Here is a 265,407-nt window from a genome sequence, read left to right as displayed (position 1 = left end):
ACGTGGGACAGGGACGAGGGACAGCCAGGGGTGGACACACAGCAGCACTGCCCAGCCCGAGGGATTAGGGAAGAACAGAGAGGTCAGGGACAGAGGGATGGCCTTGGGAAAATGGTGATGGAGCAGGGACAGAGCTTTGGGAAGGCAGGGATGGATCAGGGATGGGTTTGGGAAGGCAGGGATGGGTCAGGGACAGAGCTTTGGGAAGGCAGGGATGGATCAGGCACAGAGCTTTGGGAAGGCAGGGATGGAGCAGGGACAGAGGGCAGGGATGGATCAGGGACAGAGGGCAGTGATGGATCCGGGACAGAGCTTTGGGAAGGCAGTGATGGATCAGGGACAGAGGGCAGGGATGGATCAGGGATGGGTTTGGGAAGGCAGGGATGGATCAGGGATGGGTTTGGGAAGGCAGGGATGGATCAGGGACAGAGGGATGGGATGGATCCGGGACAGAGGGGTGGGAAGGCGCTGCTGGATCAGGGACAGGGACGCTGTCTGGACCAGGGGACACAACAGGGGTGCCAGTGTGAGCACCCAGAGGTGACTGAGCGTGCCGTGCTCTGAGGGCTGGGGATGGAGGGTGAGGTCCAGGCTGTCCAGAGATGTGTTTTGTGATCCCTGCGTGGATCTGGGGTCAGCAGAGGGACGAACGTGGAAATCCAAGGCTTTGGGAGGCTGCAGGGTTGTCACTTGAGCTGTCGGTCTCACTTCTCCCTCGCGGTGTCCTCAGGGCTGGGCGCTGCCCTGAGCACCCTGAATGTTCTGCCTTTAACTCCACAACCAACTCCTGAGCCAGGCTCTGCCCCGAGCTGGTGCTTTAAAGGTTTCTTTTCCTCTTGAGCTTGGTTTAAGCATCCCCTGCCCCCTGGAGGAGCCTCGCTGTGAGCCTTCCCCTGTGCCACGAGGGCAGGGGGAGGAATCTCCAGTGGATGTTTCCCTGCTGGATGTGGAGAGCCTGGCCCCAGCCTGGCCTGCCTGCTCAGAGCAGCAAGAGCTAATTAAGAGCTCTGGGTTCATTAGAGCGCCGCCTTGGCTGCCTCAGGTGTCAGATAGGAAGCTGGGTGGAGCCTCTGGTTTGGGAATGGGCTATTCCTTGGGAACACGCAGCCAGCCCTGCCTGGCACGGCTCCCTGTGCCCTTACCCGGGCAGGAACAGGAGGGGACACAGAGGGACCCAGCTGGGTCACTGCTTTACCCGGTGCCTGTGCATGTGCCACTCGCTCTCCTGCTTGGCTGCTGGCCCTGGGCTGGGGGCTGTGGGGCCAGCAGGGCTCTCCTGGATGGTTTGGATGGCGCATGTTGGGAGCTGGGGGCAAACACGGCAATGCTGCACGAGGCGACGGCGCAGCGAGCTTGGCACTGCCCTGGGGAGCGGAGCGGCCCCAAAATGCTCGGGGTCGCCTGAAATGTGGGGATTTGGCTGCAGGCTGGTCCTGCCCTCCCGTGGCTCAAGGTGTGTGGGTGATACACGGCATGGAAATAGGTGCATACACACATTTATTGGTTTATACCCTGTGTCTGGGTCCGGGTGTTTGTCAGTAAAGGAGGGAGGGGCATCTTGGCTTCTGGGCTGTTGAAGACGTGGCTCTGATGCCCAGGAGCCTCTGCAAAGAGGGAATTCTCAGCGTTTCAGGCTGGGCTTTGGGCATTGTACCCCAGTGGTGGCGGCTGTGTGGATGGGCAGGATGTGGCAGCTCATGGCCGTGTCCCTGGGCTGCACTTGTGGCTCCTCTGTGCTTTTTGGGAGGATCGCCCTGGCCTTGGGGAGCTTGTGCTTGAGGCAGGATGGAGTGGAGGTGACAGATCAAAGTCTGCTGTGGAGGAGATTGCTCGGTTTGTGGTGTTTCTGCCCCAGTCCTTTGCAGTGTGGGGTTTTGGGGGGCTTGGCTTCGCTGCAGCACCTCTTCTGCTTGGCTTGGTGCCTCTGAGAACCTGCCCAGCTCCGGGAGGGCTGCTGGGGGATGCTCTGGCTCCGTGTCAGAGCAGCAGCTGGGCTGAGCTGATCTTCTGTGCCTGCAAGTCCACACTTATCCCCTCCCCTGGAGATCAGGGCTGCTGGAGGGGCCTTGAGGCCAGGATTTGGAGATGAAAACACCCCCGTGAAGCCGTGGCATCGCTGCCCGCAGCCGTTTCCCTTCGCTGCAGGGGCAGGGCAGCCCTTCCACCCCATCCTGCCATGGCCTGGGAGCAGCTCGAGCCAATTCCCGGGATGGCAGCGCAGGACAGGCAGGGGTCAGTGCAGGAGAGGAGCAGCGTGGGTTCCAGTGCATGGGAGCTGGGAAGGCTGGCATGGAGGGAGCTGTGGACGTGTGCATGGGCATGTTCCCCTCCCGGCACGCGGAGCCGCCCTGGGTGCTCAAAAAGCTCCTTCTGTGTCCCCCAGTTCCAGTGTCCTCAGAGCACTCGGACGGGGCTGACAGAGAGGATGTGCGTGTGCAGCTGAAGAGGCACCAGACCCCCAGCCCGACCCAGTGCGCCAAAGCCTCCAAACGAGCCAAAATCAAGGTGACCATTGTCTCCCACGGAGATGCTGCGGCCGTGGGCACCGGAGCAGCCCTCAGCACCCAGGCAGAAAGTGAGTTGGGACTGCTCAGCTGCTGTCACCCAGCCCCGAGGGCGCTGCTGTGGGGCGGGGAGGGAGCTGCGGTTCTTTGTCGCTGCGGTTCTTGGTTACCCCTCCCTCGGTTCTTGGTTACCCCTCCCTCGTTTCTGGAGGATTTAGCTGCAGGGAAAAGGTGGCAGCTGCGGCTGTGAGTGCCCGGGCGGGTCTTGGCGGGAGCCTGTTTTCCACGGCGCTTGGAATTCCACGCTCCTGCGCAACACTCGGCCGCGGCCTGGAGCTGGGAGGTGGATCCTGCACCTCCCTCTGGTCCCACACCTCCCTGGAGGCCCCGAGCTGCTGCTGGGAGCAGGATGCTGGTCCTGCCGGACCCCTTGCTCCGTGTTCCGCTCCTCCCGCTGCTGCTTTGAGGGATCGCAGCGAAGTTCCACCCTCTGGAAGAGTTTTGTGCGCTCAAAACCCCCGATGCAGCGGAGCTGCCGGCTCTGCTGATCCCCCCCCCGGGGCCTGGAGTGTGGCACAGCACACTTTGGATGCACATCCAAACAAATCCCGGCTCCCATCGCGCCTCTGCATCCCGGAGAAGCCGCCGTGTCCAAGAAGAGCTGACGTGCTCCGTCTGCTTCCCCTGAGCCTCTGCAAGAGAGGCCAGAAGCCCTCACGGCTGTGCCCCGTGTCCCTGGGGATGTTGCCTTGTCTGGAGCAGTCCTTCCTCGTGCCACAGCTCCACAAAGCAGTCCCTGGTCGTGGAATCAAAGGTCAGCGGCTCCGTTCCGCTGGGAAATCCGAGGTTTTCAAAGCTCTGCTCCTTTCCAAGCACCTCTCTGCCAGCTGAACAGCTCTGAGCTGTGAAAAGACACAAATCCACATCCCTTTGGAAGGTTTCACCTGATCTTCTGGCAGCTTTGAAAACCTCTGGGTTTCCGGAATCTTTTTTTTTTTTTTTTTTTTTTAATTTTTTTTTTATTTTTAATTTTTCCAAACTTCTTTTCACAGAAAGGAAATGAATGGCAGAAGTAAACATGAACCCAAACAAGAATTCCCTCTTTGCCGGGTGTGAGCAGGAGGAATGCACAAGAGAGGAATGCAGTTGTATCCCCAAATGCTGCAATAAACAAATTCCGTGACTCGTCGCATCCCTGTGTATTTTGTAAAGTGTCTTGAATTAAAGAATCCTTACAAAATCACCCAGATCCCCGAAATCCATCGAGGCAGGCATGGAACAGGAGGGGGATTAGTTGGAGACAACCTTTTAGGAGAGAGGTTTGCCTTTGGTGGCGAGGGCCTGACGTTCCCCAAGGGTTTTGGAAGGCGCTGCCTTCGCTCTTGGCTGCCCTCATTCCACGAGTGTTTTATAACTGGATTTTGATCTCCCGGTGTCCAGCGCGGTGCCTCGGGCTGGGATTCCTGGAGAAGATGCTCTGGGAGCTGGATGAGCCCCTGGCCGTGCCTGTGGGTACTCGGAGAAAGGGAGATCCCCGAGGAATCCCAGAGGATTTGTGGGGGACAGGAACTGAGGATTCTCCTTCTTGTTTTGCAGTTGTCTCCGGGAAGCCGCTGCCCGTCGGCCAGTCCGCGTCCAGCGCCAAGGAGCTCTCGGGGCTGCTCTCCTCCCCCAAGTGAGTGGGGATTTGGGAATCTTTTGGGGGTTATTTGCCAGGCAAAGGCTGCCACGGGGAGATCCCTGCACGTGGAGCTTTGTTTTGCTTCCCACTGGAGTTTTCTGGTGTGAGGGAGACTCTGGGGCTCCTGGAAACTCTGTGCCAGCTGGGAATCGAGCCTGGGGGTGGCAGGAGTGGAAGGATTGGGGCTGTGGGTCACGTCTAGTGTGCTTTCCCAAACTCAGGTTTGCTTCTCTCTGTCTTTGTGGGGATTTTGGCAGAAATTCCGTGTTCAATGCTTCCCTTCATTCCGTTCCCTCTGCCAGTCCAACGTTTTTATTGCAAAGACGGGGGGAAAAAAGCCTCAAAGCAGCTCGTGAAGGGCATGAGCTGCCCACAGGGATTTCTGCTGGGGAATGAATCCCATGTTGAGACCTTTTTTATTTCCTAATTTAATCCCAGCTTTGGGGAGCTGGGCTCTGGCTGATCCCATTCCCAGAGCAGCTGTGGCTGTCCCTGGATCCCTGGAAGTGTTGGACAAGGCTTGGAGCAGCCTGGGACAGTGGGAGGTGTCCCTGCCCATGGTGGATGGGCTTTAAGGCCCCTTCCAACCCAAACCACTCCAGGATCTGGGAGAGGAGAGGATGAAGAGCTGTTTTTAGGTAGAAAGCGGGTTTTAAACAGGGCAAGTTAGACAGGGAGCGCAGTGGCCCTGCAGGGTCGGTGCCTCTGGTGCAGGGTGACCCCCAGGAGATGCACACAACTCTTCCAGTTTGGAAATCCATGGCTTTTCCCTGAAGTAATTCTCATCTTGGCTGCTGCCCCTGCACACAGGGAAACTTCTCTTGGAATTGATGATCTTTAAAGCTTTTCCCAACCTTCCCACTCCTGTGATTCCCCTGCTTCGGGTTCTGTAGCTCAGCTCCCTCCTTCCCGAGCCCGGGTTGGTCTGGGCAGTGCCAGCTGGCTGCCAAAGCTGTCCCTGCCTGCCCTGGGCAGTTTCACCCCTCACTGGGGCCTCTCCCTTCCCTCTTAGGCTGAGCTCAGCAGCAGCAGAGGCCTCGCTGAGCCCCGCTCCGGCCGGGATCCCCAGCAGCTCGGCCCCCAGCGCCTTCCACGCCCTGCAGAGCCGGCTGGTGGCCAGCAGCACCCACGGCCTGCAGGCCCAGCCCGCCCCTGCCCTCCCAGGTACCCGCCCTGCCCTCGGGAGGGGAGGAGAAGGTCAGCCAGGCTCACGGGGTTGGGGGGAGGCTCTCGAGGTGGGGTTTGTGGCTTGGGGTGCAGCAGGTGGCGTGGGAACGGTGCCATTTGTGTGCAACGAGGCCTCCTCTGTCTCACAGGTCACCCCTCTGTAGCTGCAGCAGGGAAATGTCCCCGTGCCAGGGGGGTTTTGGGTGGATTTTGGGAAAGGTTCTTCCCCCAGAGGGTGCTGGGCACTGCCCAGGGAAAGGGCACGGCCTCGAGGCTGCTCCAGGAGCATTTGGACAACCAGGGATGCCCAGGGTGGGATTTTGGGGTGTCTGTGCAGGGCCAGGGGTTGGATCAGTGATCCCAGTGGGTCCCTTCCCACTTGGGACATTCCATGATCCCATAAAACATGCTGTGGGAGGATCCCCAGTGACCTCGGGGTGCTGCTCATTGCAGAGCAGCTTCACAGCCCTGCCACAGCCCCACAGGTTGGTGCTGGTGAATCCTCCCAGCCTGACTTTCCTCTTCTCTGGGTGTTTCAGGAGCAGCCTCTGCCAGCAGCCTGCTCCAGGGGCTGAGCTTCAGCCTGCAGGACATCGGCACCAAGTCCTCGAGCCTCCCTGCCAGCGTGGCTGCTGCCGCCTCACCTGTGCAGGTGAGCAGCCTTCGGACATCCCACAGGGGAGCTGGCTGGGTGGGAGGGGACGTTTTGGGAGCCTGGATAGGCCCCCTGGACCAGAAGAGAGGAGGGGTGGGCACTCAGCGTGCTCTGAAGTGAGCTGAGGCCTGGAAGGGGCTCTGGGAGAAGCTGTTCCTGTGCAGCCACCCACGAACGGCTGAGTTCGAGAACAGATGAGAGGGATCAGCGATCATCCCCTGGGAAATCCTGGGAAAACCCCACCTGGCACCTCTCAGGCAGCGCTCCCTGTCCCTCCAGTGACCTCAGGGAGGTCATTTTGTCCCAGTCAGAGTTTCAGGCTCAAATGAGATGTGCAGGCCGGGAGGGACAAATCCACTCAGGGACTCAGCCCTGCCCATGTGGGCCAGGGAGAAGCGTGGAACTCCACAAGGCCTCTGGCTGGAGAGGGAGAGCGGCCATCCCGGCCTGTCCTGTCCTCCCAGGAGCTCAGGGCTTGTGTCTGTTCTTGCAGAGCTCGGCCGTGAAGGCGCCCACGGCCCTGCAGAGCCTGGGTGCCATCACCACGGACACCGGCGCCATCGTCCGCACCATCCCCGTGGCCACCTCCCTGTCCCTGGGGGCCTCGGCCAGCGGCAAGCCCACGGCCATCCACCAGCTGCTGACCAACGGGGGGCTGGCCAAGCTGGCCAGCAGCCTCCCGGGGCTGGCCCAGATCTCCAACCAGGCTGCAGGTGAGCGGGAGGGAGGGCAGGGAGGTGCTGCCGGTGCCTGCAACGTTCCCAACGCTTCTCCTGCTCTCTGGGCTGGTGGTTCCCGAGCAGCCCCCTCTGAGGGTGTTCTGGTTTGGCCAAATTTAGAAATATATCCTCTGAGAGAAGGCACAAGCAACCCTCCCCCACCAGGTTCGGGAAAAAATAAATTTTCCTCGAGGGAAAGTGAAGGAGATAAAGCTATTTATTTAACGAACACACGGGAAAGGAAAATAATGCTAAATAATAAAATCTTTCGCTGTGGAGGAAAAACCTGAGAAAATGTTAAAGTCCTCCCTTTGTTCTCCTCGGAGCTGGGGCTTGGGCCAGGGCCAGGCCTTCTGTGCCCGGTGGAAAGTCCTCCCGATGTGCTCTGATATTGAAGCAATCAAGCAGTCCAGTAGAAAAGGGGAAAAATCCGAAATTCCAGGGAAGGAAAAATTCAACTCTCAGTCTCTCTCCGGAGAACAAAGCAGCTGAATCACTGGCCAAAAAATCTGTTCTGGGCTCAGCAAGCCAGGTGCTTCCTCCCTCCCCTGCCACAGCAGGGAAACAAATTGCTCTCTGTGTGTGACCTTGAACAAGCTGCAAACTGCTTTGCAAAAGTTTTGCTCCGTTTTTTTCCTTCCCCCTCTCAGGCTCAGTTTAGAGGCACAGAAAGGCGCAAGAATTAATTTCTGGGCATAGGGCAGCGATATGGGATCCACATCATAAAATCACCCCAAGACAGAGGGGAAGCTGCAGCCCGGTTTGGAGGTGGCCTGCACCATCCCCTGTGTCTCAGGGACATTTTTCCGTGGGCTCTGCAGGCCTGAAGGCCCCGACGACCATCACGGTGACGCTGCGGGGCCAGCCCGGCCGCGTGGGCACCCTGAGCCAGGCGGCGCTGGGGACGGCGCAGCCCCAGCCGGAGGAGCAGACACAGGGCCCGCAGGTAATGGGGACACCTTTGCCATGGGAATGTGGCCGTGGCTGCTCGCCTGAGCTGCTCCTGGCCCTCACAGGTGTGTGGCTGTGCTGGGGAGGTGTCCCTGTCCCACCTCGGGGGTGTGAAGGGGGGGTGACAAAACCCGGGGTGTTTGTTGTTGTTGTGTCACTTTAGGTTTGAGTGGCTTTGATGTTGTGGAATGGTTTGGGTTGGAAGGGCCTTAAATCCCCATCCAGTGCCATGGGCAGGGACACCTTCCACTGTCCCAGGGTGCTCCAAGCCCCAGTGTCCGGCCTGGACACTTCCAGGGTTGGGGCAGCCACAGCTCCTCTGGGAACTGCATCCCAGCCTCTCCTCACCCTCACAGGGAAGAATTCCTTCCCAACATCCCATCTAAACCTTCCCACACTGGTGCTGCGCCGAGGGAATCTCCAGCTAGGCTTGGAGAACTGACATCCACGTGGGAATTGTCGCTGCAGCTCCAGGTTTTCCTGGCAGGAACGGATCGTGGTGGGAGGAGGGAAGCTGTTGGAGTCTCTCTGCTCCCTCAGGAGGGTGGCTTGGCCATGCTGCCTGGAGCTGTTCCTCTGGGAAATGCTGCTCCTGCCTCTCCGTGCCCTGCTGTGAGGCCAGGCCCTGCGGATGTTGGGAATTCTGCCCTCTTTTCCCTCAGAGCTGCCCGGTTCCTGCGCTGTTTCCTTGTGCAGCTCCCCAGTCCTGCTCTCTCACTCACCCCGTGCTGTGGAACCACAGCTCCAGGGCTGTGTCTGCTGGACACAGATTCCTGGGGGAGGTGGATCACTGACAGGAGGAAAAGCTCAGTCTTTGGGCTCCCAGCACATTCCAGGTGCTGTCCCAAGGATCCTGGCTGCCTTCCTGCTCCCAGGAATCTTGGTGTGGCTGCCAGGTCGGAGAGGGGATTTTTGTTGTGGGCACAGTGTGGGTTTGGGCACTGCAGCATGGACCTCTCGTCCCCAAATCCTGGGGCAAAAGGGGTAAAATTACTGCAGGATCAGCTCCAGTTCCCAGCAGGGATCAGCTCCGGTTCCCAGCAGGGATCAGCTCAGCATTCCCCTGGGATCGGCTCCAGTTCCCCCTTGGGATCAGCTCCAGTTCCCACTGGGGCATCAGCTCCAGTTTCCAGCAGGGATCACTTCACCCTTGGGATTAGTTCCAGTTCAGTTCCCCCTTTGGGATCAGCTCCAGTTCATTTCCCAGCAGGAATCAGCTCCAGCTCCAGTTCCCACTGGGGGACCAGCTCCAGTTCCCACTGGTGACCAGTTCCAGTTCCCAGCAGGGATTTAGGGCTGGCACTGAGGTGCTGGGATCACTCCAGCTCGGCAGGGTTGCTTTGTTGTGGCTTTTTCCCCTCTCCCGCGGGATGTTCCCACTTCTGCTCCCACTCAGCAGGCCCTGGGCAGGGTGAGCTCTGGTGGACAGGCAGAGCCATCTTCCCTTTGCATCCTCACGGGATCCCAGAATGATTTACCTTGGGAGAGACCTCAGATGTGTCTCATTCCGAGGGCAGGGAGGCTCTGTAGCTTTGCTGGGCTGGCTCGAGCTGTGGAGGTGCTGGAATATATTTAGGGATGCATTATCCTGCTGCTGGAGAAGCCTCTGGATGGGAGTTGGGTGAGGACTGACAGCAGCAGCCATAAATCCTTGATGTGACCCGTGCTGCCTCGGATGCAGAATCCTGGCTAAATCTCAGGATTTGGGAGCATCCACATCCTTCTTCCCTCGACTTTCTTCCAGTCACTGAGCTCAGAGCTCAGTGCAGAGCTGGGAACTCTGAGCTGGTCCCCCTCAGGTCCCACCTGGGGCCAGTCACTTGGTGAAATTCCGTGTCGGAGGCAGCTTCGGTGCTCTTCAGCCACCCCTCAGAGCTGCTGTGCTTCCCTCGCTGTCCCTGGCACCTGTGAGACCCTCGGAGCCCCCAGCAGGAGGGAGGGAGCTTGGCACGGACGGGCTCCAGGGCGGAAGGGGTTCGGGAGCGGGTTCATTGCTGCGGGCGGTTTGGAGCTGGATGCGGGATCCCGACTCTCCGTGCGGGGCTGAGCTTTGCGTGGCCGAGGCGGGGCTTTGGTTGTGCTTCAGAAGCACAAACTGGAAGCTGCACCCCCAGGAAACCACGGGGGCAGCTGCGAGGCTTTGTCCCTGCTCGTAGCCCTGACAGCAGCGGGGCTATGGAACCGGAACCGGCCGGGCTTCCTGGAGCGTGGAACGGCCCAAACAGCCCCGGGGCTTCGGCCCCGCTCTGCTCGGCAGCGGCCGGAGGTGAAATTCCCGTCGGAATTCCAGCCTCGGCAGCAAATTCCCGTCGGAATTCCAGCCTCGGTGTGCTCGGGAGCAAATTCCCGTCGGAATTCCAGCCCTGCTGTGCTCAGCGGTGGCTGGAGATGAAATTCCCTTCGTAATTCCAGTCTCGGTGTGCTCGGGAGCAAATTCCCTTCGGAATCCCAGCCCCTGCTATGCTCAGCAGCAAATTCCCTTCGGAATTCCCGCCCCGGTGTGCTCAGGAGCAAATTCCCTTTGGAATTCCAGCCCTGCTGTGCTCGGCAGCAAATTCCCGTTGGAATTCCAGCCTCGGTGTGCTCAGCAGCAAATCCCCGTTGGAATTCCAGCCCTGCTGTGTTCAGCAGCAAATTCCCTTCGGAATTCCAGCCCTGGTGTGCTCAGCAGGAAATTCCCTTTGGAATTCCAGCCTCGGTGTGCTCGGGAGCAAATTCCCTTCGGAATTCCAGCCCCTGCTGTGCTTGGCAGCAAATTCCTTTTGGAATTCCAGCCCCTACTGTGCTCAGCAGCAAATTCCCTTTGGAATTCCAGCCCCTGCTGTGCTTGGCAGCAAATTCCCTTTGGAATTCCAGCCTTGCTGTGCTTGGTGCCTGCCGGGGATGAAATTCCCTTCAGAATTCCAGCCTCGGTGTGCTCGGCAGCAAATTCCCTTTGGAATTCCAGCTCCTGCTGTGCTCAGCAGCAAATTCCCTTTGGAATTCCAGCCCTGCTGTGCTCAGCAGCGGCCAGAGATGAATTCCCTTCGGAATTCCAGCCCCACCGTGCCTGCTCAGGAAGCTGGGATTTAAATCTGGGGCTGTGCCCGGAGCAGCTGAGCTGCGCTTTGGGGTGGGCACCTCCCGTTCCTCCCCGGGCAGCCCACGGGAGGTGGGAGCCCCAGGGGTCTCCGGTCGGTGCCGGTGGGAGCAGGGGGAGGCGGATCCAGAGCCGGTGCAGCTGGGAAGCGAGAGCACGGAGTAAACCTGGCTTTGTCCTCTCCAGAAACTGCTCCGGACGGGGTTGGACGCTGTGGGGGTGGCCCCTGCAGGGTGGGCACGGCCAGGGATCGGTGCTGGCTCACAGCTCTGTGCCCTGGGGAGGTTCGCAGTGCCAGGCCTGGAGCTGGCCGTGAGTTTGGGGCGAGGGTGGCACGAGAAGAGCTCGGAGTCCAGCCCTTGGGAGCAGGAACCTCCTTCCCTTCTTGCAGTCTCGCTCCCACGGGCAGGAATTTTGGTTACAGCCTGGTTTAGGGCAGTTCCTGAGCTCTGCAGGGCCCGTCCTTACTGGAAAAGGTCACACAATCCTGGAATGGGCTGGGTTGGAAGGGACCTCGAAGCCCATCCCATCCCACCACAGGCAGGGACACCTTCCCCTGTCCTAGGGTGCTCCAAGCCCCGTCCAGCCTGGCCTCGGGCACTGCCAGGGAGCCCCCAGAGCTGCCCTGAGGGGGCCACAGGGCTGGGGCAGGCGGCCTGGCTGGGCAGGAGCCACGGAGGGGCTTGTGGGGTGGGGGAGAAGCTTGGACTCTGGAGGAGGAGAGGAACTTGTGGGGGATCTGAGCGGGGAAACGCTTCCCTGGGGGCTCTGGGGGCGCGGGGAGGGGAGCGGTGCCCGTCTGGGCATTGCGCTTTCCCTGCCAGGGCCGTGCCAGCACCGGGGTTGGTGTCGGGGTCTCGCTCTGGCCAGTGAACCAGGCCTGGTCCTTGTGCTCAGGGTGAAAGTTCTGCAGCCCAGGGTGGGCACCACGTCCCCAGGCCGCTGACCCTCTGTCCCCTTCTCCGCAGTGACCACCACCAGCCCCATGGAGAGCCCGTGGCGTGGGAGGCCGGGCTGGCTGCGGGCTGGGTGCGGCTCCCTCAGCCCCCTCTCCCCTGGAGCCCTCCCCGGGCCAGCCTGGCACACCCCGAGGTGGCTCCTGCCCCGCAAGGCACCTCCAGGACACTCATCCCGACCCCGGGGAGGGCCCACGGAGCCCTGGGACACTGCGGGGACACGCTGGGGCTGGCCAGGAGCGGCCACGCTGTCCTGGGGGGCTGTAGGGGCCCCCAGGAACTGTGGGGGTGGGACAGGAGCAGCCCCGTGGGCTCAGGGGCTGGGAAAGGGGGGGGGGGGGGGGGGGGGGGGGGTGTTTTTCTGGATTTGTTGTTGTTTAATAAAAACTTCCTTTTTTTTTTTTTTTTAAATTTTGTTGTGCTTTTGGCCCGAGTTTGTGGCTGTGGCCACTCCAAAGGCAGTGCCGGGGGTGGCTTTTGCTGAGGGTGGATTTTGTGAGCTGTGAAGGGATGGAAGGGAGAGAGCAGGGAAGGATCCAGGGAAGGATCCAGGGCAGCTCCCTGAAAGAACCAGAGAATCCTGGAGTCTCCTGAGTGGGAAGGGACCCACAGGCATCATCCAGTCCGAAATCCAAACGCTCCTGGAGCAGTCTCGGGGCTGTACCCATTCCCTGGGCACCCTCTGGGGGAAGAACCTTTCCCAAAATCCAGCCTGACCCTCCCTGGCCCAGCTCCAGCCGTTCCCTGGCTCTGTCCCTGTCCCAGGGAGCAGGGATCGGAGCTGCCCCTCAGGAGGAAGCTGCAGACCCCAGTGAGTCCCCCTCAGTTTCTTCTCCCTGCGGATTCCCTCCTCGGGATAGAACACTCAGCTGGTTCCTCGTCCTTTCCGGGACTGTACGCACCCCATGACGCCAAGGAGCAGTTCTGAGGCTGCTGAGCTTCGCCAGCACCCCCAGCCCTGCTGAGCCTTTGCCTTTTCCCGGCAGTTCCATGCTAAAAACAGCTGAGATTTCGCTTTGCTGGCGCTCAGGGCTCAGCCCAGCACAATCCCCTGCGGGGAGGGCTCTGCCTGCGGGCTGACCTCGAAGCCACGGGTTTCCTGGTGGGATTCCACCGACCACGGACCCTTCTCTGGGAGCTGCAGGTGCAAACAGCCGGGATGAGCTCAGGATCTGCTCCAGCATCCCCACGGATGTCCCACCGGGATGTGGCCTCTCCCAGCGAGGCTCTGCTGTGCTTTTGAGCACCTCGACTCTCTTTTTCCAGGCCTGAACTTGGAGTTTGGCTGCTGCAGGCAGGCTGGCACGGCTGGCATCGCTGGTGGCCTCGCTCCCGAGGTGTGGTGGAAGCTCCTGCAGGGACAACTCGAGCTCCTCGCTCTCAGAGGGCTCCGTGGGGTCTCAGAGAAGCTCTTGGGGTGCAGCTGATCCCATGGAGGATCCAGGAGGGATTTGAGTCTCCCACCATCCCGGAGTGCTCAGCGCTGCCTGGGGCCCGTATCCGGCAGTTTCTGTCCCCAAACTTGGCCTTTCCATGGATCCACGCTGATTCACGGCTCCTTCTCCCCCCGAAGCCGTCACGATCCTGGGGACAAGGATGTGCCACCGTCCCAGTGCCCTTCCCGCTGTCCCTGCGGATGGGGAGGAGGAAAGCGAGTCCTGCAGCTCCCACAGAGCCTTACGAGCATCTGCAACAGCTCAAGTGGAGCTCCTGGAGGCAAAAAGCACCTGGAATCAAAAGCACCTGGAGGCAAAAAGCACCTGGAGCTGTTGCTGGGCTGGTTCCCACCTGGACACGGCTGCGATTGCCCCAAAACTGACGTGGAAAAGCTCCTCCTTCCCCACGGGACGAGTTCTCAGCCCTGGTGCTCCGTGTTTAGCGAGAGGACCCCCCAAACCCTGCCCTGATCCCAGAAATCAAGGACACCCCAAACGCTGCCAGGTCGGGACCAGCCAGGCAGGTTTATTCCCCTTTCCAGGCTCCTGGAAACCTATGGAGCCCCAGCTGGAGGCGACACAACCCCCAAATTCGGGTGGGGGGGTGGCCCAGGGAGTCCCTGAGAACCCCAGCCACGGCGGGATGGGAACAACCATCCCCCAGCTGCGCCTCGGCACGAACAGAAACCTCCAGCACTGCGTTTGCTCCCTTTTTTTTTTTTTTTTTTATCGACGTGTGTGTGGATATATAGAAAATACCGAGAACTCCGGCAACGGAGCCCCCGCCGGAACAACAGCGCCGGGTACGAACAGCTCTGAGCTCAGCAGTAAAAACCACCCAGTCCGGATTGTCCCCTCCCAGCCGCGTCCCGCCGGCCGCTCCCTCCTCCGCAGGGACCCGCGGAGGGTGGCAGCGCTAGGGCTTGGCGTGGTGCGGGAAGGCCGGGACGTGCGGGGAGCTGTACGAGCGCTGGCCGTGCCACGGAGCCGCCGGGTACAGCCGCGAACTCCCGTAGGACGCCGCGAAGCGCCCGGCGCCCGTGGCCAGCGGCCGGCACAGCTCCGAGGGCTGCGTGGAGGCCACCACCAAAGGGCTGGGGAAAGCCGGGATCACGAAGGGGTTAACGGAGAGCGCCGGGGCCACGGGCACGCCCTGGGTTTTGAGGTGCTCCAGGGGGTTCCCGAAGCTGCCCGGGAAGTGCAGCGCGGCTCCCTTGAAAGCGTCCGGCGGCAGCGGCGCGGCGAAGCCGGCAGTGGCCACCACGGCCTTGGGTTTGGCCAGCCCTTGGTGGCCCCCCGGCGAGCGGGGCCCCCTGTCCCTGCCCTCCTTGGCCAAGGGGGACACAGCGCGGGACTTGGCGATGGGGCCGAAGGGCTCTTCCTCCTCCTCCTCCTCATCCTCCTCCTCTTCCTCATCCTCCTCCTCCTCGTCGCGGCCGTGCCTGGCCCGGGGCGCGGCGGGGCCGAAGGCGGCCCCGGGGGGCACCCAGCAGGCCTGGACAGCGGCTCCCCGGCCGTCCCACGGCGGCCCCGCTTTGCTCCGCAGCTCTTGGGGCTGCTCGGGCTCCTCGGGCCGCGCCGGGAAGGCGGAAGGCGGCTCCAAAAAATCCTTCAGGTTAGAGAAGTACCCCCAGAGCGGGGGGCAGCCGGGCTGCAGCCCCTCGCTGCGGTAGGCGTGGAAGTAGCCGGTGAAGACGGCGGGCGCCGGAGCCCCGTCCTCGGCCCGCGGGCAGCCCTGGCTGTCTCTGCCTCCCGGGGAAGCGCTGGGGGCCGGGCCCGCCTCGCTCCCGACGCTCGGAGCTCTGTCCGGAGCTCCCGCCGGCTCCGGGCTCCTCTGCTCAGCGAGGCGAGGGCCGGTGACCGGCCGGGGCGGCTCGGGGCCGGTGTCGCTCGGTGCCCGCCGGCCCTCGGGGCAGTGGCGTTTGTGGCAGTGCAAGGACTCGGCCTTGCTCACCTGCGCCAGCAGCTTCTTCTTGGCCAGCGGGGACATGATGGGATGGTTCCCTTTAGAGTAGAAGCTGGAGAAAAGGCGCTTGTAGGTTTCGCTGTGCGTCCGGCAGGGGCTGGGACAGCCCCCCGAGGGGCTGGGGGCCGGGATGGCCGCGATGGCCGGGCTGGAGCAGCCGTCGGTGGCCCGGCCCCGCTCCGGCGCGTCCCGCGCGTCCTCCGCGCCGGCGGCCGCCTCCGGCTTCCCCTTGTCCGGAGCCACCTGCAAGCAGAGGGGTCGGGGTGTGGGTGCCGCATCCCGGGGTGGGCTCCTGGCTCCCCGCCCACCTCTGGCTGCCCTCACACCCCCGGCTCTCTGTTCCCGGCCGGCTCCGTCCCTCCCCGCTCTTTCCAGCGAGGGCCGGACGCGGCCCGGCCGGGGGGCTCCGCGGCTGCTCCCAACCCCTCCGGAGGGGCCGCGCACCTGCTCGCGCCCCTTCTCCTTCCTGGCCCTCTTGCTCCGGTCGTCCTTGGAGACCTTGTACTGCTTGCGGGGTTTGCTGGGGGGCAGCGGCTTGTCCTCCTCTCCCTTGAGGTGCCGCACGTAGGGAAGGACGAGCCTGCGGAGCGAGCGGGGAGCGCGGTGAGCGCCGCACCGCGAGGGGAAACTGAGGCACGCAGCGGGACGGACCCCCCCGCCCCGGCCCCGTGCCCACCTCTCGTAGTGGCGCCGGGTGCAGGTGGCCGCGCTGGTGCTGCCGGGGCTGCCCCCGAGCTCGTCGTAGACGTTCTTCCAGAGCCGGCGCCCCGTCACCTGCAGCGGGAGGGAGGGGTGAGCCCCGGCACCCCGGGGACATCCCGGGGACACCCTGATGTCCAGCCCTGATGTCCACGGGACTTCCCGATGCCCAGGGGGGGACACCCAGGAAACATCCTGGCACCCAAGGGACACCCTGGAACTCCGGGGGACATCCCAGGGACACTCTGGCACCCAAGGGACACCTCGGCACCCAGGGGACTGGGTCCTAATGTCCAGCCATGATGTCCACGGGACTTCCCGATGCCCAGGGGGGACACCCAGGAAAATCCTGGCATCCCAAGGACACCCTGGCACCCAAGGGACACCTCGGTCCTTGATGTCCAGCCATGATGTCCAGGGGACTTCCCGATGTCCAAGGAACGCCCTGGCACCCACGGACGCCACTCACCAGCTCGTAGGCTCCCAGCTTTTCCACGGCTTTGTAGATCTTCCAGAGGTTAACTGGGAATAAAGGGGACACGCTGAGGGTCAGGAGGACACGGGACCTCTGCGCGGCCACCACCCGCTGGCCCTTGTCGCCGGGGCCGGGCGATGGGGAGGGGGGGACATACTCTGCTTGAAGCCGAGGTGCGGGATCCTCTCGATGGGCGTGTGCCGGTCCTTCATGAACTTGTAGAGGCTGACGAGGAAAGCTTCCTCCTCCTCCTTCTCCTTCTCGTCCTCCTTGTCCTCAGCTTCTCCCGCCGCCTTGTCCCTCTCGGCGCCATCCTCGGCCCCCGGCGCGTCCTGCGGGACACGGGGCTGAGCTTTTGGGGAAGCCGAGGCGGAGCAGCGGCCCCTCCACCCCCTCCCCTCGCAGCCCGGAGGCGTTCGAGGCGCTCCGGGCTCGTTCCCCGGCAGCCCGGGCCGCTGGCCAAGTTGGTCAAAGCGCTGGATCCGGGCGAGAACACGAGGAACGGCTTCCAGGAAAACAGACGGGCAGAAATTCAGCCCCCCCCGCGCCGCCGCCGCCGCCTTTCTCAGCTAAAAATGTTCCTCGTTTGTTTGTTCTACATTTTCCGGAGTTATAAAACTTGTTGCTATTTTTGGGCAAAGAAGCTGCTCGGCTCCCAAGTCCGTCCTTTTATTTTTTATTTTATTTTTTTTTTAGTCTTTCGGGCTTTTTTTTTTTTTTTTGGTGATTCTTCTTTCTATTCATTCCGCGGCTTGTGACAGACGCCGGATTTTAACGGCTGAAAGAGTTCAAAGCTTTCTTTTCTTTTCTCTTTTGGGTGAAATAAAAAGCTGCTGGAGGGAGGGAAAAGCTCCAGCGCCACAAAAACCAAACCCCGTTTCCTCACGAGCATAAAAAATTCATCATAAAAAAATCCTTCTATTTCTACGGGACCCCCCCAAAATGCCATTTTGGGTCCATTCCCCACCTCACCCCCCACCCAACGCTGGGAATTTCACATTTCTCTGCCTCATCCTCCCTTTCGCCGGCGGCAGAAGCGCTGCTTGCCCTCCTCCCTCCCCCGAATTTTGGGGCGTTCAGCACCCCCCACCCCCCAAAAAATTCCGGGGTGCACTCACGGCGGGTTTGGTGGTGCGGGCGGGTTCTTGGGGCTCTGCTTGCGGCGCTTGGTTGTTCTCCATGGGGGGAGAGTCGCTGGCTTTGAGTTTAGGAAGGGTCCTGAAAGGGAAAAAAAAAGGGGCGAGGGTGAGATCCCAAATTGTTGCTGCTCTCCTAAAATTAAGGGTAAATCGGGATGATTCGGGCCACGGCGCTGCCCGTCAGGCACCGAAATCGGCTGAGGCCTGAAGCTGCTCCATCCGCGCCTCCCCGCTTCCCCCCGACATTTCGGGCTCGGTGTCCCTCAAATCTCCTCCCCCCCCCCCACTTTTTTTGAGGAAAAACCGCGGGAAAACGGCGAAAACCGGCGATGCGAACCTGGGGAAAGTTCGGCGCGGGCTGAGGGGGTCCCCGGCTCCTTCCCAGCCCCCCCCGGTCCCACCCGAGCCCCTCCGGTGCTCCCCGGTCCCGCCCCGGCCGCGCCCGCGCCACGTGACCGCGGGGCGCGCCCTCGGGGCGGGGCCGACACGCCTCCTCGCTGCCCATTGGCTGGCGCGAACACGCCCCCTTCGCCTATTGGACAGCCGCGCTGTCTGTCTCCTCCCCCGCGCGGGGCGCGCTGGGAGTTGTAGTCCTGAAGGTGCGGCGTGCGCGCGGCTGCAGGTGAGCGCACCTGAGCACAGGTGAGCGCAGGGGGGGTGTCCCTGTGCCCGTCCCCAAGTGCGGCGGGCACACGCGTGGGTGCGTGCGCGCGCAGGGCCAGGTGCCACGCGCGCACAGGTGTGCGGCGGGCGCAGGTGTCACACGCACACGCAGAGGTGTTTATCAGCTCCGGGTGACACGCACACAGGTGTGCGGCGGGCGCAGGTGTCGCGCACAGCCCCCCACAGGTGCGTGCAGCAGGTGAGGCGTCACACCTGTGCGTGCGGGTCCAGGTGCCCCCCGCGCGCAGGCGTTTATCAGCTCCGGGCGCCGCACGCGCGGGCAGCGGGCGCAGGTGCCGCACACCTGAGTGTGCGGGTCACCGGTGTCACCCCCGTGTCCCGCCCCCCGCGGTGACTCCGCCGGCCCCGGTTCGGTTCCCGGCACCGCTGACGCGATTTCCTCCCTTTCTGGCAGCGCTCCCCGGGCGCAGGAAACCGCCGGCGTTGGGGGGGGGGCGCGGGGCTTTTGGGGCGAAACCCGGCCGATTTGGGGCTGAACAACCCCCGCCGGTGGCAACAACCCCCGTTCCCCCGGAGCGCGGCCGGTGCCGGGGATTCGGGGGGCTGGGGACGGCACCCGGGCTCTAATTACACATTTAATGAGATAATAACAATAATTACAATAACAATAATTACCGGCCCTTCGGCGGCGGCGCTTTCCCGGCGCGGGCTCAAACTCGTCCCAAATCCCGTCCCGCTCCTCAAGCCCGCGGACCCCGCAGCGTGCTCGGGGCTCCTTCTCGCTGCCCAAATCACCCCGCTCAGCCAAATTCCGCCCGTTTAGGCCCAAATTCCCGGGGCTGGAGCGTCACGGCCCGGAATAGCGCGGGAGCGCTGCCAAGCCATGACGGCGGCTGAGTAATGGGCTGAAGTCATCCCTTCCCCATCCCGCGCCGCTGGCACAGGGAAAATCACCCCTGACATCACCACGAGGGGCTCGAAAGGGGCTGGGGGCCGCCGGGGGCGGCCGCAGCCGAGGGTCCCCCCGCGGGGTCGGGGCGCGCCCCGGTTCTCGGTGGGTTCGGGATTTGCGCTTTCCCGGCCGGTCCCCGCTCGGGACGGGGCGGGCGCGGGGGACGCGCGGCTCGGGGCGGGCGGCGGGACCCCCCCGGCCCCGCGGGACCCCCGGTACTCACCGGCGGAGGCTCGGGCCGGGCTCCGGGGCGGCCGGAGCAGCGCGCGGGTGTCGCGGAGCGGGAGCGCGACCGGGATGAGTCACCCCCGCTCGGGGAAGTGGCGTGTGCGAGGCTGAGCGGGGCTTGCCGAGCCATTGACTCTTTCCTTACCGGAACGGACGCGCTTTTGGGGGTTCTCCCCCCTCCCCCGAATGACTGGGCCGGACTTTCCAGGCCCCAAGCCCCCCCCCTCCCCGGGCGGGCGGCGCGGCCGGAGCCACTCCGAGGTTGGGGACAGCGCAGGAGGCTCTGGGGTCGTGGTCCTGCTCCCCTTCGTGGGGTCCCCGGCCGCTTCCAGGGATGCTGCCCCTTGTCCCTGGACCGGGAATCCCAGTCCTACGGCGCCGGGGCCTCTCACACGCTGAGGACGGGAGGGGCTCAACCCCAAAGCAGCCCCCCGAGAATCCTCCTCCCCCCGTTCCGACTGGTGAAAGAGTCCCGAAAAATGAGAAAAAAAAAAAAAAAAAAATACCCCGGTGACTCATTTTGGGCCAAAAAGCCGAGAAAGCAGAAGCGGGGGGAAGTCGTGTGGGGTATTCGGCTCCTGTCCCCCCCCCACCCCGGGGTAGGAAGGGGGTGAAGGAGCCGCGGGTGACACTGAACCCCCCCCCCCCCCCCCCTTTCCAGGAAGGCTCCCGCCCTCTCGGCGATAAAACCGGGATTTAACGAGAACGGGGAAAACAAACAGCAAAAAGCCCCGCTCGGAGCGGGTTTTTATTCCCGACTCCCGTTTTCGTTCGGGTTGGGATGTCCGGGGCTGCGGGATGCGGGGGCCCTGCCTCAGTTTCCCCTTGCAGCCGGTCCAGCCTTCCGGGACGCTCCATCGGCTCTGGGATGGACGGGAATTCAGGAAGAAATGGGATTTTAGGAATAGATCAGGTTTCAGGGTCCCGGGGGCAGCTGAGCACCCCTGGGTGGGACTCAGCCCCCGCTGGACTCCGCTCCAACGGGAACTCCAGGGAAAGCTCCTCCTCCAGGGGGGTGTTTAGGGTTTAATCCTGGAGGAAAAGGGGAATTGTTGGGGTTGGGAGATGTGGGGCGGTGAGAGGGGGCACTGAAATTGTCGGGGGAGGAAACCCAGAGCTGCTGCTGCTGGAAAAAAGGAGCAGGAAAAGGAGGAGAGGGAATGCGAGGAAGCAGAGAAGGGGAAGGAAAAGGAGCGGGAAGGAAAGGAAAAGGAGAAGGGAGAAAAGAATGAGGAAAAGGAGAGGGAAGAAGAGGAAGCAGAGAAGGAACTGAAGGAAGGGAAATGGAAAAGGAGAAGGAAGAAAAGGGAATGGGGAGGGAGGAGAAGGAAAAGAAGATGGAAGAGAAGAAGGAACAAAAAGAGAAGGAGGAAAAGGAAAAGAAGGGAAAGGAGAAGGAAATTAAAAAGGGGAAGGAGGCAAAGGGAAAGGAGAGGGAGGAGATGGAGGGAAAAGATGGAAAAGGAGGAGGAGATGAAGGAAAGTGAAATGGAAAAGGAGAAGGAGGGAGAACCAGCTCGAAGCTGCCGGGACCGGCCCTGGCAGCCCCCGCATCCCCCGGGACGCAGGGACGGGGTCGTTGTCTCCGGGGGTCTGGGGGGGCTCTGAGGTTGGAATTCTCTCCCCCTCCGGGGCTCGAGGCCATCGGGGCGGGCGGGGAACCGCAGCTCCAGCCCGGCGCTCGGAACTCGGGATATGAAGCCGTCAAACACCTCCCTGGGTTTAATTACCCCGTAATTAACCACGTAATCACCGGGAAACTGCGCCCGAGGAGAGTCCCCGGGGCCGAGGCAGCCGCGGCGGGCGCGGGAGGTCCGGGAGGTAAAACCGCCCCGATCGAGGGGTGCTGGGGGCTCTGGGTGCCCCCGGGGAGGGGTCTGGGGGCTGCGCTCACCTCGAGCCTCTGCCAGGGCGGTGGCACTGCCCCCCCCAGCCCGGCCCTGAGGGTCTTTCCACGGAGAGCTCATTAGCGGGGCACTAATGAGGCTTAACGAGCTCAGCCGGGGCGTCCCAGCACCCACAGGAGCCATCGGAGCCCGGCCACGAGCCCGGCGCTGCCGATCCCGGGCAGGGATGCGCAAATCCAGGGGGACGCGCACCCGGACAGGCGCCCGTGGCCCCGAGCAGCCCCTGCGGGGTGCGGGCTCAGCCCCTCGGGGCGGGCACGGCCCCTTTGTCCCGTCCCGGATCCCGCCGGGCTGGGGCGGGCGCGGAGCGGCTCCGGTTCGGTGCCCGCGCAGCCTTTCCCGACCCGTTCCCAGATCCGATCCCGCCCCAATCCCGACCTGGAGATCCGGATCCAATCCTGCCCCACAATCCCGAATCCAATCCTGCCCCAGCCCCCTGAAGTTCCCGGGATCTCCGGCTGCTCCTGCTCCCAGAATTCGGCTCCTGGATTCCCATTCCCGGCTGCTGCTCCAGGCTCTGACCCCTGGATTCCCTTTTTTTAGGGAGCTGCCCCCCACCCCACTCTGGGGTCACTTTGACCTCTCCCTGATTCCGAGGACTCCTTCAAGGCCCCCGTACAAAGTCCACAGCTGTTTTATTATCCTTAAACAGTACAAAAAGAGGGAATAATTCCAGGGAATGGGAGCCAGGAGTAACAGTCAGTCCAAAACCTGGGAATTACAGACAGGGAAGGACACCTGGAGAAGCCTTTTGGGACACAGAGAAGAAAGTTTGGGACAGGAAGGAAATTTTAGGACACAGAGAAAAGTCTGGGACACAGACAGGAAATTTTGGGACACAGAGGAGCCCTCGCTGCAGGAGGTTCACAGTGAGACGCAGGAATGGCACAGCCCAATCCCAGGGAAGAGCTGCTGGATCCCAGCTGGAAGTGCTGAGCCGCTCCCTCTGTCCAGCCAGGACATCCCAGCCTGACTTCCAGGTCTTCCCGAGGCGCAGGGAGCAGCGGGATTTCGGGATTTCTCGGCAGAGGGGAAGCATCTGCCCCTGCAGGAGTGCGGAGCGAGGCCAGCCCGCCGGGAACGCCCGAGCTGCGGCCTGGGATCATCCCAGGGCTGCTCCAGAGCCGGATCAGTCTCCCTGTTGCACCAGGATATCCGACAGGTCCTCCGTGCTCTGCAGCTTCAGGTTCTGGGAATGGCAGGGAAAAGCTGAGTCGGGCGGAGGCAGAAGGAATAAATCCCCCAGGATGAGGCTTCGGATGGAGCCCAGCCCCTCCTGCCACTGGCTGGGGGCTCCTCCCAGGAACGTGGGACAGCAGCAGGAATTTCCCCATGGAAAGGGAAATTTTTCCATGGAAACCTCCGTGGAAAAGGTTGGAAGGGGCTGCCCAGGGGAGGTTTGGAGTTGCCATTCTTGGAAAGGAATCCCAAGGAATTCCTGGATGTGGCACTCGGTGCCAAGGTGGGGATCGGGCACAGGTTGGAATCTGTGACCTTGGAGAGCTTTTCCAGCCTCAGGGATTCTGGGATTCTGCTCCTTTCTCCGGAGCCTGGAATGCTCACAGCTCTGGGACAGCCCCGAGGACGGGGAGGCACAGCTGGGAATGCTCCAGGTGCTGCCGTTCCCGTTCCCTGAGCTGTATTCCATGGAATATCCGGCACTGACGGGAATGGCTCCCTGCTCTCACCTTCTCGTTGGCCAGATGCAGCAGGCACACGAAGGCCAAGGGCACGGAGAGGTTGGTGGCCATGGCAGGGGGGAGCCTGTGGAAAAGCGGGATCGGGATCGGAGCCCCGGGAATCCCAGAGCAAAGCTCAGCTCCTCGGCTTTGCCAAGCTGGATGTGAGCACAGCTTCCCTGGGATTTTCCCTGTCCCATCCCCATCCCAAACCTGTGGAGCAGCTCCTTGGTGACGTCACTCAGGACCTTCTCTCCGGCCACCGCCGCCGTGTCCGGCTCTTCCCCGGCTCCTCCCGCCTGTTTGGGAAAATCCCGGCACTGCAGAGCCCAGCTCCGCTCCCCGGCATTCCAAGGAAAACCCCTGCAGCCTGTCCAGCCGGGAGGGAAGGAAGGGCTGTGGAATTCCCTGCAGGAATTTCTCACCTCTTCCCCCGCTCCCGTCAGCAGCTCCCACATGTCCCTCTTCAGCCTCCTCATGTCCATCTTCTTGGCGGTCCTGGCGTACTGGATGGCGATCCTATTGATCTGAGGGAAGAATCCGGGATCGCCATCAGGATCATTCCCGATTTTCCATGGCAGTGACAGGAGCGCTGCAACAGTCCTGGTGTTTAACCCGGGAATTGTTCCTCTGGGAATGCCGATCCAGAGGCTCCGGGGGTGGGGAGGGAGCTCCTGGGATTTTTAACCCTGGAGGTGCTGAGAGGTTTTTGCTCCAGCCCTGCCCAGGGAGGAGCTCCCAGTGCCAGGGAGCAATTCCCAGTGCCAGGGAGCAATTCCCAGTCCCAGAGTGGAGTTCCCAGTGCAAGGGAGGAATTTCCAGTGCCAGGGAGGCATTCCCAGCGCCAGGGAGCAGCTCCCAGCCCAGTAGCTCCCAGTTCCAATGAGTAGCTCCCCATTCCAGCGAGGAATTCCCAGTCCCAGTGAAGAATTCCCAGTTCCAATGACCAGTTTCCAGTCCCAGTCCCAATCCCAGTCCCAGACCTTCTGGGGCTCAGCGATGAGGGTCAGCTCTCCGTAGGTGGTGACGTCCCCGCCGTTGACGACCCCGTTGACGATCCCGGTGATGACCCCGTTGATCCCGGTGCGCTCCGGAGCCTCGGGATGAGCGGTGAGGTTGAACTCCCCGGCCTCGCCCTGGAATTCCGCGGGATCGGGGTCGTCGTCGCTGTCGGGGTCCTGGGAGGGGACACGGAGGGGACACCTGGAGGAGCCAGAGGCAGCAGGAGCCGCTCCGGAGGGTGGGAATTCCCACCCAGCTTCCCGTGGGATTGGGGTTACCCCAATGGAATGGAGGTTATCCCCATGGGATTGGGGGTTATCCCCATGGGATTGGGGGTATCCCCATGGAACTGAGGTTATCCCCATGGGATTGGGGGTTATCCCCATGGGATTGGGGTTATCCCAATGGAACTGAGGTTATCCCCATGGGATTGAGGTTATCCCCATGGGATTGGGGTTATCCCAATGGAACTGAGGTTATCCCCATGGGATTGGGGGTATCCCCATGGAACTGAGGTTATCCCCATGGGATTGGGGGTATCCCCATGGAACTGAGGTTATCCCAATGGAATTGAGGTTATCCCCATGGGATTGGGGGTTATCCCCATGGGATTGGGGTTATCCCAATGGAACTGAGGTTATCCCCATGGGATTGGGGGTTATCCCCATGGGATTGGGGTTATCCCAATGGAACTGAGGTTATCCCCATGGGATTGGGGGTATCCCCATGGAACTGAGGTTATCCCCATGGAACTGAGGTTATCCCCATGGGATTGGGGGTTATCCCCATGGGATTGGGGTTATCCCAATGGAATTGAGGTTATCCCAATGGAACTGAGGTTATCCCCATGGGATTGGGGTTATCCCAATGGAACTGAGGTTATCCCCATGGGATTGAGGTTATCCCCATGGATTGGGGGTTATCCCCATGGAACTGAGGTTATCCCCATGGGATTGGGGGTATCCCCATGGAACTGAGGTTATCCCAATGGAATTGAGGTTATCCCCATGGGATTGGGGTTATCCCAATGGAATTGAGGTTATCCCAATGGAACTGAGGTTATCCCAATGGAACTGAGGTTATCCCCATGGGATTGAGGTTATCCCCATGGATTGGGGGTTATCCCAATGGAATTGAGGTTATCCCCATGGAATTGGGGGTTATCCCCATGGAATTGGGGGTTATCCCCATGGAACTGAGGTTATCCCCATGGGATTGGGGTTATCCCCATGGGATTGAGGGTTATCCCCATGGATTGGGGGTTATCTCCATGGGATTGGGGGTATCCCCATGGAACTGAGGTTATCCCCATGGGATTGGGGCTCATCCAGTCCCTCCCCGCTGGCCCCAGGCAGGTGTAGGGAGCTGTTCCCAAAGCTTTTCCATTCCTGGGAGTGTCCCAGGCCAGGCTGGAGCAGCCTGGGATAGTGGGAGGTGTCCACGGAAAGGGTGGGATGAGATGGGATTTAAGGTCCCTTCCATCCCAGCCTGGGATTCTGGGATCCAGGGACACACAGGAATTCCCAGAGGGCTCAGGAATTCCCAACCTGGCTCAGGAATTCCCAGAGGGCTCTCCTGCCACTGTGGGACCAGCGGGATTTGTCCCAATCCCACCTGGAGGCAGCAGGGAAAGGAAACTCCAGGAGGAATCAACTCCCGACAGGAGCTGGGAGGAGCTGAGGAGAGGGATGGAATTTCCTCCTCCTTCAGGGCATGGAAAAGGCTGGGATGGAATTCCTGGCAAACCCACCCCTGGGAATGTCCCAGGCCAGGCTGGATGGGGTTTGGAGCAGATGCCAGCAGGGTTTGCAGACCCCGCAGCTTTGGGAGGATCTGCGGCTCCAATTCCTTTCCTTGGGAATTCTCTGGCCGCGGATTCGGAATTCCCACGTTATTCCCGGCACGGATCAAGCACAGGGAAGAGCATGGGAGGGATAAAGGCCCTCCTGGGCTGTACCTGCAGTGCGGGGCAGAAGTTGCAGGTGTCGCTGGGGTTGTTGTAGTCGTAGTCCCCAATCCCAGCCTCGCTATCCAAGGTCCCCACCGGCTCCGAGCTCTGGCCGAGCTGTGGGACAGGGCAGGGAAAACATTCCAAGATATTCCTGGAAAAAGGCGAGGCCTTGTTCCTTCATCCCCCTTTTTCCCAGGATGCTCCGTGGTGACACCAGCACGGCCCCAGCCCTCAGGAACATCCCAGGACGCTCCCGGAGCTTGGTGAGGAGAGGTTTTGTGCCTGGAATGATCCCCTGGAATGATCCCCTGGAATTCTTTTAGGGAAGGCTCTCTCACCCTGACCGTGGGTTTGAGGAAGAGCTGTGCCATGTTCTTGGGGTCGTAGTGGAAGTCGGCAGGGAGCGTGGTGCCCCGGACGTTCTGGCTCTCCAGGATGGATTTGGCCAGAGTTGTGGATGCCTGGGAATGGAAAAATGGGAAGCTCCATCAGCTTTCCATGCAAAAACAAGGAGTGCTTGGAATTTGTCTGGAAAGGGGCAGGGTCCAGCCAGGACACCCAGCTGGAGCAGCCAAAATCCAGGGAATTCCAGGCTGCTGTGGGAAAAGGGAGAGCAGGAAGGGCAGCGGCCCTGCAGCACCTTGGTCTTACGGAAATGGGGCTCGAAGTCGACGTCCTCCTCGAAATCCAGCTCGAAAACCTTCCTGGGATTCCTCCGGCGGGATTCCCCCTCGGAGCCGGTGTCTGCTGCGGGATGGGAGGGAGGGGAAGAAGGAGAGGAAGGAAAGGAGGAGGAAAGGAGGAGGAAAGGAGGAGGAAAGGAGGAGGAAAGGAGGAGGAAAGGAGGAGGAAAGGAGGAGGAAAGGAGGAGGAAAGGAGGAGGAAAGGAGGAGGAAAGGAGGAGGAAAGGAGGAGGAAAGGAGGAGGAAAGGAGGAGGAAAGGAGGAGGAAAGGAGCTGTCACTGCCTCAGGCCAGGACAAGCACAGGCAGCTCATTCCCACCCGGAGCATCTGCTCCAGGCAAATGGATTTTCCCCCTTTTCCTGGGAAAGCAGCCGGGGCTGGCCTCAGCTCCATGGTGCAAAGGAATCCATGGGAGCAGAAACTCTGATTGATGGTCTGAAGGAGATCGGGTGGGATATGGGGAAGGAATTCCACCCTGGGACAGTGGGAGGGGTCCCTGCCCATGGATGGGCTCCGAGTCCTTCCCAGCCCCGCAATTCCACGATTCCCTGCCCATCCCAGGATTCCCTGCCCATCCCGAGGCTCCCTCCCTCCGGACACTCACGCCTGTGGCGGGGCCGGAAGCGCCAGTGCTCGGGGCCGGCCCACATGGAGAGCGTGCGAGGGCTGAAGTAGGAATATTCCCCGGGATTCATGGATAGGTGCAGGCTCATGGTGGTGATGTCTCCCTCTCCCAAAGGAGCTCCGTCAGTCCTGGAAAAGGCCCGGGACCTGCTCAGTGACACCATTCCCTCGGAATTCCTGAGGGGATTTATTCCCGGGGCACTGGGAAGGGGGCAGAGCCTCAGTTCTGCTGGAAAAACCGGCTGGATTTGCCTGAGTTCTCCGTGGAAGGCAGAGAGATCCCTGGAAAACATTCCTGGATGCTCCCAGCCCTGGAGCAGGAGGTGAGCTCCTCAGAGGGACTGGGAATTCCTCATCAGGAGCTGGGAATTCCTCCCTGGAATTGCCCCACGGAGCTCCCAAAGCCCAGCCACGGATCCCCCTCCGCACCCACCTCCTGCTCCCGAAGGAGCCGAGGTTCTCCGGGAATTCCCCGATCCTCTCTCCGGCCGTGCTCCCGGGGGATTCCAGCTGGAATTCCGGGGGGGCAGCGCCCTCCCCGTCGTCGCTGTCCAGCTCCACGTTGGGATCAAAGACCTGCTCGCTCTTCCGGAACTTCTCCAGCAGCGCCGACACCGACTGGAAAACAGGGAAGAGCCCCGGGATGGGTGAGGATGGGAGATGGGTGAGGAGCCGAAGGAGGGCAGGGAGAGATGGGATAATGGGAAAAAATTCCTCCCTGGGATGGAATTCCCAGAGAAGCTGTGGCTGCCCCACCCCTGGAAGTGTTCAGAGCCAGGTGGGAGCATCCTGGTCTGTGGGAATTCCCACTTGGCTCAGGAATTCCCAGCCTGCCTCAGGAATTCCCTCCTGCCTCAGGAATTCCCAGCCTACCTCGCTGTGGGACTCCTCATCCCAGTTGCTGAACTGGAATCCGGCCAGGGAGGAGCAGATCCGGCGTTTTTCCAGGCACTGGGCCAGCAGGGCTGGGGAGAGGTTGGACACGAGGTGAATTCCTTGGATCCAAGCAGGTATCCCATGGCTCTGCAATCCCGGCTGGGCAGGGCTCAGCTATCCAGGGAAAAGACTTCAATTCTTGGGAATAACCCTGGGAATGCTGAGCAGGGTTTGGAGCCGTATCCAAGGTCAATCCTCACCCTGGAATGCACCGATCCCAAATCCTGCCCAGCTTCCAGAGGGTGGGGGGGCAGGGAGGGACCTCAAACCTCCAGAATTCCCGGTTTTCCAGCATCCTGAGCGGGATCAGAGCAGTGACCGAAATCACAGGGGAAGGAGCTGGATAAGGCCAGGAAAAGCATGGAAAAAAAGGCTGGAATTCACCTTTTAGATCAGCCACTGGGACGGGATCCGAGCTGGGCAGGGCCGGGGTGTCCGAAGAGGGCAGAGGGATAATCCCAGAGTGGAAGAGGAGCCGGCTCTGGAAGCTCTGGGAGCGCAGCCCCGTGAGGAAGATCCCGGCCGTGCTGCACTCGTCGAAGGAGGCGGCCGCCCTCTGGAACATGGGATCCACCTGTGGGGAATCAGGGAATGGGGCTGGAATCAGGGCATGGAGAGGGGAAGGGAGGGCTCTGAGAGAGGCTTTGGAGCACAGATCCCAAGGGAAAACGATCCACCGCAGCCGGGCCAGGCTGGAGCAGCTGGGATGGCAGGAGGTGTTGGAATGAGGGGTTGGAATGGGATGAGCTGTAGGGTCCCTTCCAAGCCAAGGCATTCCAGGATTCCATGAGCTGGTGTGGACTGGGAATCAGGAAGAAATTCCTCCCTCTCTGCCTCTGGATCATCCCTGGGAGTGTGCCAGGCCAGGCTGGAGCAGCCTGGGATAGTGGGGAGGTGTCCACGGAAAGGGTGGGATGAGATGGGATTTAAGGTCCCTTCCATCCCAGCCTGGGATTCTGGGATCCAGGGACAAACAGGAATTCCCAGAGGGCTCAGGAATTCTCAACCTGGCTCAGGAATTCCCAGAGGGCTCTCCTGCCACAGTAGGACCAGCAGGATTTGTCCTAATCCCACCTGGAGGCAGCAGGGAAGGGAAACTCCAGGAGGAATCAACTCCCGACAGGAGCTGGGAGGAGCTGAGGAGAGGGATGGAATTTCCTCCTCCTTCAGGGCATGGAAAAGGCTGGGATGGAATTCCTGCAGCCACTCCTGGGCAAATCCATCCCTGGGAATATCCCAGGCCAGGCTGCAGCGAGCTGGGATAGTGGGAAGCGTCCCTGGCCACGCTGGCACCAGATGGGATTTCATCTCTTCCACCCCAAACCATTCCAGGATCCTTTTCCCAGCCTGAATTCCCAGGTTTGTGCGATGCCAGAGCCCAGGGGGGTGGAGAGGCAGGAAAACAGGGATGAGGAGAGATCCAAGGCCACCTCAGAGCCGCGGGAGGCCTCGGGAAGGTTGATGTTGTTCAGGTTGTGCTCGATGGTTCGGAAGGTTTGTTTCTTCCTGGGCTGCGCCTTCCGGGCGGCCTCGGGGGCTGGGCTGGAGCCTGGAGAGGGGAGAAGGACAAAAATCCCACTTCAAAATGGCCAAAATCCCTCCTAAAGGAGAGGGAAAACCTGGAACCTGGGCACCAAACTCACAGCGGGCATTGGAATTCCTCAGTCGGGATCTGTTGGAACGAGCAACGTTCCATGGGCCGGATGGGCTTTGCTTTTTATTGGTTCTGTTTGGCCCCAAACTGCCCCTGTTTGGCCCCAAACTGTCCCTGTTTGGCCCCAAACTGAAATCAGAAATCCCTGAACAACAGCTCCAGCTTCTCCCTCCCATCCCTCCCTGCTCCAGTATTCCAGGAGAACCAACCTGGGATCTCCCAACCCCTGGAAAATTCGATTAACCCCAAATCTCTTTGAAACTCCCAACTTGGAAAGAGCACTGAGGCTTCTCCTGTTCCCGGGTGGGAAAGGAGGGAATTTCCCGGGTTTTTTGAGAGAAAAAGAGGGAATTCCCACCTTCCTCGGGGCTCTGCGGGTCCTTGGCAGGGGCTGAGTCCTTGCCCAGGTTGCCCAGGACCCTGTAGGTGTCGGCGTGGACGGAATCCACGCGCACAGCGTAGATCTTGGCACTGGCATCCAGGGTTCCCGCTGCCACCTGGAACAGGGAATTCGCAGCTGGAGAGGGAAAAGCCTCGCCTGGATGATCCCAGATCTGATTTCCCGAGTGCTCTGCATCCCGAGGAAAATCGCGGATAACGGGGAGAGGAGTGACTGTGAAAGCTATGGACCGCCAAGGGGGGTGCTCCCTTTGGCTTTTTGGGATCACACCTAAAATCCTTTAGGAATTGCTGAGTTTGGCAGCGGGGAGAAGCAGAAAGGCGCAGGTTTGATCTGCCAGGAGCCGCCTCTCCTTCCTTAGGGCCACCCCCTCGGGATCATCCCGTTTGCCCCAATCATGAAGGGGTGAAGGACGTGGAATTCCAAGTGCCTTCTCCAGCCCCAGACCCCGTCAGGAAGGCTGAGAACCCCCCAGTGAAACCCAGTGCCCCTTTCCCATCCTTCCCTCAGGAGCCACTGCTGGCTCAGGAGCTCCTGGAGGCCACATCCCAAAGCGCTGTCCCCTGCGGATCCATCCGGGAATCCACTCCTCCCTCCCAGCAATCCCAGGGAATCTTTTCCTTGGCAAGTTCTTGGATTAAACCCAGCCCAGCAGCACCCTCCTTCCTTTCCCAGCCTTGTTTGGTCACTGGTTTTCACCTCAGAGGCCTCCCAAGCCCTGCTTTTGCACCAGAGCCCTTTGGAACGCCACAACCAGAAGGATTCAGCCTTTACAAGGATTCGGTGCCTCCAATTCTGACAAAAAGCGGCTGTGCCGCCTCTCCCAGGGGGGTTTTGGCGGCAGCACCCTGAGCAGCGTTCGAGGTTTCACATCAATTAAGCCTGGGGTTAATTGCCAGGTGGAAACAAAGCAGCAGCAGCAGCAGCAAGGACTCCTCTCACCTTGAAGTTGGTGAGCTCTGAGTTCTTCTGCTTCAGGATCTCGGTCATGTAATCGATCAGGTGCAGCCCAAAGGCATTTTTGGTGGTGATTTTCTGCAATAAAGCACAGCTGGGGACCCTTCCCCTGACCAGGGCCACCCTGCCAGGACCCTGAGCCCCGGGGGAGGGCAACAGCAGCCTGGATGTGGCCACGGCTTCCTCTTGGAAGAGGAATAGGAAAAGGTTGGAGAGGTGGGCAGGGAATTGTCTGAAATTCAACAGGGTCCTGCAGCTGGGGAGGGACAGCCCTGGACACAGCACAGGCTGGGGGTGATCCCTGTGGAGAAGGACCTGGGGGACAACAAACTGTCCCTGCCCAGCAGAGTGTCCTAGGAACAAGGACACCAAGGGGATGCCCCAGGAAGAGCATTCCCAGCAGGTCAGGGAGCGTTCCTGCCCCTCTGCCCAGCCCTGGGAGCACCTCTGGAGTGCTGCGTCCAGCTCTGGGATCACTGGGACAGGAGGGACACGGAGCTCCAGTGACAAAGATGAGGAAGGGCCTGGAGCATCCCCCCGATGAGGAAAGGCTGAGGGAGCTGGGGCTGGTCAGCCTCGGGAAGAGACGGCTGAGAGGGGCCCTCATCCCTGTGTCTAAATATCCAAGGGGGAATGTGGGAGGATGGAGCCAGGCTCTGCTCCGGGGGGCCCAGCCATGGGACGAGAGGAACGGGCAGGACCTGATGCCTGGCGAGTTCCACAAGAACTTTTTCCTGGGATTGCCCAGAGCTATTCCAGAACCGTGCAGACACCACCCATGTGCTGTGGGATGACCCTGCTGGAGCAGGGTGCTGGGGCCAGATGCCCCTTCACGGTCCCTTAACCTGCCCCATCCCGGAACGACCCCGCTGCCAAGGCCCGAAGCGTTTCCAACCCCGCCCGCCCCGCGTTGCCGGAGGATTTTAAACCCCGCCCGGCCCAACCGCGGCGCCCCGGACTCACGTTCTCGCTGCAGAGCTTGATACAGGTGCTGTAGTGCTCCGCGATCTGCGCGTTGCTCCACTGGGGCAGCGGGGGCTGCCAGCTCTCGGGCCTGCGGGACACAGCGGCGTCGGTGACCGCGCTCCCCCCTCAGCCCGGGGCCCCGCGCACCGGCCCTACCTGGGCGCGGGGGAGCCGAGGCCCTGCAGCGACGAGTCCACGGCCCTGGAGCGGCGGCGCTGGCGCCTCTCGCGCTCATCGTCGTTGTTGGGGCACTCAGCGAGCACGGGGGTGCCGGGGGTGCCGGTGCTGCCGAGGGGCCGCGGGGCCGGGGAGGCGGCGAAGGCGGCGGCGGCGGCGCGGGGGGTGCGAGCGCTCATGGCTGCGGGACAGCGCCGCGCTGAGGGGGAGCCCGCCCTCGCCGCGGCCACGCCCCCTCCGCGCCTCCCGACCAATCAGCGCGCGGCGCCCCTGCCCGGCAGCCAATCAGCGCGCGGCGCGCCCGCCCCCGAGGCGGGTTTGAACGGCGGCGCGCGCTCGGCGGGCCCGCGCGTGCGCGCCGGGTAACGGTCGTGAGGGGGGAAGGGGGGGGGGGGGCGCAGCGCTCTGAGGGGACCCCCGGGAGGGAACCCTCGGGAAGGGGCGACCCTTCCATTGCCCCCCATCTGCCGGCCCTGGGATGGGATCGGAGCGGTGTCAGCAGCCCCCGGTGCCGCCCCCGCACCCCCCAAGAAGGAGGAGGAGCCACCAGAGCAGCGCCGCTTATCCCGGAATCAGTGAGGTTGGAATCTTTGCGATCACCGAGTCCAAGCTGTGCCCGATGCCCCCCTTGTCCCCAGCCCAGAGCCCTGAGTGCCACCTCCAGGCCTTGGACACCTCCAGGGATGGGCATTCCAAACCTCCCCGGGCAGTTCCGAGGCCTGAGCGCCCTTTCCATGAGGAAATTCCCGCTGGTGTCCAACGCGAGCCTCCCCTGGCCCAGCCTGAGGCCGTTCCCTCTCCTCCTGTCCCTGTTCCTGGCAGCAGAGCTCCACCCTGAGCCACCCTGTGCCCCCTCTGGTGTTCCCTGAGACCCTCCAGGTGTGTCCCCATATTCCCTGAGACCCTCCAGGTGTGTCCCCATATTCCCTGAGACCCTCACCTGACCTCAGGTCCCCCATCCCGGGCAGAGGGGACACTCCTGGGAGAGCCCCGAGCTCTGTGCCTGAGGCAAGGCTCCACCAAGAGGGAAATAAATCCGTAACTTTTATTTCTGGAGCGTGTCCTGTGCTCTGGAAGCTTTAGGAAAAAGTCGGGATGGCCTGGACGTGCCCCCAGATCCATCCCCAAAAGCTCGGGAATTCCATTCCAATTCCATTCCAAAGCTCGGGAGCAGCAGCTGCTTCTCCAGTGCCACCGCCCGGAGCAGGAGCTTTTCCAGCCCTCCCAGGCAGCATTCCCAGCCGAATCCATGGATTTAAGGCACCGCGGCCTTGCTGCGGTTGGGTGTCCGCGTTTTTTCCCGGCGGCTTTTCCCGGCTGAGCCGCTGGATGGAGCAGCAGGAAAAGCCGTGGATTGATCCCCGCTCCAGGATTTCCCCTCCGTGCCAAGGGAATCGCGGAATTGTTAAGCGTGGAAAACACCTTTAGGATCGTCAAGTCCATGTTCCAGCACGGGATGGAGCCGCGGGATCTCCCGGGGAGGAGAATCCGGGATTAGGGAATGGTGGGTTCCCCATCCAGGATGCTCCAGGATCCCGGGAAGGGCCGATCCAAGGAAACGCCTCTCCCCGGGAGTGCCCGAGCCCGCGCTGTGTCCCCAGCACGGCTTTACCAGAACCCGTTCCAAACACCATCCACCAGGACCCAACAAGGAAAATCCCATTTTTCCTAAGGAATACGTGCATTTAGAGGTGGTCGTTAACTCCCGAATCCCACTTTTCCTTTGGCTCCGTCCGTCGATTCCCGCGGCCACCCCCGCCAGGAGCGCTCCCCCAGTCGGGATCTCAGCGCTGCCTCATCCCAACCCCAAAAATGGCAAAGGAATCAACGCTTGGAGCCTGGAATTTCCTTGGAAGAGCCCCGGACACTCCCAAACCTCGAGGAACCGAAACACTTCAGGGTTTTTTTTTTTTTTGTCCCCCAGATAACTCGGGGGCTGAGCAATGGGGTCAATCCCTTCCCTCAGCTGCTCCAGGATAACCGGGAGGGGCTGGAAAATCCCGGGATGTGCTTTGGGATGAGTTTTCCCGGGAACAGACCCCGCATGTTCCGTGGCTGCAGTAAACAAATCAATCTCTGCAGCTGAGCCCGACCCAAAGGAGCCTCCGAGGGTTTTGATGCCCAAATAAATTTCTCCTGCCCTGGCAACGGCCTTGGATTTTTCCCAGGCATCCATCAGCGGTGCCGGAGAGGGCAGGAACATTCCCGTATGGAAGTGGAAATTGAGGGATCCCTGGTGACAGGATTTCCCAGATTTTTGCTGCCCTGTGTTTTATCCCCAATTCTTGTGCCACAAATCCCAGGATTTCCCGCATTTTTGGCGCACTCATTCCTTGTGTTTGGAGCTGGAGGCACAGGGAAAGCTCGGCAGAGGGAAGCGGGTTTGATCTTTCCAAGATTTTATTGGGAAGAGCTGTTCCCGAGCTGCCTTCCCGTGGCCTGGCTGCCGCACACGTCGCTCCGATCCAGCCAGGAGGGATTCTTTTCCCTTTAGTGGGAAAGCTCTGGAAGAGGCCGGAGTGGGAAGGACCTCGGGATGGCCCCAATCCCTTCTCCTGCCCCTCATTCCCTGGGAATGGCCCCAATCCCTTCTCCAGCCCCTGGGAATGGCCCCAATCCCTTCTCCTGCCCCTCATTCCTTGGGAATGGCCCCAATCCCTTCTCCAGCCCCTGGGAATGGCCCCAATCCCTTCTCCAGCCCCTCATTCCCTGGGAATGGCCCCAATCCCTTCTCCTGCCCCTCATTCCTTGGGAATGGCCCCAATCCCTTCTCCAGCCCCTGGGAATGGCCCCAATCCCTTCTCCTGCCCCTCATTCCGTGGGAATGGCCCCAATCCCTTCTCCAGCCCCTGGGAATGGCCCCAATCCCTTCTCCTGCCCCTCATTCCCTGGGAATGGCCCCAGTCCCTTCTCCTGCCCCTGGGAATGGCCCCAATCCCTTCTCCTGCCCCTCATTCCTTGGGAATGGCCCCAATCCCTTCTCCAGCCCCTCATTCCCTGGGAATGGCCCCAATCCTTGTAGGAAAAGGGAAGGGAAAGCGGGATCAGGAGTGCTCCTTGGGGCCTGTGGGAATCTTATCCTGGGATATTTTCCGGGATAAATCCTGGAATGGGTTGGGTTGGAAGGAACCTTGAAACCTTGTCCATGGACAAGGACACCTTCCATAAATCCTGGTGGCTCCAGCCCAGCCTTGGACAATTCCAGGGATCCAGGAGCAGCCACAGCTCCTCTGGGAATTCCATCCCAGCCCCTCAGGCAGGAATTTCTTCCTAAAAAATCCTGGTTAGAGCGTGGATCCCACCAGGATTCCTTAGATCCTTCTGCAACCCCTCCCTGCCCATTCGATTGCTGCCATGAATAATTAATTTCTAATTAAAAATCAATCGGAGCATCCCATGGAAGCAATTTCCTCTCTCCCCTTTCCCCTTCCTTCCCTCTGGAATTCCCGAGGCCCAGGGAGGACCCTTTGGAGCGGTTCCTTGCCCTGGAAACCCCAAACCCGATTTAATTCCTCATTTCCCGCCCCCAAATTCCCAATCCTGAAATCTCCCAGCAGCTCCTGCTCCGCTCATTTAGCTCAGTAATTACTGGGGTAATTAACTCTAATTACTGCTGCGAACAAGCCGGAATTCTCCACCATCCAGGAACCCCAAATCTGCTGGAATCTGCCCCAAAATGGAGGCGGGGACTCCCAAAGGACACAAACCCACTCCCATCCCGATGTTTGGAACCCAAACCGTTCCTCTCCGAGCTCATATTTTTTGGGAAGCATCCCAGAGCCCCCTGGGTGCCATGGAAACCGCGGGTTGTGCCCTGGCAGCGATGAGCCACCGTTAATTCCCGTTTTCCGGGATATTTTGGACTCGGCATGAAGCAAATTTATGCAAAATGCTGGAATCCATCCATGGAAATGAGGCTGAGCCCGTGGATTCACCGGAGCGGGAAATCAGCGGGGTGGGTTCGGTCAAACCTACAGATCCTGCTCGAAAAGCACCAAAAACGACCGAGTTTGGCTTTTTTGGGGTCTCCCAGCAGGCAGCTTCTGGTTCTTGGGGGTTTCCCATGGAATTGGAGATGGAGGGATAACCCAAAGCCCGGGGAATTTGGAATTCCCTTTCCTTGTGTGGCTGAGGGGGATTTTTGTACCCAGTGAGGGCTCGGCCTCATTTTGTGGGGTGGGGGTGAAATTCCCGCTTAGGGACAGCCCTGGGAAAGGGGATGGGATGATCCCGATGGAGGAAACGGCTCCGTGGGGATCAGAATCCCACTGGGATGGGGTGATCCCGATGGAGGAAATGGCTCCGTTGGGATCAGAATCCCACTGGGATGGGGTGATCCCGATGGAGGAAATGGCTCCGTTGGGATCAGAATCCCACTGGGATGGGGTGATCCCGATGGAGGAAACGGCTCCGTGGGGATCAGAATCCCACTGGGATGGGGTGATCCCGATGGAGGAAATGGCTCCGTTGGGATTGGGATGGGGTGATCCTCATGGAGGAAATGTCTCAGTTGGGATCGGAATCCTGCTGGGATGGGGTGATCCTGATGGAGGAAACGGCTCAGTGGGGATTGGGATGGGGTGATCCTCATGGAGGAAATGGCTCCGTTGGGATCGGAATCCTGCTGGGATGGGCAAGGGGATGATCCCAATAAAAAGCTCCCTTGGGATGTGAATCCCTCCGGGAAGGGGGATCCAGCCCCGCATTCGTGGGAAGCTCAGCTGGGAGCAGCCGCCGGCGCCCGGCGCGTGCCGATGTTTATCCATTCCCGGCCTTTTCCAGGATAAAATCGCTCATGGAAAGCAAACAGCCGGAGTTTGCCGGGCCTGCGGGATGGAGCCAAGCCCGGCAACGCCGCTTTAATTAAAATCCGGAATTCCAGGCGGCCGGAACCGATGGCAGGGGCCGGATGCTCCCGCAATTCCCACGTGCTCCGCTGTCAGCATGGAAAACCACGGACTGAGCATTCCTGGCGGAGCAGCGGGATTCGGGAGCCCAGCCAGGGAAGAGGAGGCCGGAATCGCATGGAGAACAACCCCGAGCCCTGCTCGCGCTCCAGGAAGGATCGGAGCCTTTTCCATAATTTCCATGATTTGGGAATCAGGGATGCGCTCCCAGCCCCGGCTTTGAGGAGGAATTCCAGGAATTGTCCCTTTTCCTGCTGTTGTGGTGACATTTCGGGGCAAACCCTTCCCACCGAGGATGCCCCAAACCCTTCATCCATGTTTTTTATGGAATTTTAGCTTTTCCGCCTTTTCCACCTCTTCCCGCTCCCACCCCCCTCCCCTCATTGAGGGATAAGGAACCAGTCTCTCCACACCAAAGGAACATTTATCCATGAAATCCACGGAGGGACGATCCCGACGGTCACACGCAGATGCTTTGGGAAGGACGGTTGGGTTCCCTCTCTCTCTCGGGATGCTCCCATGGGAAGAACTTCCCAGAAAGCTCCTTCCGGCTGCCGCCACCCCAAATCCCAAATTCCCGAGGGATCCCCTGGGATCGGGAGCCCTTTGGTCCGGGATGGGGATTTTAAGGAGACCCTCAGCTGCTCCTGGGTCTCACTGTCCCTCTCCGGGACTTTCACTGAGGAGTGGGATTTAACATCCAGCAGGAATGGGATTTGGGGTGGGTATTCCATAGGAATGGGATTTGGGCTGGATATTCTGCCAAAATGGGATTTGGGGTGGGTGTTCCATAGGAATGGGATTTAGGGTGGATATTCCAGCAGGAATGGGATTTGGGGTGGATATTCCAGCAGGAATGGGATTTGGGGTGGATATTCTTCAGGAATGGGATTTGGGGTGGATATTCCAGAGAAATGGGATTTGGGGTGGATATTCCAGCAGAAATGGGATTTGGGGTGGATATTCTTCAGGAATGGGATTTGGGGTGGATATTCCAGCAGGAATGGGATTTGGGGTGAGTATTCCAAGGAAAAGGGGGATTTCCATGCATTATAATAATTGTGTTCCTTATCCAGCTGGACATGGGATTTTGGGGCAGGGTGATGCGTTTGGGACATGAAGAAATCCCAAAATCCCAGAATCCCAGAATGGGGAAGGCCAGAAGGGACCACGCTGGGTCCCGGAGGCTGAAAATTGGAATTTTTTCCGATTGTGGTGATTTAATTATAAATAAACCCCAGGAGCTCCCGGGCCGGGCTCTGCGACCTCGCACAGCTCCGGCAAGGACACGGAAATCCCAAAAAACCCAAATCCCGTCACCCCTGCGGGAACGCTCCGTAAACAGCGGATCCCGCGCTTCCATCCTGGAATGCTCGGCCGTGAGGGGCTCTCGAGGGACAGCAAAATAAAAACAACACTGAAGACACGGGATGGGCGGGGCAGGCCTTGTGTCCACCGGGAATCCCGGGAAAAACGCTCCAAACAATGGGAATTGCCGCCAGATGGATCCTTGGCTTCGACTTCCAAAGGCGCCGCCGGATCCTTGGCTTCGACTTCCAAAGGCGCCGGGGTTTTTCTGCCCAACAGAACCAAAACAGGCTCGGGCTTGCTCGAATCCCAAAATCCAGCAAAATCCTGAAATCCAGGGGTTGGTGCTGGGGGAGGGACGGTCACACGTGGAATGGGGGGAAAAGGGTGGGTTTTGGAGCAGATTTTGGAGAAGATCCCCAGTGTGGATGGGGAGGGATTTGGGATTTGCTGCTCCAGGCTCCTGTTCAATTGGAATGGGAATTTCTGCATTTCAGGACACAAAGCTGAGCTTAAAATCCAAGGTTTAGGGGGTCAGGAGGTGGCTCCAGGCTGGGATTTGGGGTTTGGGATGGGGGAGTTTTCCAGGTGCTTCCAAGGAGAGATGGCAGAGGGATGGGAACAGAGCTCCGGGGGATTCTCTCCAGACTCCGCTGGTTTTTCTTTCAGATGCCAGGGAAGAGGCAAAGGAACTCCCCGGCTTTGGAACTGAATCTCTGATCCGAGATCTGCTTAAAAAAACCTGGAAAAGCCTCTGGATTCAGCTGCCCAGGAGATGGAAATGGGATCACGGTCAGGACAAAGGTCCCGGCCCCAAGTCCAGGTGGGGCCACCTCGGTTTGGGCTCTTCAGTCTCCAAAAGGGGAATTTCCTGTGGCTTTTCCAAGGGCTGGGAAAACAATTCTGCCTGAGGATGTTCCCAGGGCTGGATCCCCTCCGGAGCCAGGCTGGGAGAGCTGGGAATGTTCCCCTGGAGAAGGGAGGAATCCAGGGAGAGCTCAGAGCCCCTTGCAGGGCCTGAAGGGGCTCCAGGAGAGCGGGAGAGGGACTGGGGACAAGGGCTGGAGGGACAGGACCCAGGGAACGGCTTCCCAGTGGGAAAGGGGAGATTGAAATGGGATCTTGGGAAGGAATGAGGGTGGGGAGGGGCTGGGCTGGAATTCCCAGAGCAGCTGTGGCTGCCCCTGGATCCCTGGAAGTGCCCAAGGCCGGCTTGGAGCCCCCTGGGATAGGGGAGGTGTCCCTGGCCATGGCAGGGGCGGGATGGGATCGATGGGATCCGAGGTCCTTCCCCCCCACCCACATTCCGTGTGTGGACACGGAGCACATATCGCATCTTTTGGGACGGCCTCGATCCCAAATCCTTGTCCCTGCTCCCACCTCCAGCAATAACTCGGCACTTGGAGGGGAAAAGGGACAGCCTGGATTTGGGGCTGGCACCCATTTATGGACAAGCTTTTGCTTTTCCAGCTGCTGGATGATCCCACGGCCCATTCCCAGCATCCCGAGTATCCCAGGCCATCATCCTCGCTATTTCCAACAGCTGGGAATTGTTCCCTCTTTATTTCAAGAGCTCCTTCTCCTCGGGATGCCCCAGGAGATTCCCAGGCTGCGAAGCGTCCGCTCCGATCGGAGCCTCAGCTCCTTCCCCGGGGTGATCCCGGTTCTCCCGCCGAGCATTCCCTGGAGCAGACACTTGTCGTTCTCTGCACGTCTGATCCCGGCGAGCCGGGGCACAAACACGGAGGCCAGAAGGGCACTGTGGTTATTTATATCCCTATCCACACATGTATTTATATTTCCTTTTTTTTTTTTTTTTTTGGGAATTCTGGCTTCAAACGGGACCCAAACTCTCATTTTTGGGGTTTTTGGAGCCAATCTCCGCTCACCTTTTTACCCCTTTTGAGCTATTTGGGGGTTTTTTTGGGATTGTGGATTTGGGATGGCAGCTGGAAGGAACTCAGGATTTGGCTCTGGATGGTGGCAGCTCCCATGGAATCAGTGGGAAAGGCTTCCCACCCCAAACCTTCCCTCTGACCCCTTCCTTTGGGACCGGTGGGATTCTGCCAAACCAACCCCCCAGGAGGGGTCACACCATTCCCGTTCTCCAGGATTTGGGAAGCAGCGACACGGGAATGTGCCTTGAGGTGACCAGAACAGGAAAATGTGGGAATTTAAGCAGGAAAAATCCCATTCCAAAGCATGTGGAGCTTTGGGACGTGGCATGGCCGCAGGGGGTGGGAGGAGGGTGGGAACGGCTGGAAAAGCTGCTCCTCACAGATGGTACCGGGCAGGATTTGGGGGAAAAAGGATCATTTTTGTCAATCTGCTTTCAGTTGTTCCTGGATCCACCTCTTTGCCCATTCCTTGAATTCCATCCGGAGTCGTGGCTTGAACATGGGTGGGTTCATCTCCGAGATAAACAGGGATTTATCCAGGTTTATCCAGAATGATTGGATCTTCCCAGAGCCACTTTGGAGCCCGGAGAGTCCGGAAGCTCCGGAAGTCGTCCCTGCTTTATTCCCAGAGCTCTCTGTGCTCAGTGGGGTCTGAGGTTCAGCTTTTGGGAATAAATGAGCAATTCCTTGGTCTGCGCAAATCCGCCGAGCGCTTCCATGTTCATCCCTTGTTTCTCCATCGTTCATCCCTCATTTCTCCATCGTTCATCTCTCGTTTCTCTGGAGTTCATCCCTTGTTTCTCCATCGTTCATCCCTTGTTTCTCCATCGTTCATCCCTCATTTCTCCAACGTTCATCCCTCATTTCTCCATCGTTCATCCCTCATTTCTCCATTGTTCATCCCTTGTTTCTCCCACGTTCATCCCTCATTTCGCCATCGTTCATCTCTCGTTTCTCTGGAGTTCATCCCTCGTTTCTCCATCGTTCATCCCTTGTTTCTCCATCGTTCATCCCTCATTTCTCCAACGTTCATCTCTCATTTCTCCAACGTTCATCCCTCATTTCTCCATCGTTTATCCCTCGTTTCTCCATCGTTTATCCCTCATTTCTCCATCATTCATTCCTCATTTCTCCATTGTTCATCCCTCATTTCTCCATCATTCATCTCTCATTTCTCTGGAGTTCATCCCTCGTTTCTCCATTGTTTACCCCTCATTTCTCTGGAGTTCATCCCTCCTTTATCCAACATTCATCCCTCATTTCTCTGGAGTTCATCCCTCATTTCTCCATTGTTCATCCCTCATTCCTCCAGAGTTCATCCCTCATTTCTCCTGCAGTGACTCCATTTAGGAGCCCAATTTCCACACCACAAGCAAGAACTCAGAGCAGCAGCCAGGAGCAAATTCCCCCCAAACTGTCCCCGAATTTGTGGCTTTGTTCCCAACAAGCCGAGTTTATCCACTTGGGGTTTTATTTTCCTTTTTCCCTCACTCTGGGTGTGTGTTCATCCACTGGACAAGTCCAGGGAAAATCATCCATCGGAACAGGACTGAAACATTCCACAGATCCATGCACACGTCACAAACTTCATGGTTTTTGCAAAGGAAAAAAAATTCCCTGATTAAAACAAAATCCAGGAGCTGGAAGGGAATCACCTCAACCGTCAGGGTGAAACCAGCCCTGCAGAATTCCCGATCTCCCTCCAATCCTCATTTTTGGGATGGAATCCATTTCCAGGGGGTGAGAATCGCTTCAGGGTGGGCTCTCCTTTTCCAGAGCTCCATGGCATTCCAGAGTCCATCCAAGAGGAATCACCTTGGGGCTTCCAGGGAATCACAGGGATTCCTTGTGGTGGTTGAGGAACAGCAACCAAAGCCCGGCTCAGCTCCGAGATCCCTTGGGAGATCCTTCAGGAGATCCTTCGGGAGATCCCTCGGGAGATCCCTCAGGAGATCCTTCAGGAGATCCTTCAGGAGATCCTGCAGTAGATCCTTCAGTAGATCCTTTGGGAGCGCCCTGCTCCGATCTGTGGGTTTGGAGCAGGAGACCTCGGAGCAGCGGGGTGTGGGTGCCAGCGATGATCCAAGACCGTGCGGGAAGTCCTGGATCTGTGCTGTGGCCGATGATTCCCCATGGAGCTGGAAAGAGCCATTTTGCTGAATTTTGGGATTCAATATTCCCCTGGATATCCAACGGGGAGAATGAAATTAAGGATGGGAGGAGGGAAGTGCAGGATGGGGTCGTTTTCCCGTGGGTGGGATGCACTGGGAGATCCCTCCTGCCTCGCAGAGAGCATGGAAGCACCGGCCAGTGTTGGAATTCCGGAGAAAAACCCGGCTCTGTGCCGTTCCTGCATCCCCTCCATCTGCCCGGCAGCGAGGCGGGGCCAGCCAAACATTCCCGGCGGCCGGCCCCGTAACGGAACACTCAGAACTCATCCCAAGGTTTTGCTGCCGGGCTCTCCCAAGGAAAAGGACAGGAAAACAGCACGTGAAACGGTGGCACGGCACGAGCAGGGCGGTGACGCTGAGGTGGCACCCAGGGGACGAGGACGTCCCTAGGTGAGGGTGTTGGAGTAGAAGCTGAGGCTCTCGGAGACCGTCTTGGAGTCGCTGCGGGAGGAGCCATTGGAGGTCATGTCCAGGGAGAGCCGCTTGGCCCGGCCGGGCTCGTCGGGGTCGTCGTCGGCCGCGCCGAGCGCCGAGGCCACGGTGGTGGTGTCCATCCTGCTGACCTTGGACACCGAGCTCTGCGTGTGCAGGAACCGCGCCGAGCGCAGCTCCAGCCCCTCGTACTCCCCGGCGCTGACCCACGGGCACCAGCGGAACGCGTGCTTGAATCCCAGCCGGAACCTGCGGGACCGGGAGGGGGAGAGACGTGGAGGTGGAAAAAGGAATGGGATGGAGGTGGCCAAAGGAACGGGATGGAGGTGGAACAAGGAATGGGATGGAGGTGGCCAAAGGAATAGGATGGAGGTGGAGAAAGGAATGGGATGGAGGTGGAACAAGGAATGGGATGGAGGTGGCCAAAGGAATGGGATGGAGGTGGCCAAAGGAATGGGATGGAGGTGGAACAAGGAATGGGATGGAGGTGGCCAAAGGAATGGGATGGAGGTGGAACAAGGAATGGGATGGAGGTGGAACAAGGAATGGGATGGAGGTGGCCAAAGGAATGAGGAATGACATGGAGATGGACATGGCCAAAGGAACAGGATGGAGGTGGAACAAGGAATGGGATAGAGGTGGCCAAAGGAATGGGATGGAGGTGGCCAGAGGAATGAGGAATGACATGGAGATGGACATGGCCAAAGGAATGGGATGGAGGTGGAACAAGGAATGGGATGGACATGGCCAAAGGAAGAGGGAGATAAAGCTGAGCTTTGCTAAACATGACAAAATTGTGATTTTTCACTGAGGGGAGGAACAACCCTCTGAGAAATCCCAATTATGAGTTGCTTCGATTGATGTTTTCCCTCCAAATCCCCAGGGATTAGGAAAGACTTCAGGTGAGGATTGTGCCAATCCCGCATCTGCTGGACGTGGCAGAGGGCAGGACAGAACCATCCCGAAAAAACCCCATCCAGCCCTCTCCTCATCTCCCACATCCCCACATTCCCATCATCCCGAGGCACTCCCGGAGCCTCCCGCTGCCCACCTGTCGTTGAGGCAGCAGTAGATGATGGGGTTGTACATGGTGGAGCTCATGGCCAGCCACATGACGGCCAGGTAGACCTGCTGGATGAACCTCTGCAGGTACCACTCGGGCCGCAGGTACTGCAGCGTGAAGTACACGTGGTAGGGCAGCCAGCAGAGCGCGAAGGTGCACACCACGATGATCATCATCTTCACCACCTGGAATGGGGGGAGAACGCTGCAGCAGCCATTCCACCCTGCGGAACGGCCTTTCCAACCGGGAACGCGGGGTCAGCATCTGGATTGAACCACATTTGATGTCTCCTCCATCTTCAACCCATCCATCGGTCATTCCACACTGTTCGGCCTTGGAGACCTTTCCAAAATCCTGGTTGAACTACTTTTGTGGAGGAGGTGTCCTAAACCCATCCAGCAGCCATTTCACCCTCTGGAATGGCCTTTCCAACCAGGAATGTGCGGTCAACGCCTTGGTTGAACTGTGTTTGTGGAGGAGATGTCCACAGGACTCTGCTCCATCTTCAACCCACCCACTGGTCGTTCCACCCTCTGGAATGGCCTTTCCAACCAGGAATGTGTGGTCAACGTCTTGGTTGAACCACTTTTGTGAAGATGTCCACTCTGCTCCATCTTCAACCACCAAGTCCTCACCTGCTCCCACTCCTAATGAAGGGTTTGGGGCTGGGATTGGCCATGGATTGTGGATCCAGCCATGCCCGGAATTCCTTACCTTCTGCTTCTCTGAGACCTGGATTGGACAGGAGTTATGGATCTATCCACACTCGGAATTCCTTACCTTCCATGTAGCCGATTCCTGCTCGTGGTTGGGATTGGCCAGGAATTCTGGATCCAGCCCCTCCCAGAATTCCTCACCTTGTGGAGATTGGCCAAGAATTCTGGATCCAGCCCCTCCCAGAATTTCTTACCTTGAGCTTGGCCATGACCTTCTCATGGTTGGGATTGGATGGGAATTCTGAATCCAGCCACGCCCAGAATTCCTGACCTTACTCTTGTCCGAGACCTGCTCGTGGTTGGGATTGGCCAGGAATTCTGGATCCACCTGTGCCCGGAATTCCTCACCTTGTGGAGATTGGCCAGGAATTCTGGACCCACCTGTGCCTGGAATTCCTCACCTTGTGGAGATTGGCCAGGAATTCTGGATCCACCTGTGCCCAGAATTCCTCACCTTGTGGAGATAGGCCAGGAATTCTGGATCCGTCCACTCCTGGAATTCCTCACCTTTTGGAGATTGGCCAGGAATTCTGGATCCACCTGTGCCCGGAATTCCTCACCTTGTGGAGATTGGCCAGGAACTCTGGATCCGGCCCCTGCCGGAATTCCTCACCTTGTGGAGATTGGCCAGGAACTCTGGATCCGGCCCCTGCCGGAATTCCTCACCTTGCGCTTGGCCAACACCTGCTCGTGGTTAGGATCGGATTGGAATTCTGGATCCATCCACTCCCAGAATTCCTCACCTTCCTCTTGGCCGACACCTGCTCGTGGTAGCGGTCGGAGGAGTCCCCGGGGATCTCGCTGGCCCAGAGCGTGCGGCCGACGGCGGCGTAGGCGCAGCCGATCACCAGCAGCGGCAGCAGGTACAGCAGGACGGTCGTGGAGAAGTGGTACCTGGGAAAAACGGGATCATCCCTGAGCATCTCCCGTCCCCCTCTTCCGAACTGAGCTCGGAGGGGAAGAGCCGCGCTCGGAAAGAGAGGATTCGGCGCAATTCCCGCATAATTCCTGCACCGGGAATTGCCGGGCTGGGGAGGATTCCCGGGTTTCACCCCAATCTTCTCCCGTTATCCAGGTTCGCCCCCATTACAGATCCCTCCCCACCCCGTTTGGGATAAAACCTCTGGAGACTCATCCTGCTCCTGGTGATTTGGGGGGACAAGTGGAAAAAACCCTCCTGGAATGGGATGTAGTCAGGGAAATTCCTGGGAATTTCCTCAGGGAAGGAATTTTTAGCTGAGCTGAGTTTCTCCTCTCACTCCTCCTCTCTTCACATCCCACATTATCCTGGGGATGGATGCGGGCTCTGCTCCCAACTTTTAGTTGCCAGAAACGTGGGATTTTGGATTAGGAAAGGATGGGAATATTGAGAAGGAATAAAGGATTTTCCTGCGGAGCAAACACCGGGAATGGGATGCAGCTCCCAAAAATCCTGGGCTCAGGTGGCACCAGCCACGACCCCGGTTCCCAAAAGGAGCCAAATCCTTGGAGCTTTACTCAAACCCGGCCGGGAATTCCGCAGCCGGATCCGCTCTCCGGGCTCAGGGAAAGGGCCGGATCCTGGGGCTCCTCGTGTCATGGATAAACAAATCCCAAATCCAGCGGGAGGCTCCGCATGGAAGCGGCAGCGCAGGCCCGAGGCTGTTCTGCCGTGAGCTGGGGAGCCGTGGCGGGATCGGGAGCACTGCGAATGCACTGGGAGCACTGGGAATGCCATGGGAGCACTGGGAATGCAGGGGGAATACTGGGAATGCACTGGGAGCACTGGGAATGCCATGGGAGCACTGGGAATGCACTGGGAGTACTGGGAATGCACTGGGAGCACTGGGAATGCCATGGGAGCACTGGGAATGCAGGGGGAGCACTGGGAATGCAGGGGGAGCGCTGGGAATGCAGGGGGAATACTGGGAATGCCATGGGAGCGCTGGGAATGCCATGGGAGCGCTGGGAACGCTGTGGGAGCACTGGGAGCACTGGGAATGCAGGGGGAGCACTGGGATTGCTGTGGGAGTGCTGGGATTGCTGTGGGAGCACTGGGAATACAGGGGGAGCACTGGGAATGCACTGGGAGCACTGGGAACGCTGTGGAACTCTGGGAATGCCGTGGATCCGTGAGGATTTCTGTCAAAAAGGAGTTGATCTAAAAGGAACTGCCGTCATTCCGGGTTTATCCCGCAGGAGGGGACAGAGGCTCTGGCCATGCAGAAAATCCTGGAAAATCCTGGAAAACCCTCTCTTCCCTAAAAACTGAGCCCACGAACATGGCTGGTGCCTGCCTGGAAAACTTCCCAAATGCTGCCGGCTTAGCGGGAATTCTGTTCCCAAGGCCTTGGGGGTCCCTGCGTGGATTTCTGGGCTCCGATCCAAGGTTTTGCATCTTCCCGAGGCCGATCCAGGCCCTGCAGCCGCTCCCAGCTCTGGAATCACTCATCTTCCCGGGAGCTCGGATTGAATCACAGCTCCAGAGGGTACGGAGCGGCTCCGGGAATTCTCCCGCAGGGAATGGGGCTGGCCCCAGCCCCGCCGCAATCTCATTTTCCCCGGCCCTAATTCCATTTGGGATGGGGTTTGCGGGGCCGGATTTCATTTCGCTCCTTCCAGAGGCGTCTCCGCGGCTCCGGAGGAGGATTTTGTTGCGGTTCCCATGGAATTCAGGATCCTGGGAGCCCTGCAGGAATGTCTGGAGGAGCTGCGGGATAACGTCAGCAGCACAGACCCCTCATTTCCAGGGGAGTCTGGGCCTGGAGAGCCGTTCCAGACAGCTCCAGGAATTCTTTTGGGATCCCAGGCGTGGAAAAGCACTGGAATTATTCGTGTGTTGTTCTGCCTGAAGGATTCCCGGGATCGGAGCACTCAGGGAAAGCTGGGGTTTAAAACGGAAAGGTTTTCAGGGATTTAGGATCTGGTGTAGGATGGAGGATCCCGGAGGAATCGTGGGATGCTGGAGGACAGAGCTGCCTCCTCCTTTTCCCCGGCAGATCCTGGGAATGCTGGCACAGGAGGGACATTCCCAGGGGCTCCGATCTCCCCGGGGTGGCCTCTCCCTTCCCTGAACAACCCCGCTGGAATTGGGATGGATCAGGAATCCCTGTGGGAAGCAGGGATCGACAGCTGGATCAAATCCCATGGAATTACCGGCTCCGGCTGCTGGCACAGTGGGGAAAACAGGGATGTTTTCCAGGGAAAACCAGCTCTGTGCTCCCCAGAGGTTTTCCAAGGGCATTCCCGCCTCCAGAGGTGTTGGAATTCTCCTGTTTTCCCTGGGAACTGGGAAAAGGATGGGATATTTTTCCTCCCGGCGCTGCAGACGGAGCAGCTGCCCCCGGAGCCTTCCCGGAATAACCGCTCCGAGCCCATGGAGCGCGAGAGGCTGGAGTGACGCCTCTGGAATGACCCCAACACCTGTCCTGGAGTTATTTAGGGCCGGAAAATCCCATCCCGAGCTCCACCAGGCTCCGCTCGGGGAGATCCCGAGGCTTGGAGCTGTGAATTCCTCCCAATCCCCAAATTCTTTGGGATCTGGCCATCCCAAGGCTGCCGGGGATCTGCTTTCCCAGCTTTCCTGGCTGCCCCGGGATGCGAATCCCTCGTGGCTTTAACGACGGTGTTTTCCTCTTGGATTTGGAAAAGCCACCGGAACGATCCGCCCCAAGCGGGCAGTGCCTGGGAATCACGGAATATTCCAGGCTGGAAGGGATCCCCAAGGATGGAATGAGGTTGGGAAACCCCCCCGGAGCCCTCCGGCCCCGGCTCCGGCGGTGCCAGGCCAGGAATGAGGTGATGGATGGCAGCAGGGAGCCACCGGCACCTGCCACGCTCGCCTTGGACGCCCGCCCTGGCTCCGGCGGGATTCCACGGCAGAATTCCACGGCAGAATTCCACAGCAGAATTCCACAGCCCCACTTCCTCCATCCTCAGGGCTGGAGATGGCAAATTCCCTTTTGATTCCCTATTTTATTCCCTTTTTAATTCTCTTTTTAGTTCCTTGTTTATTCCCTTGTTTATTCCCTTTTTTATTCCATTTTTTGGTTCTCTATTTTATTCCCTTTTGATTCCCTGTTTATTTCTTTTTTTATTCCCTATTTTATTCCCTGTTTATTCCCTTTTGAGTCCTTGTTTATTCCCTACTTATTCCCTTTTGATTCCTTGTTTATTCCCTATTTTATTCCCTATTTTATTCCCTGTTTATTCCCTTTTGAGTCCTTGTTTGTTCCCTACTTATTCCCTTTTGATTCCCTGTTTATTCCCTATTTTATTCCCTTTTTTATTCCCTATTTTATTCCCTTGCTTATTCCCTTTTTTATTCCCTATTTTATTCCCTTTTGATTCCCTTGTTTATTCCCTTTTTTATTCCCTATTTTATTCCCTATTTATTCCCTTTTGATTCCCTGTTTATTCCCTTTTTTATTCCCTTTTTATTCCCTATTTATTCCTTGTTTATTCCCTATTTTAATCCCTATTTTATTCCCTATTTATTCCCTATTTTATTCCCTTTTGGATCCCCTTTGTTATTCCCTTTTTTATTCCCTCCCTCTCCCTTTTTTCCTCAATTCCTGCCATTTCACTCCCCTCGGATTTCCAAGACCGAACCATTCCCAGACCCTTTGGAAATTCCCGGAGTTTCCTTCCAGGAAGGGATTCGATTCCAGCCGAGGCCTCCCAGCCGTTCTTGACACTCCAGCTTCAAGTTTCGGGGTGAATTTGGGGATATTTGGAGTGGATAAATCCCCAAACTGGGATTTTTCCGTTATCCCTCACCCAGGATATTCCCGGGAAATCTGGATTTTCCTCTCGCAGGAATAACTCTGCCCCAGGAGGCTTCGAGGGACACGAAAAGGGCTGTGATCCCCCGGGGCAGAGCAAATCCCATTCCCAGAGCCCAAACACGGAATGTCCGCGGTTGGACACGGGATTCCCGGGAGGAGGAGGATCCGGGGGGGGCAGGGAGCACTGGGACAATGTTTGGATCATGGAGAGCATGGAATTCACCTGGAAAAGTGACTGTGCCCCAGGGAGAGCCGGGGGGAGCCGGTGCTGCCCTGAGCCCTCACTGGGTAAGGGAGGGATTCCCTATCCCGAGGGATTCCCACCTTTCCTTTCCTTTCCTTTCTCCTTTCCTTTCCTTTCTCCTTTCCTTTCCTTTCTCCTTTCCTTTCCTTTCTCCTTTCCTTTCCTTTCTCCTTTTTCCTTTTTCCTTTTTCCTTTCCTTTCTCCTTTTTCCTTTTTCCTTTCCTTTCCTTCCCTTTCCTTCCCTTTTCCCTTTTCCCCTTTCCTTTCCCCTTTCCTTTCCCCTTTCCTTTCCCCTTTCCTTTCCCCTTTCCTTTCCCCTTTCCCCAATTCCCTTTCCCCCTTTCCCCAATTCCCTTTTCCCCTTTCCCTCTCTCCACTTTTCTCTCATTCCCACCATTTTCCCCCAGATTTCTCTCCTCTCCCAGCCCGTTCCCACTCACGTTTTTCCGGATGCGGCGCTGCCGGGCTCCGGCCACTCCACGAGGCACACGAGGCGTCCCGGGAGCTCGGCGGTGACGGAGAAATATCCCTGGGGAAAGGCGAGCAGGAAGGCCAGGAGCCAGATGAGGCCGATGACCGCCTTGGTGGCCGTGGCCGAGAGGCGCGGCCGGAGCGGGTGGATGATGGCCACGTACCTGCGGCGCGGGAAAAGCGGGAATCAGGGCTGGGAAATGCCAGTGTTCCAGCTCTGGGAGCTGGATGGGATGGGGTCCATAGGATGGGATCCATAGAGTGGGATGGGATCCATAGAATGGGATGGGATCTGTGGGATAAGATGGGATCCATGGGATGGGATTGATGGGATGGGATCGATGGGATCGATGGGATGGGATCCATAGGCTGGGATGGGATCTGTGGGATGGGATCCGTGGGATGGGATCCGTGGGATGGGATCTGTGGGATTGGATGGGATCCATGGGATGGGATCTGTGGGATGGGATCCATAGGATGGGATGGATGGGATTGATGGGATGGGATAGGATGGGATCAATGGGATGGGATCCATAGGATGGGATGGGATCCATGGGATGGGATGGGATTGATGGGATGGGATCCATGGGATTGATGGGATGGGATCCATGGGATCAATGGGATCTATGGGATGGGATGGGATCCATGGGATGGGATGGGATGGGAATGGGATCAATGGAATGGGATCCATGGGATGGGATCCATGGGATGGGAATGGGATCAGTGGGATGGGATGGGATGGGATGGAATCCATGGAATGGGATACAATGGAATGGGATCAATGGGATGGGATCAATGGGATCAATGGGATCCATGGGATGGGAATGGGATCAGTGGGATGGGAATGGGGTCAGTGGGATGGGAATGGGATTAATGGGATGGGATCAATGGGATCCATGGGATGGGATGGGATCCATGGGATGGGATGGGATCCATGGAATGGGATCAATGGAATGACCCATTCCAGGATCCTATTCCAGGTTTATGAGCCCCCCAATTCCCCCCAAACCCGGCTAAATCCGAACTTTCCTGCCCTTGGGAGCCACCCAAGCACTCCTACTCCATCCCAGTTCCACCTTTACCACCCAGGGAATTCCAAACGCTCTCCTCTTCCCGTAGGAAAAGTGGGGGAAATGGGGATTTGATTTGGATGGATCCCGGGGGGGCTTTAATTCCGTGGGAATTAATGCCATGGGATCAGGGCCTGGGATCAGTGACTCCTTCCCGAGCCATTCCTGTCTCCATCCCCGGTCCCGCCTTCCCGAGCCCAGCTGGGAAATCCACGCTCCGATCCCGCTCCCCGCTGGGTTCCCAGCAGCTTCCTGGGCTTTTGGTGGCGTTTCCGTGATGCTGGAATTTTTTTTGGGAATTCACAAAGCTGCTTCGCTCCTCCGGCCCCAATCCCTGCCTTTCCTTCACTTCCCCGATGCTCCCGAATATTCCAAATTCTGGGATTCCACAACACCAGGAGCAGATCAAAGCCCTGCCCTGCCAAGCCCAGATGTCCTTTAAGCCAGGCTTAAAGAAAAGCCCGGCCTGGTGCCCCGTGTTAATCATTAATTAATTAATTAACTGCTAAAATTTGTCCTCTCTGGAGGGTTCTTCCTGCAAAAATCACCTCCTGGGAAAAGCAGGGAATGGGAATGAGCTGGAAAGTATTCCCGATATCCAGCCTGGGATTTCAGTTTCCCGAGCGGATTTTTCTGCTAAAAACGTGGGATTTGGGGGTGGGGATGGCTGCAGGACTGGGAATTTCGGGAGCTGTGGTGAGGGAGGGAAGTTTGGAGATCCCAGATTTTCCCCATGGAGCTTGTTCCTGGCAACTTCATGGATTTCAGGGCACCTGGGATAATTGGATAACCCAGCCGGAACTGGAAAAAAAAAGGGAATATCGATATTAACAAAAATACAGATAATAAATAACGGCGATCCCGGTGGGATTCCTGCTGGAGTCCGGAGAGGGAATTTTTAACGAGCAGCTTTATCTGGGAATTGCAGGAGCTTATTCCCACTCCAAATTCCAGCTGCTTCAAAAAGAAACTCTGCAGAAAAAGGGGGAATTTTTTTTCCGGTCCCACATCCCAAATTCTCCCGGATTTGCTCCCTTGGAAGGATTTTGGCTGGATTCCCTCCGAGTTTTGGGATCAGAGAGGAGATTTTCCCCCGTTCTGCCCCCTGGGCTGCATTCCTGGGTATTTATCCTCATGGGAATTTCCTCCTCCATCCGTTTGCGGGAGGCTGGGGATTCCCAGTGAGAGAGGGAACGCCAGCGTTATCCTGGGATGCTCCATGGAAATCCCGACTTAGGGAAGGCCAGAGTTGGGATTTTATTCCGAGTGCGGCTGGAAATCAGCGTGGGCACCGCTGCTTTTCCCGGAAAATCGGGAAAAAATGGATTTCTTGCCTGTTTTCCAAGAGAACCCGTTCCCAGGGGGAGCCGGGAGCCAGGAAGGGACATCGGAAGTGCTCTGGCACTGACGCATCCCGAACAAAGGACGGGGCAGGAATTCGGGAGCCGAGGGAGCTGCTGGGCCCTGAATTCTTCAGGATTTTGTTGAGCTGCTCCAGTGCCAGCCCCAATCCCGAATTTCCTGCGATTGTTGGGAGTGTTCGGAACAACTTCCCGTTGTTTTTGTTTTGTGCCCAGGCTGGAGCAGCTCCAGGGAAGGAGGGGATGGAGGAACTTCCAGCGAAAATCCTGCACAAATCCACGACGGATCCCGCAAAAAAAAAACCCCCACTGGGGGAATTCCCGGAGAAGCTGTGGATTCCCCTGGATCCCTGGAAGTGTCCCAGGCCAGGCCGGACAGGGCTTGGAGCATCCTGAGATGGTGGGAGGTGGCACTGGATGGGATTTGAGGTCCCTTTCCACCCATTCCAGGATTCCCAGATTTTATGGATCAAACCACAATCCCCACTTGCTCCATGGTGGCTTTTCCAAGTTTTTCCAAGGCCATTCCATATCCTCTGGCAGAGATGTCTCAGGAACTGCCTGCGGCGAGCGGGGATGCAGAGGACTGGGGGAGAATCCCGCTCATCCCAGCCCTCGCTCCGGATCCCATCGCTCTGCCGGACTTTGGGAACGTGAGGCTCATTCCATGCTGTCTCCCTGAGTTTTGGTGGAAATCGGGAATTCCAGCCCCATCCCGGCTGTGGCTGAAACCCCAACCCGGCCCTGCCGCTCCCAATCCCGTCTCTGGCTCTCCCTGTTCACAATCCCATTCCCATCTCTCCTGGTTCCCAATCCCAAATTTCTGCTCTCCCCGTTCCCAATCCCATTCTCAGCTCTCCCGATTCCCAATCCCATTCCCAGCTCTCCCTGTTCCCAATCCCATTCTCTGCTCTCCCTGTTCCCAATCCCCATTCCCAACTCTCCCTGTTCCCAATCTCATTCTCTGCTCTCCCTGTTCCCAATCCCCATTCCCAGCTCTCCCCGTTCCCAATCCCAGTTCCCGCTCTCCCTGTTCCCAATCCCATTCCCAGCTCTCCCCGTTCCCAATCCCATTCTCTGCTCTCCCTGTTCCCAATCCCCATTCCCAGCTCTCCCCGTTCCCAATCCCATTCCCAGCTCTCCCCGTTCCCAATCCCAGTTCCCACTCTCCCTGTTCCCAATTCCATTCCCAGCTCTCCCTGTTCCCAATTCCATTCCCAGCTCTCCCTGTTCCCAATCCCATTCCCAGCTCTCCCCGTTCCCAATCCCAGTTCCTGCTCTCCCTGTTCCCACAGATCCTCCTGCTGCCGGCCGGGAGCGATTCCTCCCTTCCAGGCTCCTGGAACAAATTCCTGCTTTTCCTGCGTTTCAGCTGCCATTGTCAGGTCCCAGGCACAGGAAAAGGAGCAATTTTCCAGGGCTTGGAGGTGCCTGGAGGGGCTGAGGATGGGATTTGCCGCCTTCGCGATTCCCGGCTGGAATCTGGGATGCAGCCACTGGCTCCGAGCGCACGGAGGCTGCAGCTTCCAGGTGGGAGCCTGGATTTCTTTGGGAAAGCCGAGCCTCTCTTCAGGGTTTGCAGGTGCAGGAAGAATTTTTGGGAATGCCAATCTCCCCCCAAAAATCCAGCCCCAGCCTTCCAGATTTTCCTGTTTTACTCCAGCTTCCCTGGATTTGCCTTCCTGGTTATTTCAGGGTGGATCAAAGGCTGTAAATTCAATTATTAACCCCAAAAATAATCCCTGGAATTAATCCCAGCCCGAAAGGGCTTTTCCATCTGATCACAAAGATCCTCCTGGAGCAGCGCCAGCACCGCCATGGGAGAGGAGCTGGAAATATCCCGGTTTTTATTAATTATCACCTCAATTCCCTGCGCTCGCTCCCGGGGATTTTAGGGAGAGGATTTGGTGACAAAACCGACCCCGGAGCTGTTTTGAACGCCCGGGGAGCCTCATCCAACCCCGGCGCTGCTTCCCGCAGGGAATATGGGCAGGAAAAGCGTCCTCCCCGCCACGGATCCCCTGCCAAAATCCCCTTGATTCCCCGGGAACAGGGGCCGGGAGAGGCGGCGCAGAGCCCGGCCGCCTCCGGGAATGTCGCCTTGGAAAAACGCTCCGAGGGAGCGGCGGGGCTGCCCCAGAGCCGGGATTGGGGAATGTCAGCGAGGCCGAATTCCTGGGACAGGGAGCGCCAGGGGGAGGTCACAGCCCGGGGGCGCCGGGGGGTTCGGCGTCCCCCGAGCCCGGGGACAAAGGAGGGACAGCGGTGCCCGCTGGGATCCGGCTGGGCTCGGGATCACGGCCCGGGTGGGATCCGGGATCCGGCTGGGCTCGGGATCACGGCCCCGCTGGGATCCGGCTGGGCTCGGGATCACGGCCCGGGTGGGATCCGGGATCCGGCTGGGCTCGGGATCACGGCCCCGCTGGGATCCGGGATCCGGCTGGGCTCGGGATCACGGCCCCGCTGGGATCCGGGATCCGGCTGGGCTCGGGATCACGGCCCCGCTGGGATCCGGGATCCGGCTGGGCTCGGGATCACGGCCCCGCTGGGATCCGGGATCCGGCTGGGCTCGGGATCATGGCCCCGCTGGGATCCGGCTGGGCTCGGGATCACGGCCCCGGTGGGATCCGGCTGGGCTCGGGATCACGGCCCCGCTGGGGTCCGGGATCCGGCTGAGCTTTGGATCACGGCACAGCTCCAGTGGGATTTGGGATCCGGCTGAGCTTTGGATCACGGCCCCGGTGGGATCCGGCTGTGCCAGCAGATCCCAACAATCCGGCAGGAACCGGGCAGGGAAAACCCAACCCCGGCAGCCGAACCAGCAATCCCGGGCTCCGGCTTCTCCCGCTGGATCCGCCCCTGGAATCCCGGCGGGTTTTCCTTGGGACACCCCCCCAAGCCGGGATGCGCTTCCCAGCCCGAGCTGCTCCCAGACGCTCCGCAGACATTCCCAACGCAGCCCAGAACCGTGGAATGGCTCCTGGGATGGCGTGTCCGGCACAGGCGCGGGGTTTGGGAGGCGATGCCATTTTGTGCCTGAATTGGGGGTTTGGTTCGATCTGAGGGAAGGGAAGGGAAGGGAAGGGAAGGGAAGGGAAGGGAAGGGAAGGGAAGGGAAGGGAAGGGAAGGGAAGGGAAGGGAAGGGAAGGGAAGGGAAGGATCTGCAGAGGAGCTGGGAAGGCAGAGGCTTCTCCAAAGGAACCCCCAGGACCCTGCACCGACCGCCGGGGGGATCACGGAGCTGTTCCCGAGCTCCCAACGCTCCCACAGAATTCCCAAAGCCACCTGCAGCCGGGGCTGGGTTATTTTGAACCCCGAAACGACCTTTGCTTTAATTGTGGGGGAGCACAGACAGAGCCGAGCTCCACGCCCAGGCTCCGGCCACGGAGTGACCCCGGCCGCTCCGGCCACTCACCTGTCCAGCGCGATGGCCGTCATGGAGTAGATGCTGGCGAAGACGGCGGCGATGGGGAAGAAGTTGTGGAAGCGGCAGTAGGCCGGGCCGAAGTACCACTCGTTGTGCACGGCGTAGCTGAAGTTCACCACGGTGTTGAGCGCGGCCATGGAGGCCTCGGCGAAGGCCAGGTTCACCAGGAAGAAGTTGGTGACCGTGCGCATCCGCTTGTGCGCCAGGATGATCCACATGACCACCACGTTGCCCACCACGGCCACCACCACGATCAGGGCGTAAGCCACGGCCCACAGGGCCACCTGCCAGGGCGGCTGCACGAACGGGTTGGCCCAGGACTCGTTCAGGGAGGCGTTGAGGTGCTCCAGCTCCGCTTCCAGAGCCGGAGAGGCATCCATGGTCCCCGGAGACAGCACCGGGAATTTGGGGTGCGGGACCCTCCCAGGTCAGAGCTCAGCAAGATTGGGGCGCACAGTGAATTTGGGGTGTGGGGCCCTCCTGGGTCAGGGAGCGGCAGGATCAGGGCACAGCAAGATTGGGGTGCAGATCCTGCTGGGTCAGCTAATTTGGGAGGCAGATCCCTCCTGGTTTAGGGTGCAGAGGATCAGGGCACAGCAAATTTGGGGCACGCAGCGGCTTTGGGGTTCAGGGCCCCCCCTGGCTCAGCCGCTTTGGGGTGCAGGGCTCCCCCTGGCTCAGTGGCTTTGGGGTTCAGGGCCCCCCTGGCCCAGCAGCTTTGGGGTGCGTGCCTGCTCCAGGGTGTGGGCACCTCCCAGTTCGGGGGCAGCGGGGTCGGGGGCAGGGCTGCTCCAGAGCTCTCCTGGTTTGGGGTGTGAGACCTGTCTGGGTCAGGGTGCAGCTGGAGCCGGGAGTGCGGCCATGGCGCGGCTGGTTCGGGGTGCGGGTCCTTCCCGGTTCGGGCACGGCTGGATGGGGGTGCAGGGCTGGTTCGGGGTGCGGGTCCCTCCAGGCTCGGCTGCGGCTTCCCCAGGGTTCGGATTCCTCCCGGTTCGAGATGCGGCCGGTTCGGGTTGCGGATCCTGCCCGGTGCGGCACCAGAGCGGGATGCGGTTGCACCGGAGCAGGTGCGGATCCCTCCCGGTTCGGGATTCAGTCGGTTCAGGATGCGGATCCTCGCTCGCTTCGGGAAGCAGCCGGTTCGGGCTGCGGGTCCTCTCGGTACCTGATGCAGCAGGTTTGGGATGCAGATTCCCCCGGTTCGGGATTCAGTCGGTTCAGGGTGCGGATCCTCGCTCGGTTCGGGATGCGGATGCCCGGTTCGGGATGCGGATCCCCGGTTCGGGATGCCGATTCCCCCCGGTCCCTGATGCAGCCGGTTCAGGATGCAGATTTTCCGCTTCGGGATGCAGCCGGTTCGGGATTCAGCCGGTTCTGGATGCGGATTCCCCGGTTCGGGACGCCGCCGGCTCCCCCCGGTTCGGCAGCGGGCTCGGCGCGCAGCCGGTGCCGCGGACCCGACTGCGGCGGGCGAGGCACGAGCGGGGCTTTTATGGGCGGCGCGGGCGGTGCCAGAGCCCGGTGGGCAGAGCCGGCCCGGGGACAGCCCCCGGCCCCGGTCCCTCGGCCCCGTCCCCTCCCCCGCTCCCCCCGTCCCCTCCCCGTGCCCGGGGGGCTCCGCAGGCCCCGGAGCCGCCGCTCCCCGTTCCCAGCTGCCCCTTCCCGCTGGAAGCGGCTCTTCCACCTTTCCCGGCAACCCTCGATCCCAATTTTCCCTCCCCCACCCCCCATCCCCTCTCCCACCTCTTTTTCCCCCCCAAATCTCCCCGTGTGCTTTTGGGGGCCGGCTCCAAAACCAGCAGGAATTTTAGGATCCCGATAAAGGCAAAGCGCCGATATTTTATCGATCGTTTTTATGTTTATTGATCGCGAGGCTTCCCAGCCTCTCCCTGCGTGCTCTGAATCCCCAGGGAACAAAGCAAACCTTGGATTCCCCATGGAAAAGCTCTTCCCCCTCCGCCCCCTCCGCTTCCTTCCCCTCCGGACCGGACACTTCACCGCAGGGCCCTTCCCGCACCACGCGAACCCCAGAAGGGCTGGAAAATCCCGCTCCACGAGAAGCCCTCCTCTCCCGGCTGCTGGGATTTTCCCCTTCCCGCAGTTCGTATCCAGGGATTTTAACGCCGCTGCCACTGCCAGAACCATCCCGGCCCTGCCGCTCCTCCCTCGGGATGCGCCGCTGCCGCCGGGAATCGCCCGGGGAAGCCGCGCTCGCTCCTCCGGTTGGCCGGGAATGATCCCAAATCCCGGGCTGGCGGGAGAGGAGCCGCCCCCAGGTAAATCCGGGAGGGATTGGGGCTGGAAGGTGGGCGCGGGGAGGGAGCTGCTGGAATTCGGAGCCGTTTATCCCGAGGATGGATGCGGGAGGTTTATTCCAGCCGGGATCTCGGCGTTTCCAGCCGCTCCAGGGGGATCCAGGGAGCTCGGGGCCGAGCGCTCATCCCGGAGCTCCCGGAGCCCTCGATGGCAGCAGCGCTGGAAAATGCGGGAAGAGGGGAGGGAGAGCGGCCCGGAAAGCCGGGAATGGGAGCCGGGAATGCGGGCTGGGAATGGGAGCCGGGAATGGGAGCCGGGAATGGGGGCCGGGAATGGGAGCTGGGAATGGGAGCCGGGAATGGGGGCTGGGAATGGGAGCCGGGAATGGGAGCTGGGAATGGGGGCCGGGAATGGGAGTTGGGAAGGGGAGCCGGGAATGGGAGCCGGGAATGGGAGCCGGGAATGGGAGTTGGGAATGGGAGCCGGGAATGGGAGCTGGGAATGGGAGCTGGGAATGGGAGCCGGGAATGGGAGCTGGGAATGCGGGCCGGGAATGGGAGCCGGGAATGGGAGTTGGGAATGGGAGCCGGGAATGGGAGCCGGGAATGGGAGCTGGGAATGCGGGCCGGGAATGGGAGCCGGGAATGGGGGCCGGGAATGGGAGCTGGGAATGGGAGTTGGGAATGGGAGTTGGGAAGGGGAGCCGGGAAGGGGAGCTGGGAATGCGGGCCGGGAATGGGAGCCGGGAATGGGAGCCGGGAATGGGGGCCGGGAATGGGAGTTGGGAAGGGGAGCCGGGAAGGGGAGTTGGGAAGGGGAGCCGGGAAGGGGAGCCGGGAATGGGAGCCGGGAATGGGAGTTGGGAATGGGAGCCGGGAATGGGAGCCGGGAATGGGAGTTGGGAATGGGAGTTGGGAAGGGGAGTTGGGAAGGGGAGCCGGGAATGGGAGCTGGGAATGGGAGCTGGGAATGGGAGCCGGGAATGGGAGTTGGGAATGGGATTCCCAATCCCTCCGCCCCTTCCCACGATTTTGGGGCAGCGCCGTAAATCTGAGAAAGGCCGAAGCCCAATCCAGGGACGATTGGGAATCCCAAATGCTCGGAGCGAAGCCGTTCCCAGCAAATCCTTCCCCTTCCCTCCATCCCCGGCGGCTCCCGGAGCTCATCCCTCCCTCCTGCCTCAGTTTCCCGCTGGGAAAGCTCCTGGAGGAAAGATCCCGCTCTTCTTCCCAGTGCCAGGAATTGGGATTCCGGGTGGTTTCCCGGTTGGAGCAGGCCCTGGAAGGGGCATGGGAGTGTTGGTGTGGGAATTTGGGGAATTTGGAGGGGATTCCACCTTTTCTCTCCTTTGGAAGGGATTGAATTGAAAGGAAATCATTCAATCAATCAATCGATTGATCCAAGGGCCTCGCCAGCCCTTCCAGAGCCTTTTCCCGGCGTGTTTTCCACAGGGATGGGATCGTCTCCCGCTGTGGATTCCCCCCTGAGCCGGGGGGACACCAGACCCCCCCAAATCCCGCTGCTCCTGGAGGAAAATCCATCCTCATCCTCCAGGGAACCACCGGAGACGGGAATTCTCCATCCTCAGAGCTTCCGGCTCCTCCACCCAGCCTGGCCGAGGCCCCGGATCCCAAAAACCGGGAGTGAGCAACGCTGGGAGCAGCTTCAGCCTTTGCCCCCTCCCGGGATTGAAGCCGCAGCTCCCAAACCACCGGCAGCCCTTGGGATTGGGGTTTCCCTGGAATTTTGGCTGGGAAAAAAATCCCATGCAGGCGGCTCGGGCTGGGCTTTAAACCCGCAGCCGGGAGGGGTTTCCCAGGTTTTGGGGTCGTTAATCCCATTGTTTTCCTCCTCCTCCTCCTCCTCTTCCCGGGGCATTTTTGGGATTTGGAGCCTCCCATGCTTGGATTTGGGATTTGGAGCCTCCCCGCCCCCATCCCAAGCTGGGCAGGCGGGGGTTGTGCAGCAGGAAATTTGGGGGAGTTTTTCCTAAATCCGGGTTGGTTTTCGTGGGTTTTTAGCGGTCAGAGGGTGGAAGCTCCTCAGAGCATCCCAGGGTGGGATTTATCTCCCTGGGGATCCTGCCGGCATTCCTGGAGGGAAGAAAATATCCCGGGGATCTTAAGGACTTCAAGGATTTAATCCTGAAATATTTTGGGATGGGGTTTAAACCCTGCCTTGGAATTAACCCCCCCTCCCCCTCCCCAAATCCAAAGCTGCTGGAATCCCGGATTTCCCAAGGAGAGGAGGGAATTACCAGGATTACCCAAACCAGACCCCAAAACCGCCCCCAGCAACCCCAAATCCGCGGTTCCTTTGCTGCTGAGCAATTCCCGATGCCGGGATGGGGAAGGAAAATGCTGCTCCAGGAGGGATTTAGGGCAGGGATCCATCCCAAAATCCCGGTGCTGGCTCTGGGTTCCCTCCTGCCCCGGCTCAGGGAAGGATTTGCTGATTTAAGCCTGGTTTAATAAATTTTGTTTATTTTAAGACTAGTTCTCCTCGGGATCCCTCGGCCCGGCACAAAGAATTCCCTGCGGAATTCCCATTGAAATTCCCGATCCCGCTTCCCTGAAAACCCCCCGGGGGGTTCGTGGCCGGTTCCTTCCTTTCCCTCCCCTCCTTGTTCTCCAGCTCAAATTTAGGCTCAGATTCTCATTTTAGGCCGGGCCTGCCCGACCTGAGCTGGGTTTGGCTGCGTGGGTGGGGGAGGGGGACCGGTCTTGGTGCCCTCCGGGAGATTCCGGGGAAATTCCAAAGCCTTTCGGGATTTGGGGGTGCTGGGATTTGGGGGAGTGGGGTTGGGATTTGGGGCTGTAGGTTTGGGATTTGGGGGAGCGGGGCTGGGATTTGGAGGTGCTGGGATTTGGGGGGGTGTGCAGGGTTGGGATTTGGGAATGCAGAGCTGAGATTTGGGGGTGTGGGGTTAGGATTTGGGAATGCAGGGCTGGGATTTGGGAATGTGGAGTTGGGATTTGGGAATGTGGAGTTGGGATTTGGGAACGCAGGGCTGGGATTTGGAGGTGCAAGGTTGGAATTTGGGAACGCGGGGCTGGAATTTGGGGGTGTGGGGTTAGGATTTGGGAATGCAGGGCTGGGATTTGGGGGAGCAGGGTTGGACTGGCCAATCCCACCAGGAGCATTTTCGGGGATGAAATCGCAGCCGGTTCGTTACCGCGGCTCCCAATCCGGGCGAATCCCGAAAATCTCTGGGAATTCCAAGAAGTTCTTGGCTTTAAAGGAGAAAATTTGGGCAGTCCGAGGGGAAAAACAAACAAGGAAAAGAATTTGTCGGATAATTGGTGGGATAATTGGTGGGATAATTTGTGGGATAACAAAACCCCGCTGGGGGAGGTCGTTTCTCCCTCCAGCTGCCGGAGAATTCCCGCATTCCCACGGGTCCATTCCGTGCATTTTTCCAGGAATCTCATGGATTAAACACCCCCGGGAGAGGCCAAATTCAACCCCTGGGGTGGGAATTGGGAATAACGGGGAAGCTGCAGCAGATCCAGCCCCGCTTCCCGGGGAATCCCGCACGGAACGCGGGGCCGAGCGGAGACTTTCCCTTTTCATTACGTGTTATTCATTTTTATTAAGTTTTCATTCTTTTTAATGGTTTTCGGTTATTCCGAGCCCCCGGCAGCCTCGTTAATGAATTAATTGGCCGGGGGTTCATTAGCGAGGGTTTGAAATGGCGGCAGCTGCGCTGACTCAGCGATCTGGGAATTCTTTGGGAATGTTGGTTTTACCCAAGGAACAAATTCACCCGGAAAACGGCAGCAAATCCCCGTTTCCTGGGGCTTGGGAACTGTTAAATCATGGAAAAAAACCAGGGAAAGGCAAAGCTGCCGAGGCTGAGCCTTTTCCTTTCCCCCCCTTTTTCCCTTTTTCCCCCCTTTTTTCCCCCCATTCTTTCCCCATTTTTTCCCCTTTTCCCCCATTCCCTCCCCCCCCCCCCCTTTTTGCCCCATTTTTTCTCCTTTTCCCCCCTTTTTCCTTGCCAACAAATCCCAATTCCCTGGACCTGTGTCCATCTTGGCCAGTCCCAGCCCCAATTCCTGGGATATTTTGCTCCACTCGGGGTCTCCCAGGTGTCCCCGTGGGGTTTTTACCCCACCCGAGCTCTCCGTGTCCCCATCCCACAGCCAAAAATTGAGGGAAAACGGGGAAAAAAACGGGAAACGTCCACCGGGAATGAGGCCTTTGGGAGCCGCCAGGAAGGGGAAGCTCAGGGCACATCCAAGCCTCGGGAATTCCCACGTTCCCTAATCGGATTCCGGGGAAATGGGAGCGCGGAGCTTGGGAGCGTCAGCGGCTTCCCGAGGGATGGGAACGGGGATTTGTGGGATTGGGGCCGTCCGGGGCGAGGCTCTGCAGAGGGATGGGGATCCGGGAGTGGGACTGAGCCTCGGGAGTGGGATATTAATGATCAATGATTGATCCATGATTAATGATCAATGATTGATCCATGATTAATGGTTAATTATTAATGATTCCAAATATCTGCCCCTCTCTGGAGCGAGGCTGGGAGAGTTGGGAATGTTCCCCTGGAGAAGGGAAGGATCCAGGGAGAGCTTCCAGAACATTCCAGGGCCTGAAGGGGTTCCAGGAGAGCTGGAGAGGGACTGGGGACAAGGGCTGGAGGGACAGGACCCAGGGAACGGCTTCCCAGTGGGAAAGGGGAGATTGAAATGGGATCTTGGGAAGGAATGAGGGTGGGGAGGGGCTGGGCTGGAATTCCCAGAGCAGCTGGGGCTGCCCCTGGATCCCTGGAAGTGCCCAAGGCCAGGTTGGAGCCCCCTGGGATAGGGGAGGTGTCCCCGAGGGTGGCCCTGGGTGGGATTTAAGGTCCCTTCCCACCCAAAGAATTCCAGGATTTAAATCCGTTTTGGGGCTGTGAAGGAGGGTCTGGCTGAGCCGGTCCCGGGCCAGGGGCTGGATCAGGATCGGGATCGGGATTGGGATGAGGATCAGGATCAGGATCAGAATCAGAACCAGGATCAGGATCACGATCGGGATCAGGATCAGAACTGGGATCAGGATCAGAACTAGGATCAGAATCAGGATTAGGATCAGGATCGGGATCAGGATCAGGATCAGAACTGGGATTGGGATTGGGATCAGGATCGGGGTTGGGATCAGGATCAGAATCAGGATTGGGATCAGGATCAGGACTGGGATCAGGATTGGGATCAGGATTGGGATCAGGATCAAGATTAGGATCAGGATCAGGATCGGGATCGGGATCAGGACCAGAATCAGGATCTGGATCGGGACTGGGATCAGGATCAGGATCTGGATCGGGATGAGGACCAGGCAGTGCTGCAGCAGCTGCTCTCATCCAACACCTCCACAAAATCCCTCCGTGGATCTCCCAGACCCCAAATTCAGGGATTTTTTACCCCAAAACCTCCCCTAAATCCCCCCTTCCCCCTCTGCCTCTCCGCGCCTCCGGGGGGGGCAAATTCCACCTGGGAAGGTCCAACCCGGCGGGTTCGGCTCGGGGCGGGTTCCCGGCATTCCCGAGCCGGGGATTTGCCATTAAAATTCCAGGGAACAGCGAATTCCCAGCCGGAGCCGGGCCGGGAGCCTCGGAGAGCTCAGCCTGGGCCCTGCCTGGATTTGGGGTGTTCTCCTTCATCCCGAGTTTCTTGTTCTACGGAATTATCCATGGAAAATGGATCCGGGGGGGGGGGAAATCTGTGGGATGGGAAGGGAATCCCGGCCTCCACTGCTGGAAAATCCCCCCGGCAGCAGCGACAGCCCCGGTTTTGGGCCCGAGTTGGAGTCTTTGTTCCCATCCCGAGGTTCGGGGTGATCCCGAGGAGCCGAGGCAGCCCCGCCCGCGGTCAATGATTAATTCCCGGGATCGATGCCCCGTCAATGATTAAATCCCATAAATCAGGGCTCCTCCAGCTTGTGCACGCCTCCAGCTCCAGCAGCACTTCCAGCCGGGAAAAAACATTCCCGAGTAAACCCCACGCTGCTCCCACCTCCCGTCCCCCGAGGGCGGCGACGTTAAAGCTCCAAATCCGGTTAAAATTGGGATTTTGGGGTCGATTGCGAGCCTTTCCCAAGCCTGTCCAGCAGGGCCCTGCCCGTTCAATAAAACAAACGGATCACCCGAGGTCGCTTTCTGCTTATTCATCCCTCAGCGTGGAAGGGGAGAAGCTTCCGCGTGCGTCGGTGCTGCCGGAACGGCGGCGTCTCCTTTTCCAGGAGGGAAAGCGGAGGGAATTCGAGCTGATTTCCTTGAGGGAAAAGGGGAAACCCCCCCCCCCCCCCCAAAAAAGGGGGGGAGTTTAAAGAGCTCTCGGCTCCCGGTGAAGGGAGTTTTCCCACCGGGCTGGGAGGGGGATTGAACATCGTCCCTGAGGGGGATTTCTCGAGGAGAATTCCAGCTGCGGGGTTTGGAAGGGGAATCAAATCATCGTTCCTGAATTCCACGTGGGAATTCTCCCGGCTCCAGGGCTGAGGGGCAGCGGAATTCAGCCCGGTGGGGAGCAAATTTCTCCTTTCGGGGGTTCATTGATCAAAGGGTTTTGTTGCTGTTCCCACCCCCGCAGCCCCAAATCCGGGATTTTTTGGGAACGCCGTGCATGGCACAGTGACCCACGTGTGGGATCTGGGGTGCTCAGCACCGGGAGGAGCCCGGGATGAGCTCAGGGTGTTCGCAGTTATCCCGACGGAGGTTTGGGATTTGCTGGGGGTCAGGGAAGGAGAGGAGAGAGCCCGAAATCCCTGGCAAAACCTGGGATTCCTGGGTTGGGAATCACATCCCAGACGAGGCCCCTTTAGCAACAGCCGGGCTGCAAAGGAAGGGGGCCCCCCTGGGCTGGGGCTCCCCTGGGCTGGGGGCTCCCCTTTGTTGGGGTCCCCCCTTGACCGGAGGCTTCTCTTGAAAAGGATCTTCCCTTGACTGGGATCCCCCTTTAGCCGGGGTCTCCCCTTAATTGAGATCTCCCCTTAATTGGCATCTCCCCTTAATTGGGGTCTCCCTTCAATTGGGATCTTCCCTTGTTTGGGATCTCCCCTTAATTGGGGTCTCCCTTCAATTGGGATCTTCCCTTGTTTGGGATCTCCCCTTAATTGGGGTCTCCCTTTAATTGGGATCTTCCCTTGTTTGGGATCTCCCCTTAATTGGGGTCTCCCTTCAATTGGGATCTTCCCTTGTTTGGGGTCTTCCCTTAATTGAGATCTCCCTTTAACTGGGGTCTTCCCTTGTTTGGGGTCTCCCCTTAATTGGGATCTCCCCTTAATTAGGGTCTTCCCTTAATTGAGATCTCCCTTTAACTGGGATCTTCCCTTGTTTGGGGTCTCCCTTTAATTGGGATCTCCCCTTAATTGGGGTCTCCCCTTAATTGGGATCTTCCCTTAATTGGCGTCTTCCCTTTAATTGAAATCTCTCTTTAACAGGGCTCTCCCCTTAATTGGGACCTCCCCTTAATTGGGGTCTACCCTTGGCCAGGGAGGGGAAAACTCCGCACTTCGGGTGAGTTCAGCACCTCAGGAAAGAATTTCCTTCCTTCAGGAGGTGAAGTTTGCTCCGGGCTGTTCCAAGTGGCCGCGACAGAAAAACGAAAGAAATCCGGGGGGGATCCAAAAGCTCCAAACCCGGAGGGCTGAAAATGATCAAAATCCGAGAGGATCCCAAAAAAACACCCCAAAATCCGAGCGGGGATCCAAAAAGTCAAAATCCGAGGGGATCAGAGGCAGTCCCGGAGCGCTGCGTGGGTCGGAGGAGGGCTCAGGAGCGCAGGTGCTTCCTCAATTCTTCCCGAAAACAGAAATATCCACGGGAACGGTGCGATCCTCGCCGCCATCCCGTGCAATTCCGGGATAATCCCGGTGGGAAAATCCCTTTTTAAAGCGCGACTCGGCGACCGCCGTGCGGCAACTCCCAGCCGCCGACCCCGAAAGGGTTAAGGAGCCGCGCTCGGGCCCTGCCGGGCGGAAATCGTCCAAGTTCAAGCCGCGCTTCTCCCGCATGAATTCCAGCCGGGAGCCGGGAAGGAGCCGCCGGGATGGCCGGGACCTGCCGCGATTCCCACTTTTATTACTACGGCATCAAATTCGCGCTCTCCGCCTACGCCACGCTCTTCTCGGTGCGTTGTTTTCCCTTTTTTACCCCGTTTTCCCCCATTTCCCCCCCGCGTTTTCCCTTTTTTCCCCGTTTCCTCTCTTTTCCCCCCCGCGTTTTCCCATTTCCCCCCCTCTTTTTCCCATTTTCTCCCGCGTTTTCCCGGTGTTTCCCCACCCCCCCAGGGTGGATTTGGCTTTTCCAGAGATTTCGCTTCCCAAAGTCCCAATTTCCCCTTCCCAAAGCCCCAAATCCTTGAGGAAAACCCGCGCTGCCCCCAAGCCCCCGGGGCCGGCTCCAAACCGGGAATTTTTGGGGTGGTTCGCACCAAACTGGGCAGTTTTGGGGTCCAAACTGGGCAATTTTGGGGCAAACCCGCGGGTTTTGGGGGGGGGGTTCCGAGCGCATCCTCCCCCCGCGGATCCTTTGTGGCAGCGAGTCCCGTTCGGAGCCCCAAAAAATCGGGAAATTCAGAATTTTCACCCTCCCCAGACACCGAGGGGGGATTTGAGCCACGGTTTTTCTTGGAAAAATGAAAAACAAAGCGAGTTTTTGACGGTTTTTGAATCCCTGAACTCCGCTCGGGGCGGGATTTCCCCGCACCTGGGAGGTGCAAACACGTGCGGGAGCAGCAGAGGGAAAACCCGGGAATTCCAAGGCCCTTTTTAGGAAGTTTTTGGGGTTTTTTTCTTACATAACCCCGAGTTTATTTACAAACATTTCCTCCCCGGGGTTGAATCGCCGCGGGGAGGGGCGGAGAGCCCAGGTGTGAGCGCAGAAATTCCTGTGCAGGTGCTTGGAAATGATTTGAATTCCGCTTTTGGTTTCTTTTCCTTCCATGGGTGAGCTCATGGCAGGCAGGCCCGGCCCTCGTGCCTGGGACCCCAAAAATCCCCCCCAAATCCCCCCAAAATGTTTTTTTTTGGGAGGAATATCTCCCGCATTTCCCAGTGCTCTGCTGTGTGGGAAAGCTCTGAGGGGCCAGACCTTCATGAGATTCCCGAAATTCCCCAAAAAATCCACGTTTCTCCCACGTTCCTGGCTCAGGTTGGAGGTCTGGGATGGGAATTGTGGATTTTTTCCGCTTTCCGAATTAATTCCTGGGAAATCCCGAGGGTTTGGGTTCTCCAAGGAGCCGATCCCTCTCGGTTTGAGGTTTTCCAGAGGTTTTTGAGGAGCTCTGGGTGCTGAAGGAACCACAGAGTTTTCCTGTTTTCCTCTCACTTCATCTCCACTCTGGGAATCGTGGATTAACCCTGGGACAATTCCCAGCTTTTTTGGGGGGAATTTTGGGGCAGGACCCACCAGCGGGAGACTCGGATTTGTCCGAAAAATGGGAAAACAACTACAAAAAACCCCCCCAAATCCTGACTCTGGATGGCTCCAACCCCTCCCGCCTCCATCCCTCCATTCCCCAGGCGGGAATTCTGCTCCAGGGAATCCACGGGAATCCTGCGGCTCCCGGGAGCCTTTCAGCCTGACCTAATTCTGGCCTCATTTGCACAATTGCCGCCCAATTAATTCCGACAACCCTCCAAGCCTCGTTAACGAAGGGATCGGGGCCGGGGCTGCTCCCGGGATGTTTTTCCCGATAAAACCAGGATTTTGTAGGAATTCGCTTTGGGAATTTGACTCCTTGGGATAAAAATCCCGTGGGATGAGGGTTGGGTTGGTCGCCATTGAGGGTCGAGGAGTTTTGGGGGTTCCAGCCTGTGGAAAATGGGATTTGGAGCTGGTGGATCCTTTCCAGGGATTTCGTTACAGCTGGAAAAATCTGGGAAGGAGCCTGGGATGAGCAGGAGAGGGGCTCTAAACCAGGGAATCGTGGGTTGGTTTTAATCCAGCGGAGCAAAGATTTGGGATTTCCTTTCCCAAAAAAAATCCCAAACCTCGTCTTCTTCCGTTTCCTTGGAAAATCCAAACATATAAGAAATACGGAAGATTCCCAAAAAACTGCAAGTGGGTGTTTCAACCGACCCCGCTGAAAACCGGGATTTTTACATTCCCTCTGGAAAAAGAGGCCATTCCCGACATTCCCTCTGGAAAAAAACGTGGCCATTCCCGAGATTCCCTCTGGAAAAAGAGACCATTCCTGCCCTTCCCTCTGGAGGAGCTCACGGCTCCGGGAGAGCTTTTCCCAATTCCCACCTCACCTCGGGATTAGCCGGGAGCTCAACCCCCCCTGAGAGCCGCGTGTTAATTATTCCCTGTTCCTTAATTGCCTCCCATCCCAATTCCAAGTGGCTCCAGGACAGGGATTTCCACCTTTCTCCTTCCCAGCTCCTCGCCCGGCTCTTTCCCTATCGGACGGGGAATATCCTGGAGAGGGGTTTGGGATGGGCTGTGGCACATCCCGGAGCCGTTTTCCTTGGATATCTCCCACCTCCCCCTCTCTCTCGGAGCCTCTTTTTCCACCTGAATCCCGCAAATCCCGCAAATCCCGCTGCAGATCCTGGGGCTGCTGATCCTGAGCGTCGGGATCTACGCCGAGGTGGAGCGGCAGCGGCACAAAACCTTGGAAGGGATTTTCCTGGCTCCGGCCGTGCTGCTGCTCCTGCTGGGAGTCACCGTGTTCCTCGTGTCCTTCGTGGGAATGGTCGGGAGCCTCCGGGACAACCGGATGCTGCTGAAGGTGGTAAGGATTGGGATGGGCTGGGGGCAATTCCGTGCATCCGGAGTCACCTCTGTGTCTGGGGGTTCTCCAGGGGGGAATTCCAGGGATCCAGAGTCACCTCCATGGTTTGGGAATGCCAGGAGGGAATTCCATGGATGCAAAGTCAAAACCACATCTGGGGGATCCCAGGGAAGGAATTCCATGGATCCGGAGTCACCTCCACGTCTGGAGGTTCCCAGGGAGGGAATTCCATGGATGTGGAGTCACCTCCGTGGTTTGGGAATGCCAGGGAGGGAATTCCATGGATGCAGAGTCACCTCTGTGGTTTGGGAATGCCAGGAGGGAATTCCATGGATGCAGAGTCACCTCCATGGTTTGGGAATGCCAGGGACGGAATTCCATGGATGCAGAGTCAAAACCACATCTGGGGGATCCCAGGGAGGGAATTCCATGAATCCGGAGTCTCCACCATTGTTTGGGGATCCCAGGGAGGGAATTCCATGAATCCAGAGTCAAAACCACATTTGGGGGATCCCAGGGAAGGAATTCCATGGATCCGGAGTCACCTCCATGTCTGGGGGATCTCCAGGAGGGAATTCCATGGATCCGGAGTCTCCACCATTGTTTGGGGATCTTCAGGAGGAAATTCCATAAATTCAGAGGCAAAACCACGCCTAGGGGTTCTTAAGGAGGAAATTCCTTGAAGTCACCCCCATGTCTAGGGGATCCCAAAGAGGGAATTCCATGAATCCAGAGTCTCCACCGTGTTTTCCCTCCCGAGGTCCATCCCGGGATGCGAATTCCCAAGGAAAAGCGCCTCCCGCTCCCTGCCCAGCCCCCGCTGTGTGGGAACCGGGAGGTGAAAAGCCGGGAATTGCTGAGGAGGGAACGGTGGCAATCAGGGCTCTTGTGCGGATCGGGAATTGTCCTTTTCCTGGAGGATGAATCCCCCTGGAGGAGGCTCAGGAACAAAAGCAATCAGGGAAAGAGGCGCTGGAGGAGCTCTTGGAGCTGAGCTGGGCTGGCAGCTGCGGCTTCATCCCGATTTTATGGGATTTGTGCCTAAAAGGATTCGGGATTGTGTTTAAAAGGATCTGGATTCGTGTTTCAAAGGATCTGGAATCTCATTTAAAAGGATTTGGGATCACGTTTAAAAGGATCCGGGATCACATTTAAAAGGATTTGGGATCACGTTTGAAAGGATTTGGGATCACTTTTAAAAGGATCCAAATCTGCGTCTGAAAAGATCCAGGGTTGTGTTTTAAAGGATCCGGAATGTGCTCGAAAGGATCCAGGATTGTTTTTGGAAGGATCTGGAATTGTGTTTTAAAGGACCTGGATCTGCACTTAAAAGAATCCCAATTTGTGTCTAAAAGGGTTTGGGATCGTGGTTTAAAGGATTTGGGATCGTGGTTTAAAGGATGCAGGATTTGTGTCTAAAAGGATCCAGGACTGTGTTTAGAAGGATCCAGATTCCTATTTAAAGGATTTGGGATCATGTTTAAGAGGATTTGAGATTGTCTTTAAAAGGATCTGGAACTGTGTTTTAAAGGATGTGGATTTGTGTCCAAAAAGGCCTGGGATCGGTTTTTAGAAGGATCCAGGATTTGTGTTTAACGGGATCCAGCCTCACACTTCAGAGGATCTGGGATTTGTGTCTAAAAGGATCTGGGATCGTGGATTAAAGGATCGGGAATCGTGTTTGAAGGATCCGGGGTTCCTGTTTGAAGGATCCGGGCCGGTTTCTCCCTGGAGCCGCGGATTCCCCCTGGAATTCTCCCTGCCAGGATGATTTGTGCCCGCTCAGGGCCGCTGAAAGCTCCATCCATCACCGCCCCCGCAGCCGCGGCTCCTTCCCATTGATCCACAGGGAACAGGCAGTTCCTGACGGCCCAAAAATCCTGGGATCGATGTCCCAGAAACTCCGACCCCGCGGGATTCGTGCTCCGCAGGGAAAGGAATTAAAATGCACAAAGTCCTTGGGGTCCCGGGCTTGGAATATCCAGATTTTCCACCCTGGATGACCCTTTTCCAGCCCCGTTCCCAACCCCTTTTCCAGCCCCGTTCCCAACCCCTTTTCCAGCCCCATTCCCAATCCTTTCCAGCCCCATTCCCAACCTTTTCCTGCCCCTACTCTGACTTTTCCTCCTGCCTGGAAAAGCGGCCCAGAAAAGGGATAAAAAGGGAACATTGGGAAGGTTTTGTGCCTGGACACAGAACGCGGCTGTTCCGTGGGGTTTGGGGTCGGAGATTCCTGGAGAATCCCAACAATTTGGGAATTGCAGCATCCTCTCCTTTAAACCTGAGCCGTGATTCTTTCCCTGCCTTCCCTCCCTTTCCACCTCGGAGCCTGAGGTGGAGCCGGGCCCGCGGGGCTTTTCCCAGCTGGAATTCGGGAATAACGAACATGGAACAAAACCTTGGAGATCCTTAAGGGAGGGAAGGAGCAGCTCTGAGCGCTGCCGCTCCCGGCCCGGGGGGGATTTATCAATTCCCGAGGTTTCCGTGGGAATTAGTGTCGTTTATTGGGAGCCGGGACGGATGAGCTCGTTAACGGGAGCGGCGTTAATTGAATCGGGATCGAGCGGCTCTTCGCTGACTCAGCATCCGGAGAAAGATTTCCTTGGGAAGTTTCTCCATGAAATCCGGGCTTTGCTTGGAGCTTTGTGCCAGGAGAGACCCTCGGGCTTCTTCCCGATCCCTTCCCGATTCCCGATCCCTTCCCGATGCCCTCTCCGGGGTGGGAGCTGACACGTAGGGACACGGCCGTGCCAATTCTGGCCAAAATTCTGGGAAAACCCGGAATTCCTGTGGTTAATTCCTCCCTTCCCTCGTGGTTTTGAGCTCGGGGGCAGCTCCAGGATTGGATCCTGGTTTGGGTGGATTTTTCCTCTTTTTTTTTTGCTGCTGGAATTTTCCTCAGGGGCTGATTGCGGAGCCCTGCGGAAAGGGAAGAGCTGGGATTTTGCCGGGGGTTCCATCCCCAAATGTGCCCATGGCTGCTGCAATCCTTGGGAATGCCAAAAAATTCCACTTCCCACCCTATCCATGGGTTCGGATGCTCCACTGGGGCATTTTTTTGGGTGAAGAAAAGCCGGATTTCACTCCGGCTTCCCAATTTTCCAGCCTGTGCTGGAGACCTGGATTTGTGGCTGCTTCCTTTGGAAATCCGCTCGGAATTCTGAAGGAATTGTGGGATTTGGAATTCTGAGTTTACGAATTCTGGGTGTCTGCAGCGGCTGAGCATTCCCTGTGGGTCCCCTTTTCTTGGGAATTCCAGTCCGAATACGCCGGTTTTCTCCCCAGGTTTTTCCTGGCTTTTCCCTGGTTTTTTCAGGACCATGAGCTGAGCTCTTTTTTGGGATCTCTCCCTTGGAACTGGGGACTTTTCCAATCTCATCCTTTAGGGCTTCACCCGGCTTCACCCGAAAGGAGGGAATGGAGAGGAAATCTGGGAGTGGTGGGAATGGCCAAAGGGAGAAAACCCGCCCGGACACAATGGGATAAAATCCCGGTTTTCTGGGATTGGGGATTCCAGAGGAGCCTCCCGTGGCTTTGTGGAGGGAAAAACTCATCCCGTGGGATTTCAGGCACTTCTGGGCTCTGACCGGTTCTTCCCACTCGGGTTTGAACCCCAATCCTTGGTCTTTGCTCCAATTCCAAAATTCCCGCTGGAATTTTTTCCCAGCTAAGAAGAGCCCAAAGCCCTCAGGTTTCCCTTTTCCCGCTGGGTTTTGGCCGAGGTTGAAGAAAAGAAACGTTCCCAGGATGGAATTTCTCCCCCTGCTGTGGGATCCGGAGCCGCGAGCCCAAATCCACCCCGTTCCTTTGGAATTTCCATGGATTTGGAGACGGGGATGGGCTCCTGTCACCTCCCTAATTAAGGGCTTCCTTCCCTAATAACCCCTGGCCCTAATGAGCTGCTGTGGGCGGTGCTGCTGCTCTGGGGAGGGCGGAGCTCGTTAGTGGGGGTTAATTAACAACCCCTGAGCTCCAGGAGGAATTCTGGGATGCGCAGGACTTTGGGAACTGGAGCAAAGCCGGGGTCAGAGCGAATATCCCAGGAATAAACGCCCTCAATCCCCAATCCCGCTTTTTTTAAAGGGTTTTTCGGGATTTCAGGTGGTTGCCGTGGGAACCGCCCTCCTTCCTGGGAGGGGGGAGCCTCCAAAAATTCCGAGGGAGGAGAAAAGCGGGAGATGAACTGAGCTGAGCTGGGATCTTCACCTTTGGAAAAGGTGGGAATTCCCGATGGGAATGGGCTGCAAGGACACCAAACCTCCTGGTCCGAGTCCTTCGCTCCAGCGGAATCTGGAATTCCCAACTTTCCCAGGGAGGGAGGGAGGAGGGAAAGAAAGAAAGAAAGGAATGAACGCCAAAGCTTTTCCAGGGATACAAAACCCCTTGGATCGAGCCCTTGGATCAATCCCATCTCCCTGGAGTCACCGGCAGCAGGACAGACCCCGATTCCCAGGGGAAAATTCTGGATCCGTGGGGCTTGGGAGGAGAGGAGAGCTCCAACCTTTCCACGGAATTGCTGAGGTTGGAAAAGCCCTCCAAGGTCTAACCCAACCATTTGCCGAGGGCTGGGAATTCCGGGATGTGGGATCGCTCCTGTTTTCCACGTGGATATTTCTGGCGGGAATTTCTCTGAGCATTCCTAGATGGGAAAAAAACCCATGGAAAAGCCCCGCACTTGAGGAGGGAGCTCTGGGAATGTCCCGGCTGGGATTGGGGGAGCAGGGCCCGGCTCGTTGCCTGGATTCCATGGGCTGGGTGATTTCCATTGGATATCCAGCCTGGAAAACCACAGGGCCGATATTTGCTCCCACTTTTCCTCTTTTCCATGCGGAATTTCCCCTCCTGGTTCCTCCCATCCCTCCTTCCCCACTTCCCAAACTCCTTTCCCTGCCAGGACGAGACCTTTGGAAAGGATTCGCATCTCCCCAGGGAGCAGGAAGTGGAATTTTGGGATTTCCGAGAGTTCCAAAGCAAATCCTGGTGTCCGGGTGTCCCCGTTGGAGCCGGGCAAGGACCTGGAGCTGGGATAATCCCTCCTTTCCTCATTCCAGTTCTTCTGGGTGCTCCTGCTGATCTTCCTGACGGAGCTGCTGCTCATCTTCATCGAGATCATCTTCGAGAACAAGGTGGGAGCGGCCTCGGGGTCCCCTCTGGGGTCCGGAATTCCCGAAAATGGAATTTTTTCATTCCCGAAAATGGAACTTTTTCATTCCCCAAAATGGAACTTTCATTCCTGAAAACGGAATTTTTTCATTCCTGAAAACGGAATGGTTACTCCCAAAAATTGAATTGTCATTCCCAAAAATTTAATTGCTATCCCCAAAAATGGAATTGTTATCCCTGAACATGGAATCGGCATTCCCAGAAATCAAATTGTTATTCCTGGAAGTGGAATGGTCATTCCTGAAAATCGAATGGTTATTCCCGAAAATTGAATTTTTACTCCCAAAAATTGAATTGTCATTCCCAAAAATGTAACTGTTATTCCCAAAAATTGAGTTGCTATCCCTGGACATGGAATTGTTATCCCTGAACATGGAATTGTTATCCCTGAACATGGAATTGTTTCCCCGGCTCCCGCCCTCCTGGGAATGCTCCAGGCCTGTGCTGCATCTCCGGCACCACCCGGAGCTCTCCCGGCAGCCGCAGATCCCGGGGCCATTCCCAGGAAAACCCGCGGGGTTTGTAATCAGGGATTCGTTAAATCCTCGCCGCAATCCCGTTAATTGCCGGCTCCAAGGGCAGGGAGAGGTTGGGAACGGGAGCTGAGCGAGCGGGATGGGGAATGTTCCCCGTTCCTGGCTCCTCCCGGTGCTGCCGGAACGTCCCGGTTCCGATTCCACCGTCCCTAAAATCCATCGAGCGGTTGAACCGCCTGGATCGATCCCTGCCGGCTCAGGGAATGCCGGGGCTGGAGAAATCCCTCGGGAATGGGGATTCCAGCCCCAAAAGTCCATTCCCTGCAGCACAAAGAGCTCCGGGCTTCCCAACCATCCCGGAATCCCCGAATGGGTTGGTTTGGGAAGGGACCTTAAATCCCACCCAGGGCCACCCTCGGGGACACCTCCCCTATCCCAGGGGATTCCAACCCGGCCTTGGGCACTTCCAGGGATCCAGGAGCGGCCACAGCTGCTCTGGGAATTCCAGCCCAGCCCCTCCCCACCCTCATTCCTTCCCAAGATCCCATTTCAATCTCCCCTTTCCCACTGGAAGCCGTTCCCTGTGTCCTGTCCCTCCATCCCCTGTCCCCAGTCCCTCTCCAGCTCTCCTGGAACCCCTTCAGGCCCTGGAATGTTCTGGAAGCTCTCCCTGGATCCTTCCCTTCTCCAGGGGAACATTCCCAGCACTCCCAGCCCAGAGAATCCCGGAATCCTGGAATGCTCTGGGTTGGGATGTGCCCTAAGGACCCCCCAGCCCCAGCCTGGGAGACACTGCGGGAGGACTTTGCCTTTTCCAGCAGCTTCCCAGACCCCTCCGATCCCTGGAAAACGCACTGCACTTCCTTCTCCAAGGAAAACCGGATTGTTGGGAGTCCTTCCCACAAAATCCCTCCGTGCTGCCCCTTCCAGGCTGGGCTTTTTTGGGAAAACTCAGCATCAAACCCTTTTGATTTTTTTGAGCCCTGTGGATGCTCCAGCCCCATCCCGCAGCGCAGGGATGCTCCGGAGAAATTCGGGATGGAATCCTCGGGAGATGGAGCTCCGGGATGGAGGCGGAGCTTTCAATTGAAATGTGTTTAAAATGAATTTCAATTGAGTGGGGCGATGTCAAAACTTAATTAAACCCCAGACAATGAGGGGGGGAGGGGCAAATCCCACCTGGAATTGTCGGGAGGCGCAAATCCGCCTCTGGAACAGCGGCTGTTTATTAAATTCCTGAAAACCGGAATTAATTGGATTTCAGATGAAATCAGGGAATTAATTCCGTGGCCTCGGAGCTGCTCAGTATTCAAATCAGCCTCGTTGATATGCAAATGAGGCCGGGGGGATTAATGGGATTGGGATGCTGGGGGGCGGCAGGGGTGGAGAGGGAGCAGAACCCCGGGATGTTCGACTCCCACCTGGGAATCGGGATTTAATTCCAGAGCGATCCCTGGGTGAGGCTTTTTGGGGAAAAACCAGCAGGAAACGGTGAAAGCTGGGATCGTGTTGGTTTAGTGAGGAGCAAACCGGGAATGAAAATATTCCTGAAGCCGTTCCTGGAGCCATTTGAGATTCCCAGGAATCATCCCCGGCCCCTTTTCCTCGTTCCTGGGGTCTCCTCCTCGTTCCCGCTCTTCCCAACCATTCATTTTCCCGTCACGGGGAATTGGGAAAAGCGACGTTTTCCTCTCCCCTCTCCCACCTGCTTCTAACCCAGGGAAAATTTCCTTTTTCCCATCATTAACGTTCCTGCCTGGCGGATTTTCGGGAATCGAGCGGGGAATCCGCTCCGGATCTGCCCGGAGCCTCCCCGAGAGCATTCCCAGGCATCCCTAAAATTCCTTTGCCATCCAATCAGTGCTTCAGGAATTGCCTGAAGCGTCCCCAGGAGGAGCAGCAGGGACAGCCCCAGCCCATCCACACCGTTCCCTGCCGGAATTCCCGAGGGATTTCTCAGGATCAGGAAGGATCTGAGGCTCTGTGAGCACTCTGCTCCCACTTGTGGACTATTTTTCCATGGATAAATCCCCTCTTGGAGCCCATTTCCCTCTCCCGAGGCAGCAGGACCCTCGGCCAGGGGTTCAAATCCCGATTTCCCGTGGGATTGAGGAGTCTGGAGGAGCTTTGGCATTAAATGAAACGGAACCGGAAAAATCTGGTGGCCAAAGATGCCCGGGCCGGGAATGGATCCACAATGCTCCAAAACGATGGATTTTACCCCAGGAAATGGGCTTGGGACCGGGTAAAATTCCTCCTCCGGTGCCAGCCATGAAAAACTTGGAATTTTGGGCTGTTTTCCCTCTGTTTTTCCACGTCTGAGCCGTGGTTTTGGGTTTCTCCATCCCCAGATGAACGAGGTTTTCCACTCCAACATCCAGGCGGGAATCCGGCACTACTACGATGACCTGGACTTCAAGAACATCCTGGATTTCGTGCAGGAAAAGGTTTGGTTGGGAAAAGGAGGAGGTTTTCCAAGGAATGGTTGATCCCATGCCTCGTTTTCCCTCCTTTCCGGGGTTTATTCCCATCCCTGGTGCGTTTTCCTTGGATATCTTCACCCGCTTGGGTTTCTGGCGGGATTCGTGGCCGGGTTTTGCCTCAGCCCACGGGGATTTTTTGGGAATTCTCCCAGAATTTGTGTTCCCTGCAAGGAGCAGCAGCCGCTCCCGCCCTCAGACTGTGCTGGGATATTTCCATTCCCAGGTTTTGGTGGGAAATCGCTGCCTGGAATTATTTTTACCTCTTCCCAACTTTCCCAGGGAGGGAGGGAAATAAAGAAAGAAAGGAATGAATGCCAAAGCTTTTCCAGGGATACAAAACCCCTTGGATCGAGCTCTTGGATCAATCCCTTCTCCCTGGAGTCACCAGCAGCAGGACAGGCCCCGATTCCCAGGGGAAAATTCCGGATCCGTGGGAGTTGGGAGGAGAGGAGAGCTCCAACCTTTCCACGGAATTGCTGAGGTTGGAAAAGCCCTCCAAGGTCAAACCCAACCATTCGCCGAGGGCTGGGAATTCCGGGATGTGGGATCGCTCCTGTTTTCCACGTGGATATTTCTGGCGGGAATTTCTCTGAGCATTCCTAGATGGGAAAAAAACCCATGGAAAAGCCCCGCACTTGAGGAGGGAGCTCTGGGAATGTCCCGGCTGGGATTGGGGGAGCAGGGCCCGGCTTGGAGGCAAAGCTGCTCCCAGAGAATTTGGGATGTTGCCACCTCGGCCCAAATCCCCTCATTTTCTCTTGGAACATCCCAGACTTTCCCTCTGGATTTGGGGCAGAGGAGCCTGGGATGTTCCTTCCTCTTGGAACTAAAAAATGAAACTCCAGGGCTCCCGCCTTGGCTTTGGGAGCTGCGCTTGACTTTAGGCCTGGCCTTGCTGAGCCGAGCTCAACAGCCAGGCCGGGATCCCTCTGGAGGCCTCAGGACCTGCCTGATGTGGGGAAAGATTGGAACCTTTCCCGAGTTTTGCTCCAACCGCCCCGGGATGAGGCTGGAATTCCAAGTGGAGGAGAGATGGAGCTGCCGGGAGCAGCCGGGAATTCCCGCCTGGGGCCATTCCCAGAGCCTGGGCATGGAGACCAATCCGGGAATCTCCAAGGAATTAATGGGATTTATTTCTGGGAATTCCTGCATCTCCGAACTATCCCGGATCAGGCTCTTTCCAGGCCATTCCATGGCATTTTCCCACCATTCCATGGCATTTTCCCACCATTCCATGGTATTTGCCCAGCACTTTTCCCGTCTGCAGCTTCCCTCCAGGATTTTCCTCCCCTTTTTCCGTGCAGCTTCTGGGAGTCGGTCGCCCTCCCCGGGATGGGTCAATCCAGGAATTCCAGGTGGGAATCCAGGAATTGTAAATCCACACCTTGGCCATTCCTGGGATGAAGCAGAGCAGAGGATCCCAAGAGTTTTTCCTGCTTTCCCTCGGAAAAAAAAAGGGAGCAGCAGCTCCCAGGGATGAACCCCTCCCAAATTCTGCTCCTGGATGAGTTCAGTGCTTAAAAAAGGGGGAAAATCCTTTTTTTTCCTGCTTTTCCAAGCACTCCAACCTATCCCGGCCACTCCTTTCCGGGGGGAAAAGCTCCGATTCCAATTGTTTTCCACAAGAACGTTGGGATCAGGCTCATTTTTATTCCGTGGAGGACACGGAGGGACTTGGATGGAATTTTGTTTTATCTTTGCTGTGGGAAGAGAAGGGAAAAAAAAAAAGGGGAAAAAAAGGAGATTTTTATTTTTTTTCCTTTTTTCCCTTTGGAGCTGCAGGATTTGATCCCAATTTATCCTGACGGGAAGAGAAATCCCTGCGAGGCCGATCGGGATTTGCGGCACGGCTGAGCCGCTGTGAAATCCGTCCCTGAGGGTGCTGCCAGAGCCATCCCTGCCTCGGGAAAAGCTTGGATTTGTCACCTGGAATTAAATCCCAGGAGTGTGGATGATGCTGATCCCACTGAAAGCCGGGATGGATCCAAGGCCCTGCTCGCAGCTTGGGAAAGCCATGCCCAAATCCCGCTAAAATGGGGATAAATGGGCAAAAATCCCACTTTTTTTGTTTTTACCTGGTGCCTTCAACTGCCCTGGGAGCAGGGAAAACTTGGGAATGCTGGTGCTGGAGATGCAGGGAACTGGATTGGATCATGGAATGGTTTGGGTTGGGTGGGATCTTAAATCCCTTCCCCTATCCCAGGCTGCTCCCACCTGGCCTTGGGAACTTCCAAGGGATCCCGCTCCTCTGGGAATTCCATCCCAGCCCCTCCCCGCCCTCACAGGCAGGAATTCCCTCCCATTATCCCAATTAATGATCTCCCATTATCCCTGTGTCCTGGGAATCCATTCCCTGCTGTCCCAGGGGAATGGGGCTGATTCCAAAGCCCTTTTCCAGGCAGAACGGGATTTTTCAGGAGTTTCCAGGTGCCACAGCTTCCCTGGGAATTCCACCCCTGCCCCTTCCCACCCTCCCAGCCAGGGATTTCTCCCCAGAATCCCAATCCAACCCCGAATCCCTTGGCATGGGAATCCCTCCCCCTTCACCCCGGCGTTCCAGGATTGTCCAGCTCCACGTCTCCCCCTCTCCCTGTTTTTTCCCTGCAGTTTTCCTGCTGTGGAGGGGACGAATTCCGGGATTGGGAAGTGAACCAGTACCACTCCTGCAACGGCAGCGGGGCCCTGGCCTGCGGGGTGCCCCATTCCTGCTGCATCCGCAGGGTGAGGTCCCAGGGTGTGGAAAATCCCCTAATTCCAGGGAAAACCTCCTCTTCCGGCCGGTTTTTCCCGCGTCGAGGGGTTTCCGCTTCATGACGTTCCCACTTGGAAAACGGTTTGAGGGAATCTCGGCGTGAGAGGACGAAGGAGCTGGAATGGGAATGTTCATTTATGGGTTGCTCTGGGATTTTGCTGGGATCGCGGAGGCGGAATCCCGGGATAACGATGGTTGTGCCACGGCGAGGGGTTGTTGGAAAGGCCGAGGTTTGCAGCTGTGGGATGTAAAAGGGTTGGGAAAGGGATCAGGAGGAAAAAACGGCAGCAGCTTGGGAGGAGCTGGGAATGTTCCCCTGGAGAAGGGACGGATCCAGGGAGAGCTTCCAGAACATTCCAGGGCCTGAAGGGGCTCCAGGAGAGCTGGAGAGGGACTGGGGACAAGGCATGGAGGGACAGGACCCAGGGAACGGCTTCCCAGTGGGAAAGGGGAGATTGAAATGGGATCTTGGGAAGGAATGAGGGTGGGGAGGGGCTGGGCTGGAATTCCCAGAGCAGCTGGGGCTGCCCCTGGATCCCTGGAAGTGCCCAAGGCCAGGCTGGAGCGCCCTGGGATCAGGAAAGGTGTCCCCGAGGGTGGCCCTGGGTGGGATTTAAGGTCCATCCCAGGATTTTGGGATCTGGCTCGGCTCCATCCCAATGTGGATCCTCCCCCAGTTCCTTTCCCATCCGGACACTGCAGGGTTTAGAAGTTTTTGGGATCCTGTTCCCAGCTCCCAATGAGGGATTTTTGGGGAATGAGGGGATTTTTGAGGAATTTGCTGCCGGCAGGGCTGGGAGGGCTTTGCCCAAGGATCCCTCGGGGCTGGGGTCGGGAAAAGCCTCAATTCCAAGCCCCGGACGGAGCCGGGCTCCGGAGGGGAGCAGAGTTCCAGAGCCAGGAGCTTCTCCTGGATGGAATTCCCACATCCAAACCCCCCACACCCAGCAGGGATTTTTGGCCAAGCGCTCCGAGCCCGGATTGTTCGATCCAACCCCGCTCCTGCACGGAATCCTTCCGAGGATAAAACCTCAAGATCCCGGAAAAAACCTCCAAATATCCCGATTGTGCTGGAAAGCTCCCGAAAAAGGCTCAGCCGAGCTCCTCCCGGCAGCAAAACCCCCCGGAGCTTCGGATCTCCGGGAATGTCAGCGCCGGATCCGAGCCTTGGCCGTGCTCGAGGATGCGATGATGGAATTTTCCTCATTCCTCATCAATCCTTCATTGTTTGGGGCTTTTTTTTAATGGCAAAAGAAGGAAATGTGAAGGGGTTTAATGATCAGCGCGGGCCTGATATGCAAATGAGATGCAGATTAGAGATCCTCTCTAATCAGGGCCTTGATTAACGAACCCTGAGGCTCCTGGAGATGGAGTTAGGAATTCCTGCGGCGAGGATGGGCTGCAGGGAGCCGAAGGCTTTTCGCCGAGTTCTTACATTCCCATGGGGGTTTTTTGGGGACGATTTGGCAAAGAAAAACCTCGGCAGGGGGGAGGGAAAATTCCCGTTAATCCAGAGGGGGCGGATTCGGGAAACTTTTTGGGGAATGATCGAGGCCAGGTTGGAGCAGCCTGGGACAGTGGGAGGTGTCCCTGTCCCTCCAGCCCCTGTCCCCAGTCCCTCTCCAGCTCTCCCGGAGCCCCTTCAGGCCCTGGAATGTTCTGGAAGCTCTCCCTGGATCCTTCCCTTCTCCAGGGGAACATTCCCAGCTCTCCCAGCCCGGAGAATCCCGGAATCCTGGAATACTCTGGGTTGGGATGTGCCCTAAGGACCCCTCAGCCCCAGCCAGGGCCATCCCAGAGTCCAAGGGAGTGGCAGTGGCCGGGAGGACCCCGATTGTCCCGTGCTGGGCACCTCAGGAATTCCTGATTTTCCTTTGGATTTCTGGTGTTTTCCCGTAGCCTTTCCCGGGATGAATCTGTTCCCGTTCTCGTTCCCAGGTGCCCGAGGGAGTGGTGAACACCCTGTGCGGGTACCGGACCCTGGACAAGGAGGTGATGTTGGGTTTTTTGGGAATCCGCTGCTCCTTCTTCCCCAAATCCCAAAACCCAAATGCTCGCCGCAGGAATTCCCGTTCCCAAGCAAGGCTGGGATGCAGCTGCTCCAAACGCGGTTTTGGTGCTTTTCCCTGGGATTTTGGGGCATTTTTGGCTCCTCCTTTATCCCATTCCCAACCCACGGCATCCCTGTGAGCCCTTTTGGGATCAGGCCTGGGAATTGCTGGGCTGGGTTTGGGGTTTGGGGATTTGGAGTTGGGGATTTGGGGTTTGGGGGTTGGGGATTTGGGGTTGGGGATTTGGGGTTGGGGATTTGGGGTTGGGGATTTGGGGTTGGGGATTTGGGGTTGGGGATTTGGGGTTTGGGGTTGGGATTTGGGGGGTTGGGATTTGGAGTTTGGGAGCAGCAGGGTCTGTGGAGTTTGGGGTCACTGAACCAGCCCCAAACTCAGCAGAGTTTAAACTTAAAGGCAACTTTAAACTGAACTTAACTTAGGACTGACATTAAACTTAGCACAGGAACAGCTCTCGACAGAGCTTAAACTCGACAGAGCTGAAATTTAACAGAGCTTAAACTCAACAGAACTTCACAGAATTTAAACTTGGCAGAACTTAAACTCAACTGAGCTTAAACCCAGCAGGACTTTAAATTAACAGGACTTTAAATTAACAGCAGTTAAACCCAGCAGGACTTAAACCCAGCAGGACTTAAACCCAGCAGGACATAAACCCAGCAGTGCCTTAAACACTGAAGTTAATTCTAGGTTTAAGAAGTCGAACAGAGCCGGTTCACGCAGGATTCCCTCAGCCCAGCAGCCGCCCATGGGCCTGAATCCCTCCCAGCCCCCTTGAGTCCAGGGCAGCATTCCCAGGACGTTTCCTATGGAATATTCACCCTCACACGCTCACGGACAGAGAGTCTGGGCAAGGTTCCTGCGGGAGATTCCCGGGAATCCAGAGGGATTCCCACTTGGGATGACTTTGGATCTTCCCAGCGGCTGGAGAACGGAGCTCAGGGAGTGGCGGGATCAGCCCAGGATCTGTCCAGGGATCCCCCAAGTGCAGAAATGTGGGAATTCCCAGCAGAAATGTGGGAATTCCCAGCTCGGGGAGGCCCCAGCAGAGGGAATTTGATGGTCCAGAGTCTCACTCAGGGCCCCAAAAGTTGGGATTTAACCCCAACAACGCCTGGACCTCGGCTCCGGAACTTCCTTTGGAAATGCGAGAACAGAAATCTCCTCCCCCCCGAGATATTTTGGGCCAGGAAACCCCAATCCGACGCTGTCCCTGACAAAACCCCTCGGACAGCCCCGTTCCCGGGAGCACACCGGGAATTCCGGATCCTCTCTCCGCTCTTCCCCAGCGCCTGGAGCTGCTCGGCACCATCCACGTCCGGGGCTGCATCCACGCCGTGGGGCTCTGGCTCAAGGACAACTTCGAGGCCACCTTGGCCATCGTCTGCTCCCTGCTGCTGCCACAGGTACGGGGGGGATCCCACGGGAATCCGCTCCTGGATTCCCGCAATTCCGAGCTGGAAAGGCCCACAAGGGTCAGGGATGAACCCCCAGGTTTGGGGTTACTAGCAGAGCCGATCTCAGGTCTCAGCTCCTTTCCTTGTGCTGGAGGGTGGAAAACAAATTGTTTGGAGCTGTTTTCCCACCCCAATTCCATCTGGGATTTGTGGCCGGGGCAGGAAAAGTCATCCCTGGCAGAACAGGCTTGGCTCCGTCCCGAAATCCAGTTTGGGATCCAATTAAAGCCCCTGGAAGCAAATCCTGTCCCATTTGTTCCCACAGAATTCCTGCAAATGCAGCGGGAATTGGACCCCGGATAAATCCCGATCCCAAATTCCACTGGATGTGCCTGGCTGCCCCAATCCCAAATTCCGCTGGGTGTGCCCGGCCGCCCCAATCCCAATTCCCACTGGTGGCGCCCGGGGATCCCAGACCTCCCCAGCACAGGGAATGGAGCTTTTCCTGATGGACACGGAGGGAGCTTCGGGGCTGCAGGGGAGGCTCTTCCTTTGCCACACCTGGAATTTCTCCCTTGGATCTTTCCAGAATTATTCCTGGCCAAACTGTGAGGATTTGCTGTGGATTTGACCCTTTTTGGGATTTATTTCGAGGCCCACGAGCAAAAAACTCCCTTTTTACGGCGGCGCTGGGGTTGCTGGGGGTGATGCTTCCCAGGGGTGGACTTGTGATTCCCGGTTTCCCAGGTTTGATTTTTGAAATCATTCCCGGTTTTCTGCTTGCACAAAAAGGCGGGAAGGGCTTGGATAAAGCAGCAGCTGTGGGGGAAATTTGGGATCATTTGTCAGAGCCGGAGTTTGGGCTCGCAGACGGTTCAGGTGCGATCCTGAGGCAGGGGAGCCGTTCCTGCCCAGTCCTGGCTGCCATTCCCGACTTTTTTTGGGAGCGTTTCCTTCCAAATGAGCATCAGGAATCTGCAGGAAAGGCAGGAATGGGAGGAAAAAGTGCTGGAATGGGGGAAAAAAGCACTGGAATGGGGCGGGGATGACCCATCCCGACCCATCCCAACCCATCCCAACCTATCCTGACCCACCCTGACCCATCGGCGCTGCCTCCCGCGGCCTCATCCATTAATTGGGAATGCCGGGGACGAATCCGCGGGAATGCCGAGCGCTGATGGATCTGGAGTGGTGCCATTAATTGGGCATGCTGGGGACGAATCTGCGGGAATGCCGAGCGCTGATGGATCTGGAGTGGTGCTGTTAATTGGGAATGCCAGGGATGAATCTGCGGGAATGCCGAGCGCTGATGGATGTGGAGTGGTGCCGTTAATTGGGAATGCCGGGGACGAATCCGCGGGAATGCCGAGCGCTGATGGATGTGGAGTGGTGCCGTTAATTGGGAATGCCAGGGACGAATCCGCGGGAATGCTGACGGATCTCGGCAGGAGCCGTGGTTGTCAAAGGCTCTTCCCATGGAGCAGCTCGTCCTCCCCATCTGCTCCCGAGCTGAGATGGATCGGGTTTGGATCCTGCCAGGATTTGGAGGGAATTCAGCAGAAAACGGGTGTTGGTGCTGCTGGGAGCTGCCAGCCCTCGGACAGCTCCATTCCTGGAAATCTGGAGGGAGAGGGTTGGATCGGCCTGGAATTGCTGATCCGGGTTGATGCGAGGAGGTGCCAGAGCCGGGAGTTTTGGGAAGAGGGATGGGATTGAGCTGTGCCACCCCTGCCCTTTGTCCACATGGAAAACGTCTCTCCGTAGGGATGCAAACCTCCTCGGTGGGGAAATTCCCAGATGCTGCAGGGAAGGTTGGGATTCTGATCCATGTCCCGAGCCCAGCTTGGGGATTTTTCCCACTTTTCCTCGTGGTTTCACTTCCTTAAGGTCAAACTTGGGCCTTGGCTGAGCTCCAGCGCTCAGAGGTCGAGGGGCTGATCTTGGTTCTGGTCTCTTATCCCGGGATCCCAGACTTGTCCTTGGATCTGTGGGGAAACACCAGCTCTTGGATCCTGGAAAAATGATCCAAGGGAAGTTCTGGCTGGCTTGGAGCCCCGCTGGAGAGTTGGGAATTATTGTGCTGTGCTCCCACCTGGCTCAGGGCTGGGGAACGATCCCGCCCCACCTTCCCATCCTGCAGGAAGGGCTGGAATTTGGAGGATTTTTCCACTTTTCCCAACTCCAGGTGGGAGCCTGAGGCGCAGGAGAGGCTGCCAGGCTTTGCTTCCTCTGGAATCGGGCTCAGGGAAAGCTGCTGGATCCGGGTGGGATTCGCTGTGGTGGGAGGGTTGGGACAGGGACAAATCCCGCCGGGATCCAGCAGCGAGGGGAGCGATTCCTGAGGCAGAGGGAGTCGGTGAATCCCTGATCCCCCCAAATCCAGGAGCACCCCTGCCTTTTTTAGAGGGAAAACCCCAATCCCATTGGAGGGTCTGAGTTCATTTTTCCCGTCCGTTCGGAACGAGGCACAAACTCCAACCCGAGCCATCCCCGCCTCTGCAGCGCTCCCGGAATTCTCTTTGTTCCCGTTCCTCAGCAGCCCAGACTCCTGTGTTCCACCCCCGCCTCTGTGCCCTTCATCCCGCACATTCCCTCTCACTCCGAAGGACCTTCTCATCCCGCCCCAAACCCGGGCTGTGACTTTAATCGCGAAGCAACCCCGGATTTTCCAGCAGGATCGGCCGAGCTCATCCATCCTTTTCCTGCCGCCGCCTCCGTGTCCTTCCCTGCCTCCAGCAGGATTCTCCACGCAGCTGGCGGCGCACAGGGAACGTGTTTGGGGTGGAAATGAGGCACAAAATCTTCCAGCAGCTTTTAGGGGATGTGTCTCCAGCTGGGCCTCTCCAGGGATTGTTTCCCGGTGCTGTTCCAGCAAATCTTGGGATTGTTTGGGTTGGAAGAACCTTCAAGATCCCATCTCACCCCTGCCATGGCCAGGGACACTCCCACTGTCCCAGGGGGCTCCAAGCCGGCCTTGGGCACTTCCAGGGATCCAGGGGTGGCCACAGCTGCTCTGGGAATTCCAGCCCAGCCCCTCCCCACCCTCATTCCTTCCCAAGATCCCATTTCAATCTCCCCTTTCCCACTGGGAAGCCGTTCCCTGGGTCCTGTCCCTCCATGCCTTGTCCCCAGTCCCTCTCCAGCTCTCCCGGAGCCTCTTCAGGCCCTGGAATGTTCTGGAAGCTCTCCCTGGATCCTTCCCTTCTCCAGGGGAACATTCCCAGCTCTCCCAGCCTGGCTCCAGAGAGGGGCTCCATTCCCGGGATCATTCCCTGCCCCTCCCAGCCGGGCACTGCAGGAAAGCAGAACCAGGAGCAGGAAAACCTCTGCAGTCCTTTGTTTTCCCTTCAAAAAGGGGATTTTTCCATCCCGAAGAAGCAGAAGGTGACACGCATCCCAATGAAAGGAGAGAAATCCCTGGAAGGGCCCTGCCGAGGGCTCCCATCCATCCCAGTGAATTATTTTCCCTCTGTCTCATCCATCTCCGAACCCCGCACCGGGAGCGTCACGGATCCTCGGCGCGGGGGCGGCCATTCCCTCCCCGGAGCGTTGATCCCGGAGATGGATGGCTCCATTCCGTGGAAAACACGGAATTATCCTGGTGCCGGGCGTTTTCCAGGCTGGCATCTTCATCTGCCGGTGACAGGGATGGAGAACGTTCCCTGTGCGAAGGGAATGACACCTGGGAAGATTAATTTGGGATTTGTTTGCTCTCCCATCTTCGCCACGGCTCCAGGGGGTCCATGGAGCGGGAAAAGGGAATAAACAGGATTTTTCCATCTGCAGGCCATGACCTCTCCATAAATCCCAATTTAGGGATGGAAAAGTCAACAAAGGACAGAAAGGAAAACGCTTTAGACTTTGTTAACTCTGGGAAAGCCTGGAATGATTCAGCATTCCAGAGGATCTGGCTCTTTAAATAGGGAAGGAGCTCCAGAAGCAGGGAATGTTCCCGTATTTCCATGGAAAAGGAGTTTCTTGCAGGGAGTTTTCCTTTCCTGGTGCCCACGGGCACAGCCCATCCCTAAGGGAAAACATCCATGGATTTCCAGGCCCCTTTTCCACTGGAAAATGAGGGGAAGATGGAATTTTGAGCTTTTTCTTTCGCTGCTTCCCAAACTTCCAGAGCCCTTTTGCCAGAGGAGGAGGAGAGGCGCTTCCAGCGTTCCAAGGAGGAAGATTTGGGGTGATTCCAGCCCCGTTGGGACAATTCCCACCGGAAAACTGATCCAAAGGAACCAATGGAGACACCGCAAGCAAAGCTGGGCTTGGGGATGGAGCTGAGCCTTGGAATTTCATACGGGAATATCTGGCTTGGGTTTAGAGGAATCATGGAATGCTCTGGGTTGGAAGGGACCTTCGGGACCGTCTCATTCCATGGGCAGGGACACCTCAGGATTCCCAACGGATGTTTTATGGATTCCCTGGTTGTGCGGAGCTCCTGGGATTTCTTTGCCCCCTGGAGGAGCAGCTTTTCCATGGATTTGCACCCTGTGGACGCTCAAATCCCACAGCAAAAAACCTGGAAAGGGAGAGAGCCCAGCCCTCCAGGTGGAATTCCAGCCAGGAAGAAAAGGCACTTCCCTAACTTCCAACAGCAACAATTCCCGAGCAGTTCTCCCGGATTCCCATCCCAGAAAAAAAATCTGCTTTTTCATTTTTCCAGCCTCAGCTTTGCTCCGTTTCATTCCCGTTTTCCCCCGCAGTGGCTCCTTCCTGAGCTCTGCGGTGCCATAAAATCCACGCCCGCGTTCGGATCCGGGAAAGCGCGGTGCCCTCGGAGCCGGGGATATTGGATGCATCCATAATTCCTGACAGCTTTCGCCGCTCTCATTAAGTGGGAGAGGGAATTTAGAGCCGGGCTGGGATGGGAATGGGATCATAACTCAGTGGAGAGCGACGGCTGTGGGATTCGGGATGCTGATGGAAGCCTTTGGATCATTTCATTCCCTTCCAGAATTCCCCATTTTCAGCGGGATACCTCGGCGGGAGCAGCAGGAGGGATCACGGCCCCAGACCTGGCGTCATTCCCATGAAATGCGTCGCCAACACAAATCCTTCTGGCATTTGTGGCTTCGGGGACAGAAAAATGACAAATTTCCCCTAAAATCCCTCATTCCAAAGGCTTTTCCCGCTCCGTGGGATCGGGAGTGGGATTTTAATCAGGAGCGATGACAGTTTAATAATGGGAGATGCGGCTGAGGCTCGACATCCGTGGAAATGGGATTTGAAAACTCCTTAAATCCTGGAGGATTTGCTGTCGGATGGGGATCGGCGCAATCCCCTTATCCGGAGCGGTGTCTCCGGGGTCTCCCTGGAGTTCCTGGAGAGACGGAGCCGTCCCCAGACATCCCACACAGAAGCTGTGGGACAGCCTCATTCCAGGCCATTCGGATACCGGGAGATTCGCAGAGATTTCCAGACTTTTCCCGTCAGCACCTGCAGTGGTTTTTCCCCAGCAAAGCAACCCCAGCAGCAGCAATCCCGAATTCCCGGAGCTTTCCGGAACCACGCCCCAGCCTCCCACAGCTGCGCTGCGTTTCCCGGGATTGACCCCGTTCCCAGGGATCGGGTGGGATGTCAAACAACTGGGAAGGGTCTGTGGGAATGACCGGGAAATGGGAATGGGGCAGGATCCAACGGAGGGCGCCAGGATGGGCTCAGTGTTGGGAGAGCATCTCCAGGGATGGGATTTTCCACTTCTTCTGGCTTGGGGAAGCTGTTGATCCGTGGAAATCCCTTTGGGATCCACTTCCAGGTGGATTTGGGAGGGGAAAATCTGTGTGGAGCCATTTTGGGGTGGATTCTGTGCAAGGCCCGGCTGCTCCCAGTGCTGGGAGAGCACCCCCAGGGATGGGATTTTCCGCTGCTTCTGGCTTGGGGAAGCTGCTGATCCAGAGGATTCCCTTGGGATCCATGTCCAGGTGGATTTGGGAAAGGAAGATTGACACTGAGCCAGGATTCTGGATCCCCTCTGCTCTGGAGCTGGGCTGGGAGAGCTGGGGGTGCTCACCTGGAGAAGGGAAGGATCCAGGGAGAGCTTCCAGAACATTCCAGGGCCTGAAGAGGCTCCAGGAGAGCTGGAGAGGGACTGGGGACAAGGCATGGAGGGACAGGACCCAGGGAACGGCTTCCCAGTGGGAAAGGGGAGATTGAAATGGGATCTTGGGAAGGAATGAGGGTGGGGAGGGGCTGGGCTGGAATTCCCAGAGCAGCTGTGGCTGCCCCTGGATCCCTGGAAGTGCCCAAGGCCGGCTTGGAGCCCCCTGGGACAGAGGGAGGTGTCCCTGCCCATGGTGGCTCTGAATGGGATTTAAGGTCCCTTCCAACCCAAACCAATCCATGATTCCACACCCTGGTTTAGATGGGATATTGGGAAGAAATATTGGATGCCCCCGGATCCCTGGAAGTGTCCCGGGCCAGGCTGGAGCTCCCTGGGACAGGGGAGGTGTCCCTGAGCCCGCGGTGGCTTTGTCCCCTGTCCCGCAGGTGCTGGGGCTGGCCATGGCCTGGCTCTACTGGCAGCAGCTCAACGAGATCCATTCCCGCCTGGATTCCGTGGATTTCCGGCTCCTGGAGACGCGGGATCTGAGCTTCGCCTCGCTGGATCTCAGCGGCGCCGGCTGGTGCTGGTGCCTGCCCCGGGAAGGCGGATACATCCCGGTAAATCCCGGGAATGAGGAGGAGGAGGAGGAGGAAGGCGCCGCCGGCCACAGCAAAGTGTGAGGAGCAGGAGGAGCGCTCGGAGCTGGGAATGTGGGAAAAATGGGAATTTCCTCCTCAGCTCCTGAAGTTTCTTTGGGAAAACTGTAAAAAAGTCGGAATTTTCTCCTCAGCTCCCGAAGTTTCTTTGGGAAAACTGTAAAAAAGTGGGAATTTCCTCCTCAGCTCCTGAAGTTTCTTTGGGAAAACTGTAAAAAAATGGGATTATTCTCAGCTCCTGAAATTTCTTTTGGAAAGCTGGAAAATACCATTGGGAATTCCTAAACCCCTCCCTGGACTGTGAGGGCAGAGCTCCCCAGGGCTCCCCTGGGCCTCTGGAGTGGTTTTGGGGGGATTTGGGTTTTTTTCCCAATAAACGGAATTTCTGTTGTGTTTTCCAAGGTCGCTCCCACCCTCTCGGGCTTTGGCTGTTGTATTCCCGCTGATTTCCTGGGAAATTGCGGCTTTCCGATGGATTCTGATGGAAACCAGGCTCCAGGAAGGTGAAACCAAAGGGAAAAGCGGAGCAGCTCTCCCTCCAGAACGTTCCCAGTGGGATTTTCCAGGAAAAACGGAAGCACAGCTTCCATCCCCTGGATCCCGCTGGGGCAAGGGGGAAAAAAATCCCATTCCTGGAGGTTCCCGGCTTTTCCCCGCTCTGGTTTTCATTCCTGGGTGAGGAGAAGGAGATCCCAGCAATTTTTAAAATGAGGATGGGTTTATTTGGGACATTCCCGGGATGGAGGAAATTTGGGACATTCCGGGGATGGAGGAAATTCCCTCTGCTGGAGACCGACCTGGGAGCAGGGAAGGAATTGCCTTTTCCGATGTTTCTGTCTCAGCACAGCTCCTGGGTCCGGGTGGGAATTCCCTCCTGGATCTCTTGGGATCTGGGAATTAAAAACGGAGGGGGTGTTGCTGCAACCCTTGAGCAGAGGAATTGCAAAAATAGGAAATTCATCCCAAACCCGTGGGGTTTTATCCCAAAAATGAGGGGGTTTGTCCCAAAAAGTGTGTGGTTTCATCCCAAACAATGTGGGGGTTTATCTCAAAAATATGGGGGTTTTTCAAAAAACTGGGGGCTTTTGTCCCAAAACTGCGGGGTTTTATCCCAAAAATTGGGGTTTTATCCCAAAACTGTGGGGTTTTATTCCAAAAATGAGGGGGTTTGTCCCAAAAAGTGTGTGGTTTCATCCCAAACAATGTGGGGTTTTATCTCAAAAATGTGGGGCTTTTGTCCCAAAACTGTGGGGTTTTATGCCAAAAAATGAGGGAGTTTTCCCAAAAAATGTGTGATTTTATCCCAAAATCATGGGGTTTATCCCAATAATGTGGGGTTTTATCCCAAAAAACCCCAGTAGATCCCTGTGCTGAGGCCCCAGGGCCTCATCCATGACCTGTGGGTGGCAAAGCTCTCCCGGGAGGCAGAAATCAAATTCTGGGAATGGGGACAAAAAAGGAAAGGAAAAGGGCAAAAAAAATGAAAGGAAAAGGGAAAACTGAAAGGAATGAGGAAAGAAGTGAAAGGAAAAGGGGGGGAAAGTGAAAGGAAAAGGAAAAAATGAAAGGAAAAGGAAAAAATGAAATCAAATGGAAAAAGTGAAAGGAAAAATTGAAAGGAAAAGGGAAAAGGGGAAAAAGGGAAAGAAAAGGGGGAAAGGAAAAGGAACAAGAGTCTGTTTTTCCCAGGAGCGAAGGAAATCCCGGTTTACTCCTGGCACTTCTCAGGAATTGGGATATTTGGGAAGCGGGAGCTCGGCCTGGATCCCGGGGATGCCGAAGCTCCAGATGCGATTCCCGGGCTCTGTCTCCCTCTCCCGACCATTCCCAGCTTTCCCTTCAGCCAAACCAGAACCAATTCCTGGCCCAGGCCTGGAAAACCCCTCTGGATCCGGTTTTTCCCATTGGAAGTGGAGTTTTCCCATTGTGGCGCCTTTGGAATATTTGAGAGCATTTTGGCCAAAATCTGGGAAGTTTTTGGAGGTGGAAAAGGTAAAACCAGGGAGCAGCCTCGGGAATTGGGATGAATTTGGATGTTTAGGGAATAATTTCCTTGTGGGCTCCAGGGGTTTGGCTTTGCTTCCTTCTTCCCCCTCTCTCCGGGGAATTTAAATCTCCATGGATTCGGAAGGAAAAAGCGAAATCCCATTCTTTTTCTCTTGATTCCCAGGACAAAACCTGGATTCCAATGTCCTGGCTGGGATGGGAGCGGGTTCTCATCCCAGGATTCATCCCGGGGTTAATGGGAAAAAAGGATTTTCCTTCAGCTTGGACACCCAGCCCAGCGATTCCCGCGGAGAATGAAACGCCTGGAAAATGGGAAAAGTGGATTGAAGCAGGAGCACGGAATCCCAAAAGCTTTTCCCAAAACACCGACATCAACAGGAATGCCACAGACATTCCCAAATTGCCCCTAAGTGGAGCCTTCTCCAGAGGGAAGGGAAAATCCCATCCAACGGGAGCTGGGAGGAAAACAGGAGCGGGGATAAAGCATCAGATTCCAGCCGGGTTGTGCCATGGGAGCATCTCCCGGAAAAGCCCCGATGTGGGGTGGGTTCAAAGCTCCAAATCCCATCTCCCAGTCCCGTTTTTTTGCTGGGATGAAGGGCCGGGCGCTGTTCGATGGGGATTTATTGATATTCCCGATAAAAAGCTGGAGGGAGAGGAGGAATCCGGGCGTGAAACGGGAGCGGAGTCGCGGCCGAGATTCCCGAACCCGAATTCATGGATGTGGGAAGTGAAACGAGGAACTGGGAATAATTCCGTGGGCAACCCTGACCCCAACCCCTCCCCAGGCTGGGTGGGATTGCCCAGGGGCTGATCCTGCTCTCCAGGGGGTGTAGGAGCATCCCATGGATGGGGATTTGGGATCATCCCACTGAGAGGGACTCGGGATCATCCCACTGAGGGGGATTTGGGATCATCCCACTGAGGGAGATTTGGGATCATCCCACTGAGGGGGATTTGGGATCATCCCACTGAGGGAGATTTGGGATCATCCCACTGAGGGAGATTTGGGATCATCGGACTGAGGGAGATTTGGGATCATCGGACTGAGGGAGATTTGGGATCATCCCACTGAGAGGGGTTTGGGATCATCCCACTGAGAGGGGTTTGGGATCATCCCACTGAGAGGGATTTGGGATCATCGCACTGAGGGCAATTTGGGATCATCGCACTGAGGGCAATTTGGGATCAGCCAACTGAGGGGGATTTGGGATCATCCCACTGAGAGGGATTTGGGATCATCGCACTGAGGGCAATTTGGGATCATCGCACTGAGGGCAATTTGGGATCAGCCAACTGAGGGGGATTTGGGATCATCCCACTGAGGGAGATTCAGGATCATGGCACTGAGAGGGACTCGGGATCATCCCACTGAGAGGGATTTGGGATCATCCCACTGAGGGAGATTTGGGATCATTGGACTGAGGGGGATTTGGGATCATCCCACTGAGGGGGATTTGGGATCATCCCACTGAGGGGGATTCGGGATCATCCCACTGAGGGGGATTCGGGATCATCCCACTGAGGGCGATTTGGGATCATCCAACTGAGGGAGATTTGGGATCATCCCACTGAGAGGGATTTGGGATCAGCCAACTGAGGGAGATTTGGGATCATCCCACTGAGGGCAATTTGGGATCAGCCAACTGAGGGAGATTTGGGATCATCCCACTGAGGGCGATTTGGGATCAGCCAACTGAGGGGGATTTGGGATCATCCCACTGAGGGCGATTTGGGATCAGCCAACTGAGGGGGATTTGGGATCATCCCACTGAGGGCGATTTGGGATCAGCCAACTGAGGGGGATTTGGGATCATCCCACTGAGGGAGATTCAGGATCATCGCACTGAGAGGGACTCGGGATCATTGGACTGAGAGGGATTTGGGATCATCGGACTGAGAGGGATTTGGGATCATCCCACTGAGAGGGATTTGGGATCATCCCACTGAGGGGGATTTGGGATCATCACACTCCTGCTGACACCCCTCACTTCCCTGAGGAAATTCCTCCCATTCCCTAAAATCAGGACACCGAGCATGGGCATCAGAATCCCTCAAAAAGAGACAAAATTCATGGAAAAAAAGCCCCACAATCCCAGAAAACCCGAATCCCGCAGGCCGGGGAGGAACAACAGGAATTTTCCACATCCTGGTGGAAAATGGAGCCTTTCCCAGGGCCGGATTCCGCCGGCCCTGCCGGCCCTCCCTCCCCAGAGCTCCCCGTGATCCTCCGCGCTCCCAAAATCAATCGGCGCTGCCCCAAATCCATCGGGATGCGGGAGCTGCCAGGCACTGGGGTCGATGGGATGTTGGGAAGAGCAGCTCTGACTCCAGGCGATCCCGGCTTTCCCTGAACCCGCTCCGCAGCCCCAGCCCATTCCCGAATAATTTTTGGGGAGCTCAAGGTGAGTTTTTAGGGGAAAATTCATTTTTGGGGGGCGTTTGGGGTTTAATTGGGAAAAGTGGCAGCGCTTGGCTTCCCTCCCCTGATTTCCATGGAATTAGAGCCGGGTTTTCCAGCGCTTCAGGGATTTAGGGGGGTAAAAACTTCGTGTGGGAAATAGAGGGAGAAATTCCAGATTCTCCGACCCCGGAATTGATCGAGAGCTTTCATTTATCCGGGTCTAACAAAGCCTGGCTTTACCCCGGGAGTTCTTTGTGCTGCCCAGCTCAACCGGATTTCCCAAAAAATCCTGTTTCTTCCCAATATTATCCCGGCTGGAGGGTTGTGTATCCCAATCCGTCACCCGGGAATCCCAAGCTGCAGGAATTTCCTGGGAGTTTTGGTCCTTCAGCTTTTAGAAGGAGCAAAAATATTCCTGCCTGAGGCTGGGGGATATTTTCCTGCTTTTCCTGCTTGCTAAAATCCTTGGAATTCACCCGGGAATGTTGTTTTTGGGAAGCTGAGGCTCACGGATGATGTTATCCCATAAAACTCCCCAGTTTGGGTTTTCCCTCCGGAGCCGTTGGCCCCTAAATGACATCAATCCCTGCCAAAGTGTGGGATTGATGGGAAAAATCCCAAATCCCAGAAATCGACTTTAAATCTCAACTGGGATCAGGCTGGAGCTGGACTGGGATAAACTGGATTTGAGCTGGAATGGGATAAACTGGACTTGAGTTGGACTGGGATAAACTGGATTTGGGCTGAACTGGGATAAACTGGATTTGAGTTGGAATGGGATAAACTGGACTTGAGTTGGACTGGGATAAACTGGACTTGAGTTGGACTGGGATAAACTGGATTTGGGCTGAACTGGGATAAACTGGACTTGGGCTGGACTGGGATAAACGGATTTTCCTGAGGGAAAAAGTGTCGGGAATTCAGACCCAGCAGAGCCCACCCAGCCAGGCCAGGCCCAGCAGCTCCGGGTGTTCCCATTTTTCCGAGCTCTTCGGCTGGAGCTGGGATTTCTCTCCCGGAATAGGCGGGAATGGCGCGGGAACGCGGAGCGGCTGCTCCCGCTCGCCCTCCGAGTGCCCTTGGGAGCATCGAGCGGGCGGCCAGGAATAGCCACGGCTCTGCCCCCCAGCCGAGTGTGAAAGGCAATCAGCGGGGGCAGCTCGTTAGGGCTCATTAATGAATTAATTCATTGACGGCCCTGGCCGAGCGCCAGAGAAATCCCACTGGGATCAAGCAGGGCAAGAGCTGGAAATGCGGGATCGGAGCTGGGGAAAGGGAAATGTGTGCTGGGAAAATCCCCTTGGAGCGGTGCGGGGTCACCCCGGAGTAACGGGGGGCTCTGGAATTCCTGGGAATTGAGGTTTTGTCGGGATTTGTGAAGGAAAATCTCTGGAATGTTCTCCCAGCCTTGCTCGTCCTCTGAGCAGCTGGAATTGGAGGCCGGGGATGGGATGTGGGGGAAATCCAGCTGGGATTTCGGGAATATGGGGAGAGGAGAGCAGGGATGGCACAGGACAAGGCAGGGCTGAACCCGCCGGTGCCAGAGGGTCCCGCTGATCCCCAGGGAAGCTCCCGGCTCTCCCACTGGGAATCCCGCTGGGATTTCATCGGGTGAAGGATTCCCATAGCCCCACTCAGGTGTGCAGAGAGGTTACCCCCTCCCAAATCCCACTAAAATCCCACTAAAATCCCACTAAAATCCCAAATCCCACTAAAATCCCATTAAAATCCCAAATCCCGCTAAACCCCCGTTCCTTGCCCAGCCCAGCTCCCCCTGAGCAGCGGGACCATGCTGGAGGACGAGGATGGGATGAGCGAGCGCGGCCTCGGCGGCTCCAGGAGGAGATTCGAGGATGAGGAAGGTGAGTGAGTGAAATCCCGGGAATGCCGCGGACATCCCGCTCTCCCTGCCCGCGGATCCATCCGAGCTCCCGGCACATCCCAGGCCCGGCATGGAAAAGGCTCCCGGGAGAGCATTAAGCCTGGCGGGAAGAGGGAAAGCTCCTCCCTGGTGTTCAAAACTGGGAGTTTTCCACCCAGAAATCGAATTTTTTATTCCAATTACGGCTCCGTCCATGTCATTTCTACCTGGAAGTTTTCTCCCTGAAAAGTGATTATTTTTTAACTGGGAGTGAGAAATCCCACCTCTGCCCCCTAAATCTCTCCCCTTCCCTCTGGATTACCGCCCCATCCACATCTTTTCCGCCAGGAATTTTTCTCCCTGGAAATCAAGTTTTTAACTCCAGTTACCGCCCCACCCACATCACTTCTACCAGGAAATTTTCTCCCTGAAAACTGAAGTTTTTTTTTCAACTGGAAGCCAGAATTCCCCCTAACCCTCTCCCCATGCCCAGACTACCACTCCATCTACATCGGGGTGCCGGTGCCCCGCGGGTACCGCCGGAAGCGGCGCCGCCGGAGGTCCCCGGGCTCCAGCCGGGACCGCACAAGCGAGAGCGAGCGGCACTTCGGGCGCCCGGAGCACTCGGACACCGACGACGGCGGCCAGGGCTGGGCCGAGAGCGGCAACGACAACGCCAGCAGGACCAGTGAGTGCCCGCGGGCTTCCCAGAAATCCGGGAGGGCCTTTGGAGCATCCTTGGACGCGCGGTTGAATCGCCTCGGATGCGCGATTTGGCGCTGCTTCTGCCGGCGGTTCCCGGGTTTTATTTTTATCCCTTTGGAAATGGGATTGGGATGGGTCTGGAGGGGTTTTCCCAGCTGGAATTGGGGGTGCCGACAATCTTTGGGAATCACACCTCGCTCCTGACGGGTTTTTCCCATTGGAATGGGATTGGGGTGAGTCTGGAGGGGTTTTCCCAGCTGGAATTGGTGGTGCCGACAATCTTTGGGAGTCACACCTTGTTCCTGATGGGTTTTTCCCATTGGAATGGGATTGGGATGGGTCTGGAGGGGTTTTCCCAGCTGGAATTGGGGGTGCCGACAATCTTTGGGAATCACACCTCGTTCCTGACGGGTTTTTCCCATTGGAATGGGATTGGGGTGAGTCTGGAGGGGTTTTCCCAGCTGGAATTGGGGGTGCCGACAATCTTTGGGAATCACACCTCGTTCCTGATGGGTTTTTCCCATTGGAATGGGATTGGGGTGGGTCTGGAGGGGTTTTCCCAGCTGGAATTGGGGGTGCAGACAATCTTTGGGAATCACACCTCGTTCCTGATGGGTTTTTCCCATTGGAATGGGATTGGGGTGGGTCTGGAGGGGTTTTCCCAGCTGGAATTGGGGGTGCAGACAATCTTTGGGAATCACACCTCGTTCCCGACGGGTTTTGCCGGGGCTTTGCCCACTCCCGGGAAATCTCCTTAGAGAAGATTAACATTTCGCACAGCAAAGCGGCTGCCGGGCCCTGGGGTGGGATTTTTCCAGCCCCCCCTTTGGAAATTTGCATCTGGGTTCAGCTCCAGTGGGGCGGGCAGAGGCTCGGCTCCGCTTTTCCCTTCGGGAGGCGAAGATTTCCTGGGTTTTTTTTTCATGGGGAGTGGTTTTTTATTCTCTGGCGGCTCCTCCGTGCCCTCGGGGGAGGCGGGAGCAGGACCACGTCCCCTCCTTTTTGCTCTTTTTCCCTTCTTTTCCATTTTCCCCCTCTTTCCCCCTCTATTCCCCTCCTTATCCCTCTTTTTCCCTCCTTTCCCCTCCTTTCCACAGGCAGCAAATGCCACTCGGAGACAACTCCGGGCTGCTTTGAGGGATTGGACAGAAAAACTCATTTTATGGAGGAAAAACCCACCCCAAAACCCCTCAGCTCTGCAGAATCCCAGGAAATCTCCCTGATTTTGGCACCTTTTTCCCTGAAAAACAAACCCCAGAGCTTGAAGGGGCTTTTCCCACCGCGCTCCGGGTGGGAGAGGAAAATCCCGCAGGGAGCGACGGCCAAATCTTTGATCTCTGCTCTTCCCTCCCCTTTTCCCCTGGATCCCGCTGCTTTTCCAAGCGCTCACCTCTCCCTCTCGCATCCCGGCTGATTTGGTAACTTCCCGTCATGGGAGCCAAAGAGAGAGGAAAGTGCTTTTTATTCCCGGTAATCTGCTCCCTAAGCCCCGGGAGTTTAGCGAGCCGCAGTGGATAAAGGATAAAGGAAAAAGGAACTCCGGGGCTTTGGAGTTTTTTGGGACCGCGCAGCGAAGGTTTGGTTTAAGCCGGGAAGAAATGGGGGAAAAAAAGGAAACAACTCCAGGTAGGGCTTGGTTGGGATTTTTTTCCCATCGCTCCGCGGTGGGGGGAAAGGGAGGGGGGGAGAAAGCTCCGGGGGGGGGCGGGTTAAAATTCGTTTTTCCCTCGGAAAAGCAGCTTTTCCCCCTGGAAAAGCAGCCTGGGGGATGGCAGGCGAGCTCCAGGCGCGCAGCTCCAGAGCTCATCCCAAAAATAAATTGGTGAACTCCCAGCTTCCGCTGGAAAAGTCGGTATTTGAAAGGGTCAAAAATATCCCAAACTTGGGGTTTTTTTGAGCAGGGAAGGAGTGGTGAGTCCCATGGGATGTGCATCCCAGTATCCTGGCTCTTTGGGGAGGTGGGGACTCGTCTGAGGCAGGAAAATCCAGGGAAAGGCTGTGGAGAATCCGCGGCAGCCCCTGGCTAACGCTGGACCTTAACTCGAGATTGCAGAGCCCCGGCAGCGCCTCATTCCCTCGGCCCCAATTTTATCCCGGTTTTTTTTTCGCTCTACCTGAAGCCAGAGCGGGAACTTCGCTTTGGAGAAGGATCCCCAGACGAGGTTTTGCTGCTGGATCGGGGTCAGGGTGGCTGCACCTCACAGGGAGGAGGTTTAGGTCATTCCTGTCCTGTTTCCCACGGAAATGTGGGGTCCATGCGTGTGGAATGAGCCTGAGTGTTCCCAGGGTTCCGTGGGAATCCGCAGCGCCCGAAATCCCAGAGCTGGGGGTGTTTTCCCATCCCAGAATCTGGTTCAGGAAGATCTGGATCGGCTCCGGGCCCCCCCCCCGAGCGGTATCCTCAAGGAACAGGGGCTGATTTGGGGGTGTTTTGTGGGGTCTGGCCTCTGTCCCCGTTGCTTTCACCCTCTCCAACAAACACCTGCTGCTTCCCGGGATTTTCAGTGCTGGATCGAATTCCCAGGAATGAAAAAACCCCAAAGCGGGGAGGGCCGGGTGCTTTCCCGGCTGTGAAAGGGTTCTCCAGGTGAACAAATCCCAGGAATTTTGGCTGCCTGGCCGAGTCCTGGCGGGGTTGGTCGAACACCTCGGGGAGGGAGGGAAGCACAAGTTGGGTGCTGGAAGTTGAATTTATTCCTTAAAATCTGGCAGGATAAAGAAAAGAAGCTAAAAAAAAAGCTCTTTCTGGACAAGATTCCCATCGGTTTTTGGGGTTTCAGCCCCGAGACCCCAAAATGAGGCCCTGGGGAGGTTGAGGAAGGAGGGATCCGTTTTTAAAACCCCAAAGAGGGAATTTGGGCAGAGTCGGGAGCAGCAACCCCCAAATCGAGGGCATGCGGAATTCCAAATCCCCCTTTTCCCACCAGAGACCCCACCCAGCACAGGGATTTCCAGCAAAATCCCAATGTTTTGCCGTTCGGCTCATGGTATCCGTGGCCAGTTTGGGGTTTTTTTAGGGAATTCCGGGTTTGGCGGGGAGGGTTGCCCAGAATTGCCTCCATTTCATCCCTTTTCCGAGAACAACGGCCAGGCTTAGGGAGCCTGAAACCCTCCAGGCACAGAGCCCAGCCCCAAAACGACCGGGAATATTGATAATCATAATAATGGAGCTTTATGGGAATGGCGGCAGGACCGGGCCACAGGGCTTTAGGCTCGGCTTAGAGGAGCTTAAGAGGTCTAAGCAGGTTCAGCCTAAAGGGACATCCTCTTCTTTGGGGACCTGGGCGTCGTCTCCTTTGTGCAGGAAAAGGGGCCATATTCCCGTTTTTCCCTCCATTTATCCACGGCAGTTTAATTCCCTGATTTTCTAAGTGATGAATTTCCCAACCTTGTTATTCCCAGCTTGGAGAAAAGGAGGATTCTGCCCCAAAAAAATCACATTTTCCAAGCCTGGATCATTCCTGCTCCATTAGGAGATGCAGGATTGTATTCCAAACACGCCATTTCCACGGATTTCAGGTGGATTTTCACCTCTTCCTTGGGGTTCACCCCCATCCCTGCTGCACCCAGGGCTTGGATTTGTCCCCAAATCCACCAAAATTGGGAAGTTTTGCTGGAGAAGCCCCAGAGGAGAGAGAGGGTTAAAAGCAAATCCAGACCTTTTTTCTTCCCGGGACGTTCGTCACCCTCCTGTGGGCACCGGGAATGTGCCGGAGATGGAAAAGCCTTTTCCCAGCAGGCAGGAGGTTGGCAGGTGACGTGTCCCCAATCCCATTCCCGGATCGCTCCGCACGGAGCCAGAAGCCATAAACGCCCCTTCCCAGGCTGGAGTGTTGTTGGCTGGAAAAAGATGGAATTTTTTCCTGCAGGAATGATGGATTTGTGTGATTGCCCTTGAATGATCCCGCTTCCCCTCGGGAATGCAGCGGGAAAACCGGGAAATCCCAGCGTGCCGTGTTGGAAGGGCTTGGTTGTGATGGAGCCTGGCAAAAATGGGATCCGTGGAAGGGAAAACTGTGGGATACCCCATGGAAACGGGGCACACGAATCTCCTGGAAAGGGGAACTGGATGGTTTTGTGTTCCTGGACCTTTATCCCACTCCTCCTTTCCCCAGCATCCCGCATCTCTTTCCACAGGGAATTCGGGACGGCATCACTTGGAGTTCCCCCATTCCTCCCCTTTAATATTTTCCTCCACATTTCTTCCATTTCCCTCCCTTTTTTATGATCCCAAACCACCCTACAGCTCCTTCTTTCCCCCCTTCAGGGCCTTTCCCTGTGGGAACGGAGCGGGATCATCCCGTTTCCCATGGAATTAAAGCTCTGCTTTCCCCGGCAGTGTCCCCGGCCGCTGAACGGCTCCGCTACATCCTGGGGGAGGACGATGAGCTCCCCAATCCCACCCTTTTCACGGAGATGGACACCCTGCAGCACGACGGGGACGAGATGGAGTGGAAGGAGTCGGCCAGGTCAGGGGGGATTTGGGAATGTGCCGGGGAAAAAATCCCCTCCCAAAATATCCCCGTGGATAAACGGAATCAGGGAATGAGCGTCGGTTTCAGTGGTGTTAAAAAAAGGACATTCCCGAGTCAGGGAAATGCGGGAAAAATGGGATTTTTGGGTGATGTGCACCTCAGCTGCATCCTGAGGAGGAGGAGGAAGATTTCCCATCTTATCCCGAATTTTCTCAGGCTGGATCAATCCCAGAGCTGGAGCTTTTCCCCCTCCCAGCCACCAGAGCCTTGCAGGACGGGTAAAAAATGGGATAACATGCTGGGAAACTGGAGAATTCCAGCTGGGAAATGGGAGTAGGGGGCACAAAGAACATTTTCTCAGGATTTTTTTCCCTCCACACTTTTTCTGGCCAGGCCAGGAGTGAAACTTTTCCCACCCCTGATCCGTAAAAAATGAAACCCCACCTGCTCCATCTTTAAAAAAATCATTAAAGGAGCTGCAGGTGGAATTTGCTTTGTTGGACTGGGATCTTACCCAGGGGAAGATCCCAAATCCAAGCGGGATTTTCCCTTCCCGACCTCAGCTCTGCAAGGGTTGGGATTTTTTGGGGGGGAGCTTTGGGAAGGGGGTCCAGGTGGTATCCCGAGCCCTTTCCCGTGGGATTTCCCAGTTTGGGTGTGGAATTTTGACGCCAGGGATTGGGATAGATCGGGATCGGGCCCTGTGGATGCCGATCCTCTCTTTTGGGCTGGTTTTCTTTGCATCAGCCAAAATTTGGGAAGCTCCTCAGCATCCCCCTGGCTCCAATCCCTGCTCCGACTCCTTAATTTTAACCTTAATTCTTTTTTTAACCTTAATTAACCTTAATCTTCCATAAATCCATGTTTACTTCTGCCTTCCCACTCCCTGAAAAGCTTGGAAAAATCCATGTTTGCGTTGGGATTTTCATCAGGGAGGCCGGGAGGTGGAGATTTCCAAGCTTTTCCTGGGACCATGGAGGTTTCCCAAGTCCCGATTCCCGCTCTCCAGCCAGGTTGAGCCTCTTTATCCTCAGGGGTGGGAGCAGAAGGTGGGATCAGCTCCACCTGCTCCACAATATCCACAATAAACGGGGAAAAAATGGGAATCGGGATGCTGGGAGCAGCAGGGAGGTGGGAATTCGCAGTAGCCTTGGAGAAAGAATCCTGGGATGCCGATCCCGGGGCAAAGGCGCTGCTGGAAACGTGCCCCGAATCCCGCACTCGCCCCGGCCGCTCCCTAATAACCCAATTTCCTCAGGAAAACGGGGCAGAAGGAAAGGAAAAGCGGCCTAATCGGCTTTGGGAGAGCGGCGCCGGCGCTTGGCGGGAGCCGCCGCGGGAAGCTTGAATTCCCTGCTGGGGAAAGCTGGAGGGCTGGAGAAAGGGATTCTCCAAAGAAATCCGGGAAGGGGAGCTGTGGGATGGGCACCAGGGCCAAACGTTGGATTTTGGGGGTGTTGGGGTTCTGTTGGACCATTCCTGCTGTTCCCAGGTAATATTCTGGGAGTTTTTCAGTAGGGACATCTGAGATTTTCTCTTTGCAGCAGCTGATCCCATCCCGGCCTTTCCCCGGCCTTCCCCTGCAGCATTCCAGAGCCACCAGCTCTTCCCAAAATCCCTTCTCCTCCTCTGTCCTTCCCATGTGGGGCAGCAGGAGCCCAAATCCCAGCGGTGCCCGTTCATCTCTGGGTAGGACAATCCCTGGAGCCTGTCGAGGGAAAGCAGCTTTTTCCCCCGAAACCAGGATCTGCCCTTCCAGCATTCCGAGCCCTGTTCCCAGGGAGCCGGGAGGAATCATCCACCTCATTCCTGAAGTTTCTCTGGAATCTTCAGTATAAAACCAAGGAAGGGAAGGGCTGAATCCCGAGGGTTTGCCCATCCTCCCGTCTCCCACCGTGGGGATGGAGTGCCCAGGGTGGGGTCTGAGCATTCCTGAGGAATTGTTGGGACGTTGGGAATGCTCTGGGATTTGCTCTCCCACGGGCTGCTCCAAGCAGCAGCAGACCCAGGCTCAGGCCACGTCACCTCCATGGGGAAAGCTCCCAGAGCTCACAGGAGCAGTTTGGGGACATGGAAATCCACAGGATTGGGTTTCCTGGTGGGATTGGGAGTTTTCCCTCTGCTCCACAACTCCCAAACCTTGCAGGAGCAATTTGGGGACATGGAAATCCACAGGATTGGGTTTCCTGGTGGAAAACCAAGGAATTGGGAGTTTTTCCTCCATTCCACAATTCCCAAACCTCTCAGGAGCAATTTGAGGATGTGGAAATCCACAGGATTGGGTTTCCTGGTGGGATTGGGAGTTTTGCCTCCCCTCCACAATCCTGGAAGCAGCTCTCTGGGGAACGGCACCACCAGGTTCTCCCTTCCCACCCCGGATAACGAGCGAAAACTTTGCAAGATTAATTAATCCCAACTTTCCATGGAGGGGAAACTCCCCAGGAAAAGCCGTTCCCTAATCTTCACACCCGCCCTGTCCCGGGCCCGTCCCGCTCTCGTTCCAGGTGGATCAAGTTCGAGGAGAAGGTGGAGGAAGGCGGCGAGAGGTGGAGCAAACCCCACGTGTCCACGTTGTCCCTGCACAGCCTCTTTGAGCTGCGGACGTGTCTCCAGACGGGAACGGTGCTCCTGGACCTGGATGGATACTCCTTGCCCCAAATCATAGGTAGGAGCCCCTGGAGGCTTTTTCCCCGTGTCCTCAAACGCTGGGAATGGATTTAAACTCATTTGTTTGCTCCATAAACCAAACGTGTCCGGGAACGAACAAAGGAAGGAGCTGGCACCCCTCAGCTGCTCCCAGAAATTGCTGTGTTGAGGTTTTGGGGGGTCTAGGGGTCACTCCTGGGTCACCACGGGTGGGTGTGGGGGATGATGTCATCAAGAAGCAGATCGAGGATGGGAGATTTTGGAGGGTTCTGGTGGTCACTGCTGAAGCAGCAGATTTTGGGGTGGTCTGAGGGTCACTCCCGGGTCACCTTCGCTGGATGTTGCAGAGGATGCCATCAAAAAGCAGATCGAGGATGGGAGATTTTGGGGGTCACTCCTGTGTCACCACGGGTGGATGTTGGGGATGATGCCATCGAGAAGCAGATCAAGAATGGGAGGTTTTGGGGAGATTTTGTGGCTTTTCCGGGGGTCACCACAGGCGGGCGTTGCAGAGGATGTCATCGAGAAGCAGATTGAGGACGGGCTGCTAAAGGAGCAGATTTTGGGGGGTTTTGTGGCTTTTCCGGGGTCACCACGGGCGGGCATTGCAGAGGATGTCATCGAGAAGCAGATCGAGGACGGGCTGCTAAAGGAGCAGATTTTGGGGGGTTTTGGGGGTTTTCCGGGGGTCACCACGGGCGGGCGTTGCAGAGGATGTCATCGAGAAGCAGATCGAGGACGGGCTGCTGAAGCCGGAGCTGCGGGAGAAGCTCAGCTACGTCCTCCTGCGCAAGCACCGCCACCAGACCAAGAAGCCGATCCACCGCTCCCTGGCCGACATCGGCAAATCCGTGTCCTCCAACACCGGTGAGTCCTCGGGGTCCAGCCGGCGCCTGGTGGCACCCTCGGGCGTCGGGGAGGAACATCTCGGGAGAAGGGGAGGAGGAACCCAAGGGGTTGGGACACCCAGGTGTTTGTTGCCCTGGGAAAGACCCCAAAATTCTGCCCCTGGTGGGTGAGGGAGCCGGAAGCTGAGGGCGCGTTCGGGACATGGACGGTGCTGTGGGAGGGGGCGTGGTTACGGCAGGGACAGCGTCACTGGGTGGTGACATCATCGGGTGATGACATCAGCGTGTGAGGACAATGGCGCTGTGTGATGACATCGCTGTGTGATGACATCACCACAGGAACAGTGTCGCTGTGTGAGGACAGTGTCATTGTGTGATGACATCACTGTATGATGACATCACCATGGGGACAATGGCGCTGTGATGACATCACTGTGTGATGACATCACCACGGGGACAATGGCACTGTGTGGTGGCATTGGTGATGTGTGATGATGTCACTGTGGGGACAATGGTACCACATGAGGACAATGCCACTGTACGATGACGTCACCGCGTGGACAATGGGGCCATGCAATGACGTCACCGTGAGGACAGTGGCGCCATGTGATGATAACGTCACTGTGCAATGACATCACATGAGGACAATGTCACTGTGCGATGACGTCACCGCGAGGACAATGGCGCCGTGCGATGATGTCACTGTGAGGACAATGGCGCTGTGTGATGACGTCACCGTGAGGACAATGGTGCAGTGTGGGTGCCATGGCTTGGCGCCGGGGTTTCCTGGCGCGGCGGGCGCAGACAAATCCGGTCTGCTCCCGGCTGATCCCGCCTTTGCCCAGCCCTTACAAAAGGGGATTTGGTCGGGTTTAGCGGGAGGTCACTCGGTGGAGCCCCGGATTTGCCGGGCTCCGGCTGCTCCCAGGGACAGCAGCTCCCGGGAGTGGCCATCAACGAGCAACATTCCCAGTCCGGGGGCATTCCCGTGTCCCGGGGCCGGATATCCGAGCCAGGACTTGCCCAGAATCCACCAAAACCGAGCATGGCTTGGGAATGCTGGGTTTAGCGCCTTGCTGAGGGGATGGAATTGCTCTGAGTTCCCAAGGAGGGACATTCCAAGGAGGAAATGGTGGAGAAAGGGGGCGTCCCTCCCATTCATTGTGCCCACGGCAGCTCCGTGGCGGATATCGGGATAAATCCCGCTGGCACAGGAATCCAGCGGGAATTTCAGAGGTGGTTTGGTTGGGTTTAACGATAAAAGAAACGGGGAGAGATGCCTTGGTGGTAGCTGGGGCCTTGGGGAGATGCAGAGCAGCAAAAGCGCTCCAGGGGATTCTCCAAAAGGAATTTTGGGAATTTAGGAGGTTTCCTGGGAAAACGTTGGGCTCAAGACAGAAAATCCAGGGGAAAAAGGAAATGTTTGCGGTGAAGTGATTCGGCTTCAATATCTGGGATGAAAAACGGGATTCGCCGCCTGTTTAGGGAGGAGAATCATGGAGCCCGATGGAAGCCAGTGGGAATATTTTGGAGTGAGGAGATCCTGGCAGATCCCGAGTGCGGGTTTCTTGGGAGAATGACGGGATTAAGAACCCAAATCAGATGTGGGGTCTTCCCAAGGAACAGAAATGTCCCTTCTGGAGGCACTGACGGCCCCAGAGGCAGCGCTGGGCTGGGCTGGGGTGGTGCTGGCTCCTCGTGTGGGGCAGGGAAATTTGGGGTGGGAGATTTTCATCGCTATCCCCTCACTGCTGCCGGGAATATTCCGATGGGTGGGATAAGGGCACAGGAAGGAAAAGCACATTCCTGGTGTCTCCTGTGCTGGGCAGGTGATCATTCTTGCCTGCCCCCGACATTCCCCACAGGATCCTGCTCCTGCTGTTCCCCATGGGATATTCCCTATGGGATCCTTCCCCTGACGTTCCCAACGGGATCCTGCCCCTGATGTTCCCCACAGGATCCTGCCCCGACATTCCCAATGGGATCCTGCTCCCGACATTCCCAATGGGATCCTGCCCCGACATTCCCAATGGGATCCTGCTCCCGATGTTCCCTATGAGATCCTGTTCCTGACATTCCCTATGGGATCCTGCTCCTGACATTCCCACAGGATCCTGCTCCCGATGTTCCCCACAGGATCCTGCTCCTGACATTCCCAATGGGATCCTGCTCCCGATGTCTCCCCACAGGATCCTGCCCCAACATTCCCAATGGGATCCTGCCCCCGATGTTCCCCACAGGATCCTGCCCCTGACATTCCCTATGGGATCCTGCCCCGACATTCCCAATGGGATCCCGCTCCTCCTCTCACAGCCCCTCTCTCCTCTCCCCCAGCCCGCAGCCCCGTGCGGGGCCCGGCCGCCGGCGCCGCCTTCCACCGCTCCACTGAGGACCTCCGGATGCGGCAGAGCGCCAGCTATGGCCGCCTGCGTGAGTGGGGGGACACCAACCGCCCCCAAATATCCCTGGAATGTCCCAAATTCCCGGTCCCGGTGGCAGAGCGGGAGGTTGGGATGAGGTGCCACCACGGCCGCCGTCCCGGAAGCGCAGCACGGAATCCGGGATGAGTGAGGGTGCTGGTGTGGCTCAAAATCCGCAGGGTGGAGGAAAAAATTCCGTCAAATCTTTGGGGAGGGAAGGAAAGGTGCTTGGAAGAGGGTGGGAATCCCTTGGCTGGGAGAGGGCGGGTGGGAAATCCCATCTGAACTTGGGAGCTTGGTTTGTGTAGCTGAGACAGGAAATGCTCCTGTTCACGGAGATTTGGGATCATCAGGGCTGGAAAAGCCCTCTAAGGTCATGGACCACCAGCACGGCCACAACGTCCCCAAGTGCCACATCCAGACGGATTTTAGGGGGATGGGGACTCCACCCCTGCCCTGTGCCAGCCTTTCCACCCTTCCAGAGAAGGAATTCTCCCGAATTCCCAGGGTTTGGCGGCACATCCCATAAGGAATACCTTATTTCTTTGCACGAGGTCTCCCCACTGGGTTTTCTCCTGGCACCAGGGGGGGCTTTTCCTCACATTCCCTCCCTTCACCCAGGTCACGCCCAGAGCCGGAGCATGAACGACATCTCAGACACGCCGAGCACCGACCAGGTACCCATCCCAAAATCCCACTGGGAGGAGCATCCCGACATGATCCCGCTGGGCTCTGGGGTTGTTCGGGTCCACGTGAGCCTCCGCTGGGTCGATACCCACACAAATTCCTAATTAGGGGAGTTAATGCCGGTATTGATCCCTGTGGATCCACGGGGAAGCTGTCCCAGAAGTGACACCCGCACTTCCAGCATGGAATTAGGGATGAGCCAGGAGGCTGGGCCGGGTCAAATCCCTTGGGGTGGGGAAAAAAATCCCTTTGGATCTTCAGGGAGGACAGGAAAGGGGCTTGGAGGTGTAGGAATCCTAAAGGATTGGCTGGGAGAGGGAGGTAAATCCCATCCAAGCTCTTGGGTTTGCACACAGGGATCCAGCTCTGGAGGTGAGGGGCTGGAATTTGGGGTGGGATCTGTTTTGCCTGGGGTTTTCTCAACGCAAAGCTCAGCTGAGAGGCCACGGGGGGCTTTTCCTTCTGGGATTGCTTCTGGGAAGCACCTGGGAAGCAGCTTGGGCAGGTGCCCTGCTTGGGGATGGGATGGATCAGCGGGGTTTTGTCCCATTCCCATCCCAGACTCTTTTTTCTGGGAATGGCTGATTCGTTACATGAGCTTTGCTCTGTTTCCGTTTGTGATTTCACCATAAACTGAAGGGAGAATCACCGACCCCGCAGGTTTTTAGGGAATGGGATGGGATAAGAACCTGCTTTTCCCCCGGGATGTCCTTGCTGGGCTTACCTGGGGTGATGCACTTTAGGGCAAGTCCAAACACCACAAATAACACTTTGTTTCCCTGGATTTCACCGATGGAAATCCATGTATTGCTGGAAGCCACAGGACAGGGACACCGCAAAACTTTCCAGAAACCACTCCATGCCGGTGCCCACTCAGGAACCCCAAATGTCCCCTCCAGCAATGGGGTTCAGAGGGTTAATCCCAAAATATGCAAAGCATTTAGGTTTAATCGCCCTATTAGGCACACTACAAAGGGACTTTTTAGGTGTTTCAGGAAGCTTAGTGGTCGCTGGTAACTCCTGCTCTGATTCCGAGCCGCGCCGGACGAGTTGCTTTATTATTATGATTTATTTTATTTTTTTTTTTTCCATTTGGGTTTAAAAGATTAGGACGGGGAGAGGCGGCTGCCCGGCTCACATGCCTCCCCTCACGCTGCCATATAGATTATCATAACTCCCTGCCCGGCTTGGTATTGAACCCTTTTAGGCTCGTAATGAAAGAGCTGCAGGGGAGAAGAGACCCGGGGCAATAAATCCATGGATGAGGTTTTCCTACTCCCGTTATTCGTTCCCGCTCCCGGGATGGGGTTGGGGAGGAAGGAGGCTCAGAAACCTCCCCCACGCTGGGCGCTGAGGGGGTTCTGTGCCAGGCAGGGGTTTGGGGGAGCCTGGGGCTGCGAATGAACTCTAAAAATGTTCCTGGCATCGCTGGGGTTCGGCTCGGATTTTTCACAGGGGGGATTTCAGGGAGATTTCCTTGCGGAGAACCCAGGAGAGCAAAACCAAACGCTGCTGGTTGGGTGGCAGAGCCCTGGGTGGGCGGTTTAGAGCCAGTCTTGGTTTTAGCCGCGTTTCCTGAAGAAATTCGGCTCTGTGGATTTTTCCTGGCTTATTCCTGGATGCGGCTCCTCAATCCCCACCTCTGGGAGTCCTGGGACAACCAGAGGTGAAATCTTGGAGCCTGAGGCTTCAACTTTTGCGGGAAAAAAATAGGGGAAAAGCCAAATTTTGGCAACCGCTCCCTTCCCCACTCTCATCCTTCCCGACAGCTGAAGAATAAGTTCATCAAGAAGATCCCCAAGGACGCCGAGGCCTCCAACGTGCTGGTGGGGGAGGTGGAGTTCCTGGAGAAGCCCTTCGTGGCCTTTGTGAGGCTGCTCCAGGCCACGATGCTGGGGGGGGTGACAGAGGTGCCCGTCCCCACCAGGTGAGCACCGTCCCCTCGGGATCGAGCGGTCTCAGGACACCGGTGTCCTGAGGTGACCAACACGGCGCCTCTCCCTCCCCAGATTCCTCTTCATTCTCCTCGGTCCGGCAGGGAAAGCCAAGTCCTACAACGAGATTGGCAGGGCCATCGCAACCCTCATGGTGGACGATGTGAGTGGAGGCCACCCCCGGCCCTCGTTCGGAACCCCCTGGCTCAGAACCAAGGAAAAAGAGCAATTTTCACCTTATCTCCCCAAAACCTGAGCTTTGAACCCCCAGAAGGACATGGGACTGGAGGCCACGTCCAGGCTGACCCCTGTCCTGCATCCACCCCCAGCTCTTCAGCGACGTTGCCTACAAAGCCCGGGACAGGGAGGACCTGATCGCCGGCATCGATGAGTTCCTGGACGAGGTCATCGTCCTCCCGCCCGGAGAGTGGGACCCCAACATTCGGATTGAGCCTCCCAAAAAAGTGCCCTCGGCTGAGAAGAGGTGGGTGGGGGGCGTGGGGCCCTGTGGCCACTCCCACATGTCCAGTTTTCGGGGACGAGAGCCTTGCTTGGCTTCACCCCTGGAAACAACCCCTGGAAATGTTGCAGAAATGCCGGGGTTTCAGCAGGTTTTGTTCCCAGATCGGCTCAGAGCCATTCCCACCCTCCTGGAACAGCCTCTAATGGGAGGTGTCCTTGCTCAGGGCAGGAGTTGAACTGGATGATCCTTAAGGTCCCTCCCAACCCAACCCAACCCACCCCATCCCATGACTCCATGGACTGAGCTCCCCGAACTGAGCTCTGGGTCTGTCCAAATTCACCCCAAAACTCACAATCAGTGCAGGCACAGAGCTGCCCCATGGCCTTGGCCGAGGTCCTCACACCAGGGCTCGGTGGTGCTGATCCGGGGGCGCCGGTGCCGATCCAAGGCCGATGTCCCCATCCCGCAGGAAGTCGGTGTTCTCGCTGAATGAGGTGGGGCAGATGAATGGCGCGGCTGGCGGGGCAGGTGCCGGGGGCGGTGGCGGCGGCAGCGAGGATGGGGAGATGCCCGAAGTCCACGAGATCGGGGAAGAGCTGGCCTGGACCGGCAGGTGAGCAAGGACCCACCACCAAAAACCTCTGGAGGGTGCCGGGACCCGTCAGCATCTCCTGTGGGCTCATCCTGGGGAGTCCTGGGGTTTTTGTGCAGCACCAGATCGATTTCTGCATATATACATAAAATAATTACATTTCTGTATCCATATTTATGTATCTCCCAACTGGCCAGGGAAGCTGGGGCTGCCCCTGGATCCCTGGAAGTGTCCAAGGCCAGGTTGGACATTGGGGCTTGGAGCAGCCCGGGACAGTGGAAGGGGTCTCTGGGTGGGACTGAGGGGTCTTTAGGGCTCCTCCCAGCCCAAAACATTCCAGGATTCTGGAGCCCCTCCGGCACCAGGTGGGGAGAGCTGGGAATGTTCCCCTGGAGAAGGGAAGGATCCAGGGAGAGCTTCCAGAATATTCCAGGGCCTGAAGGGGTTCCAGGAGAGCTGGAGAGGGACTGGGGACAAGGCATGGAGGGACAGGACCCAGGGAACGGCTTCCCAGTGGGAAAGGGGAGATTGAAATGGGATCTTGGGAAGGAATGAGGGTGGGGAGGGGCTGGGCTGGAATTCCCAGAGCAGCTGGGGCTGCCCCTGGATCCCTGGAAGTGCCCAAGGCCAGGTTGGAAACCCCTGGAATAGGGGAGGTGTCCCTGCCCATGGCAGGGCTGGAATGGGATGGGATTTAAGGTCCCTTCCCAACCCAAACCACTCCAGGCCTCCACAATTCTGTTTTGGTGGAAGTCACCAGGTCCTCGGTGGTGTCTCCCCAGGTTTTGTGGTGGCCTCTACCTGGATATCAAGAGGAAGCTGCCCTGGTTCCCGAGCGACTTCTACGAAGGTTTCCATATCCAGTCCATCTCTGCCATCCTCTTCATCTACCTGGGCTGCATCACCAATGCCATCACCTTCGGGGGGCTGCTGGGGGATGCCACCGACAACTACCAGGTCCAGCCCAGGGTGTCACTGGCGTGGGGACAGCAGGGGTGGGATGGGGTGGGGTGGGATGGGATGGTTTTTACCCTACTTGTGCCATGCCAAGCTTCTGGGGATGGAAATTCGCTGCCAGGTGGGACTGGCAGCCCTGGAATCCCTGCAGGATGGGACAGCCCCCGCAGTGGCAGTGCCAGGAGCAATGGGACATGGTCCCAACCATCCCGTGTGGGTCCAAGCTGAGGTTCCTCAGCCCCATCTCCATCCGGGGGATCCGTGGGGACGTGGGTGGCACAGCACCCCCGTAACGCTGCCTTTGCTCCGTCCCCAGGGGGTCATGGAGAGCTTCCTGGGCACGGCCATGGCCGGCTCCATGTTCTGCCTCTTCGCCGGGCAGCCCCTCATCATCCTCAGCAGCACCGGCCCCATCCTCATCTTCGAGAAGCTGCTCTTCGACTTCAGCAAGTGCGTGCTGGGCCATCCCGGGGGACAGCAGGGCCCGGCCGTGCGGGGGTGGGATGTGTCCCCCAGCCCCTGGCCGCTCTCACAGGGCCGCTTGTCCCCTCTTCCAGAGGCAACGGGATCGACTACATGGAATTCCGCCTGTGGATCGGGCTGCACTCGGCCCTGCAGTGCCTTATCCTGGTGGCCACCGACGCCAGCTTCATTATAAAGTACATCACGCGCTTCACCGAGGAGGGCTTCTCCACCCTCATCAGCTTCATCTTCATCTACGATGCCATCAAGAAGATGATCGGGGCCTTCAAGTACTACCCCATCAACTCCGACTTCAAGCCCGACTACGTGACCATGTACAAGTGCGAGTGCATCGCCCCCGACCCAGGTGAGTTCATCCCGGGGCCGCCCGGGCAGGAGCCAGGGGGTGGGAGGGTCCTGGCGTGGATGAATCCCACGGGATCGCTGGCCGAGGATGAGGGATGAGGATGAGGCAGCTGCCTGGGGTGGAGAGACCTCGTCCTCCTCCTCTGAGGGGGTTTTGGAGATGGAGGAAGAGCCTCGTCCTGCTTGGATGAACGATTCGGTGCTTCCTGGGACACAGCGGATGGAGAGTTGGGATCTCAGCCTGGAGCAGCCAGACCTGGATTGATAAGAAGGAAATATGGGAACAAAGGACATTTCAGATCATTCCAGCCTGCTGCCGATGGAAACTGAATCTCCAGAAAATGCCTGGAATTGTTCTGTGCTCTCCAGTGCCTGGGACACCCTGGGATGTCCCAGCTGAGTGTGGAAACCTCCAAGGACTGTTTTTCCTCCTCTTTTTCCACTCCTTTTCCAAAAGGAGAGGCCATCAGTCTCTGAGCAGATGGTCCTTCCATGGCTGCCTGGCTTTGCTCTTGGATAGACGTCCTGGATGATCCCAGATCCGACTTGTGGAGCTCGGACACTCCTGGAAGGGACCAGAGATGGCTTTGTGCTCACGGCAGCGACCGCCTGTGCTCCCAGGAGCTGAATTGATGTCAAAAATCTAAATTTTGGGAAGCGTCAGCTGCAGTCAGAGGAGGCTGAATGTCTTGGGATGAAGGTGATGGTGGATGAAGGTGACGCTGGATGAAGGTGACGCTGGATGAAGGTGGATGAAGGTGACGGTGGATAAAGATGATGGTGGATGAAGGTGATGGTGGATGAAGATGATGGTAGATGAAGATGACAGTGGATGAAGGTGACGGTAGATGAAGATGGTGGATAAAGATGATGGTGGATGAAGGTGATGGTGGATGAAGATGATGGTAGATGAAGATGACAGTGGATGAAGGTGACGGTAGATGAAGATGGTGGATGAAGGTGATGGTGGATGAAGATGATGGTGGATGAAGGTCATGGTGAAGTTCTCCCTGTCTTCTTCCTTCAAGAAAAGCATCCGAGACCCTCCACCCAACGCATTCCCGACACATCTGCCATTCCAAGGAGAGCTCCCACCCGATGTGAATCACAGCGATTGGGTTTATTTTCGCATTCTTCCTCAATTCCTGCTCATCCACCCCTCCGTGAGCGCCACGATCCCTCCGGGATCTGAGAGCCCAGAGCAGCACCCGGAGCCAACCCAATTCTTCCCAAGCCAAGCCCCCCCAAACCCAACCCGCGGGAGAGCGAAGATGGAACCACCAGAGCCGGAATTCCTGAACGGAACCGTCAGCACCCACCGGGATGTGCCCGGCAGCTCCTGCGCCGGGGCTTTAACGCAGGAGGAGCCTTCAGCCTCCAGGGAGGTCCCACCCTTTTCCAAGCCCCTGTCCCGAGCAAACCCCGAGCAGCCTAGAGGCATCCGCACCCCAATTCCCGTTCCCATTCCTCGCCCTGGCTGCCCAAGGCAGCGGTGTTGGATTTAACATTCCTCTAGAAATTCTCTTTATTCCCCCCTCCATCCTTACTTTTTTTTTTAATCCCTTTTTTTTCCATCCGTGCTGATTTTTGATTATTATAACTGATTTGTCCCATATTTGTCTCTGCTGCACACATCAATTGGGGCTGATTTCAATCTCAAGTGAGTATCGCCTTCTAAATATTAAAACTATTTTAATATTGATACTCTCCCCCCACGGGGGGGTTCCGTTGTTATTTTTTTTCCCCATGTATTTGACTTTTCTCTCTCTCTGAAAGGGTTTGTGTAGGGCCCTTAGGGCTCCTCTCCTAAATCCCACGGGTGCTGTGCCACCCCTTAGGGCGTAGAAATCCCAAAATGGGGTTTGTGCAAAAAGAAAAGGTTGTGGAGGAAAAAATAAGAACCATGCTGACGTTTTTAGGGCTGGGTTTGTTCCCCAGAGCTCGGTCCCGGCAGCCCCGGGGTCTCTGGCCTAACCCAACTCCTCCTTCATTAATCCCCGGCGCCGGGGATGGAGGCGGCGGCCGAAATTCCCGCTTGGTGAAGAGGATGGAAGAGGGGGGGCAAAGCCATCCCGGAATTCCCGAATTCCCTCTTTTAGTGGCACCCCGAGAGAATCCGGGGGTGCTCCCGGAGCTGTGGAGCTGCGTCGCCCGAAGAGCCGAGCGGAGCTGCCTTTTGCGCCTGGAGGAGAAGGTGCCGGGGGCTCGAAAAGATGGAATTTTGCACTGATGACACCAAAACACCCCCAAAAGATTTTTTAAAAAATGAATAATAATTTAAAAAAAAAGGCAAATTGGGTGTGATTTGGGTGCCGCTTCCCCAAAACAAAAAAACCCCAGGCTGCTTTCCCAGCTTTCCACCCCCGTGGTTTTAAGTCCACCCCACTCCCGGTGGCTTCCCTGGGAAGCTCCTCGAAATTTTAGGAACTGGGGAGCTCCTAAAAATTCCCCCCTCGCCAGCCCCAGAGGGAGAAGCTGCTGCAGGAGCCGCCATGTCCTCCCCGGCGCGTGGGTTTAATTGGGGAGAAGTCGCTGCGGGGTTAAAGAAGGAGGGGTTTCCCCCCAAAATCTGTGGATGCCGATCCCTGCCGGGCTCGGCAGGTGCAGCCCAGCCGGTTTGAATGCCCAAAAGCTGGGTTTTAGCCCCAAAACCTCAATAACCAACTCCTTTCCCGCAGCCAACGCGACCTTGTTCGATGCTTCAGCTCCAGTGGCACCGAACACCACTAACGTTTCTCTGGTGAGTGGGGGCTGCTCATCCCAGCGGGAAATCTGGGGCCAGGGAGGGCGGATCTCGGGGATTTCAGCACCCAGGGAGAGGGATGGGCCAGTTCAGAGCCAAATTTGTGCTGGTTTGGGTTCCCAGCGGGGCTCAGCAGCACCGAATCCACGCTTTTTCCCCCCAAATTTATAGCAGCTCTGCGGTTTTCCCGTGGTTTTGGGTATCCCAGTGGCAGCAGCCCTGGAAATTCCCCTTTCCTTGTGTGCTGAGATGGCTTAAAGGGCTCTTTTTGGGGGTTTGACCAGGAAATTTTCCTTTTATTGCAAGTTGCAGTTGGTAAAAATGCTGATTTTACTCAATTTGGTTGTGAATTTCCCCTTTTCTTACACAATTCAACCCTTAAAGTACAAATTTTGGGGGTCTGGGCAGGAAATTTCCCTTTCCTTCCATGCTGCAACTTAAAAACGCCGATTTTTTCCGTTTGCCCGGGAATTCCCCCTTTCCCTGCCCACTGCAACGATTTCAGATTTTGCTAATTTTGCTTTTTTTGGGGTCTCTCGCAGTCCAATGCTATCAACCTCACAGCTCTGGACTGGACGCAGCTGAGTAAGAAGGAATGTCTCAAATACGGCGGCAGCCTAGTGGGAAAATCCTGCAAATTTGTGCCTGACCTGGCGCTCATGTCCTTCATCCTCTTCTTCGGCACCTACTCCATGACCCTGACCCTGAAAAAATTCAAGTTCAGCCGCTATTTCCCCACCAAGGTAAGGAAAGAGCCGGGTTCTCCCTTTCCCAAAGATGAGGGAAAACGGGAGATGTTGGGAATTTTTGCTGGAGGCGAAGAACGCCAGGAAAAGAAATCTCTGGTTTTAGGAGGTTTTGGCCACAATTGGGATCCTCCTCAAGGTTTTGGGCCCTGGTTTTTGGAATTCCGTGAGGCTTTTGATGGAATCCTCCTCTCTAGAGTGGAGTTGGCTAAATGGGTGGACAATTAATGGATAAGGAACGGGTGGGATGATCCCAGCCACAGGGAAGCGGTCAACAGCTCAGAGTCCGATGGACATCAGTGACCAGTAGTGGCCAGGGTCCCTGTCAGGGCCAGAGTTAAATAATGTGTTCGTTAATTATGCAAATGAAGGGATTGAAGGCACCCTCGGGAGGTTTGCAGGTGACACCAAGGGACAATCCCGAGGGACGGGGCCATCCCGAGGGACCCGGACAAGCTCCAGGGAATCTCACGGGGTTTGTCCAGTCCAGGTGCTGGAGGTGCCCCTGGGACGGGGCAATCCCGGGGATGGATCTGAGCTGGGGATGAAGGGATGGAGAGGAGCGCTGGGAGAGGGATTTTGGGATGGGCGAGAGGCTGGACACGACCCCAGAGGTGGCTTGGGCTGACCCCCAGCGTGGGCAGAGGCTCCGGGGGGATTCTGCCCCTCGGTCCCCACCTGCAGCGCTGCCCCCAGCCCTGGGATCCCAGCGGGAGCGCGTGGAGCTGCTGGAGAGAGTCCAGAGGAGGCCACGGAGCTGCTCCAGGGCTGGAGCCCCTCTGGAGCCGGGCTGGGAGAGCTGGGGGTGCTCACCTGGAGAAGGGAAGGATCCAGGGAGAGCTTAAAACCCTTTCCAGGGCCTGAAGGGGTTCCAGGAGAGCTGGAGAGGGAGTGGGGACAAGGCATGGAGGGACAGGACCCAGGGAACGGCTTCCCCGTGGGAAAGGGGAGATTGAAATGGGATCTTGGGAAGGAATGAGGGTAGGGTGGGGCTGGGCTGGAATTGCCAGAGTAGCTGGGGCTGCCCCTGGATCCCTGGAAGTGCCCAAGGCTGGCTTGGAGCACCCTGGGGCAGTGGGAGTATCCCTGGCCATGGCAGGGCTGGAATGGGATGGGATTTAAGGTCCATTCCCAACCCAAACCATTCCAGGATTCCAGGATTCTCTCCCTCGGCTCTCACAATGCCAACACCCCCTCACCTCGTGGAAGAGAGGAAGGCGAGAAAATGGGGATTTTGGGGGGTTATTCCCAGGTTATCCGCGGCTGCGTGGAGCTGGAAAGCCCCAGGGGAGGACGCCAAAGCAGGAGCAAACCTCTCCACCCCGTTAATTCCCCTTCCCACCCCGTTAATTCCCCTTCCCACCCCGTTAATTCCCCTTCCCACCCGTTTCCCTGTCTTGCCTCCAGGTCAGGGCTTTCATTGCTGATTTTTCCAATGTCTTCTCCATCCTGCTCTTCTGTGGAGTCGATGCCTGTTTCGGACTGGACACCCCCAAACTCCACATCCCCAGTATCATCAAGGTTCGGCCTCCCCTCTCCCACACTCCTTTTCCAGCTCCTCGCCAGGATTTTTTGGGAATATCGCAGCTCCAGGCAGTTTCTTAAAAGCTACTTTGTCTTTTCTAACAATGCTCTAATTCTGTGACTTTCTTTCCTCTCTCTTTTTGTTGTTTTTCCTCCTTTTTCTTCCTCCCTTTTTTATGGTTTTCCCTCCCATTTTTATTGTTTTCTCTCTCCTTTTTATTGGTTTTCTTCCTTTTTTTGGTTGGTTTTCCTCCTTTTTTTTTTATTTTTCTCCTTTTTCTGTTTTCTCTCACTATTTTGTCATTTTCCCTCCCTTTTCTGCCGTTTTCCTCACTTTTTATTTTGTTTTCCCTCCCTTTTTTATTGTTTTTCCTCCTTTTAAAATTGCTTTTCCTCTTTCCCCCCCTCCTTTTTTGCTGTTTTTCTTCCCTTTTTATTCTTTCCCGTCTCTTTTTTATTTTTCTTCCTTTTTTTTGTTTTCCCTCCCTTTTTTTATGTCTTCCCCCCTTTTTTGTTTTCCCCCCCTTTTTTTTTGTTTCCCCCCCTTTTTTGTTGTTTCCCCCCCTTTTTTTTTTGTTTTCTCTCCCTTTTTTGCCGTTTCCTCTCCCTTTTCTCCCTCTCTCTCCCCTCTCTCCCGGCAGCTCCGTAAGCTCATTAGCGATTTCTCTATCTTTATGTCCATACTAATGTTTGTGGGGCTGGATGTGCTTTTCGGACTCAACACCCCAAAGCTCCAAGTGCCTACCGACTTCAAGGTAAAACCAAAATATTCCATCAAACCCCATTCCGGAAGGATTTCTCCTCCCCCCTTCAGGGCTGATGTGGGATTCCAGTGAGGACTTGGGGGCGGTTTGGGTGCCAGATTTAGGGACGGATGGGGGACGGGGTGATGGGGTTGTCGCCGAACGCCAACCCTTGGGTTTTCCCAATCCCTGCCCCGTTCCCGAGGTTCCGACTCCGCTGTCTCCCACAGCCCACCCGCGTGGACCGGGGCTGGTTCGTGTTCCCGTTCGGGAAGAACCCGTGGTGGGTGTACCTGGCCAGCGCCCTGCCCGCCCTGCTCGTCACCATCCTCATCTTCATGGACCAGCAGATCACGGCCGTCATCGTCAACAGGAAGGAGCACAAGCTGCGGGTGAGCCCCCCCGGGATCCCCCACAGCACCCAGGGCATCCCCCACAGCACCCAGGGCACCCCGGGATCCCCCACAGCACCCAGGGCATCCCCCCACAGCACCCAGGGGATCCCCCACAGCACCCCGGGATCCCCCCACAGCACCCAGGGCACCCCGGGATCCTCCACAGCACCCAGGGCATCCCCCACAGCGCCCAGGGCATCCCCCACAGCACCCAGGGGATCCCCCCACAGCACCCAGGGCACCCCCCACAGCACCCAGGGCACCCCGGCATCCCCCACAGCACCCAGGGCATCCCCCACAGCACCCAGGGGATCCCCCCACAGCACCCAGGGCATCCCCCACAGCACCCAGGGCACCCCGGGATCCCCCACAGCGCCCAGGGCATCCCCCACAGCACCCAGGGCATCCCCCACAGCACCCAGGGCACCCCGGGATCCCCCACAGCACCCTGCTGTGGCGTGGGCTTGGGGGCTTGCCCTGGCTCTGGCAGGGGCTCCCCCTGGGCAAGCTGAGGGTTTGGGGTGCTGGAGCACCTGGGGGGTGAAGTTCTGTGGGTAACGGGGTACAGGGGGGTGATGCAGGGTGCCCCACGTCCGTGTGGGGTGAATTAGGGTGATATGGGGTGCACTGGGGTGACGCAGGGTGCCCCACATCCATGTGGGGTGCAGCAGGGTGACACAGGGTGGTCTGGGACGATGTGGGGTGATGCAGGGTGCCCCACGTCTGTGTGGGGTGAATTAGGGTGATATGGGGTGCACTGGGGTGACGCAGGGTGCCCCACATCCATGTGGGGTGCAGCAGGGTGACACAGGGTGGTCTGGGACGATGTGGGGTGATGCAGGGTGCCCCACGTCTGTGTGGGGTGAATTAGGGTGATATGGGGTGCACTGGGGCGATGCAGGGTGCCCCACATCCATGTGGGGTGAATTAGGGTGATATGGGGTGCACTGTGGTGATGCAGGGTGCCCCATGTCCGTGTGGGGTGCAGCAGGGTGATATGGGGTGCACTGTGGTGATGCAGGGTGCCCCATGTCCGTGTGGGGTGACACAGGGTGGCACTGGGTGCTCCAAGGCCGTTCGGGGGACATCAAGGCCCTGCCAGAGGGGACCCCGCGGGTTCTGGGCTGGGGGTGGCCGCGGGCAGAGCCCCCCCTGACCCCCTGTGCTGTGTTGCAGAAGGCAGCCGGGTACCACCTGGACCTCTTCTGGGTGGGCATCCTGATGGCCGTGTGCTCCTTCATGGGGCTGCCCTGGTACGTGGCCGCCACCGTCATCTCCATCGCCCACATCGACAGCCTCAAGATGGAGACCGAGACCAGCGCCCCGGGGGAGCAGCCCCAGTTCCTGGGGGTCAGGTCAGGGGGGGCTAAGCTGGGTCTGAGCAGTGTCCCGGAGCCAGAGGGACATCCCTGTCCTGGGGGGATGAGGGACAGCACGGCCGGACGAGGGAGGGGATGGCCCCGCTCTGCTCTGGGCCGGGGCGGCCTCACCTCAAATATCGTGAGCGGTTTTGGGGTGACACGGTGTGAGCGGGACACGGAATTTGGGGTGACACGGTGTGAGCAGGACACGGAATTGCTGGAGAGGGTCTGAAGGAGGGACCTGGGGATGGGGAAGGGTCACTCGAGGAGTGGCTGAGGGCGCTTGGAACGTTCAGCTGCAGAAACTGAGGGACACCCATTGAGCTCTGCAGCTTCCTCCCTGAGAGGCAGCTCCGATCCCTGCTCCGTGGGACAGGGACAGAGCCAGGGAGCGGCTGGAGCTGGGCCAGGGAGGGTCAGGATGGATTTTGGGAAAGGCTCTTCCTCCAGAGGGTGCTGGGCACTGCCCAGGCTGCCCAGGGAATGGGCACTGCCCCGAGGCTGCTCCAGGAGCGTTTGGATTTTGGGGTGTCTGTGCAGGGAGAGGGGCTGGATCAATGATCCCAGTGGATCAATCCCCTTCCCACTCGTGATTCCGTGGTTCCTCGGGGTGGCTGATCCTGCTTCCATCCCCGTTCCAGGGAGCAGAGGGTGACCGGCATCATCGTCTTCGTGCTGACGGGGATTTCGGTTTTCCTGGCTCCCATCCTGAAGGTAAAACATTCCCGTTCCCCCCTTCCCCGCCGAGATCCGGGGATACGGCAGTAAAAAAGCCAGATTCTGCCCCATCCTCGTGACCTCCAGCGCTGGTCCCTGTCCCTGGGAAGGAGCTGCTGCCTTCCCTGAGGTCAGGGCTGCGGTTTCTCCCTGTTCCCAGTACATTCCCATGCCGGTGCTCTACGGGGTCTTCCTCTACATGGGCGTGGCGTCGCTGAACGGCATCCAGGTGAGTGCCCTTCCTCCTCCTCCTCCTCCTCCTCACTGGCCAGGGACTGGCCCACACTGGCTCAAAAAGGAGGATTTGTACTCCAAAATCTCCGCACATGTGATGGCAGATACCCCAAACCCTCTGAGAAACACCAAAAAGCCCCAAATTCCCCCGGTTTTGGGGACCAAAAGAGGCTTTTCCAGGGCAGACTGTGGGATTGGGTTGAGGATCAATCCCGGGCCTTCCTCCCTCAGCAGTTTTGGGATCGCTTCAAGCTCTTCCTCCATTTTGGGACTAAAAGCGGGTTTTTCTGTGGGGTGGATCTGAGGATTAACTCCGACCTTCCCCCCCTGGCAGTTTTGGGATCGCTGCAAGCTCTTCCTGATGCCGGCCAAGCACCAGCCTGACTACGTGTTCCTGCGGCACGTCCCGCTGCGCCGCATCCACCTCTTCACCCTGGTGCAGATCGTCTGCCTGGCCGTGCTCTGGATCCTCAAATCCACCGTGGCCGCCATCATCTTCCCCGTCATGGTAATCCCATCCTCGCTCCAAAGGGTTTTTTTGGGATTTGATGGAATTTTTGGTGTGGTCCCACCGTGGCTGCCATCACGGTAATCCCATCCTCATTCCACAGGGTTTTTTTGGGATTTAATGGAATTTTTGGCGTGGTCCCACTGTGGCTGCCATCATGGTAATCCCATCCTCGTTGGGAAGGGGTTTTTTTGGGATTTGATGGAATTTTTGGCGTGGTCCCACCGTGGCCGCCATCACGGTAATCCCATCCTCATTCCACAGGGTTTTTCTGGGATTTAATGGAATTTTTGGCGTGGTCCCACCGTAGCCACCATCATCTTTCCCAGCATGGAAATTCCATCCTCGTTGGGAAGGGGTTTTTTTGGGATTTGAGGATGATTTGGTGCGGTCCCACTGTGGCCGCCATCATCTTCCCCGTCAAGATAATCCCATCCTCATTCCAAAGGGTTTTTTTGGGGTTTAAGGGATCTTTGGCATGGTCCCACCGTGGCCACCATCATCTTCCCCATCAAGGTAATCCCATCTGCGCTCCAAAGGGTTTTTTTGGGATTTAATGGAATTTTTGGCATGGTCCTACCGTGGCCACCATCATCTTCCCCATCATGGAAATTCCATCCTTGCTGGGAAGGGTTTTTTTTGGGGTTTAAGGGGTTTTTGGCTTGGTGGTCACCAGGTCTTGGGTTGAGCGACGCTCTTGGACCTCTCCCCTGTCAGATCTTGGCCCTGATCCTGGTGAGGAGGCTCCTGGATTTCGTCTTCTCCCAACATGACCTGGCCTGGATCGACAACATCATCCCCGAGAAGGAGAAGAAGAAGGAGGATGACAAAAAGAAGAAGAAAAAAGGCAACAAAGGCGACAGCAGCAGCGACGAGGAGGTGGGCGCGGGGTCACCGGGGGGCTCCTGAGGACAGCGGGGACATCCCAGAGCTGGGGAGGGAAAATTCCCACTGCAACCTGCGGGTTTGGGATGAAAGCCTTTGATCCCTGGAGCTGTTCGGCTGCACGGACAGAACCGGCTGAGCGAGGAGCTCAGGGGCTGGCAGGAGGCTCTGAGGAATGTCCCGAAAGCTGGAAAATCACGGCAAAAAAAAAGAAATCCTCAGGGAGAAGAGGCCAAACGCCCCGGTTTAGGGCACGGCATCCATCGCTCAAAGCCTCGTTACCCAAACCCCTGCCCCAGGATTTGGGAAGAGGAAGGCAAAGCCTCCTCCTCCACCTCCTCCTCTGGAGGTTTCGGGTCCCTGTGGGTGCTCCAGGCGCTCTCAGAGCCCCCCAGGCGCTGCCTTCACCAGGAATTTCCCCGTTTCTTCCCCAGTTCCCACCTCCCTCAGTCATTAAGATCCCCATGGAGCCCCTGCCAGCGCAGCCCCGAAACGGGGGCCCCCATTGCCTGAGCCGTAAGTAACGAGCCCAGGAGCCTCTCCCGCGTCCCCTGCTGCTTCCTAATCCCTCCCGTGGGCTCCGCTCGGCACTAACCCCGCTGGGACACGCAACCCGGATCCCTCCTGCCTCACCAGGATCAGGGAAAAACCCAGGCGGGGAGAGGCGCAAGAGTGGGAGCTGCCAGAGCACCTCTCATCCCAAGGCCTGGGGATCGCCAAGATTTCCTTAAATCTCAAAAGAAAAAATCCGGGAATCTCCTGGGTTTTGTCGCCTCCGAGCTGGTGCTGATGGGGCTTTGTGAAAAATATCTGCGTTTGGGATCATTTGGAGCCCCCAAAAGCCACTTGTGTTGGAGTTACCCGCCTGGGAAAGAGCAGATTTGGCTCCACCTCCACCAAAACTCCGCGGGATAAATTTGGGGACAGTTTGTTCCAGGCTGCATCACGAGCTCGGTTTAACTCCTCTGCTCTGCGCTCACACCGCTGCCGGCAGGGCCTTTCCTCTCAAATCACCCCCAAAACCAGCGATTCCCAGATTTCCTCCTCCTCCGCCGCCCGCGGGACCTGCTGGCAGCTGGGAGCGGGGGACCAGGGGGCTTTTTGGGGTCACCTGGGGAGTGTTTCACCTCCGTGTCCCCCCAGGAGAGAGGGCCTCCACCTGGAGCTTTGCGTTCTGACTCCTCCCCGAACGGTTCGGACATGGATCGCAGGTAACGGGCCCCCAGCGGGCTCCCCCTCCCTGTCCCCATCCCTGGGGGAGAATTTTGGGATCCCCGGCTGATCCTCCCGGCGGAGCTCCGCCCCTGAGCGATTCCCACCTATCCAAGCAGATTGTGGCAGCATTGCTCTGGATTTGGGGTGGTTTTGGGGTCCCCACCGTGGGGTTGTTGGGAGCTGCACCAGAGGGTTTGGGGCTATGAAACTGCTGAGGGACAGCCACAGGGATTTTTCAGACTGGGACGCCTCCAAATCCTGAAATTTTGGGATTATCCTCCGCAAATTCTGCGGGTTGACGGCAAAACACCGGATTTTCGTTCATTTCTCGGAGGTAGCCCGGAATAAAACCCAAAACTTTTCCAAAGGGCGTTGAAAGGATGATCTAAAGAGGAAGCCTTTAAAGGAAAGCTTCCAGGGGCCCAGTGCGGGGATGTGCACACGCGAGGCAGGATTTCCACAATGTTTATGAGTAATTAACGAGTATCTCTAACAAATATTGTCCAATTAGGGGAGCAGCGGCTGGGTGGGGAATTTCCCCCGAGTTCTGCCTCACTGGAGTTGTTCCAATGGGGCTTCTTTGCCTTCTGAGTTCTGGTGGAGAACAAAATATCCTCGTCAGGCTTCTTCAGAATAAACGTAATTCTAATCAGCATTAGAAGGGTTAACTTATTATCCCAAAATCGGAGAGAAAGGGTGGGGAAAAATACCAAAAATATACCCATGGATTAAGAGTCTAGAAAAGAACATGAATATATGAAAAATATACATGAATAATATATAAATAGGGGAAAAATAGAGGGAAAATAGAGGACAATATAGGGAAAATAATATTGGGAAAATATAGGGAAAACATATGAAAAATATAGGGAAAATATAGGAAAAAGGGAAAATAATATTGGGAAAATATAGGGAAATATATTAAAATATATGAAAAATATAGGGAAAATAATATTGGGAAAATATACGGAAAATATATTAAAAATATAGGGAAACTATATTAAAAATATAGGGAAAATATAGGGAAAATAATATTGGGAAAATATATGGAAAATATAGGGAAAATATATTAAAATATAGGGAAAATATATTGAAATAGAGGGAAAATATGGGAAAAATATTGGGAAGATAGGGAAAATATATGAAAAATATAGGGGAAATATAGGGAAAGTATTGGGGAAATAATAGGGAAAATATAGGGAAAATAATATAGGGAAAACACATGAAAAATATATGGGGAAAAAAAAGATATAAAAATAGACAAAAAAGATATATAAAAAAATCGATGGAAAATATAGGAAGAATACATGAAAAAAAGATACAAAAAAAGCTCCAAATCTTCGGCCATCAGCATCACCCGGAGCGTCTCCCCGGGGCGGGTTCGGGGTGGGGGCACCACCCCTGGCTGCTCACCCCCTCTCCCCTCCTGCCCCCCAGTATCACCCTTCACCTGAAGATCTCGTGCCCGTCGTCTCCCGCCTTTAACTACTCCCGAAACCCCATCTGTGCCGTGCCCCAGGTGAAGATCGAGATGGAGTCGGACTACGAGGACACCGACACGGAGAAGGCTCCTCGGGACATGGGCAGTGAGACCACGCTATAGCCCGGCCCGCCCCCGCCTCTCTCGATTTTATATATATATATATATATATCGATATCGCCATATTCATATATATATATAAAGGAAATCGGGCGTGTTCTTCTCTGCCGGGCGCAGGAGGCCCCGGGGGTCCCGTGCTCCGGTAGATTTTGGGGTCACGCGCTGTGGAATTCCCTCCCTTCCCGCTGGGTGAAGGCATCGCCGCTGGCGGCGAAACGGGGCCGCAAAGGCGGAATTGGTGATTTTGGCCCCGTCTCGGAGCTGCGGGAGCAGCCGGGATGTGCCGATGGAAACATCCTGGGGCGCTTTTGGGGTGGGAGGAGGAGGTTTGCGCGGCTGAGAGGGATGGGGAGAGCTGTTCCCTGTTCCCAAATCCCTGGAATCACCACGCGGCTCCTGGGGAGCCCCGCTCTGCGGAGGGAATGGGGTGACGGCGGGGAGGATGTGTGGGACAAAAGCGGCTGCTCCAAAGCGTGCTGGGGCATCCAGGAGTGGGACCCGGCTCTGCTGGGATGGGGAGGAGGAGGAGGAGGGGGAGGAGGAAGAAGAATCTGGGTTGGGGATGAGGAGGAGGAAGCACCTGGGGTGGGGACGAAGAGGAGGAGGCAGCTGGGATGGGGATGAAGGAGAAGAAGGCTCCTGGGATGAGGAGAAGGCAGCTGGGATAGGGATGAAGAGGAGGAGGCGGCTCCTGGGATAGGGATGAAGAGGAGGAGGCTCCTGGGATGAGGAGAAGGCAGCTGGCATGGGGATGAAGAGGAGGAGGAAGCACGGCAGGATGGAGAGGAGCCGGTGCCCGGGGAGGGAAGGGATGGAGGAGGAGCAGCTCAGGGTGTTTTGCCACTTGAGGGCAACAAAGGGCGACAACAGCCGGGCCCTGGAGAGAGCGAGTGGGCAGGGAATGGGAATGGGAATGGTTTCTGCAGGGGATGGGAATGGTTTCTGAGGGAATCAGGAATGGTTCCTGAGAGGATGGGAATGGTTCCTGCAGGGAATGGTTCCTGCAGGGAATTGGGAATGGTTTCTGCAGGGGATGGGAATGGTTCCTGCAGGGGATAGGAACGGTTCCTGAGGGGATGGGAATGGTTTCTGAGGGAATCAGGAACGGTTTCTGATGGAATCCAGGGTGGATTCCGCAGGGAAATGGGAACGGCGGCTGCAGCGAAGCCGTTCGGTTGCCCATCCCCCCATCCTCCCCGCTCCCTCTCCCCGGCTCGGGAACAGCCCCATCCCTCCCTCCAGCCCTCCTCTCCCCGGAGGAATCCCGGGATCCTCTCTCGCTCTGCTGCCCAGCCCGTGCTGGGGGCTCCACTCCCACTCCAGCTCCTCGCTCCCGGTCATTCCCACCTGGCTCAGCAGCAGTGGGAGCAGGAGGGGAGAGCAGCCCCTGCCCCCTGCACTGCCAGGCTCGTCCAGCAGCTCCCTCGCCCTGTCCAGCGGCATTTTGGGGTCCACAGGGGGCTCTTCCCACCCGGGAAAGGAAGGGAAGGGAGCAGGTCGGGACCCAGGCAGGCTCCCACCACTTTTTTTCCAGCAGTGCCGAGGCTTTAAAGGATTTTTGTCCACCCACGGCCCAGGCCCAGCCGTGGTTTAGAAACCCTGGTCCGAGCACCCCTCACACCCAGCTCTTTTTCTCATTTTGCCTGGATGAATCCTTCATTTTTTTTTTCTTCCCTCTATTCCCAACCTCCCAGAGCCCCCAGACCCTTCCCACGAGCAGAACCGACCTGCCCGACACTCACACCAGCAGCACTGGGGTTCTTCTGGGACACCAGTCACACACTGGGACACCAGTTAAACACCAACTGGGACACCAGTCACACACTGGGACACCAGTCAAACACCAACTGGGACACCAGTCACACACCGACTGGGACACCAGTTAAACACTGCAACTGGGACACCAGTTAAACACCGACTGGGATACCAGTCACACACTGACTGGGACACCAGGTAAATACTGCACTGGGACACCAGTCACACACTGGGACACCAGTTAAACACCGACTGGGACACGTCACACACCACGACTGGGACACCAGTTAAACACCGCAACTGGGACACCAATCCCACACTGGGACACCAGTTAAACACCAACTGGGACACCAGTCCCACACCGACTAGGACACCAGTCCCATACTGGGACACCAGTTAAACACTGACTAGGACACCAGTCCCACAGATACTGGGACACCAGTCACATACTGGGACTCCAATCCCACACATACTGGGACTCCAGTCCCACAGCGTGCCCATTCCGCCCCCTGGCACGGACAGCTCCCTGTAAATACTCAGATCCGACACACGCTTGGAGGCAGTTTCCTATTTAGAGCAGATTTTTGTTCTGGTTCAGGTGCAGCTCCTGGGGACTCGTGGTGAGAGCAATGACCCAGCCTTGCCCTGGCACGGTTAAATGCTGCCAGGAGCGCCCCGAACTCGAGGGCACCGTGTCTCCTTCTGTAGCTTTCTGTAGCCACCCCGTGGTAGCTGAGTGTGGTCCAGGTCGGCTTTCGCATTTGCATCGAGCAGGTTTCATTCGCTGGCTCCAGCAGCTCTGCTTCCCAGGCTTTGTGGGCTCTGGGAGCTGGGCCGTAGGGCAGAGCTGAAGCCACTCCAGGCTGCTTTTCGGGCTCAGTTTGTCCCTTTCTGGCGAGGTTTCCCATGAGGTTTTGGGGTTTTTTTGTACAAGCAAAGCGCAGCAGTCTCAGCTCGGCCGCCTCCAGCACGGCACCACTTGAACCATTTTGTATTTCTCGGTGATACAACCCAATAAAAACCTCGTTTCCATGATTCCCAGCTCTCTGTGTCTTTCTGGGGCGGATCCAGGAATCCCAACTTTCCCTCCCCACGGGATTTTGGCAGGAGAGGGTCAACACTGGGGGTGCAGCACCAGCGGCACCTCCAGCCCTTTTAGAACCCTAAAAATGAGGAAAAAACCTCCGAGATCATCAAGTCTGGCATGAAAACAAAGCTCTCCTGCTCTGGGAAAGGTGGGATCAGTCATTCCAGGGAGGGGAGAGTCCAAGATTCACCTCACTGCCCTCGGATAATCCTGCAGGGACGTTTTTCCCGAGGTTCATGTTCACAGGATAAAAACAAACAAACTCCTTTATCCTCACCCAGATTTAGCTGGAATCACTCAGGAAGCTGGACAGGCGTTGGCCAGGCAGGAAAGGATGAGATTTGTCCTCTTTCCAGCCCAGGTGGAGCAGTTTTGTCTCTCTGGGTGGGAGCCAGACCCTGCCCTGCTCAGCAAAGGGTAAGAGGCAGCTCCCAAAGGCTGGACAAACAAAACCCCTTGCTCCTTTCCAGGACTGAAACCATTGCTCAGCAATAATTCCAGGGCACAAAGATGATTTATTTTTTGTCTTCTCACACTTTATTTAGCCAGCCCACACTACACACTAAGCACTCACACTTTACAACACAGTGCAGGACACCTCCCCCAGGCCCTGTGTGGGCATCAAACGCCCCCCTCCCTCCCCCAGGTGTTCTTTGGTTAGGAAAAAAAGGCTTTTAAAAAAATTCACCATGCAAAGAGCAAAAAAAACCCCAGCCCAGCTGCACACTAGAACTTGTTACACCAGCCCTGCCCCTGCCAGGGCCTGCTCAGGCCCAGCACACAAATATGGCTTCAATTCTTCAACTGGTTTTTTTTCTTCAAGTAATTCTTCTACAGAAGAGCTTAAACTAAACATCCAGCACGGAGGAGGAACTCGGGAACGCCAGGAGCTGGGATTGTGAGAACAGAACCATCGAGGCCATCGCTGCGCATCCCACGGGATTGCTGGGATTCCCGGCATCCCGAGCAGGAGCGGGGCTGCCTCGGGAGGAGTGTGGATACTCCCAGCTCTGCACGAGCTTCCAATAAATACCTGTGACCTCCGGGCAGGGAAAGAGCCCCGCATGCCAGACAATAAATAAAAATATTGCATTTTCTATCGGCCTGTTCAGGAGTCAGTCTGGAATGTTGAAAGGCAGAGGCCCTCGTTAGGCCCAGCTCTGAGGGGCCCTCCTTAGGCCCAGCTCTGAAGGGCCCTCCTTAGGCCCAGCTCTGAAGGGCCCTCCTTAGGCAGGGAGAGCCTCGAGCTCTTTGGGTTTCAGCAGCTTCTTGGCAGCGATGATGGTGTTTTTCATCAGCATGGCCACGGTCATGGGCCCCACGCCGCCGGGCACCGGCGTGATGTAACTCGCCTTCTTCCTCACCCCTGAGGGGAAAAGCGCAGCTTAAGGGCAAGGCAAGGCTTTCCAGCCTAAAGCCACGCAGGTTCTGGCAGGATTAATGCTTTAGGAACAGGGTCCAGGTGTTTATTCCCTGTTGGCCAAGGGGGCATGGCCCAGTCTGTCCTGCATGGGTGTGAAAGCGGCTTAACTGCGAAGGCTGAGGTGGGGAAAAGCACCGAGCCAGGCCTAAAAGCACCAAGCAAGGCCTGCAAGCACAAGGGTCCAAAAGAGCAAAAAGCCGGGCCTAAAAGCGCCAAAAAGCCGGGCCCAGAAGCACAAAGGTCTGAAAGCACAAAAAAGCTGGGCCCAAAAGTGCCAAAAAGTCAGGCCTAAAAGTGAGGCTGAAAAGCACAAAAAGCCAGGCCTGGGAGCCACAAAAAGCTGGGCCTAACAGCACCAAGCCAGGCCTAAAAGCACAAAGATCTGAAAGCGCCAGAAAGCTGGGCTTGAAAGCACCAAGGCCTAAAAGCACCAAAAGCCAGGCCTAGAAGGACCAGAAAGCCAGGTCCAAAAGTGCCAAAAAGCCAGGTCTAGAAGCATCAAAATCCCGGCCTAGAAGCACTAAGGCTTCAAAGCACCAAGGCCTAAAAGCACCAAAAAGCTGGGCCTGAAAGCACTAAGGCTTGAAAGCACTACAAGCCAGGCCTAAAAGCTGATTTCCAGCACAAAAACGCCAAACCCAAGAGCAGAGTTCAGAGCCCCAAGTGCGGAGGCTCCGGAGGCTCCTCTGGAGCACCCCATGGAATATCCCAGGATACGCCCCGGGACGCGGATGCACCGGAAGAACTGAGCTCAGCCTCCGTCCAGGCCTCTGGCCCCTCTCCCCAGCCCCCTCAGAAGCCGATCCAGAGCCTTTCCCTACCTTCAAAATCCACGTCCCCAACCAGCCTGGGCTTGGCAGTGACGGGATCCTGCACCCTCGTGATCCCCACGTCGATCACGGCGGCTCCTTCCTTGATCATGTCGGCTGTGATCAGGTTGGGGATGCCTGGAAAAGCACAACCACCCCGCTCAGTGGTGCCCTGATCCCCCTCACCCCGCGTTCCCAGCATCTTCCAACCCACCTGCGCCTTCCTGCCTCCCTAAACAATGGGATTCAAGAATCTTACGGGTTTTTTTCCCCAACCTAAACCATCCTAAGAAATGCAATCCTAACCCCAGAGGCACAACTGGCGTTCACTGCAGGTGTTTCAAATTGCAAGAGGGGAAGTTTAGGTGGGATTTTTGGAAGGAATCTTTCCCTGGGAGGGTGGGAGGCCCTGGGCAGAGCAGCTGTGGCTGCCCGGGGAGCCCTGCAAGTATCCAAGGCCAGGCCTGGAAACCCTGATGTGGTGGAAAGGATGATCCTTAAGGTCCTTGCAGCCTGAACCGCTCTGTGATTTCTGTTTTCTGCCAGAGCTGCTCCCTGATAACCTCAGGGCACAGAGCAGGAATCCTCCCCCCGGGAGCTCTGGCAGAGCAGGCAGCACCACACCCCCCCTCCACGGGGAAACCTTCCAACATTTGAGCTCCGCGGCTCTTCGGTGCCCATCTTCCAGCTGCCCCGAGGCACGAGGCAGTGCCCAAACCCATCCCAGCCGGGCACGGCTCTGGCTGTGCCAGGAAGGGCTGGCAGCAGCTCCCTGGGGCTCACCCAGCCTGTGAGGGTGGGGTGAGCGTCTGCTTCTGGCAGATATCGGGGGATCCACTCCCAGCCCGCCTTTATCTCCCTTTGCTCCGCTCACGCTTCCCCCGTCACTCCCACCCCGAGCCTGGAGCAGCGCCCGGCTCCGAGGGGATCCTGGTGCCCTGCAGGTGCCTCGGGAGCAGAGGCCACTTTTTGGGACCTTTTATTTCCCCTCCTCCCCACATAAACCCAGGCCCGATGGACAATAGAGGCTGTTGTTGTCCAGCTGCGTGGCAGGGCAGGCACAAAGGGTGTCAGGGACACCAGGCTGGGGGCGGGCACTGCTGGGTTCTGCAGGGCTCCATCCTTGGCTCCTCGGCATCCTCACCAAGGACCTGGGCTCAGGAGCGGGAGGAGCACTGGGTGTGCTGGTGACGCTGAGCTGGGAGCAGCTCTGGGCTGCCCAGAGGGCAGAGAGGCCCTCAGAGAGACCTGGGCAGGGCAGGGAGGGACAATCCCCAAACCTGTGGAGTTTAACCAGGGAAGGGCCGGATTCTGCCCCGGGGATGGGCACCCCTGGCTGGGTGGGTGGGCTCTGTGTGACAGGGACAGCACCCAGGGAACAGCCAGAGCTGGGCCAGGACAGGCTCAGGCTGGATTTTGGGAAAGGTTCTTCCCCCAGAGGGTGCCGGGCACTGCCCCGAGGCTGCTCCAGGAGCGTTTGGACAGCGCTGCCAGGGATGCCCAGGGTGGGATGATTTTGGGGTGTCAGTGCAGGGCCAGGGGTTGGGTCAGGGATCCCAGTGGGTCCCTCTCACCCAAACACATTCCCTGATTCTCCATTCCTGCTGAGGATGGCATCAGCTGCTCCCTGCCAGGTGCTGCTTCCCACTCCAAAGGCAGAGCCCCAAACCGGGAACACCAAAAACGCGGCTCCGCCACAGGAGAACCCAGCTCCAAGAGCCCCTCGCCTGCCGCCCCGAGAGCCCAGACCCTCCCAGAGGTCTGCCAGAGGACATTCCACGCCCAGCATTCCCAGCAGGATCACCCTGAGCCCTGCTGGGGCCCCCCTCACCTGCGGCTGCCACCACGATGTCCGCACGGATCGTGTGCTGCTTCAGCTGCTCCTTGGGCGTGTAGCGGTGCGAGATCGTCACCGTGGCGTCACCTGTGGTGACAAGGGCCGGGGACTCACACACAGCACCCAAACCCAGCCAGCATCTTCCCCTTCAAGGCCAGCCCTGAGTCCATCAGGAACGTCAGGGAACGGCCCCTGGAGGGAGAGGGAGGGATTTGGGGTGGAACGGGGCAAGGAACTGCTGAAGGGTGCTCAGGGGGGACCTCCTGGCTCTCCACAGGATGACAGGAGAGGGCAGCCAGGGCAGGGACAGAACAAGATAAAAAAGCCTCGAGCTGTGCCAGGGGAAGTTCGGGTTGGATATCGGGAAAAAATTTATCACGGAAAGGTCGTAAAGCACTGGAAGAGGCTGCCCAGGGAAATGGCGGAGCGCCCATCCCAGAGGTGTTCAAACCACGTATGGATGCGGCACTTGAGGCCGGGAGCTGGTGGTGACCCTGGCTGAGGACCTGATGACCTCGGAGACCTTTTCCAACCTGAGCAACCCCGTGATTCCAGGACCGTGTGCAGGATTATGCCACCCTGGGCCAGCTCCCTGACCAAGGAGTGGCTGGGAGCGCTTTAGGAGGCTAAAGAGGAGAGCTGTGAGGTTCCTCCCTGAGGCCACCCCGCTCCTACCTCCGGGCCGCTCGTGGCTGCCGTCGGTGTGGAGCAGCATCGCGATCGGCATCCCCACGTTCTTGGACCTGCCTGCCACCACCACGTTCCTGCCCAGCGTTGGGATTCCTGCAGGGGACAAATCACAGAATCACAGCCTGTCCTGAGCTGGGAAGAACCCACTGGGATCCCTGACCCAACCCCTGGCCCTGCACTGACACCCCAAAATCATCCCACCCTGGGCATCCCTGGCAGCGCTGTCCAAACGCTCCTGGAGCAGCCTCGGGGCAGTGCCCGGCACCCTCTGGGGGAAGAACCTTTCCCAAAATCCAGCCTGAGCCTGTCCTGGCCCAGCTCTGGCCGTTCCCTGGGTGCTGTCCCTGTCACACAGAGCCCACCCACCCAGCCAGGGGTGCCCATCCCCGGGGCAGAATCCGGCCCTTCCCTGGTTAAACTCCACAGGTTTGGGGATTGTCCCTCCCTGCCCTGCCCAGGTCTCTCTGAGGGCCTCTCTGCCCTCTGGGCAGCCCAGAGCTGCTCCCAGCTCAGCGTCACCAGCACACCCAGTGCTCCTCCCACTCCTGAGCCCAGGCCCTTGGTGAGGATGCCGAGGAGCCCAGGGCCGAGGATGGAGCCCTGCAGAACCCAGCAGGTGCCACCGCAGTCCCTGATACCCTTTGTGCTGACCCACGAGCTCCCCCATCACACAACAAACTTCTCCAGCTGGGAACCCTTAAAGCCGAGCTGGAATTATGCTGGGAATCAGCCAAATGCTGCAGCAGCAGCAGCTCTCACCTGTTCTCTTGATGATCTCCCAGACGCCCCAGGGCGTGGCAGGAAGCATGGAGTACTGGTCCAGGCACATGCGGCCCACGTTGATCACGTGGAAGCCGTCGACGTCCTTGTCCGGGCTCACGGCGTTGCAGACCTTGCGCTCGTCGATGTGCTCTGGGAGAGGGCAGCGAGCGCTCAGGGAGCAGCCCTGAGCCCGGGCTGTGCTGCCAGCCACGCTCGGCAGCTCTGGCCCTGAGCTGGAACTGGGACCCCAAACTGGAGCTCTGACCCCAGGTCCTGAGCTGCAATTGGGACCCCAAACTGGAGCTCTGACCCCAGGTCCTGAGCTGCAATTGGGACCCCAAACTGGAGCTCTGACCCTGAGCCCTGAGCTGGAACTGGGACCCCAAACTGGAGCTCTGACCCCAGGTCCTGAGCTGCAATTGGGACCCCAAACTGGAGCTCTGACCCTGAGCCCTGAGCTGCAATTGGGACCCCAAACTGGAGCTCTGACCCCGAGCCCTGAGCTGCAATTGGGACCCCAAACTGGAGCTCTGACCCTGAGCCCTGAGCTGGAACTGGGACCCCAAACTGGAGCTCTGACCCCGAGCCCTGAGCTGCAATTGGGACCCCAAACTGGAGCTCTGACCCCGAGCCCTGAGCTGCAATTGGGACCCCAAACTGGAGCTCTGACCCCGAGCCCTGAGCTGCAATTGGGACCCCAAACTGGAGCTCTGACCCCGAGCCCTGAGCTGGAACTGGGACCCCAAACTGGAGCTCTGACCCCGAGCCCTGAGCTGCAATTGGGACCCCAAACTGGAGCTCTGACCCCGAGCCCTGAGCTGCAATTGGGACCCCAAACTGGAGCTCTGACCCCGAGCCCTGAGCTGCAATTGGGACCCCAAACTGGAGCTCTGACCCCGAGCCCTGAGCTGCAATTGCAACCTTGAGCCCTGAGCTGGAATTGTGACCCTGAGCCAGAGTTATAACCCCGAGCTTTGACCCCAAGTCTTAAGCTGGAACTGTGACCCCGAGCCCCAGGCTGGAATTGCGACCCTGAGCTGGAATTTTGATCCCAAGCCCGGACCCAGAGCCCTGTCAGAGCTCTGGGGGCCTGAAGCTGCCCAGCACTCCCAGTTGCACGCTGCCAGCTCCCAGCACGGGGCACTGGAAGCGCTCTGCAACCACAGCCCTGCTCACACCAAGGGTATTTTTAGGCAGCCCCAAGGCCACCGCCCGGCTCGGGAAGTTGATACTCCCAGCACAGGAATAGATTCCCTGACCCCCAGGGACTGAGCTGCTGCAGGCAGCTGGTGCTGAGGAGCAGGATCAGGGCAGGATCCCCCCCGTGCTGCCCTACACCACTCAGGGCAATCCTTGGAAGCTTTGTGGCAATGGAAGAGGAGGGAACTGAGCCGCTCACCAGGCAGGGGAAGCTGCACCAGCAGCCCGTCCACGGCTGCGTCGTTGTTGAGTTTTCCAATCAAATCCAGCAACTCCTCCTCGGTGATGGAAGCCGGCCTGAGGATGGTCTCGCTGCTGATCCCTGGAATTGCCGAAGCCACGGCATCAGTGAGGCACAAAAGGGCAACTTCCCCGGATTTCGTGGATTTAAGCTGGCCTGGCTCGGTGCCTGGCCAAAGCTGGGCGGTGCCCGCTGAGGATGGCAGGGTTTGTGCAGCTTCCAGGCTGGAGAAGCCTTCACAGGTGCTGGGATTTGGTATTGAGGACAATTATACGGGGCTGGTGGCCTGGGAAAGGGTGTTTGGGACCTTCCCAGGGCAGGGAGAAACCCAAGCAAAGCGTCCTACCGTGAAAACAAAACCACACAGCCTGAGAGCCCCCTGGACACACTAAAAAAGGGATGTTTGCCTAAAAATCTCAGCTCCAAAAGCAGCAGAACCCAAGTTAAAATGACACCAATTATTGCCCCAACCCCGAGCAGGACCTTGGATTGCGAGACGGGCGGGAGTCAGAGGGCAGCGAGGCTGCTGAACAGGGGCTGTGTCGCAGGCAGCCGAGGAAAGGAGGCCAAAAATCCCCTCCTGTGCCTTTTCCGGCTCTGGGAAAGCTGAAAAACCCCAACCACAGAGCTTGGGTTGCCCTGAAGGAGCCAACGGATCACATTTATCCACCACACCCCGGTCCAACCGGGCAGCCACAAGAAGCCAAACTCCAGGGGAAGGCGGAAGGGTGGGTGGATGCATCCCAAAAAGCTTCCAGTATCGAGGATTCCCAACCAACCTGCACTTTTTTGGGACGGGAACACCAGACTTACCCACGTCAGCCGCCGCTTTGGTTTTGTTGAGGACGTAGGAGTGGCTGGCCGGGTTCTCCCCCACCAGCACCACGCTCAGGTGGGGCCTCTTGTTCCCCGCCGCCACCCACTGCTGCACCTCGTGCCGCGCTTCCTGCCGGATCTGCCGGGCCAGCTTCCGCCCCGAGATCACCACGGCGTCCCCCCTGCACCAGGGAAAGTGTCACCACAGCCTCAGGGCCACCAGCTCCCAGCCAGGGCAGGATGGAGCAGGAAAACCGGGAGGAAAAGGCTCCTTCCCTCGAGCTCTGCGGGGGCCTTTGGCACCTCCGTGCTGCTTCACCTCAAGCAGCGCCTTTCAGGCTCGTTTACAGCTTCAAAGCTGGGGCCAAAATCAGAATATCCCGAGCTGGAAGGGACCCAGAGGGATCATCCATCCTGGCACTACATCCCAAAATCCCACCCTGGGCATCCCTGGCAGTGCCAGGATCCTGGAGCTCCTGGAGCTCTGGCAGCCTCCGGGCCGTGTCCATTCCCTGGGCAGCCTGGGCAGTGCCCAGCAGCCTCTGGGGGAGGAAAATCCCAAAAATCCAGCCTAAATCCCCCTGACCACGAGGTCACTTTTTTCCCAAGAAAAAATAAGGAATACTGTTCTCTTTTCTCCACGGGTGTCACTCGTGTGGGGCACGTTTTGAGCTGGGGTACTCTGCGTTCCCATCTTTAGGGAGGCCGTGCCCTGGGAAGGCACAGCAGCTTCCCTACAGAGGGCTGGCACCAGGCACAGCCGACTCCAGAGCAGTTTCTCCAGGTCTGTTCAGTGATCCCGGCAGGAGCAGCACAGGAGGCTCCGAGGGCTGTTCCCACTGATCCTCATCCCCCACAGATTCCTTGGCAAGGCCGTGGGGCCACCCAGCACAGCCCTTCTCCCCCATCCCCTGCTGCATCATCACCACCACAGTCGGCTCTCCAGGCTGCTGGAGTCGAGCCCTGTCCAAGCAGCTCCTTGCACTGATTTCCAGGCCAAACAGGGACTGGGAATATCCAGTCACATTCCAGGCTGCAGTGAGCTGAGAGGCCACAGCTGCTGACCCCACAGGTGGGGTTTTGGGGTGTCTGTGCAGGGCCAGGGGCTGGACCAATGATCCCAGTGGGTCCCTTCCCACTCTGGACATTCTATGATTTAAGCCTGGCCTTGCTGCAAGGTCTCATGCCCAGCACTTGCTGGCCTGATTCTCCTCACCTCCAAGCAAGAGCAGGCAGATGTTCCCCACAGCATTCCTGGGGCCTTCCCAAATCGCTGGAACCTGCCCATTTCTGGAGCAATTCCCAGCCAAAGTGCATCACAACTCCAAAACCTACTCCACCTGCCCCAGGAATCCAGAGACAGCTGACCCACAGCGCAGTTTCCAACCCTCCCTGCTCCACCCCAGCCAAGCTCGATTGCTGCACTTTCTCCTCAAAAATGCATCAGCTGCCTCTGGATGCATCTTCTCCTACCCGGATCCTGCATTCAGTCCAACAGCGCTCTTTTCTGACCTTCTCTAGCTACAATCCCGAGCTCCAGGGACAGCTGGAATGATGGAAAACCACCCCGAGGACTGCTCCAAAACTCACCGGGACCTTCCCCCGAGACTGGGCTGCTCCCAGAGAGAGGGAGAAGCACCAGAGCCTCTCAGGCAGGCAAAGAATGAGCTCAGAACCCCGTTTGGAGCAGGGTGGGATGCTCGGGGGTCTCTGCCTGGAGAGTGCTCAGGGTGCTCTCTGTCCCTGTCACCCCAGGGAATGCTCGGGGGTCTCTGCCTGGAGAGTGCTCAGGGTGCTCTCTGACCGTGTGCCCCCGTGCCCAAGGAGCGCCTGGGAGTGCTCTCTGTCCCTGTCATGCCAGGGGATGATCGAGAAGCGGGGGTGGTCTCCGTCCTTCTCTGCTCCTCTCACCCCCCGGTCCCTCTGTGCCCAGGGCAGCCCCGCACTCCCACGCAAGGCGGCCGCGGGATTTCATCAGCCTGCAGCGCTCGGCGCGGCCGCTGGGGGCCCGCCCGCTCACCCCGGAGCCGTGAGGGCAAAACGGGCCGCGACCCCGGCCCGGGGGGCGACCGAACCGGCCTGGGCCGCTCCCTCCACAGCCCTCAGCGCGCCGGCACCGGGCGGAGCGGGGCGGGCGCTGCTCCCACCTCCCTCCCAACCACCCCAACACACCCTCCCGGTGTCCCGGGCCGTACCGGGCGGCGCTGAGGTGCAGGCGGCGGTCGCGGGGCTCCAGCGCGGCGCGGCTGAGGGCGCGGAGGGGCCGGAGCGCGGCGGCCATGGCGCGATGGGCACCTGAGGGGCGGCAGGAACAGCGCTGAGGGAAGCGCCGCTCCTGCCCTTTATATACCACCGGTAAGCCCCGCCCCCTCCCTGGCGGCAGCCAATGGGGTCGAGTGCCAAAAATGATTCATTCGGGTTCGCACCTCTCGGCACCTTCGCGGCTCCGGGGGTCGCGACAGAGCCGCTGCTCCTGACCTGAAAACCGAGTTTATGACCCGGGAGCGACCGCGGCAGCTGCAAACGGGGTAAAAAAATAATACAAACACCGTCAGGTTGGTTGTTTTGGGTAGTGGGTGCCGCCTCCCGCAGCGGGCACAAGTGAGCGTGGGCGAGAGGCTGGACACGACCCCAAAGGTGGCCTGGGCTGACCCCCAGCATGGGCAGCGGCTCCGGGGGGATTCTGCCTCTCGGTCCCCACCTGCAGCGCTGCCCCCAGCCCTGGGATCCCAGCGGGAGCGCGTGGAGCTGCTGGAGAGAGTCCAGAGGAGGCCACGGAGCTGCTCCAGGGCTGGAGCCCCTCTGGAGCCGGGCTTGGAAAAGGTGGTGATCTTCGTGCTGCCCCGAGGGCGAATCCTGCAGCCGGAGGGAGAGAAGAGGGAGCCGGGGCCATCCCGTGTCTCGTGTTGGGAACGAGGATCCTGCGGCGTTTGGGGTCTCTCTCAGCTCCAGGGGGGTGCTGGGCTCTGGCAGGTCGATACCCAGCCGTTATCCGCCTCCTTTCTCTACCTGCGGCCACCCTGTTTGCCAATAAACAGTCAAGGCATTTGATGTGATTTTTGCCAATTTTACTTTGTTTTTAACTTTGGTGGGCTGTGGATGGTGTCCGAACTCTTCCGATTTGGCCCCTCGTTGCCTTGGCGGAGTTCCGCCCCTCTCCGTCGGTGTCCGCCGTCCTCATCCCGGGGGATGCTCCGTCGCTGTCCGCCGTCCTCAGCCTCGGGGGATGCTCCGTCGGCATTCGCCGTCCTCAGCCTCGGGGGATGCTCCGTCGGCATTCGCCGTCCTCAGCCTCGGGGGATGCTCCGTCGGCGTCCGCCGTCCTCAGCCTCGGGGGATGCTCCGTCGGCGTCCGCCGTCCTCAGCCTCGGGGGATGCTCCGTCGGCGTCCGCCGTCCTCAGCCTCGGGGGATGCTCCGTCGGCGTCCGCCGTCCTCAGCCTCGGGGGATGCTCCGTCGGCGTCCGCCGTCCTCAGCCTCGGGGGATGCTCCGTCGGTGTCCGCCGTCCTCAGCCTCGGGGGATGCTCCGTCGGTGTCCGCCGTCCTCACCCCGGGGGATGCTCCGTCGGTGTCCGCCGTCCTCAACCTCGGGGGATGCTCCGTCGGTGTCCGCCGTCCTCAGCCTCGGGGGATGCTCCGTCGCTGTCCGCCGCCCGTTGCCCCCGGGGGATGCTCTGTCAGGTCAGTCATCCTCACCCCGGGGGATGCTCCGTCGGTGTCCGCCGTCCTCACCCCGGGGGACGCTCCGTCGGTATCCGCCGTCCTCAACCTCGGGGGATGCTCCGTCGGTGTCCGCCGTCCTCACCCCGGGGATGCTCCGTCGGTGTCCGCCGTCCTCACCCCGGGGATGCTCCGTCGGTGTCCGCCGTCCTCAGCCTCAGGGGATGCTCCGTCGCTGTCCGCCGCCCGTTGCCCCCGGGGGATGCTCTGTCAGGTCCGTCATCCTCACCCCGGGGGATGCTCCGTCGGTGTCCGCCGTCCTCACCCCGGGGGACGCTCCGTCGGTATCCGCCGTCCTCAACCTCGGGGGATGCTCCGGCCGGTGTCCGCCGTCCTCACCCCGGGGATGCTCCGTCGGTGTCCGCCGTCCTCACCCCGGGGATGCTCCGTCGGTGTCCATCCCTCCGCATCCCGCCGCGCCCCCATAGCTCCGCTGCGCTTCTCTCACCGCCTCCGGCCGCACCCCTTTTATAGTCCCGCCAAGCCCCGCCCTCTCTGTGCCAGCCAATGGGAGCTCGGTGACGTTTTGGGGGTGGAGGAGCAGTCTGTCTCCGCCCTGTGTGATATCACAATGAGGGGGCGGAGCCAGGAGAAGCAAGCGGCCTGATTGGTGCGGACGGGGTTTCCCGCGCCAATTGGGCCCGGCGGCGCTGATTGGTTGGTTCGAGGTTGAGGGTGGGGCAAAGCCCGGCAACGGGCGTGGCTGACGTGCGGGGGTCCCGGCCCCGTTCCGGGGGTACCCGGGCCCACGGGGAGGGGTCTCTGAGGATCCCGGCCCCAATTCCGGGGGTGTCCGGGCCCACGGGGAGGGGTCTCTGGGGGTCCCGGACCCGTTCCGGGGGTACCCGGGCTCATTCCGAGTCCCAGCCCCCCGTGACCGGGAGGCGGGGCCACGCCTCCTTAGTGAGATTCCCCGCCCCTTCCCGAGCTCTCGCGAGAGTTGGCGGCGCGGGCGGGGCCGGTCCCGCCAGGAGCCGCCGCCGCCGCCGCCGCCGCCGCCGCCGCTCCCTCAGCGCAGCCCGGCCCGGCCCGGCCCCGCTCCCCTCAGCCCTTTCCGCTCCCTCAAACCGGCCCCGCCTCCCTCCGCTCGCTCCCTCCGCCCTTCCCTCTCCCGCATCCCGGCCTCTCTTCCTTCCGCCCGATCCCTCAGCCCTTCCTGCTCCCGGATCGCGGCCCCGCTCCCTCAGCCCATTTCCGCTCCCCTCAGCTCTTCTCGCTCCCTCAGACCCTTCCCGTCTCCCTCATCCCGTTCCCGCTGCCCTCAGCCCGGCCCGGCCCGTCTCGCCATGAGCTTCCTCTTGTGAGTGTCCGGGCTCTGGGGAGGGTCCTGGGGGCGGCCCCGAGGGGTCCGTGGGAAGGGGCAGCGAGGGGCCGGGGGAGCGCTTGGACTTGGTCTGGGCGAGGTTGTTTGTGGGGGAAGCGTTTGGGGAGGGACGGAGGGCTGTTCTTTGAGGGGGTTAAGGAGGGGAAGGAGTTCGGGGAGGCAGCTGGGTGCCGTGGGGAGGGGGTGTTATAGGGATTCCCGAGGGGAGGCCTGGGCTTTGACTGGGCTTTGAGGAGGATTTGGGGGGGGTCAGAGGCCTCCAGGAGCTGAGGAAGGCTCAGGAGGGCTCTTGGGGGAAGGTTTAGGAGGAATCGCAGAGTGGTTTGAGCCCTTGGAAAGGATCCTTGGGAATGTACAAGGAGGGGCTTCCTCCGCTGTGGGAAGGCTGTGACAGGACCAGAGGAAAGAGCCTCAAGTTGCACCAGGAGAGGTTTAGATTGGATTTTAGGGGAAAATTCTTCACTGCAAGGGTTGGAAAGGCTGCCCAGGCTGGCGGTGGAGTCCACATCCCTGGGAGCGTTCCAAACACGGGGGGATGTGGCACTCGGGGACAGGGGTTAGTGGCCACCGTGGGGGTGGTGCTGCACCGGACTCGATGATCTTGGGGATCTTTTCCAGCCTTTCTGACTCCATGGTTCTGTGGCTAACTGGAAACGCTTTTTCTCTCGTCAGTGGGAGCCGGTCTTCGAAAACATTCAAGCCAAAGAAGAACATTCCCGAGGGATCCCACCAGTATGAGCTCCTCAAACACGCCGAGGCCACGCTGGGCAGCGGCAACCTCCGGCAGGCCGTGATGCTGCCCGAGGGCGAGGACCTCAACGAGTGGATTGCGGTGAACAGTGAGTCCTCTGAGAGGGGGAAAACCCCAAAACCACGGGGTTTATCCTTAAACAAACCCCTGAATTCCCCTGGCACGCTCTGCTGGGGTGGCTGAGGTGGGATAAAAGCAGCGGAAGCAGGGCCCACGTCAGGGGGGTGTTGTGCAAGAAGGAAGAGACGGAGCAGCACCGGTGTGGTTTTGGGGTGGCTTTTGACGAGTTCAGGCTCACAGAGGGGATTTGGTTTGTGAATGGTTATTTTTGGAATTATAATATACATATAATATAATAAAATAGTCCAGGGAGAAAACGGAGCTCTATTCCCCCCAAACTCCAGGATTGTAGAGTTTCTTTTTTGGTTTCTGTTTTCAAATCCAATTTGCTTTGAGCAGCTGCTCCCCCTGGCCTTGACCTTTGCTTCTTTCGAGGTTAGGGGGGGGGAAAGCAGTTTTAAGCAAGGAAGGTAGCGATTCAGGCCAGGAGGGCTCAGCCTAAGGAAGGTCTCAAATCAAACCAAATCAATCAGGCTTTTGAGGAGCCTGGAAGCTAAATCTGCTTTTCCCATGGAATGCTAAGTGGAGCACGGGGTGGTAGCCAGGGGGTGAAAAATGGGCGAAGCAATCCAAATTCCTGGATGGCTGAGGTGTCTCGAAGCCGGGTGGTGTTGTAGGGAAGGGTTTGGTTTTGCCAAGGCTTTTGTGGGACGTTGGTGCTGTGACAGGAAACCCTCGGAGGTGCTGCGGCCTCTCTCTGCTCACACCTTGTCACCCTGAGGTGTTTTCCCTTGGCAGCTGTGGACTTCTTCAACCAGATCAACATGTTGTACGGAACCATCACCGAGTTCTGCACCGAGAGCAGCTGCCCTGTCATGTCTGCAGGGCCCAGGTGAGGAGGGCTGGGGGCTGTGGCCGCAGCTCCTGCCTGAGGGAGCAGGGAGGTGTGTGGAGGAAGAAGCTGGAAAGAGGATGGGACGTGTCCAGGTGGAATCAAGGTGCCACGTTTTGCCCCTCTGGTGTCATTCGTGGTCACACCATCTGGGTGTGTCTTTGCCCCGTCCGTCCTGCCCTGTGTTTGGAAGGTGGTTGTTGGAAAAGGTCTTTTCTTAAATTTTTAAATGTTAAAGGAAATGAGAGATCTGACTTTGCTGGGAGGGATTGGTCTTGCTGCCAGAGTCTGAGGGAATCCTGGAATGGTTTGGTTTGGAGGGGACCTTAAAGCCCATCCAGTCCCACGGGCAGGGGGCTGCTCCCAGCCCTGTCCAACCTGGCCTGGGACCCTTCCAGGGATGTGGTGGATTATCAGGAGGCACATTTTATCAGCTCTTAATTTAACTTAATAACTTAATTTAATAATGTGGTGGAACTGCTCTGTAGGAGAAGGCTGTGGCCTCGGGGAAGGTAGAAAGAACAGAGTGAGGCCTTTTTGGGGGCACCTGGTTGGTTTGAGGCGTGAATTCCCGCAGGGATGCCAGGTGTTGGTTCTGCACTTGTGTGTTCTGCCAGGGCAAAGCCACAGCTGGGAATCTTCCCTGGGAGGTTGCCAAGGCTCTCGGTTTGTAAGCCCAGCACCCTGTGGGTGCCGTGGAACACCCTGCCCTGCTCTCCTGCCCCGCAGGAGCTGCGCTGCCAGTTCCTGGCTCTATTTTTGGGGCCGTTTCCTGTAACAGCTTCCTCTTCGAGTGGCACCGCTTGTTTGCACTTGTGGTCGGCTGGGAGGCGACAGCCAAGCACGGAGGGGTTTCCTGCTTTTCAGGGACCTCGGAAAAAAGGCCTCGGAGAAAAGGGGATCGTGGTGGTGTGGGGTGATTCCAGGCTCTGCCGTGGGATCCAGAGGCTCCAAAAGCCTTTGGCTCAGGTCGCACATACAATCACCAGGTTGGAAGAGACCTTGGAGATCACCGAGTCCAACCTAACAGCACCTCAGCTAAACCACGGCACCGAGTGCCACATCCAGTCCTTTTAAACACATCCAGGGACCGTGACTCCACCCCCCCTCCCCGGGCAGACGATCCCAGAACTTTATCACTCTTTCAGTAAAAAACCTCTTCCTAACATCCAGCCTAAACTTCCCTCGGCGCACCTCGAGACTGTGTGCTCAGTTGTTTCCTGGAAAAAGAGACCGACCCCCAGCTGACTGCAGCCTCCTTTCAGGGAGTTGTAGAGAGTGATGAGGTCACCTCTGAGTCTCCTTTGCCCCAGGCTGAACAACCCCAGCTCCCTCAGCCCCTCCTCACAGGGCCGGTGTTCCGAGCCCTTGTGTCCAACCCTCGGGGAGAAGATCCGAATTCCTGGAGGGTGTCTGAGAGCCCCAGAGGGGAGTTCATCCAGGGAGTGGGTAACAGCCCTGGTGCTGCTGCTCTGGTCAGCTTCTGGCTCGTTTGAAGGAAATGATGATGTCAGAGGAGGCTGCCACAGAGCTGAGGTTCACTTTTAACATCCTCCCGAGGGCACCTCTGATCTCTGGGGCCAGGGACGGGATCTGATGGAGTGGCTGGAGCTGAGTCAGGGGGGTTTAGGGTGGATTTTGGGAAAGGTTCTTCCCCCAGAGGGTGCTGGGCACTGCCCAGGCTGCCCAGGGAATGGACACGGCCCCGAGGCTGCTCCAGGAGCGTTTGGACAGCGCTGCCAGGGATGCCCAGGGTGGGATTTTGGGGGGTCTGTGCAGGGCCAGGGGTTGGACTGATGATCCTGGTGGATCAGCACATTCCATGATTCCGTGACGTTTGAGGGTGGCCGGAGGGGTCAGCACCGACCGTCGGCTTGGGCCGGGAAACCCAAACAGGCCGAGCTCTGCTCTCCTCAGCCCCGAGCGACGCAGGTGTTGCTTGTGGCACCAGGAGGGAGTCCCAGGGCCTGAAATGCCGCTTTTCCTGCGGGAGCCAGGGCTGAACCCCCACCCCACCCCACAGGTACGAGTACCACTGGGCGGACGGCACCAACATCAAGAAGCCGATCAAGTGCTCGGCACCCAAGTACATCGATTACCTGATGACGTGGGTGCAGGACCAGCTGGATGATGAGACTCTCTTCCCCTCCAAGATCGGTGGGTGCAGCTTTGTGACCCAGGCTGGCCCCTCCTGGCTGAGCCACGCCCTAATCCCTGCCTGTCCGTGCATTCCAGGCGTCCCCTTCCCCAAGAACTTCATGTCGGTGGCCAAGACCATCCTGAAGCGGCTGTTCCGGGTCTACGCCCACATCTACCACCAGCACTTCGACTCTGTGATGCGGCTGCAGGAGGAGGCTCATCTCAACACCTCCTTCAAGCACTTTATCTTCTTCGTGCAGGTGAGCCGGGAGGGGTTTCAGCTGCCCTGGTGGCTTTTAAAGGATTCGGGTTTAAAGCACCCCCTGGGAGATAACCCCAGCTCCACCTCCCAGCCCAGCTGAGCCCTTCGCGCTGCTGGGCTTTTGTGGGGTTTTTTTTCAGGAATTGAGGCTTGAGTTGGCTGTAAGTGCTCAGACTTCCCTCTCAGGTTTTAATTATCAACCTGCAGCCAACAAAACCAGAATTGGAGGAGAATTCAGGGGGTCTGTAGCTCCAGAATCACCTTAGAAGGAGCAGCAGCAGCACCTCTTTTCCCTCTCGGTCCTGTTCCGTGACTTGCTGTGCATCCCACATTCGATTCTAACGTGGCTCAGGTTTCGCTGCCCTGAAATGGGATTTCTCCACGAGAAGCAGGAGCCGTGGCTGTCCCAGGAGCTGGCCCAGCATCTGCAGGGTGACACTTTCTCCAGGTTCCCTCAAGTTTTGTGTCTCCTTTTCCCCCGCCAGGAATTCAACCTGATCGACCGGCGGGAGCTGGCGCCGCTGCACGAGCTGATCGAGAAGCTGGGCTCCAAGGACAGATAAAAACATCCCCGGGAGGACCCTTCTGGCCGCTCCTTTTCCGCTTCTTCTTCAGCCACCTCCGCGCTTGGCTCCAGCGGCGCCGGACGGCACCGAGCGGCCTCGCCGCTGCTCTGCAGCCCCCACTGGGCTTTCCTTGCTCGAGTCCGGCCTGGGCGGAGGTGGAGCTGGTTCTGTTTCACACAGTGTGACCTTCCAGGTGCTGCCCAGCCACTTTCTGCTCCCAGAGCTCCCCTCTGGACTCCACAGCCCCACCAGGGCACGCCCAGAGTGGCTCAGCTTAATTTTGGAAGTGCTTTTTTTTTTTTTTTTCTTTTTTTTTTTGATAAAAGAGGTGCACTTTGGCCCAGAGCCTTAAGCTCCCCATGGCAGCAGCAGTGGGGGGTGAGGAGGAGAAGTGCCTGGCCCCAGGGGGGGCTGTCCCTGTCCCTGGGTGGGAGGAGCAGCTCTGGGATGTCCCACGGGAGGGGGAGGTGAGGGAGGGACCCTCCTGTGTGGCAAAGGCAATAACAATAATAATAATAATAAAGTTTCTTCCTGCTCTTCTTTCAGAGGAAGAGGGGCTGCTCCTCTTCTTCCCCCCTCCCACGGGGCCCCGAGTGAAAACCCAACACTGGGTGGAGCTCACATCCAGGGAGAGGCAGCCCTGGGCCCCTCCCGGAGCGTTTATTGGTGGTGTGAGCAGCCTCAGGGCTTGGGGGCCGAGGTGAAGATGCGCAGGCCGTGCATGTGCTTGATCTCCTCACTCAGGGCCTGCAAGGCAAGCACAGCTCTCAGGGCAGCTCTGGGCCAGGGGCCGCACCCTCGGGAACACCGGAGAGAGTCACACGGACTCCTGGTGCTGCCACACCCCTGGGCACAAACCAAACCCTGCAGGGCTGCTGCACCAAATCCAAACTGCCCTGCAGGCCTGGGGACCCTGCACAACAGCCCAGCGATGTTCTGCCCCCAGAGGGTGCCGGGTACTGCCCGGGCTCCCCGGGAATGGGCACGGCCCCGAGGCTGCTCCAGGAGCGTTCGGACACCGCTCCCAGCGCAGGGTTTTGGGGTGTCTGTGTAGGGCTGGGAGTTGGATCGATGATCCCAGTGGGTCCCTTCCAGCTCAGCAGATCCTGTGATTCTGATTTATTTATCCCCAGGACGGGTGGGCTGTGCTGAGCCCCTCACAGTGGGGCACCCACGGGTGTCTGTGCACACACAGCACCCAGAATTAACTGCACACTCATCGCCCCGTTACCAGGAAGGGCTGTGCTGTCTCCTCAATAACCGGGGAAGGGTTGTGCTGATGATTGGGGTAGTAAAAAAGGGCTACATTCATTATAGGGGAAAGTGCTGCAGTCCGAGACGTCGGGGCCCTGCTCCCGTTCCCTCACACCCACTCGGTGCCCCAGGGCACCCCCGGAGCCCCCTCACCTGGTTGACCATCTGGTGCTGCTGCACCGTCCGCTTCTCCCGGAACTCCTCGGACTCGATGTGGATCTCGTACATGGCGCCGCAGCCGCCTGAGAAAGCCAAGCCCAGGCCTGAGCACAGCGAGGCACCTCCGTGCCCCCACACTCCTGACCCTCCTGGGGGTCCCCACAGCCAAGGGAGGGCTGGAGACCGACTCGGCTCCTCCCCCGTGAAGCGCAGGGCTGGTTTGGGACCATAAAGAGCTTTTCCCGTACCTGAGATATCCACAACCTTGATGGCCGAGGCCCGGGGGAACTTCTCCCGCAGCACCCGGGCCAGGCGCGACTCCCCATCCGTGTGAGAGGCGAAGCTGCGCCAGGAGCGGCAGCGCAGCCAGAGCTGGGGGGCAAAACAGCCTTGAGAAACAGCCCGGGGGGACCCCAAATACACGCAAGGGCTGCGCTCACCGGCAGGGGGAACGGCGGGAAGGGGAGGGAAGGCTGATCACCAGCACCGGGGGAAAGGAGGGGAAAACCGGGGGATAGGGGAGAAACCGGAGGATGGGGCGAGGGAAACAGGGGCTGCCTTCCATTGGCACCGAGAGGAGGCGGGAGGGGGCTACCTGTGCCTGGGGGACATTGTGAGGAGCGGAAGCACGGGGAGGGGTACTAGGAAGGGGGGAAAACCGGGAGATGGTGGGGAAACCGGGAGAAGGAGGGATGGAAACGGGAGCGGCCTTTCCCCGGCAGCGGGGCGAGGGGAGGGGGAGGCGCTTCCTCGACCCCAGCACAAGGGCTACCAAGGGGGGGTACGGGCGTGAGGCGGGGATGGGGCACCTTCCCCCAGAGCGGGGCCCCGGGGAGGGGTCACTTTCTGTGAGGGGGCGGTGGGGACCTTCCCCGGGCCCGGGGACTCTCACCGTGAGGGGGCGCGGGCCGCGCTGACCAGCACCGGGGGGACACAAGGGGGAGACGGGCCGGGAGGGGGGCACGGGCAGAGGGAAGGAGGGAGGGAGGGACACAGGGACAAGGACACACGGACACGGGGACTGACGGACACTCACCGGACCCCGGCCCAGCCCCGCCGCCGCCATCCCGGGGCGCGCGCCGGGGTCACCCTCGGCTCAGCCAATCAGCGAGCGGCGAGCGCAGCAGGGGCGGGGCCAGCTCTGCGCCGCCCGACCGCCCCCTGGCGGCTCGGAGGACCCTGGCGGGGACCCGACGCCCCTCTCATGGGGTCCCCTCCTGACCCCCCCCAAAGAGCCCCCTCCTGACCCCGCAGGGCCCCCTCCTGACCGCCCCCAAAGAGCCCCCTCCTGACCCCAAAAGAGCCCCCTCCTGACCCCCCCCAAAAAAACCCCCTCCTGACCCCAAAAGAGCCCCCTCCTGACCCCGCAGGGCCCCCTCCTGATCCCAAAAGAGCCCCCTCCTGACCCCGCAGGGCCCCCTCCTGATCCCAAAAGAGCCCCCTCCTGACCCCACAGGGCCCCCTCCTGACCCCCCCCAAAGAGCCCCCTCCTGACCCCAAAAGAGCCCCCTCCTGACCCCGCAGGGCCCCCTCCTGCCCCCTCCCAAAAAAAACCCTCCTAACCCCACAGGGCCCCCTCTTGACCCCCCCAAAGAGCCTCATCCTGCCCCCTCAAAGGGCCCCCTCCGGACCTCCCCATAGGGCCCCCTCCTGACCCCCCCGTGCCCATAAAGAAGGTCCCATCCTGCCCCTCCCCTCCATTCCCAAATCCAGGATCCCATCCTGCAGCCCACCCCCCAAGAGGATCCCATCCGACCCCCCCATCCCATAGATGGAGCCCCATCCTGATCCCCCCCGCCAAAAGGACCCCATGCTGCTCTCCCCCCGCCTTGCCCATACCCAGAGCCCCATCCAGCTCCCCCCAATCCCAAAGACCCCCATCCTGCCCCCCATTCCCACACCCAGAGCCCCACCCCGCCCCTCTCCCCCCCCAATTCCAGCCCCATTCCAGGAGGAATTCCAGCAGAAAAGCCACGGAAGCCTCGTGTTGAGTGCAAAAAATAAATATAAAATTTATTAAAACACCCACAATATTTTAAAGATATCAGGAATAATACAGCCCACGGCCCCGCGGCCGCGCCAACTCAGAATAAAATACAAATTAAAAAAAAAAAAAAAAACAACAACAGAACAACAAAAAAAACCCAACAAAACCAAAACCAGGGGGGAGGGGGAGGATCCAAACTTGCAATTTTTAGGCATCCTAAAAAATAAATTTACTGAAACACTGGGGAAAAGGGGAAAAGAAAAGAAGGTTAAGGGGGGAAAAACAACACAAAGAAGGGGAAAAGAAAAAGGGAAAATTATACAAAATAAAATTATCAGCATAAATTTACGGTCCTAGAAGTATCTACAGTTTAATACACATTAATCCTATTGCCTTGAGACATGGGAAAAAAATCTACCGGTCCTCAATCCGCCCCGGAAAAAAACTTCATTTCAAGTAACCACAGTCCCGAGCCGACCAAGAAATCTTCAAGTGTGAATTTTTCGGAGCCGCCGGGACACCCCTGCGGTGTCTCCCCCCTCCACCTGCCGCCGTCCCACCTCCCCACCTCGATTATCCCAAAAAAAGCCCAACGAAAACGCCAAAACACCCGCCCTGCCTCCGACCGAATTCCCGAATCCGAGAAGAAACGGCGCTTGGTTTTTAAATTTGGATTTACCACCTCTTTTTCCTTCGCGCCGCGGTGCAAAAATAAAAACCAAAATAATAAAGTAATAAAAAAACCCCACCGGCCAAAAAAAAAAAACCAAAACCAACTCCTCGCTCCCGGAATCCAAATGAGGCTGAAATTCCGGCGGTTTTGTAATCCCTGAAGGATGCGGAGAAATGAGGAAAAACCCGGGCGGAAAGGGAAAGAGAGGAAGGCGAAAACGAAGAGGGGAAAAATGAAGGAGGAAACACCGCTGCGAAAGGATCCCTGATTTCGGAAAAGCTTCACCCCGGACTCGCTCGCGGGGGCTGGGGGGGGCTGAGGTATTTGCCTGGGGGGCGCGGGGGGGCTGCTGCCCACGGGGGAGGAAGTAGCACCAATAAACCCCAAAAAATGGAAAACCAGAAAGGTTTCGGGAAAAGGGGAAAAAGAAAGAGCCGGGCAGAAGCGGGATGGGCGTGGAGAGAGCGGCGAGGCGCGGAGGGGACGAGCGAGAGGAGCTGCGGGAGCGCGGGGCTGAGAGAGGACGGTGCGGGGATGGACACGGGATGGACGCGGGATGGACGCGGGATGGACACGGGATGGACACGGGGATGGACACGGGATGGACACGGGATGGACACGGGCTGGACACGGGATGGACACGGGATAGACGCGGGATGGACACAGGATGGACACGGGGATGGACACGGGATGGACACGGGATGGACACGGGCTGGACACGGGATGGACACGGGATGGACACGGGGATGGACACGGGGATGGACACGGGATGGACACGGGATGGACACGGGCTGGACACGGGATGGACACGGGATAGACGCGGGGATGGACGCGGGGATGGACACGGGATGGACACGGGATAGACGCGGGGATGGACGCGGGGATGGACGCGGGATGGACGCGGGATGGACACGGGGATGGACACGGGATGGACACGGGATGGACACGGGATGGACACGGGGATGGACACGGGATGGACACGGGATGGACACGGGATGGACACGGGGATGGACACGGGATGGACGCGGGGATGGACGCGGGGATGGACACGGGATGGACACGGGATGGACACGGGATGGACACAGGGATGGACGCAGGATGGACACGGGGATGGACGCAGGGATGGATGTGGTGCTGGACCATGGGATGGACACGGGGATGGACACGGGGCTGGACACGGGGCTGGACACGGGGCTGGCGCCGGCAGCATGGGGTTGGTGCTGCAGGGGAGCAGTGCCAGGACCGGGCCTGGCCGGGTGGTGCTGGGGGTCAGTGCTGCGCACCGGCACCGCACTCCGGCACTGCTGGTCAGCACCGTGCCCATCGGGGTGCCATGGAGGTGCCCAGTGCCTGTGCAGGGTGGGCAACCACCGTGTCCATGCTCCGTGCCCGAGCACCGTGTCCATGCTCCGTGCCCAGACACTGTGTCCACACGCCGTGGCCGAGCACCACAGCCGAGCACCGTGTTCACACACCCCAGCTCAGCACCACGTCCACACGCCGTGGCCGAGCACCGCGGCCGAGCACCGTGTTCACACACCCCAGCTCAGCACCACGTCCACACGCCGTGGCCGAGCACCGCGGCCGAGCACCGTGTTCACACACCATGCCCGAGCACCGTGTCCCTGCACCCATCCATGGTGGGGGGCCAAGCGCCGTGTCCGCGCACCGTGCCTGAGCACCACCATCGAGCACCGTGCTCAAGCACTACGTCCACAACACATGGTCAGTCACATCGTGGCCGAGCACCACGTCCACGGACTGTGTCCGAGCACCACGGCAGAGCACCGTGCCCGAGCAGCACGTCCAGGACACGTGGCCAAGCACCGAGTCCATGCATCAAGTCCAAGCACCAAGCAGAGCACCCACGTCCAAGCACCACGTCCACAGTGCATGGCTGAGCACCGTGCCCGAACACCACGTCCATGCACCATGTCCACACACCCTGGCTGAGCACCGTGTCCACACATCATGTCTGAGCACCATGTCCAAGCACCACGTCCACGGTGGCATGGCTGAGCACCATGCCCGAGCACCATGTCCATGCACCATGTCCGAGAACTGCGGTCAAGCACTGTCCACACACCCTGGCCAAGCACTGCGTCCACACATCATGTTCACGCACCACGGCTGAGCACCATGTCCATGATGCATGGCTGAGCACCATGCCCGAGCACCATGTCCATGCACCATGTCCACACACCATGTCCAAGCACTGTGGTCAAGCACCACGTCCACACACCATGTCCAAGCACCACAGCAGAGCACCATGCCCAAGCATCATGTCCATGCACCAAGTCCAAGCACCAAACACAGCACCATGGCCACGCACCACGTCCGAGCACCGTGCCCGAGCACCATGTCCATGATGCGTGTCCGAGCACCACGTCCAAGCACCACATCGAGCACCACGTCCACACACCATGTCCACGCACCATGTCCGAGCACCATGTCCGAGCACCGTGTCCACGCACCACGTCCGAGCACCACGTCCATCATGTGTGGCCAAACACCGGGACCGAGCACCATATCCACGCACCGGCTCTGAACGCACTGCCGAGCGCCATGTCCGAGCACCGCGTCCGAGCGCCACGTCCGAGCACCGCGTCCACAACGTGTGGCCGAGCACCGTGCCTGAGCACCATGTCTGAGCACCACACCCACAAGGTGTGACCGAGCACCGTTCCTGAGCACCACATCCAAGCGCTACGTCCATGACCTGTGGCCGAGCACCACAACCAAGCACCACACCCACGATGTGTGACCGAGCACCATGTCTGAGCACCATGTCCGAGCACTCCGGCCGAACACCGCGGCCAAGCACCGAGACCACACACCTGGCCGAGCCCCGCGCCCGGATGCCACCTCTGAGCACCTCATCCCAGGACCACACCACACAGGGAACGGCTCCGCCACGACCCCGGCCGGCGGCAGGCCTCGGACGCGGCACCTCTTTCAGTTTGCATAAACCCAACCGGCTCCCGGCACGCCTCGAGCTGTCGCTCCGGAAAAGCAAACTTCCTTCTCAACGACATTGCTTCTTAATTTTTTTTTTTTTTTTTTTTTTAATCTTGGTTCCTTAATTTCATTATATACATTAGTAGCACCTCAGCGAGATGGAATCAGGCAGAAGCGTGATACAGTTTGTTAAAACACCATAGCACCGTTTGTATTACAAGATTTCATTTAATAAAAATATGCCTTATAGAGCCCACAAAGCGTACTCCAGTATTAAAAGGAAAAATCAGCAATTGAGGCACCTCAGGGATTCTGGTTTCCTTCTCCTTCCCATGCCTCATCCCGAAAGCATCGAGATGGGGGGACCCAAGTTGCATCCCCCGTTTCCTGCCCGAGGCGAAGCATCGCGGCCAGAAAAACCGAAGCGGGATGACGGAGCCGGTCGGGGCTCCCCGCGCCGAGCACTCCCTGGGGTTTCTACCGTGGGTGTTGTTCTAGCACCATTGTGGCCACGACCTGCTGCAAAATCAGGTCCCCACATCCCACTCCAAAGCGATTAAAAACATCCCTCCCCCCGAGCTCCGTGACCCCCGTGGCTTCGGCGCGGGCGGGACGAGCGCAGCCGCCGGGACGGGTAAAGGAAAAGATTTTGCTTGGAAACAGCCTCTCAGCAGCAAGGGGTAAAGAGCTGTGCATAGATTTCGAGTTTGTGTAGAAGTCTGAAGCGTGCGAATTTGTAATGACTGAGAGTTGAGGTAGGTTAGACGTTATGTAGTGTAAAAACATGAGACTGCAGCAGTTCTCGCTCCCCCGACCCGCGGCGCCGGCAGCTCCCCGCTCTCCCGGGATGAACCCGCCGGAGCCAATGCCGCGCCGGACTGACCCCTCCCTGCACCGAAAAACCTCTGAGGAAGCAGGACTTAGACAGGTTACACGGACCATCGCCTTCTCCGAACGCTCCTTCTCCTCCCGACGCTCACCCCACTGGGCGAAGCTCCAAGGCACCCCCGTCACGCCAGCCAGAGACTCCCGGGCGATGCCAACGGGGCCGGCACCCGAATCCGGCCCCGGATCAGCTGGGTCCCCTCTCCGCGTTCCGAACCACATCGACACGGCGGGTCCCCGGCATCGCCCGCCGGCATCCCTAAAATCTGACTTGCCGTCGACTCTTACAATCCTGATATGCTATTGGGTATTTATAAGAAAAGCGGGAATAGCTTGTTGAGTTTCCTTGTCAAATATACGCGACTTTACAGATTACGGTTAAAAAACGAACCAAAAAAAAAAAAAAATTCATTAATGATGAAGGACGGACAAAGCATGTTAAATATTCTGCCAGTATTTACAGTTCTCCCACGAAAATCTTGTTTAAAACATACTGCTTCAAGTTGGGGGCTGGGGGGGGAGAGGAAAGAGGGGAGTTGTTTGCTTTTTAAGTTTCGCTTTCATTTTTTAAATCTAGGTGAAAGTGCTTTTAAAAAAATTCTTTCCCTATTTACAGGTTTAAAATCAGACCACGTAAATGTTCAGGCTGTTTTACCGAGATCCTGCTGATCCGTGCCCGTGCGCGAGGAAGGAGGGTGACAGTAAACACGAGGTGATCCTGCACGGTGACGGCGTCGGCGCTGCCTCGCTGGCTCTCCAAAAGGCACCTCAAAGTGCAAAAGCAACGACCCCCGGGGACGCCGGCCCCCGGCTCCGGCCACGCCGCGCTCCCAGCGAGCCGCGGGGCAGCTCGGCCACCCGCCGGCCGTCCCGGCGCGGCTCCGGCGTCAGGCGGGAAGTCTCGACTGAGAGTGTTCGAAAAGCACCACGCGGTTGTCGTCGTCGTCGCTGGGTTTATTGGTTGGGTTGGGTTTTTGTTTCGTTTTGTTGGGGGTTTTTTTGCGGGAAGAACGGTGATCCGTAGGAAGGAGGGATGGCACCCGGGGAGAGAAAGAGCACCGAGCCCCAGCGGCGCTGGCCGCGGCTCGCCGGCACCGGCAGGGAAGGCGGACCGGCGGGGTTTTGGCCAGCCAAGTCTTGGGATTCGCTCTTCCCAGAGCCGATTGCACGGAGAAAAGTCCCCCGGAGACGGAAAGCACCAGACTTTAGCAACAGTGATGTACAGAGAGCAACACTCGCTATTCACAGTTTGGGGTTGGTTTGTGGTTTTTTTTCCTGTTTTTTGTATTTTTTGTTTTTCTGTTTTTGTCCCGTCGGCTCCTATGGAGATGCCGCCGCTGCCGCTCACCCTGGGGCCGTGGGCAAAGGAGCCCCAAGTCCGAACCCGAGTGCGGCCCCCCGGCAGCGGCATTCCCCAGCCCGGACGTGTCCTGAGGTCTCCGGCGCCAGGAAAGACGCCGGCTTGCTCCGTCGCGGCAGAACCGATCCCGCCGGAGGCGAGGAGCCGAGCGAAGACGCGCCGTCCCGGGACAGCCCGCTTGCTCCCGGGCTCCCATTGCTGTAAGAAAGGACTCCTCAAGCTGCAAAATTGGTATTTTTAGGTCCTTGGAATAAAAATAATTGGATGTTCAGCGTGTCTGGCTGACAGTAAAGCACACGGTCCCACCAGCCCCCACGCGTCGGAGCTGGAGGGAGTCACCTCTTGCCTTTAAGCTGGTTTGGTGTTCAGGTTGGTTTGGATTCATGATTAGGGTGGTTTTTCAATGTTGGCTTCTCTTTTGAAGATCGGCTTCGTCGTTGTCATCGGAGTAAAAAATAAAATAAAATCAAATCCAACAGATAGGCCATTTTAAGTGGAATTAAAAACCTCTCCTTGCGAAAGGACGCTAGGAAATTCATCCAAGGCTAGATTAAAAAACATGGAGATATAAATATGAGATTACCTAAAATCATCAAACAGCATCGTTCCTCTTGGGTTCTTCAACCAAGATTTGCTTGGTTTGCCAACTCCTCGCTGGGCGCAGCTCTCCGACGGCGTGAGCCCGCGCTGGCTCCGCTGCTCCCGAGTGCGCGCGTTGGTTCTTTTCCTATGGGTTGGATTTTTGTTTTTGTGGTTGTTGTGTTTCGCTTCGGTTTTGTCTATTTACTTTTGTTTTCTTCTCCCCCACGCCCAAGGAGAAAGCACCACGAAGCAACGCCGGGCTCCGGCGCTGCCGAGGGTTGAGGTAAGATGGGGCCACGGCGGTTGCCTGCGTCTCAGATCCAGCGGCTGTAGGGGCCCGTCACCTTGGTGTAGGCGTAGGAGGACACAGTGATGGCGGAGTTGGTGGGGATAGCCACCGCCTGCCGGGTGGGGACTGAGTCCCTCCTCTCCTTGCTGGGCGCCTCGGTCGCCAACGCGCCGCCCCACTTGCGCTTCTTGGCAAAGGCTTTGGCGTCCGGCGGCAGCCCCAGACGCGCCGCCTCCTCCTGCCGGGCCCGAGCCCGCTCCGCCAGCTGCTTCATCTTGGCCTCCCACAGCGCCAGGCCGTGGTTGGGCTGGTTCAAGTTCTTGTGTTGGTAGAAGACGAGGGAGATGCGGGTGGGGTGGCAGCGGTTGGGTTTCTTCAGCGGGGTGGTGGCGTGGAGCTCGCGGCGGGCGCACTCGATGAGGATGGAGCCATGGGCGGGCGCCACGGCCACGCCGCCGATGTTCTCATCCAGGAAGTTGTGCTCGCTGTCCGACCACTCCTCTTCCTCTTCCTCCTCCTCTTCCTCCTCCTCGTCCTCTTCCTCCTTCACCGCCTTCTCTGGCAGATCCTCCTCCAGGCCAAAGGGGTCCCACGGCTTCTCCTGGCGGGGCCCTGCCGCCCCCTTCTCCCCCACCGCTGCCTCCCACGGCTTCTCCGGCAGCCCCGGGCTGGGTGCCGGTGTCCTCTGCTCCTCCACCTTCACAGACCCCCATGGCTCATTGGGGAAGCTGGGCAGCCCTGGCAGAGCCGAGCTGAATCCCAGTGACCCCAGCAGGCTCGGGGTGCCCACGCCAGCCAGCGCCGTCTCCCCCAGCTTGCAGGGGCTCCACGGTTTCGGCAGCAAGCCCGAGCCATGCGTCGCCACTGCCGCCGGCTCCCCCGCCAGGACGTTGGACCACTGCTTCTCTGGCGGTGGCAAGCGCACAGCAGCGTCGAAGGCACTCAGCTTCTCCCGCCCGCCCGAGCCCGGCGCCAGCGCGCTCCACGAGCCCTCGGCCGTGCTAGTCCTCTCGGGGGAAGCCGTGCCCCGGGGCGCTTTGAAGGGGCTCCACCGCTGCTCTGGTGCCGTGCCGTGCGCGGGGACGGCCGGCAGCGCTAAGCCAGTGCCGGGCATGGCCGCTGCGCTGGGAAGGGGCTCGATGGCGGGCGGGGGGTCCGGAGGCTCCTGCTTGATGGGCCGGCTGCCGAAACAGTTCTGTGCAAACGACGGTGCCTCCTCCGAGCCCGAGCTAGTCCTGTGCGCCCCGGCCGCCGCCGCCGCTGCTTTCTGCTGGCTGGCGTAGCGGTTGGCTCGCTCGTAGGTGCGCTGGTGATGGTTTTTGCTCCGCACGCTGTGCGGGACGGGCTCGGGGAAATTGGTGTTCCCGTAGGTGTGGTTGAGATTCTCCTGCAGTGCCGAGACGTCAGGCTTCTTCTCGTAGCCATTGCTCACCCAGCTGCTCCCACTCCTCTCGGGCGCCCCGTAATTGAGAAACTGCGAGGGGAACATGTGGTTGCTGGAAAAGCCGTAATACCCGAAGGAGGGAAGCGCGAACTTGGAGTGAAACCCGTTCACGGAAGGCAGATTGGGCTGTGCATAGTAGGAATGGTAAGAGTAAACACTGTTCATGCTGTACGGGTCGGAGGGCCGGCAGCTGCCCAGCACCGAGTAGCTCTCCACCACCGCGTTGCCGTTGTACTTGAAGGCGTTGTAATGGCTCTGGGGTTCCACCTTGATGGAAGGTTTCAGCGGCTGCGGGGGTATCCCGCCTTTCAACGCCATACCTGTGGGACAGCACACACAGCCCCCGTGACCTGCCGGCCGAGGAAGCCACCGGAGGGGAGCCAGGACCCCAAAACACTCGGCCAGACTCAGAAATCCCACGGTGATGGGTTTGCCAGCCAACTGCAGAGGTTGGCATCCCTTGCCATCACCTGGGGCACTGGCATCGATTCACACCTTCGTGAGAACCCAGGTGCCATCCAGCACCGCAACACACCAGCCCAAGAAAGCCCCCAGCCACATCCCCATCCCCTCACGCGCTTTCCGGGCGGCTTGGGGCGGCAGGACCTCACCTCTGCCCCCGTTACCTGGATTTGGCTGGAGTGTGGGGAGCTCAAGCGCTTCCTGCTTGATCTTCTCTGGTGTCATCAGCTTCTCTTTCTGCAGCTTCTTCTTCTCCGCAGCAGCTCTCCTGGCTTCCAGCTGCCGCTGCCGGCAGGACTTGGCAGGCTCGGGCAGCTTGCGGACCTCACGGGGGAAGGACGTGAGCACCTGGATGGCCCCGCTGCCCACCTTGGCGTTTTGGTTCTCCTCACTGCCGAACTCATCCGTGCTGGACATCTTGTAGAGGGGGAGGACGTGCAGCTGCTCATCTTCGGGAATTTTCCCCACCACACGATTGTCTTCCTTCGTCAGCGTGCAGACCTGGCCAGAGCAGGTGCTGTCAGTGGGATGCTGATGGATGTGGCCCATGCTGGACGAGCCAAACCTCCCACTTCTTCCCCACACTGACGTGAAGCCGCACCAGCCTGGCATCCCCCCAGCCTGCTCCGGTCCCCGGCTGGTATTTGGAAACCTCCCATGGGGTTTAGGTTGGACAAAAGCAGATGCTGGTCCCTGTTAGTACCATGCTCAAGTCTGGCTGGGGCGGGGGGCTCTGAGCAGCTCGTGTGAGGTGTGCCCATGCCAAGGACCCGGAGTCACAAGGGTGGGACTACTGGGGATGGAGACCCTCAAAAAGGAGCACCCCAAATCAGGGGGGAGCACCCCGAAAAGCCCTGCCAGGCGCCTGCTCACCACGGTGCAGCCGTTGTAGAGGTTATGCTGGTCCTTGTGAGCGTGAGCACAGAAGTCCATGCACGCCGTCACTCCCGAGAACGGCCTCCCCTCCTTCAAGCCCAGCCGGCAGTCGATCGCTACGTCCTCGTTGGTGACCTGTGGAAGGAAAGAGGAGAGAGCCCTGGTTACCCAGAATCTCCCAAAAACCACCACCCCTCACCCATTCCAGCTGCCTGGCCGCTGTGGCCAAGGGATGGGGTGACCAGCACCTGGTTTTGGTAGGCTTGCGGCGCCAGCCTCTTGTAAAGCGGAGCAACCTCGGTGGCCAAGTCCTGAAAGCTTCTCCGGAGCAGCTCTTCCTGCAGCAGAGAAAAGAGGAGGAGATTACCCAGTGGTTTTGGCAGCAGGGATGGAACTGGGGACAGAGCCCACGGACACCACACGGCACCCAACCCTTCCCACAATATCCACCATGGCACAGAGGACTTCAATTCACACAGTGGCTTCAATTCCTCCTGAGGATTCGGCCTTTCAATCTCCAGCCTCAGTGTTTGTTGTGCTTTCACTCACCCGACCAAAGAGCCCTCTGGCTCTTCCCTGGGATTTCTACAGAGGCCCCATTCATGCCACCCTTCTTTTCCTCATCTCTTTAGTCCATAAAAAAGCCCACAAAGAATCCTATTTTCAGCCTGCAAAGCCTTCACTGAAAGGAAAGGAGCTCCAAACCACCACCGCCCCGGCGCTGCCCCGCTCCACCCGCATCACCCACCTCTTTGGGATTGTCTCCCACCAGCCTGAACTTGCGGGGAGTTTTGCTGCGGGCGTATTTGCAGCCGTTGAAGTACATGCTCCAGGAGCAGCCGAACGAGAAGGAGGCGCCGCAGGTGTTGGGGTCCTTGCCTTGGCACGCGCAGGTCCGGCTGCGGGGGGGACACGGCGGAGCAGCGTCAGCCGCCGGTGCCGCGTGGTGACGGCAGCTCTGGGAACGGGAGGGAGCCCCGCATCCCGCATCCCATATCCCACTCCGGCATCCCACTCCCGCATCCCACTCCTGCATCCCACTCCTGCATCCCACTCCCACATCCCATTCCCACATCCCATTCCCGCATCCCATTCCCGCGTCCCATTCCCGCATCCCACTCCCGCATCCCACTCCTGCATCCCACTCCTGCATCCCACTCCCACATCCCATTCCCACATCCCATTCCCGCATCCCATTCCCACATCCCATTCCTGCATCCCGCTCCCACATCCCGCTCCCACATCCCGCTCCCGCATCCCATTCCCGCATCCTGCTCCCATATCCTGCTCCCACATCCCATTCCCGCATCCTGCTCCCGCCTCCCGTTCCCACCTTCTGTTCCCGCCTCCCGTTCCCACCTTCTGTTCCCGCCTTCTGTTCCCGCATCCCATTCCCGCATCCCGCTCCTGCATCCCATTCCTGCATCCTGCTCCCACATCCCGCTCCTGCATCCCGTTCCTGCATCCCCCTCCCACATCCCATTCCTGCATCCTGCTCCCACATCCCGCTCCTGCATCCCATTCCTGCATCCTGCTCCCACATCCCACTCCCGCATCCCATTCCTGCATCCCGTTCCCGCATCCCCCTCCCACATCCCATTCCCACCTCCCGCTCCCGCATCCCATTCCCAGCCCGGGCTGCGGTGGTGGTGGGACTTACTCATCGTTGAGGCCGCAGCGGCGGCTGGTGGGGTTGCCGTACTTGGTGAGGGTGTCGGTGAGTTCCTGGTACAGCGTGTCGCCCAGCGTGCGGGGGATGCCCTCCCAGGCCAGGATGAGGATGATGATGACGGCATTCTGGCAGTGGTGGCCGGCCCGGTGCCGCACCAGGCACAGCAGCTTCTCCTCTTGGTTGTGTCTGCGGATCACCTGAGAAACAGAGGGGCCAAGTCAGAGCGCTCCAATGAACACCTCCCGGCGTGGGGAGGATCCCAGAGCGGGTCCTGGATGCCTTCCCCAGTGCCCTGTGGGGTGTGGGGGAACAGAGCCGGGGGTGTTCCCGTGCCTGCATTCACCGCACGGGCTTTGGGAGGCTGGGCCGAGCTGCTGGCACTGGACATGCCATTCCCCAGGTGCCAAGGGTGGGAAGCCCCAAGGAGTTTCCCTGGGGGTGGACACAGCTCCCACTTCCTCCTTGCCAGCCATGAATTGAGCATCCTGCCCCTGCCCACTGTGGCCACACCAGCTGGGGAATTCCTGGCCCCAAGCTCAGGAGGCTCCAACAGGGTCGAGAGGCACTCACCCACTTGGCGATGGGGCAGCCCCGGGAGCTCTTCCCTTCCTTGCCTGTGTAGATGACCTTCTCGATGCGGATGGCCTTGCCCTTCTCGCCGTACCTGCCGGGGGACGACGGTCAGCTCCACAGCCCCCACATGCCTGAGAGCCCTGCTCGCCTTCACAGGCCCCTCAGGAGCCCCCACTCACAGGACAGACCCCACTCGAGCTCAGGAGCCCCCATCACCCTCACAGGACACCACTCACTCTCACAAACCCCACGTCCCTGACAGGACCCCAGTCACCTTCACAGGACACCACTCACTCTCACAAACCCTCACATCCCTGACAGGACCCATTCACCCTCACAGGACACCACTCACTCTCTCAAGCCCCCACTCAACTCTCACAAGCCCCCATTCCCTTGACAGGATCCCACTCACTCCCTCAAGCCCCCCTCTCCCCATAGGACCCCGCTCACCCTGACAGGACCCCACTCACTCTCTCAAGTCCCCACTCCCCTGACGGGACCCCAGCCCCTCCTGCACTCGCAGCCCCCGTGCTGGGCCCCGTGGTGAGGGGCTCTTACCGCTCCTCCATGAGCTCCCGGATGGAGGCCACGGTGGGCCCCGAGCCCAGGTGGGTGTAATACGGCCCCTCATCCTTCTCCACGATTTGCTCTGCAGAGACAGGAGCGGGGGACAGAGATTTTGGGGTCTGCACCTTTGCCAGCTGCCTTGAAGGATTCCAACCACCCAAATTCCCTCAAACCAAGCACGTGTGCACCAAAAATCAAGGGAAGGAGAAGGACAGTGGGGCTTATGGCAGATGGATGCTGGAGCTGCTGGAGGACACTGGGGCTGTGGGAGGATCCTGAGGATGGTGGCGCTATGGGAAAAGAATAATCAAAATACAGGAGGAGGATGCTGGGGCTGCAGGAGAAGGACACCGGGGCTACAGGAGATCCTGGGGCTGCAGGAGGATGGTGGAGCTATGGGAAAAGAACGTTCAAAATACAGGAGAAGGATCCTGGGGCTGCAGGAGGATCCTGGGGCTGCAGGAGGATGATGCTGGGGCTGCAGGAGGATCCTGGGGCTGCTGCAAGAGGATGCTGGGGCTGCAGGAAGAGGACGCTGGAGCTACAACCCTGCAACCAACACCCCCCTTGCAGCAACAAACCCCTGGCGGCTTTCAGGGCACAAAGGTGCCGGTGTGGGAAGCGATGGATGCTCCAAGCAGCCCCAGCCCCGGGTGCGGGGTGGATCCTGCTCCAGTGCTGCCGGGCAGGATGCATCCGGCACCACAGCCAGGGGTGATCTGTCTTTGCATCCCTCTGCTCTCACCGCCCTGATTTTCATTCCCATCATGTCCAGCTGGCTGGGAGCCAGGCCGAGGAGAAAGCCGGGCTCAGCTGGGCTGCAGCTGTCCAGACAGGGATCAATACGGGATGCGCGGCAAAGGCTCGTTTTATTACAGCCTCCAACAGCACCGGCACCCAATAAAGCACCAAGCCCGGCTCCTGCTGCATTTCCTTCTCCCACAGCTTTTCCTTGAGAAAACAGAGAAGTGGTGGGGGGGGGGAATCCCCTCTCCCCCAGCCCCTGAACGACGCTGGAAAAGAAAAAGCGATTCCAATCTTCTCCTGGCGACCTCCGAGATGGGTTTGAGCGGCTTCAGAAAAGCTTTCCCTTCTCTCTGTGGAGGTTGGGCTAATTCCTGCTGCCATTTACAAGCAAGTAAATAAATAATCGTGAGCCTCACTAATAAAGTGCAGCTCGTGCTTAGCCCAGGGCCTGCTCTCCCAGCAGTGGAGGGGTTGTTTTTCCAGAGGGATGCCCCAAATCCTCACCCCTCTGCTCCCAGGGGAGCGCACAGGTCCAGTCTAAATACTGGGGAGGGAATATCCAGCTCCCCCATCCAGCTCGGAGGGAGGTGGACTGAAAGGACTCTCTAGCACTTGCTGCAAAGTCTAACAAATGCTGATACACACCCAAAAAAACCCACCAAAAAACCGCAAATCCAAGAGTTTGGTGATTTTTCAACGCAGCCTGGTGGGATTGGCCAGCGAACAAGGCAGCATCCCAACGGCAAGTATTTTTTCAGTGATAAGCACAAGCATCAAGCCAAAGTTTGGGTTACCCAAAGTAACCTGAACCAGCTAATTTGGCTGAAAATACACCAGGTGAGAGGGCCTTTAGGTGGGACCACCATGGATTCCTGGGATTCAGCTGGTTGAGGTTAAATAGAAGGAAAACCCTACAGCCCTTTTTGGTTTTGCTGCTCATGCAATTCCCCCCCCGGCACAGCCAGGTGCCACCCCCGCGGTGACGCAGCAGGCGCTCGGGATTTCCATCCAACTGTAAAAATAAGAGAGGAGGAGAGAAAGCAAAAGGGAGCTCCACAGCACTGGGGTTTCACCACGTGAGTGCCTCACTTCCCCGGAAATCGGGGCTTTGCTGGCGCCACGGCCTCAGTCCATTATCTACCCAGGTCAACCCCACCCTGCAAAGCCACCTCCTCACCCTGCCACCCTCCTCACCACCCCCCAGCACGCCCCAGCACGGCTGCTCGCTCACCAACACAGTCACAGGTGGGGAATTCCGCTTGTGCCCTCTTGGCTGGCGTGTCCAGGAGGCTTTTGGTCGGCGTGTCCAGGTATTTGAGCGGAGACTCCAAAAAGCCGCTCAGGGTGGGCGTCAGCGGCACCTCGTCCTTGGTGGGTGTTCTGTCGACGTTGTCCACGTCTGGGTTTTGGCTTTCTTCAGAGTAAAAACACGTGGTAGACACCACGGTGATAGCACCAGAAGACTCGATTTTGATCTGTTTGGGAGACCGGGCAGTGAAGGGTGGCTCTGACAGCAGCCCCTTCCCTGGAGAGACGCTTTTGGGTCTGACTTGGGGAGCGCTGCTCGGAGCCGGGGCAGCGGTGGCGGTGGTGGGGGACCCTTGCGGGGCTGGTGCTGGAACCCCCGGCAGCTCAGCAGCCCCAGGGGCGAGCGGGGCGGGCGTCTCAGGGGGCGGCAGGTTGAAATTCTCCCCAAATTCGGCTTCAAATTGTCGGATGAGCTCTTCCAACTTGTCATCCACCATGACGGGAGCTGAGGTGGCCGGCTGGGGGGCAGCCGGTGCTTCTTCCGAGCCCGTCGAGCCCGCCGGCGCCAAGTGAATTTGGGGGCCCCCCCCGGGGGCACCCCTTTCCTGAGAGTCGGGAGCCGGGGGGACGCCGTCGAGGGGGTTTGGTGGCAGGGGGCATGCGGCGGGCAGGGGTAGTGCAAGAGGCTGGTGCGGGAAGGCCGGCGGTGGCGGCGGTTCCGTTTGCATCTCTTCGGCGGGGGGTTCGGCGGGGGGTTCGGCGGGCGCCCGAAACCCCTCCAGGCTGATCTGCCAGAGGGGTGGGAAGAGCGGCTGCGAGTCCTTCTGCTTCGCCTTCTTGATCTGCACTTGCTTGCGGAGAGGTTTGGCCGGCGGGGGCTTTTCGGGCGGCGTTTTCTTCTTCTTCTCTTTGGGCTGCTTTTCGAAGGGCTTGGGGGGCACGGCCGGGGCGCTGGGAGCCCACCAGCCACTCGGCTGGTCCGGGGGTGCTGCCGCCGCCGCCGCCAGGCTTTGCTCGAGGAAGAGGCTGCGCTTGTGGTGGAGATGCTGCTGCAGGACCAGCTGCGTCTTCTTGTGCAGGTCGGGCTCCGGCGGTGCCGGTGGCAAGCGGGGGCTGCCCGGTGCTTCCTTGCTGGGTGCTCGCTCAGGGGGTTCTGTTTTGGGGGCTGTCACTTTGCCGGCCGTCGCTTCGGGTCTCTTGAAAGCCGCCTTGATGTAGTCGTCAGCATTCCCCAGCAGCTGCTCCAGCTCTGCCATGGGGTCTCCAGCCCCCGCTGCCCCCTCGGCCTCCAGCCCCCAAGTGGCTGCGAAGTTCCCCCGCGGAGGTGCCGCGCCGAAAAATGGCTCAGGTGCTGCTCCCGGCTCCGGCGGGTAACGGGGCTCATCCCCTCGCTGCCACGCGGCCCCCGGCGGGCCGAGGGGGCCGGGGCCGAAGGGGACGGCGGGAGGTGGCGGCGGCGGCGGCGGCGGGGGCTGCCCATCGCCCACGGGCTGGGGCAGAGCGGCCGAGAGCTGCGTGAGGGCTTCGATGGCTATGGCGGTCTGCAGGCTGATGTTCTTCTCCTTGGCGATGGTCAACGCGCTTTGGGAAAAGGGGAGGCCGTCGGGCGGGCACGGCTCGGCAGCCTCAGGCACCGGCTGGGGGTCGATAGCACCTTCTGGGGGAGGAGGCGGGGGGATGGCGGTGGCGCGGGGCCGCGGCGATGCCAGCTCTTCTCCGAGAGCCGTCTTGATCTTCTGCTCCAGCCATTCCAGGTAGTCGGGGCACTCGGGGCCGTCGCAGTTGCAGTTGGGGGGCTTCACACCGTGCTTGGCCAAAGCCAGGGCAGCCTTGAGGGCGTGCAGGTCCTCTCCCCGTGGCACCCCGTCTGCCGTGCCCAGCCCGCCCCGGCTCATCTCCGAGTCGAACTTCTCGTACAGCAGCGACGGCGACCCCGGCGGCGGGAGCCGGTAGGAGGAAACGGCTTCGGCCACTGCTGAAAAGGCCACCAGGTTCCTGACATCTTCCAAGTGGGCTTTGCCAGTGGCAGGCGGCTGGCCCGGCGACCACCCGCTCGGCTCCATCAGCGCGGTCCCCCCCGCCTCCGGCCGGCCCCCATTCACCAGGCTGAGCCCGCTGCCCTCGTTCAGCCGCCTTTCTTCCACATAATTAATTGGCCCTTCTTCCATTTGGCTTCTGCTGGGTCCATCAACCGCGTCGCCCGCCGAACCTGTCTGTGAAGAGGGAGAGAGAAGAGATGTGAGCATCCCCCTCCACGACCCACCTGCCAGCGCTCCCAACCTTACTTTTTCCCTCTGTTTCCTTTAGTCCTCCTTTCCTCATCTCTTTTTCTGACCGGGGGGGGGGAGGATGAAGATGAAGACACAGACGAGCCACGCGAGAAACTGATCGCCGTGGGCAAAGCCACGCGGGTTCTGCCCGGCTGAGTAAGGAGCAGCTCGGCTCGGAAGGAACCCGCTTTCCACCGCGCCGGCCCCGTGCCACCCACGTCCCCACCCCGCCGGCCGCTTTCGAAATTGCTCATGGGACGGTTCGGGATTTCCATCACCCGCCGAGGGCGACGCGCGCGGGGTGGGACAGGGAGGGCGTCCCTGGCTCCGGTGACACAGTTTGCCCCAGTGAAGGAAACAGCACGAGGAGAAGAGGGGGGGTTTCTGGAGCCGCGCCAGGAGCAAACATCCTGGCCGGGAGCAGCCGTCCTTCGCCGGGGGCCGCGGCACGGCAGGAAGCCGCCGAGTTGGCTACGCCGGTGCCAGGGGCTGCTTTCACCTCAAATAACCCGGCGTCTGTATCAACACGGCTGGCCAGGGCCCCCGGCCGCGCCGAGCGGCAGCGCTGGCAGCACCGGCGGCGTGCCAGGGACAGAGCAAACCCACCCGTCCACGCCAAGGCAAGGTGGTGGCACCCAGGGAGCCCAACACCCCAGCGTCGGGGCTGGACACCCCGATTAACGCCCTCCAAGGGGTTTTGCCAGGGATGGGGGGGGGGGGGTTATCTTTCTGTTCTCTGTGTGCTGTCCCACCTCAGCAGCGGGGATTTCAGTGCCGGGCGCTTGGCAGCGCGTTGAGCCGCTTGCCAAAAACCAGGGGGAGCTTCCGGCAAGCTAAAAATACAGCAAAGTTCACTGGAAAAACCGTGCCAAAGCAAGCACAGGCTGTGGGCAGAGTTTCCTGCCTCTGGACGGTGCCGGCACCGGCTCGTGGGAAGGATCCGCAGCTCGGATCCGGCGGGAGCCCCGAGTTACAAAGTCACGGCTCCGAGTTAAGCCGCTGCTCTGCGTCCGTGTGCGGCTTCACACACACACGGACTTAACCCTGCAGGCACCACGGCTTCGGCACAGAGCCCTCCACCCTTCGCGGTGAGAGCGTGAGCAGAGCCACGCTGGAGAGATAAGAACGCGACGCTGGAGAGATAAGAACGCTGCTGACTCCGGCGAAACCTTGGAAGAACCACTCCCAGCACGATTCTTTCCCGAAAAACCCCTTCTCCCCAGGGGTGAAAACCCGCAGGGGAGCGCAGCGCCGGTGCAGATCACTGCGGCTCCGCTCCGGCATCACCCCGATGCCGCCGTGGATTTTAGAGGGGCTCCGGTGCCCTTCGCGGCAGCCGCGGAGCCGCCGCCGGAGCCGCGAGCGACGGGACCGGTCGGTCAGGTCTGAGGAGAAAGTGTTCCTGCCGCAGCCCGGGCAGGGTGGGGACAGCACGCCTCCGCTCTCCTTTGCAAAGCGAGCGAGAAACGGCCTCGCCCGTCCTTCCTACGCCGTCATCCTCCTCCTCCTGCTCCTCCTGCCCAGCCAAAGGGGATTTTCCCAAGTGCCAGGGAGATAAAAGCCCTGAGCCCCCCACCCAAGGGCTCGGGGGGACACGCTGGTGGCCCGAAGCGTCGCGGTGGTGACGCCAGCCCAGGGAAATGATGGCAAGCCTGTTTTGCTCCGGGTGGGGAGAGGCCCCAAGGGTCTCCCCAGGGAGGAACCTGCTGGGAAAGGGCAGGGGAAGCCCCAAAAATCAGCCACAGGGCCAGGGAGGCGTCCTGGGCTGCTCCATCCCATAAACTGGGTTGTGGATCCGGGCTGGGAATGTAGGAAAATAGTCCATCCTGTGAACTAAAGGAAGGAGCAAAGGATCCCCCGCTGCTCCTAAAGGGTTAACCCAAAAGCCACAACCTTCCCCAAATCAGTGGAGGAAAAAAACTTCACATATATATATATAAAACTTTTTTTTTCCCTGGCTCTCCCATCCAGCTCCTTTTGTTCTTGGCCCTGTTGGCTGGGAGATGGGAGGACCTTGCAGCTTCTCCCCAAAAATCGATCCCCCTCCCCATCCCGACGCTCTCTGGCTGCATCCGCAGCAATCCCCCCCTCCCTGCCGTGGGCACCAGTTCCTCCGCCCTCAGGATATTTCCCTCGGAAAAAGTGTTGCCTGCCCAAACCTCCTTCCATTCACCCCGGGAAAGGATAAAATCTGGGGAGGGGAGGCAAGGAGGGAGGGGAGGAAATAAATGAAAATAGAGAACCAAGCAATATGGTTCAGGTTAACTCAGCTGCTCCTGTACAGCCCCTTCTGCATCCTCTGGGCGCTACAAAAGGGGGGGAAATCCCCGTGAGGACAAAAACATTCATTTTTTTTAAATCCGTTTTTCCTCTTTTTAATTCCTCTCCCCCCCAGTTTAAATGCCTTAAACAGAAGGAAGGGGAAAAAAAAAAAAACCAAACCAACCAACCAACCACACGGGCTGAGCCCGGCTTGGAGCGTTTCCAGCCTGGGCTGCGCTCCCTGGGAATAGTCCGGAGCCGTTTATAACGCAGCGAGAGCGCCGGGGAGCGCGGCGGGGGCACGGGGCCGGGTTCGGGCACGGCTCTGGCTCTGGCCGGGCGGCACTTACGTGTGCGGGGCGGGAGGCGAAGCCGCAGGCGACGGCGGGCCCGTCCGGGGAGGAAAGAGCGAGCGGGGCTGCGGGAGCCCCGGGAGCCCCGGCCCTCCCCGCCCCCTGCCAAACCAGCTGGAGGAGCCATTGGTGCCGGCGCCGCGCGCACGTACGGACGGGCCGGCTGCGGCCGGAGCGGGGACGGACGGACGGACGGACGGAGCGGGGATGGACGGAGCGGGGATGGACGGACGGACGGAGCGGGGATGGACGGACGGACGCATGGACAGCGGAGGCCCCACGCCCGCCGCGCCGCCCGCCCGCCCGCCTTGGCCGGGCCCCGAGAGCCGCCTCGACCCCCACGCCCCGTGCGGGGGGACCCGGCGGGGAGGGACGGCCACAGCTCCGGCTGCTGCGGCAGGAACAGCGGCCCTGGAGATGGCGGTGCCCTATGGATCCACTGCCCTGGAGATCCCAGTGCCCTACAGATCCCAGTGCCCTATGGATCCACTGCCGTGGAGATCCCAGTGCCTACAGACCCCAGTGCCCTATGGATCCACTGCCGTGGAGATCCCAGTGCCTACAGACCCCAGTGCCCTATGGATCCACTGCCATGGAGATCCCAGTGCCTACAGACCCCAGTGCCCTATGGATCCACTGCCATGGAGATCCCAGTGCCCTACAGATCCCAGTGCCCTATGGATCCACTGCCATGGAGATCCCAGTGCCCTACAGATCCCAGTGCCCTATGGATCCACTGCCCTGGAGATCCCAGTGCCTACAGATCCCAGTGCCCTATGGATCCACTGCCCTGGAGATCCCAGTGCCCTACAGACCCCAGTGCCCTATGGATCCACTGCCCTGGAGATCCCAGTGCCCTACAGACCCCAGTGCCCTATGGATCCACTGCCATGGAGATCCCAGTGCCCTACAGACCCCAGTGCCCTATGGATCCACTGCCCTAAAGATCCCAGTGCCCTACAGATCCCAGTGCCCTATGGATCCACTGCCCTGGAGATCCCAGTGCCCTACAGATCCCAGTGCCCTATGGATCCACTGTCCTACAGATCCCAGTGCCCTACAGATCCCAGTGCCCTATGGATCCACTGCCATGGAGATCCCAGTGCCTACAGACCCCAGTGCCCTATGGATCCACTGCCCTAGAGATCCCAGTGCCCTACAGATCCCAGTGCCCTATGGATCCACTGCCCTGGAGATCCCAGTGCCCTACAGACCCCAGTGCCCTATGGATCCACTGCCATGGAGATCCCAGTGCCCTACAGACCCCAGTGCCCTATGGATCCACTGCCATGGAGATCCCAGTGCCCTACAGATCCCAGTGCCCTATGGATCCACTGCCATGGAGATCCCAGTGCCCTATGGATCCACTGCCATGGAGATCCCAGTGCCCTACAGACCCCAGTGCCCTATGGATCCACTGCCCTGGAGATCCCAGTGCCCTACAGACCCCAGTGCCCTATGGATCCACTGCCATGGAGATCCCAGTGCCCTACAGATCCCAGTGCCCTATGGATCCACTGCCCTAGAGATCCCAGTGCCCTACAGACCCCAGTGCCCTATGGATCCACTGCCATGGAGATCCCAGTGCCCTACAGACCCCAGTGCCCTATGGATCCACTGCCATGGAGATCCCAGTGCCCTACAGACCCCAGTGCCCTACGGATCCACTGCCCTAGAGATGCCCTACAGATCCACTGCCCTATGGATCCCAGTGCCCTATGGATCCACTGCCATGGAGATCCCAGTGCCCTACAGATCCCAGTCCCCTATGGATCCACTGTCCTACAGATCCCACTGCCCTATGGATCCCAGTGCCCTACAGATTCCAGTGCCCTATGGATCCCAGTGCCCTACAGATTCCAGTGCCCTATGGATCCAGCTGCCCTAAAGATCCCACTGCCCTACAGATCCTGCTGTCCTATAGATCCCGCTCCCCTACAGATCCTATTGCCCCACAGATCCTGCTTCCCTATAGATCCAGTGACCCGTATATCCAGCAATCCCATATATCCATCCACCCTATACAACCTATACAACCAAGGACCTGTATATCCAGCAAACTTATACATCCAGGGCCCTATATAATCAGCAATCTCTGACACCTCCACCAGCCTGCATATCCAGCAGCTTATATATTCAGCACCTTAAATGTTCCACAATCCTACACACCAAACAAACCCTAAACACTCAGCAATCCTAAACATCCAAGTCCTGTATATCCAATCATGGGACCTACACATCCAACAATCCCATATGGCCAGCAGTCCATATATCCAGCAACTCCACACATCCAGCAACCTTATCTATCCAGCATCCCTATGTATCCATCAGCCCTATAAAATCAGCAATCTCATCCATCCAGCAACCCAGGAACCTGATAGATCCAGCAATTCATTCTATCCAGCAACACAGATATTCCACAATCCCATATATCCAGCAACCCTAAATTCCTGAGCCCTATATGCCCAGCAACCCTATATATCCAGTGACCTATACATCCAACACCCCTACATGGCCAGGAACCTGGATATCCCACAGTCCTATACACCCAAATCCCAAAGCAGCCTCAAACTGACCCAAAAACAAGGGGATGATCTGGGTCCCCACAGGGACACATGTCCGTCCGTCCGTCCATCCATCCATCCATCCATCCATCCATCCATCCATCCATCCTCCTTACAGCCTGAGCTGTTCCAATCCCGCTTTTCCCCCTTTATTTTTCCCCTTTTTCACGTTTTCAAATTAACTCTTTTCACCTCCTTGCTGGGCTGTACGATGAACAAACTAAACCCGCCCAAACCCAGCAGGGAAATGGATTTTAAATCCCTCGTCCTCCCAAAACACCTGCTCCCCACACCAGGGCCCCAAAGATTCCCCAAAATAAATATTTTGGGAGTTTGTTAAACCCCTCGGCAGGAGCCGAACGGGTCAGGAGCTGCAGAGAACGGAGCAACTCGGCACACACACAGCAGCTGGGACGCTCGGTGCCACCCCACTGCAAAAACCACATGATTTGAATAAAAGCGTGGAATTTGGGAGTCAGAGGAACGCGGAGGAAGCTCGGTGGGAATGCTGAGCCCTTCCCAGTAGCATCGGGGTGGCTGGGGGGGGCACCGTGTGCCAGGGCTGCGGCGAGGGCACGGCCGGGAGCTCCGGAGGTCAGCGGGAGCTGCTGCCAGCCGGTGGCACGGGCCAGCCAAGAGGGAGCTTGGCTGCCGGCCCCGCTCCGGTGGAGCCCGGCCAGCCCCGGCACTCGGATTGTGGTTTTCCTCCTCTGGCAACAACCCCGGGGATCCTCTGTTGGGATGGTGGGTTAGGGGCGCTGCTGGGGGAAGCCCTGAGCATCCCTGAGCACTGGAGACCCTACAACAAGAAACCGCTCAGCTGGTGCCACCGAAGGGCTGTGCCAGGGCCGGGAATGCTGCCGGAATCACACTGATGCTCCTGGGGAGCACCGATCCGCGTCGCCACAGCCCAAGAGATGGGAAACCCCCTCCCGGTCCCAATGCACCGCCGCAGTCCCCCGATGCCAGCGGGAGGCAGGCCAGAGAGGAGCAAATGACCTAAATCCAACTCGACGCCCCTGAAAAGGGAAATTCAAGGAAAACTGGGAAGCCCAAGCGCCGAGTGAGACTGGTGAGAGCCCCCAGTGCCCCCCCGGCTCCCCCCGGCCGGGGTACCCACCGCGCCGGCTCGTGGTCCCGCTGCCTCCCGCCGCCGCGGGCGGCCACGGCCGCCTCTCCCGCCTTGTTTTCCAAGCTGTTTCCATGGCCCCGGCTGACCCCAGCGCTGGGGCTGAGCTGCTCACTCCTGTCCTCATTTAGCCCGGAGAAAAGCCGGAATAACGGCGATGCCGAGGGAGCTGAGCTGATTTACGCTGCGGGAAGCCCGGCTCTGCTTTACTCCAGTCCCAGGAGCGCTTTCAGGGACCCCCATGGCCATGACCCCTCTCCGGACGGTGCTGGAGCAACTACTCCACCCCCTTTTCCTCCTCACTGGGGTGTGATGAGCCAGTTGAATGTGACATAGTCCCGCTCCCAGCTCCTGCACTGGCATCCCGCCAGTGCCGGGGGCTGACGAGGGAGATGGAGGATTTTTTCCCAAGGTGGAAAAGAATTTGTTCCCACCTCCAACTGCCTCGTTTCCTGCAGGAAAAGTATTTTCCCTTTTGGAAGGGATGCTTGGGGTGGGGATGTTTGGGGTCAGGATGCTTGGGGAATGGACGATCAAGAGTGGGGATGCTTGGGGTTGGGGTGTTCGGAGCGAGGATGCTTGGGATCAGGAACGCTCAGCAGAGGGATGTCGGAAGCAGGAATGCTCGGTGAAGGCTGGGGCTGGAATGTTTGGATGGGGGATGCTCAGAGTGGGAATGTTTGGGTGAAGATGCTTGCGGTCAGGACACTCGGAGCAGGGACATTTGGAGCAGGGACATTGGGAGCAGGGACACTCGGAGCAGGGACACTTGGAGCAGGGACATTGGGAGCAGGGACACTCGGAGCAGGGACACTTGGAGCAGGGACACTCGGAGCAGGGACATTTGGAGCAGGGACATTGGGAGCAGGGACACTCGGAGCAGGGACACTTGGAGCAGGGACACTCGGAGCAGGGACACTTGGAGCAGGGACACTCGGAGCAGGGACATTTGGAGCAGGGACACTCGGAGCAGGGACATTGGGAGCAGGGACATTGGGAGCAGGGACACTTGGAGCAGGGACACTCGGAGCAGGGACATTTGGAGCAGGGACATTGGGAGCAGGGACACTCGGAGCAGGGACATTGGGAGCAGGGACACTTGGAGCAGGGACACTCGGAGCAGGGACATTGGGAGCAGGGACACTCGGAGCAGGGACATTTGGAGCAGGGACATTGGGAGCAGGGACATTGGGAGCAGGGACACTCGGAGCAGGGACATTTGGAGCAGGGACATTGGGAGCAGGGACACTCGGAGCAGGGACACTTGGAGCAGGGACACTCGGAGCAGGGACATTTGGAGCAGGGACATTGGGAGCAGGGACATTGGGAGCAGGGACACTCGGAGCAGGGACATTTGGAGCAGGGACATTGGGAGCAGGGACACTCGGAGCAGGGACATTGGGAGCAGGGACATTTGGAGCAGGGACACTCGGAGCAGGGATGCTCAGCGCTGCGGACAGGCGAGCGATGCCTCAGCAGATGCTCCCAGCGGATGCTCCCACTGGAGCAGTTTTTGGGAAGCAGGATGCCGCAGCCAAGCCACGGCGTGTGTTCCCACCACGCTGCGTCTTCCCAGCGCGGCGCGGAGCCGAGCCGGGAGCCGCCAGCTGGCGCGGGCAGGGGGAAAGGCTTGGCACGGCACGGAGCCGCATCAGGCTGCCGGCTCCGGGTGGACAGGGAGGGAGCCGAGCTCTTGAAAGGGAAAAGAAGGAGGGGAAAAAAAACCAACCCCACAGGACTATTTTTGTTTCTTGAAGCGGTTTTTTCCTTAAACACAGCTGGCTCCTCTCGTGCCGGCTCCCAGATTGGCACCGGGGCTGGCTTGGCAAGGCTGAATCACTGTGCCTGCTCCGTCCCTGGGGAAGGGAAAGGAGGGATGGAGAGGAAGGGGAAGAGGAAGGGGAGAGGGAAGAAAGGGAAGAGGAAGAAGGGAAAGAGGAAGGAGATGAGGAGAATGAGATGGAGGGAAAGGAAAAGGAGAAAGGCAAGGTGAAGGAGAAGGGGAAGAAGGGGATGGGGGAAAAGGGATGGGGAAGGAGATGAAGGGAATGAAGAGAAATGGGGAGAAAAGCAAAGAAGAGAAGAAAGGAGAAGGAAGGGGAGAAAGGGGATGGGCAAGGAGGGGAAGAGGGGAAAGAAAAGGAAGATGGGGATGAGGAGGAAGGGAAACGAGGAAGAATGGGAAGGGGGCAGGGAGGAAAGGGACAGGGGCAGGGAAGGAAGAGGACCCATATGGGAAGGAAGTGGAAGCGCATGGTCCATACGGGGAAGGCCTGGGGCCTCTCCTCACCTCCCACCCGGCCCAGCTGCATTTCCCATCCCCCTCCGGCCGCCCCCGTGGCACCGGGCCCGATTTCAGAGCACTCCCCACAGCACCCGGCTCCGTCCCCTCCCGGCCACTCCAGCCCCCACAACCCCCTGTGGGGGCACTTCCACCCTGCCGATCGCTTTGCACCGCAAGCCAGGGCGAAAAGCCACATTCGGAGGAGCGAGGAGGAAAGCACTAACCCAACTGCACCCCAGTTTTCCAGCCTCTGCCCCCGGTTTGAACAGAGGAGGAGTCCCTGCGCCCTCCCAGTCCCCAGGTGCAAGTCAGGGATGTGCCAGCCAGCACCCACAGGTGCTCGGCTCCCCTCCAAGTCACCCCCATCCCGTCATACCTGGGGGATGCTGCCGTGCCCCCCTCCCCGGGACGTGGGGCTCCTCACGCCGCTGCACAGCCCGACCTTCGGCAGAGGAGGAGGAGGAGGAGGAGGAGGAGAAGAACCATGTGTGCCGCCGCCCTCCCACCCGGCAAGCACGGGCAAGTTGGCGGTGCGACGGCCGGCGGGTAGGAGCCGGGAGATGAGTGGGAGCCGGGCCCTGCCCCATCTGGGAGCAGGAAAAACGCCGCCCCTGCCAAACCTGGAGCTGGTTTCGCTGCCACGACCCGTTTCCCGTGGGGAAAAGCATCTCATGGCAGGTGGGAGACGCGACCCCTTTGGATGAAATCCCTTTTCCAAAGCCGGAGGAAGGTGCACGGGGTGGAAAATGCGTTGGCAGCACGGATACTGGCTCGGCATCAGCAAACTGCAGCACGCCGTACAAAGGAGTCCCTTTTTCTACCCAAAAATTTCAAGCTCTCCCGCTATCCCACTGCCTCCCCGGGGGCCGGGGCCGCTGAGTCAGCACCGGCACTGCTGAGTCACCAGAGCCACCTCAGCCGATGAGCTCAGCGCGGGGGCTTCGGCATCTCCACGCTCGCCGGCACTGCCGGGCCCCCAGGAGCCTTTTGCCAGCACCTCTGCCAACATTTTGGGATCCTCACCAGCTTTTTCTCACCCATCCCCAAAACCACACCGATCAGCATCGCCTTAAATCCAAGGCTGGGGAAACAACCAACAAAGGGTGAGGAAGCCGGGGAAGCCAGTGACGTTTCAACTCTTCCCACCCTCCAGCCGGTGCCGTGGTCCTCTCCAAAAACACCTCGCCACAGACCACCCACGAGCCGGGATGGCAGCCACGCTCGCCATCCGCATCCTCCCCATCTCGCTCGCCAAAAGTGGAAACGGGGAATGGTTAAAAGAACGGAAAACCAAAGTCTGACTTTGCCTTTTGTTTTTTTTTCCCCCCCCGCCCCTGGCTGGGGTCAGCAGCACCACGGGGAAAGCGCCGACGCCGCCTCCGGCTTCCCCGGCCCCGGTGACGGGGTTGATGACTCACGGGGAAGGAGGGGGGGAAGCGGCGCGTGCATGGGCCCGTCATGTTTGTAAACCTAAAAAAAGCCATGTGCGGGCAGGCAGCGTGCTCCGGCCGGCAGCGTGATCCAGAGGGGAGGCAGCGTGATCCAGAGGGCAGGCGGCGCTCCTAGTGTGATCCCAGCGTGATCCAGAGGGCAGGCGGCACGCTCCCAGTGTGATCCCAGTGTGATCCAGAGGGCAGGCGGCGTGCCCCCAGTTTGCTCCCAGTGTGATCCCAGCGTGATCCAGAGGGCAGGCGGCATGCTCCCAGTGTGATCCCAGTGTGATCCAGAGGGCAGGCGGCGTGCCCCCAGTTTGCTCCCAGTGTGATCCCAGTGTGATCCAGAGGGCAGGCGGCATGCTCCCAGTGTGATCCCAGTGTGATCCCAGTGTGATCCAGAGGGCAGGCGGCGTGCCCCCAGTTTGCTCCCAGTGTGATCCCAGTGTGATCCAGAGGGCAGGCGGCGTGCCCCCAGTTTGCTCCCAGTGTGATCCCAGTGTGATCCAGAGGGCAGGCGGCATGCTCCCAGTGTGATCCCAGTGTGATCCACAGGGCAGGCAGGACGCTCCCAGTGTGCTCCAAAGGACAGGCAGTGTGGTCCAGCCAGCAGGGACTGTGCTCCCAGTGCACTCCCAGTGAGCTTCCAGTGTGCTCTGGAGGACAGGCAGGATGCTCCCAGTATGCTCCCAGTGTGCTCCAGCTGGCAGACAGGGTGTTCCCAGTAGGCCAGCAGTGTGTTCCCAGTGTGCTCCTGCACCAGCTATTCCAACCAGGAAGGCTCATGGAGACACCTGGCACGGCTGGGAGAAGCCGGCACCGCCACGAGGGCTGGTGCAGCGATGGCGTTAATTAAGTGCCAGGGCTTTAATTGCAGCGGCATTAATTGGCGAGGATTTAGGCGCCACAGCTTTAACTGCAGCGGCTTCAACGCAACGGCCTTAAGTGCAGAGGCTTTAATTGCCACACCACTGGGTTCCTCCGAGGCTCAGGGTCTTCGGAGCCCCTCGCTCTGTTGTTCCTCATCCTGCTCCCCATTCCCTGCCACATCCCAGCTGCAGCTCCCGGGATGTTTCTCCATCCTTTCCAGCCAGGCTGGGAAGCGGAGCTGCGGTGAGCGGGGCCGTGCCACCAGCCCCCCGGTGACAAACCCTCCGGTCACCCCACGGCATCCCCGGCCTCCGCGCTGACAACTGCAGCAATTACAACTTGCTCCAATCCGTTTTTTTTTTTCACAGCATTTTCAGAGCTCGGGGTGGTTCGGAATTTTTTTTTTTCCCCTCATTTGGCTGCGATGGGAACTGCAGGCTCAGGAGCTCGTGGTCCCCAGCTCCCCCCTTCGACAGCAAAATCTCATTTAATCAAAAGATGCGGCGACTGGATGTGCAGAAGCACTTCGCTCTCGCTCTCTTTTTTTCCCCTTAAGAACTGCCATTTTAGCTGTAGCAAACAAACACACTGCATTGTCCCCGCGACACGGCTCCCTCCGACAGCCCTGCCTGCAAATCCCAGGCCGCCCCGCCGCCGCCCAGCACCCCTGCTCCCGGGGAAAGGGGATTTTGGCCCCGGGATAGAGGAGAAAATTGGGGCTGAGCTGGTTTTGCGGGGCTGGCAGTGGTGTGGCGGGCAGATGTGGAGCGGGGACAGAGCTGATCACAGCTGTTTCACCTCCAGCCTCTTCCCGTTTCATTTCATCTCCCCTTGGATGCCGGCCCGGGAAGCGGAGGGGATAAATGAAAAAAGCTCTTTCATCCTCAAAAATGGTCTGGCACCCTTTTACACAGAGCTCAAAGCACCGCGATTAAAGCGCTGGCAGAGGAGGGAGCAGGGGGGTGTCCCCGAGAGGGATTTGGGGGCATCTCCCTCATCCCAGCCTGCATCCCGATCTGCAGTGGGGACAGCGAGGGGACAGGGACGGTGGGTTTGGCGCTGGCCCCTTCATGACATCCCCTTGAGAAGATTCCCGGCACGCACGTGGAGCGAGGGACACGGTGGGGGCAGGGAATGGGGACCCCAGTGCCACAGGAACAGGGACAGGGAAAGCTGGCACATGCAGGCAGGGGACCGAGGACCCCCCGACATCGCAGGAACAAGGGAGCTCAGCACAGGCAGGAAGAGCACTGGGACCCCCCCAGTGGAATGGGAACGGGGACAAGGGAGCCCTGTCCACGCAGGGAAGGGACTGGGGATCCCAATGGCATGGGAATGGGGACAAGGGACCCTGCACATGCAGGGGAGGGATCAGGAACGCCAACGCTGCAGAAACAGGGAGCAGGGACCCAAGCGTGCACAGGTGGGGGACAAGGGACACGGCTGCCGTGGGGATGGGGACACCAGCACACACAAGCAGGGGACCAAGGATCCTGACGCAGCGGGGATGGGGACCGGGAAACTCCCACAGGGAGCAGGCAGGGGGTCGGGAACCCCACTGCTATGGGGACAGGGACACACACAGCCACAGGGACAGGGGAGCCTGGCACACACGGACTGAGGACGCCGATGTCACACGGATGGGGACCAGGGATCCCAGCACACACAGGCAAAGGACCACGGACCCCGATACTGTGGGAATGGAGACTGGGAACGCTGGTGCATGCAGGAAGGAGTCAAAATCCCAACGGCACAGAGACGGGGACCAAGCACCCCAGCACATGCAGATAGGGGACCAGGGACCCCGATGCCATGGAGACAAGAACTGGGGACTGCAGCACATGCAGAACCGGGACCAAAGACCCTGCTGCCATGGGGACAGGGAATGGGGACTTCAGCACATGCAGGAAGGGGACTGGGGACCCCGGTGCCGTGGGGACAGCTCACTCCCAGTGTGCCAGCGCCAGGGACACCTCAAGAAGGGCTTTTTGGGACACAGACCCAAAGCACAACCATGTGTCCCAGAGCCATCATGCCATCCTTGCTCCCAGTGAGGCCACCAAAGGCCCCCACGGAAAAGCCAAAATGTTGGGGACACACACACTTTGCCTTCCCCAGATCCCACTGTCTCCTCTTCGGAGCCACCTTCCCCCCTTAATTACCTGCGACAAAGAGTCCATGTCGGGCAATCCGAAAAACAAACCTCGCCACAGCTAATGAGGTGCCAAAGGCCAAGAGTGGGGCTCGTTTATGGGGCCACCGTAACAACCTGCGAGGACTCTGCTCCGGCGCTGCCCAGCCCTTCCCAGCATGATGCAACCTCGGGGCCGCGCCGCCGCTCAGCGCATCCCGGCACCCGAACCCACCGCCCCGGCACCTGCCACCGGTGGAAATCGAGCTCTGGATTCTTTTTTTTTTTTTTTTTTTTTTTTTTGGCGCAGCATCCGCCGCTCCGGAGGCAGCTCCGGCGTTGGCGGGCGCACGCGCCCGGCGCATCCCCGGGTGCGAGATCTGAAGCATCCCCATCCCTGCGAAAACACGTGGTGCCAAAAGCCGCTCACCGCCGACTCCAAACTTCGGGGCGGCCGCGCGTTTTGGCAACGCTCTGCCCTGACCTCGGCGACGTCCCTTGGAGCCACCAGCATCCGCAGCGCTGCCCGCCACCGAAGCACGCCGCTCTTGGCACTGGGATAACCCAAATCGCCGCCTGGGCGGGCAAGTGAGACCCCGCCGAGGAGGACAAGCTGCTTTTTCTGCCCACCTCCATCGTGCCCCCGTGGTTGGCGGCGTGACGGAGAGCGGGGGGTGCCCGCGCCGGACCCGGGTCCTCGTCACGGCGAGGGATGACAGCTGCCACCGGCGGGTGACGTCACCGTGACGTCACGGCGGGGAGCCTCATCGCCCTTGTTCGCATCACCCCGCCGCACCTCTGAGCTCAGCACATTTCGGGGACGGCCGGCATCAATTAATACAAACGATCATTAATAAAGGCGAAAAGCACACGGGGGAATAACGATGGGGGGGGGGGGGGGGGGGGGGGGGGGGCACGGTGCACCTTAAGGCTTATCTGCCTCCCACCCCTATCCGTTCTCCCCGCCACCCCCACCCTACCCCCCCCCCCCCGCACGAAGCGATGCTGGAGGGAAAGGAAAAGGGATAAAAGAAGGAAAACAGGCACAAAACGGGGGCGGGGGCGCGGGGCGTGTGTCCCTCCCCAGGCCCCGCCGCTTTGTCCTCGCGGCCCCGCGGGGCCGCCAACACCGCGGGGGGGGGGGGGGTCTTTAACCTCCCCCGCACCGCCCCGCAAGCCCGGCGGGGGATTATTTTGGGGGGGGAGGGGGCTGAGGGGGTGCAGAGGGGGTGTTTTGGGGGGGAAGGGGTGCGCTTACCTCGCCGCTGCCCCCGCGCTGCCCCCGCAGCCCCCGCCGGCCCCGCACGGCGCCGGCCCTCAGGAGGAAGCCATCTTGTCTCCCTCTCCTCCACGCTCCCTCACCGCCGCCCCGCTGCAGCCGGGGGGGGGAATGAGCGCCGCATCCCTGCTCCCCCCCTCTCCTCCTCCTCCTCCTCCTCCTCCTCCTCTTCTTCCCTCCTTCCTCCTCCTTCCTCCTCCTCCTCCTCCTTCTTCTTCCTCCTCCTCCTCCTCCTCCTTTCCCCCCCCACGCGCAGCCCCCCCCCTTCCCCACGCAGTGGCACCGCCCGCCCGCTCCCTGCGCTGCGCAGGAGCGGGGACATGAGGGGGACACGGGGGGGGACGCGGACACGGCGCGGGGGACGCGGGCACGGACACGCGACCCCGCACCCGCAAAAAACGGGGTAACGGGACCCCCAAAGCCCGGTCATTGTGAGATTGGACCCCCGGGAAACTGAGGCATCAGCCCACGCGGGGGCCGGGAGCAGGCACAAAACCCCCGGGGACATGGGGTGGGGGGCGTGGGGGGACACAGGGGGGACACGGGAGGGGACACAGGGGGACACTGGGGGGAAACGGGGAGGAACACGGGGGAAACGGGAGAGGGCACGGGAGGACACTGGGGGAGGAAAGGGGGGGGACGCAGCGGGGACACAGGGAAGGACACAAGGGGGACATGAGTGGGACACGAGGGGGTGCAGGTGGGGCGCAGAGGACACACGAGGGGGACACGGACATGGACACAAATGCGCGACCCCGTACTCCCAAAATGGGGTAACGGGACCCCCAAACCCTGGTCAGAGTGGGGTTGTCCCTCGGGAAACTGAGGCATCAGCCCACGCAGGGGGGTGGGAGCAGCCACAGGCCCCCCGAGAGCAGCCGGGGGGAGCCCCAAAAACGCTCTTTGCACTCCCTCCCTGCAGTATTTTACCACCATTTAAACCCCTGGCAACCTCGTTAGATTTTGTGCATTAATTTGGTTGGGTTAATTTGGGAACATTGATCATTTGGGGCCCTCATCAACTTGGGGATATCATTAATTTGGGGTCATCACTAATTTTGGCCCCTAATTAATTTGGGGACATCAGACCTTCGAAACATTTAAATCCTCCTCCAACAACATGCACGTTGTCCGATTGCCCCTTCTTCCCCAAAATCCAGGCCCCGCTGAAGAAAGGGGGGAATGTGGGCGTTTTCCGGTGGGGAAAGCAGTGGGAATTGGACAGCGAAAGGGTTAAGGTGGGGCTGGATCCTTGAAAAAGTCCTGGTGGAATTCAGCTCCAGCTTTTCCAACCCGTGTTGGAGCTGGCGGGTCTCCCTGTGATGCACAGAAGTATTTTGGGGGAGGCAGCGGGGAGGGAGAAGGAAAAAAGGGAGCAAAGAAGGCGAATTCCCCCCAAAACTCCTCCATCCAGGCTTGGAGGTGATGCTCCTGCAACGCTTGGAGTTTTCCAAGCCCATTCTCAGCTAAATCACCAGCAAAACGGCTACAAACTCAAAATTTCCGAAGGTTTCCCAGGAAAACTCTTTTCCAAAGGGATCTGAGGGTCCCGTGAAATGCCCAGTGGGTTGGATGAACCAGATCCCGAGTCCAGGTGGAAGCGCAAGCACAGACCTGACATCCCCATCCCTGCCACGTTCCCTGGAGCTCCTCTCTTCCCCAAAAGGCCACGCGTGAGCCAAGAGCGCGCCGGGATCCGACCTCTGCTCTGAGCGACGCGACTCCCACGGGAATAGCTGGGATAAACCGGTGCCGGCAGCTGGTTTTCCCCCAAATTTCCAGCCTCGCACGGCAGCGCCCGGGCTTGCAAACCCCCTGTGCCCGGCCCAGCTCGGCTCTGCCGGGCAACAGCTCCGTGCAGAGAGCGCGGCAGGGATTTCATCCTGACAGACGCCTCTTCCCTCCCGTCCTCCTCCTCCGCTCCAGCACGCGCCGGCATCCATCGGACTTGCTCCCGAGTCCTTTTAGCTGCTCACATCACAGCCAGGACTGGGAATATTTCCATTTTCCAGGCACGGAGATGGTGAGAATCCCCCCGGATTACCCGGGGACAGCCCCGGCAGGCGGGTGACATCCTGCAGGTGACACCGGGATGTGCCGAATGAAAATGAGCCGAACCCGAGCCTGTCCTTCATCCCATCCATCCCCCTGATGCTTTTTTTTTTGGAGATGCCAGACACGTTTTGGGGCGATTTCACACTGGCGGGGGAAAAAAAATCCCACCTCAACCCTCCAGGGAAAGCCTCGGAGATGGACAAATTTAGTAACTTTTATTAGTAATGCTTTAAATGAGATTATCCCTAATCTCCAGCGCTCGGCCCCGAGCCTGCCTGCCAAATTCAGTTAGGGGCTTTCATTTCCGAGCGCCGGGAATGCCCCAGGGACGTGCCAGGGACACCTTGAGCTGCGCCACGTCCCATCGCCGCCACCCCACAAAGCGGTTTTGGGGGCCTGGTGTGACCGTTCCTGCTGGGAACGGGGTTTTCTGTGGGGTTTATTTCGGGTTTGTTGCCCAGAGCTGAGGGAGGCAGCTGGGAGCATCCTTCCCTCGGTTTGGGGGGACACCGGCGGCTCCCGGTGCGGAGCGGGGCTGTTCCGCGGTAATGAGCGGCTTCCCGAGACGTTGATTAGTTATGCAAATCAGGAAGACACCCAGAGCCGCCTGGGAAGGCAGGAGAGGGTCTGACAGAGCCGCGCCATGGGGAGCGGAGATAAACCTTGACCTCTGGTATCTTCCCTCCTCCTCCTCTCCCAAATCCTCATGGATGGGGACCAGGAGATCAGCCCCCAAGGGGGACAGCAGGAGCACGGAGCTGCGGGGGCAGAGCCGGCTTTCCCGGGCCTGGCCGAGCCGGAGGAACTGGTGGAACTGGTGCTGGGAAGGGGCTGGCTGCCCGGCTGGCTCCGTCTGCCAAACCACCCCGGGAGAGACGCCGGGACGTGGGAATTGTGGCACACCCCTGGCTCGGCCACCGGCACCATCCCCGGCTCCTGGGCGATCCCGCCGCTGCCGGCCCTGGCTCCAGCAGCATCCTCATAAATCATCTTTTTTTCCCCCCAGATCCTCTCTGGAAAAGCGCCGGGGACAAACCTTCGCCATCGGCTTTCACCCGCGTTTCGCCAAGGGCAAAGTCCTTCCCCCGCCTCGCCGTGTGCCAAGCGCCGGCCGAGCCACCTGTGCCAACGTCCCCACCGCCCCATCCCAGCTTCCCACCAGCCATTCCGAGGGAAAAACCCGCTGGATACGACCCAGAGGCGCAGGGCAGCCGCGCACCCTCAATACCACAAAAAAGCAAAGCAGCGGCAATTTTCTTTTTTTTGGGGGGGTGGGGGGGGGGGGGGGGAAGCACCAAAACAACCAACCCCGGGCAGATGTTTCTCTATGCCTCCCTCACTCCCACGCTGGAGACCCCCCAGCTGGAGCAGCCCCCCCTTTTCCCTGTCTCCTGCGTGGGCACGACGGGCACAAAATGAGAGATCCCGGTTCCAGCCACCCCGGCCGGTAAAACCAGAAGCGCCGAAGGAAGGCGTTGGAATTTTTGGTGAAGAAAACGCCGCGACTTGTTAGCTCCGAGATGCTCCCCCCGGGCACGGCTCTGCCTTCCCTTTCCTCGCCACCCCTTTCTTTTGGGGACCCCCCCACCTCCCCCCCGCCCGGGTGGGTTTCGTGCAGCGTTTTCCTCTTCCATGCCAAGAAATTCCAAGGAATTCAGTTGAAATGTGGGTTTTGTCCTGCTGCCACCCATCCCGCGGCGCTGTTTCGGGGATGCCCCAGGGAGGAGCTGAAATTCTGGGGGGGGGGTTTAAGGCATCAAAGTGGCCTTTTAGGCAGCAGAAAGTCCCATTTCCCACGGAAATACCCTTAAAAAAACCCAAACCCATCCACCAACCGGGAAGGGGCTTTCCCTGCCCACCCCGACGAGCCCCCTCCAAGTCACGGTGACGTTACAAAGGGGCCACAAATCACCCCGAAACTGCGGAGGTGTGGGGAGGGACGGATGGGTTTGGGGGAGCCGGGGATCACTCACCTCCCGGCGAAGCCCCTCGTGCGTCTCCATCTCCATCCCGGGGGCAGCCTTAGATTTCGGGGCTCCCCCCGGCCGGGGGGGCAGCGGCGGCTGGCCCGGGCTGGCGGAGCCGGGTGTCCGGCGACAGGGACATCCCGCCGTCACCGCGTCCCCCACCCTGGGGACACCGCCGAGTCCTGCGGGGACAGAGCCGAGGGAAGCCGCGAAGTCACCCCGACTTTTAACCTCCGCGCTGATTCCACCCCGGGGGGCGGCCCCGCTGGGCTCCCCACCCCTCCTGCCCCCGAGCTCCCCCCAAACCGGGGTGCTGCCTCCCCGCTTTTAATCCCACCCCTTCTTTCTTCCAACCCCATTTTCCTTTTCGCTTTTTTCCCCCCCTCCAAACCGCGCGGCTCCGCACAAACTTCACAACTTCAGCCGCGCACCGGCAACTTTCCACCTCCCCCCGCCCCCTCCCCAGCTCCCCAAATTCAGATATAAAGAGAGTTTACCGGAAAAAAAAAAAAGGGGTCCGGCCCCCCCCCTTGAGAACGGGGGCTCGCCCCGGAGCTGAGCGCTCGCCCGGCGGCGGGGGGCGGCGGGGACGGCGCAGAGGGGCTGGGGGCGGCTCTGGATGTCGCCGGCACCCCGAGGGGACCCGCGGCGGAGCTGCCGCACGTTGCTGCTGCTGCTGCTCTGCTGCTTCCTTTGTTCTGCAGCGCCCGCTCGGGGGGACCCGCCGGGCGGCCGGGGGGCTCCGGGGCAGCGCCCGCAGCCGCCCCCCGGCCCCCTCCGCACCCGGGGGGCACCCGGAGCCTCGGGGGGGGGGGGAACGGGGAGGGGGCCCCGGTGCTGGCCCGGGGGAGCGGGGGAGAAGGGGGCTGCGAGTTGTGTGGGGGTGTTTGTGGTGGGATTGTTGGGTGTGGGGGTGCGCCGGGCCGTTGTTGGTTTGGGGTTGTTGTTGTAGGGTCGCTGGATGTCGGGGTGCGCCGGGTTGTTTTTATAGGATTGTCGTGGGGGGGGGGGGGGTTGCGGCACCGCGTTGGTTTTGTAGGGCCGTCAGCTGTGGGTGCTCTGTTGTTGTTTTTGTAGGGTCGCCAGTGGGGTCTGTGCGGGTCTCGCTCTGTGTTATTGTAGGGTCTCCGGGGAAAATCCCGGGGGATGGCAGCCCGGCTCCTGTGCCGCCCATACCCTGCTCCACAGCCCCCCAAGTTATCCCACCCCAGGTTCCCCCCCCTCCCGGCCCTATATCCTACCCCTCCGCCTCCCAAATCCCCCTCACCACGCCAACCCCGCCCCCCCTTCCCAGTCCCCGCCCCTCCCGTGTTTATGTAGGGTCTCACAACCCCACTAAAGGCCGAGCACCATCCCCCCCCCTTTTAGGTGTCCCCCCTAAAGACCCAATGCCCTCCCCCACCAGCAAACCCCCCCCAGCAGGTCCCAAATCCCCTTCGTTTTGCCCCAAATCCAGCCCAGCCTGACCCACACCTGGGAGAGCCCCAGGGCACTGCTCCCCCCCCATCACAACACCCCAAAACTGAGGGAATAATGTCCCCCCGTGTCCCCCTAGAGCCGCCCTGACCCTGCACTCCCTCCGGTCGCAGACACGGAGCAGCTCCGCAGGGATTTGGTCTTAATTTAAGGGGAAAAAATTAGATACAAAATAACAAAATAACAAAATAACAAAATAAAGTACGGGGGTCGGGTGTAACTTCAACGCGGGGATTTTCCGTCGGAATTCAACCAGTGCACGAAACCAACCTCAGGGAGCACCCCCAGCTGGGGATCCCTAAAGGTGGGGAGGGGGTCACAGCAAGGACCTGGTCCCCCGAGCACGGGGAGCCCCCTCTGCCCCCAAAACTCCTCACACGGCTGCGCCTCTGAGGATCCACCTCAAATCCACCCCTCGCCCAGGACAAACGGGCTGAGGGCGCGGCTGGGGACCAGGACATGTCCCTTGTCCTTGGGATCGGGGTCTTCAGGAGGACGATGCCCCTTCCCCGGCTCCGAGAGGGTCGGGAGGTGACGGTGAAGTGCCGGCGCTCAGGGATGCCACGAAGGCCTCCACCTGCAAGGAGAACGTGACTGAGGGTGTGGCACTGGGGTGGCACTGGGATGGCACTGGGATGGTGTGGGGTTGGAACTGGCATGGCCCTGGCACAGTGATGGTGTAGGAATGCACTGGGGTGGCACTGGGATGGCACCGGGATGGCGCTGGGACACCTGAGGTTTAAACCAACTCGGACCCACGATGCCAAAGTTATTTTTTCCAAGGAAAACTGAAGGAGAGGCGGAGGCTCGGAGCCAGCGTGGCTCTGATGGCACCGGGAAGCCACCAGGCTGTGCCACCCCACCTGTGCCATGAGGACGCCCTGCAGGGCCACGTCGTGCTCGAAGTCCTTGTCCACGTCCAGCACCAGGACGGGTGCGTGCTGCACGTCCGCAAAGTGGATCCTGCAGGAGGGAGGGAGGGATTAAAACCCCCCAAAAACCACCCCCCAAACTGGGGGTCACCCCAAAGCCCCAGCCCAGGGTGCCAGCCATGGATTGGGACTCACTCCGTGGTCCTGTCCACCAGCCAGTGCTGGTGCTGGGCGTGGAGCTGCTGCAGGTATCCCAGCTGGATCCCGCCCTCCTCGCTCCTCGCCCGCCGCCGCAGCCGCTCCAGGCACGTCTGGGCGGATATCGACGGATGAGATGGAGAAACGGGAGGATAACGGGATGCAAGGACATGGGAGGTCAGTGGGAGAGAGAAGGGACGTGGGCATCAAGTGAAGCAGCATCGTGGGAGATGCTGCAGCCCCCTCTCCCCAAAACCCATTCCAGAATCCACGGCAAAACTCCCACCGGCATTCCCATGGGAAGAGAAGCAGGCCCTGCTCCTCCAGGGCGGCGACTTTTGGTTAAACTCCAACATTTTGGCAATTCTGCCGCGATCTAAGTGGGCCTGGTCGCCTCCTGCACCTGGCACCCACCTGGGGCCTGGCCTGCAGGTAGAGGAAGCCGTGGAGGGCGGCGTGGGCCCCCAGGTGCTGCAGCAGGAAATCGTGCCAGTCCTGGTAAATGGCCCATTCCAGGGGCTGCAGGTGCCCGGCCTCGAAGAGGTTCTTGGCAAAGACGTACCTGGGAAGGGATGGAGAGAGGGCACCGGGCAGCTCTGTCACCCCCCACGCCCAGGAGGTTTCGCAGCCATTTGTTTGTTTGGCTTTTTTTGCACCGACGAGGAGCTGCAGGTGGTTAAATTGAGGTGAAAATCCCTGATTTGGGGCACGTGCAGTGCCCAGCACAGCTCAGCCCCACCGAGCTCGACATCACCCAAAGGGCTTCACGCTGCCACTGGGCATAGGTGAGGATAGGGCAGCCCCCAAAAATCATTAAAGACCCCCCAAATTACCCCAAAATCCCATTCCTGAAATAAAGCATCGCTCTGGGAGCCACTGGGGACGGTGGCTCTGCTACCCTGGGGACCCAGCATCACAACCCGGCTGCTGCGGATGCTCCCTGTCCCATCCCATCCCTTCATCCCTCTTTCCCTGCTGTTTTTGGGGTGCCGGGTACCTGTCACTGAACACAGAGCGCTCAAAGACCCTCACGGGGTGGGGGGTCCCGGGGGGCCCCTCGTCCGGCGGCTCCAGCATCGCCTTCAGCCGGCTGATGCAGGAGAAGGTCTGGAAGGTGTAGGACCAGCGGGCTGGCTCCTGGTACATCATCTGCAGCAGGTTGGCCGAGCCCACGGACGCCTGCGGAGGGAGGGTGGGGGATGAGGGGGCCGGTGTGGGGCCGGCGGGGCCCGGGCGCGGCCGGAATCGCCGTTACCTGGGCAGCGCCGCCGGCCGGCACCTTGCGCCACTGTGCCACGGGCTCTGTCACCAGGTGCCACTGCGGGAAGGTGGCACCCAGCAGCTTCAGGAAGGTCGATTTCCCCACGGCTGCGGGAACGGAGGAAGAGTGGGGTGAGCCTGGGTGTTCCCCCAGCTCTGGACCCCGGGGATTTGGGGTGAGCCTGGGTGTCCCCCCAGCTCTGGACCCTGGGGATTTGGGGTGAGCCTGCGTGTCCCCCCAGCTCTGGACCCCGGGGATTTGGGGTGAGCCTGGGTGTCCCCCCAGCTCTGGACCCCGGGGATTTGGGGTGAGCCTGGGTGTCCCCCCAGCTCTGGACCCCGGGGATTTGGGGTGAGCCTGGGTGTCCCCCCCAGCCCGGTTCCTGGGGATTTGGGGTGAGCCTGGGTGTTCCCCCCAGCTCTGGACCCTGGGGATGTGGGGTGTCCCCCTCTCAAATCCCAGAAACATGGGGTGAGCCTGGGTGTCCCCCTGCTCCAAATCCCGGGATCCTGGGGTGAGCCTGGGTGTCCCTCCATCTCTGCTTCCAGGAATGTGGGGCGAGCCTGGGTGTCCCCCTGTTCTGGCCCCTGGGAACACGGGGTGAGCCTGGGTGTCCCTCACCCCATATCCCGGGAACCCGGGGGGAGCCTTTGTGTCCCCCCTCCCAGGAGCGCGGGGTTTTGCGGTGCCCCCGCAGCACTGAGAACCAACCACGGACATTGACTCGCAGCCCGGGATGCTCCAGCCCGCGCCGCCCCCGCTCCCTCCCTCGCACCCCAAATCCCCCCGCTCCCCCGCCGCTCCCTTTGTCCCCGTGTCGCCCCCGGTACCGATGTTCCCCTCCAGGGCCAGGCGCAGCGCGGCCCCGCACCGCCCCATCCCGCCACCGCTTCCGCCTTCCCGCGTCATATGCTAATGACATGGTAATCAGCAGCGCGCGCCACCGCCCCGTGACGTCAACGCGCGGGAAGTGGGCGGGGGAGAAGGCGGGGGGCCGGAAACAGCGGCGGGGGGGGCGGGACGGGGGGGGCTGAGGGCAGTATGGTAATTAATGCAAATGAGACGCTGCCCACAGCACGTCCAAGCAATGCGGGGGGCGGGGGGGGAGAGGGCGGGGCACAAAAGGAGGGGTGGGGGGCACCAACACGGGGTCAGGGGCGTCAAAGCGGGGTTGGGGTCACCAGAACGACATTGGGGTCTCCAACACGGGGCTGGGGTCACCAGAACAACATTGAGGTCTCCAGCACGGGGTTGGGGTCACCAGAACAACATTGGGGTCTCCACCACGGGACAGGGGTCACCAACACAGGGTCAAGGGTGTGGACACGTGGTTGAGGTCCCCAGTGTGGGGTTGGGGTCACCAGCTCAGGGTCGGGGGCATTGATGTGGGGCTGGGGGCATCCCCTGAACATGGCACCACTGTGGGGCTGAGGGTATCAATGCTGGGGGCATCAGCAAAGGGTCAGGGGCACCAACACGACACCGGGAACACCAATGTGTGGTCAAGGGCATCAGGGCAGGGTTGGGGTCACCCATGTGGGGTTGAGGGCATTGCTGTGGGGTTGGGGGCAGCAAGGCAGAGTCAAGGCCATCAGCAGCAGGACGTGGGCACCAACGCGAGGTCAGGGCTGCCCCACTCTTCCCCTCATCACCCTCAGTCCCCCCCCAGCCCCTCCCAGCCCCGGATCTCCCAGGAAAGGCGCAGAGCCTGGAGAAAAGGCTTTTTAATGCGCGGTGGGCGGTGGGGAGGAGCAGCGGGGTCCGAGGAGGAGCGGGACACCCCAGCCTGGGCACGGGGGGCCCCCGCGGGGTGGGGAGGGGGCTTAGAAGCATTTTCGGTGGACGATGGAGGGTCCGGCCTCGTCGTACTCGGGTTTGCTGATCCACATCTGCTGGAAGGTGGAGAGGGACGCCAGGATGGAGCCGCCGATCCACACCGAGTACTTCCGCTCCGGCGGGGCGATGATCTGCGCAGACAGAGCCCTTAGGGTGCACCCCTGATCCCCCCCAAACCCACACCGGGAGAGGATCTGGGGTGCTGGTGGCCACAGTTTGGTCACCCAGCACCTACTTTGATCTTCATGGTGCTGGGAGCCAGCGCCGTGATCTCCTTCTGCATGCGGTCGGCGATGCCGGGGTACATGGTGGTGCCGCCGGACAGGACGTTGTTGGCGTAGAGGTCCTTGCGGATGTCGATGTCGCACTTCATGATGGAGTTGTAGGTCGTCTCGTGGATCCCGGCGGACTCCATGCCTGGGGTGGGAGGGGGCTGTCAGCTCCCTGTCTCCCGCCCGTCCCTCCTCAGGGCTCCCCGAAAGAGCCACAGGGGCACCCATGGGTCTGCCCCACCATTTGAGGTGCAAAGGGCACCCACGGGAGCTGTTTGCCTGCTGGTGGGGATGGGGCAACCACTCCTGGGGGCATTGGGGCGGGCTCACCGATGAAGGAGGGCTGGAAGAGGGTCTCGGGGCAGCGGAAGCGCTCGTTGCCGATGGTGATGACCTGCCCGTCGGGGAGCTCGTAGCTCTTCTCCAGCGAGGAGGAGGAGGCGGCCGTGGCCATCTCGTTCTCGAAGTCCAGGGCCACGTAGCAGAGCTTCTCCTTGATGTCGCGCACGATTTCCCTCTCGGCTGCGGGACACGACGGCGGGAGAGGCTCAACCCGGCGGCACCGCGGGGTCCCCGTGACCCAGCCCGCCTGCCCGGCCCCGTACCGGTGGTGACGAAGGAGTAGCCCCTCTCGGTGAGGATCTTCATGAGGTAGTCGGTGAGGTCGCGGCCGGCCAGGTCGAGACGCATGATGGCGTGGGGCAGGGCGTAGCCCTCGTAGATGGGCACGTTGTGGGTGACGCCGTCCCCGGAGTCCAGGACGATGCCTGGGACGGGGGGGAAGGTGAGGGGGGACACTCCAAGCTGGCTCAGTCCCCATCACCGATGGTCCCCTACTCACCGGTGGTGCGGCCGGAGGCGTAGAGGGAGAGCACGGCTTGGATGGCCACGTACATGGCGGGGACGTTAAAGGTTTCGAACATGATCTGGCAGGGAAAGGGAGAGGGGCAGTGGGGTAGAGGCGGGCACGGGGGTCACCAGCACACCCCACCCCACCCCAACCCGTGGGGGCTGCGCCTTCCTGGGGTCGGGGCACTGCAGGGAAAGCACAGGGATCGCTGCAGTGCACGGAACAGCGGGTGGATGGTGGCGTTGCACGGCCACGGGGGTCAGTGCAGGGCGCAGAGGGGACAGGGATCGCCGAGCCGCGCCGCGGAACACGGAGCGTGGTGTGGGAGCACGTGGGTAAGGGGCGGCACGGAACCGTGAGGCATTGCCAGAGCCACGTGCGGCCATGGGGAACCCGTGGAGGGGCCGTGCTTCGCGGGGCAAATCCCGCATGTGCTGCCGAGAGACCCCCGGGGCCACCAGGCACACGCGAACTTCCCACGGGGATCTCTGCCCTTATCCAAGCACCAAACTGCCCCCCACAAAACCCCCAAATCCCCCAGCCCTTCCTGTGGTTTTGGAGGGTCCAGCCCCATCCCCAGGGTGCTGCAGTGCCGTACCTGGGTCATCTTCTCGCGGTTGGCCTTGGGGTTGAGGGGTGCCTCGGTGAGCAGGGTCGGGTGCTCCTCGGGGGCCACACGCAGCTCGTTGTAGAAGGAGTGGTGCCAGATCTAAGGCCGGGCAAAGAGTTGGCGTCTTACCCCAAACCGAAGGCGGGGCTGACGCCCGCTCCCCATCCCGGGAGGGTCTCACCTTCTCCATGTCGTCCCAGTTGGTGATGATGCCGTGCTCGATGGGGTACTTGAGCGTGAGGATCCCCCTCTTGCTCTGCGCCTCGTCGCCCACGTAGCTGTCCTTCTGCCCCATGCCCACCATGACACCCTAACGCCGGCGAGAGAGGCCTCGTTAGCCACGCTGCGGTGATCAGAGCAGGGCAGGGGCAGCCCCCGGCCCCCCCCGGGTACCCACCTGGTGCCGGGGCCGCCCCACGATGGAGGGGAAGACGGCACGAGGGGCATCGTCGCCGGCGAACCCGGCCTTGCAGAGGCCGGAGCCGTTGTCGCAGACCAGGGCAGTGGTTTCCTCCTCGCACATGGTGGGGCCAGCAGCGCTTGGTGCTCAGGGGGACCTGGGGGAAAAGCTGTGGCGAGGGGGGAAAGCGGCGTTAGAGAGCGGCTGGGGGACGAGGTTTGTCCCGCGGCACCGCGTCCGGCGCTGTGGTTGGAAGTGTTGGAGTCCTTGGGGATGGGCGGCCCCACAAAATCCTCCAGGGACGCTCTGACCCCGGCGCAGCGATGCTGGGAGGGGGGTGATGCTGGTTCCCCGTGGGTGCTGCTCCACGCTGATGCTGCTTCTCCATCCTTCTCCAGCCGGTGCCCAAAGTCGGTGCCAAAGCCTCCTGCCCGTGCTCCCCGGGGAGCTCCGGTGCTGCCATGCCCGGCTGGTGCCCCCCAAAAGCGGGCAGGGGTTGGCAGGTGATGCCCTCTCAGCCACTTCTGTCTCAGCAGCCTTTTGCTGCTCTGACCTCGCATCCACTCCCAAAAATGGGGAGAAAAAGAGAAGGCCCTTCCCAGGGGTGCCCCCTGCACCAGAGGACGGGCTCCCAGATCCAGAGGGAAACAGGCAAAACCTTGCAGGAGCCCAAAAAACCAAAAAAACCCAAATCACGGGGATTTCTACAAGAGCACAACCTGCTTTGGCCGCAGCCCAGCTCTCGTCACCTCCTGGGAGGCCCCCAGCTGTGGGGTCGTGCCGAGGTCGGCACTCCCTCTGTGCCACGCAAACCGAGCTGGGGCCACCCCATAAATGCTGGGGCACCCCAAAACCACCCCGGGTGTTTTTCCTGCCGGCTCTCCTCCAAGGAAAAAGGGAAGCAGGGCTGGGCAGGGCAGTACTCACCACAGAGGCGAGAGCTCCTTTCCTCTGGGACCGAGCCCCGATGTGCCGTGGGTATAAATACCAGCGAGCCCGTGGAACCTCAGAGGCGGATCCTCTCTAAACAAAGACCCTAAATAGGCTCAGTGATGGTGTGTTGGCCATATGGCCATATAAGGTGTTTTATTTCATTAAATTGACCTTGGGCTGGTGGTAGGACCCAGCACGGTTAATTATTGTAGGAAAATGGATGTGGGGATGCTTGGGAGGCAGCGGCCCCGTTGTGAGGACGTTCCTTTTATGCTCCGCTCCGATAAACAAGTGAGACACAAGTCCTTATAAGCGACGGGCTCGGAAAAAGGAGGTGCGAGTGACCCCAGTTCCTGGGGAGCGTGTGGAGAAACCCCACCCGGGTGGAGGTGGGTGTTGGGGCTCCGCCGTGGGGACACCCCGGAGCCGGGATGGGAATTTGGCATCGCTGAGATGCTGGAAACGCGCGGGGTTGGTGCCTCGCCTCCTCCCGGCCTCGGTTCCCCCCGCAGCCCTGGCATCCAGCGCTTCTGAGCTGCCTCTCCCTGTGGTTTTCTGCCCCCGCCCCCGTTTTTGGGCTTTTGGTGTCCCAAAGCCCCTCGTGCCCCAAATCCTCGGCCTGAGCCAGGAGTTGTGGCTGGGAGTTGTGGGTCCGAATCCCGACCCCGCGCTGCGGCTGCACCCAGTGCTGATCCCTGCCGGGGGATTTTGGGGGTGGGATGAGCTCAGACCCCTCCAGGGGCCGGGTGGGTGCTGTCCCCGAGCCCCCCTGCCCGGACACAGCCCGGGGGCGCCGGGGCCACCCCCAGCCCTGCGGCCGAGCCCTGGCAGTGGGAGCGGAGCCACAGAGGCCCCTGGCCCTGGCAGAGGCCAACCAGCAGCTCCCGAGCTCCCGGCTGCCTTTTTAAGGACAACGGGCCCTCACCAGGGAGTCTCCCGGAGCACCCAGGGGAGGCAGGAGAGATGCCCCGGAGTCACCCCCCAGAGCTCGCGGGGCTCGAGGGAAACTGAGGCACGGAGGGGCCCAGGCTGATCCCGAGCTGTGCCCGGGGCAGGGACATCCCGGCACTGGGGCAGTGACAAGGAGCTGCAGCGTCCCACCGCAGCCAAGGGACCAAGGGAAGGTCCTGGTGGGCCCCATGGTGCCAGAGGGAGGGAGCGGGCTCTGGGCTGCCACTCCAGGAGCAGGACAGGGACAGGGACAGGGACACGGGGCGTCCCCAGCGCTGCCAGTCCGTTCACAGCTCCAGTGTCCCCCAGGGATGGCTCTGTCCCACCTGGGCTGTCACCCCCGGAGCAGGACAGGGACACGGGGTCCCCCAGCGCTGCCAGTCCGTTCACAGCTCCAATATCCCCCAGGGATGGCTCTGCCAGGCTGCTCCCTTTCCCTGTGACGCAGCTCACAGGGGCTGGATTTGTCCCCTGGCCGGGCACTTGGTGACCCCCCCACGCCCCCAGCCCCGGGGTCCCGCTGCCACCTCACATCCCAGCCCGGCTGGGTCCCCGCCAAACATGAGGTCACCGAGGGGGAAAGGCTGCCATATATGACATGTTGGAAAAAAACCCCTTTAAAATAAATGATTCCCAAACCAAACAGAGCGGGGGTGGGAGAAGGGGGGTGATGGAGGCAACAGCGGCAGAGTCCCCTGTGGAGGAGCACGGCTGTGCCAGGAGTCGCACGGAGTCGGTGGCAGGATCCCATCCCGACCCGAGGCAGGGGGACATTCCCAAATCCCGGCAGGATCCCATCCCGACCCGAGGCAGGGGGACATTCCCAAAGCCCCGGCAGGATCCCATCCCGACCCGAGGCAGGGGGACATTCCCTGACCCCTGAGCTGGTGCAAACCGGGGAACACCGACCCCGGACACCCCTCAGCAGCTCCGGGACTCGTCGCTCCTGCTGGGGACGGGTCAGCTCCAGGCTCCCCCATCCCTGTGGGATCCCGACCACGCCGGCCCACGGCGGGGCCGGAGCGGGGCCGGCGGCAGCGCAGCCCCGAGCGGGAGCCCACGCGCAGCCTAAAAAGGCAAGGTTTGGCCCCCGCAGCCAATCCAGCGGCCGGCGGCCCCGGGATGCTCGCAGGAACGCCAGGCATCCCACGGCACAGGCGAGGCCGGGAGCAGCGTGGGACGAGGAGGGGGCAACCCCTGCTCGGCCGCTGCGTTTCAAAACTCCCGGCGCCGGCCCAGCCCTCGGCACCTCCCTCGGGGGGAATGTTCGTGCTTGGAGCCTCTCGGGATGCTGCTGAGGATGGGCAAACCACGATAAGAGGGATGGTGAGAGGGATTTGGATCCGTTCCCTTTCCTGAGGTGGAGATAAGCATCACTCCCTGCCTGCAGGAACCCCCCAGGACACACGACCCGCGTTGTTACAGCCAGTAAATCATTCCTGTCCCAGTAAATCATTCCTGCCACGCGTAGCTCATGTTCGCTTTCAGCTCCTCCCAAATCCAACCTCATTTTGGGCGATGTGAAGGTGTGACAGCCACATCTGGCACAGCTGGAGAGCCAGGGTGGGCTCGTGGGACACGGGCAGCAGCGCCAGGACATTGACACACAAAGGGAGGACTCGGGGACTCGGGGTGAAAAAAAAGGGATGAAAAAGCTGGGAGCACTCGGAGCAGCTGGGCCCTGACCTGAGGAACACCCTGCTCCAAGGAACATGGAAAATCCCCTGGGAAGGTTTGTCAGTCCCTGGGACAACACAAAAGTGGTGATGTGCCACCAGCTCCTCTCCTGGAGCCGGCTCAGACCTGAGACCTGCAGGGATGTGGAGCTGGGATAAATCCCTTGGGATATTCCCAACAGATTTGAAGGAATTGCTGCTTTGCAAGATGTAATTTTGCACTTTGTGTCCCCACGCTGCTCCGGGGGAGCCCTCGGGGTGAGGAGCTGCTCTGAGCTGTGGAGAGCTGCGGGATGAACAATCCTACATGGAAACTGCACCCCCCTTCCGAGCACGGTTTAAATTAATTAGGTCTGAAATGAGTTCCCAGAGATGCCCCGAAGGCCCCTCGCTCCCCTCCCACCCCCGGGGCCAGCCTGTTCCCAAAAGCGACTTGGGAAAAGCTGGGAGCAGCACTTGTCACGCAGGGATGGATTCCCTCCGAGCCAGACCCCAACCCACAGACAGAGCTCAAAGAAAACCAGTGGCACAGGAGGCCCGGCCCGGATAATCCCATCCATGTGTGCCCAAGGAACACCACGGGGGGCTGGGTGTACAAGCACACGACAGAAGGACGGCGATGTTTGCTCGCCAGGTGGGAAGGCAGCTCCAGCCCGCTCCCCTCCCCGCTCGGCCATGTGCCACCCAGCCCAGCCCAGCCCAGCCCAGCTCAGCTCAGCCCAGCCCTCGGCACAGCTGCTTCCCACCTTGGAATGCTGCTGCTTCCCTCCCCCCCCGAGGGCGGGGGCTCGGCACGGAGCACAGGGGAGGAAAATCTCGGCTTGGCACCCGACTAAAGCACCTCAGAGGAGGGTCCCACACAACAGCGACGTCACGGAGCACTCGGGTTTGGCAAGGACAGGCTTCCTGCTGCTTTGGGATGTGCAGAGGCAATCAGGCACAGGGATCCGTGAGGATGGAAGTGGTCAAAGCTGTTGGAATCCTATCCTGGAGCGGCGATGGCGGCCAGGAGACCGAGCTCCTCCTGGTAACACCAGGGCATCCCCCAGCCAGGAGAAGGGATGAAGTGCCCAGACACCCCTAAACGCTGCTGGGATGGTGCAAAGCAGCGCCACATCCAGGGATCTTCAGCCCTGAAACGCTGCAAGAGGGATCCCAAAGGAGGTCGGGCCCTCTTCCCTCCCCAGAGAGACACACGAGCACCAGGAAGCAGCACTGAGCTCGTGTGGGGCTCAGAGGGGTCAGCAAGGTTGGACTTTAAACTGCAGGAAAGATTTATCTGCTCCTGGAAGCTGTGCTGAGACCAAGCAGCCGGGAAACAGGGACGAAACAGGGCATGGGTTAAACTGGGCAAGTCCCAAAAGCACTTGAAGAGGTTTCCACACCTCAGGGTTGCAGCAAGGCACGGGGAACCTCCCCAGGAGGCCGCTCGAGCCGTGGATTGGAGTTGAACGACTGCAGTAGTGTTGGCTTCTGTCTCTGAGCTCCCAGATGGCTTCTCCCCACACCTGGAGCTCCAGCCCCATCCGCCAGCCCCACGCCGGGCATGGAGGTTCCAGGGGCTTCTGCAGAGGGCAGGGATCCAGCTCCAGCGCGGGGGAGGGAAGGGAGGGATCACTACACGGTAGAAATCATCTGCTACAGGAGGGAGAAAATCGATTCCCTAGGCCTAAAGGACGGTGGGTGGTTCCCGGGAAGGGGTAAGGCAAGAGGCTTATCGGAGATCCATCAGCACCACGTCTCTCTCCACTATTGACACGTGGTTGCAGGTCTGGAAGAGAGGAGAAGAGGGGACAGGGGGTTATTCAGATATTCCCACAGCTCAGGTGAGTGTCCTCTACCTCCTGACACAACCTGCAGCCGGTGCTTTCCCGGAACAGCCCTCGGATCCAGTTCCTCGGATCACCCCATCCACTGGCCCTGCCCGGTGCCACACAGCGACCGCGGCAGGCCCCAAACACAAATCCCCCCCTCCAACAGCCCTTGGCTGCTGCCTCACCCTGTTCCTGCAGCCAGGAGCTCTGCACCACACTTCCAGCAGCTGGAAAATCTTGGGAAGCTCCTGCACCTCCACTCTGGGAATTGGAGACCAGCCCCAGCCAGGCTGAGCCTCCTGGTCACAGGCTTTAATTCAAACGCAGCGTCCAACACACCAACTCCCCACCCCACAGCCCCCACGGCCCCAGGGGCACTCACTGTGAAGAGAGGGGGGTCTTTGGGGTGGGGGTGGAACCCCTTCTGCCGGCAGGACGAGATCTCCTCCAGGCCGTGCTCCGTCAGCTTGAAGAACCCTGTCCTGGAGCAGAGGAACAGCAGCGCTGTAGCTCGAGCCTCTGCAGGGACAGCCACATCCCCTGGGCCCCCAGGAGCACCTTTGGGGCTGCTCATCTCGAGCAGGAGCAGACATTGAGGCTGAGGGGCACCTCAGTTCCTGGGAAACTCCTCTCCCCAGCCCTGAACCTCGTGTCAGGGGTGGGCAGCCAGACACGGCCCCTGAAAACAGCTCCCAAGAGCTGTCAGGTGTGAGCTGTGAGCTGACACTTCATCCCCTCGCCAGGAATCTGAGAGGGGAAGAGGGAAAAGCCTTCCCAGCCCACCCCCAGACTCACTGCTGGCATCCCTACTCACTCCTGGTATTTGGGAGAGCACACGATGGCGATGGACTCTGGCAGCATCATCTGGTAGGAGCAGTGGGTGTGCAGGTCCACGCTGGACAGGAACGCTGTCTGTGTGGGGTGGGTCTGCAACGGGCAACACGGGGACAGCAGTTACAGCAGGCTCGGAAAACTGATCCCAAGGGATCGGGTGTGCCAGGAGAACCTTGGGACAGAGGAGACACAGCTCCCTGCAGGGCACAGGGGATGCACCTGCACACCTGGAGTGGAATTCATGGAATGGTTTGGGTTGGAGGGACCTTAAAGTCCATCCAGTTCCAACCCTGGCACCTTCCACTAACCCAGGTTGCTCCAAGTCCCGTCCAACTTGGCCTTGGACACTTCCCAGCTTCTCTGGGAATTCCATCCCAGCCCCTCCCCACCCTCACAGCCAGGAATTCCTTCCCCATACCCCATCTAACCCTGCCTCTGGCAGTGGGGAGCCATTCCCTGTGTCCTATCACACTCCCTGCTCTTGTCCTAAGTCCCTTCCAGCTCTTTCGGAGCCCCTTTTTTTGGATTATCCTAAACCAGCCGTGCTCCTCTTTTCCATTTGGAGTCGCCTACAAAAGGAGCTCTACATTCCTGCCACATTCCATGGAAAAATCACACCTTTAAGCCACAACCATGGTCCTTGCAGGGCACTTCACACGTTCCTCAAGTGCAGCTCCAGGGGCTCAGCCCATCCGGGGTGCCACAGCACTGCAGGATATCACATTCCATGGAGGATATCACATTCCATGGAGGATATCACATTCCATGGAGGATATCACATTCCATGGAGGGCTGCACAACCCCTGACCACCACCACCTCACCCAGCTCCTGCTGACAGCCACATTTCACACCTTAACTCCTGATGGAAGCTCTTGCTCCTTTTGCTGCTTGGGTTTGTTTTGTTTTGGTTTTTTTTGCCAAGACCACCAGGAGGGCCAAAGGAATTCCGGAGGGTCCCAGAGCGTGGCAGGTCTGTCACTGCAGAGGTGGCCTTGGAGCAGCCACTTGGAGCAGCAGCATTTCCTTGTCCAAGCCCTCGGGGCAGCTGCTGCTTTCGAGAGATTACTCAGCAGCTCTGAACGCTTTGCTTGGCACGGCTCCGACTGCCAAAGGCTCCGTGGGGACAGCAGGGCAGCCAGGGAGGAGCCTGTGACTGGCACAGCTCACAGCAGGGCACCCAGGGCTGCCTGCAAGGCAGGACTGCACAGGGACCCAGCAGGGGAGAGGTGTCCCTCTGGCAGGGGAGCTTGGGATGCCCCCACGGCGCCGCTGGAGTCGGCTTTTAGCTGGAGGAAATGTGAGTTTCATGTCCAAGATCCCACTTCCATAGAATCCCAGGAGGGTTTGGGCTGGAAGGGACCTCAAAGCCCATCCAGTGACATCCCCACCATGGCAGGGGACATCTTCCACTGCTCCAGGCTGCTCCAAGCCCCATCCAACCCAGCCTTGGGCACTCCCAGGGATCCAGGGACAGCCACAGCTTCTCCCCAACCTCACAGGGAAGAGTTTCCTCCCAATATCTTGTCTAAACCTTTCCTCTCTCCCTTTCAAAGGGCTTGATGCTTTAGGAAGGGACACAAACATAAACTAGGCCTGGGTTTCTCCATCAGAGTAGTGAATGAGACTGGACCAGAGGGAGAAAGGCAACCAGAGGCTGCTGCCCATTCCCTGCCATCTCCTCCAGTAAGTTCAGCCCTGCTCCACCAGCCCTTCCCCTTCGTGCTGGAGGCCAGGGAAGTGCCAGGGGAAGGAGACTCACGTGGATCCAGCCCAGAGTGACGAGGCCGTGCTGGTCCTGGATGATGAAGAGCTCCTCCTCGTTCTCCGTGGTGCAGGAATCGGGGCCTCCCAGCTGCTTGGGGACGATGACGTGGGTGATGGTGAACTCGTTCCTCATCTGCAAGGCAGTGGCAGCACAGGAGGCTGTTATTCCCCGGACATGAGGGAATTTCCCAAGCCTTGGGAACAAGCCCAGGGATGCACCCACCACCTGTTTGCAGGTGCAGCTCCAAGTTACCGACAAAGGAGTCGCAGGATTTTCTCCCTGTTTCACTCTCCCTGCTGTGCAGAGCCCCCACAGGAGCTCAGAGAAGTCCTGGACACCCCCCCAAACCAAGCTCTCCACTCAAAAGGGGATGATGCCTCATCCCTAAACCATCCCCAGTGTCTGGAAGCAGCTGGACTGCAGGAAGTTGCTACATCAAACAACTTCATTTCAAAGCAAACTTGTGTGAGTGACTCAGGGCAGATGGGCTGGAGCTGCCGACAAAACCTGGGCACGCAAACTCTGGGGGACAGCAGTGTCCTGTCAGCCTCGTCTGCGTGAGGGTCACCAGCTGGGACACCCAAAGGACAAGTGCCCGGAGCTGCCTGCCACCAGGAATGCCACCAGGAATGTCACCAACGGGAGAGAGGAAGCTGAATGGGGACTCAGGTTGGCACCTCACTCAGGGTGGGGAAATCCCAACCTGGAAACGAGGAAAGGGAGAGGCACATCATCCCTAGCACTCTCATGGAAGCCTGAAACCACACTGAAGAATTCCAGGACAAAAATCAGGGTCCTTGAGCCATTCCCAAAGCCATGACACTGTGATAAACAGTCCCCGTGCCCCTTTTGGGGTCTCCATTGGGGCTGTCCCCTTACCAGCTTCCCGCAGAGGATCCCGCAGGTCTCCACACCCCGCACGGTGTTGGCATCAGCCAGCTGCAGGAATTTCTGGCACAGCTCCCTGGGGACAATGACCTGGCGAAGGACATCCACACCTGCATCTGCGGGGAGAAGAGGAGCACAGGGAGCAAAGAGTCAGGAACGCTGGAGAAATGGTCCCTCAGGGCAGGATCTGAGAGGATGAGACTGAGAAAATCCTTCTGGGAAGATAAACTCCCCTTGCAGTGGCGGGCACAGAGAAATGTGTCACTGTGACACTGATAAAGGACAGGCACCAGCTCTTTCAGAGCAGGGGAAGGATCCTTCAGCAGGGTGTCAAAAGGAGTGTTTGGTTAGCAAAAATGAAACCACACACGCTTAGCAAACATTATTTAAAGCAGGACGTGTCACTGGGCAAGACCCAGCCACTGGACACGTCTGAATGAGCGTTTTGGAACCACATTTAGTCGAATTTGGTCAGGAGGAGGATTCAATCAGCCCAGCCAGGAACTAAACCCCAATCTCCAACAAGTATTTGGATCAAGGAAAAGGCAAACAGGCTGCAGACCCTGGAACAGCAGAGAGACTGGGCTGGAAAAGCAGGGAGGGCACATTCCCAAGAGGAGACAGTTCTCCCCAGCCCTGTGAGCGTTCACCGGACAACATCTTGGGAGAGGAAACTTCCACGAGGGACGGAGCCATGATCAGATAATTCCAAGAGCCTCCCAGAGAAATTGGCTGAGTTTGGCTCAGCCCCAGCAGGGAGAAGGGATGCTCCAAGAGGTACTAACTGCTCTCCGTGCTCCCCAAAGCACTGGGCTTCAAAGATCTGTCCACAACAGGAGGTTTGGATGGGACAGTCCCCGCTGATGGACTCGCTGGATGAACTGGAGAGGCCGGAACCTTTGGGGTTAAATCTGTTGGGGGCTTTTCCACGCCAGGGATGAGGGGTCCATCCACACACTGGGGACTCGGCTCTGGCTTTCCAAACTCCTGCACTATCCTCAGGCGCTCCTTCTCCAGCTCCTGCCGCCGGATCATCTCCTCGAAGGCATGGAACTGCTCCTGCTCTGCCTGCTGCTGCTTCATCAGGGCTACCCGAGTCTTCTCCTCCTCCAGCTGCTGCTGCAAAGCCAAAGGGTGTGCAAATTACCCTTCTGCGTCCTGCTGCGAGGAGAAACATACCCAGAGACAGGAGCAGAGAGGAGCCCGGGGCAGACCCCCAGCCATCCCCAGGTTATTTCTAAAGGCTCTGCAAAAGGCCACCAGCAAACAGCGTTTTCTGCAAGGAAACTTCAGCTTGCAGAGCACAGATCCAGAGCCAGCTGCACTGAAGGGAGAAAACCACGGCCTTCCCCTCCCTCTTCCACGGAATTACAGTCCCAGGTTGATGTCCCCCCATCCTGTCCCTAAAGTCCCACTTGCCCTGAGCGTCTGCTTTGCCCACAGAACCCCAGAGCCAGGGACACCTCTGACAGAGCCACCCACGGTGACAGCAGGGGACGAGCCTGGAGCCTGGAAGTTGGGGACATTCCCGAGCACCCAGGGAGCCCTGGAGAGCTGCCCCCTTGCAAACCCTGTGAGGCTGAGGGGCTCCTGAGGAGCACAGGCCTCCAGTCTCCTGTCACTCACCTCCTGCTCCTTGTACTTAGCATAGTCCTTGGCGTACCTCTTTAACAGCTCCTCCTTGAGCTCTTCGGCTCGGGGAAAGGCTACTTCCTTCAGTTTCTGGAGGAGGAAACCAGGGTCAGAGCGGGGCAGCCCCAAGGCAAGAAAAACAAAACCTGAGCAGCTGAAGAGTCCAAAATCCCACCACCAAAATCACCGAGCAAGAGCTCAGGCAGGGCTGCGCTTTCCTCTTGGGAATTGTAGCTTCTTGTGGCTGAGGAATCTCTAAGGATTCCCTGGAATATCACCACTTTGAACATCCACACATGGAAAAGCCACGTGGTCTTTAAAAAGCAGGGACTTGAACAGGGAAGAAAGGACACCCCAGGGCTCAAAAGGAAGTAAACTGGACACCAGTCCAGTGCAAGTGCAACGGGGTAAGGACCCCCCAAACCATAACTCAGAGAATCGTGGGATTGTTTAGGTTGGAAAATACCTCCGGGATCATCAAGTTCCACCATTCCCCCAGCGCTGCCGTGTCCACCCCTAAACCACATCCCCAGGTGTTTTGAAACACTTCCAGGGATGGTGGAGGCCCGTGCCAGGACCGGACAATGCTTTTGGGGAAGGAATTTCCCCAGTATCCACCCTGAGCCTCCCCTGGCCCAGCCTGAGGCCGTTCCCTCTCCTCCTGTCCCTGTTCCCTGGGAGCAGAGCACGACCCCCCCGGCTGCCCCCTCCTGTCAGGGGCTTGTGCAGAGCCACAAGGTCCCCCCTGAGCCTCCTTTGCTCCAGCCTGAGCCCCTTTCCCAGCTCCCTCAGCCGATCCTGGGGCTCCAGCCCCACAATGGATTTCCTGGAGTGAGGGGCCCAGACCTGAATCCCAAGGGGTCAGGACTGCCTGGCCAGGCCATGGTTTCTCAGTATTTGTAGGGACCACTCATCCCAGAGCCACGGAAGCCCAAGGTCGATGACCCCGACCACGTTCCCGTTCCAGACCCGGCGCTGTCCCCACTTACTTTGACCGTCTCCCTCTTCTCGGGAATGACGGCGCTTTTGTAATCGCGGTGCTGCGGCAGCTTCTCGATGAAGAGCCTGGAAGAACGAGAGAGAAGCCGCAGGTCTGAGCCAGGGCAGGAAGGGAGGAGGCACGGGACACTCAGCAGTGTTTTGGGGGATCCCTGTGCTCCCCATCAGGGCAGTCTGTCTTTCTGCAGGAAACCCTCCATCCCACAGCGGCCCCTGGAGCTCTGCACAGCACTCAGGAGGATCTTGCCTGATCCCAAGGGAGTGCCCCACACAGGTTTCCCTTCCACCTGGCCTCCAGAGATGATCCGCAGGGATAAACACATTTGTTTTGAAGAGAACCATTAATAAGCTGGTCTAAACCACCAAGGACACAAGAGGTGATTGAGGAAGGCGCTCGGGCACCTGCCGGCACCTGGGAGCATCCCGGGATTCCACCCCAGCTCAAGGACTCTGCTGACTCAGAGCTCACCATCCTCACGCACCGAGGGACAAGGAGTTTGTGCACGAGGGGAAATTACCTCAGACCTTGGACAGGGAAAACCTGCAGGTGAGTTAAAAGCAAGTTCCCAACAGCCCCAGCCGCTGCAGCGGGAGCCTTTGGGCTCTGCAGCCTGAGCACCCCAGGGACTCCAGGCAGGAGGGAGAATTCCGTGCTGGCTTTGGGGAGGGAAATCAGGGTGGGTATGAACGGGTTAATGCCCAGCTTCTCTGCACCTGGGGGAACTGTTCTCCCCCTCAGAGAACCCCAGGATGGGTTGGCTTAGAAGGGACCTCAAAGCCCATCCAGTGCCAGCCCTGCCATGGCAGGGACACCTTCCACTGTCCCAGGCTGCTCCAAGCCCTGTCCAGCCTGGCCCTGGACACTGCCAGGGATCCAGGGGCAGCCCCAGCTGCTCTGGGCACCCTGTGCCAGGGCCTCACTACAAGGCCACAATGAGATCCTCCTGTGGAGCTCTGCAAGCACTAAAACAAGGAGGAAATCCCACAAACAAAGGGCAGTTCACCCTGGCTCAGCTCTCTGAGGCTCCCCAGGCTTGAGACACCTCGATTTAATCTGTGACCAAGCCCCCAGCGGTGACAGGGTGAGCTCAAGGTGAGCTTAGCTAGGCCCTTCTCTCCTGCAAGCCCAGCTTTGCTGGCTCTGGCCATCCACAAAGCTTTGGGGATAACCCAAAATCCCTGCCCTCCCTCCTGCCTCTTGGCTGCACTGCTTCAGCATCCACAGGAGGATGTTCCAGCTCCTTTGGAGAGCAGCCTCCTGTCGAGGCACAGGGAACAAGGGAATACAGGACCAGACCACGCCACAGAGAGCAGCACAAACCAACCCAGCAGAGCCAAGCAGGAAAAACTCAGGGGGGCACAGAAACTCTGAGAAACCTCTGCGTGTGCAGTAAACAAACCCAGCTGCTCCAAGCCCTCAGGGACGAGGAAGGACTTTTTGCCACCTGGAACGCTCCTGGCGAGGATGCAGGATCAGCAGAGCCAGGGCACAGCCCTGGAGGGAGCCGTGGAGGGGCCGTGGCTCCCTCCCAAAGCCCCAGCCGGGGGTGTGAAGTAGGTCACTGTGCCGAGGAGGCACAACAAGGCCCCGAGCGCTGCCAACAGCTCGTAGATTAAAATGGAAGGGATTAATTAAGAAGGATTAAGAGCAGATGCTGGCCTGGGCAGGATGGAAAAACCAGCAAAGACAGCTGGGTTTCCACAAGTCAGGAAGTGGGGGGAAAAAAGTGGGCAGGACGATGAGAGGAGGGCTCAGGCAGCCAGAGGAAAACTCCAGGACAAGAGCAGCAGTGGCAGGCTGGGATGGGGCAGAGAAAGGGCTGGAACAGCTCAGGTTTCCTATGGACAGCCCTGCTGAGGCTTGGCAAGACCAAAACCTGCAGCTCCCGTGGCCAGGAGTTTGCTGCTGGTTCAAACCTCTGCCTGCCCCTGAGCCCAACGCAGCAGCAGCTGTTTGGCACCGAGCAGCCCCAGCAGGGGCTGTTTTTAAGCACAGCTCCGGTGCCCAGGCCAAGCCAGTGGCTCTCGAGGCCCTTGTGACACCCCTGCGAGTCCCTGGAGCTGGGCCAAGCAAACCAGGGAGCCCCAACACCACAGCAAAGTTGTGTCTTGTTGCTTTTTTCCTTCTTATTTGGCCCTACCAAAACCAACCCTGCGTTCCTGCTGGTGATCCAAGGGAAACACCCACTCGGATCAAGGCAGAAGAAGCTGCTCAGGATGAAAAGCAAGGCAAGACTTGTGAGGTGACAAGACACGTGCTAAAAGTCCTGGAGATGGTTACAGAATCATGGAATGGGTTGGGTGGGAAGGGACCTCAAAGCCCATCCAGTGCCAGCCCTGCCATGGACACCTTCCACTGTCCCAGGCTGCTCCAAGCCCCAATGTCCAGCCTGGCCTTGGGCACTGCCAGGGATCCAGGGGCAGCCCCAGCTGCTCTGGGCACCCTGTGCCAGGGCCTGCCCACCCTCCCAGGGAACAATTCCTTCCCAATATCCCATCCAGCCCTGTCCTCTGGCAGTTTAAAACCATCCCCCCTTGGCCTGACACTCTCTGCCTGTATAAAAAGTCCTTTTCTCTCTTTTTTATAACCCCTCTTTAGGGAGTGGATGGGGCTCTAGGGCCTCCCCAGAGCCTTTTCTTCTCCAGGCTGAACACCCCCAGCTCCCTCAGCCTGGCCCCATTCCTAGGAGAGTAGAGCAAATTCAGTAAATTCCCAGTGCCTCCTCTTGCTCTCTGGATCAGGACACCTACAAAACATCAAACCTACGGCTTGAGCTCCAGCTTCCCATCTCCACTGGAAGAAATGACGGTGGCATTAAGTTCCTATCTTTGGACAATCCAGGGTAGGAGCTCACATTCGTCAGCCCTGGAGAAATCCCACCAAGGGGAGGTTTTCCACCCTCCCGGCAGCCCAGCAGCCAGGCTGGAAATGCCAGGAGCGTTTGAAAGCTGCTGGAAATACAACCCAGCACCTCTGGCTGCTACAATGAAACGGCCTCAAGTTCATTTGTTTAGTTAAAAAGTTTCTCCTTCGGCCCAGGCTGCGTAAGGGGCCTGGAAAGCTTCCCAAAGGTTTTACACTTCCCAGGGCCCTCGCCACCATGCCCATAAAAGCTCAGGAAGTGCGAGGCGGGGAGGAAAGCTAATCAGAGAAAAATGTGTTGGGTTTAAGGGGCAGGAACCCTGCACACAGGGCAGGGAGGGAAAATGCCCACGGAGACACCAGGCACAGCTTGGGTGAGCGGGGAGAGAGCACAGAGCGCAGCAGTGGCGCCGGGCGGAAGCAGGAGGGACGGATTTAGGGGGAAAAGCCTACAGGAACAGGGCTCTGTGCTGCTGGGATCACAGTTTCCATCCCTTTCAACAGCAACAGGCACACAGCTGTGTTGGGGGGGCTGGACTGTGCTCCTGAGGTGTGCAAATAAATCCCCGAGTGGTCCCTGCTCCTGGAGGAGGAACTCGCTCCCTGCTGTGGAAGGCTGTAGTAACCTCAGAGTAAAACAGGCTCTCCTTTATTAGAGAAACCACAACCCAGCCTCGACCCTTCCAGTAGATATGGGATACAAAACTCCCTGACCATGGATCCCTGCCCAGCCCTAGGATGTCACGGCCAACCTAGAGAAAAACTGAGGCCAATTTAGGTGCAGAAACACCTGCAAACTTTGACTTACAGGTGGATAAAATCTCTGCTGCTGACAGGAGTCTCCAGAGGGCCAGAGCAATCCAAGATCAGCCTGGTTCCCAAGGGAATCTCATTCCCATACACACCAGTGTCTCAAAGGGGTGTCAGAGGATGGTGCCAGACTCCTTCCATCGGTGCCCAGTGACAGGACAGGGAGTGATGGCCGTAAGATAAACCACGAGAAGCTCCACCTCAACAGGAGGAAGAACTTCTTTCCACGGAGGGTGGCAGAGCCCTGGAACAGCTGCCCAGGGAGGAGTCTCCCTGTCTGGAGACATTCCAAACCCACCTGGATGTGTCCCTGTCTCACCTGCTCCAGGTGCCCCTGCCTGGCAGGGGGTTGGACTGGATGCTCTCCAAGCCAAACCACTCTGGGATTATGGATTCTGTGAGCTGCACCTGAGGGTTTGTGCCTCACGCCTCTACCACATCCCCTGGTCAGTCCCACCAGCTGTGGCACCCCTCAGCAGCAGAGCACTGGCCAGAACCCCGAGTTCTGGAGCTCTCCCAGCTCACCAAAACCTTGCAGCAGCCGGGAGAGGCTCCGAACACCCCTCCCCAAGCCCAGGAACCCCCTGCAGCCCGCGGCTCTTACGTGATGTACTTGTTGTAGAGGATGAAGGCGTGCTCGATGTTGCCCTCCTCGCTGTACACCGTGGCCATGCGCAGCATCTCCACGCCCGAGCGGAAGTAGCGCCGCGGGGGGATGTCCTCGCTCACCTCCACGCTGCTGCCCGCCCGGATCAGCCGCCGCACGCGCTCCTCCGGCGGGAGGCTGGCGCTGCCCTGCCCGGGCATGGTGACACACATGGGCCGTGCTCGGGCTCTGCGGCGGGAGGGAGGCAGGGACGTCAGAACCGGGGTGAGACGGAGAGGGGATAGCCCGAGGTGGAGGAGCCACAGGGTGGGCAGGTCCAGGCCCTGGTCCTGCACAGGCAGCCCAGCAATCCCAGTCTGTCCCTTAGAGCGCTGTCCCAGTGCTCCTGGAGCTCTGGCAGGGCCTGTGCCCAAACCCTGGGGAGTCTGTGCAGCTCCCGAGCACAGGAACTGGCACGGGACAATCCCCATCCAGTTTCCTCAGGGTTCTTTTTCCTTGACAGAAATCACCCCCCTGCCAGCAGAAAAGCATTTAATCCATGGGCCAAGCTATGTCCTGAGGGAGGGACCTGGGAGAAGCCCAGCTCTTTTTGGGCAGAGCACTCGGATATTCACCTGTTCAACCTGAAAAGCAGACAACGCGTTCAAGGTCAGCCCCTGCACGTGGATTCCAAGCTCTCACCCCTCCAAATCCCAGCCAAAGCAGCTCTTCCTTCCCCGCTGCTTCTCCCCAGTGCTGCTCACCAGCCTGGGGTGCCACTGGTTCTGAGGGAGTTCCACTCTGGAGCAGAGCAGCTCCACACGGGGTTTCAGCCCTGCAGCGTTTTCCTGATGGCACCAGGATCCTCCCAGACCCATCCTCACCCAACAGGCTCCATCCCAAACTTGCCATCCCTCTCTGCCTGCGCTGTGGGCGGCACTCCCGTCACCCCAGGAATGCGCCACGACCTGATCCGTGTGGGAAAACTCCACAGCCCCACAGCAGGAGCTGGTGGAGGCAGCACCAGGATTGAGGGGCAGCGAGCCCAGAAATCCTCCACAACACTCCTCCTCCTCCAGCAAAAGCAGTTTTTCCTCGGAAAAGCCACCCTGGACCAAGGTAAGGGTTAAACTCCCTGTGACATTGCAGGGACTGCCACATGCACCTTCCTGAGGGAGGGAAAGGTGCCCAGCGGGCCCTGGTAGAGGAGGGGAGCCCCTCTGGGGGTCACCCCGCAGCGGGAGCCCCTTTTTGAGGGCAGGCAGATCTGCGTTTCCCAGCCCACGCCCTGCAGGAGCCTCTTGTCCCGTGGGATTCAGCTCCGCCAGAGGCTCCCAGGCCGAAGCCACAGCTCAGGGGGGGCTTCAGCTTCTCCCCAGCCCTGCTGGTGCTTCGGCTTCAGCCGCTCCCCAAGGCACAGCTCTGCATCCCTGCCTCAGAATAACCCCTGCCAAGTCTCGCAGTCCTTTTCCCCCGGCACAACAGACACCGCCCCCCCCCGCAACTCCCTCGAGCCCCCCTCTAATTCCCACAGCGCCTCTCCAAACGAACTGCCCAGACCACCCCCCCCCCCCAAGCCGCAGCCCCCAAACTCCAGACCCTCCCCAGCTCACCGGGAGATAGAGAGGGACCCCTCCCCAAAATCAGAGCGCTCCACAAGCCCCCCAGCCCCTGCCCTGCAGGGGGGAGCAGGGAAGGCTCCCCCCCGGAGCGTCACCCCCAAACAGCCGCTCCGCACCGCTGAGGCGCAGGATCCCACAGCCACCCCCGCGACGGGATTCTCCTTCAGCCGCAACACTCCTGAGAGGGTCCCCCTTCTTAAAGGGAAGATTCCAGACCCCTCCAGACCGGACCTCCATGCGAGACCCTCCGGCCCCCCCCACCGGAGCCCTCCCGCCGCAGTCTCTCGGGACAGGTCGGGACGCCCCAGCACCGCGGCTCCGGCGCCTCAAGCCGTCCCCCATGATCAGAGGGACCCCCCCGGCCGAGGCCGGGACCCCCTGTCCCGGAGGGACCTCCCGAACCCCGGCCCATCCCTGACCTGGCGCGGGCGGCCGCCGTTTCTCCTCAGCACTTCCGGGTTCTTCCCCAACCGCCGGGGCACCGCCCCGCCCCGCTGCCAGCAGCCAATGAGAAGCCGCCTTAACATCCGGGTATGTAGCACCCACCGCCCGCTTCCGCCCGGCCGCGCAGCAGCTTCCTTTCCCTTAGCGGAACGTCGTACGTCGTGACGTCACGCCTTAAAGGGGCAGCACCCGAACCCGGCCGTTCTCACCCCAAAACGGAGCGAGGCCCCCGCCCGAGACCCCCGCGCCCAGCTCAGAGCCGCAGCGCGCACCCTGCCGGGCCCCTCAGGCCCGTCCGGGAGGAAATGACTGCTCCACACCCAGGCTCAAATTTGCACACCGTGGAAATTTACTTTAGCAAAAAGTGGGTAAAAAGGAGAAAAAAAAAAATCTCATCTTTTCAGGCCGAATCCTATTTCTCATTATGTGTTGAAGAAATCAACAAAAGCCCGTTTTGTTGAATGTTACAGGGATGCTCGAGGACGTTTCCTTAGGATTATTGCAGCTCCGGTCGAGTCTGTGTTTATTTGAATTCTCTGCATCCCTCGTGGATCAGACTCCGCACAGCGTCGGATTAAAAAACTCCTTGTAAAAGCACGGGGTGGGGGGGAGCAAGGAAAAACAGGAGATTAAAAACCAGCCCAGTTAAGGTGCCCCTCACGTGGGCTGGCAGCTCCTGGCTGGGTTACAGCCGCTCCTCGCAGGGTTTTCCTGGAGCGTTCCCGGCGCTGTCAGGACACCTCCTGCTGCCTCAGTTCGTGTTTCCTGCGCCGGTGCCGGCGTCTCCTGGCGCCTGTGGGCTCCTGGGGCGGGCAGGGCTGGGGGCTCGGGGGGGGGAACAGTCCCTTGTGCTTCTTCTTGGGGGGTGGGGAAATGCAACAGTTCCTCGGGGCCAGACTGCGCGGCTGCCTCTGCTCAGGCAGCTTCTGCTCAGGCTGCTCCAGCTTCTCCAGCTGCCTCTGCTCCAGCTTCTCCAGCTGCCTCTGCTCCAGCTTCTCCAGCTTCTTCTGCTGCTTCTGCTCCAGCTTCTGCTGCTGCCTCTGCTCCAGCTGCCTCTGCTGCTTTTGGTCCAGCTTCTGCTGCTGCTTCTGCTCCAGCTGCTTCCACTCCAGCTTCTCCAGCTGCCTCTGCTCCAGCTTCTCCAGCTGCCTCTGCTCCAGCTTCTGCTGCTGCCTCTGCTCCAGCTTCTGCTGCTGCCTCTGCTCCAGCTGCCTCTGCTGCTTCTGTTCCAGCTTCTGCTGCTGCTTCTGCTCCAGCTGCTTCTGCTCCAGCTTCTCCAGCTTCTTCTGCTGCTGCCTCTGCTCCAGCTTCTCCAGCTGCCTCTGCTGCTTCTGCTCCAGCTTCTCCAGCTTCTTCTGCTCCAGCTTCTCCAGCTGCCTCTGCTCCAGCTTCTCCAGCTGTCCCTGCTCCAGCTGCTTCTGCTGCAGCTTCTTCTGCTGCCTCTGCGCCAGCTGCTCCAATTGCCTCTGCTCCAGCTTCTTCTGGTGCCTCTGCTCCAGGGCCCCGTGCCGCTGTCCCAGCTCCTGGGGCTGTGCCTGAGCCTTGGAGCCAGGCTGCTGCATCTTCTTGGTGCTGCCAGGGTTCCTGGAAGGAAATTCGGGAGTCAGCACCCAAAAAGGGCTGGTTGTGAATGCCCTCAGCCCCTCTGGGTGCACCTGGAGCCTTTTCCTGCAGCCTGAAGGGAGGGATGTGCAGGAAGAACACCTGGAGAGCAGCTGTGCCCCTGAATGCTGACAGCAAGGGAGGTTTTCATCAGGAAGTGCTTCCCGTGCCCCCGAGGGAGGAGGTGAAGGAGCCACAGCTGTGCCAGAAGCTGGCACTGGCTCCCACCCGTGTCCTGGAGGTGGTTTGGGAGCTCCCCCACACAGCCAGGAGCTGCCAGAGGGCATCTCCCAGCTGGGGGAAGCTCTCTGCCCGCACCCCGTGTTCCAGGAGAAGCCCAGAACAGAGGCAGTCGCCAGCTCAGGGAAGAGCTCCCTCACTTGGGCAGCTGAGATCTGTTAGTCCCTGAGAATTCCCAGCTGGAGAACATTCCAGCCCCGCTGGGAGCCAGCTCCCACCCTGCCAGCGATGCCATTCCACACCCACAGGCACAAGAACGTCCTTCCCAGGCAGAGCTTTGCTGCTGTGGGCACAGGAACTTCACTGTTGCCATTTTGGCTCTCAACAACTTCCGGGGAGGTTCTTTACGTCCTCCCAGAGCTGGCAAAGCACGGGGTGAGCTGCAGCTTGGAAAAACCCAGCTGCAGAGGTTCCAAAGGGAGGAAGCAGCTCCCTGAGCCTGCTGAGGTCAGGGCACACCCAGGGGAAGGGGCAAACACCCACCTGGGCACTGCTGGGGGGGGCTGGCCCGAGCGGTGCTGGGGGGGTTTGAGCAGCTGCTTCTGGGGCTTTGCTGTGGTGCTGCCTTTTTTCCTGAGGAGATCCGAGCCCAAATTCTTCAGTTCACAGCTGCTTTGGAAGAGAATTTATAAGAGAACTCCAGATGTTTTCACTGGAAGAAGTGAGTTTTTCACTCACTCACTGAGGGATCGCATCAGCTCTTCCACACTCAATCCCTGCCCACCCAGAAAGGGCCACAGGCCTGGGGGTCTTTATCCAGTTACAATCCCAGAACGGTTTGGGTCGGAAGGGAGCTTAAATCCCACCCAGTCCCCTCCCTGCCATGGGCAGGGACACCTTCCACTATCCCAGGCTGCTCCAACCCGGCTGTGGACACTGCCAGGGACTGAGCAGCCAGGGATTTTCTGGGAATTCCATCCAGCCCCTCACCACCCTCAGGGTGGAATTCCTCAGGAATTCACCATTCCTCAGGGAGGAATTCCTTCCCAGTACCCCACAGAACCCTGCCCTCTGGGAGTTTTAAGGCATTTCCCCCTGCCCTGGCTGTTCTCCCAGCTCCCACACCTCTCACTCCCGGAACACCCGGCCTCACCTTCTCAGGGCTCTCTTCTGAAGATCCTGGATGTAGTTGGTTCTCTCTATGGCATGTCCCCGAGACTTGTTGAACACTGGGGAGAGGCAGCTCTGAGTTACAGCAACACAAGTCACCCTCGGGGCTGCTGAGCAACTAAAACCCTTCAGAAGGGTTTTAACCCCTTCACCCAGACACAGTTCCCTCCCTGGAGCTCCCCCAAACCTCCTGACCATCTAAAACCCCACCGAACCTCCCCAGCCGAGCAGGATACGCACACTCTATGGCAGCATTTGGCTCCATGCCCTCAACATCAATCAGGTACCTGCACAGAGCAGCAAGAAAGCTCTGATCACACAATTAATCATGAAAACGTTGACGAGGTGGTAATGATTTAAGCAGAGAAAAAGAACTGGGGAGTTTCAAAGCTTTTATTGACGTGCCAGAATGGAGCATCAGCATTCAGGCTGCTGAAGTCAGGGATGGAAAATGCCCCCCAACAAAAGCTGGAAAGCCCTGCAAGTCTGGGGTCACACAGATCACCCGAGTCTTGCTTCCTCCTGGAAACCACTGCCACCACTTAACCCCAACTGACCAAGGGCAACTCACCTGCAAACCAAGTAGCCAGTTCTGTTCAGGCCATGTGTGCAGTGCACCCCGATGAGTTTATCTGTAAGGCACACAGGTGACATTCAGGTGACATTTTGGGAGCTTTTCCTCCGAAATCTCCCCATCTGCATCAAGCCCCCAGCAGGGACACCAACACAGCGAACAGAAATCACCACACACGTCACCGTGTTTATGTCTAATTAGCACCCCTGGCTCAGCTCATCTGCACAATCCCACATCTCCAACTCAATTAAGGCTCGAATCATCACGGAATCCTGGAATGCTCTGGGTGGGAAGGGACCTTAAAGCCAGTGCCATGGGCAAGGATACCTCCCACCATCCCAGGGTGCCCTAAGCCCCAGTGTCCAGCCTGGCCTGGATTACCAGAGCCAACGTGAATTCCTCCACCAGCAAAACCCAACCTGCTGCCCTGACATTCCCGTGCCAAGAGAAGGAGCAGAAATTCCTGCTGGCCCATCCCAGTGACAGCAGAGCCAGGGAAAACCACGCTCACCGTTGTCTTTGTTGTCTGTCAGGAACCTCTTGACGAGGTACTTGAAGCGCAGGATAGTCCTTCTGTTGGGGATCTTGTGGCCCATGGTCAGGATCTTCGAGTAGCGCAGCGTGGGGGGCAGCTCCTACGGGGAAGGAGCTCAGTCATTCCCAGAAAAGGCACAGGGATTCTCACTAATTAAGGAATCCCAGGCAACAAACCAGGAGAGGATGAGTTTTTTCCCCAAGCCTAAAACAACAGCTACACAGTTTTAGGTAAGAAACTCCTGCTTCGCTCCCTTGGCAGAGCACCAATATTCCAGATTATTTCTCTTGCCTGGGGAGGAAGAAGCACACCCCAGAGCCTGAAACACCTTTTCCATGATTACCCACCCAGCCAAAGGCGTCTGCAATCAGCTCTTCGCCCAGAAGAGCCCACAAACCCCGGCTTAACAGCACCCCCAAACTTGGGCTGGTACAAAGAGGATCTGGGGCTTGGAGACTTAATCAGAAAGGCCCTGCTGGCCCACGAGGCTTCACCTCATCCCCTGCCAGAGGGTTCCAGGCCCTCACACTGCCCTGAGCTGCTCTTTTGGCGCTCCCTCAGCACTGACCTCGGGCCCGTAGTAGCGCGTGGTGTACGTCAGGTCGATGATCAGCCCCAGCTCCTCCTTCCGCTCCTTGACTTTCCTGATGAGGTCGTGAGGGGAAAATCTCTCTTCTGGCAGAAGGTTCCGATCAAAGCTCTGCAGGAAGCGGTGGTTTAGAGCAGCTGTCGGAATTCGGGTGGGGTGGGATGGGTGGGAAGAGGCTCCAGAATGTCCCGGAGATGGGGGAGGAGGACTCAGGCAAGGAGCAAAGGCTGAAGCAGAGCAACACGGGAGCCTGCTCCCTGAACTGCAGGGTGCTTTGGGCTGGAAGGGGCCTTAAAGCTCATCCAGCTCCACAGACAAGGACGTGCTCAGGCCCTCAGAGCTTTGGGGCTGCTCAGCTGAGGGTTCCCAGGGCTGAGTGACAACTTTAACCGTGGCAAAAGCCCCCAGTGACACACAGAGCCAGGCACTGCAGCTTTGCAGGTGGGAGCTGTAAAGCAGAGCTGCAGGTCAAACACACGGAACCACCGAGGCTGGAAAAGCCCTTCCAACACCACCGAGTCCAAGCTGTGCCCGATGCCCCCCTTGTCCCCAGCCCAGAGCCCTGAGTGCCACCTCCAGGCCTTGGACACCTCCAGGGATGGGCATTCCAAACCTCCCTGGGCAGTTCCTAGGCCTGAGCGCCCTTTCCATAAGGAAATTCCCGCTGGTGTCCAACGCGAGCCTCCCCTGGCCCAGCCTGAGGCCGTTCCCTCTCCTCCTGTCCCTGTTCCTGGCAGCAGAGCCCGACCCCCCACAGCCCCCACTCCCGAAATCCGGCTCTGACACCGAGCTCCTCAGCAATTCACTCAAGGAATCCCCACAAAGAGATGCTTTCCCACAGTTGATCCAGCCCAAACTGGCCCAGGACCCCGGTGCTCACCCACCTTCTTCAGGGGCACCTTGAAGGCGATGAAGCGCGTGCCCGGCATCCTCCGGCCCAGCGGGATGTAGTCGGTCCACCTGAACCCATGGAGGTGTCAAACAGGGGCAGAGACCCCCGGCCCGGACCCCCGAACACCCCCAGAACCGGGAACCACAAATCCCCTCCAGGCCCGAGGACCCTCAGCCCCCTCTGGCAAGAAACCCCTGCAGTCCCCCATGTCCGGGGCCCGTCCAACCACCCCGACCCAGGGTCCCTCAAACCCCCTGCCCTGGGGACCCCTCAAACTCTCTCCGGCCCAGGGACCCTCCAATTCCCCCCAGCCCAGGCCCCTCACACCTACCCTGGCTTGGGAACCACGGCCCTGCCCTGGGGACCCTCACACCCCCACCGGGCCCAGGGTTCCCAAACCCCCCCAGGCTCAGGGACCCTCAACACCCACCCCGGCCAGACAAACCCTGCAGACCCTCCAGCCCCACAGACCCTCGTCCCCCACCCCACGACCCCCATGTGACGCTGCCACGCGGCGGCGCCGCCGCTGCCAGGGCCCGGCCGCGTTCTGGGTCCCTCCCGCCGGCGCGGCGCCCGGAACAGTGTCCTGGAGCCCCCGGGCGGGAGGAGGCGCGGGAGGGGCGGCGGGGCCGCGCTCGGGGCCGCGCTCGGGACCGCACTCACCGCTCCGGGACCCGCGAGGCTCCTCTGTCCGCCATGATGGCGATGGCGCCCGCGCGTGACGTCACTTCCGTCCCCTCCGACAGAGCCGCGGAGCCGCGCGAGGCCACGCCCCCGTGAGAAGCCACGCCCCCATGAAAAGCCACGCCCCAGGAAAGCCACGCCCCACAGAGGCCACGCCCCACAGAGGCCACGCCCCCCGCGGCGCTGTGGGGCGATGGCGCCGCGTAGCGGTAACGGGCGGTACAGCAGCCCCGGAGCGGCGCCGAACCGGCGGCACCGGCCCGGACCGAGCCAGCGCACCGGCACCGAACCGGCGGCACCGCTCCGGTATCAGCGTCACCGCACCGGCACCGAACCGGCGGCACCGCTCCGGTATCAGCGTCACCGCACCGGCACCGAACCAGCAGCACCGCTCCAGTATCAGCGTCACCGCACCGGCACCGAACTGGCGGCAGCGCTCCCATACCAGCGTCACCTCACCGGCACCGAACTGGCAGCACCGCTACCATACTGGCGTCACCTCACCGGCGCCGAACCGGTGTCACCGCTCCAGTATCGGCGTCACCGCACCGGCACCGAACCGGCAGCACCGCTACCATACCAGCGTCACCGCACCGGCACCGAACCGGTGTCACCGCTCCAGTATCGGCGTCACCGCACCAGCACCGAACCGGCGGCACCGCTCCGGTATCAGCGTCATCGCACCGGCACCGAACCAGCAGCACCGCTCCGGTATCAGCGTCACCGCACCGGCACCGAACCGGCGGCAGCGCTCCCATACCAGCGTCACCTCACCGGCACCGAACCAGCAGCACCGCTCCAGTATCAGCGTCACCGCTCCAGTATCGGCGTCACAGCACCGGCACCGAACCGGCAGCACTGGCCCGGACCGAGTCAGCGCACCAGCACCGAACCAGCGGCACCGCTACCATACCGGTGTCACCACACCAGCACCGAACTGGCATCACCTCTCCAGAAACAGTGTCACTGCACCAGTACCGAACCAGCATCACTGCCCTGGGACCGAACCAGCGTCACCGCTCCAGTACCAGCGTCACCACACCAGGACCAAAACCAGCATCACTGCACCAATACCAGCATCAGCATCACTGCCGCAGTACCAAACCAGCATCAGCATGCCAGTGTCGCTGCCCCGGTACCAGCATCGCTACCCCGGTACCAGTATCACCACTCCAGTGCCAGGACCAGCATTACTGCCCCAGTATCAGCATCCCCAGGGGCAGGAGGAGGGAGGACAAAACCAACCCAAAAGTATCCCAAAATCATCCCCTCCCACCACGGGGGCAGGGCGGGGTAGCACACACATGCGGCAGGGTGGCTGGTGCCTTCCCCTTGGACATGAAAATCACCTCCATCCCCAAAAATGTCATTGGTGGGATGGAAGATTGTTGGCCCTGCAAAACATCACGGGTATGGGAAATCGCCACGGGAATGGGAAAGCTGTGGGGGGATGGGAAACCATCGTGGACATGGAAGTCGTGGTGGGATGGGAAATTGTCATGGGAATGGGAAATCATGGTGGGGATGGGAAATCCCCCTGTGAATGGGAAATCGAGGTTGGGGTTGGGAAATCATCGTGAGAATGGGAAATCAAAGCTGGGGTTGAGCAATCATCTTGAGAATGGGAAATCGCGGTGGGAAATCATCGCTGGCATCCCCGTCACTGCCCCAGACCCGGTGTGGGCAGCCAGGACCCCTTTGCCGTGCACAGACACATCCACATCTAAACGAGCTGTGCTAAAAATCCCAGCCTTTCCTGGCCCTGGCAATTTTGTCCCAGGATGGGACAAGCCAAGCCAGGGCAGGATTTTCCTGTCCTCAACATCCCGTTCCCAAGCGGGTGGTGGGGACCAGCCTGGAAAAAAGCTGCCGGCATCTCCAGCTGGGCGGAAAGCCCCTTTTCCAGAGGGAGGGGAACCACAGGGATTAGCATCAACGCCGCGGAGACGGGGGCGTGGGCAGCCGGCGGTGGGGAAGGGCCGGTCGGACCCGCCCGGCCGAGCAGGGTCGCGGCTCTCGGGATGCCCCGCGGCCGTCTGGGCACAGCGGGGCTGCTCCCCCCGCACCAAGAGATCAGGTTGAACCTCCTGCGCTTCCAGCCGAGCCTGTAATTAGCGCTCGACCCATGCCGGGGACTAGGATCCGGCCCTGGGAAGGAGCCGCGGCCGCCTCGGGGTGTGAGACAGGCGCTGGCTGAGCCTGGAAAACTCATCTCACACCCGGCCGGCGAGTGGGCATCGCCAGCTGGGCCTCACTGCCCCCCTCTGTGTGTTCCCCCTTATTTTCCCTTCTTGTTGCTACCCCGGATCCCGGGATGCTTTTCCACAGGGTGATTCTGCCCCCCAGGTGCCCCATCCGCACATGAGGATCTCCCCACAAGGGCTTTTCCCCCAAGTGATATCCCAAATCCCAGATCCTTCCTTCCACGCTGGCTGTGGTGGGGACGAACACCCTCCAGCCCAAGGCCAGGGGGTTCACCATCCCCCGTCCCCCTCCCCAAAACCCCGGGGAGGCTTTGCCATGGGTTTTGGGAAAGGCCTTGACAGCGGGGACCCCGCGGCGGTGACTCAGGGATGCCGGGGGTTGCGAAACAGGCCTGGGATGGTTTGGGAGACGCCTCCGCGCAGCCCCGCCAAGCCCAGCCGCCCCGGGGAGCCCGTGGGGGGAACAAGCCACGGCAGCGTCTGGCTTTGCGCGGCTGCTGACCCGTCAGGCAGGTTTCCCGGAGCAGGAGCCCAGCCGGAGCGAGCCGTCCAGCGCCGGGAATGCCCCTCCGCCCGCTCGCAGGCTGAAGGAGCCCCCGGCTCTCTCCTCGCCACCGCCGGAGCCATGCGGGCGGCCGGGCTGCTGCTGGCTTGGGCGCTGCTGCACCCCGCTGCCACCCAGCCGTGCCACCCCGCCAGCCCCGGCGGCGTGCTCCGCTTCACCGACAGGCACGCCGAGATCCGGGTGCCCGCGCTGCACCGCGTGCCCAGCTCGCTCGATCCCCTCTACGGCCTCGTCCGGCGCTGCCTGGACCTCATCCAGCAAAACCCGCTGCCCACAGGTGAGCCCCGAGCCGGGGAGCCGCGACCCCGCTGCGGCGGGGGCCGGGACCTCGGGGGGTTTGCTGGCTGCAATCCCGGCGCCCGGAGTGCTCCAGGGATCCCGAGGGGTTCAGGAAGAGGATTCAGGTTGGGGGTGCATCGGCTGGGACCAGTGCCATGATTATTTTTTGCAGAGCTGCTCAGGACAGCCCTGAATGACCCCGGCTCGGTGCGGACGTCGCAGGTGAGCCGGGACATGGGGCGGGGGATGCCGTGGGGACGTTTTCCACCTGGCACGGGGCACCTGGGCACACGGAGCACCCCGAGCTTGGTGCAGAGGTGCCGACGAGGCTCTCCCGTGGCGCAGGTGGTGCAGTACGAGCTGGGCTATGTCGTCTGTGCCGCGGTGGCTCTGCTCTTCACCGTGGCCGTGCCGGTGGCCGGGATGTGTTTCTGCTACTGCCGGAGCCGGCGGCGGTGCGGGGGCCGCCTCCGCGCCCACCGGCGCTCGCTGGGCTGCCGCCGCCGCTGCCTGCTGGCCTGCCTGTCCTTCACCTCCCTCATCATCCTGTGAGTCCCCCAAACCACCCCCAAAACTCGCACTGGGTGGGGGGAACCGTGTCCTACGGGACGGGGAGGCTCTGCCTGACAGCCCCGTCACCGCCTGCTTATTCCCGGCAGGATCAGCGTCACCTGCGCCTTCGTCACCAGCCAGCGGGTGAAGGGGCAGATGGAGCCGGGGCTGGGGGCCGTGCCCTCCACCCTGCGCACGCTGCGACAGCACCTTGCCAATGTCCCCCAGGTGGGTCCCCGAGCGGCCTCGCCCCCGGCATGGGGCGCTGCCCAGGGATGGCCGCGTTTCCCCCAGGGCATAGTTTGGCAGGCAAGAGGAGGTGACGTGGCTGCATTAAAAACGAATTTTGAATGGCAGCGTGGGGCTCCCTCCCCTCTCGGCGGCTGCTACTCCCGGCTGACCGGCTCCTCTTTCCTGGCAGGGGGTGCAGATGGTGGTGGACAAGTTCGAGGTGCCCCGAAAGCAGATAATCTCCGACCTGGGTGGTAAGCGCCGCGCCGGGCAGCACCCCGAGCTTCCCCCGGGGATGAATGAGGTGCTGACGGGGCGCCGGTGCCTTGCAGGGCTCAGCCGGAGCGTGGGGCTCTCCATCCACGCGCAGCTCAAGGCCATGACCTACGCGGCGCTGGCGGACCTGCAGGACAGGGCCGGAGGTACGGCCGGAGCGCGGCCGCCCCCGGGACCGGGGACGGGACCGGGACCGGGGCCGAAGCCTCGCCGGGGCAGCCGAGCGGAGCAGCGTGACCTAGCCCTGGGCTTTCTCTTTAAGACCTACAGACCTCGCTGCACCATTTACAGATTCTCGACAGGACGGCGCGGGCGCTGGCGGCGGCGCGGGCCGAGCTGGAGCCGGCGCTGCGGGAACGAAGGCGCCGCGTGGTCGCGCTCCTGGACGACCCGCGCTGCACGTCCTGCGCCAGCGTCCTGGGCAGGGCACAGAGCCTGGAGCTGGGAGCCGACTACGGCAAGGTGGAGTCAGGGCCCTGGTCGCCCACCGTCACCTCCCCATCCGGCTGCCCCGGGGCTCACGGGCTCCTTCTTCCGCTCCCAGGTGCCGTCGGTGGAGAAGGTGTTGAAGGCGCTGGCCGGCCTGCCCCGAAGTGACTTTGCGGAGATGATTCGCCAGGTTGGAGGGTCGGGGTGAAGCAGGGGGGGGTCCAACACCCGCAGGCAGCTCCGGCTGAGCTGCTCAGCACCCCCTCTTTCCTCGCAGGGCAATGGCACCTTCAACTCCATCCCAGAGCTGGCCGTGGAGAGGATGGCGCAGGTCATCCAGGGTGAGTGGAGCTGCCACAGCGAGTGGGGACATCCTCCACGGGGCGAATCCCAATTTGGGGACATAGGGTGGGATGCAGGGACCATCCACCCCTCCAGCACAGCCTTGGCCCCGCAGATCTGCGGGACGATTTGACCCGCACGGCGGAGAAGGTGCAGTCCATCGCCGACAGCTTCCCCTTCCCCGACTACACCCGGCCCGTGAGCGAGGCCCTGCTGAAGGCCGAGGACCGGAGCCAGCCGTACCTGCGGGAGGCGGAGCGCTTCGAGCGGTACAGGTGACCCTGGGAGCAGGACGGGCTGCAGGGGGTGCAGCGGAGAAGGGCCCTGAGCCCTCGCCGAGCCCCGGGTGCCTCAGCCCCACATCTCGAGGCTGTGCCCTGCTGCTCTTCCCTCCAGGTGGATTGCGGGCACGGTGCTGTGCTCCATCATCCTCCTCATCCTCGCCTGCAACGTGACGGGGATGGCCCTGGGGGCGTACGGGCTTTCCAAGCGGGAGGACCCCAGCGACTACGAGTGCCGAGGAGAAGCTGGCGCCAAGTTTCTCCTGGTGTAAGCGTCTCTCTGGGTGCTGGGGGGCCATTCCATCTCACACCCCCCCAAAAAACAAACCAGAAGGGTAAAGCCAAGGGAGGGACTGGGAGCTGTCCCAGCGGAAAAGCTTTTGAAGCCACCGCCTGCGCCGGCAGGTTTGGGAGAAGCTGCTCCTCCCTGGGAGCTGGCAGCTCCCGCGCCCCGGCCCCGCTGCCCGGCACACCCCGCTCCCAGGGCCCTGCCCAGCCCGGCGTGCCCGGGCTCGGGAAGGAGCCGCGGGGCTGCAGCTGGACCGGCAGGTCCCTTCCTGCCCGCTCGGCTCTGCAAAGCCGCCGCCGGCGCCTCCTCTCCCTCTTACAGCGGCGTGGGCTTGGCTTTCCTGTTCTCCTGGCTCCTCATCCTCCTGGTTTTCGCCACCTTCCTGGTTGGGGGCAACATCCATACGCTGGTTTGCAGGAATTGGGTCAACCAGGAGATTTATAAGGTGGGTGGCCACACATCCACCCATCGCCCCGTAAATCTCTGCTTGGGTGCATCAAAACATCTCCAAAGGCTCTGTGTTCTCCCCCTAAACCGGACTGGAAAAGCCCCATCCTAGACCAGAAGACTAAGTTTAGGATTAGCTCCTTGGATTTGCATCATCAGCTGGGAATTGCCCTTGTGCTGTTAATTCGCTTCCTGCGGGATTGCTGCTCCCCGGTCCTTGGGGATCCCTGGGGTGCTTGGGGCTGGCAGCGCGGTGTGATGGGGCTGAGAGAGGGATTGGGGGAACGGGAATGGGATCAGGACTCTTCCCAAGGCAGTGCCACACACAGGCGGGTCCCAGCACGGGGCTGTCCCTCCAAACACACCCAGCGAGGCTCCTCAGTGGGGAACAGGCAAATAAAAGCAGAATTAGCTCAGGCTGGGATGAGCCACCCCAGGATGCACCTGCAAGGGCAGAGAACCCCCAAAATCACTGCTGGGAACACCTGGGCCTTACCCTGACCCTGTTTCTCCTCCTGTTTGTCCCAGTTCATTGACACCCCAGGGAATCTCCCTCCGTCCATGAACCTCACTCGCCAGCTCAACCTCAGGAGGGACTCCAACCTCAGCTCCGCATACCGGTGAGGGTCGCAGGAGCTCCCCCGTGCAGCGGGGGTGAATTTGGGATCACTCTGCCGACGTCCCTCTGCCTTTCAGGGAGTGCAAGAGCGGCGCGGGGCTCTGGGAGGTGCTGCAGCTCGACAGGTCCTATGACCTGGATGAGCACCTAAAAACCCCCAAGGTGAGGGCTGGCTCCACCCAGGGCCCCTGGTAGCGGCAGGGGGACGCAGGAGCTTTACTGGGGTTACTGGGAACGCTGCAGATTCCCTGGTCTGATCCTCACAGTACACGGCTGATTTCCAAAAACGCCTGGGCGACTTCACGGCGAACCTGGGGGATGTCAGGCTCCTCCGCAGCGAGGGCAGGCAGGACCTGGAGACCTTCGCCCGCAGCGGAGTGGACGAGGTGGACTATGGGCGCTTCCAGGAGGAGGTGAGGGATGCTCACAGCGAGCTGGACCCCACTGCAGGATGTGTCCCACACCGGGGCCGCCTGCCAGGGTTGGATTTTGGGCAGCCCCCAGCTCGGTTTTCCTGCAGATGAAAAACCCCGTGGTGCAGACCAGCCTGCCCGGCTTGGCGAGGAACCTCGAGGGGCTGCAGAAGATGCAGGTGAGCGGCAGGACGGGCGGTGGGGATCCCTCGGTGCCCAGGGGGACACCCTCACCCCGCTGTCCCCCCACAGAGGAACGGCACGGTGGCCGGGCGGCTCGCGGCGGAGGCGCGGGCGCTGTGGCAGATGCAGAACTCCACGGTGCAGTCGCAGGAGGCTTTGGTGGTGAGTCCGTGCCAGGCTGGTGGCAGCGGTGCCGCTGGCACTGCCCGGCGGTGTCCCCCTGAAGGGGACAATGGGGCTTTTGAACCTTTCTCACTTCTCTGTCACACAGGCAAAGCTGGGGGAAAGCGTCCAGTTCCTCTCCCGCTTGGCACCTCACCTCAAGGTACTCGTGAGTCTCTTCTAGCCCCAAAAATCATGAGGTGCCCCGGGGGTCCCATCTGCCAAAAAAACCAGTTGCAGGGTAATGGGACAGCCCGGAAAAATGCCAGCCAGGAGAATCGGTCTCCTTTAGTGATTGGATTTGCTGTTGCAAATCAGAAATCGCCCTGCAAAGGTGTTTTCCTGCTCGGGGCACAGCCCTCTTTCCCTGCCCTCCAGCAACCAGACCCAATTTGAAAGAAACCAGACCCAATTTGAAAGAAACCAGACCCAGTTTGAAGCTCGGCAGTGCTTCCTGCACCCCCCGGGCACCCCTCCCGCTGCTCTGGGCCCTAAAGATGCCCTGTCCTCCCCGTGCTTCCCCAGGAGCGGGTGAAGAGGACACTGGCCACCACAGCTTCGGTGGAAGCCCGGCTGCCCGTGCAAGCCCAGCAGATCCTCCGGCAGGTGAGGCGGGGCTGGATCAGCCATCGGGGGGTGCAGAATTCCCACAGCCGGACGGAAAGAGTGAGAACAGGGCGCTGCAGGAGGGCACTGGGAGCCTTCAGTCCTCATTTCCCAGCCTGACATTAGCCCGGAGTGGCTGGAGCGGGGCTGGAGCCGGGCTGGGAAACGCGGGGATGGAGCCGGGCTGGGAAGAGGGGGCTCTCCCTCCATGCTGCCTTCCCTCTGCCCAGGAACTCGGCTGCTTCACCAGGAAGGAGCTGCGCTACTTCACCCAGTACCTCAACTGGGTCGGGCAGACGGTGAGCGCTCCCCTTCACCCCGCGGGGATTCTTGGGGCGCAGGAGCCCCCACGGATCCCTCATGGATCCCCGAGCCGAGGCGGCAGAATGCATCCCAGGAGCCAGGGGTGGGCTGATGCGTTGTCCCTGCTCCTTGTTCCAGCTGAGGGAGGACGTGGCTTCGTGCCAGCCGCTCGCCACGGCCCTGGACAATGGGCGGGTCATCCTGTGCGACCGCATCGCTGACCCCTGGGTAGGGATCCCGGCCCTCCATGGGGGTCCAGCGAGGACCCACGGGAGCACCAAGGCTTCCCAAAACCCTCCAGAGCCCGGGGGCTGCCCGTGCCCTCCCCGCACGGCTCAGCCCCGCGGCGTCTCCTTGCAGAACGCCTTCTGGTTCAGCCTGGGATGCTGCACCTTCTTCCTCATCCCCAACATCATCTTCGCCGTCAGACTCACCAAACACTTCCGCCCCATCCGCAACCGGCTCATGTGAGAGGCGGGCGGGGACGGGGGCACACGGCGTCGGGGGCACACGGGGAAGGGGGCACACGGCGTCGGGGGATGTGGGCTCCTCCCTGACCGGCTCCCCGGGCTTTCATCTTCTCCTTTGCAGCTCTACGGGCTCAGAGGAGACCTGTCCCTTCCACATCCCCCGTGTCACGGCGCTCAAGCTCTAGGACGGGGCTCTGCCGGGTGCGGTGCCCCAGGAGCTCCCACAAACCGGTGCCCAAGCACTGCAGGGCTCCGGATCCCTCTGTCGCCTCTCAGGGCTTTGGATCCCTCTGACGTCTCTTCCTCGGTGTCCTTTGGGGTCTGGCGTCTTTCCCGAGTGCGGGGCGCCCGGAGATCGGGATCCCTCTGACATCTCTTCCTCGGGGGGCTCCCGGAGCCCGGCTGATCCCGGCTGGCAGGGGAGGCTCCCCCGGCTCTCCCTCACCACCGGCGCACCCCTCGCACCCCACAGGGAAGGGCGCCCGCCGCTGCCCCACCGCAATTCCCCACTCCCGGGAGCTCCGGGCGCTGTGGGGCGCATTAAAGCCCTCCCCTGCCAAAGCTGCCGCCGGCTCCTTTGTTGGTGCCCTCCGTCTTCCCGTTGTCCGCAGGGCACCGTTCTGAGGGGGCTCAGGGGATAAGGGGAGCCCACGGCTCGGGGGGCTCTGGGGATGAGGGGGTCAGGGGCTCCAAGGCTCAGGGGTTGCCACAGCCAAGGGGATTTCAGGGCCGGGGGCTTTGGGGCCAAGGGGGCCGAGGGCAGAACTCTGGGGCGGAGCGGGGCTTTAGGGCTGGCGCTGTGGGGCCGAGGGGGCTTGGGGTCTGAAGGGACTCTGGGGTTGAGGGGACCCCATGGCTTGGGGTCTGAAGGGACTCTGGGGCTGAGGGGACCCCATGGCTTGGGGTCTGAAGGGACTCTGGGGCTGAGGGGACCCCATGGCTTGGGGTCTGAAGGGACTCTGGGGCTGAGGGGACCCCATGGCTTGGGGTCTGAAGGGACTCTGGGGCTGAGGGGACCCCATGGCTTGGGGTCTGAAGGGACTCTGGGGCTGAGGGGACCCCATGGCTTGGGGTCTGAAGGGACTCTGGGGTTGAGGGGAACCCATACCTTGGGGTCTGAAGGGGCTCTGGGGCTGAGGGGACCCCATGGCTTGGGGTCTGAAGGGGCTCTGGGGTTGAGGGGACCCCATGGCTTGGGGTCTGAAGGGACTCACGGGGACTCCAGGGCTTAGAGGGGCTCATGGCTGAGAGGGGCTCTGGTGCAGAGAAGCTTCAGGGCTGAGGAGTTGCCACAGCCAAGGGGGGCTTTAAGGTTGAGGTTATGGCTGAGGGGGCTCCAGGACTGAGGGGGGTCCATGGCTGAGGGGGACTCTGGGGCTGGGGTTGTGGCCAAGGGGGTTCTGGGGCTGAGGGGGCTCCAGGGCCGAGTGGGCCCCGAGGTTGAAGGGTTGCCACAGCCGGGGGGGGCCTCAGGGCTGGGATTGTGGCTGAGGGGGCTCCGAGGCTGAGGAGGCTCCAGAGTGCTCCAGAGGGGTTCAGGGGCTGAGGGGGCCCTGGGGCTGAGGGGTGACACGGCCATGGGGGCTCCAAGGTTGGGTCTGAGGTGGCTCTGGGCTGAGGCGGCTTTGGGGCTGAGGGGTGACACGGCCATGGGGGCTCCGGGGCCGAGGGGGCTCTGGGGCTGAGGGGTGACACGGCCATGGGGGCTCCGGGGCCGAGGGGGCTCTGGGGCTGAGGGGTGACACGGCCATGGGGGCTCCGGGGCCGAGGGGGCTCTGGGGCTGAGGGGTGACACGGCCATGGGGGCTCCGAGGCCGAGGGGGCTCTGGAGCTGAGGGGTGACACGACCATGGGGGCTCCGGGGCCGAGGGGGCTCTGGGGCTGAGGGGTGACACGGCCATGGGGGCTCTGGGACCAGGTCTGAGGCGGCTCCAGGGCCGAGGGGGCTCTGGGGCTGAGGGGGTGACACGGCCATGGGGGCTCCAGGGTTGGGTCTGAGGTGGCTCTGGGGCTGAGGGGGCTCTGGGGCTGAGGGGGCTTTCGGGCTGACACGGCCATGGGGGCTCTGGGGCCGAGGGGGCTCTGGGGCTGAGGATGTGGGTGGACCAAGCCCCTGGCAGTGCCCCATGGGACCCCCATCCCCACCCCCCGAAGAACCAGGGCACAAACACCCTCCCATTGCAGGGCTGGGGGCCCTCCTAGCCTCGGGGTGCAGTTAATTAGAACCTGATTAGAGCTTAATTAGAGCTGGGGGCTTGGGGCCGAAACTGCGGGTCAAGGGGGGCTTGACTATGGGTACAGCCATGGAATGGTGGAATGGTTGGGGTTGGAAGGGACATTAAAAGGTCATCTCGTTCCGTCCCCTGGCGTGGGGAGGGGGCTCTTCCCCCCATCCCAAGGAAGCCCAGGCAGGGCTTTGCCTCCCAGTTTTTGATTTAGTGTGAAATTCCTGCTTTCCATTCAGATCCTTCATCCCCCGATTTCACAGGGCTTTGCCCAACCAGCAAATTATTCCCAAAATCCATACGGGAGCCTGCAGATCCACCAAATGAGGATTTCCCTCCCTGAAACGCTCTCTCTTTGCCAGCCAGGAGAGAGAAACGCCCCGTTTGGATGCATTATTGAAAGGCTTTTCCTGCCCGCAGCCAGCAGCGGTGAAAACACCTGGTTTATGCATTATTGAGGTAATTGCTGCCCGCAGCCAGCTGGTTTTAAGAGGTTCCTCAGCCTGCAGAGGTCAGCATTGGAAAGGCTTTTTCCAAAGGGATTTAGGGAGCTGAAATCCTGAGGGATTTCTGCAGGAACCCCCCCATCCCCAGGGGTGTCCTCAGCCCACCTGGAACCCATCGGATGACATCAAAAATCAGCGTTAAAATGGAATATTTTGTGGTCAGAGGGCGTTGTGGTGTGTGGAAAAGTGATGCTCTTACCTGGGATTCAGTCGGGAAATGAGATGCTCCCAGCTGGATCTGAAGGCCTGAAGTCACAAAATTCTGACATAATTAAAAAGGAGAGGTTTGCCTTATTTTTACAAACCCCTCTCTGCGGCAGCCCCGCGTTTTAAACGCTGTAAAACCCACTTGGTGGTGCAGGAGAGCAAAGGGATTATCCACTTTAAACGTTAAGTAACCTAAAAGCAATAATATTTACCGGCTTCATCCACTGATTAAAGCAATCACAGAAACAAACCCGGAGTCGTTTTGGTTGGAAAAGGCTTCTGAGGTCATCAGATCCAGTGGATTTGTGAACAAACGAGCTGGATTCAGCTGGATCTTCCTGAAGTTATTCCTTGCGGCTGGGTCACAATAAATAAGAGATAGACAACAAATAGCAGAGGAATTCACCCCGAAATAAACGTTTGTTATAGATCACCACCGAATATCCCTGTCCCTTGCCTGGAATGTGGGTGGATTAAAAATGTGAGGATCTTTGAGTTCGTGGTAAATCACCCACGAATTATCCAGAAAATTGTCCTAAACCAACCGGAGGGCGCTTTATTTACAGGGAAAAACAATAAAAAAGTGAGGACAAGCTGGGTAATGATTCCTCACCTAGAGCAAGTCAGGATTTATGATTAACATCCAGTCCCTCCCTCACAAAGGCACCTTGTCTCTTCTTCATGACTTTTTGATATTGATAAATAAATTAATAAATACTGATAAATTGATAAATTAAACACTGAAAGTAGCTCATTTCCAGCTCCTAAATGTATTTTTTTATGATTTGGTGTCTCCTCTGTCAGGGTTTTTTTTCCTATCTCAGGTTGTCTGGATCTGTGTTTTTGAGGGGTTTTTTTCTATCTCGCTTTGTGTGGATCTGTGTTCTTTGCCTTCTAAGGACTGAACTGGTGTTGATTAAACCACTTCCCTTCTCAAACCTCCCCTTGGAATTCAGCCCTTGGGACACCTCAGCTCCCTCGTGCTGTCCCTGCTGACCCCGGGAAGGGTCTATAATTAATAGGTAATCAATAATTCACAGGGCTGCCGCTCTGGCAGCTCTCCCTGCTGGGCTGGGAGCTCTGCTCAGCCCAGGTGCTGCCCACCGCCGACTCCTATTTCAGGACACAAATGGTTCTTCTCTATTCCCGGAACTAAGGAGAAATGCAGGAAAAGTCCGGCCAGTTTTGCAGGAATCAGCTTATTCCTGGGATTATAATGGCATGCAGTTTCACCATTCTTATTCCACTTCCCTCTATTTTTCTCCCCATTTCTCACTGAACACCAACCTCCTTTTCTTCCCCACAAAAAGGATCTGTGACCTCTCCCATCTGTTTTTCTCATCACCCCCTAAATACAGCTCAGGGAGCTCAGCCACAAAACAGCTGCCATGGAGAGTTGCTCGAAATGTCATCCCCATCCCCAAAATGTTCTTTTTAGAGCTGTTTGTGCAGCAGAGCTCCAGCAACGAGCGAGCGAGGGAGGGAGGAGATCCCAATTCCCAGCTCGATTCTGTTTAACCTCGGCTGAGGACTTGGCGGAATTGTACCAAACTTCCCATTTTTTTTGAGGCGTGGATTGATTCCCTACTGACTCCTTAACCCAGGCTCCCAAACGAGCTCGGCTTTGTGACAAACCAACTCCCAGAGCTTTCGCTCCCATTTTCCATTGTTTTTTAACATGGAAACTCCCTGGATTATTGATGCCACAAAAATATTTTGGAGGCACGGAGGTTCCAGGCCTGAACACAGCCAAGAAAACACCCTGGGAGAAACGATCTGGGCTTTATTAATCCGATTAATTCTGATTAATGCTGATTATTATTTGCTATTTAGTGGCTGTGGACGGGGCTTTGCCTCCAGGGTGACCCCGTGCTCCCAGCCCTGACCCGCTGCTGTGAATGCAAAGCCAATTTCCTTCATTTTCTGTACTTTGACCATTGTTCTGTCCCCAGAGTCCCTCTGGGCTCGCTGGGAAAGGTGCTGGAAGCCAAGCCAGGGGCCAAGGTCGCCGGAGCTGCTGGGAAAAGGGCACGTTCCAGTCGTGTGTGTCAGTGAGAATCAGCTTTAGGGACAACTGCAGGGAGAGGAAAAGTTCTCCTTGCCCATCTCTGGGGCAGAACAGCCCTTCCCGAGCTGGGGTTTGCCCTCTGCTGCTGTGGACTCCCAGCCAGGTTTGTTTTCATCATTTACAAGCCGTTCTCCTCCATGCTCTGGAAGCACCACGGCATAAAAACGCTTTGCAGCTTGTGCTTGATGCCTCTGGATTTTTCCTCCTGGTGGCTGACGGCAACCCCCAGCCCTGAGGAGACTGCGGGCTCCTTCCCTTGTAATTCCAGCTCTCTGCACAGATTTAACGTGACTCTAATTGCCCCGGAGCTCTCCACGCAGGCCACGAGCTGGGAGTTGCTTTGGAAAAGTTGAGGAGATAAAATCAAGGAGAAATCCTGGGGGAGAATTGTCAGCGCTGCCGCCTCCACTCAGCCCCTAAAACCGGCACATCCCAGCACCACGCTGTGCTCACTATTAAATAGTTTTTATTTATTTTTATTTTTATTTTTGTTCTTTGTTTTTATCCGAAATATTTCCAGCTGGGGGAAAAACCCCCCTCATTTCATCCTTCTCCTCACCCCTGTCAAAGCTCAGCTTCCTCATCCGTTCGCGGGGCAGCCATTCCCACCTCATAATCCCGGCTCGGAGGCAGGAATATTATCGGGAATTTCCAGTGGTGTTGGCGCAAGGCGAATGAAACCTCGGACCTCAGGGAAGCCGCCTTGGAAACGCCTCCGGGGAGACGCTGCAAATCGCAGCTTTCCCCACATAAAACCCTTCCGAATCCCGGCTGCCTTCGAGCTGCCGCGGGGGGACCTCCCGGCTGCTTCCGAGCGCGGCTTCTTTGCACCAGCTTCAGCTGCCAGCGCCGCTCCTGCATCCCTCGCATCCCTCTGTAGCCATGGAAACGGCCACGGGGGAGCGCCGTGCCCATGACAACCCCGCGGGAGCCTCTTGAGCATCCTCAGAGCAGCTCCAGCCTCCGCCTGGGCTTTTCCTCGTGCCAGGCTGCGGCTGTTGGCTCGTCCCTGCTCCCGGGCGGGTGATGGCAAAGCTTTTCCTCACGGGCAGCTCCCCCGCCGGGGTAAAAGGGCAGATGTGACATTTAGTGCCGGGGTATTTGGTGTCTGAAACTTCCCTGGTGTCTTAAGAAAGACAAACTTCGTAAAGAGCCTTTCAAGTGCTGCCTTAGGGGACGGAAAAGCTTTGGACCGAGTCGTGTATGGTCTGGGGTCAACATCCCGGCTGGAAGATGCTCCAAAATGGATGGGAGGGTGCCCATCCCTTGGGAAGCTGTTCCAAGGGGTTAAAAATCCTAATGGATGAAATCCTGGCCCGATTTCCCCCCCGACCCGCATTTCCCAATCCCGGTTTCTCTGTTGATTCTCATTTACACTCAGAGCAAAAGAGGGTGGAACCCCATAAAGTCCCGGCCCCTGGAACTCTTCCCATGGAGGGAAAGGGGGAAATCCGGGTGGAAATTTATTCACCAGCTCGGCTAAGAGGATTTACACGTTGGGTTTAATCATATCCTCAGTGAGCTTGGGAGGTGGAAACCAGGTCAGGGCAGGGAAAAGCTTGTTGTGTTCTCAGGTGAATAAACAAGGCAAAGACCCGGATCAAAAGTAGGTGTATCAAAGAAAAAGTGTGACTTTAAAAATACTATAAGCTTAATTTAAAAATAATTTTTAGAAGTTATTTCTCCATCTTCAACCTGGCTCTTGTTTCAGTCTGTGTCGACTTGGTTTTTTTTAAAATAAAAATCAAGTCGTTACCTGCATTTCCTGGCATTCAACTTTCACCCACAGCCCCTTTTCCCAGTGGGAAAACTGATTTTTTTCCTGCCCCTTTCCCAACTCAGCCCAGCCAGGAACTCACGAGAAGCACCAAGAAGCGCCCTGTGTCCGTCACACCTCCAAAATTTAAATGCACCAGCCCGAATTTCGACACGTCCCTACAAGCTCTGAGCTCACCGTGACACATTCCGGGCTCGGAGCGATTCCCCCGAGCAGGATCCTGGATGATTGATGCCAAAACAATGGGGACGGGAGCGTCTGAGCCCAGCCCGGGTTATTTTTGAGGAGGTGACCTCAGCGCTGCCGCCTGATGTCATCCAGCGTGCCCCCACCGCGGCTCCGAGCTCGGAAAGCCCTTCCAGGGGATCGCGAGTTAAAAATAAACGGGAGAGAAGGAAAGGAAAAGAAAGGAAAACCTCCCGGTGAGTCATGTGTGCCGAACCTTGCCGGCAGGGAAAAAAAAATAGGGATATTCAGCTTTTCCTGCCAGGGAGCCAGCTGTGGGTAATGGAATTTCGGGGAAGTTTATGGGAATTCTAGGATTTCTGGGAGAGAGTTCGTTCCTGAAGCTTTAGGGAGGAACACGGCGCTTTAAAAGGGCTCGAACGCCGGGTCCCTGCCGGAGCAGAGAACAGATTTATCCACTCAAAGGACACAAGGAGCCCTTTCTGGGAAGGCTTTTCCCAGAGACAGCAGGGAATTGTTGGTGTCCTGCAGCAGCTGCTCCCAAGGCACTGCGAGAGGTTATTTTTAAATCCAACACCGGGCTGAAACCAGAGCAGACAGCAAACATCATCTTGGAACGAGGACCAACTTCTCCCATCGGTTAATCCAGATAGAGGCTCAAATACACAAACTCGATATTTTTTTCCCTCGCTTCAAAGCACTTCTATTATCAGTTTTTATTCTAAAAAAAGGAAAAAATTCCCAATGAGCTTTTTAATGCTTTTTCTTTTAATAAAAGCTGTTATTTTCCCTCCTAGCACCCAGGTGATGCCTGGGAGAGGTCAAAAGCACATTTTTGGGAGCTGTGACCCATCCAGGTGATCTGCCAAGGCCTCGATGCCTCACTGGGAAGGCATCAGGGAAGGGAGGGTCCTTCCCACCCCTAAGGAGCTTACGAGTGCCCCTGCCTGGAATAGCAGCGAGCCCAGGAGCGGGGTTATCACAGCCCTAATCAGATTGGAGCAGCTGGGCGGACGTTTCTAACCCCAGGGATGAACATTTATAACCCCAATGGATGAACATTTATAACCCCAATGGATGAACATCTATGACCCCAAGGATAAACATTTATAACCCTGGGGATAAACATTTTTAACCCCAATGGATGAATATTTATAGCCCTGTGGATAAACATTTTTAACCCCAATGGATGAACATTTATAACCCCAATGGATAAATATTTAGAATCCCCATGGATAAACATCTTTAACCCCATAAATGAACATCTTTTACCCCAATGGATAAAGATTTCTAACCCTCTAGGTGAACATTTCTAACCCCATGGGTGAACATTTTAACCTGAATGGATGAACATCTATGACCCTATGGATAAACACTTCTGACCCCGTGGAGAAACATTTTTTACCCCAATAGATGAATATTTTAACCCCACAGATGAACATTTAGAGCCTTTTAAAGGCCTTGTCTAAGAGTGAAGCTCAGCAGGATGAGTTCAGCCCCCAATATTTCCTATTCCAGCGGCCGCTCCTGTGGAACAGAAATGAAAATAAATTAATTTGGCCGATTTGCTTCCTCGAGGATCCGGATTTGTCTCGGGAGCACAGCGAGGAAAATTTCTGCCCGATTTGCTGTTTCCTGCCCCAAACCCACCTTCCCTGGTCCCTCTGGGGAGCCTCCCACAGAGGGAAGATTCCAGCAGGATCCCGGGGCCCGTGAGTCACATCTGCCCGTGGATCCCGTTCCCAAATGACATCACCGAGGGAAGCAGATCCACATGGACAGCACAAACTCTTCCCCAGCACCACGAGCCATAAACTGCTTTATTTTTTCCATGAGCTCCTTGGCTTCTCTACAAAGCCGCCCCTGGCCAAGGAGAAAACCCCTCTGGAAGCAGCGGGGGGTGCTGGATGGAAAGTTTGGCCGGGCGGTTTTTCCCCTCCGTGATTTTCCTCTCCTGGCACGTGTCTCTGGGATTAGGGACATGCTGGGACTTCTCCTCCTCCTCCTCCTCCCCACCGTGGGTTACGTAAGCGGTGACTCCCTGGAAGGGCACGGAGTCAACGTCCTGCTCGTGCCACCCTTCCCTCCTGGCCAGTTTCCCTGTGCAGAAGAGGCTGAAATCGAATCTCTCCTCAGAATCGGGGATGGTTTGGGTTGGGAGGACCTTAAATCTCACCCGAGGTCAGGGACGGCTCCCACTGGCCCCAAATACCTTTTGTCCATGTTTGAGCCCTTTTATCTTGTTCTTCACTTCGTACAGGAAAACTTCAGGGTGTCAGGAGCAACGGAGAAATTCCGTCCGTGAGGGGTGAAATCCTGCGGTTGAACATGGAGTGGTGATGCAGGTCGAGATTTCCCAGGGAAAAGCCCTTCTGCCACTAAAAAAGGGGTAAAAATGACATTTCTGCCACTAAAAAAGGGGTAAAGATGACATTTCTGCCACTAAAAACGGGCTAAAAATGACATTTCTGCCACTAAAAAAGGGGTAAAAATGACATTTCTGCCACTAAAAGTGGGCTAAAAAATGACATTTCTGCCACTAAAAACGGACTAAAAATGACATTTCTGCCACTAAAAAAGGGCTAAAAAATGACATTTCTGTCACTAAAAATGGGCTAAAAATGACATTTCTGTCACTAAAAACGGGCTAAAAAATGACATTTCTGTCACTAAAAATGGGCTAAAAATGACATTTCTGCCACTAAAAAAGGGGTAAAAATTATATTTCTGCCACTAAAAACGGGCTAAAAAATGACATTTCTGCCACTAAAAAATGGGCTAAAAATGATATTTCTGCCACTAAAAACGGGCTAAAAAAGACATTTCTGCCACCAAAAACAGGCTAAAAAATGATGTTTCTGCCACTAAAAACGGGCTAAAAATGACCTTTTTTCCTCTGGAAGGAGAGCTCTCTGCAGGGAGCCCAGCCCAAGTGAGCAACGAAGGTCTCACCACAAAAAAAATGCAAAATATCCTCATAAAACCTCAAATTTTTAATTACACACTGAGATGGGAAAACAACAGCATCGCTCCTCCCAGCTGGGAAGGAAGGGCCGCCAGGGCTTTTGCCACTGGCCCTCTCTGTCCCCAGACTGGATTTTCTCTGCTCTCATCCAGGCAGGAGCCAAACATCACCTTCCCAAGAGAATTCCGAGGAGTTCTGCTTCGGAGGGATCATTCCAGGGTGAGTATTCCATCAGAGAATAATCCAGGCTCTGCAGAACACACCTCATCAGCCCTCTGGACACGCTTGCTCCCGATTATTTTTCCCCTTGGAGGGTTTGAAGAGGTTTCTGCGTGAACTGGAAGTGGAATTTGAGCTCGAGTCCGGACTTTTTGCCGTCTCCAGGGAGCGAGGGAGGAATGGAAACAGCCCCTGGGACTTCACCCCTTCCTCAAACCCCACCAGATCACCCCAAAACCGTCGGCAGTTGAACACAGAATGATGATGCAGGTCAAGCTTCCCACACAGTGCAAGGAAAAGCCTTTCTGCCAATAAAAATGGGCTAAAAATGACATTTTTTTTCCTCTGGAAGGAGAAAAACCCCACCAGATTACCCCAAAACCAGCTGGATGCCTTCCCCGCCTTTGCTGCGACTCGTTCTGCAGGCAGACCCGGAGCTGCGTGAATAAAAGCGTTTTGCATGAATTAAAGCAATAAAAAATGACACAGAATCAATGAAGGAGATGAACCTTCCTCCCTCCCCGGTCCAGCATTAAACCAAAGTCAGCTTTTTCCGGCCGTTAGGAGGAAAACTCATCCCATTAATGATTTCTAAGCTGGCACAGGGCCTGTTGCGCTATTTCCAGTGTGAATGAGGAAGGGCCAAGCCTCCAGAGGAGATTGATGCAGCTCCTGCCTTGAGGCTGAGAGAAATTTCACCCTGGGATGCAGAGAAACCATTAAAGAGCTGCTGTGGATGCACTGGGCGGGGCACAGAACTCCCACAATAAATTAAATATTCATTCATAATCCATAGGCTGCTCCTGCTTGTTTTGTGGCCGGGGTCTGATGAAAAATGTCTCTGTTTCTGCAAACAGAAATGCTGTTTCCAGAGAAAAAAAATGGTTTCGTTTTCACTGTTCGCCAAGCCACAGTTTCCAGTAAATACTCTTTTCGGATAAATAATTTGCCATTGTTGTTGTTCTTCTGGAGTAAATTATGACAGTAAACCCCTGATTTTTAGATTCATGCAGGATTAATTCATCCCAACCAGCCCATTCCTGGTTTACTTTTATTCTTTTGCTGGCACGGGGTTTGGATTGCCCATGGGTGAGTGTTTCAACCCAAAGCAGGCAATCAGGAGCCATCTGCACACAGAACAAATCTGCCCTGCAGGACAGAGCTTCCCCAGGCCCACAGACCTTAATCCTGCCTATTTCATCTTCTCCTGCCCGGGTTAATATCCGTGTTTTGCCAGCACAGCCCATTTCCCTGCCAGGCAGAAATGGCTTTCATTTATTTTAACATGATCCAGCCAGATGGATCCCAAGGCCGTGAAGCATCAGGGCAAAATCCATTTTTACAGCCAGGTGGGCTCTGTGGTCCAGGATGGCCGTTCCTGGCCCGGCTGATTTGGGCAGCAAAACCTCGGGAGGGTTTTGGTGTTAAAATCATAAAATCTTGGAGTGGTTTGGGTTGGAAGGGACCTTAAAGCTCACCCAGTGCCATGGGCAGGGACACCTCCCACTGTCCCAGGCTGCTCCAAGCTCGTCCAGCCCGGCCTTGGGCACTGCCAGGGATCCAGGGGCAGCCACAGCTGCTCTGGAAAACCCATTCCAGCCCCCTCCCAACTGCCACAGAAACCTCCCTGGATTCAAACTGGTCCATTGTAACCCCAAAAGTTGGGAACCACCCCCCATTCTGATCTTCAGCTCTCTGTTTATTCCAGCCACGTATTTTCACCCTTTGAAAAAGCCCCAGCTTGCCATGAGCATCCCGCAATTGTTAATTTTCTTCTGAGGCATTTCCTCCCATTAAACACCGGGATTCCTCGACATGAAGTGAGACTGTGGGAGTGAGTTCTACTCCTCTGGAGGGAGACAGGTTTGAAAGACAAATTCGTCCTTTCTCCCACAGGCCTGAGCCGGGTTGGTTTCCTCTCCATCAACCCCCAGAGCAGCTCTGTTCCACGGGGTAATGGATGATGGATAATGGATAATGGATAATGGATACTGGATAATGGGTAATGGATTTGGAGCTGCAGTCAGCAGCTGCTAAAAGCATCCTGCCCTCTCCCAGAGCCTCGACCATGAGATTCCCAACCCACCCCATTGATATCCTCCAGTATCCAGGTGCTGCAATTTCCCAAGGTTTCCAAATCAGCCCCAAACCCTGATATTTCTTCAATTAAAAAGAAAAATCCGAGCACTGTGATTTTCCAAGGTTCCCAGAACAGCCTCAAACCTCATCGTTCTGTCCAGTGTTTCTTCAGTAAACCATCGGGATACTGCGGTTTTCCAAGGTTTCCCAACCCAGCCCCAAGCCTTGGCATTTCTTCAGTATAAAATCCAAATGCTGCAAAATTCCAAGGTTTTCAGATCAGCCTCAAACCCTGATATTTATTCAATAAACCCATCCAAGAGCTGCAACTTCCCAGGATTTTGAAATCAGCCCCAAGCCCTGGTATTTCTTCAGTGTAAAATCCAAATGCTGCGATATCCCGAGACGTCCAAACCAGCCCCACATCCCGCCGATTCCACCGGTATTTCTTCAACAAACCATCAAAGCACTGCGCTTCTCCGAGATCCCCAAACCAGCCCCAAATCCTGGTGATCCCACCAACATTTCTTCAAACCACCATCCAAGCGCTGCAATTCCCCAGCAGGCCCCACACCCTGAGATTTCCTCCGTTTAAAATCCAACCGCTGCAGCATTCCAAGATTTTTGAAACAGCCTCGAACCCTGGTAATTCTTCAACAAAACCATGGGAATGCCGCGATTTTCCAGGCGCTCCTTTGGCTGCCAGAGTGGCTTCCCGTGCCGGGGAGGGGACGATTTGGGGTGAAGCCGGGCTTTGCGGGGAGCTGGCCGCGGTATTCCCTGGGGAAGGGGCTGGAGCTGGCCGGGCTCTGCGGGGCTGGGCTGCGCCAGGAGGCGGCTCCTCCTTGTCGCTATTTATTCCTCCGCGGAGCTCCGTGGCTGAATCGCCTCGGAGCGAGCGGTGCAGCGAGCTCCCAGCCGGTGAGTGCCGGGGAAAGCGGGGCGCAGGGCCTTCGGGAGGGAGAAACCCAGAGGCGAGGGGGGTTTCAGCGCCGAGCGGCATCGCGGGGGCGGGGGGCTGCCTCTTTCGCTGCCATCGCCGCCTAAAAATAGACATTTCCAGCGTCTCCTTAAAAGCCAGAGCTCTGCTCCTGCCCGGCGCTTGTTTACTCAGCGTTTATTCAGCGCTGGAGCTGGTGGGGAATTTCTCCTCCGAGGGTTTTGCCTTTTCCCTCGGCTGCCAGCTGCTCCCTCATGGTTCGGGGGGTTAAAAGAGAAAGGGGTTGAGGGGGAGATTTCTAAACCCAGAGGTGACATTTTCGGGGAAATCCCGATTTCATCGCAAATTCCCAGAGCCCCAGCCCTCAATTTTCACCCCCTCCAGGGGCCAGGATATTCCCAGCATCGCCGAGCATCTTCCCACCTCCACCTTCCCCACCTCCCTTCGCTTCTTCTCCCCCGTCCCCGAGGTGATTTCCACGGGTGTTTTGGCACCCGGATGTTGTTTTTTCCCCTCCAAACCGAAACCTCCTCCTTGCCAGCCCCGAGCACGTAATTGCTGCTTGCGATCGCTCCTCGCAGCCTCCATTTTCCGCTGAGGGAGCTCGGAGTTCCTCCAGCTCTCCAGCGCGGATACAAATCCCGCCGGCACAAACCACCTGAATTAATTTCTCATTTCCAGCATCCGCCAGGAGGGCGGATATGGGGGAGGAAGGTTAGAAAGCGTCGGGAAAAAAAAACAAACCAAAAAACGCCTGTGAAGCCTCTCGATCTATAATTTAGTATCGATATCACGGTCACGCCAGAAATGTCATTTCCGAGCACAGGGATCCCAGCTCCGGGCCTGAGGAAGCGGCTCCTGACCCCATCCGTGGTTTGTGCCAGCGAATTCATTTATTTGGGGCGAAGCTCCGCGCTCGCTAATTAGCGCGGTGCAAACGAGGCTGCGCGCTGCTCATCAGAGCTCGGCTCTAAAGGAAATTAAGAGGAGCAGGGCAGCGCTGCCAGGCGCTGCAATGCTCCAAGATTTCTGAATCAGCCTCAAACCCTGAGATTTCTTCAATAAAACCATTGCGGGGCTTTGCCAGAACCCCTCTTTTCAACCAGGGGCTGATTTCCCCCCCTCGGAACTCACAGCGGGGAGCGACATCTCCAAAAATATATTTTAAAAGTGGCCGGTTTGCTGATTTTTCCTCCTCCGTTCTGAATTTTGCCGAGCACCCAGGGAGCGTTCGCTCGTTTGGTTGTTTTTCCTTGCCTTTTGGCTATTTTTAACCCCCCTGATCTCATCCCTGCCCCCAGCGGGTGGGTGCTGCGGGGTGAGGGAGGCAGCAAGCCCGCTCCAAAGCGGGTGCCTTGCGCCCAGATTTTTCCATGGGCAAGCCTGGAATTCCTGCCCATCACCAGGGACAGGCTCGAGCATCTCCCCTGCATTTTTATTTAGGCCTCTTGCGAACGATCCCAGCCGGAACGCTGAGCTTAAAGGGCTTTGATTCAAACATTTCTGGACATAAAACCAGATTTTGGGGGCGGGAGAAAAGGAGACAAAACATCGTTATCTGAACGCAAAGAGACGAATTTGCTTTTTGTGGCCTACAAAGCCATATCTAGGTTGGAACAGAAGAATTTCTGGCTTAAACAGGGGCTTGTTTGGCCTCTTTGGAGCATCTCGGGAAAGCTCAGCACCTCCTGCCCGCCCTGAGGTTACTCCTGGGGTGACCCCATAGGAAGCTGCTCCATTAATCGCTGCAGAGCACGAACATTTAGGACCCGAATGGAATTGTTTCTTGCTGCCAGAAGGCGCATGCAGGGGTGCTGTGAAATGCCCACCCACACTGAGAATGCTTCTCTCGCCCTCCCCAGCAGGCAAGGAGGGATTTTGGGGGATAGCTCAGCCTCGGGCAGGGTGGAAAAACCCTTTTCTGTTGCTGCACTCGCGTGCTGAACGCGAGGGGAGCAGCAATTCAGCGCCTTTGGCATCGAGGGGAGGCACCCGGAGGGGTTTTGCAGCCTGGGAGGTGTTTTCCGAAGGTCTTTCCAAAGGATTTGCAGGGATCGTCCAGGCGGGATTATGCACACAGGGAGGGAAATGGCTCGTTAAAGGGGATTTCAGCCTTGCCAGCCCTCCAGGCAAAGGGGGAGATGCCTGGCGTGCCCCCGGAGTGCCAGCAGCCAAACGCTGAGTCAAGGGATGTTCGCAAACACATTGAACTCCAAAAATGCCGGTTTTCACCTCAGGCCTGTGGCCCCTGAACAGGGATTTGGGCAAAACGCGCTGAATTCCGGCCTCTGGAGAAAGCAAGCGTCCGGGGCCAGGCTGGGCGTTGCCCTCCCTGCAGCACCGAGGGCCCAAAAGCTTTGGGATTGGGCTGAATCCGTTCACGGCATCGATCCTGGCACAGCAGAAATCCCATTTCTACCCTCAGACTGGGCAGGGCAGGTTGGTTAAGCGGGGTTTTACCTCCCAATCAGGTGAAGCATTTTCTCCCCAAAGCTTTTCTTTCACTCCTTAAAACTGCCATTGCCGGCAGGGGTCCTGTTGGGGGATAGAGATAAATACATATATATATGAAATATTTTATATCTGTGTATAAGTGAGGCGTTTTTGGGGACACAAACACGCATTTAGTCCAAAGCTGTTTATTCTGCAGCCGGATTTAAAGGGAGCAGCTGAGTTTTATGTGATGCAGAAGTGAGGGAGTGTTGAGCCCGGGGGTTTGTGCCCCTGCCCTGACGCTGTCCTTGTCCCCACAGCCATGGCCAGGCTCCTCGGCACCTGCTGCCTGCTGCTGCTGCTCCTCGGCGTCTGCACCGACGTCGCCTTCTCCAAGAAGGGCAAAGGCAAACCCGGCTGGGGCACGGGGAGCCACCGCCAGCCCAGCTACCCCCACAACCCCGGTTATCCCCACAACCCCGGTTATCCCCACAACCCGGGCTACCCCCGCCAGCCCGGCTACCCCCAGAACCCCGGCTACCCCCACAACCCGGGCTACCCGGGCTGGGGACAGGGCTACAACCCGTCCAGCGGAGGAAGCTACCACCAAAAGCCGTGGAAGGCCCCGAAACCCAAGACCAACTTCAAGCACGTGGCGGGGGCGGCGGCGGCGGGGGCCGTGGTGGGCGGGCTGGGGGGCTACGCCATGGGCAGGGTGATGTCGGGGATGCACTACAGCTTCGACAGCCCCGACGAGTACCGCTGGTGGAACCAGAACGCCGCGCGCTACCCCAACCAGGTCTACTACCGCGACTACCAGGGCCACGTGCCGCAGGACGTCTTCGTGGCCGACTGCTTCAACATCACCGTCACCGAGCACAACATCGGCCCGGCCGCCAAGAAGAACGCCTCGGAGGCCGGCGCGGCCGCCAACCAGACGGAGGCAGAGCTGGAGACCAGGGTGGTGACCAAGGTGATCCGTGAGATGTGCATCCAGCAGTACCGCGAGTACCTCCTGGCCTCGGGCATCCGGCCGCACCTCGCCGACGCCTCCCTCGCCGCCCTCCTGCTCCTCGTCCTCTTCGCCCTGCACTAGAGCGCCCCGGGTCCCGCGGCTTCGAGATGTCACCCGTGTCCCCGTGGGGTCCCCCCGGCCCCCCCGTTCTCGCTTGCGGTCGTTCTTGGTGAAGAGCCCCTGGGGCGCTCCCCGGAGTCTCCGGTTTAGGCAACGGGATGCAAATTTCCTTCTCCGCCCCAACCAGGACAGGACAGCGCTGGAGCCGGATGCCCGAAAACGTGGCCTTCACCACCTCCTCCTCCTCCTCGGGGTCACCCCGAGAGGGACCAGGCAGAGGGGAGCTCTCCTTGGCATCCCTGCGAGAGCGTTTCCAAAAATCCTCTTCGCTAACAGGCAGGGTTTTATCCCCTCAGTCCCGCTGCCACCACGCCCTCCCTTTCCCTGGGGTACCCCAGCACCTCTGGGGATTTCGGAGGGGCAGCTGTGGGGTTTTCAAGCTGCCAGGCTGCAATTTGAGCCCTTTAACCCCAAAAACCCCTTCCCCATGTACATAAGGAGCTGCTGCTCCGCACCCTGCATGCTGCAAAAACCTCCTGCAGCAGCACACCAAAAAAAAGTCATTTTTTATTCCCTGCCACTGCGAGCCTGAAGCACCAGTCAGTCTTGAAAGGCAGAAAGCACTGCTGAACGCCCCAAACACCCCCAAAACGGTGTGTCCCAGCCCGAGAAAAAGCTATTTTGGATGCTCTAGGTGACAAGTCACGTTCATGCTTCAGCACCTTGGCCTACAGGACGTTAAAAATGCAGCAAAAAGGATTCTCAGGGGGGTCGAGCACAGAGCAAGAGACTGAAATCAGCTAAATCACACCGGACCAGCAAACAGCATCAGGAAAAACGGGCCTGGGAAGGGAGATGCTTAAAAAACATCACATTTGTGAGTAATTCCTCTGACCTGTGGAAGCAATGGGTGAAATTCTTGCTTCTCGTGTGCTGGGTTGATGCCAGGCTGGGGCCGAGCTGTAACATCCGTGGCGCTGCGCTTGCCGAGCCGAGCTCTGTTTAATATCTCTCGTGTATTTTTTGTTTTTGCAAGGCACTGAATAACACTGTCCTCAATTAAATTTGTTTTGTTTTGGTTTTTTTGCATTGGTGTAAGCTAAGTGAAGATATATTATATATTAAAATATATATATAAATATATATAAATAGAAAATAAACCTTTCAGGACACCCACCGGAAAAGCAGGGCTTTGAGGTGCCCCGTACTTTGTGATACGCGGATGTTTTGTAAACCCGTCACGGTGCATGCCCGGAATCTGCCGTGCTGAGCCTTTTCTAAGTGTTCCACGTCTGGTACAAATTAAAACGGATAAAGCCAAGATGCCCGGCAGCCTCCTTCGTGCGACAGCCCCCGGCCGGCCCCGCGGAACAGAAGCGGCATTTTCCGCCCTCTCTGTGCCCCCTCCCTGGCCTGAGGGAGCCTTTGTTCCCTCCCAGCGCCGGATCTGGCGCAAACCCCACAGTCCCAGTTAACTCTGCTCCTCCCCTGCTCCCACTGATGGCATCGCTGCAGTCCAACGAGTATTTTCTGATTTCTGTCTAATTCCAATTTCTGCCTAATAAAAGAGTTTTTACGTTTGCTGTTTCAGTGGCGTTAAGCCCGACCCAGGCCCTGCCTAATCATGGAATGGTTTGGGTTGGAAGGGACCTTAAAGCCCATCCAGTGCCACCCCTGCCATGGCAGGGACACCTTCCACTGTCCCAGGTTGCTCCAAGCCCCAATGTCCAGCCTGGCCTTGGGCACTGCCAGGGATCCAGGGGCAGCCCCAGCTGCTCTGGGAATTCCATCCCAGCCCCTCCCCACCCTCACTGGGAGGAATTCCTTCCCAATATCCCATCCATCCCTGCCCTCTGGGAAGCCGTTCCCTGTGTCCTGTCCCTCCATGCCTTGTCCCCAGTCCCTCTCCAGCTCTCCTGGAGCCCCTTCAGGCCCTGGAAAGGGTTTTAAGCTCTCCCTGGATCCTTCCCTTCTCCAGGTGAGCACCCCCAGCTCTCCCAGCCCGGCTCCAGAGGGGCTCCAGCCCTGGAGCAGCTCCGTGGCCTCCTCTGGACTCTCTCCAGCAGCTCCACGCGCTCCCGCTGGGATCCCAGGGCTGGGGGCAGCGCTGCAGGTGGGGACCGAGGGGCAGAATCCCCCCGGAGCCTCTGCCCACGCTGGGGATCAGCCCATGCTCGATGCAAATCGGTTTCAATGTGATTTATTTCCATTCATTTGCATTTCACAACCGGAGGACCCATCCTCCGACAGCCCCCGCTCTGAGGCGCTGCAGCCCTGCAGTAGGAGGAAAAATTCCCCCAAAAGAAGGAAGGAAAAGACTTCACCCCATGCAGAAGATGGAATAAAAACCTCCCCAGAAGATGGAATAAGAAACCCTCCCATTTTCCGAGATGAACACATGGATATTTCCAGGAAGAGGCTTCCAGCCCTTGCCCCGTGACCTCCCCTGGGGAGGGTTTGACCTCAGCAGCAGCAGCACCATAAAATACTCATTTTTAACCCCAAAACCCCATCTTCCATTCCCTTCCTGCCAGCACAGGGAAGCTGCTGCAGCCTCCCAGTCACGGGAGCCATACTGGCAGTGCTCAGACGAGCTCAAAACCAACACTTTCCCCTCCCTGCACACACAGCACCCCGGTTTTTTACCCACCACGGGGGAACGGGGCTTTAGGGCGATTATTGGAGCCGTTGGCTCAGCAGGGAAGGTCGGAACTTTCCAGGAGCACCCAAGCAGGATGTGGGGACACAGTCTGAACCCTCGTGTCCTTTAAGGACAGCCGGATCAAATAACCCCGGAGCCCCCTGGGCCCCCTGGAGCGATCTGTTGGACCAGAGAAATTCATTAATTAATTAGCTAAATACTCCAAATCCTGGAGCGTGCACAGGAGCCTCACACGGAGCGAGGACGGGGAGAGTTTCTGGTTTGCCAGGGTGATAATAAACACACCCCGAAGTCTAAATACAGTAAAATCTGAGGTTGTTTTTTCAGAGTCTCCTCCAAATCTCCCATTGCACAGCACCCGGCATCCCCCGTCTCCACGAATGAACATCCCCCATCCAGGCAGAGACACCGAAAATGTTTTCCCTGCCTGGAAAAAGCCGTAAAAAGAGGAATTTTGGTGCACAGCTGCCCCGTTTGCAGAGAGCTGGAGAGGGAATAGTGCGGTTTAGAGGCTTGTGATGCAAAGAGCGAGCACAAACCTCAGCCGGGGGTGATTTTATCCCTGCGGCGGCTCCGGTGTCGGGAATCCCGGGCCAACAGCTCCATCTCCCGTCCGAGCCCGGCTGCAGCTCCCGGGGCTGCTTTTACACGGCTGAATATCCCAAAGAACGCTCCAAAACCCGGCTGAGCTTTGTGCCGGAGCCCGGCGCTCACTCGGTCGCTGTTTCGGAGCTGGGAAATGCCTCGATTCGGCTCCAGCCGCTCTCCCGAAAAGCGCATCCCGAGGGATCTCGGCGTCTGGGGATGCTCGAGATCAGCCCCGTCCAACCCCCAAGCTCCCCAGCGCGAGGTGATTAACGAGGATGTTAATAGCTAATTAAGGCTTTTTTGGAAATTAAACTGAGGGGAGACCGGAGCTTTTGGGTTGGAGGGGACACCTCCCGCTGTCCCAGGCTGCTCCAAGCCCCAGTGTCCAGCCTGGCCTCGGACACTCCCAGGGATCCAGGGGCAGCCCCAGCTGCTCTGGGAATTCCATCCCAGCCCCTCCCCACCCTCCCAGGGAGGAATTCCTTCCCAATATCCCATCCATCCCTGCCCTCCGGCAGTGGGAAAACTTTTCCCCTTTTCCCGGCACTCCATGCCCTTGCAAAAAATCCTTCCCACGTCAGAAGTATCCCCAGGTATTGAACATTGATGGGAGGGAAAAGGCAAGAAAAACTTGGGAATGTGATTTAGGAAGAGCAGCGTCATTCCTGCAGCATTTCTGAGCTCAGCTCAAGGCCAGGAACAGAGAATGCTCATGAGGGATGCAGACATTGAAGCTTAACCTGGGCCTGGATGCAAAATACGTGGTGGGAAAAAGCAAACCTGAGCTGCGGCTGGAGGTTCTGCTGCGTTTGTTTGGTATTTTAAACGAGCACATTAAAACCCAGCCCCTCGGCGCGTTGCAGGAATGGATGGGTTTGCTCAGCCCAAAAGCTGCTCCCGAGCCAGGGACGGCGGTGATTTGGGCAAGGCCGTGGCCTCGGGGGCATCCCTGCTCCAGAATGCGGCTGAATCCCTCAGGAGCAAATGGCTTCCGTAAAATCTTAAAAGAACGTTGTAAAAGAGGCCCAAAACCAAATATCTGTTGGCTGGGGCTCCTTTCAACCCTCGTTAGAGGTGAAGCCCAGCCCAACTCCTCTCTGGGGGAGACGATAAGGATTTTCACATCCCCAAAACCCCTAATTCCGAGGAGAGGTGACCCACTCACAAACATCCAGGCTCAAAAACCCTTCAGTGAGGACTCACCTTCTCGAGGATGGGGATTACAGCTGCTCACAAGCCTTCATGGGATCCCAAGTTTTTCGCTTGGCCCGGCTTATTTTCTGTTCTCACAGCAAAGGTTGAGCTGCTGCAGCTAAAACCCGAATTTAGGGAAGGTTTGACCCCCCAGGACAGGGATTAGGGAAGAAAACGCAGCTGCTGGAGGGCAAAATATCCCTCACTGCTCCTTTTAATCTCTCCCACGGAGGATTTGCCTCCTCTGACAAACACGAAGCGCCTGAGAGAGGCTCAGTCCAACAGCTGGGCGTGTTTTGGGCAGGGGATGCTAAATATTGGGGTGTCAAGGATTAGGGGAGATCAGATCAAAGCCAGAGAGACGGGACCCGGTGGGGTTTGTCCACCCCCGCAGCCTTCCCCGGAGGTGCGGCTCTTCCCTGGGTGGCTCCCGGTGCTAGAGACGAAGGATTTGGTTAAAAACAGAGGCTGTCTCAAGGCCAAACTTTATTGCAAGGCGGAGGGGTCCGTTTCCAAGTCCCACACCCCCCTCCCCACAAGTCCCAGCGCTCTTCTGGGGGGAAAGGAGCGTTTTCTGGTAAAGCCGTGCAACGGGAAACCAGGGCCGACCGCTGGCGGGGCTGCTCCGGCATCGCTGCGGGTGCCGATTTCCACAGGTCCTTGCAGGGCTGGCTTCGCTCACGTAGGCGCTGTCCCAGGCGGGGTTTGCAGGATCCATCCGGCTCCCGGGTGAGCCCCGGGACGGCTGCCCAGCTCCGGCAGCGACGGAGCGCCTCTCCCACTTCCCCAAGCCACATCCAATCTCCCAGGAAAGTCATTCGCGAGGAAATCCCGGCGGGCGCGGCCGGCCGGGGCTCGCCGTGTGCCCGGGGCGCGCTCAGCGCTGCAGCCCGTGGCTGACGAGGCAGGAGCCCGATGCCAAAAGCAGGGCGAGCCCCAGGCCGGCGCGCCGGTCCCCGGGGGCTCGGCTGGGGGGTCCCCGCTTGGCCCCCATGTCGGGCCAGCCGCCGGCCTGGAACCCGCCCGCGGGCGGCGGCTGTCGCGCCGCCGGGATGCCGTGGCCCAGGCGGGACGGCCGCGGGCGCCCCAGCAGCCCCATCCCGTAGCCCGCGGCAGCGCCGGCCGCGATGGCTCCGGCCACCTTGGAGCCGCGGCCCGGGGCGCCCCCGCCGCGGGACACAGCGCGGAAGCCCCCGCGGAGCCCCCCGGCCCCGCCGCTCCTCCCGCCGGCCCCGCCGCTCCTCCCGCCGGCCCCGCGGCGGCCGCCGGCCACGTCGCTGAAGAGGGCGAGCAGCAGCATCACCACCCAGCACCAGGCGTGGTCCAGGGGCCGCATCCTGCCCCACCTGCGGAACGGGCACAACGGGGCACGGTGAGGGCGGCGATCCCGGCCCCGGGCTGGTGGAACTCTAACGAGACTCTGACGGAGTCGCGGATCTGTGCGGCTCTGTGCGTTTTGTTCATGTATTTCACCTCACGGAATCCTCTGGGTTGGAAGGGACCCGCAAGGATCAAGTCCAGCCCGCCAGCGGTTTAGCTGACGAGGAGGTGTTAGGTCACAGGTTGGACTTGGTGATCTCCAAGGTCTTTTCCGACCTGGTTCGTTCTGTGATTCTGTGAGTGGCACGTGGAGGGATCGAACCCCCAAACTTCGTGTTATCAGCACCGCGCTGCCACCAGCTGATCTAACCTCACTGGCTTTTGTCTAGATATATTACATATTATATCATTTATTGATATATTATCTCTACATATTATGTATTTAATCATTTATCTATGTATTATTATATAATATTATACTATTTATTTTTATATGATATGTGATATATGATATATATGATATATATGATATATGATCTATTATATATTACATATTATATAATTATATATATTACGTATTTTATCATTTATCTGTATATTCATTTATTGTTAGGTTACTACTTATATAATATGGAATATATAACAATATGTGATCAATAACCAATGATTTCTAATAGAGAACACGTAATATATAATAATAGATAATGTTGTGTGTTATATATTATTGTATATATTATTATAATATATATGTAAATATGTATATAATATGTATATATATGTATATAGTATGTATATATTATTATTATATTATTAAGTGTTATTTTATTATATTTTAATGTATTTATACATATATATATATATACTTATTTTTTATATGATGTTGATTTAAGTAGAAAATACATGGTTAATACATTCCAGTGGAAGGTGTCCCTGCCCATAACAGGGGGTTGGACTGGCTGGTCTTTGAGGTCCCTCCCAACCACACCATTCCAGGATTCTCTGATTTCCTGCACTATTGTACATTTTTACCTTATTCCATACTTTTGATAAGTGGGGAGAGTGGGCGTCGTGGTGCAAACAAACCCTCCCAGCTTCCCAAATTCCCCCTCTCATTCCCCGCACCCCGATACGAAGCTCAGGAGCACGGGGATGAGATTCCCCCACCCGTCCCCCACCCCGCAGCCCCTCCGGCCGGCGGCTGAGCAAACAGACTCATTGTGCTGAAGCTGCTGAGCCATCGTGGGCCCAAAATCATCCCCAAAACAGCAGCGGCCGTGTTGACAAAAGCCTTTTGAAAAAGCAGAGCCCCCCTGGCCGGCAGCCGCGGCCGCGGCATCCCTGTGTCAGCGATTCCCTCCCCGCTGGAAGGTGCCAGGCCTGACCCCCGTTCCAAACCCAGCGCTTCAAAAATGAAAATTGGGCTCGATTAATTTGATTTGCGTCGTTTCCCTGCCCTGCTCCTCCAGCTGTCAGGGTTATTTTAAAGAAAGCCCAGAGAAGTGTCCCCCTTCCAGCTGTTGGCAGCTGCACCACCGCTGGAAACACCCCAAAACTGGGCCGCAAATTCCACCAAAAATTCCTCCACAAGGTTTTTCCCTTCCTGTTTTTCCCCCCTCTCTACTTCCCCACCATCACCCAAACCTGTGGATCACCAGCCAGGGAAAATCCCAGCGCTGGAGCATCCCAGGGCTCCTCTCCCCACCCCAACCTCCAGCTCAGCTGTGCGCCAAACCCGTCTGCTTTTCGCCTCGCTCTGCACCCAGCTCCTTCCCTTTTCACCCCACAACTCCAGGGCTGCTGTCCTTACCCTTGCGCCCGGGGCCGGTGATGGCTCTTCCCGTCTGTGCCCGCCAGGCTCGGCTCGCTCCGGACTTTTCCCGGTGGGATCAGCGGGGCCAACGTCACTCCTGCCCCCTCCTGCAGGGGAGGGATAACGGGGCTGCGGGGGCTGGCTGAGCCGGCTCCAGGGACACAGCACAGCCGGGACACCCTGCGGGCAGCACGCCTTCCACCTCCGGGAGGCCGAAACCGGCGGGGTTTTACCTTCGGCGAGAGAAACAGCCAGAGGACGGAGCCTGCCGACCGCGGTGCCCGGGGATAAGTAGCCCCCGAGGGCTGGATAAGCCCTAAACCAGCCCGATATTCCCCAAAAATCCTCCAGCAATTTAGATGTGAGTCTGTGAATCTGTAAGGGAAGAGCGTTTCTCCGTGGGAAACTTCTCCACCGGGATTCAGGCAGGTTTTACTCTTTCCCCTCATCTCTCCCAGCTCCCATGGAGCCCATTTCCATGGCATTTCTATCCACAAAAAGGGATTTATTTTGGACAAGCCAGGCTCTGACGCACGGGGGTTCATTCTGCATTAAGTTGCTACATATTTTATTTTATTTTATTTTCTTGTTAATCCACGCAGCAGTGCCACAATCATCCTTCAAACACATCAGAAGCTCCTCTCGCTGTACAACACTTTCCCGAACATGAGTTAAAGGTGGAAAAGGTACCATTAACATTAAAAAAAAAAAAAAAATTACAAAGATGCATTGCAAAAACTCAAAGGGAGGGAGAAAGTCAGAGGTTTAGTTCACATCGAGGTATAAAATTGATATTGCTGGTTTAGCCTGGGAGGAAAGAGGTTTTTCCAGCTGATGGTGGTAACGGAGCCAGTCCAGTCCTGGTTTCACCAGGATAATGCGCTGGCACCAGTGGAAAAGGGATTTGGAAAATAAAATCCTCTTTATTTCTGCCTCCCACCTCCTCCTGCCTTCCCCCCCTTTCCATCCAGCATCCCTCGAGACGCTCGAGGCCCTCAGCTATCCCTGCGAGTGCTATTTGGCATTTACAGCTACCAGAGAGGTTTGACATCGTGGTTTCCTTAAAAATCCCTAAATATTAGTGCAAATTAGAGCGGGGGGCGGAGGGGGCTGCGCCGCCAGATGCAGGTTTGGGGAACGCGCTGGAAAAAATGGGATTTTCTCCTGTGCTGGAAATCCACCCGTGAGCCCCCAGGTCAGGGTTAAACCCCCCCAAACCTCAGCCAACCCTTTGGATTTACAAAATCCTCCCGACACCTGTGAATTATTGCAATAGGAATGTGCTTTTCTCTAAAAAAAAAAAAAAAAAAAAGAGGAATTTTTTTGTGCTCTCTTGCCACTGAGCCGGGAGCCACATTGGGCACTTCCAAACCGAGCCCCCAGCTCCAGCTCTGGAGCGCTGGCAGCCCTCGCTCAGCCCCGTCCTCGGCTTTGTGCTGCTCACAGATTTCCTCTTTTTTTTTTTTTTTTTTTTTTTTAATTTTTAAATTTTTCCTGGTTTTCCCCCGTGTTTTCCAGGGGATTTGAGGTTTTGGCTGAAGCTGCCACCAGCCAGAGCCTTCCTGGGAAGAGCCCCCCGAGGATTGTGCGCGGATGAAGGCGTGGGAGGGGGGTTGGCTCGGAGCTGGAGCGATCCAGATGGACACTGGGAACGGCGGGGGGTTGGGATTTGGTGCAGCACATCCCACGGACGTTCACATCGCCGTCGGACCCTCAGAGATCTCCTCCAGCCTCTGCTCGATCATCAGCCGCAGGATGGAGTATCTGGGGAGGCACAGGACAAGGAAAAGGGGATTTTCCAGCGCCCAGCTGGCCAACAAAACCCTGGAGCAATGCAAAGCCCGCACCCGGGATGCAGGGCTGTGCAAATGAATTTTTGTGACCAAAGCAGCCCCCCCAGGAATGTCCTTCCCTCCTGGCATCCCCCCTTGGAGCTCCCAGCCCCACATACTTGTGCTTCAGCTTCTTCACTTCCCGGTCCTCCTCCTCCTCCAGCTTCTGGATGAAGCTCCTGAGGATGGGCATCTCAAATTTGATGTACTGGGCGACCTGGGCGGGAGAGGAAGAGCAGGAAATGATGAAGAGGGTGAAGAACTGACCCCCACTGCCCCCATCCTCTCCTTAGATTTAACCGGGGAAATCAAGGATCCCAAAATTTTGCAGCAAACCCTAAAAAAATGACGTTTCCTCTGCACGGAGCGACCGCCAGCTCACGCAAACGAGCGAGCACCGGATAATTATTGGGGGAAAAAATCCACCTAAGGTTTATTTCTTTTAATCCACCCCCTGGCTGCGCGAGGTGTCTCTGTCCGAGCGTCCCCGGAGTCTCAGAGCTGCTTAAGCCCAAATTCAGCCCAAAAGCGCCTCGTTGGAGCCGGGATTTCTGCCTGGCGAGCCGGCAGATGGCACAACGGAGCCGCTCCCACCCGCGGCGCGTTCCCGGCTGGAAAAACACCAATTACGCCAAAGGCTGCGCTGAAATCGCTCTTCCGTGATCAGATTCGGGATGGCACAATCGGGCTGGGGGCGTCGGCTCCGGCTGGGAGCTGCTCTTGGAGCACAGAACGAGGATTTTCCCGTAGGACCGGGAGTTTTCGTGGAGAGACCCAGGAGCAAAGCAATTCCTGCAGCTCCAGCACGCATCTGTTCGCTGGCGATAAATTCTTCCCTGCGATGGTCGGGAGGGGCTGGGATGGGATTCCCAGAGCAGCTGGGGCTGCCCCTGGATCCCTGGCAGTGTCCCAGGCCAGGTTGGCCAGGGCTTGGAGCAGCCTGGGACAGCGGGAGGTGTCCCGGCCCAGGGCAGGGGTGGCACCGGATGGGATTTAAGGTCCCTCCCAACCCAAACCATCCCATGCTCCGGTGATCCCCCGGTTTTTCCAAGGCCACCCGAGGGTGACGCGCATCCCGTGCGGGCACACTCACGTCGTAGGTGACCTCTTCCACCTGGTCCTTCTCCATGAGGAACACCTTGGACACCTGCTCGCAGGGGCCCTGCAGGATGCGGGCGAGCAGGGGGAAGTCGCTGCCGCGCAGCTTCTGCTTCTCTGCAACGCCAGAACCGCGGGGTCGGGCCCGGCAGTGCCCGGGCGGCGCCGGGGCCGAGGCGGCAGCGCCGAGGGGCTTTGGGGCACTCCCGGGTGGGATTTGGGGCACTCCCGGGTGGGGTTTGGGGCACTCACTCATTGCTGGGGGGGTTGGGGTGCTCATCCAGGGGGGTTTGGGGCACTCACTCATTGCTGGGGGGGTTTGGGGCGCTCATCGAGGGGGTTTGGGGCCCTCACATCCAGGGGGCTTGGGGCCCTCACATCCAGGGGGGTTTGGGGCACTCACTCATTGCAGGGGGGGCTTGGGTCGCTCATCCAGGATAATTTGGGGCCCTCACATCCAGGAGGGTTTGGGACTCTCACACCCAGGGTAATTTGGGGCACTCATGTCCAGGGTGGTTTGGGGCACTCACTCTGGGGTAATTTGGGGCAATCACACCCGGGGTAATTTGGGGCACTCACTCCCAGGGTGATTTGGGGCACTCACACCCAGGGTGATTTGGGGCACTCACTCACACCCGGAGTGATTTGGGGCACTCACACCCGGGGTGATTTGGGGCACTCACTCACACCCGGAGTGATTTGGGGCACTCACACCCGGGGTGGTTTGGGGCACTCACTCCCAGGGTGATTTGGGGCACTCCCGGGTGATTTGGGGCACTCACTCCCGGGGTGATTTGGGGTACTCACTCCCGGGGTGATTTGGGGCACTCACTCCCAGGGTGATTTGGGGCACTCACCTCCGCTCGTGTGCACCATGTACAGAGCAAACTCCTCCGCGGAGTTCTCGATCTGGGGGCAGACACAAAGCTCTGCTAAAGGGACGGGTTCTGCCCTGGGCTGCCCCAGGAATCGACCCCAAAATCCCATTATTTCACCGGGCTGGTGCATTTTATACAGAGATACGGATATGTAACTACAGATCTGTGTAAGTGCAAAGGTATACAAATATTCATACAACTATACAATTAATGAATCATTAAATACATTAAATGTATTTATAGATATGATAAATTATTCCTCTATAGAATATATAATACATATTCATTATATATTACATTATATATACTAAATATGTATTATTTGTATTTGATAATATATTGTGTAATGTCTACATTTAATCATATATCTAATACTTCTAATAATATTAGATATTAGATTTAGTATATATTATATATCACACTAACATAACTTTATTTATAAGTATGCATTAACACATATTTTCTGTAGTATTTATTATATTTACTAAGATACACACGTATTTTATTGATATGATTTATATATATTTATATATAATATATAACACATTAATGAAATTACACTTAATATGATATTTTATAATTGCGTGTATAATATTCATTATAAATATATATTCAAATACGAATTTATAAAAATCTGATATATCTAATCTATTTATATATTTTTATATATGATGTGTATAGAGTACACACCACACATATCTGAATGCAGATTTTATATATATATAAATATAAATATTTAAAAATATATAATATATATAAAATATATATATATTATATATTATATATATGACATATAATATATATATTATATCATATATATAATATATATGATATATAATATAAATATATACACATATTAAAACTATATATAAATACATACATATATAATATATAAAATATATATAATCTTTATATATATTTTATATATATAAAGATACTATACATCTAATATAAAGATTTATACATAATGTAATGATTCATATATATATATAATCTGAATGCAGATTTCATACATATATAGGTTTTATATATATAAGGATTTATATATATAATATAGAAACTCAGATATATATATACATATATATATAAAATATAAATATATATATAAACTTACATAAATATATATATAAACGGAATGCAGATTTTATATAAAGAATATAAGGATTTGTATATAATATGAAAATTCAGATATATTTACATACATATATATAAAATATAAATATAAACTGAATGCAGATTTTATACATATAATATAAATATTTGATATAAATATAATAAAATATTCATATATATAATATAAAATTGATATATAAAATGTAAAAATTCAGATATATATATAGAAATTTATATAGCTAATATAAAAAGTTATATAGATGATATAAAAATTCATATATATATATATCTATATATGCATAAAACGAATGCGGATTTTACACATTTAATACAAACTCTGCATTCAGAGCAGCCCAGGAGCCCTGCGGGGCTGCCGACCGTACCTTGAACTTGTTGAGGAGCAGTTTGAGCACCTGCGGCGTGGTCATGGTGCTGTTGATGCGCACGTTGGTGACGGAGCCGTAGGCGGGAGTGAACACCGAGGTCTGCGGGGCACAAACGCCGTTGAGGGCCCTCCCCGGATCCCCCCGGATCCCCCCGGATCCCCCGGATCCCCCCGGAGCCCGGGCTCACCTTGTGGTTGTAGAAGTGGCCGTTGATGGAGAAGCGGTGCCGGCGCAGCCGCCGCTGCTCGCCGGGCGTGCGGGCGCTGCCGCGGTGCCGGACGCCGACGTCGCTGCGGGTCCGCATCAGCTGCGGGGCCTCCTCCGGCGGCCTGGGGGCTGCAAAACACCCGTGGGACCGTGGGGATGGGCGCTGGGAGCAGGGGGAGCCGCCCAGGTTCTCCTCCGGAGCTCCAGGAGCGCTCGGACAACGCTCGCAGGGATGCACAGGGTGGGATTTGCTGGCGTGTCCTGGGAGTTGGGTCGATGATCCCTGTGGGTCCCTTCCCACTCAGGAGATTCCCTGATTCCAGAATCTTCCTGCTGCAAAACAGCCACTGGGAGTCCCCACGTGGGTGCAGAAATCCTCACCCCAGGATCAAACTTCCTCACCCCTACAAACTTCCCAGGACGCTTTTAATCCCCCCACTTAAACCGCAGCAGCCGGTTTCTTCTCCCCCAGCTCCCGAGGAAGGTCATTAATTCAGAATTAGCTGCCTAAATCCGTGCTGCTACCTGGATAAAACCTCTTCTCCCGGGAACTCGAGCATCTTCCCTCGCTTTTCCATAATTTAACTTTCTCTGTTCTCCTTCCCTTTAATGAGGACAGGCAAACGAGGGCAGAGCCTCAGATCTCTGCATGAAAACTGGCCCGGATCCAGATTATTATAAACCAGCTCTTCATCCATTTTTAATGAACCTCTCAGGCTCCGGCTTTGGGTGTTTTAATTCAAAGCATGTCTGCAGCAGGGAGAAATCTCCAGCAGGCGCTGCTCCAGCTGCACACGCGGTGACCGAGTGCTCCCAAGGAGCTCTGCGCCCACGCCGGGCACTGGTTTTTTACTGGATTTTAGGGAAAATGCAATAAAAGGCTTTTTTTTTGTATGTGCTGGCAGAGGATTGAGGCCATAAGGCTGAGAGAGCTGCTGGGGAATCGTGGTGGGGTGACCTGGGGTGGGGATTGCCTGCGAGAGACTTAATAAAGAGGAAAAAGTGGTGTGAGTGGGGAGAGCAAAAAGAAAAAGGGAAAAAGTTGGAGGACCACGGATGGGGGTTCGTGGATGAAGTTTTGCAAGGACCCAGCTCCTCTCAAACGGATGAGCTGGTCCTTCTTTATCCCCCCAACCCCCAAAAAACACGCCAAAAGCCCAGAACATCTGTAAAACGCCCCAGCTGAACGAGCAAAATGCATCCAGCAGGTTTTCCCTGTGGGAATTCCGGGTGGGACAGCTGTGCCCTGCTCCTTAGAACAAGGGGTTAACGAAGCTCTGGCGGAGCTCTTCCCCCTCTGCAGAGGAAAAACCAGGGAGGGCACAAACACTTTGCAGCAGTGTTGACTTCCCCATGGCAACGGCGCTTCCCAATGCTCCCATTCTTCTTCCCGAAACGCGGAGCCTCCGGGAAGGGGAAGCGCCGACATCCTTTTCCCTGCGCTCCCACGAGGGATCTCTGCTCCATCCCCCCATTTCTTTCCAAGCTCATCTCCAGCACATCTCACTGCGGGCAAAACCCCTTGGGAATCAGGGAATCACTGAGGTGGGAAAAGACCTTTAAGATCATCGAGTTTTGGGCCATCCGAGAAAGGATTGAATAAAAGAATTAATTTTGGAAGTGGCCTGACTGGAGCAGGATGGGAAACCGAGCCTGGAGTTAAGGACAAGCCTGGTTCCTGTTTTCTCAAATCAAAGCGGAGCCCAGGCGCATCCGAGCCCGGCTCACCTGCGCCGTTCCCGGGAGTCTCCGTGCTGGGCGCGGCCTCTGCGTCCGTCACCTGGATGTCCGGCAGCGTGCTGGGCTTCAGCACGGACCTGCGGGAGGACAGAGGTGGTGGTGGGTGCCCTGTCCGTGTGTGGCCGCAGAGGGAATGGTCACCCAGGGAATCTTTGCCCCTCCAACCCCCCTGCTGCTGGTTCCAGCTGGGACAAAGAAAACCCAGAGGAAGCAGCTGGGGGTGCAACCAGCAAACCCTGACAGGCTGGGGGGTGTCTGTGTGGTTTTGGGGGTGTCTGAGTGTTTTTGGGGTGTCTGTGTGGTTTTGGGGGTGTCTGAGTGTTTTTGGGGCTGTTTGTGTGGTTTTGGGGCTGGCTGTGTGTTTGGGGTGTCTGTGTGGTTTTGTGTGTGTTTTTGGGGCTGTCTGTGTGTGTTTTTGGGGCTGTGTGTGTTTGGAGGGTCTGTGTTTTTGGGGCTGTGTGTGTTTTGGGCATCTGTGTGGTTTTGTATGTGTTTTTGGGGCTGTCTGTGTGTGTTTTTGGGGCTGTGTGTGTTTTGGGGGCTATGTGTTTTTAGGGCTGTGTGTGTTTTGGGGGTCTGTGTGGTTTTGTATGTGTTTTTGGGGCTGTCTGTGTGTGTTTTGGGGCTGTCTATGTGTTTTTGGGACTGTCTGTGAGTTTTTGGGGTTGTCTGTGCCCCCCCCCCACTCACCCGTGGGCGCCCAGGTTGCAGCCCGAGTGCCAGGAGGAGGAGGAGGGCGGCGGGCGGATGCGTTGGTTGTCATCCTGCATCTGGAGGCGGATGGGGCGGCGCAGCCCCCAGGAGATGTTCAGCAGCCCCTCCACGATGAGCTCCCCTTCCTCCTGCGGCACAGACGGGATCCTCAGCACCCCAGGGAACGGCCGGGAGTGTGGGGTGGGGATTGGGGCCTCTGGGGTCTTTTGAAACCCAAATGTTCTGTGATTCTGTGACTTTTTGGACTCGGTCTCACTCCCGTTCCTGGTAAGGCCACGGGGCAGATCCTCCTGAGAACTGTGCTGAGGCACAGGGAAAATCGGGATTGGTGACAGCCAGGGTGGCTCCACTGGGACAAACCAGGCCTGGAAAACTCGGTGACCTTCCAGGATGGGGGAACGGACATCGCCCACCTGGACCAGGGCAGAACATCTGGGAGTGCCCCACAGGACACGGAACCGTGGGATGGTCTGGGCTGGAAGAGACCTCAGGGACCAATTCCATGTCCACTGAGTGATCCATCAGATCCAGTCTCTCTTCTCCAGTCTACAGAGTCCAAGGACAGGGCTTGGAGCACCCTGGGATGGCGGGAGGTGTCCGTGCCCACGGCAGGGGGTTGGAACGAGATGATCTTTAAGGTCCTTTCCGACCCAAACCATTCCACGATTCCATGTTTGGATGGGATATTGGGAAGGAATTCCTCCCTGTGAGGGTGGGGAGGGGCTGGGATGGAATTCCCCGAGGAGCTGGGGCTGCCCCTGGATCCCTGGCAGTGTCCCAGGCCAGGCTGGAGCACCCTGGGACAGCGGGAGGTGTCCCTGCCCAGGGCAGGGGTGGCACTGGATTGATCTAAGGTCCCTTCCAGCCCAGACCATTCCGTGGCTCCACGATTCTCTGTCTCACTTCCCTCAGTTTCCCTCTGCCTGGGGCATTTCTCACCTCCCGGTGCCGCAGCTGCAGGTTCTGCCCTTCGTAGTAGATGTTGTAGGTCTTCAAGTGCAGGAGCAGCTCATTCCTGGAGGGAAGAACGGGAAAGGTGCTGAGATGGGCTTTGGGGGAGGAGGGGGACGCTGCAGGCACCGCTCAGGGACCCCTGGGCTGAAAGCAGGAATTGCTTCCCTGGCTGAGGAACCTGCTGCGCTGCTGGGGACCCAAATCCAGCTTTATTTGAGCCAGATCTGGGTCTTTTGCCTCCTTCAGCCCTCCCTGGTTGAAGGTTTTTGCTGGGGGTCCAACATTTTGCACCCACAGTTAGGGGGAGAAGCTCCCTGTGACCGTGTCCCCCATAAATCTCCCAAAAAGGCACAAGAAACCCCATCAGACCTCGGGGCAGCTGGTCATGAGGCTGAAAAACAAATCAATTTTCCAGGGGTCACGCTGGAGTCACGAGTGATCACTTGGTCACGTTGGCTCCCGGCTCCAGCCCTCAGAACAAAGATCTGAGCCCCGCTCCGGGGCCAAATTCAAAATGAAAACAAAAATAAAGATTAAAAACAAAGATGAAAATTCAGATAAAAATAAAATTTTAAAAATAGAAATAAAGATACATATGAAAATGAGAATGGACAAGGAGAAAAATCGCTGGAAAGTCAAAATAAGGCAGGCCAGGTGGGCTTTAATTCCCTTAATTCCCGAGGCTGGAGGAGGCTCAGGAGGCTCAGCACCGCCCGGCTGACACAAACCAGCCCAAACCATGGGGTCATGCGAAGGGAAATGTCCAATATTTGCTTTACCTCCCTTTAAATCTCCCTTAAAACTCAGGAGTCACTTTGGTCTTCACCAAAGAACGGGAGAACAATTCTTAATCAGGGCTTTTTCAGCAAAGCCCGTTTTTTATGGGAGTTTATGGCCACATTTGGTCACACTCCTGAGGAAAACTTCCAAATCCCACTGGCAACCGTTTTCTTTTTCAGGAAATTGTGGGGGGTTTTTTCCACCCAGAATGGCTTTTTCTTCCCAAAACCCTCTGAACTGAGTTAAAACCCAGAGTTGCTCCCATCCTTCCAGCTCAAAGAAATATTGTGTGTTACAGGTCATGGACAAGATGATAGATCTTGTATTTATAGTGGCGTATACTGCATTTATAACTTTATATATGGTTATAAATGATGTATTGTTATATATTGTTATACATTGTTATGTATTGTTAGATGTTATAAATTATATATTTTATATATATTAGTATATATATATTTAGTTCAAAGATATATTGTATGTTATAGATCATGGATAATATATTATATATTGTATTTATAATGTTATATATTGTGTTTATAATGTTATATACTGTTATATATTATATATTGTTATATATTGCTATATATTGCTATATATTGTTATATATTGCTATATATTGTTATATATTGTTATATATTGCTATGTATTGTTATATAGTGTTATATATTGTCATATATTGCTATATATTGCTATATACTGTTATATATTGCTATATATTGTTACATGCTGGTATATACTGTTATCTATTGTTATATGTTACACATGATATATTATATTTTTATAAAATATATATTAATACATTATATATATTTAGATCAAAAAATACTGTAGGTAATAAATAATATGTTATATCTTGTATTTATGTTATATATTGTGTTTATGCTGTTATATATTGTGTTTATAATGCTGTATACTGTCATATATTATGTATTGTATTTATAATGTTATATTGTTATGTTGTTATATATTGTTATATATTGTTATATATTGTTACATAATGTTATATACTGTTAGATATTATATACTGTACTTATAATGTTATATATTGCATTTATAATGTTATATATCGCATTTATAATGTTATATGTTGCTATATACCGTTATGTATTGCTATATAGTTACATATTGCTATATACTCTTGTATATTGCTATATACTGTTATAAATTGTTATATACTCTTATATATTGCTATATATTGCTATATACTGTTATATATTGCTATATATTGTTATATATTGTTATATACTGTTGTATATTGCTATATACTCTTATATATTGCTATATATTGTTATATACCGTTATATATTGCTATATACTGTTATATATTGCTATATATCATTATATATTGCTATATACTCTTATATATTGCTATATACCATTATATATTGCTATATACCGTTATATATTGCTATATACTCTTATATATTGCTATATACTGTTATATATTGCTATATACTCTTGTATATTGCTATATACCATTTTCTATTGTTACATACTGTTATATACTGCTATATATTGTTATATACCGTTATATATTGCTATATACTGTTACATATTGCTATATATTGTCATATATCGTTATATGTCACAAATTACACATTTCAGGTCACAGACAGCACGTTTCACATGACCTCACACATTTCGGATTACAGGTAGCCCATCGTACCCTACATTCCGTATCCCGTATCCCACATATTCCCCGTGGAATACTGCCAGCTCCCGCCTCCCCCCGTCTCCCTGCCCGTCCCGGCGTTCCCGAGGCTCTTACTTGGGGATGAATTTGTCCTTCCCGCAGGGCACCAGGTCCCCTCCGCCGCCGAAATCCATCCTCGGGCTGCGCGCTCATGGGAGCCGAGCTGCGGGAGGGAGCAGGGAGCCCTCAGCGGGAGCCGCCCCATCCCCGCATCCCCGCCACCCTCCCGCGGAGAACGGGGGGAATACAAATAAAAATACAAATAGAACTCCCTCGGGGCTGGCAAAGGCCCCGGAGGACGCAGGTGTGGGTGGAGCTCGGAGAGGCTCCTGCGGGAAAAGCGGTGCGAAGGGAGGGAGATCAGATAAGGGCAGAGGCGCCGCAAACTCACTGAAAATTTAATCCCTGCCGAGATATCCTTACGCTAAATTTGCATTTGGAGCATCCACGGGTGTCCCGGCGACGCCAGGGCTGGGGGTGGGAGGGGTGTAAATGGGAATTGTTCCTTTCCTCCGTTTGTTTTACTCTTACTTCATTCCACAAAGCTTCCAACTGTGCGAGGCTGCTGCTGCCTTGGGCCACCCCAAGCCCCGTGGTGGCACGAGGGGTGATTTTCCAAGCAGGCAGAGATGCTGGGCTGTTCCTTCAGCTTTTTAATAATCCCAGCTGGATTTTTGGGCCTTGCAAACACTTGGGAAGTCCCCAGAATCCCACCTTGGGACAGGCCCCCCTTTAGATCTGAAGTGTGAGTTTTGGACGCTGCAAAATGGAATTAAAATGGGATTTGGGGTGAAGCCCTTGGGGCGCTCATGGGTTCAAAGCAGTTTGGAAAACAGGTGTTGAAGAGACCTTGGAATGTGAAACTGGGGTGGTTTTGAACGATGAAAAAAGGGCTTTTGGGGTCGTGCTTTTCCTTGGATGTTTGTGCAAGGTCTCCTAGACAGGATTTCATTTTTCCAGGGTCTTTTCCCTCCCTTCCCTTCTCCCAGAAGAGAAACTGAGGTGAGAAAAAAGTGTTTGCTCTGCAAGCTGCTGTTTTCTTCCACCTCCCACATTGCCATGTGCTTCCTCCCAGTCCCGTGGGGGAAAAAACCCTTTTCCTGTAAGAAAAACACCCAAATCCACGCCAAAATCTAGGCGGGTAAATAACAACCAAGGCTGTAAAACCTGTCAGAGGATGAATCTAAACCCTACAGCCTCTGCAGGGCAACAGTCCCGGTGTCCCATCCCACACGCTGGGATAAATCCCAGCAAATAAACGATTGGCAACAGCAAAAATACTCCGTGGCAGGTTTGAAACCCCACACGAGGCCATGCTGGAGTCAGAGCAGGAGGGGAAGGGCAGGAAACTGGCCCACCCCAGCCCTGGGGCTCAGGGTCTGCCCGGAGAAAAAGCAGAAGAAAAAGTTGCCACCGAAAAATCACAGAAGAGCTGACAAAGCTTTGGGTTTCCTGAGCAGCTGAGGAGCTGCACGAGCATCCCGGCAAAACCCGGCAAAACCCGGCAAAATCCAGCAAAATCCAGCAAAACCCAGCACCAGCCCTCCTCCCGCAGCCAGCAGCCGCCTCTGCTGCCCCCATCCATCCTCCCACAGGGAGCAAACCCAGGAATAATCCTATTTATCCATCAAAAGTGGTACCGGGGGGCGATCCTGCAGCCGACTTCACAGGTTTGGGATAAACGTGGGGGCAGCAGCTGCTTGTGGGGCCCCAGATTTGCGGGTTCCCAGCTGTGGGATGCAGGAAGGAGCATCCTGACCGTGGGTGTCCCCTGGCAAGTGATGAAAAGCTCTGGGGATGTTCCAGGAGAATTAAAGGACGCGGCTCTTGGCACACGTGAAAGTGGTGCCAAAACCACCAGAGTGAGTGAAAAAACCCCTCCTGGAGCAGCACAGCCCAGGGTGGAGCCTTTGGTACCACTCGGAGCTTTGCTCCAGAGCATCCTGGTGACGCAAAGGGGCGAAGCCAAAGTCCCCATTCCCTCGAAGAGGACACGGGGATGAACTGCAGCCCAAAAAAAGGCGCATTTTGGGAGGGAAGGGGAGCTCCAAAATGCAGGTTCATCCTCCCGTGCTGAGGAGTCGTTTCCTGTTTACGCCCCGGCTTTGCCACCTTCGCCTCTGTCATCACATCCCCTTCCGAGGAAAGGGGCAAATTCTTCCTTTTTTGGGTCTGGAGAGAAGCAGGCTGCGCGTGGAGGGGAGAGGCGGCTCCTGGAGCTTCCCCAGCAGAGACCAGGCACTGCCGGCCCCGACATCCCGCCGCGGCTTTGGAAAAAGGCTGGAAACCACCCAGATCCAAGGGCTGGCAAAGTGGAAGTTTCTCCGTTGCTCAACCGCAGCAGTTTGGGGCCGTCTCCGTTCCCGGCACCGCCGTGCCTCAGTTTCCCCCTCGGAGCTGACGCGTTTCCGCCGTGCCCTGCCCGGCCCGAGTTTCTCCTGATGCTTCGCAAAGCGCTTTTAACTGAGCTCCGCATCGAACCAACGCCCTGCGCCCGCGGCAGGAGGATCCCAGCCCTCGCTGCCTCCCCGCACAGCCCTCGGCTGCTCCCGCCGCTGCTTCCAGGCCGGACAGACCCCACGGAGCCCAGACTTGTTCCCTTCCCTAAAAATAGACCTCCCTAAACCCCCTTCCTGCAACCCTACAGCCCAACCTGCCCCGCGGGGCAGAGGGAGCCTGGCCGCATTCACAGCCCCTCACCCTCGCCGAGCTCCCGGGGAGATGCGAAGCTCCAACACAACAAAACAAGAAAAAAAAGTACCAACCCTCCCCCCCAACCGTGTTTTCAGCAGGAGAGGGATGTTCTTCCCCGCTCCTGCAAAGAAATCTGCATTTTTGGGGGGGTTTTGCTGCCTCGGTCCCCCCCCTCGCAGCACACGGGAGCCTCGGCAGCATCGCCGGCATCCCCCGCTGGGGCGGGAGAGGCGGATTTGGCGCAGCTGAGGGATTGTGGGAATATCCCGCTCCCCGGGGAGGCCGCGATTTTCCCTCCTGCACCAACGCTGCCGCCCCCCGGCAGCCCGGGGCGGCTTTTAACCGGCCCAAGGGCGCTTCGATCCCGCTGCGATCGCTAGCAAAGCATCATCCGAAGGCGGCGATTCCTCCCGGGAGCCTCCAGCAGCCGCTCCGCTCAGCGGTGTCTGGGGCACGACCGGACACGCGCGGCCGAGCGCTCACCCCGTCCCGCGGATCCTGCGCTGCAGCAGCCGCGCTGCCGGCGCTGCCTCCGGCCCGGCCGCTACTCCTGAGCTGGGATCCCTTCCCCGCGTCCGGCCCGCATCCCTAGGCGGGGAGGTGCGGCAGCTCCATTGTTTTCCAGCGCCGCTATTGTTCTCCAGCCCAATTGCTCCGTCCTGGAAGGGGAGAGGGAAGGAGGGAGCGCTGAGCGGTGGCAGAGGCGGCCGGGGATGCCGGGGGGGTGCCGGGTCACTTGGGGACAGGCGAGGCGACCCGTTGGCTGCGCTCAGGGTGAAGCCCTCCGGGAGGAGCCGGTGCCCACCAGGGGCTCCTCGTGGGCTCCGGGACGGCGGCGGGCGGGTCCCGCCCGGGCGCGACGGGGCCAGAGAGTGCCGTGTCCGGGGTGGGAGCCGCGGGCGCTGCGGCTGCTCCAGCCCGGCGGGAGGGCGATGCTGAGGGCGCTCGGTGGGTGCTGAGGTGACACCCCGGTTTTGGGGCCGGATCCCCCCCGTTCCCGGCGGTGAGCGCGGTTTTCGCCTCCGCTCGCTGCGGCCGCGGCTGCGGAGGGGCCGCGGCTCAGCCCCGGGGCCGCTCCCCGCGCAGGGGGCGGGGATGGGGATGGAGACCGGGATGGGGACGGGGATGGGGACGAGGTTGGGGACGGGGTTGGGGACGCCCCATCCCGCCCGCACTCACCCGGTGTCGGTGCCGGTCCCGCTCCGCTCCGCAGCCGGTGCCCCCGTAGGGCCGCCCCTGGGCGGGGCGGGGCGGGACGCGGCGGGGAGGGGCGCGGGCGGGGCCGCGGGTGGGAGCGCGGGGGACACCCCCTCCCTCAGCCGGGGTCATCCCGGAACCCGGATCCCGAAGGACATCTCGGTTCCGGGATCCGGGTGCCAGGACTAGGGACCCCAAAGGATGCCACCTCTGGGACCTGGGATGTCCCCGCCCGGACATCCCGAAGGATGCTCCAGCTCGCATCCCTGGAGCAGGTTTGGGGTTCCCAAAGGACACCCTGGCTCCACCCGGGTTGCACCTCAGGACTGGGGTCTCAAAGACCCACCCCTGGTGCCAAGACCGGAGTCCCAAAGGACGCCCCATCCCCGCCGTCAGAACCAGGATCCCGTTCCTGATGTGAGGAACATGATCCCAAAGGATTCTCCAACCCCGTTGCCAAGAGCAGAATCCCAAAGGAATCCCCATCCCACGCAGCCAGGCTGGAAATGCTCTCACAATTAGCTCCAGCTTTGTGCAGAATCCCCAGAGGGAGCTTTGTGGGCTGCATCACACAGGCTCAAGCGGTTATTTCTGCCTTAAAAAGCCCCAATTCCTGGGATATCCAGTGCCAGAGCCATGCAGGCATCACACTTGGCTGTTCTGTTGTCGGGATGGTGCAACGGGGCCGTGTGCTCGTTCCCCACCTCGGCCTTGGGATCCCATCCGGATCCAAAACCGCCTCTGAGAAAGGGATGGAGGGGGAAATAAATTGAAATAAAATCTGCCTGGAAGCAGCTGCTGCAGCTGGGGGGGGTCACAGTTACCTCTGCACCGGCGCTCAGCACTCCCGGGATCAGGATCCCACCTTGCCCGTCCGCTCCCGGCACCTTGGGGAGAGTTTGGGGCAGTTTGGGGGTGTTCAGTATTCCCGAGGAGCAGCGGCCATGTCCCTCCTCCTTTGTCTGCCCCTGACCTTTCCCAGTGCTTTGTGGCTTCTCTGGGCTTTTTTTCTTTTTTAAGGAATTTGCCTAGAAACAGCCCACACGAAAGGGAGGAAAAAAAAACCAAAACAAAGAAATAATCAAAGCAGCTGCTGGAGCCAAACAGGCGTCTCTGCAGGCATGGCTGGAACGGGCCTTTTCCCCCCCTTTTTTCTTGGATTTCTATGTAAAATATGAGAAGTTCTGGAGGAGCCATCTGGCTCAGGGAAGC

At 58.3% G+C, this 265,407-nt stretch overlaps 20 protein-coding genes and 4 long non-coding RNA genes across 60 annotated transcripts in view; 10 read left to right on the top strand and 14 right to left on the bottom strand.

Annotated features, from left to right (window-relative positions):
* KANSL3 (KAT8 regulatory NSL complex subunit 3) overlaps positions 1 to 26,110 on the top strand; it is a 40,003-nt gene extending 13,893 nt beyond the window's left edge. For 3 of the 11 annotated variants that reach the window (XM_032092292.1, XM_032092290.1, XM_032092301.1), the window contains 7 exons: positions 2,384 to 2,575; positions 4,101 to 4,179; positions 5,198 to 5,382; positions 5,892 to 6,004; positions 6,501 to 6,720; positions 7,548 to 7,742; positions 11,725 to 13,897. In XM_032092292.1, coding sequence (XP_031948183.1) covers positions 2,384 to 2,575; positions 4,101 to 4,179; positions 5,198 to 5,382; positions 5,892 to 6,004; positions 6,501 to 6,720; positions 7,548 to 7,742; positions 11,725 to 12,122 — 1,382 coding nt within the window. In that variant the 3' untranslated portion in view covers positions 12,123 to 13,897. Of the gene's footprint in view, positions 1 to 2,383; positions 2,576 to 4,100; positions 4,180 to 5,197; positions 5,383 to 5,891; positions 6,005 to 6,500; positions 6,721 to 7,547; positions 8,879 to 11,724; positions 13,898 to 25,966 lie in introns of those variants that run through there. The other 8 variants (XM_032092294.1, XM_032092291.1, XM_032092298.1 and 5 more) reach the window with 7 other exon arrangements.
* ARID5A (AT-rich interaction domain 5A) lies at positions 12,089 to 19,329 on the bottom strand. Of its 3 annotated transcripts, none has more exons than XM_032092305.1 (7): positions 19,227 to 19,329; positions 17,407 to 17,506; positions 16,446 to 16,620; positions 16,283 to 16,335; positions 15,791 to 15,888; positions 15,559 to 15,694; positions 12,089 to 15,357 (listed from the first exon to the last, which is right to left on the bottom strand). In XM_032092305.1, exons 2-7 carry the CDS (start codon positions 17,467 to 17,469, stop codon positions 14,065 to 14,067), a joined length of 1,818 nt encoding a protein of 605 aa, XP_031948196.1. In that variant the 5' UTR covers positions 17,470 to 17,506; positions 19,227 to 19,329; the 3' UTR covers positions 12,089 to 14,064. The 3 variants fall into 3 exon arrangements, with proteins under 3 accessions (XP_031948196.1, XP_031948198.1, XP_031948197.1); XM_032092307.1 differs by lacking the exon at positions 19,227 to 19,329 and adding an exon at positions 18,727 to 19,077; XM_032092306.1 differs by lacking the exon at positions 19,227 to 19,329 and adding an exon at positions 17,765 to 17,849.
* Positions 21,755 to 32,349, bottom strand: NCAPH (non-SMC condensin I complex subunit H). Of its 2 annotated transcripts, none has more exons than XM_032092303.1 (17): positions 32,148 to 32,349; positions 31,989 to 32,079; positions 31,011 to 31,103; positions 30,027 to 30,165; positions 29,445 to 29,563; positions 28,399 to 28,588; positions 27,952 to 28,043; positions 27,512 to 27,696; positions 27,059 to 27,207; positions 26,411 to 26,517; positions 26,109 to 26,231; positions 25,777 to 25,884; positions 23,801 to 23,995; positions 23,243 to 23,344; positions 23,031 to 23,116; positions 22,827 to 22,902; positions 21,755 to 22,327 (listed from the first exon to the last, which is right to left on the bottom strand). In XM_032092303.1, the coding sequence occupies exons 1-17, from the start codon at positions 32,345 to 32,347 to the stop codon at positions 22,268 to 22,270; spliced, it is 2,115 nt and encodes a 704-aa protein (XP_031948194.1). In that variant the 5' UTR covers positions 32,348 to 32,349; the 3' UTR covers positions 21,755 to 22,267. The 2 variants fall into 2 exon arrangements, with proteins under 2 accessions (XP_031948194.1, XP_031948195.1); XM_032092304.1 differs by having other exon boundaries at positions 26,411 to 26,514.
* Positions 32,350 to 32,754: 405 nt separating this feature from the next.
* LOC116435756 lies at positions 32,755 to 33,220 on the top strand. The gene is made up of 2 exons (XR_004236846.1): positions 32,755 to 33,047; positions 33,079 to 33,220. It is a non-coding gene; the product is annotated as an uncharacterized LOC116435756 (long non-coding RNA).
* A 6,938-nt stretch (positions 33,221 to 40,158) lies between these two features.
* Positions 40,159 to 56,404, bottom strand: TACR1 (tachykinin receptor 1). The gene is made up of 5 exons (XM_032092313.1): positions 55,992 to 56,404; positions 50,114 to 50,308; positions 45,407 to 45,557; positions 43,936 to 44,132; positions 40,159 to 43,133 (listed from the first exon to the last, which is right to left on the bottom strand). The coding sequence occupies exons 1-5, from the start codon at positions 56,381 to 56,383 to the stop codon at positions 42,839 to 42,841; spliced, it is 1,230 nt and encodes a 409-aa protein (XP_031948204.1). The 5' UTR covers positions 56,384 to 56,404; the 3' UTR covers positions 40,159 to 42,838.
* LOC116435746 (protein transport protein Sec31B-like) lies at positions 52,962 to 60,754 on the top strand. 2 transcript variants are annotated; one of them, XR_004236841.1, is made up of 2 exons: positions 52,962 to 58,279; positions 59,711 to 60,754. XR_004236841.1 is itself a non-coding variant. In XM_032092312.1 (2 exons), exons 1-2 carry the CDS (start codon positions 57,859 to 57,861, stop codon positions 60,250 to 60,252), a joined length of 963 nt encoding a protein of 320 aa, XP_031948203.1. In that variant the 5' UTR covers positions 57,592 to 57,858; the 3' UTR covers positions 60,253 to 60,754. The 2 variants fall into 2 exon arrangements, 1 of the variants encoding a protein (XP_031948203.1); XM_032092312.1 differs by having other exon boundaries at positions 57,592 to 58,279.
* Positions 60,755 to 64,414: 3,660 nt separating this feature from the next.
* LOC116435749 (tetraspanin-15-like) lies at positions 64,415 to 91,485 on the top strand. 4 transcript variants are annotated; one of them, XM_032092315.1, is made up of 11 exons: positions 64,415 to 64,755; positions 65,791 to 66,018; positions 66,258 to 66,364; positions 68,789 to 68,974; positions 74,026 to 74,100; positions 76,965 to 77,060; positions 79,704 to 79,817; positions 81,787 to 81,840; positions 83,207 to 83,323; positions 89,804 to 89,977; positions 90,419 to 91,293. In XM_032092315.1, exons 3-11 carry the CDS (start codon positions 66,284 to 66,286, stop codon positions 90,521 to 90,523), a joined length of 1,002 nt encoding a protein of 333 aa, XP_031948206.1. In that variant the 5' UTR covers positions 64,415 to 64,755; positions 65,791 to 66,018; positions 66,258 to 66,283; the 3' UTR covers positions 90,524 to 91,293. The 4 variants fall into 4 exon arrangements, with proteins under 4 accessions (XP_031948206.1, XP_031948207.1, XP_031948209.1 ...); XM_032092316.1 differs by lacking the exons at positions 64,415 to 64,755; positions 65,791 to 66,018 and having other exon boundaries at positions 66,032 to 66,364; positions 68,789 to 68,971; positions 90,419 to 91,484; XM_032092318.1 differs by lacking the exons at positions 64,415 to 64,755; positions 65,791 to 66,018; positions 79,704 to 79,817 and having other exon boundaries at positions 66,032 to 66,364; positions 90,419 to 91,485.
* A 2,469-nt stretch (positions 91,486 to 93,954) lies between these two features.
* Positions 93,955 to 125,595, top strand: SLC4A5 (solute carrier family 4 member 5). 6 transcript variants are annotated; one of them, XM_032092161.1, is made up of 27 exons: positions 93,955 to 94,428; positions 96,191 to 96,289; positions 96,782 to 96,976; positions 101,333 to 101,462; positions 103,973 to 104,133; positions 104,826 to 104,981; positions 107,297 to 107,392; positions 108,004 to 108,059; positions 109,839 to 109,996; positions 110,079 to 110,166; positions 110,333 to 110,487; positions 110,936 to 111,079; positions 111,841 to 112,015; positions 112,332 to 112,465; positions 112,573 to 112,844; positions 115,522 to 115,583; positions 116,129 to 116,329; positions 118,498 to 118,611; positions 118,830 to 118,991; positions 120,171 to 120,349; positions 120,997 to 121,069; positions 121,233 to 121,301; positions 121,641 to 121,814; positions 122,532 to 122,693; positions 123,134 to 123,215; positions 123,843 to 123,910; positions 125,352 to 125,437. In XM_032092161.1, exons 2-26 carry the CDS (start codon positions 96,217 to 96,219, stop codon positions 123,875 to 123,877), a joined length of 3,306 nt encoding a protein of 1,101 aa, XP_031948052.1. In that variant the 5' UTR covers positions 93,955 to 94,428; positions 96,191 to 96,216; the 3' UTR covers positions 123,878 to 123,910; positions 125,352 to 125,437. The 6 variants fall into 6 exon arrangements, with proteins under 6 accessions (XP_031948052.1, XP_031948053.1, XP_031948049.1 ...); XM_032092162.1 differs by lacking the exon at positions 118,498 to 118,611 and adding an exon at positions 117,740 to 117,853; XM_032092158.1 differs by lacking the exon at positions 123,134 to 123,215 and having other exon boundaries at positions 93,956 to 94,428; positions 125,352 to 125,595.
* A 681-nt stretch (positions 125,596 to 126,276) lies between these two features.
* LOC116435666 lies at positions 126,277 to 127,520 on the top strand. Its single transcript, XR_004236814.1, has 3 exons — positions 126,277 to 126,430; positions 126,506 to 126,511; positions 126,545 to 127,520. It is a non-coding gene; the product is annotated as an uncharacterized LOC116435666 (long non-coding RNA).
* A 1,347-nt stretch (positions 127,521 to 128,867) lies between these two features.
* Positions 128,868 to 138,430, bottom strand: MTHFD2 (methylenetetrahydrofolate dehydrogenase (NADP+ dependent) 2, methenyltetrahydrofolate cyclohydrolase). 2 transcript variants are annotated; one of them, XM_032092118.1, is made up of 10 exons: positions 138,330 to 138,430; positions 136,132 to 136,316; positions 135,277 to 135,399; positions 133,875 to 134,027; positions 133,101 to 133,208; positions 132,420 to 132,512; positions 130,601 to 130,726; positions 129,582 to 129,722; positions 129,339 to 129,529; positions 128,868 to 129,302 (listed from the first exon to the last, which is right to left on the bottom strand). In XM_032092118.1, exons 1-8 carry the CDS (start codon positions 138,413 to 138,415, stop codon positions 129,583 to 129,585), a joined length of 1,014 nt encoding a protein of 337 aa, XP_031948009.1. In that variant the 5' UTR covers positions 138,416 to 138,430; the 3' UTR covers positions 128,868 to 129,302; positions 129,339 to 129,529; position 129,582. The 2 variants fall into 2 exon arrangements, with proteins under 2 accessions (XP_031948009.1, XP_031948008.1); XM_032092117.1 differs by having other exon boundaries at positions 129,339 to 129,722.
* A 2,480-nt stretch (positions 138,431 to 140,910) lies between these two features.
* Positions 140,911 to 146,371, top strand: MOB1A (MOB kinase activator 1A). The gene is made up of 6 exons (XM_032092120.1): positions 140,911 to 141,155; positions 141,852 to 142,018; positions 142,789 to 142,882; positions 144,906 to 145,039; positions 145,118 to 145,281; positions 145,769 to 146,371. Exons 1-6 carry the CDS (start codon positions 141,142 to 141,144, stop codon positions 145,844 to 145,846), a joined length of 651 nt encoding a protein of 216 aa, XP_031948011.1. The 5' UTR covers positions 140,911 to 141,141; the 3' UTR covers positions 145,847 to 146,371.
* A 90-nt stretch (positions 146,372 to 146,461) lies between these two features.
* On the bottom strand, positions 146,462 to 148,372 carry BOLA3 (bolA family member 3). The gene is made up of 4 exons (XM_032092121.1): positions 148,299 to 148,372; positions 147,511 to 147,634; positions 147,257 to 147,345; positions 146,462 to 146,596 (listed from the first exon to the last, which is right to left on the bottom strand). Exons 1-4 carry the CDS (start codon positions 148,326 to 148,328, stop codon positions 146,531 to 146,533), a joined length of 309 nt encoding a protein of 102 aa, XP_031948012.1. The 5' UTR covers positions 148,329 to 148,372; the 3' UTR covers positions 146,462 to 146,530.
* A 4,595-nt stretch (positions 148,373 to 152,967) lies between these two features.
* Positions 152,968 to 184,425, bottom strand: TET3 (tet methylcytosine dioxygenase 3). Of its 5 annotated transcripts, XM_032092081.1 has the most exons (11): positions 179,366 to 179,747; positions 178,913 to 179,278; positions 163,569 to 165,798; positions 161,582 to 161,672; positions 161,021 to 161,114; positions 160,439 to 160,647; positions 159,527 to 159,677; positions 159,027 to 159,116; positions 158,776 to 158,913; positions 158,067 to 158,403; positions 152,968 to 157,760 (listed from the first exon to the last, which is right to left on the bottom strand). In XM_032092081.1, the coding sequence occupies exons 2-11, from the start codon at positions 178,928 to 178,930 to the stop codon at positions 156,022 to 156,024; spliced, it is 5,097 nt and encodes a 1,698-aa protein (XP_031947972.1). In that variant the 5' UTR covers positions 178,931 to 179,278; positions 179,366 to 179,747; the 3' UTR covers positions 152,968 to 156,021. The 5 variants fall into 5 exon arrangements, with proteins under 5 accessions (XP_031947972.1, XP_031947970.1, XP_031947971.1 ...); XM_032092079.1 differs by lacking the exons at positions 178,913 to 179,278; positions 179,366 to 179,747 and adding an exon at positions 184,189 to 184,425; XM_032092080.1 differs by having other exon boundaries at positions 178,913 to 179,747.
* A 1,353-nt stretch (positions 184,426 to 185,778) lies between these two features.
* DGUOK (deoxyguanosine kinase) lies at positions 185,779 to 188,899 on the bottom strand. 2 transcript variants are annotated; one of them, XM_032092103.1, is made up of 7 exons: positions 188,820 to 188,899; positions 187,984 to 188,096; positions 187,726 to 187,907; positions 187,143 to 187,290; positions 186,726 to 186,841; positions 186,522 to 186,621; positions 185,779 to 186,235 (listed from the first exon to the last, which is right to left on the bottom strand). In XM_032092103.1, the coding sequence occupies exons 1-7, from the start codon at positions 188,896 to 188,898 to the stop codon at positions 186,146 to 186,148; spliced, it is 828 nt and encodes a 275-aa protein (XP_031947994.1). In that variant the 5' UTR covers position 188,899; the 3' UTR covers positions 185,779 to 186,145. The 2 variants fall into 2 exon arrangements, with proteins under 2 accessions (XP_031947994.1, XP_031947995.1); XM_032092104.1 differs by lacking the exon at positions 187,984 to 188,096 and having other exon boundaries at positions 188,820 to 188,892.
* Positions 188,900 to 189,697: 798 nt separating this feature from the next.
* On the bottom strand, positions 189,698 to 192,969 carry ACTG2 (actin gamma 2, smooth muscle). Its single transcript, XM_032092096.1, has 9 exons — positions 192,885 to 192,969; positions 191,955 to 192,126; positions 191,739 to 191,867; positions 191,546 to 191,656; positions 190,939 to 191,023; positions 190,703 to 190,864; positions 190,428 to 190,619; positions 190,061 to 190,242; positions 189,698 to 189,956 (listed from the first exon to the last, which is right to left on the bottom strand). Exons 2-9 carry the CDS (start codon positions 192,078 to 192,080, stop codon positions 189,813 to 189,815), a joined length of 1,131 nt encoding a protein of 376 aa, XP_031947987.1. The 5' UTR covers positions 192,081 to 192,126; positions 192,885 to 192,969; the 3' UTR covers positions 189,698 to 189,812.
* A 38-nt stretch (positions 192,970 to 193,007) lies between these two features.
* Positions 193,008 to 196,193, bottom strand: LOC116435611. The gene is made up of 2 exons (XM_032092102.1): positions 194,632 to 196,193; positions 193,008 to 194,584 (listed from the first exon to the last, which is right to left on the bottom strand). Exons 1-2 carry the CDS (start codon positions 195,553 to 195,555, stop codon positions 194,459 to 194,461), a joined length of 1,050 nt encoding a protein of 349 aa, XP_031947993.1. The 5' UTR covers positions 195,556 to 196,193; the 3' UTR covers positions 193,008 to 194,458.
* A 550-nt stretch (positions 196,194 to 196,743) lies between these two features.
* STAMBP (STAM binding protein) lies at positions 196,744 to 209,963 on the bottom strand. 6 transcript variants are annotated; one of them, XM_032092094.1, is made up of 10 exons: positions 209,725 to 209,963; positions 207,728 to 207,958; positions 203,441 to 203,516; positions 202,446 to 202,541; positions 201,605 to 201,938; positions 200,811 to 200,935; positions 199,926 to 200,063; positions 198,146 to 198,258; positions 197,714 to 197,813; positions 196,744 to 197,288 (listed from the first exon to the last, which is right to left on the bottom strand). In XM_032092094.1, the coding sequence occupies exons 1-10, from the start codon at positions 209,856 to 209,858 to the stop codon at positions 197,232 to 197,234; spliced, it is 1,404 nt and encodes a 467-aa protein (XP_031947985.1). In that variant the 5' UTR covers positions 209,859 to 209,963; the 3' UTR covers positions 196,744 to 197,231. The 6 variants fall into 6 exon arrangements, with proteins under 6 accessions (XP_031947985.1, XP_031947980.1, XP_031947981.1 ...); XM_032092089.1 differs by having other exon boundaries at positions 202,483 to 202,541; positions 209,751 to 209,963; XM_032092090.1 differs by having other exon boundaries at positions 201,605 to 201,935; positions 202,483 to 202,541; positions 209,751 to 209,963.
* A 138-nt stretch (positions 209,964 to 210,101) lies between these two features.
* Positions 210,102 to 216,670, bottom strand: LOC116435472. Its single transcript, XM_032091808.1, has 10 exons — positions 215,981 to 216,670; positions 215,310 to 215,385; positions 214,405 to 214,536; positions 213,813 to 213,936; positions 213,299 to 213,359; positions 212,968 to 213,014; positions 212,711 to 212,786; positions 212,101 to 212,229; positions 211,224 to 211,359; positions 210,102 to 210,869 (listed from the first exon to the last, which is right to left on the bottom strand). The coding sequence occupies exons 1-10, from the start codon at positions 216,442 to 216,444 to the stop codon at positions 210,507 to 210,509; spliced, it is 1,608 nt and encodes a 535-aa protein (XP_031947699.1). The 5' UTR covers positions 216,445 to 216,670; the 3' UTR covers positions 210,102 to 210,506.
* Positions 216,671 to 218,663: 1,993 nt separating this feature from the next.
* Positions 218,664 to 225,216, top strand: PROM2 (prominin 2). The gene is made up of 23 exons (XM_032092083.1): positions 218,664 to 219,047; positions 219,222 to 219,271; positions 219,395 to 219,597; positions 219,709 to 219,829; positions 220,023 to 220,086; positions 220,165 to 220,254; positions 220,371 to 220,570; positions 220,653 to 220,727; positions 220,815 to 220,878; positions 220,995 to 221,154; positions 221,276 to 221,428; positions 221,771 to 221,894; positions 222,425 to 222,516; positions 222,593 to 222,677; positions 222,782 to 222,928; positions 223,036 to 223,107; positions 223,181 to 223,273; positions 223,383 to 223,436; positions 223,799 to 223,879; positions 224,110 to 224,178; positions 224,321 to 224,410; positions 224,543 to 224,649; positions 224,774 to 225,216. Exons 1-23 carry the CDS (start codon positions 218,831 to 218,833, stop codon positions 224,835 to 224,837), a joined length of 2,475 nt encoding a protein of 824 aa, XP_031947974.1. The 5' UTR covers positions 218,664 to 218,830; the 3' UTR covers positions 224,838 to 225,216.
* Positions 225,217 to 231,737: 6,521 nt separating this feature from the next.
* On the top strand, positions 231,738 to 234,128 carry LOC116435629. Its single transcript, XR_004236805.1, has 2 exons — positions 231,738 to 231,857; positions 232,419 to 234,128. It is a non-coding gene; the product is annotated as an uncharacterized LOC116435629 (long non-coding RNA).
* LOC116435621 lies at positions 233,414 to 234,151 on the bottom strand. The gene is made up of 2 exons (XR_004236797.1): positions 233,798 to 234,151; positions 233,414 to 233,721 (listed from the first exon to the last, which is right to left on the bottom strand). It is a non-coding gene; the product is annotated as an uncharacterized LOC116435621 (long non-coding RNA).
* A 3,549-nt stretch (positions 234,152 to 237,700) lies between these two features.
* PRNP (prion protein) lies at positions 237,701 to 242,922 on the top strand. Its single transcript, XM_032092106.1, has 2 exons — positions 237,701 to 237,805; positions 240,578 to 242,922. Exon 2 carries the CDS (start codon positions 240,580 to 240,582, stop codon positions 241,351 to 241,353), a length of 774 nt encoding a protein of 257 aa, XP_031947997.1. The 5' UTR covers positions 237,701 to 237,805; positions 240,578 to 240,579; the 3' UTR covers positions 241,354 to 242,922.
* A 3,731-nt stretch (positions 242,923 to 246,653) lies between these two features.
* On the bottom strand, positions 246,654 to 249,355 carry LOC116435471 (translation initiation factor IF-2-like). The gene is made up of 2 exons (XM_032091807.1): positions 248,904 to 249,355; positions 246,654 to 247,122 (listed from the first exon to the last, which is right to left on the bottom strand). The coding sequence occupies exons 1-2, from the start codon at positions 249,353 to 249,355 to the stop codon at positions 246,654 to 246,656; spliced, it is 921 nt and encodes a 306-aa protein (XP_031947698.1).
* A 91-nt stretch (positions 249,356 to 249,446) lies between these two features.
* RASSF2 (Ras association domain family member 2) lies at positions 249,447 to 265,125 on the bottom strand. 4 transcript variants are annotated; one of them, XM_032092098.1, is made up of 13 exons: positions 265,020 to 265,125; positions 263,482 to 263,657; positions 260,380 to 260,467; positions 257,814 to 257,889; positions 256,851 to 257,002; positions 256,149 to 256,237; positions 254,401 to 254,549; positions 254,211 to 254,312; positions 252,694 to 252,745; positions 251,832 to 251,953; positions 251,369 to 251,574; positions 250,858 to 250,955; positions 249,447 to 250,670 (listed from the first exon to the last, which is right to left on the bottom strand). In XM_032092098.1, exons 3-12 carry the CDS (start codon positions 260,436 to 260,438, stop codon positions 250,874 to 250,876), a joined length of 1,089 nt encoding a protein of 362 aa, XP_031947989.1. In that variant the 5' UTR covers positions 260,439 to 260,467; positions 263,482 to 263,657; positions 265,020 to 265,125; the 3' UTR covers positions 249,447 to 250,670; positions 250,858 to 250,873. The 4 variants fall into 4 exon arrangements, with proteins under 4 accessions (XP_031947989.1, XP_031947988.1, XP_031947990.1 ...); XM_032092097.1 differs by lacking the exon at positions 265,020 to 265,125 and adding an exon at positions 264,178 to 264,260; XM_032092099.1 differs by lacking the exon at positions 265,020 to 265,125 and adding an exon at positions 264,178 to 264,260 and having other exon boundaries at positions 256,851 to 256,999.
* Between the last annotated feature and the right edge of the window lie 282 nt (positions 265,126 to 265,407).

Source organism: Corvus moneduloides, chromosome 27 (assembly GCF_009650955.1).
Source record: "Corvus moneduloides isolate bCorMon1 chromosome 27, bCorMon1.pri, whole genome shotgun sequence".
Taxonomy (NCBI): Eukaryota; Metazoa; Chordata; class Aves; order Passeriformes; family Corvidae; genus Corvus; species Corvus moneduloides.
This window is presented reverse-complemented; position numbering and strand designations above follow the sequence as displayed.

Excerpts from the sequence above, each read along its gene's own strand:
- ARID5A (XM_032092305.1), bottom strand. The coding sequence starts at position 17,469 with ATGGAGAACAACCAAGCGCCGCAAGCAGAGCCCCAAGAACCCGCCCGC. Across the intron at positions 16,621-17,406 it reads CCCGCACCACCAAACCCGCC|GACGCGCCGGGGGCCGAGGA; the intron begins GTGAGTGCACCC and ends CGTGTCCCGCAG. Across the intron at positions 15,695-15,790 it reads ACCCGGCGCCACTACGAGAG|GCTCGTCCTTCCCTACGTGC; the intron begins GTGGGCACGGGG and ends CTCGCTCCGCAG.
- NCAPH (XM_032092303.1), bottom strand. The coding sequence starts at position 32,347 with ATGAGCGCTCGCACCCCCCGCGCCGCCGCCGCCGCCTTCGCCGCCTCC. Across the intron at positions 23,996-25,776 it reads ACTTCTGCCCCGCACTGCAG|GACCCCGACAGCGACGACGA; the intron begins GTACAGCCCAGG and ends GTCCCCTCCCAG. Across the intron at positions 23,117-23,242 it reads TGACGGGAGCGGGGGAAGAG|GCGGGAGGAGCCGGGGAAGA; the intron begins GTGAGAAATTCC and ends TTTCCCAAACAG.
- TACR1 (XM_032092313.1), bottom strand. The coding sequence starts at position 56,383 with ATGGATGCCTCTCCGGCTCTGGAAGCGGAGCTGGAGCACCTCAACGCC. Across the intron at positions 50,309-55,991 it reads ACGGCCATCGCGCTGGACAG|GTACGTGGCCATCATCCACC; the intron begins GTGAGTGGCCGG and ends CCCGCGCCGCAG. Across the intron at positions 44,133-45,406 it reads AGGTGTCGGCCAAGAGGAAG|GTGGTGAAGATGATGATCAT; the intron begins GTGAGGAATTCT and ends CCCCCATTCCAG.
- LOC116435746 (XM_032092312.1), top strand. The coding sequence starts at position 57,859 with ATGTTTATTGATCGCGAGGCTTCCCAGCCTCTCCCTGCGTGCTCTGAA. Across the intron at positions 58,280-59,710 it reads GGGAGAGGAGCCGCCCCCAG|GGATGGGATCGTCTCCCGCT; the intron begins GTAAATCCGGGA and ends TGTTTTCCACAG.
- LOC116435749 (XM_032092315.1), top strand. The coding sequence starts at position 66,284 with ATGGCCGGGACCTGCCGCGATTCCCACTTTTATTACTACGGCATCAAA. Across the intron at positions 66,365-68,788 it reads CCTACGCCACGCTCTTCTCG|ATCCTGGGGCTGCTGATCCT; the intron begins GTGCGTTGTTTT and ends ATCCCGCTGCAG. Across the intron at positions 68,975-74,025 it reads ACCGGATGCTGCTGAAGGTG|TTCTTCTGGGTGCTCCTGCT; the intron begins GTAAGGATTGGG and ends TCCTCATTCCAG.
- SLC4A5 (XM_032092158.1), top strand. The coding sequence starts at position 96,217 with ATGCTGGAGGACGAGGATGGGATGAGCGAGCGCGGCCTCGGCGGCTCC. Across the intron at positions 115,584-116,128 it reads ACACCACTAACGTTTCTCTG|TCCAATGCTATCAACCTCAC; the intron begins GTGAGTGGGGGC and ends GGTCTCTCGCAG. Across the intron at positions 121,070-121,232 it reads TCCTGGCTCCCATCCTGAAG|TACATTCCCATGCCGGTGCT; the intron begins GTAAAACATTCC and ends CCCTGTTCCCAG.
- MTHFD2 (XM_032092117.1), bottom strand. The coding sequence starts at position 138,415 with ATGGCCGCCGCGCTCCGGCCCCTCCGCGCCCTCAGCCGCGCCGCGCTG. Across the intron at positions 134,028-135,276 it reads GGTGCAGCTTCCCCTGCCTG|AGCACATCGACGAGCGCAAG; the intron begins GTGAGCGGCTCA and ends GCCCTCTCCCAG. Across the intron at positions 132,513-133,100 it reads CAGCCACGAGCGGCCCGGAG|GTGACGCCACGGTGACGATC; the intron begins GTAGGAGCGGGG and ends TTGTCACCACAG.
- MOB1A (XM_032092120.1), top strand. Across the intron at positions 142,019-142,788 it reads CGAGTGGATTGCGGTGAACA|CTGTGGACTTCTTCAACCAG; the intron begins GTGAGTCCTCTG and ends TTCCCTTGGCAG. Across the intron at positions 142,883-144,905 it reads GTCATGTCTGCAGGGCCCAG|GTACGAGTACCACTGGGCGG; the intron begins GTGAGGAGGGCT and ends CCCACCCCACAG.
- BOLA3 (XM_032092121.1), bottom strand. The coding sequence starts at position 148,328 with ATGGCGGCGGCGGGGCTGGGCCGGGGTCCG. Across the intron at positions 147,635-148,298 it reads CGGGGCTGGGCCGGGGTCCG|CTCTGGCTGCGCTGCCGCTC; the intron begins GTGAGTGTCCGT and ends TTTGCCCCCCAG. Across the intron at positions 146,597-147,256 it reads AGCACCAGATGGTCAACCAG|GCCCTGAGTGAGGAGATCAA; the intron begins GTGAGGGGGCTC and ends CTTGCCTTGCAG.
- TET3 (XM_032092078.1), bottom strand. The coding sequence starts at position 175,120 with ATGAGATGCTTTTCCCCACGGGAAACGGGTCGTGGCAGCGAAACCAGC. Across the intron at positions 165,799-174,823 it reads GGCACGGCAGCATCCCCCAG|ACAGGTTCGGCGGGCGACGC; the intron begins GTATGACGGGAT and ends CCCTCTTCACAG. Across the intron at positions 159,117-159,526 it reads TGGGAGACAATCCCAAAGAG|GAAGAGCTGCTCCGGAGAAG; the intron begins GTGGGTGATGCG and ends TCTCTGCTGCAG.
- DGUOK (XM_032092103.1), bottom strand. The coding sequence starts at position 188,898 with ATGACGCGGGAAGGCGGAAGCGGTGGCGGGATGGGGCGGTGCGGGGCC. Across the intron at positions 186,842-187,142 it reads ACCTGCAGGCCAGGCCCCAG|ACGTGCCTGGAGCGGCTGCG; the intron begins GTGGGTGCCAGG and ends ATATCCGCCCAG. Across the intron at positions 186,622-186,725 it reads CTGGTGGACAGGACCACGGA|GATCCACTTTGCGGACGTGC; the intron begins GTGAGTCCCAAT and ends TCCCTCCTGCAG.
- ACTG2 (XM_032092096.1), bottom strand. The coding sequence starts at position 192,080 with ATGTGCGAGGAGGAAACCACTGCCCTGGTCTGCGACAACGGCTCCGGC. Across the intron at positions 191,868-191,954 it reads TGGGGCGGCCCCGGCACCAG|GGTGTCATGGTGGGCATGGG; the intron begins GTGGGTACCCGG and ends CGCCGGCGTTAG. Across the intron at positions 189,957-190,060 it reads CCAGCACCATGAAGATCAAA|ATCATCGCCCCGCCGGAGCG; the intron begins GTAGGTGCTGGG and ends CTGTCTGCGCAG.
- LOC116435611 (XM_032092102.1), bottom strand. The coding sequence starts at position 195,555 with ATGTTCCTTGGAGCAGGGTGTTCCTCAGGTCAGGGCCCAGCTGCTCCG. Across the intron at positions 194,585-194,631 it reads CCTCGGGTCGGGATGGGATC|CTGCCACCGACTCCGTGCGA; the intron begins CTGCCGGGATTT and ends CGGGATGGGATC.
- STAMBP (XM_032092094.1), bottom strand. The coding sequence starts at position 209,858 with ATGTTAAGGCGGCTTCTCATTGGCTGCTGGCAGCGGGGCGGGGCGGTG. Across the intron at positions 200,064-200,810 it reads GGATCCTCTGCGGGAAGCTG|ATGAGGAACGAGTTCACCAT; the intron begins GTAAGGGGACAG and ends ACTGCCTTGCAG. Across the intron at positions 197,289-197,713 it reads AAGACCCCCCTCTCTTCACA|ACCTGCAACCACGTGTCAAT; the intron begins GTGAGTGCCCCT and ends CCTCTCTTCCAG.
- LOC116435472 (XM_032091808.1), bottom strand. The coding sequence starts at position 216,444 with ATGGGAGCGCTGCCGCCAGTTCGGTGCCGGTGCGGTGACGCTGATACT. Across the intron at positions 213,937-214,404 it reads CGCGCTACTACGGGCCCGAG|GAGCTGCCCCCCACGCTGCG; the intron begins GTCAGTGCTGAG and ends CCTTCCCCGTAG. Across the intron at positions 211,360-212,100 it reads CCCCCCCCAGCAGTGCCCAG|GAACCCTGGCAGCACCAAGA; the intron begins GTGGGTGTTTGC and ends ATTTCCTTCCAG.
- PROM2 (XM_032092083.1), top strand. The coding sequence starts at position 218,831 with ATGCGGGCGGCCGGGCTGCTGCTGGCTTGGGCGCTGCTGCACCCCGCT. Across the intron at positions 221,155-221,275 it reads GAGCGCTTCGAGCGGTACAG|GTGGATTGCGGGCACGGTGC; the intron begins GTGACCCTGGGA and ends TCTTCCCTCCAG. Across the intron at positions 221,895-222,424 it reads TCAACCAGGAGATTTATAAG|TTCATTGACACCCCAGGGAA; the intron begins GTGGGTGGCCAC and ends TGTTTGTCCCAG.
- PRNP (XM_032092106.1), top strand. The coding sequence starts at position 240,580 with ATGGCCAGGCTCCTCGGCACCTGCTGCCTGCTGCTGCTGCTCCTCGGC.
- LOC116435471 (XM_032091807.1), bottom strand. The coding sequence starts at position 249,355 with ATGAGGGGAAAGAGTAAAACCTGCCTGAATCCCGGTGGAGAAGTTTCC. Across the intron at positions 247,123-248,903 it reads CACCGGCCCCGGGCGCAAGG|GTGGGGCAGGATGCGGCCCC; the intron begins GTAAGGACAGCA and ends CCCGTTCCGCAG.
- RASSF2 (XM_032092098.1), bottom strand. The coding sequence starts at position 260,438 with ATGGATTTCGGCGGCGGAGGGGACCTGGTGCCCTGCGGGAAGGACAAA. Across the intron at positions 257,003-257,813 it reads TGCAGCTGCGGCACCGGGAG|GAGGAAGGGGAGCTCATCGT; the intron begins GTGAGAAATGCC and ends TCTGTGCCGCAG. Across the intron at positions 251,575-251,831 it reads TGGAAGAGGTCACCTACGAC|GGAAGAATTTATCGCCAGCG; the intron begins GTGAGTGTGCCC and ends CGACCATCGCAG.